This window comes from Oncorhynchus nerka, linkage group LG15 (assembly GCF_034236695.1).
Source record: "Oncorhynchus nerka isolate Pitt River linkage group LG15, Oner_Uvic_2.0, whole genome shotgun sequence".
NCBI lineage: Eukaryota > Metazoa > Chordata > Actinopteri > Salmoniformes > Salmonidae > Oncorhynchus > Oncorhynchus nerka.
The window spans coordinates 87795535-88044651 of NC_088410.1; the positions used below are offsets into that span (position 1 = coordinate 87795535).

At 43.8% G+C, this 249117-nt stretch overlaps 6 protein-coding genes across 7 annotated transcripts; 3 read left to right on the forward strand and 3 right to left on the reverse strand.

The window, feature by feature from the left end:
* Window positions 1-66102: 66102 nt before the first annotated feature.
* Window positions 66103-68523, reverse strand: LOC115142361 (potassium voltage-gated channel subfamily D member 3-like). Its single transcript, XM_065000730.1, has 3 exons — window positions 68232-68523; window positions 66225-67372; window positions 66103-66139 (listed from the first exon to the last, which is right to left on the reverse strand). Exons 2-3 carry the CDS (start codon window positions 67325-67327, stop codon window positions 66103-66105), a joined length of 1140 nt encoding a protein of 379 aa, XP_064856802.1. The 5' UTR covers window positions 67328-67372; window positions 68232-68523.
* Window positions 68524-123177: 54654 nt separating this feature from the next.
* On the forward strand, window positions 123178-154945 carry LOC115143476 (CTTNBP2 N-terminal-like protein). The gene is given in 6 exon segments (XM_029683944.2): window positions 123178-123263; window positions 132681-132788; window positions 152807-153040; window positions 153367-153474; window positions 153570-154764; window positions 154767-154945. Coding segments are annotated over 5 exon segments (1719 nt in total). The 5' UTR covers window positions 123178-123263; window positions 132681-132689; the 3' UTR covers window positions 154850-154945.
* Window positions 154946-168300: 13355 nt separating this feature from the next.
* LOC115143477 (protein Wnt-2b-A-like) lies at window positions 168301-182304 on the forward strand. Its single transcript, XM_029683945.2, has 5 exons — window positions 168301-169388; window positions 172166-172386; window positions 176750-177027; window positions 177332-177596; window positions 178435-182304. Exons 1-5 carry the CDS (start codon window positions 169219-169221, stop codon window positions 178647-178649), a joined length of 1149 nt encoding a protein of 382 aa, XP_029539805.2. The 5' UTR covers window positions 168301-169218; the 3' UTR covers window positions 178650-182304.
* A 3693-nt stretch (window positions 182305-185997) lies between these two features.
* On the reverse strand, window positions 185998-220372 carry LOC115143479 (suppressor of tumorigenicity 7 protein-like). The gene is made up of 15 exons (XM_065001999.1): window positions 220204-220372; window positions 219320-219402; window positions 218948-219107; window positions 218790-218844; window positions 218444-218559; window positions 218153-218231; window positions 217920-218008; window positions 217695-217795; window positions 217130-217244; window positions 216544-216616; window positions 216199-216301; window positions 210155-210305; window positions 209934-210026; window positions 209670-209809; window positions 185998-188291 (listed from the first exon to the last, which is right to left on the reverse strand). Exons 1-15 carry the CDS (start codon window positions 220370-220372, stop codon window positions 188196-188198), a joined length of 1623 nt encoding a protein of 540 aa, XP_064858071.1. The 3' UTR covers window positions 185998-188195.
* A 51-nt stretch (window positions 220373-220423) lies between these two features.
* LOC115143480 (F-actin-capping protein subunit alpha-1) lies at window positions 220424-226622 on the forward strand. Its single transcript, XM_029683947.2, has 10 exons — window positions 220424-220530; window positions 222335-222398; window positions 222519-222570; window positions 222665-222728; window positions 224093-224299; window positions 224392-224471; window positions 224681-224759; window positions 224997-225068; window positions 225390-225452; window positions 225569-226622. The coding sequence occupies exons 1-10, from the start codon at window positions 220492-220494 to the stop codon at window positions 225707-225709; spliced, it is 861 nt and encodes a 286-aa protein (XP_029539807.1). The 5' UTR covers window positions 220424-220491; the 3' UTR covers window positions 225710-226622.
* A 3916-nt stretch (window positions 226623-230538) lies between these two features.
* On the reverse strand, window positions 230539-234824 carry LOC135560255 (uncharacterized). 2 transcript variants are annotated; one of them, XM_065002000.1, is made up of 11 exons: window positions 233893-234824; window positions 233501-233571; window positions 233237-233413; window positions 233085-233146; window positions 232916-233002; window positions 232787-232828; window positions 232546-232718; window positions 232430-232466; window positions 231779-232331; window positions 231386-231497; window positions 230539-231291 (listed from the first exon to the last, which is right to left on the reverse strand). In XM_065002000.1, the coding sequence occupies exons 1-8, from the start codon at window positions 234048-234050 to the stop codon at window positions 232430-232432; spliced, it is 807 nt and encodes a 268-aa protein (XP_064858072.1). In that variant the 5' UTR covers window positions 234051-234824; the 3' UTR covers window positions 230539-231291; window positions 231386-231497; window positions 231779-232331. The 2 variants fall into 2 exon arrangements, with proteins under 2 accessions (XP_064858072.1, XP_064858073.1); XM_065002001.1 differs by having other exon boundaries at window positions 231779-232466; window positions 233501-234824.
* Between the last annotated feature and the right edge of the window lie 14293 nt (window positions 234825-249117).

Sequence of the window (249117 nt, forward strand, 5' to 3'; positions counted from 1 at the left end):
TGTCATGTAGGCTAAATTAGCTGCATTAGCTTTGTAAGTGCTCCTGAGTGGCGCAGAGGTCTAAGGCACTGCATCTCAGTGCTAGAGGCATCACTAGAGACCCTGGTTTGATCCCGGGCTGTATCACAACCATCTGTGATCGGGAGTCCCATAGAGCAGCGCGCAATTGGCCCAGTGTCGTCTGGGTTAGGGGAGGGTTTGGCTGGGGTAGGCTGTCATTGTAAAATAAGAATTTGTTCTTAACTGACTTGCCTAGTTAAATTAACAGTAAACTAAGGGGGAAAACATACAATTAAATATAGCTAGCTCTCCCTAGAGGGTGCTGTTGAGGCTACTGTAGACCATTGCAAATTGGTGTGTTTTAAATAATCAGTTATTTGGTGACGTGAACATATTTAGTATAGTTTTATTGTATTTCATTATTTTTACTTTTATGAAATTCACTAAGTAGGATGGCCCTCCCCTTCCTCCTCTGAGGAGCCTCCACTGGACTAGAGGAACCACAAGCTTACTGCTTGGCAAAACATGCGAACAGTGAAGAGTAACCGTGTTCAGCAGTGCAAGTCTGCCAGAGCAGAAGCCGGCATGAGGGGCGACTGGCATGAGGGGCGACTGGCATGAGCACTAAAGGCATGGGCCGAATCATCTGGCTTCTAACGAAATGGGCACAAAACAGCTCTGTCCCTAGACGGTCTGCCAGGACTTCATGCTCGTGAGATAGATGGATCAAAACACATTCCTCTCTCTACAAAGAGCCTGGCTGGGGCTGCACACCATAATACGTGTGAATAGATTTCACTTTAATTAAAGGGGAGGAGAGGAGAAGTTAGATTTGATATGGGAGTTTATAACACATAACTAGTATAGGGGACGAAAAGGCAATGTGTGTGAGAGTACACCCATCTTCCCCATCTCCCATCATTCTATAGCCATGTTCCAATTCAATACCTTAACATCTACTCCCTCCATGAGAAGAGACTCCAGATTCATGTTTTCCCCTGGGTTTTTTAAATTAGTGGGAGACAGTGAGAAAGGTTTGAAAAACTTTTAATTAGTGAGTTGGGCATTAATAACCCATGTTAGGCTCATCTTTGCCCAAAAAGAGTGAACTCAGGTCATTATCGGTAATTTGATATCATTTCTGACAGCTCTGGATACTTCAGTAAGAGCCTTGGTGAGAACAAGAGCAGCGAGACTGGATGTAAATCCTTCAGTAAGAGCCTTGGTGAGAACAAGAGCAGCGAGACTGGATGTAAATCCTTCAGTAAGAGCCTTGGTGAGAACAAGAGCAGCGAGACTGGATGTAAATCCTTCAGTAAGAGCCTTGGTGAGAACAAGAGCAGCGAGACTGGATGTAAATCCTATCGGTGTAAAAAAAAAAGATTAAGAAAGACTTTTCACTTTCCAAGTCACTTATCATTTATCGTTCTCCCTGCAAACAAAACAGAAGCTAGTGTAATTTAACATATGTGGCAAAAGCTGTATTGTGCATCAGATAACGATCTTATCACCATACAGGTTGGTTTAAAGTGGTTACTGACACAGCTCCAGGGACAACATGCCATAAGAGTCAATTGCAGAGAACCACTTATACCTGCTATTAACTATGGTTGCCTTGGTGATGACACAAAACATAACCTTTATTTTCCAAGTCTTGTCAAATGCATTATATGGTTTTCCATTTCTAATAAGTGAATTGCACTATGACAACACTTCTGTGCTTACCTGGCTAGTACTTGCCATGTGAAATGTAGTCTGAATTCTACATTATACTCAGCAGGAATGCATATTGCCCTATCCTAGCAGCACCAATTCTCTACAGTCAATTATTATTGCTAAGACATTTCCATTGAAGAGAGAGACACAGCTCCAGGCTCATTGTTTTCCTCTGTTGGCTCCAAGCTACTCACTAATCCCTGCTAGTTCCTGCTAGTTCTTTAGAAACATCACTGTGGGAATGTCTTTCTTTGAACAGTGTGTGTGGATTCAATAACAACCAAAAACACTACAAACCATGTTAGATTACTATACTTCTGTGGTGAAATAATGGATTCACTTTGGTTTCAATTAATATGTCAGTATAATGGAATGTATTCATAAAGGGACTTCAATCAAATCCTTTACAAAGTGGTTGTTAAGGTAGCTAACATACCTTAATCTACATATATGCCCAGTGTATCCTCACTGAGAAGGAGACTACCTAGTTAGATGCACAACATGTCTTCTGCATTGAACCCAACCTCTCTGAATCACAGAGGTGCAGGGGGCTGCCTTAATCAACGGCATCAGCGCCCATGAAGCAGTTGTTAGTGGTTAACTTGCTCAAGGGTAGGACAGCATGTTTTTCCACTTTGCTGGCTTGGGGAGTTGAACCAGAAACCTTTGGGTTACTGGTCCAACGTGCTGAACCGCTAGGCTACCTGCCGCTCCTAACTATGTATTGAGAATGAGGAAGTTTGTCTAAAATGTTAGCTCTTTTGACATTAAAACATTTAAAAACTCAGATAAAAACCAGTATACACATTCCACGATGTAAGATGACAGTGAATCTGGTATGAATCAGTAGTGTTCAGCTGTAGATGATTAGACAGTGAATCTGGTATGAATCAGTAGTGTCCAGCTGTAGATGATTAGACAGTGAATCTGGTATGAATCAGTAGTGTTCGGCTGTAGATGATTAGACAGTGAATCTGGTATGAATCAGTAGTGTTCGGCTGTAGATGATTAGACAGTGAATCTGGTATGAATCAGTAGTGTTCGGCTGTAGATGATTAGACAGTGAATCTGGTATGAATCAGTAGTGTTCGGCTGTAGATGATTAGACAGTGAATCTGGTATGAATCAGTAGTGTTCGGCTGTAGATGATTAGACAGTGAATCTGGTATGAATCAGTAGTGTTCGGCTGTAGATGATTAGACAGTGAATCTGGTATGAATCAGTAGTGTTCGGCTGTAGATGATTAGACAGTGAATCTGGTATGAATCAGTAGTGTTCGGCTGTAGATGATTAGACAGTGAATCTGGTATGAATCAGTAGTGTTCGGCTGTAGATGATTAGACAGTGAATCTGGTATGAATCAGTAGTGTTCGGCTGTAGATGATTAGACAGTGAATCTGGTATGAATCAGTAGTGTTCGGCTGTAGATGATTAGACAGTGAATCTGGTATGAATCAGTAGTGTTCGGCTGTAGATGATTAGACAGTGAATCTGGTATGAATCAGTAGTGTTCGGCTGTAGATGATTAGACAGTGAATCTGGTATGAATCAGTAGTGTTCAGCTGTAGATGATTAGACAGTGAATCTGGTATGAATCAGTAGTGTCCAGCTGTAGATGATTAGACAGTGAATCTGGTATGAATCAGTAGTGTTCAGCTGTAGATGATTAGACAGTGAATCTGGTATGAATCAGTAGTGTTCAGCTGTAGATGATTAGACAGTGAATCAGGTATGAAACAGTAGTGTTCAGCTGTAGATGATTAGACAGTGAATCTGGTATGAATCAGTAGTGTTCAGCTGTAGATGATTAGACAGTGAATCTGGTATGAATCAGTAGTGTTCAGCTGTAGATGATTAGACAGTGAATCTGGTATGAATCAGTAGTGTCCGGCTGTAGATGATTAGACAGTGAAATCCATGAGGAGTGAAAAATACATTGCTGAGTGACAGTGGCATTTCAAAGTGTCAAAGCCTGAATTAGCTGCATTAAGGTTTCACATAATTATATTAAAACCAGGGATTTTGTCGCTGATGCCCCTACAGACACATGTAGCTGTAATTCCCAGTCATTACCATCTGGTTGGGCTTGTCTTTACATGTTTTAGGGCTCAAAACAAACATCCTTTGCTTTGCCATTTCCCTCAGCAAACAGCTGCACAGCAGAGATAGGTTTTGGGGCATTAAGATTCACAAGCTGCTCAATATTCACTGAATAAATTATAGCTGACATTTTACAGGTGTCAATTCGGTAGATACGGCTCTGTTCTACAGCAAAATAAAGCAAGTGTTTTTTATGTAATTTGTATTTTGTTGCTCACCCATTCCAATCTTTCTCTTTCAGAATGTATGCTCCAGTTTTAATTACTGAATGGATCCCATTGCTACCATCGGACTGGCCATAAAAATAGCAGGATTTTCTTGCTAGGATTTTTTTTTCACAGAGCATGAATGTAGAGGCAGGCAAAAGGTGATATTGACAAAAAGCCTTGGCCAGTGGAAAACACAGACAGACTCTTGCCTCTTAGAGGAAAGCATTTTGCTGTTTCGACCCCACTCCCCAGCAGAGCCTCAGATACACTTAACTAATTGTGACAGTGACATATGTGGCATCTGACATATTAAAATCACAATGTAGTCTGTGTTTTATAATATTTCCACACTATAGTTTGGAATAATTCTGTGACATTATGATAATGTAATTTTAGTGTAAGAGCTGTTTGGAAAGAAAGCTTGAAATGTCTGCCTGTTTTGGTGGGATTGAGTTTTGGACTGCCTGTTGACATCACCAGGCAGTAAATTAGTTAATAGACCATTAAGAAAGAGAGTTCCAAAGCTCTCTGCCAATAACTACTAGATTTCCATTTTCCCCTCGCCACAGACCACACCCTGATTGTCCTAGCATAATTATTGCTTGAGAAATCGCTCTTCGCTAAGAAGCTAATTGTATTTGTTTTTTAAACGATTTTAATCTAATACAATCACAATACGGTAGCCTACTTAATTGTTACAAAGAAATGATTTGATATTGGGGTAAAAATGGCTGTGTTGGATCTTTAAGTGCTATCAACATGACCTAACATTGGAGGGAGGCAGGAGCTGCTTCTTCCCTTGACAGATGAGCCCTATTATTTGTCATCATGGCTGTTACATCATGGCCATCCATCAACTGTTGAACACTGTAAATGCCTTGCGAGAGACAGACAGCCGGAGGGAGAGGTAGCATGCTGGCAGCGGCCTGACACTGATTCCCCGGATGATGTCATAGAGGTAGAGGTCGCGCCGCATGACACATCTCTCTGTGTGTGTGTGTGTGTGTGTCAGTGCCTCAGGCTGAGGGGAACATGGAGGGGGCTGCCTGTAGGGACGGGGGACCTATGGGGTGAAGAATGGAAACCAGGAAAAAGAGAGACATGAAGATGGGAGGATAACAGAGTGGAGAGATGGAGGGAGAGATGGAGGGGCCTTGTCTCTCATTCCCAACGGGGGAACCTGCTTGGACGGTTAGCATTTTTTTAGATGTACTGTCATGTTTTCAATGCATCGCTCTTAGGGAAAGTAATTTCCATTTGTTTATCTAGGACAGGGATGGGCAACTTTGATTGGGGTGGGGGCCACAAAATATCTGAACTCATCATGATGGGCCGCAGTTGCGAAGTCACCATTTGTGCAATTCTACACATTTTGACATGGGGTGTAGAGAAAATGTTGATGCTTAAAACATGTTTGCTTCAATTCTACACATTTTGCCTGGGTCGGAGTGAAGATTAAGCAATTTTAGAACTCATTCCGTCCAAATCTAAACATTTTGCCATAGGGTGGAGAGAAATGTTTGCATTTTTTATATGATATCTGAGTGAGTCTGACTAACAAAATCAATGGGGGGCCCCTGGTCGGTAATTTGACTATGCTTATTACAAGTTTAGATAGCTGGCAACTAGATTAATTTACCAATCTAAAAACATTTATCTGACATGGGCTAATTGAGTGACTATCAGTGACTGACATAACAAGAGAAAAACTGCTGAAGCACAACAAATGTAGAAATTGCATCTTGCCCAGTTGCCCATCTCTGATCTAGGAACTAGAAACCCTGAACATGAACGCAGAACGCAGGCCAAAACAAGGTACTGTTCCTATGACAGGCTATCTTGTCCAGCTATCCTGTTTCTCTGTGAATTGCTGCTAGGGGTATTTTTTATCTCCAACAGCAACATTGACTGACTGTTCAGTATCTGACTCCATCTCTATTCACTCGGCGCTATAAAGGTAATGGCTGTCCCTCTGTAGACAGAAAAAAGGAGACTCCAGCACACTGGCAGTCTTGAATGCTCCATAACATTTAACACTGCTGTTGTGTTCTGGTCGAATGGGACCGATTTGGAAGTTCTCTCTGAAAAATGTAGTTAATTTAATCTGATTGTCATAAGGTTCCATGACTCTGTCCACACAGGACATCTGAACACACAAAATACATGTAGATGATTTTCATTACATTTTGGGTGTTTTATTTAACTTTTGTTCCCGGTCAAAAATGACCAGTCATTAGAAATTAAGGGTTCAGACTACAATTAGTTTATAAAATTGAGTTCAGGCACATGCGCAGTCATCAGATGGACACACTTCCACTCCCAGACCCCCACATGCACACACACACCTCGTTCCCCTTTTAGGCTTCCATGGCAACCCCAACGGTAACCTTTCCCCCACGGAAACCACACCTGTTAGCATTCTCACAAACAATCGCAACATTGTTTCAATAATATATAGAACTTTTCTCGCAGCTCTGGTATATAAAGCTTTTTTGAGGACTTGCTCACAATTCATTCTGTGGCAGCACAATAACCAAACAATATACTGTATGTGAGGCTCTTGATCATATCTTTGATCATGACACTGGTGAGGAGTAGAGAGGCCAGGAACCTAACAGTGAAGATGCATTAGAGGAGGAAGTGTCAGAAGTTGAAGACAACACAGAATATGATCCGGACCAAGAGGCAACCGATGTGGAACAATCCAGTGATGAAGAAAAGGGCCCTGCTGAGGTTGTTGTTACATTCCGGTCAAATAATGGGAATTTGTCCTGGTCTTCATCCCCAACATCATCCTCCGGAGAGGTTGGCTGTTAGCTGAAAATGTTATCAGGATGACCCCAGGGCCAACTGTTAAGGTTTTCTTCCGATGAAGGAAAGAGAGAGGAGGACCAACCTGCAGCGTGGTTATTTCGATACATCTTTAATAAAGATGTATAACGAACGATACTAAACGTAACGTGAAAAACCAAAACAGCCCTATCTTGTGCAAACAAACACAGAGACAGGAACAATCACCCACAAAACACTCAAAGAATATGGCTGCCTAAATATGGTTCCCAATCAGAGACAACGATAAACACCTGTCTCTGATTGAGAACCACTCCAAGCAACCATAGACAATCCCACTAACCACAATCCCATAACCTACAAAAAAAACCTAGACAAAACACACCACATAAATAACCCATGTCACACCCTGGCCTGACCAAAATAATAAAGAAAACACAAAATACTAAGACCAGGGCGTGACACCAACGAGATATGCCAAATCCTGGGTTGATGACTTAAAAGCCTGCCACTATTTAAAAATGTGAAATGGTTTCAAAACAAATGTCCTTGTTAAATTTTTACACAAAGTAGTCTGTGATAAATAGCACAGTATGTTTCATCTGAGTATTTGTTATAGTCAAAATAATCCATACATGATGCGTTTTTTACTCAAAAACGAGTTGTATGAGATCAGGTCAATGAGGCTTACAGGCCATCAATAGAAAATAGAAGTTCAAAACTTAAAATAGAAGTAATGTTCACAAGAACTGAAGTTGATAAAAAGATCTAACACAACATTAGGTGGTAATATATGTATTATTATTATTTTATAATCAGCTATAATGGGGCGATCATTTTGGACTGGGAATACAGAATTAATTAACATGAAACGAACACAACAGGAGCGTTAACCAATCGTTCAATCAAAAGACCTTGGTCACTCCCTGTGTGGAGTGGACACCAGAATCTGACAAATCCATTGGTCTGGCTCTGTCAGCTCTAGCCAGGGAGAAACTTCCTGAGATGGCTCTTTGGCTCATCAGAAAATAAATCTTCTTTGTGGTGGCAGAGATAATCCCGGATTGTTTGTAAAGGGGATTGTGACAAAGAACACGCTTTTAGTGCGCATCCCTGAGAGGAATCCTAACGTAAAGACAAAGTGAGACTCAAGAGCTGATCCGATGGCATTTAGCAGGAGATGGTTCTGAATTGAAGTGTGCCTTCAGCTCAGCTTTGTGATAGCTCCAGTTCCGAGCCTTAAAACATATTTCCCATACGATTTGCTGTGATAGGCAGAGCACCTTCTCATAACTGAACATTATATTCCAAGACAGTCTAGGAAGATTTGTATTTTACTGTATTCCAGAGTGTGTTCCAGAGTATACAACGTCACAAGTAAAGAACTGTTCAGAACACACAAATAAAAGTACATCCTCTCTCTCTCTCTCTCTCTCTCTCTAATCCCCTTCATCCCTCCTTTCCCTCTCTTCCTCCTTTCATCCCACTCAGTTGGAAGGGTCAAAGGTGGAACAGAAAATGGTCCATGCTATTCACAGCTCTCCGCCCACTGAGCCCCAGTAGGGGAGTCTGAAGTCCGCCTGACCCCTATCCCACCCTAGCTTTGAGGCCTCACCCCGGCCCCTTTCATGCCTGACCTGACCTTTTCCACACACATACAGGTCGAGAGACAGGCTCTCTCCATTTCTGTACTTTCACTGAAGCATTTCCTTTCTACAGAGGAGAGAGGGCTTGGTAAAATTAGCTTCTAGAACTGTATTTCTGGATTATAATTAAAGTGTCCGACACACGGAAATCTCTGTGATCCCGATGTTCTGTGTTCCAGTGGCAAGAGAGCCATGGACAGATCATGCTTCTGAAATGTTCAACTTCTGTTTTTAATGCAGATACATTTAGAAGATTGTATTCCTGGTCACGGAATAATGCAGAGAACAAAATAGTGATAAATTCTAAAGCCCCTTAAGATGGCGCCGAAGAGGATGGCTGACGTTTTACATGCCCATAACCAATAGTGCAATTTCGTTCTTTTTTTTTTCTCCATTGTTGTAACTTATTTTTTTACTTATTTTGTACATAATGTTGCTGCTACCGTCTCTTATGACTGAAAATAACTTCTGGACATCAGAACTGGGATTACACACCACGAACATTTGCGTGAAGAAAAGGTGGAGGAAAAGAGGATGCCGATCGGGCTGCCTTTTGAGAATCAGTGGGCGAGCGAGTAAACTCCCACTGCCATTGATTCTACTTGCGAACATGCAATCATTGGAAAATAAAATTGACGACCTACGATTATGATTCTCCTGTAAAATGGGACATTAAGAAGCGTAAAATGTTATGTTTCATAGAGTCGTGGCTGAACGACGACATGGATAATACAGAGCTGGAGGGATTTTCCGCACCGGCAGAACAGAGAAGCTAAGTCTCGTAAGACAAGGGATGGTTGTGTGTGTCTTTTTGTTAATAACAGCTGGTGCGCGATGTCTAATATTAAAGAAGTCTCAAGGTATTGTTCGCATGAGGTAGAGTACCTTTTGATAAGCTGTAGAACACACTATCTACCAAGAGAGTTCTCATCTATATTATTCGTAGCTGTCAAATTTACCACCACAGACCGATGCTGGCACTTAGACCACACTCAAAAGGAACACCTATGTGAGAATGCTGTTCATTGACTACAGCTCAGCGTTCAATACCATAGTGCCCACAAAGCTCATCACTAAGCTAAGGACCCTGGGACTACACACCTCCCTCTGCAACTGGATACTGGACTTCCTGACGGGCTGCCCCCAGGTGGTAAGGGTAGGCAACAACACATCTGCCACGCTGATCCTCAACATTGGGCCCCTCAGGGGTGTGTACTTAGCCCCCTCCTGTAATCCCTGTTCACCCACGACTGCATGGCCAAACACGACTCCAACACCATCATTAAGTTTGCTGATGACACAACAGTGTTCACCTGATCACTGACCATGATGAGACAGCCTATAGGGAGGAGGTCAGAGAACTGGCAGTTTGGTGCCAGGACAACAACCTCTCCCTCAATGTGAGCAAGACAAAGGAGCTGATCGTGGACTAAAGGGCCGAACAGGCACCGTTAACATCAACAGGCTGTAGTGGAGCAGTTTGAGAGTTTCAAGTTCCTTGGTGTCCACATCACCAACGAACTATCATGGTCCAAGCACACCAAGACAGTCATGAAGAAAACACAACAACACCTATTCCCCCTAGGGAGACTGAAAAGGTTTGGCAATGGTCCTCAGATCCTCAAAAAGTTCTACAGCTGCACCATCGAGAGCATCCTGACCAGTTGCATCACCGCCTGGTATGGCAACTGCTCAGTTTCTGACTGTAAGGTGCTACAGAGGGTAGTGTGTACGGCCCAGTACATCACTGGGACCAAGCTTCCTGCCATCCAGTGTCAGAGGAAAGCCCATGAAATTGTCAGAGACTCCAGTCACCCAAGTCATAGACTGTTCTCTCTGCTACCGCACGGCAAGCGGTACCGGAGCACCAAGTCTAGGACCAAAAGGCTCCTTAACAGTTTCTACCCCCAAGCCATAAGACTGGTGAACAATTAATCAAATGGCCACCGGACTATTACATTGACCCCCCCCATTTGTTTTGTACATTGCTCCTACTCACTGTTTATTATCTATGCATAGTCACTTCACCCCTACCTACATGTACAAATGTCCTTTAACCTGTACCCCCGCACACTGACTCTGTACCGGTACCCCCTGATTTGATTTTGATTTGAGCATAATAATATAATCTATAGATAGAAATATAATCTATGTTTCTGAGGGCTTTAATGCTGAGCGATTAATGCTTTTTTCTGTTCGGTTTCGGTTCGATTAAATAATTTAAAAAATAATCACAGTTTTCGATTTCGGTTTAGATTATTTGGGTTGTATGCTGTAACAACACAGAATAAAACAATTACTAAAAGTCCCATGATGGTAGTGACTGCCCATTACTGCTTATCACTTATTAACCATCATTTATTCACATTACTTAAATAAAATATTTCTTTGTTGCGTATATTACATTTATTTTATTTGATGATTTTATTATTCTAAGTTATCATCTCTACAGAGCTGCTGCCTATGCAAGTCTGATAAAATCACTATTTTAGTAGTTATTCAAAGTTAATAAGACCTACACTATATATAAAAAAGTATGTGGATACCCCTTTGAATTAGTGGATTTGGCTATTTCAACCACACCCGTAGCTGACAGGTGTATAAAATTGAGCACACAGCCATGCAATCTCCATAGACAAACATTGGCTGTGGAATGGCCTTACTGAAGAACTCAATTACTTTAAAATGTGGCACCGTCATTTTTATTTATTTTATTTCACCTTTATTTATTTAACCAGGTAAGCTAGTTGAGAACAAGTTCTCATTTGCAACTGCGACCTGGCCAAGATAAAGCATAGCAGTTACACATGGAATGAACAAAACATACAGTCAATAATACAGTAGAAAAAAAAGAAAAAAAGTCTATATACAGTGAGTGCAAATAAGGTCAAATAAGGGAGTTAAGGCAATAAATAGGCCCAGGTGGCAAAGTAATTACAATATGGCAATTAAACACTGGAATGGTAGATGTGCAAAAGATGGATGTGCAAGTAGAGATACTGTGGTGCAAAATAAATAAATACAGTATGGGAATGAGGTAGATAGATGGGCTGTATACAGATGGGCTATGAACAGGTGCAGTGATTTTGTGAGCTGCTCTGACAGCTGGTTCTTAAAGCTAGTGAGGGAGATGGGAATCTCCAGCTTCAGTGATTTTTGCAGTTCGTTCCAGTCAGTGGCAGCAGAGAACTGGAAGGAAAGGCGACCAAAGGAGGAGTTGGCTTTGGGGGTGACCAGTGAGATATACCTGCTGGAGCGTGTGCTACGAGTGGGTGCTGCTATGCTGACCAGCGAGCTGAGATAGGGTGGGGCTTTACCTAGCAGAAACTTGTAGATAACCTGTAGACAGTGGGTTTGGCGACGAGTATGAAGCGAGGGCCAGACAACGAGAGCGTACAGGTCGCAGTGGTGGTAGTATATGGGGCTTTGGTGACAAAACGGATGGCACTGTGATAGTCTACATCCAGTTTGCTGAGTAGAGTGTTGGAGGCTATTTTATAGATGACATCGCCGAAGTCAAGGATCGGTAGGATGGTCAGTTTTACGAGGGTATGTTTGGCAGCATAAGTGAAGGAAGCTTTGTTGCGAAATAGGAAGCCAATTCTAGATTTAATTTTTGATTGGAGATGTTTAATGTGAGTCTGGAAGGAGAGTTTACAGTCTAGCCAGACACCTAGGTATTTGTAGTTATCCACATATTCTAAGTCAGAGCCGTCCAGAGTAGTGATGCTGAATGGGTGGACAGGTGCGGGCAATGATCGGTTGAATAGCATGCATTTAGTTTTATTTGCGTTTAAGAGCAGTTGGAGGCCACGGAAGGAGAGTTGTATGGCATTGAAGCTCGTCTGGAGGTTAGTTAACACAGTGTCCAAAGAAGGGCCAGAAGTATACAGAATGGTGTAGCCTGCGTAGAGGTGGATTAGAGAATCACCAGCAGCAAGAGAGACATCATTGATGTATACAGAGAAGAGAGTCGGCCCAATAATTGAACCCTGTGGCACCCCCATAGAGACTGCCAGAGGTCCGGACAACAGGCCCTCCGATTTGACTCACTGAGCTCTATTAGAGAAGTAGTTGGTGAACCAGGCGAGGCAATCATTTGAGAAACCAAGGCTGTTGAGTCTGCCAATTAGAATGTGGTGATTGACAGAGTCGAAAGCCTTTTCCAGGTCGATGAATACATCTGCACAGTAATGTCTCTTATCGATGGCGGTTATGATATCGTTTAGGACCTTGAGTGTGGCTGAGTGGCACCCATGACCAGCTCGGAAACCAGATTGCATAGCCGAGAAGGGTACAATGTGATTCAAAATGGTCAGCAATCTGTTTGTTAACTTGGCTTTCGAAGACCTTAGAGATGCTGGGTAGGATTGATATAGGTCTGTAGCAGTCTGGGTCAAGAGTGTCTCCCCCTTTGAAGAGGGGGATGACCGCGGCAGCTTTCCAATCTTTGGGAATCTCAGACGATACAAAATAGAGGTTGAACAGGCTAGTAATAGGGGTTGCAACAATTTTGGCAGATAATTTTAGAAAGAGAGGGTCCAGATTGTCTAGCCCGACTGATTTGTAGGGTCCAGATTTTGCAGCTCTTTCAGAACATCAGCTATCTGGATATGGGTGAAGGAGAAATGGTGGGGGCTTGGGCGGGTTGCTGTGGAGGGTGCCGGGCAGTTGACCGGGGTAGGGGTAGCCAGGTGGAAAGCATGGCCAGCCGTAGAGAAATGCTTAATTAGATAATTCTCAAATAGATAAGATACCAAACAAGTCAGTTCAGCAAATGTATGCCCTGCTAGAGCTGCCCCGGTCAACTGTAAGTGCTGTTAGTGTGAAGTGGAAACGTCTAGGAGCAACAACGGCTGGTAGGCCATACAAGCTCACAGAACGGGACTGCCGAGACCTGAAGCGCGTAAAAATCATATGTCCTCGGGTGCAACACTCACTACAGTGTCCCTAACTGCCTCTGGAAGCAACGTCAGCACAAGAACTGTTAGTCAGGAGCTTCATGAAATGGGTTTCCATGGCCGAGCAGCAGCACACAAGCCTAAGATCACCATGCGCAATGCCAAGAGTTGGCTGGAGTGGTGTAAAGCTCGCCACGATTGGACTCTGGAGCAGCGGAAATACACTCTCTGGAGTGATGAATCACTCTTCACCAAGCCAGGAGAACGCTACCTGCCCCAATGCATAGTTCCAATTGTAAAGTTTGGTGGAGGAGGAATAATGGTCTGGGGCTGTTTTTCATGGTTTGGGCTAGGCTCATTATTTCCAGTGAAGGGAAATCTTAAGAATACAATGAAATTCTAGACAATTTTTTGCTTCCAACCTCACACAAAGCAAGGTCCATACATAAATGGTTTGTCGAGATTGGTATGGAAGAACTTGACTGACCTGCACATGGCTCTGACCTTAACCCCATCGAACAACTTTGGGATGAATTGGAATTCCGACTGCGAGCCAGGCCTAATCGCCCAACATCAGTGCCCAACCACACTAATGCTCTTGTGGCTGAATGGAAGCAGGTTCCCGTATCTGTTCCAACATCTAGTGGAAAGCCTTCCCAGAAGAGTGGAGACTGTTATAGCAGCAAAGTTCTAACATCTAGTAGAAAGCCTTCCCAGAAGAGTGGAGACTGTTATAGCAGCAAAATTCTAACATCTAGTAGAAAGCCTTCCCAGAAGAGTGGAGACTGTTATAGCAGCAAAGTTCTAACATCTAGTAGAAAGCCTTCCCAGAAGAGTGGAGACTGTTATAGCAGCAAAGTTCTAACATCTAGTAGAAAGCCTTCCCAGAAGAGTGGAGAAAGCAGCAAAGTTCCATCAGAAGAGAAGAGTGGAGACTGTTATGGCAGCAAAGTTCTAACATCTAGTAGAAAGCCTTCCCAGAAGAGTGGAGACTGTTATGGCAGCAAAGTTCTAACATCTAGTAGAAAGCCTTCCCAGAAGAGTGGAGACTGTTATAGCAGCAAAGTTCTAACATCTAGTAGAAAGCCTTCCCAGAAGAGTGGAGACTGTTATAGCAGCAAAGTTCTAACATCTAGTAGAAAGCCTTCCCAGAAGAGTGGAGACTGTTATGGCAGCAAAGTTCTAACATCTAGTAGAAAGCCTTCCCAGAAGAGTGGAGACTGTTATAGCAGCAAAGTTCTAACATCTAGTAGAAAGCCTTCCCAGAAGAGTGGAGACTGTTATAGCAGCAAAGTTCTAACATCCAGTAGAAAGCCTTTCCCAGAAGAGTGGAGACTGTTATGGCAGCAAAGTTCTAACATCTAGTAGAAAGCCTTCCCAGAAGAGTGGAGACTGTTATAGCAGCAAAGTTCTAACATCTAGTAGAAAGCCTTCCCAGAAGAGTGGAGACTGTTATAACAGCAAAGTTCTAACATCTAGTAGAAAGCCTTCCCAGAAGAGTGGAGACTGTTATAGCAGCAAAGGGGGGACCAACTCCATATTAATGTTCATGATTATGGAATGAGATGTTCCACGAGGGGTGGCCACATACCCGTGGTCATGTAGTGTACTTTTATGACAGCTGAATTCCATCTATCAATCACTTAGATCATGTATTTTCAGGTAGAGATACTGTACCTCGCGAAGTAACCGTTGCTCTCTATAGAGCCCGCCAGCTTGTATAGTCCTAAAACCTTGAAATGAGTTACCTCTGTTTCGTTCAGCCATTCCTATGGGGAAAATGAATGAGGAAGGAGTAGGGTTTTGGGATAAACACTGAAATTAAGGTTTGAGGTTAACACAGGCTTAGATCATATACTTTTTGGTTTATGAGATATCAGTCAGTTAACATGACCTTTATGAATTATGAAGCCTTTGTGCTTCATGCTTCAAAATTCACAAAGAGTGGTGTTAGCTGATGAAGATTATCTCATAGAACAAAATGTATAAGATCTCCTAAGCCTGTGTTTACCACAGACCTTCTTTTCGGCGTTTATCCAAAAACTCCATTAATTTCCCCATTGGCTTTGACCAACGAGCCACGGTGGAGTTAGTGCCTAGAGAAAAAGATGGCATTACTATTTCTCTCTATATCCCCTCACCATCGTGAGAAACACATACCGGACAAGTAGATCCACAATGGATTATGGTCATTGTAGTTAATTACCATGTTTTATGCGGTAAACTATGTAGAATATTGGTCTGTTGGAAACTATAACTCCATACTATCGTCACAAAGTTCAGGCTGGAGCTGATTTATCTCTAGAGAAACTGTGCAATGTAAAGAAACTGTGCATTGAGTTTACAGAAAAAAAAACGAACAAAATAGAGTTCAAATAATTTAGCTGACCTCCATTAATAACTTGTTTAAAAAAAGAAAATAACCGACATTTTGGTTAATTGCTCAGCACTAGATGGCTTTGACCGACAACACATAATCATTCAATGGGATTTAGCTTTTGTGTGCCTGTCACAAATCAACATTTTTGTTAAATGTGCAAGGTCGTTTTGGCGTCAACAAGAGGCCAACAAATAAAGAGAACTGGAACTGCAAATACTGTTTCGTTATGCTCTTTCGAAAGGTGTGCAGACACTGAAATCAAATCAGCCAGTCAATCTGTTCACTCTTCATTGCATTCGGTGCAATTTACCTGGAGAGTGGCGATGTAATCTGTGAGTCACCTCTGTTTTCCCGTCTAGGCTCTGGCTGCCTGCAGTGTCCAGCTGTTGCTGTCTCTGCACTGCCATTTATTTACTGCAACCAGACAAGGAGAGAGGAGAGCCACAATAGATTCCACAATTACATCAGGTCAGTTTGAGAGGCTTACACTTCGTCTACAGATACATGAAAGACATATTAGATCAACTAGTCAGGACCAAGGCTCAACAACAGGTTTTTAACAAGCAGTCTCAAAATTAATTAGTTGTGTAGGATTAATAAAACATATTTAAAAATGTATTTCATCCCTGCCTCAGAAACAAGGTGCCTGAGGTGTTCTGAGTTTGGAACGTATTCACTTCTTCATTTAAACATCTTGTCTGTGTTTCTTTTTGTCCTCTTTCACAAAATAGATTTCTATCCGAATGAAAAATACCTGAAGGTCTGTCTCTCTGCAGAGTGCCATGTGTCGTTGATTAAATAACAGCTTCCATACCGAAATATGAGGGAACAAGAAGCAATAGACATAATCATTAACAAAGCTGAAGCTGATTCCTGGGCCTTTAAGTGGCTACAGAGAGAATTGCACTAAGAAGGCCATGCAATTAGGGAGTGAGAAAGAATAACATAAAATATCTAATCGAATCCCTTGCACTTAACATCAGCATTCAGACCAATTTCTAGACAAAGATTTATTTGTAAAAAAAAAGGCCTGTAATTTTAGCCACCAGTAAGTGTAAATCAGTCTGGAGGTGTTACAAACATCACCATAACATTCAAGATGTCTTAGCTTAAGTCAATTCAATGGTCTGCCCATTAGTCCTAGCTAAGCTCCAAGTGAAACATATTGCTACAGTATATATTTAGCTAAGCTCCAAGTGAAACATATTGCTACAGTATATATTTAGCTAAGCTCCAAGTGAAACATATTGCTACAGTATATATTTACCTAAGCTCCAAGTGAAACATATTGTTACAGTATATATTTAGCTAAGCTCCAAGTGAAACATATTGCTACAGTATATATTTAGCTAAGCTCCAAGTGAAACATATTGCTACAGTATATATTTAGCTAAGCTCCAAGTAAAACATATTGCTACAGTATATATTTAGCTAAGCTCCAAGTGAAACATATTGCTACAGTATATATTTAGCTAAGCTCCAAGTGAAACATATTGCTACAGTATATATTTAGCTAAGCTCCAAGTGAAACATATTGCTACAGTATATATTTAGCTAAGCTCCAAGTGAAACATATTGCTACAGTATATATTTAGCTAAGCTCCAAGTGAAACATATTGCTACAGTATATATTTAGCTAAGCTCCAAGTGAAACATATTGCTACAGTATATATTTAGCTAAGCTCCAAGTGAAACATATTTCTACAGTATATATTTAGCTAAGCTCCAAGTGAACCATATTGCTACAGTATATATTTAGCTAAGCTTCAAGTGAAACATATTGCTACAGTATATATTTAGCTAAGCCCCAAGTGAAACATATTGCTACAGTATATATTTAGCTAAGCTCCAAGTGAAACATATTGCTACAGTATATATTTAGCTAAGCTCCAAGTGAAACATATTGCTACAGTATATATTTAGCTAAGCTCCAAGTGAAACATATTGCTACAGTATATATTTAGCTAAGCTCCAAGTGAAACATATTGCTACAGTATATATTTAGCTAAGCTCCAAGTGAAACATATTGCTACAGTATATATTTAGCTAAGCTCCAAGTGAAACATATTGCTACAGTATATATTTAGCTAAGCTCCAAGTGAAACATATTGCTACAGTATATATTTAGCTAAGCTCCAAGTGAAACATATTGCTACAGTATATATTTAGCTAAGCTCCAAGTGAAACATATTGCTACAGTATATATTTAGCTAAGCTCCAAGTGAAACATATTGCTACAGTATATATTTAGCTAAGCTCCAAGTGAAACATATTGCTACAGTATATATTTAGCTAAGCTCCAAGTGAAACATATTGCTACAGTATATATTTAGCTAAGCTCCAAGTGAAACATATTGCTACAGTATTTCTTTAGTGAACAGACAGCTAGTGAGTGTAGGCATGCATGAGAGACAATATGAAGTGTATGTTTGAGAGAGAGAGGGAGAGGCAGAGAGAGAGAGAGACAGAGAGAGAGTGAGAAAGAGAGCGAGAGAAGGAGGGAGAGGCAGGGAGTGAGAAGAGTGAAAGAGAGCGAGAGAGAGAGCGCGAGAGAGGCAGAGAGAGAGAGAGAGAGGCAGAGAGAGAGGCAGAGAGAGACAATTAAAATGTCCCATTTCCTTATCAGATTGAATTCTTTACAACAAGCAACGCACAATTAATACCACATTGATTTGGTTGCCTAGGCTACCTCACTTTTTCCTTTTAACACTACCCAGGCCTGTCAGGCACTGTCAGCTAATCTCCTTCTGCTGAACAACTTATCATCAAACATAGTTAATACATGATGGTGGAAAATTATACACAGCCATCATTTATTTTCAAATCAAAATCAAATCAAATTCGCATGCGTCAAATACAAGAGGTGTAGACTTTACTGTGAAATGCTTGCTAACAAGCCCTTCCCAACAATGCAGAGTAAAACAAATATTTTGTATTCAACTTGGTTTATAGGCAGCTGAGTTCAATTCCATTTCATGTGTGAATTTCTCTGACCTTTCTGATGAAAATGATTAACAACAGACACAAGACTGTTAGTGCTAATGCAATGTGACAAACCCAATGATAGGTGGGGTCAGCTTGAGTAATGTCATTTAATGGCCATTGCATGGCTTGACCTTAAATTGCTTTAGTAACTGATAGATTTCTCTATGTCCTCACAATTACAGTGCTGCTGCCTGGGAAAAGCTGCAGTGATCTGAAGCCAGAACACGGAGTCCATGGCATTTTTCAACTACCGGGATGGAACAACTCAAATAACCCTGGCTAAAATGGTTAGTGTGGCTAGCTTGTTGCTACAGTCCAAGCTCTACATACCAATCAGACTTCATACAGTACAATAGACTGGCTCTTGGTAAGTGGAAATACACTGCATACGGTACCATAGACTGGCTCTTGGTACGTGACAATACATTATGTAGCAGAGAGAGGAGAGAGCTGGAGATGCGTGGAGAGATGGAGATGGCTGTGAACTGAGCAACACCAGTGAGCTTTCCTATTCCTCTGGGGACCAGCCAGTCTCCAAGGGATGTCCATTAGAGATATAGGAGGCCAGTGAAGATGGCCTCCGTTTTTGGTCATTGATACTCAGATAAAGCATCTTCAGTTTTTTTTGGTGAAAATCCAATTCTTCCCTCTTTTACATAGACTACAGTTCAAAGGTTTGGGGTCACTTAGAAAGGTCCTTGTTTTTGAAAGAAAAGCACATTTTTTGTCCATTAAAATAACATAAAATGTATCAGAAATACAGTGTAGACATTGTTAATGTTGTAAATGACTATCGTAGCTGGAAAGAGCTGATTTTTAATGGAATTTCTACATAGGCGTACAGAGGCCCATTATCAGCAACCATCGCTCCTGTGTTCCAATGGCATGTTGTGTTAGCTAATCCAAGTTCATCATTTTAAAACGGCTAACTGATCATTAGAAAACCCTTTTGCAATTACATTAGCATAGGTAAAAACTGTTGTGCTGATTATTTAAGAAGCAATAAAACTGGCATTCTTTAGACTAGTTGAGTATCTGGAGCATCAGCATTTGTGGGTTCGATTACAGGTTCAAAATGGCCAGAAACAAAGTACTTTCTTCTGAAACTCGTCAGTCTATTCTTGTTCAGAGAAATGAAGGCTATTCCTTATGAGAAATTGCCTAGAAACTGAAGATCTCGTACAACACTGTGTACTATTCCCTTCACAGAACAGCGCAAACTGGCGCTAACCAGAATATAAAGAGCAGTGGGAGGCCCCGGTGCACAACTGAGCAAGAGGGCAAGTACATTAGAGTGTCTAGTTTGAGAAACAGATGCCTCTCAAGTCCTCAACTGGCAGCTTAACTAAATAGTACCCGTCAAAACACCAGTCTCAACGTCAACAGTGAAGAGGCGACTCCGGGATACTGGCCTTCTAGGCAGAGGTCCTCTGTCCAGTGTCTGTGTTCTTATGCCCATCTTAATCTTTTATTTTTAATGGATTAGAACCAATCCTCAGTCAGAGTAGTTTTCAATGAGACCAGAGACGCCGGGGACAAAACCTCACCTGGCTACTGTATGAAAATTCACCTTAGATTAAGATCCAGTCTATCAAGATCAAAACATATGACCTAGTGATATTAGTCAAGCTAAGCCCCAAGCCAACAATTTACAGTATTAGACATAGGTAACACCTATCCTAAATAGTATCTCTAGAATAACGTGTCCCATGACCATGACATACAGTCCAATCTGAATACAGCCAAGGCCACCTCAAAGTATATATATTATTCCAATGGTCATTAGCTAAAAATACACCACATTATTCAGTACGTGTTCAATATGGTCCATCCAGCAAGAGCGAGCAGCTGCTGCAGACCAAGTGGTCATCTGGCTGTGTGGCTGCAGGCCCAGGTGGAGCCAGGGATGAGTTAACCCCTGGTGAACAGAGACTGACTCCACTGCATTAGCTGAGGAAGTGTGTTGGGCTGGGCTGGATAGGGCTGGGCTGGATAGGGTAGGGCTGGATAGGGTAGGGCTGGTTAGCGTAGGGCTGGGTAGGGTAGGGCTGGATAGGGTAGGGCTGGATAGGGTAGGGCTGGCTAGGGCTTGGCTGGGTAGGTTTGGGCCGGGTAGGGCTTGGCTGGGTAGGGTTGGGCTGGGTAGGGCTTGGCTGGGTAGGGTTGGGCTGGGTAGGGTTGGGCTGGGCTGGGTAGGGTAGGGCTGGATAGGGTAGGGCTTGGTAGGGTGGTGCTGGGTAGGACTTGGCTGGGTAGCGTTGGGCTGGGTAGGGTAGGGATTGGGATGGGTAAGGCTGGGTAGGGTATGGCTGGGTATTAATGGGTAGGCCCAGGCTCGGTAGGGATGGGTAATACTGGGCTGGGTATGGCTGGGCTGGGTATTGCTGGGTATTACTGGGTAGGCCCAGGCTCGGTAGAGATGGGTAGTACTGGGCTGGGTATGGCTGGGCTGGGTAGGGTAGGGATGGGTAATCCTGGGTAGACCTGGGCTGGGTATGGCTGGGTATTACTGGGTAGACCTGGGCTGGGTATGGATGGACTGGGTATGGCCGGGCTTGGTAGGAATGGGTAGCGTAGGGCTTGCCGTGATGTGTGTTTTGTCCTATATTTATATTTTTGTATTTTTTATTTTGAATCCCAGCAACTGCAGAAGTCCTTTTGCCTTATTTGTTCTTAACTGACATGCCTAGTTAAATAAAGGTTAAATAAAATAAAAATAAATAAAAAAGGTATTAATGGGTAGGCCCAGGCTCAGTAGGGATGGGTAATACTGGGCTGGGTATGGCTGGGCTGGGTATTGCTGGGTATTACTGGGTAGGCCCAGGCTCGGTAGGGATGGCTAGTACTGGGCTGGGTTTGGCTGGGCTGGGTAGGGTAGGGCTTGGTAGGGCTGGGCTGTGTAGGGATGGGCTGGGTAGGGTTGGGCTGTGTAGGGATGGGCTGTGTAGGGATGGGCTGTGTAGGGATGGGCTGTGTAGGGATGGGCTGTGTAGGGATGGGCTGGGTAGGGTTGGGCTGTGTAGGGATGGGCTGTGTAGGGATGGGCTGTGTAGGGATGGGCTGTGTAGGGATGGGCTGTGTAGGGATGGGCTGGGTAGGATTGGGCTGTGTAGGGATGGGCTGGGTAGGGTTGGGCTGTGTAGGGATGGGCTGGGTAGGGATGGGCTGGGTAGGGATGGGCTGGATAGGGATGGGCTGGGTAGGGATGGGCTGTGTAGGGATGGGCTGGGTAGGGATGGGCTGTGTAGGGATGGGCTGGGTAGGGTTGGGCTGTGTAGGGATGGGCTGGGTAGGGATGGGCTGGGTAGGGATGGGCTGTGTAGGGATGGGCTGGGTAGGGTTGGGCTGTGTAGGGATGGGCTGGGTAGGGATGGGCTGGGTAGGGATGGGCTGGGTAGGGATGGGCTGGGTAGGGATGGGCTGTGTAGGGATGGGCTGGGTAGGGTTGGGCTGTGTAGGGATGGGCTGGGTAGGGATGGGCTGGGTAGGGATGGGCTGTGTAGGGATGGGCTGGGTAGGGTTGGGCTGTGTAGGGATGGGCTGGGTAGGGATGGGCTGTGTAGGGATGGGCTGGGTAGGGATGGGCTGGGTAGGGATGGGCTGGGTAGGGATGGGCTGTGTAGGGATGGGCTGGGTAGGGTTGGGCTGTGTAGGGATGGGCTGGATAGGGTTGGGCTGTGTAGGGATGGGCTGGGTAGGGTTGGGCTGTGTAGGGATGGGCTGGGTAGGGATGGGCTGTGTAGGGATGGGCTGGGTAGGGTTGGGCTGTGTAGGGATGGGCTGGGTAGGGATGGGCTGGGTAGGGATGGGCTGTGTAGGGATGGGCTGGGTAGGGTTGGGCTGTGTAGGGATGGGCTGGGTAGGGATGGGCTGGGTAGGGATGGGCTGGATAGGGATGGGCTGGGTAGGGATGGGCTGTGTAGGGATGGGCTGGGTAGGGATGGGCTGTGTAGGGATGGGCTGGGTAGGGTTGGGCTGTGTAGGGATGGGCTGGGTAGGGATGGGCTGGGTAGGGATGGGCTGTGTAGGGATGGGCTGGGTAGGGTTGGGCTGTGTAGGGATGGGCTGTGTAGGGATGGGCTGGGTAGGGATGGGCTGTGTAGGGATGGGCTGGGTAGGGATGGGCTGGGTAGGGATGGGCTGTGTAGGGATGGGCTGGGTAGGGTTGGGCTGTGTAGGGATGGGCTGGGTAGGGATGGGCTGGATAGGGTTGGGCTGGGTAGGGATGGGCTGTGTGTAGGGATGGGCTGGGTAGTGATGGGCTGTGTAGGGATGGGCTGGGTAGGGATGGGCTGGGTAGGGATGGGCTGGGTAGGGTTGGGCTGGGTAGGGATGGGCTGTGTAGGGATGGGCTGGGTAGGGATGGGCTGGGTAGGGTTGGGCTGGGTAGGGTTGGGCTGGGTAGGGATGGGCTGGGTAGGGTTGGGCTGGGTAGGGTTGGGCTGGGTAGGGATGGGCTGGGTAGGGATGGGCTGGGTAGGGTTGGGCTGGGTAGGGATGGGCTGGGTAGGGTTGGGCTGGGTAGGGTTGGGCTGGGTAGGGATGGGCTGTGTAGGGATGGGCTGGGTAGGGTTGGGCTGGGTAGGGATGGGCTGTGTAGGGATGGGCTGGGTAGGGATGGGCTGTGTAGGGATGGGCTGGGTAGGGATGGGCTGTGTAGGGATGGGCTGGGTAGGGCAGGGCTGGGTAGGGTTGGGCTGTGTAGGGATGGGCTGGGTAGGGTTGGGCTGTGTAGGGATGGGCTGGGTAGGGATGGGCTGGGTAGGGATGGGCTGGGTAGGGATGGGCTGTGTAGGGATGGGCTGGGTAGGGATGGGCTGGGTAGGGATGGGCTGTGTAGGGATGGGCTGGGTAGGGATGGGCTGGGTAGGGTTGGGCTGGGTAGGGTTGGGCTGGGTAGGGATGGGCTGGGTAGGGTTGGGCTGGGTAGGGATGGGCTGGGTAGGGTTGGGCTGGGTAGGGTTGGGCTGGGTAGGGATGGGCTGGGTAGGGATGGGCTGGGTAGGGTTGGGCTGGGTAGGGATGGGCTGGGTAGGGTTGGGCTGGGTAGGGTTGGGCTGGGTAGGGATGGGCTGTGTAGGGATGGGCTGGGTAGGGTTGGGCTGGGTAGGGATGGGCTGTGTAGGGATGGGCTGGGTAGGGATGGGCTGTGTAGGGATGGGCTGGGTAGGGATGGGCTGTGTAGGGATGGGCTGGGTAGGGTAGGGCTGGGTAGGGTTGGGCTGTGTAGGGATGGGCTGGGTAGGGTTGGGCTGTGTAGGGATGGGCTGGGTAGGGATGGGCTGGGTAGGGATGGGCTGGATAGGGATGGGCTGGGTAGGGATGGGCTGTGTAGGGATGGGCTGGGTAGGGATGGGCTGTGTAGGGATGGGCTGGGTAGGGTTGGGCTGTGTAGGGATGGGCTGGGTAGGGATGGGCTGGGTAGGGATGGGCTGTGTAGGGATGGGCTGGGTAGGGTTGGGCTGTGTAGGGATGGGCTGGGTAGGGATGGGCTGTGTAGGGATGGGCTGGGTAGGGATGGGCTGGGTAGGGATGGGCTGTGTAGGGATGGGCTGGGTAGGGTTGGGCTGTGTAGGGATGGGCTGTGTAGGGATGGGCTGGGTAGGGATGGGCTGTGTAGGGATGGGCTGGGTAGGGATGGGCTGTGTAGGGATGGGCTGGGTAGGGTTGGGCTGTGTAGGGATGGGCTGGGTAGGGATGGGCTGGATAGGGTTGGGCTGGGTAGGGATGGGCTGTGTGTAGGGATGGGCTGGGTAGTGATGGGCTGGGTAGGGATGGGCTGGGTAGGGATGGGCTGGGCAGGGATGGGCTGGGTAGGGTTGGGCTGGGTAGGGATGGGCTGTGTAGGGATGGGCTGGGTAGGGATGGGCTGGGTAGGGTTGGGCTGGGTAGGGTTGGGCTGGGTAGGGATGGGCTGGGTAGGGTTGGGCTGGGTAGGGTTGGGCTGGGTAGGGATGGGCTGGGTAGGGATGGGCTGGGTAGGGTTGGGCTGGGTAGGGTTGGGCTGGGTAGGGATGGGCTGGGTAGGGATGGGCTGGGTAGGATTGGGCTGGGTAGGGTTGGGCTGGGTAGGGATGGGCTGTGTAGGGTTGGGCTGGGTAGGGATGGGCTGTGTAGGGATGGGATGGGTAGGGATGGGCTGTGTAGGGATGGGCTGGGTAGGGTTGGGCTGTGTAGGGATGGGCTGGGTAGGGTTGGGCTGTGTAGGGATGGGCTGGGTAGGGATGGGCTGGGTAGGGATGGGCTGGATAGGGATGGGCTGGGTAGGGATGGGCTGTGTAGGGATGGGCTGGGTAGGGATGGGCTGTGTAGGGATGGGCTGGGTAGGGTTGGGCTGTGTAGGGATGGGCTGGGTAGGGATGGGCTGGGTAGGGATGGGCTGTGTAGGGATGGGCTGGGTAGGGTTGGGCTGTGTAGGGATGGGCTGGGTAGGGATGGATGGGCTGTGTAGGGATGGGCTGGGTAGGGATGGGCTGGGTAGGGTTGGGCTGGGTAGGGATGGGCTGTGTAGGGATGGGCTGGGTAGGGTTGGGCTGTGTGGGTAGGGATGGGCTGGGTAGGGATGGGCTGGATAGGGTTGGGCTGGGTAGGGATGGGCTGTGTGTAGGGATGGGCTGGGTAGTGATGGGCTGTGTAGGGATGGGCTGGGTAGGGGATGGGCTGGGTAGGGATGGGCTGGGTAGGGTTGGGCTGGGTAGGGATGGGCTGTGTAGGGATGGGCTGGGTAGGGATGGGCTGGGTAGGGTTGGGCTGGGTAGGGTTGGGCTGGGTAGGGATGGGCTGGGTAGGGATGGGCTGGGTAGGGTTGGGCTGGGTAGGGTTGGGCTGGGTAGGGATGGGCTGGGTAGGGATGGGCTGGGTAGGGTTGGGCTGGGTAGGGTTGGGCTGGGTAGGGATGGGCTGGGTAGGGATGGGCTGGGTAGGGTTGGGCTGGGTAGGGATGGGCTGTGTAGGGATGGGCTGGGTAGGGTTGGGCTGGGTAGGGATGGGCTGTGTAGGGATGGGCTGGGTAGGGATGGGCTGTGTAGGGATGGGCTGGGTAGGGATGGGCTGGGTAGGGTTGGGTATTACTGGGTATTACTGGGTAGACCTGGGCTGGGTATGGCTTGGTATTACTGGGTAGACCTGGGCTGGGTATGGATGGACCTGGTATGGCCGGGCTTGGTAGGAATGGGTAGCGTAGGGCTTGTCGTGATGTGTGTTTTGTCCTATATTTATATTTTTGTATTTTTTATTTTGAATCCCAGCAACTGCAGAAGTCCTTTTGCCTTATTTGTTCTTAACTGACTTGCCTAGTTAAATAAAGGTTAAATAAAATTAAAATAAATAAAAAAGGGCTTGGTAGGGTTGGGCTGGGTAGGGATGGGCTGTGTAGGGTAGGGATGGGCTGGTTAGGGATGGGCTGTGTAGGGAAGGGCTGGTTAGGGATGGGCTGGGTAGGGTTGGCTGTGGGATGGGTAGGGATGGGCTGTGTAGGGATGGGCTGTGTAGGGTAGGGATGGGCTGGTTAGGGATGGGCTGTGTAGGGTAGGGATGGGCTGGTTAGGGATGGGCTGTGTAGGGTAGGAATGGGCTGGTTAGGGATGGGCTGTGTAGGGAAGGGCTGGGTAGGGTTGGGCTGGTTAGGGATGGGCTGGGTAGGGTTGGGCTGTGTAGGGATGGACTGGGTAGGGTTGGGCTGGGTAGGGATGGGCTGGGTAGGGTTGGGCTGGGTAGGGATGGACTGGTTAGGGATGGGCTGGTTAGGGATGGGCTGGGTAGGGATGGGCTGGGTAGGGATGGGCTGTGTAGGGTAGGGCTGGGTAGGGATGGGCTGTGTAGGGTAGGGCTGGGTAGGGATGGGCTGTGTAGGGTAGGGCTGGGTAGGGATGGGCTGTGTAGGGTAGGGCTGGGTAGGGATGGGCTGGGTAGGGATAGGCTGTGTAGGGTAGGGATGTGTAGGGTAGGGCTGGGTAGGGATGGGCTGTGTAGGGTAGGGCTGTGTAGGGTAGGGCTGTGTAGGGTAGGGCTGGGTAGGGTTGGGCTGGGTAGGGATGGGCTGTGTAGGGATGGGCTGGGTAGGGATAGGCTGTGTAGGGTAGTGCTGTGTAGGGTAGGGCTGGGTAGGGTTGGGCTGGGTAGGGATGGGATGGGCTGGGTAGGGATGGGCTGTGTAGGGATGGGCTGGGTAGGGATGGGCTGGGTAGGGATGGGCTGGGTAGGGATGGGCTGGGTAGGGATGGGCTGTGTAGGGATGGGCTGGTTAGGGATGGGCTGGTTAGGGATGGGCTGGTTAGGGATGGGCTGGTTAGGGATGGGCTGGTTAGGGATGGGCTGGTTAGGGATGGGCTGGTTAGGGATGGGCTGGGTAGGGATGGGCTGGGTAGGGTAGGGCTGGGTAGGGATGGGCTGTGTAGGGTAGGGCTGGGTAGGGATGGGCTGGGTAGGGATGGGCTGTGTAGGGTAGGGCTGGGTAGGGATGGGCTGGGTAGGGATGGGCTGTGTAGGGATGGGCTGGTTAGGGATGGGCTGGTTAGGGATGGGCTGGGTAGGGCTGTGTAGGGTAGGGCTGGGTAGGGATGGGCTGTGTAGGGTAGGGCTGGGTAGGGATGGGCTGTGTAGGGTAGGGCTGGGTAGGGATGGGCTGTGTAGAGAAGGGCTGGGTAGGGTTGGGCTGGTTAGGGATGGGCTGTGTAGGGATGGGCTGGGTAGGGTTGGGCTGGTTAGGGATGGGCTGGGTAGGGTTGGGCTGTGTAGGGTAGGGATGGGCTGGTTAGGGATGGGCTGTGTAGGGAAGGGCTGGGTAGGGTTGGGCTGGTTAGGGATGGGCTGTGTAGGGATGGGCTGGGTAGGGATGGGCTGGTTAGGGATGGGCTGTGTAGGGAAGGGCTGGGTAGGGTTGGGCTGGTTAGGGATGGGCTGGGTAGGGTTGGGCTGTGTAGGGTAGGGATGGGCTGTGTAGGGATGGGCTGTGTAGGGTAGGGATGGGCTGGTTAGGGATGGGCTGTGTAGGGTAGGGATGGGCTGGGTAGGGCTGTGTAGGGTAGGGCTGGGTAGGGATGGGCTGTGTAGGGTAGGGCTGGGTAGGGATGGGCTGTGTAGGGTAGGGCTGGGTAGGGATGGGCTGTGTAGAGAAGGGCTGGGTAGGGTTGGGCTGGTTAGGGATGGGCTGTGTAGGGATGGGCTGGGTAGGGTTGGGCTGGTTAGGGATGGGCTGGGTAGGGTTGGGCTGTGTAGGGTAGGGATGGGCTGGTTAGGGATGGGCTGTGTAGGGAAGGGCTGGGTAGGGTTGGGCTGGTTAGGGATGGGCTGTGTGTGGTTAGGGATGGGATGGGCTGGGTAGGGTTGGGCTGGTTAGGGATGGGCTGGGTAGGGTTGGGCTGTGTAGGGTAGGGATGGGCTGTGTAGGGAAGGGCTGGGTAGGGTTGGGCTGGTTAGGGATGGGCTGTGTAGGGATGGGCTGGGTAGGGATGGGCTGGTTAGGGATGGGCTGTGTAGGGAAGGGCTGGGTAGGGTTGGGCTGGTTAGGGATGGGCTGGGTAGGGTTGGGCTGTGTAGGGTAGGGTTGGGCTGTGTAGGGATGGGCTGTGTAGGGTAGGGATGGGCTGGTTAGGGATGGGCTGTGTAGGGTAGGGATGGACTGGTTAGGGATGGGCTGTGTAGGGAAGGGCTGGGTAGGGTTGGGCTGTTTAGGGATGGACTGGGTAGGGTTGGGCTGGGTAGGGATGGGCTGGGTAGGGTTGGGCTGGGTAGGGATGGGCTGGTTAGGGATGGGCTGGTTAGGGATGGGCTGGGTAGGGATGGGCTGGGTAGGGATGGGCTGGGTAGGGATGGGCTGGGTAGGGTTGGGCTGGGTAGGGATAGGATGTGTAGGGTAGGGCTGTGTAGGGTAGGGCTGGGTAGGGATGGGCTGTGTAGGGTAGGGCTGTGTAGGGTAAGGCTGTGTAGGGTAGGGCTGGGTAGGGTTGGGCTGGGTAGGGATGGGCTGTGTAGGGATGGGCTGGGTAGGGATAGGCTGTGTAGGGTAGGGCTGTGTAGGGGCAGGGCTGGGTAGGGTTGGGCTGGGTAGGGATGGGCTGGGTAGGGATGGGCTGTGTAGGGATGGGCTGGGTAGGGATGGGCTGTGTAGGGATGGGCTGGGTAGGGATGGGCTGTGTAGGGATGGGCTGGTTAGGGATGGGCTGGTTAGGGATGGGCTGGTTAGGGATGGGCTGGTTAGGGATGGGCTGGGTAGGGATGGGCTGGGTAGGGATGGGCTGGGTAGGGCTGGGTAGGGATGGGCTGTGTAGGGTAGGGCTGGGTAGGGATGGGCTGGGTAGGGATGGGCTGTGTAGGGATGGACTGGTTAGGGATGGGCTGGTTAGGGATGGGCTGTGTAGGGAAGGGCTGGGTAGGGTTGGGCTGGTTAGGGATGGGCTGGGTAGGGTTGGGCTGTGTAGGGTAGGGATGGGCTGTGTAGGGATGGGCTGTGTAGGGTAGGGATGGGCTGGTTAGGGATGGGCTGTGTAGGGTAGGGATGGGCTGGTTAGGGATGGGCTGTGTAGGGTAGGAATGGGCTGGTTAGGGATGGGCTGTGTAGGGAAGGGCTGGGTAGGGTTGGGCTGGTTAGGGATGGGCTGGGTAGGGTTGGGCTGTGTAGGGATGGACTGGGTAGGGTTGGGCTGGGTAGGGATGGGCTGGGTAGGGTTGGGCTGGGTAGGGATGGACTGGTTAGGGATGGGCTGGTTAGGGATGGGCTGGGTAGGGATGGGCTGGGTAGGGATGGGCTGTGTAGGGTAGGGCTGGGTAGGGATGGGCTGTGTAGGGTAGGGCTGGGTAGGGATGGGCTGTGTAGGGTAGGGCTGGGTAGGGATGGGCTGTGTAGGGTAGGGCTGGGTAGGGATGGGCTGGGTAGGGATAGGCTGTGTAGGGTAGGGATGTGTAGGGTAGGGCTGGGTATGGATGGGCTGTGTAGGGTAGGGCTGTGTAGGGTAGGGCTGTGTAGGGTAGGGCTGGGTAGGGTTGGGCTGGGTAGGGATGGGCTGTGTAGGGATGGGCTGGGTAGGGATAGGCTGTGTAGGGTAGTGCTGTGTAGGGTAGGGCTGGGTAGGGTTGGGCTGGGTAGGGATGGGATGGGCTGGGTAGGGATGGGCTGGGGGATGGGCTGGGTAGGGATGGGCTGGGTAGGGATGGGCTGGGTAGGGATGGGCTGGGTAGGGATGGGCTGTGTAGGGATGGGCTGGTTAGGGATGGGCTGGTTAGGGATGGGCTGGTTAGGGATGGGCTGGTTAGGGATGGGCTGGTTAGGGATGGGCTGGTTAGGGATGGGCTGGTTAGGGATGGGCTGGGTAGGGATGGGCTGGGTAGGGTAGGGCTGGGTAGGGATGGGCTGTGTAGGGTAGGGCTGGGTAGGGATGGGCTGGGTAGGGATGGGCTGTGTAGGGTAGGGCTGGGTAGGGATGGGCTGGGTAGGGATGGGCTGTGTAGGGATGGGCTGGTTAGGGATGGGCTGGTTAGGGATGGGCTGGGTAGGGCTGTGTAGGGTAGGGCTGGGTAGGGATGGGCTGTGTAGGGTAGGGCTGGGTAGGGATGGGCTGTGTAGGGTAGGGCTGGGTAGGGATGGGCTGTGTAGAGAAGGGCTGGGTAGGGTTGGGCTGGTTAGGGATGGGCTGTGTAGGGATGGGCTGGGTAGGGTTGGGCTGGTTAGGGATGGGCTGGGTAGGGTTGGGCTGTGTAGGGTAGGGATGGGCTGGTTAGGGATGGGCTGTGTAGGGAAGGGCTGGGTAGGGTTGGGCTGGTTAGGGATGGGCTGTGTAGGGATGGGCTGGGTAGGGATGGGCTGGTTAGGGATGGGCTGTGTAGGGAAGGGCTGGGTAGGGTTGGGCTGGTTAGGGATGGGCTGGGTAGGGTTGGGCTGTGTAGGGTAGGGATGGGCTGTGTAGGGATGGGCTGTGTAGGGTAGGGATGGGCTGGTTAGGGATGGGCTGTGTAGGGTAGGGATGGGCTGGTTAGGGATGGGCTGTGTAGGGTAGGGTTGGGCTGGTTAGGGATGGGCTGTGTAGGGAAGGGCTGGGTAGGGTTGGGCTGGTTAGGGATGGACTGGGTAGGGTTGGGCTGGGTAGGGATGGGCTGGGTAGGGTTGGGCTGGGTAGGGATGGGCTGGTTAGGGATGGGCTGGTTAGGGATGGGCTGGGTAGGGATGGGCTGGGTAGGGATGGGCTGGGCTGGGTAGGGTTGGGCTGTGTAGGGATGGACTGGGTAGGGTTGGGCTGGGTAGGGATGGGCTGGGTAGGGTTGGGCTGGGTAGGGATGGGCTGGTTAGGGATGGGCTGGTTAGGGATGGGCTGGGTAGGGATGGGCTGGGTAGGGATGGGCTGTGTAGGGTAGGGCTGGGTAGGGATGGGCTGTGTAGGGTAGGGCTGGGTAGGGAGGGGCTGTGTAGGGTAGGGCTGGGTAGGGATGGGCTGGGTAGGGATGGGCTGTGTAGGGTAGGGCTGGGTAGGGATGGGCTGGGTAGGGATAGGCTGTGTAGGGTAGGGCTGTGTAGGGTAGGGCTGGGTAGGGATGGGCTGTGTAGGGTAGGGCTGTGTAGGGTAGGGCTGGGTAGGGTAGGGCTGGGTAGGGTTGGGCTGGGTAGGGATGGGCTGTGTAGGGATGGGCTGGGTAGGGATAGGCTGTGTAGGGTAGGGCTGTGTAGGGTAGGGCTGGGTAGGGTTGGGCTGGGTAGGGATGGGCTGGGTAGGGATGGGCTGTGTAGGGATGGGCTGGGTAGGGATGGGCTGTGTAGGGATGGGCTGGGTAGGGATGGGCTGTGTAGGGATGGGCTGGTTAGGGATGGGCTGGTTAGGGATGGGCTGGTTAGGGATGGGCTGGTTAGGGATGGGCTGGGTAGGGATGGGCTGGGTAGGGATGGGCTGGGTAGGGTAGGGCTGGGTAGGGTAGGGCTGGGTAGGGTTGGGCTGGGTAGGGATGGGCTGGTTAGGGATGGGCTGGTTAGGGATGGGCTGGGTAGGGATGGGCTGGGTAGGGATGGGCTTGGTTGTGTGCTTAGGAGGCTATGAGGCAGATGTGCCACTCCATCCATGTCCTATGTAGGTTAGATGAGCTGTAACTGCTGCTAGATTTTTCTGGAAAGGGTATTCCTGTACTCTGTAACATTACCTCATCAATCAACCAATCAAAATGTATTTCTGTATTCTGCAACGTTTCCTCATCAATCAACCAATCAAAATATATTTCTGTATTCTGTAACGTTTCCTCACTAATCAAAATGTATTTCTGTATTCTGTAACGTTACCTCACTTATCAACCAATCAAAGTGTATTTTTGTATTTCTGTATTCTGTAACATTATCCCACCAATCATGCAATCAAAATGTATTCTAAGACATCTCTTGCTTTGTTGATTGAATAACAAACACTCCAATTTCAAAGAGATTAATTAAAAAAGATGTATAGTCTGTAAATCAGGTTATCCATATCGTGCATATTGTACGTGTTATAATTGAGATGAGTGAATTAAGACACCAAACAGCCTTCTATGAGTCATACACAGAAGACTAAGGGCTGGATTCAATCCAAAGATCCTGCGAACGCGGGATTTAAATCGAGCCAGTAACGTTGAACTTCACGTGTTACTTCTGCAATACTGATTGAATCCAGACCTACAGTAACTGTGCTCCTTTCAGGATTCAGCCACTATCTGCCTTTTTAGCAGTCAACAAAGTGACAGGAAGCCCAAAACAGAGGTCTATCAGGAGCTACATTCATGAATTCAAATTTCCACCACTCTAATCTCAGCTCCTTGATCAACACATTGTAATCTTTTTCATCTGCATGTATTATCTACTACTTGCTCTCAGCGTCCTTCAGACTCTAATTGAAATGTGCTTTTCATAAGAAGTTCAGCTTCTCCTCAGATACATTATCTATCAACAAATCATCCTGATAGCAGAGTACCATGCCTGGGTTCAAATAGTATTTGTTTTCTTTCATATACTTTAGCTGTGCTTGATTGAGCTTGCCTGGCGCAATGGAAGTAATGGAATAGTCCCAATAGTACAAACCCCGCTTATCTGGCATTCCAGGCAGACTCAATCAATCAAATGCTCACAGTACTTGAACCGAGGTCTACGGTCTATAGCCATACACATATAAAGACCCACTTATCACATTGCTGATTTGTAAGAAATGTAAATAGCAACCATTTATCAGTTCAGTTCCTTTGTCTGTATACAGCATGAAAACAGAACCCATCCACCCCCACATCAACACAACTGCTTTCGGAGTACAGTATTTTAGCACATTCAATTTCATTTTTCAAGCCATTTTGAGTGTTACGGCTCCCACCCCATGCAGGAAAAAGCTAGTTCTACGTTTAACTGATGCGCTTACAAGCCCTAAAAATAGAGTTCAGTTTAATCTTGCACTGTTTTGGGACGTACTTGAAGCGATGAAAAATAAATAAATTGTGTTGTTTAAGAATAAACCGATAGAATCTACCTTTACAACCCTGATTAGGGCCTGTACTTTATATTGCTGCAGGGCAGACAGGCGGTGTAGTTGAGTAATAAATCATCAATGCAAATGACTGACAATAGATCATCAATTGTCATTGAACCTACAAGCACCATTCAAACAAGAGGAGCCCCAGGATTCCTTGTTGTCCTGATACTAAGTAGAAATGTGTTTGGAACAGCGACATGCAGAATCTATTTCCCTCTCTGTGTTTTCCTGGCTGCTGTATGGCATAAGTTTAAAGTTTTATTAGTTGTATGTACAGGATACACATGGTATACACCATACAACAAAATGCTTACTTGCAGTTTCCTTCTCGTCATTGCAACAAGAATACAAATGTAATAAAAGATAAGAATATGGACATAAAGTAAATGGCTCAGTAGAATAGAATAAACATTTTAGCATCTTAGCAAGTATATTACAGGAAGGCACAATTTATAGTCCAATATTTACACATGTATCAGGGAAAGGGGGATGGGGGGGGGGTAGTGTTTAATTTGTGCAGGTAATAAAGTAATGAGGGTATGCGTGGATGTCAAGACATGGGGAAAGATGACAGCCTCTACGGGGCTTCATGTCTATTCCACTGTAGGAGTAATATAGGAGTTTACTTACAGTAGGTACTGCTCCAACGCAAACAGATACAGTTCTCGAACATAACACATCTGCCTAACATGCTGACCAAACCGGACGTGCACGTGCGCCTGCGTGCAGGTTGAGTTATCAAAACAAACTCTGAACCATTTATATTAATTTGGGGACTGGTCGAAAAGCATTAAACATGTATGGCAATTTTGCTAGCTAGCTTGCTGTTGCTAGCTAATTTGTCCTGGGTTATAAACATTGGGTTGTTATTTTACCTGAAATGCACAAGGTCCTCTACTCCGCCAATTAATCCACACATAAAACGGTCAACCAAATTCCTTTCTCGTCATCTCTCCTCTTTGGAGTTTATATGACGGTTGGCAACCAACTTACAACCAACAAACATCTCCAATCGAAAATCAAATCAAGAGTCGGCTTTCTATTCTGCAACAAAGCCTCCTTCACTCACGCCGCCAAACTTACCCTAGTAAAACTGACTATCCTACTGATCCTCGACTTCGGCGATGTCATCTACAAAATTGCTTCCAACACTCTACTCAGCAAACTGGATGCAGTTTATCACAGTGCCATCCGTTTTGTCACTAAAGCACCTTATATCACCCACCACTGCGACTTGTATGCTCTAGTCGGCTGGCCCTCGCACCATATTTGTCGCCAGACCCACTGGCTCCAGGTCATCTACAAGTCCATGCTAGGTAAAGCTCCGCCTTATCTCAGTTCACTGGTCACGATGGCAACACCCATCCGTAGCACGATCATCCCTAAAGCCAACACCTCATTTGGCCGCCTTTCGTTCCAGTTCTCTGCTGCCTGTGACTGGAACGAAAAAAATCGGTGAAGTTGGAGACTTTTATCTCCCTCACCAACTTCAAACATCTGCTATCTGAGCAGCTAACCGATCGCTGCTGCTGTACATATTCTATTGGTAAATAGCCCACCCATTTTCACCTACCTCATCCCCATACTGTTTTTATTTATTTACTTTTCTGCTCTTTTGCACACCAATATCTCTACCTGTACATGACCATCTGATCATTTATCACTCCAGTGTTAATCTGCAAAATTGTAATTATTCGCCTACCTCCTCATGCCTTTTGCACACAATGTATATAGGCTCCCCTTTTTTTCTACTGTGTTATTGACTTGTTAATTGTTTACTCCATGTGTAACTCTGTGTTGTTGTCTGTTCACACTGCTTTGCTTTATCTTGGCCAGGTCGCAGTTGCAAATGAGAACTTGTTCTCAACTAGCCTACCTGGTTAAATAGGGTGAAGGTGAAGGTGAAAGGTGAAATAAATAAAAAACTTTACTGTGCATTACTACAACCGACTGGAGTGTGGAAGTCCGTTCATCTAACAATCACCCACGTGGGTATATGCTCCTAAACACCAATGAGGAGATGGCACGTGGGTATATGCTTTTAAAAACCAATGAGGAGATGGGAGAGGCCGGACTTGAAGCGTGTTGAGCGTCACAAATAAAATAAAATAGAAATAAAAATGTCTATTTTAGCCCCTGGCCAAGCAGACGCTCCCTGAGGAGCACGAGCAGTGCGGGTGCAATTATTGAATAACATGTAGGTGTACGCGACGCGACGCAAGAGGTGTGGTCAGCATGTACAACAACCAATGCATTGTACATATTGCCAATAACTAGTAGCAGAGTTTTCCCTGGTTAGAGATGAAACACACTAGAATGATGGACGGACGGGTGCCTCTGACCAGCATATCGCCCAATCATTTCCTGATGATTCTGTATGTTGAATAGGCACAAACAGCCACCGTTCGCCAGTACCCAGCAGGTGTTCGCTATAAAAACACCATGGCAACCGCAAGCGATAGGATGGCCACTTGCTGCTTTAAGCTGTTCGACGGTGCAATGTGTCCGTCCCTTAAAGTCACATGGTCAGGGAAGCGGCTGTCCCTAATCATGACCGTTCAAATAGACTGGTGCTCAGCAATAAAAGTCACCAGACCAGTCAATATGATAGTCTAGCCGTTCCTAAAGGTCACATGGCTAATTAGCTCTGTTCTCGTTTATGACCATGGAATGGATGCATTGTTGGACCTCCGCTGGTGTCTGCTCCCTCATTGTTAACCATGCTGCACTGCCCTGTAGGCTTCTGGAAGGAGAACATGCTGGCATATTCCACTGGCTCTGCTGCTGCAGGACAACATTGAAAAAAGGAATGAAGTCAAATTGAATACAGTTTTATTTGGGAAAAAAATATATCCAACAATATATTGTATGTACAAATATGTACAATGTGTTACCATAGGATAGCACTTAAAAGTATTCATTAAAGATACACTCAGGGATGTTAAGTATAACAAATTTATAACATATCACACAAATTGCCATTTTTGGGGGATATCATACGAATTGCACAATTCGTAACATATCCCACGAAATGGATGACATAGTACACAAAAAAGCAGGAGCCCTTTTGGCTTGTGAGAACCAGTTTGAAAACTACTGGCTGAAACTAATACCACCGTTTGAGGTGCATCTTTAAAACACTTGTTTTCAAAGTGGTCCTGGAGACGTCTGCAACATCCAACATCCTCAATCCATGACTTCAGTCACTGTTGAGAGCATGTCAGATTTGAGGATATTGCACACAGTGGTATCATGTACTCTCATACTATTGGCACTCACCAAGGTGGCCTGTCTTTACTCGAGCATCTACTTACCGATAGAGCTGTTGGCTAGACAAGGATCAACGGGTAAATGGAGAACAAAGTGGAGTCGGCAAAGCCGCTGAAAGCCTGGTTCATCAATGGTTGAGTAAATCAGCACTGTTTGAGCGACCATGTTAAATGATGACTCACCCTGGGCTGGCTGTATGTCTTCTCTGTGTAGCATGCATTAAATAGGTGTGTTTGGAGACAGTGGAAACAGATGGCTGCTAAAGCTCACAATATGGATACATACTGTAGGTGGGGTCTCGGGTTTCAGGTAGAATTAATGGCATCATCTCACTGTGTAAAGAGACCACTTACTTTAGATCCACAGTCATTTATTAACGACATGCTCCGGAACTTTGGTGACTACAAATTATTTTTTAAACATCCCGCTTTGGGTCAATGTGCAGTTTACACATGCATAGTATATGAGCAGAATTACTGTGTTACCCCAATTAGCCACGAAATCTCTAGATTGAAACCAACTATTTTTCTGGAAGCTGTGCTGCGCCATTCTCCCCCATGTGGGGGAGCCTCCTAGAAATTTGAGTTCAACCAATGAGCTTCAGCCCCTCACCATTTGAGTGACAGTTAGCAAGATGCAACCACAGCTGAGTGAGAGAGAGAGCAATGACGTGATGCACATATCTGCACATACTGTATGTAACGTAGTTTGCAATTTCCAGGGATCACTTTTGGCTTGTGGGCACTACTTTCAGAACTACTAGGTAAAAAGCATATACAATAGTACCTGCAAATCCTTTCAACAAGCACATATGAAATTCCTAAATGACATGGAAACGACAAAGACATTGAAAAGATATGGAAAAAAGACATGGCAAAGTGTGGAGTGAAGAGCATCCTGACAGGTTGCATTACCGCCTGGTATGGCAACTACTCGGCCTCCGACCGCAAGGCACTACAGAGGGCAGTGCATACGGCCCAGTACATCACCGGGGCAAAGCTTCCTGTCATCCAGGACCTCTATACCAGGCGGTGTAAGAGGAAGGCCCTAAGAATTGTCAAAGACTCCAGCCACCCTAGTCATAGACTGTTCTCTCTGCTACCACACGGCAAGCGGTACCGGAGCACCAAGTCTAGGTCCAAGAGGCTCCTAATAGCTTCTACCCCAAAGCCATAGGACTCCTGAACAGCTAATTAAATGGCTACCCAGACTATTTGCATTGCTCCCCCATCTTCTGGAACGCGGCTGCTACTCTCTGTTATTATCTATGCATAGTCACTTTAATAACTCTACCTACATGTACATATTACCTCAATTACCTCGACACCGGTGCCCTCGCACATTGACTCTGTACTGGTACCCCCTGTATACAGCCCTGCTATTGTTATTTACTGCTGATCTTTAATCATTTGTTATTCTGATCTCTTACCTTTTCTTTTAGGTATTTTCTAAAAACTGCATTGTTGGTTTTAAGGACTAGTAAGTAAGCATTTCACTGTAAGGTCTATGGGGGCAGCCTACTACTGTTGTATTCGGCACATGTGACAAATCAAATTTGATTTGAAGTCAAATGACATAAACAACAGTTTGAGGAAAAGGAGCATGTGCATCTGCTGTAGACAGAGACAGGAGAAAAAGGCCACGGCGATTTAGGACTGTGCCTGATGTCTCCATGACGACCCCTCAGTCCTGGCCACCGAACGACTCCGTCAGTGTGACTTATTGCTAACGAGATACCTGGGACGCTGCAGTCTAAACACACAGAGCCACAGACGACAGTCAGAGGCTCTTTTAGGATCAACATGAGTTATAGGAACAGTAAACAGTTTATGTTAGGGAGTTATCTATCTGCAAGCAAAAAAAACTTTTCCCTATTTGTTATACTGCAGTGAAACTAGGTCTCCTCAGTGATACTGTAACCTGTGCTATTAGGGGACAGACAGGGAAAGTAGGTGCTGCAGAGAGTTTTTAATGATAGGGATCTTTCTATATTTCTCCATTAAATGGACACCCCTAGTGAGATTATGATCCTGTTGAAAATGCTGGTTTATCTCATTTAATTATTTCAGTCCGACTGATTCATCATTATGGGATAAACTATATATAGAGCGGTTTGAAGCTCTCAAGTAACCTCATAAAAAGGATGTCAAGGATGTTCCAGGATGAGGAGACAATGCCGTTGAGGAAGAAAGAGATATTTCCAGATATGAGACGAGGAGAAAACGTCCACATGCCACCGGCTCAACAGGTAGCTAGCTGCTCATCTATCAAGAGCTGCAGAGACAAGAAAAATACAACTATTTCCCAACAAATAAATCATACCAAAGTGTTACTGATAATGTTCACTCCTTTGAAAATAGGACCTGACCATAAACAATAACCAGTAACAATGTCTGAAAAGCCAAAGAGAACTGCATGTTGTGTGGGGACTGTGTTAGTTTATTCATCCTTCCAAGAGTGATAAACATGTTTAGGTTTTTTCTATCCATTGTCATTTTCAATTAAATTACTAATTCTCTGTCATCATGCTCATGTACTAGTGACGGTGTAGCCTACACTATAAAACAGACAGTCTGTACTAGTGAGGGTGTAGCCTACAATATAAAACAGACAGTCTGTACTAGTGAGGGTGTAGCTTACAATATGAAACAGACAGTCTGTACTAGTGAGGGTGTAGCCTACAATATGAAACAGACAGTCTGTACTAGTGACGGTGTAGCCTACAATATAAAACAGACAGTCTGTACTAGTGAGGGTGTAGCCTACAATATGAAACAGACAGTCTGTACTAGTGACGGTGTAGCCTCCAATATAAAACAGACAGTCTGTACTAGTGACGGTGTAGCCTACAATATAAAACAGACAGTCTGTACTAGTGACGGTGTAGCCTCCAATATAAAACAGACAGTCTGTACTAGTGAGGGTGTAGCCTACAATATAAAACAGACAGTCTGTACTAGTGACGGTGTAGCCTCCAATATAAAACAGACAGTCTGTACTAGTGACGGTGTAGCCTACAATATAAAACAGACAGTCTGTACTAGTGACGGTGTAGCCTACAATATGAAACAGACCGTCTGTACTAGTGAGGATGTAGCCTACAATATGAAACAGACCGTCTGTACTAGTGAGGGTGTAGTCTACAATATGAAACAGGCCGTCTGTACTAGTGAGGGTGTAGCCTACAATAGGAAACAGACAGTCTGTACTAGTGACGGTGTAGTCTACAATATAAAACAGACAGTCTGTACTAGTGACGGTGTAGCCTACAATATGAAACAGGCATTCTGTACTAGTGAGGGTGTAGCCTACAATAGGAAACAGACAGTCTGTACTAATGAGGGTGTAGCCGACAATATGAAACAGACAGTCTGTGATGCCCTCAATCACCTAATGTCTTCACAGCTTGATGGATCCCAAACCCTTCCATTTAGGTCGTTCATTTCAATTATGCTTTATCCCACTTTATCCCACAAACGTCTAATTTTGATTTACATTTGGTTGAGTTGTCAACTAACTTGAATTCAACATGAAATGAACCAAAAATATCACCATGTCATTAGATTTAGGTTAAAAAAAGAAACAATTTACTTTTTGCAAATCTGATCAGTTTTCCACATTGCGTCAATGTCATCACATTGAAATGTTGGTTGAAATGACGTGGAAACAACGCTGATTCAAACAGTTTTTGTACAGTGTTATGAATGTAACCAAGTGGAAAATATTGTCTCTACAAAAAAGGCATGAGTGGATTTTATAGTCTAGTCAACCTTTTATCCTTCTTTAAGGGGAACCGTTCATCCCAAGTGAAGTTACTATGGGAACGGCTGTTGCTAGGATGAGACGGATGGGAAGGATGAGAGAGCAATCCAATTTGGAAATATGTATAACAGTCGGCAGACCTAGACCATGCCAACAAGGTCTGCCAACAAGCACAACCTAATTGATTTGAATCCAAGGACTTTTAATATCCAATTAAGTCTCACTGGATAGATAGAGGATAGCTAACTAAAAGGCTCCAGCATCTAGTTCAAACACATGCCCTTGGAGTGTCTGGCCATCATTTAGGCTACCCTTCCTCTCTCTTATTGAGGTCAAAATAAACCATGAATTATTTTATATACACTATATATAGAAAAGTATGTGGACACCATCAAATTAGTGGATTCGGCTATTTCAGCCACACCCGTTGCAGACAGGTGTATACAATTGAACACACAGCCATGCAATCTCCATAGACAAACATCGGCAGTAGAATAGCCTTAATGAAGACCTCAGTGACTTTCAACATAGCACCGTCATAGGATGCCACCTTTCCAACTAGTCAGTTCGTAAAATGTCTGCCCTGTAAGAGCTGCCCCGATCAACTATAAGTGCTGTTATTGTGAAGTGGAAATGTCTAGGAGCAACAATGGCTCAGCCGCGAAGTGGTAGGCCACACAAACTCACAGAACGGGACTGCCGAGTGCTGAAGTGTGTAGCGCGTAAAAATCGCCCTCAGTTGCAACACTCAATACCGAGTTCCAAACTGCCTCTGGGAGCAACATCAACACAATAACTGTTCGTCAGTATCTTCATAAAATGTGTTTCCACGGCTGAGCAGCCGCACAAAAAAGCCAGACTACGGTTTGCACATGGGGACACATATTGTACTTTTTGGAGAAATATACTCTGGTCTGATGAAACAAAAATATAACTGTTTGGCCATAATGACCATCGCAATGTTTGCAGGAAAAATTGGGAGGCTTGCAAGCCGAAGAACGCCATCCCAACCGTGCAGCACAGGTGTGGCAGCATCATGTTATGGGGGTGCTTTGCTTCAGGAGGGACTGGTGCACTTCACAAAATAGATGTCATCATGAGGTGGACAATTATGTGGATATATTGAGGCAACATGTCAAGACATCAGTCAGGAAGTTAAAGCTTGGACGCAAATGGGTCTTCCCAATGGACAATGACCCCAAGCATACTTCCAAAGTTGTGGCAAAATGGCTTAAGGACAACAAAGTCAAGGTATTGGAGTGGCCATCACAAAGCCCTGACCTCAATCCTATCAAAAATGTGTGTGCAAAACTGAAAAAAGCGTGGGCGAGAAAGGAGGCCTACAAACCTGACTCAGTTACACTAGCTCAGTCACTAGGAATGGTCCAAAATTCACCCAATTTATCGTGGGAAGCTTGTGGAAGGCTACCCAAAATGTTTGACCCAAGTTAAGCAATTTAAAAGCAATGTTACCAAATACTGATTGAGTGTAAGTAAACTTCTGACCCACTGGAAATGTGACGAAAGAATTAAAAGCTGAAATAAATAAGACTCTGGCAGGAGATTCTGGCGGCGCCGGAGTGATGGACGCCGCTGGACTGACGGGCGGCTCTGGCGCCCCTGGACTGACGGGCGGCTCTGGCGCCTCTGGACTGACGGGCGGCTCAGCTCTGGCAGCTCCGGACTGACGGGCGGCTCTGGCTGCTCCGGACTGACGGGCGGCTCTGGCAGCTCCTGACTGACGGGCGGCTCTGGCTGCTCCGGACAGACGGGCGGCTCTGGCAGCTCCGGACAGACGGGAGAACCTGGAGGGAGGAGACGGAGAGAAAGCCTGGTGCGTGGGGCTGCCACAGGACCCACCATGCTGGGGAGACCTCTGGTGCGCAGCTTTGGCACCACTCCTCCAGGCTGGATGACCACTTTAGCCCGGACACCCAAGAGTGCAGGCACAGGTTCAACCGAGCTGTTGGGGAGCACTGGTGCATACCACTCACACCTCTCCCTTACGCTCAATGCCCACATTCGCCCGGCACGGGCGGAGCGCAGGCATAGGGCGAACTGCCCCCTCTCAGCGCCCCGGAGACACAGCACGCAGAGCCGGCGCAGGATACCCTGGGCCGATACGGCGTACCGGAGACCAGACACGCTGAGCTGGCACAATACGCCCTGGCTGGATGCTCACTCTCGCATGGCACTTGCGGGGGGCTGGTCTATAGCGCTCCGGGCTATGAGCACATACTGGTGACACCGTGCGCTTGACCGCATAACACGGTGCCTGACCAGTACTGCGCTTCTTCCGGTAAGCACAGGGAGTTGGCTCAGGTCTATCGCCTGACTCCGCCAATCTCCCCTTGTGCCTCCCCCCAAACATTTTTGGGGCTGCCTCTCGTGCCTGTTGTGCTGCCTTACCTCATATCGCCGCCGCTCAGCTTTCGCTGCCTCCAGCTCTTCCTTGGGGCGGCGATATTCCCCATATTCCCCATCTCCTCCCAAGTCCAGGAGTCCAGAACCCTCTGCTCCTGGTTACCACGCTGCTTGGTCCGTTTGTGGTGGGTAGTTCTGTAACGGTTTTCCTCCTCTTCTGAGGAGGAGTAGGAAGGATCGGACCAATATGCAGCGTGGTAAGTGTTCGTCATTTTATTAAATTGAACTGAACACTACAATACAAAGTAAACAAAAAGAACAACCGAAACAGTTCCGTCTGGTAACTAATACAAAGACAGAAAACAACTACCCACAAACACAGGTGGGAACAGGCTACCTAAGTATGGTTCTCAATCAGAGACAACGATAGACAGCTGCCTCTGATTGGGAACCATACCAGGCCAAACACAGATATACAAACATAGAACAAAACGTAGAATGCACACGCCAACTCACACCCTGACCAAACCAAAATAGAGACATAAAAAAGGAACTAAGGTCAGGACGTGACATTCTCTCTAATATTATTCTGACATTCACATTCTAAAAATAAAGTGGTGATCCTAACTGACCTAAAACAGGGAAATATTACTGGGATTAAATGTTAGGAATTGTGAAAAACTGAGTTTACATGTATTTGGCTAAGGTGTGTGTATGTATGTAAAATTCAGACTTCAACTGTATATTTATATATGCTTACTCTACCATGCACTTTAGATGCTGCTGCCCTATGTACTGTACATAGTCATGGAACACTGGTCACTTTAATAATGGAACACTGGACACTTTAAATAATGTTCGCATACTGTTTTAACCACTTTATGTGTACAGTCGTTGCCAAAAGTTTTGAGAATGACACAAATATTAATTTCCACAAAGTTTGCCGCTTCAGTGTCTTTAGACATTTTAGTCAGATGTTACTATGGAATACTGAAGTATAATTACAAGCATTTCATAAGTGTTAAAGGCTTTTATTGACAATTACATGAAGTTGATACAAAGAGTCCATATTTGCAGTGTTGACCCTTCTTTTTCAAGACCTCTGCAATCCGCCCTGTCATGCTGTCAATTATCTTCTGGGCCACATCCTGACTGATGGCAGCCCATTCTTGCATAATCAATGCTTGGAGTTTGTCAGAATTTGTGGGGTTTTGTTTGTCCACCTGCCTCTTGAGTATTGACCACAAGTTCTCAATGGGATTAAGGTCTGGGGCGTTTCCTGGCCATGGACCCAAAATATCGATGTTTTGTTCCCCGAGCCACTTAGTTATCACTTTTGCCTTATGACAAGGTGCTCCATCATGCTGGAAAAGGCATTGTTCGTCACCAAACTCTTCCTGGATGGTTGGGAGAAGTTCCTCTCGGTGGATGTGTTGGTACCATTCTTTATTCATGGCTGTGTTCTTAGGCAAAATTGTGAGTGAGCCCACTCCCTTGGCTGAGAAGCAACCCCACACATGAATGGTCTCAGGATGCCTTACTGTTGAAATTACACAGGACTGATGGTAGCTCTTACCTTGTCTTCTCCGGACAAGCTTTTTTCTGGATGCCCCAAACAATCGGAAAGGAGATTCAGCAGAGAAAATGACTTTACCCAGTCCTCAGCAGTCCAATCCCTGTACATTTTGCAGAATATCAGTTTGTCCCTGATGTTTTTCCTGGAGAGAAGTGGCTTCTTTGCTGCCCTTCCTGACACCAGGCCATCCTCCAAAAGTCTTCGCCTCACTGTGCATGCAGATGCACTCACACCTGCCTGCTGCCATTCCTGAGCAAGCTCTGTACTGGTGGTGCCCCAATCAACTTTAGGAGACAGTCCTGGCGCCTTCTTCACAACAATTGAACCGCTCTCCTTGAAGTTCTTGATGATCCGATAAATGGTTGATTTAGGTCATCTTACTGGCAGCAATATCCTTGCCTGTGAAGCCATTTTTGTGCAAAGCAATGATGATGGCACGTGTTTCCTTGCAGGTAACCATGGCCGACAGAGGAAGAACAATGATTCCAAGCACCACACTCCTTTTGAAGCTTCCAGTCTGTTATTCGAACTCAATCAGCATGACAGAGTGATCTCCAGCCTTGTCCTCGTCAACACTCACACCTGTGTTAACGAGAGAATCACTGACATGATGTCAGCTGGTCCTTTTGTGGCAGGGCTGAAATGCAGTGGAACATTTGGGGGGCGATTCAGTTCATTTGCATGGCAAAGAGGGACTTTGCAATTAATTGCAATTCATCTGATCACTCATCATAACATTCTGGAGTATATGCAAATTGCCATTATACAAACTGAGGCAGCAGACTTTGTGAAAATTAATATTTGTGTCATTCATTTGGCCACGACTGTATATACTGTATTCTAGTCAAGGCCTATCCTATTTAACTATTGCTGTACATATATTAGTCTTCATATATTATTCTTATACTACATATTCTATCCATAAACTGTCCATATTGTCTATACATTCTGTCACATAAAAAATTAAGTTTGGGTTGATCAGTTATCTTGCACTTTGATTTCCAATCCGAAAATGTAGACTGAGTTTCTGTTGCGTATGTACTGTATTATTGCCAATATGCTAATTATGCTAATTATTATGACCGCCAATGACTCAACTAAAGAACAAATCTGCCTGTTCTGCTAATCCCAGCTGTCATTATACATGTACCAGTGGAAGTCGGTGCTGTTTAAGATGAGGGAGGACGATTTTGTTTCTTCTCATGAGCATGGTCTTGTTTATATTACAGCATTTTGGATGACTGTCATTCATATTCCATACACCCAGTTCAATGTAACATTGATAGGTTTAGGCTACTACATGTTACTCAAATTTTCTCTCTACCCATCATGAGGTTGCTAAAAACCTAGCCGATTAATGAACGTTTACAGCATAGGTGCACACAGGTAGAGAGAACATAATTACTGTGTACGTCTATGGAAAGGGGGTGAGAACCATGAGACTCCTAGGTTTTGTATTGAAGTCAATGTACCCAGAGGAGGACAGAAGCTAGCTGTCCTCCAGCTTCACCGTGGTGCTACCCTACAGAGTGCTGTGGAGGCTACTGTAAACCTTTATTGCAAAACAGTGTGTTTTAATCAATTGTTTGGTGAAATGTTAATATATTTACTATAGATTTATATAAAAATGATAACCTTTTCAATGTTTAAAAATATATATTTTTATGAAATTCACTGAGGAGGATGGTCCTCCCCTCCTCTTCTGAGGATCCTCCACTGACATGTACAGTCAGTTAATCATCTGTCTTTTGATACGAACGTGCCGCCCCCAGGTGGTGAAGGTAGGAAACAACATCTCCACCCCGCTGATCCTCAACACTGGGGCCCCACAAGGGTGCATTCTCAGCCCGCTCCTGTACTCCCTGTTCACCTATGACTGCATGGCCATGCACGCTTCCAACTCAATCATCAAGTTTGCAGACGACAATACAGTGGTAGGCCTGATTACCAACAATGATGAGACAACCTACAGGGAGGAGGTGAGGGTCCTGGGAGTGTGGTGTCAGGAAAATAACCTCTCTCTCAACGTCAACAAAACAAAGGAGATGACCGTGGACTTCAGGAAACAGCAGAGGGAGCACCCCCCCCCATCCACATTGACTGGACAGTAGTGGAGAAGATTGAAAGTTTTAAGTTCCTCGGCATACACATCGAGGACAAACTGAAATGGTTCACCCACACAGACAGTGTGGTGAAGAAGGCACAACAGTGCCAAATTTGGCATGTCACCTAAAACATGATGCACAATCGAGAGCATGCTGTCGGGCTGTATCACCGCCTGGTACGGCAACAGCACCACCTTCAACCGCAAGGCTCTCCAGAGGGTAGTGCACAACACACCCCCGGGGAAAACTATCTGCCGTCCAGCACACCTACAGCACCCGATGTCACAGGAAGGCCAAAAAGACAACAAGGACAACAAGAAGAAGCTAGGGCTGCAGAACTCAGGGTTGAAGAACTGTTCAACCCAACTAACATCCAGAAGGTGAGGTCAGTACAGGTGCATCAAAGCTGGGATCGAGAGACTGAAAAACAGCTTCTATCTCAAGGCCATCAGACTGTTAAATAGCCATCACTAACATAGAGAGGCTGCTGCCAACATACAGACCCAAAATCTCTGGCCACTTAAATAAATGGACTTAATAAAGTTATCACTAGTCACTTTAAATAACACCACTTTAATAATGTTTACATATCCTACATTACTCATCTCATATGTATTTTCTGTATTCTATACCATCTACTGCAACTTGTCTATGCAACATGACCATCGCTCATCCATATATTTATACTGTATGTACATATTATTATTCATCCCTTTACATTTGTGTGTATAAGGTAGATGTTGTGAATTTGTATCTAACATCTACTTGTTATATATTACTGCACTGTCGGAACTAGAAACACAAGCATTTTGCTACCCTCACATTAACATCTGCTAACCATGTGTATGTGACCAATACTTTTATTTTATTTTTTATTTGCAGTTGGTGGAGTGCTGAGCTAATCTTTGCTGTGTCTATCAGTCATTCTGTTTCAACTATGTCTCCTGCTGTGGCAGGATGGAGGCTAGGTCACAACAGCCCTGCTTGATGCAGAGATGCACTGCTGGAGAGACACAGACAGTATGGGAGTTGCCCCCCCTCCCCCTCTCACTCTCTCTCTCCAGCTGCAACGCATCACCAATTTGATAGAAGTGACAACAAGGGTCCATAGCTTTTCCTTGTTAGGGCTTTTTTGTCTGGTCATGTGGTCCGGTCATGCGGTTCGTAAAAACTGACCCTAGATTATTTCACATTTATTTCGACACCACTTTGGAAGGATTTACATTTCTGAGTCATTGAAATGCCAGTGTCAGTATGACCATGCAATACTTGGACAGTGGTTACGAATAAAGTGTGGAAACCACAGACCAGTTTCCATGGCCCTGAGAAACGTCAACAGACATATCAAGTCAAACTGTAAACTGTTAAGTTGGGGATGGTTGCCAAGACTCTGCATACGGTCTCTTCCCTCCTGATGGATCCGCTCCAAGAGGCTGTTCAATTCCTATTATGGTCTAGAAGAGAAACCATGACTCAATACTGGAACACACAAATGGGTTTCATCCTTAAAACCTGTTGTGGGGGCAGTATTTTCATTTTTGGGGAAAAAACGTTCCCGTAGTGAACGGGATATTTTGTCAGGACAAGATGCTAGAATATGCATATAATTGACAGCTTAGGATAGAAAACACTCTAAAGTTTCCAAAACTGTAAAATATTGTCTGTGAGTATAACAGAACTGATGTTGCAGGCGAAAGCCTGAGAAAAATCCAATCCGGAAGTGCCTCATGTTTTGAAAGCGCTGCGTTCCAATGAGTCGCTATTGAGCAGTGAATGGGCTATCAACCAGATTACTCTTTCTCCGTATTCCCCAAGGTGTCTACAGCATTGTGACGTAGTTTTACGCATTTATGTTGAAGAATACCCACAAGCGGCTACATTGCGCAAGTGGTCACCTGATGCTGCCAGAGAGATTCTCGCGTAAAATACAGAGGTAGCCATTACTCCAATCGGTCCTACTGAAAAACGAATTGTCCCAATGGATATATTATCGAATAGATATTTGAAAAACACCTTGAGGATTGATTATAAACAACGTTTGCGATGTTTCTGTCGATATTATGGAGCTAATTTGGAATATTTTTCACCGTTTTTGTGACTGCAATTTCCGGGCGATTTCTCAGCCAAACGTGAAGAACAAACAGAGCTATTTCGCCTACAAAAATAATATTTGCTATCTAACTGGGAGTCTCGTGAGTGAAAACATCCGAAGCTCATCAAAGGTAATTATTTAATTTGATTGCTTTTCTGATTTCAGTGACCAAGTTACCTGCTGCTAGCTGGACAAAATGCTATGCTAGGCTATCGATAAACTTACACAAATGCTTGTCTAGTGTTGGCTGTAAAGCATATTTAGAAAATCTGAGATGACAGGGTAATTAACAAAAGGCTAAGATGTGTCTCAATATATTTTATCTGTGATTTTCATGAATAGGAATATTTTCTAGGAATATTTTGCGTTATGCTAATTAGTGTCAGGCGATGATTACGCTCCCGCATGCGGGATGGGGAGTCACTAGAGGATTTATTAAATCGGCCACCTACTAGATTCTCTGTTAGTTATGAGTACATGAAAAGTGTTTCCTGGGGTGGTTGTCCACATGTCAACACTTTTGACACTGAAGGTAACTGCTCAGCTGATGGGAGCACAGAGTTGAGAGAGGCATATTTGTCTCCAGTACTGCTGGAAATGGGCATCTGAGGTTTCAGACAATCTCATGGACATTCCACATGCTGAATGGATCCCATACCAAGGTCATGTCACTTATTGTGTTGGGTGGAAAAAGTCTGTTCTAAAATAGAATTGCAAGTCTTTATAAGAAACAGGCAAATGGCTTTTTTTGATTTGTGCCATTGCATCAAAAACTAAACACACAGACACATGGTAATGTGATGGGCATTAGTGTGAAATAATTGTTTTGTGTCAGCCATCTCCATTCAAACTTTGATTGAATTTACCCACCTGCGTAAGTAGACCGTGATTAAGCAAGATAATTGCCGCAAATGTCAGGTTGCCGTCTGTGCCCCAGGTTTTCATCCATCACCCTCGCCAGATGAGCGACCGTCATTCCATCTAGAATAACAGCCAACTAGTTAAGACTGAAATCATCAATGCTTCAGGCCGTGTAAGATGACAGTGACACCTGTGTTGTCCTCAACAGCAATGGATATTTATATTAACATATTATCGTGTCCGACAGCAGCAAATGCCACTAAGATGTGATTTTATACGAAGAACATGTAGTCTAAGAAATGTCTTGCTTCAGGATCCCTATGAAGAAGTAGGAAAACTGATCTGTAATTTGAAAATGTGAAAGATTTCATAAAGAAAATGGGACAAAGCTTTCTAACGCAATACCATCTTTTTCTCCCAATTTCAATTATGATCTTGTCTCATAGCTGCAACTCCTCCAAAACATGACCCACCAAACCGCGTTCCTTAACACCTGCCCGCTTAATACAGAAGTCAGCTGCACCAATGTGTCAGAGGAAACACTGTTCAACTGACTACCGAAGTCAGCCTGCAGGCACCCGGCCCGCCACAAGAAGTCATTAGAGCCCCATGAGCCAAGTAAAGCCCCCCAGGCCAAACCCTCCCCTTACCCAGCCGTTGCTGGGCCAATTGTGCACTGCTCTATGGGACTCCTGGTCACAGCCATTTGTGACACAACACGGGATCGAACCCGGGTCTGTGTTGACGCCTCAAGCGTCACTCGGGAGCGCCGCGCTTATATTTTTGCTCTCCAGAGGGTGGTGCGGTCTGCCCAACGCATCACCGGGGGCAAACTACCTGCCCTCCAGGACACCTACAGCACCCAATGTCACAGGAAGGAAAAAAAGATAATCAAGGACAACAACCACCCGAGTCACTGCAGGTTCACCCCACCATCATCCAGAAGTTGAGGTCAGTACAGGTGCTTCAAAGATGGTACCGAGAGAATGAAAAACAGCTTCTATCTCAATGCCATCAGACTGTTAAATAGCCATCACTAGCACATTAGAGGCTGCTGCCATATATACTGTACATAGACTTGATTTGTCACTAATAATGTTTACATATTTTGCATTACTCATCTCATATGTATATACTGTATTATATTCTATTCTACCGTATCTTAGTCTATGCCGCTCTGACATAGCTCGTCCAAATATTTATATATTCTTAATTCCATTCCTTTACTTTAGATTAGTGTGTATTGTGCCATTAAACCCCTACAACTCATCCAGAACGCCGCAGCCCGTCTGGTGTTCAACCTTCCCAAGTTCTCTCACGTCACCCCGCTCCTCCGCTCTCTCCACTGGCTTCCAGTTGAAGCTCGCATCCGCTACAAGACCATGGTGCTTGCCTACGGAGCTGTGAGGGGAACGGCACCTCAGTACCTCCAGGCTCTGATCAGGCCCTACACCCAAACAAGGGCACTGCGTTCATCCACCTCTGGCCTGCTCGCCTCCCTACCACTGAGGAAGTACAGTTCCCGCTCAGCCCAGTCAAAACTGTTCGCTGCTCTGGCCCCCCAATGGTGGAACAAACTCCCTCACGACGCCAGGACAGCGGAGTCAATCACCACCTTCCGGAGACACCTGAAACCCCACCTCTTTAAGGAATACCTAGGATAGGATAAAGTAATCCTTCTCACCCCCCTTAAAATACTTAGATGCACTATTGTAAAGTGGCTGTTCCACTGGATGTCATAAGGTGAAAGCACCAATTTGTAAGTCGCTCTGGATAAGAGCGTCTGCTAAATGACTTAAATGTAAATGTATTGTGTGTATTGTTGTGAAAGTGTTACTTGTTAGATATTACTGCATTGTTGGAGCTAGAAACACAAACATTTCGCTAGACCTGCAATAACATCTGCTAAACACATGTACAGGGTACGTCACAAATACAAATTGATTTGAACAGAATTCCCCAAATAAAATCACTTAGTCTTTTATTTTCCAAAAAAATACATTGCTCAGAAATCTTTGGGTGGGGGGGTAAAATCACCCGTGGACCAGATTCGGCCCGTGGGCCACCAGTTGGGGACCCCTGTCTTACGATATGGAAAAATGTCAACAGGGATGAAAAATCAAATAAGTGATGGGAGCTAAACGTCTCTTCTCCTAATATGTTGTGTGGAAATTCAGCACAAAGTTCCCCACCCATGGCTATCCTGCCAGACACCATCTTCAGAGACACAAGGGTAACAGTGTCATACTGGAAATATTAACAAAGTTGGCATATACAGTACACTAACAGCACTATTGATTCACTTCAAGGTAAAGTGGCGAATACTGAGGTGGCAGATTGAGTGCTCATGTGGCCTGGAAGGGAGAAACCGGCCTATGTGATGTAAACACTGATCTTCATTTGTATATCGCTTCCTGTCAGTGCATGTGTGAAGGAATTCTAGCATCAGACTTCTATCACCATCTACAATACATTTTCCTACAAGCTCTCATCCAATAAGTTTGTGAACAACTTGAATTGCAATAGCCATGGATAGGGCTTTGGAGGTCATGACATTCTGTCAGCCGGTGATTGTCAAGGAAATAACTGTTGGTCTCCCGGTAATTGACCGTTAATTAACATAAACACATTTAGCATCTCCTGGCTTCCACAGATGGCCTACAAGCTGCTGATGGAGACCTTTGGAACATTTCCATTTAAAAAAGTCTAATAAATCCATGTAATATAGTCTACACCTTCATAATAAAGTCATTATTATTTCAGACAGGTCTAAAGAAGCATGATAGGAAGAAAATGAAGTGTATTTCAGAAGAACAGAATAACATACTCTGAGTTGTCCTTATGTTAGGTCCTGATCTGGCTGTGGGCTACACTAGTTAATTTAGCAGACAATATTTGTTTATAGCCTCGCAATTGTTATTTTACTGCTGCTCTTTAATTATTTGTTACTTTTATTTATTTATTTATTTTTTAGGTATTTTTTCTTAAAACTGCATTGTTGGTTAAGGTCTTGCAAGTAAACATTTCACTGTAAGGTTGTATTTGGCGCATGTGACAAATACAATTTGATTTGATTTGACTTCTGACTTCCACTCTCCGGCTGTATTTATGATGTTAATGGAAAGCCATAAGCTCACTATAAATAAACATGCCAGCATATAATAACGTCAGGTAGGAATATGCACCAGAGGCAGAGGTAAACAAAAACAAGGCTGAGCAGAGAAGCAGTAAGTAAACTGCACACACTACAATCCCCTTCAGTGGAATGGAACAACCATTTCCATGTAACATACCCTTGGGAGAGATGAGAACTGTATTAAAAAGCTTGTAAATTAGATTTATGAATAAACATTTAATGCATTACAATGATGCAGTTAAATCCACAGGGGAATATGAAAATAGCTCTAGCATATAGCAGTGCATATTTGTTCACTTCATGATGCTGGCTGTTGCCAGATTCATTTTTCTTCATCGAGTGTGCTGTGTTCAATACGAATTTGATCTATCTGAGAGTGAAATCATTCATAAAAAAATGATCACAAAACGTGTACAAATATGTGTGTTGTGCATGCGATTCTCAAATGATCATTTGGCCCTGAGACACGGAAAGAGACCCAACAGTTACCAGGACAATCAGTCCACTTCACATTGATATTGTAGATCTCACTAACATTATACACACAGTATCACTAACATATACAGACATACTATAAACAACAAAACATTTCGTTTATTTTAGTTTACCTGACAACAAAGCTTTTATGAAACCTGAAGGTTCCTTCAGACTGACCCCTGTCTGACAGAGTATGCTGTCCCCTAGTTGACCGATGGGCCAACACCTGCCAGGTGTTAGGAAAGATAAGGCAAAAATAAAAATGAGTCTGCCTATTTTGGGGAAAGCGTGCTATTATGCTATAATGTTAACATCTTGAGAGGATCAGGGTTGGAGTCAATTCAATTTCAACTCGAAGAATTTCGTCATGAATTGAACAGTCCACACAGAAAAATGATGACTGATTTTGAATTGATAAATTGAATTCATTGAATTCCAATTAATATTTTTGAACTGACTGAAGAGAAATATAATTGTCCACTGCCTGGCTGTTTCCAGTCCAGTCAACGCCCTCCTTCCTCCCAGACTCTGGCATGACCTATACCTGTCTCACCAAGCCATTATTTTTATTTTGTATTATCTATTTTTTACATAAGACTTATTTTTCTTAAAACTGCATTGTTGATTAAGGGCTTGTAAGCATTCCACTCTAAGTTCTACACATGTTGTATTTGGTGCATGTGACAAATACATTTTGATAACATTTTTGATTTGAAGTGTCTACAGTGAGAGCTCAGCTGATCTTACATTCATTCCCACTGAACGTCTGCACATCTATCTGTCCCTGGCCCAACACCGCACGCAACCCAAAGTAAGCAATCTGAATCAATCAATCAAATGTATTTATGAAGCCTTTTTTTATCTCAGCCAATGTCACAAAGTGCTATAGAGAAACCCAGCCTAAAACCCCAAACATCAAGCAATGCAGATGTAGAAGCACGGTGGCTAAGAAAAACTCCCTAGAATACATGAACCCTGTCTCATCTCTCACAGACTCATGGCTCAGGACCAGACATTGTAAACCGATGGAGCCTGCTGGTGCTTTTACCATGTACATGTGAAGTACAGGTAACTGCCAAAATAAAGGAAACACTTGATTACATGAGGGCAAAGATTATGGATATACTGACAAGATACATGTCTCTCAGCCCTAACAATGGGTGTCATTATCCACAAAGTGGCACGGTGGGCTGTCTAGCTCCCCCATATCCTTTCTTTGGATTGGTGGATACAGCTCATTATAGTAATCCTTTTTTGAATATTCAATGCGGATTGTTGACGGCAACCGCCTGTATTGAATGGAGAAAGATGCTATGCTACTAGCTTCAAACCATGAATATGCATAGGCACCTCGAGACAACTCCAAAATAAAGCGTTTTTTCTCAAGGTTTCCGGGATGTTACGTGTCATACTTATATCAGTACACTCGTAACAACTTAAGCGGAACGTCTATTCGATCAAATAAACCTCACAAAGCAAATACCAAATTTGACACTCTCTCATTGACCTCCATACAAAGACTCCTTGCTTGGTGGGCGAAACAACAAAAAATTGCCACCTGCTGGACAGAGACAGATTTTCTGCCACGTTGGGCCTCTTCCTCTTCCTCTCTGATGAGGGATACAAAATATATTGAAAGCAGGTGCATCCACACAGGTGTGGTTCCTGAGTTAATTAAGCAATCAACATCCCATGATGCTTAGGGTCATGTATAAAAATGCCTAGTTGCCCATTATTTTGGCTTCCACGGCTAGAAGAGTTAGTATAATTACTTTTAAATGAGTTTAGGTGCTAAATGAATCTCTGACAGAGCTAAATTAAATTCCACGGCTATCATTAGAAAGGTCCCAATTAGAGAGGGCTGTGTTGGGAAATTGGTTCCAAGTTTCTTAGCCAGATAAAGGGCATCATTTTTATTTCCTACTAGGCTTGCTCATTCTGATCAGCGAGGCTGTAGGGCCGCAAAACGCACCATTAATTCCATTTTGAAGTTAGGTTGCAATTGAAGATAACTTAGCTTTGATGATGAGGGTGAAACGTCTTCCTAGTGCTTATAAAACATGTAACTGTGCATTTCACTTATGTTTCATCTAGCTGCCGATTCACTGAATTATTCACCAATAATGTACAGTACACCATGCCGTTCATGAAGACATGAAAGAAATAAAGCCATTGACAGATTGCATTTGAGCAATCCACACCTCCAGTCTTCTATTTCCACTCACTCATTACTTTTGATGAATCTTCATTCCTTCCCTAGTTTTCTCCTGGTGAAATAATAATCCAACACCCAACAATATCATAAATTATTGTACATTATATAAGTGTATGACTTAATAAATGTGCGGGGACAGCAGTCAATCAAACACATTCAACATTCCACAATGGTGGTAGTAGATGGCTTGTTCTGTGACATGCTGGTAAAGTTCTCAGAAAGACTGACAGTGAAGAGTGGGAGACTGATCGAGTCTTAGAGAAAGGGAGCCATATTGGCTTTCATCATAACTAACCATGAGGTTATTGGTTTTCTTTCCCCACCCCTGGCTAATGTCTGTCACGTTCACTCAGCTCAGTGGCACAGTGCCATGGGGATCAATGGTTAAAAAAACAAGTCAAGTAACCTAATTTGCATTTTACATTTTTTCATGAGCGACATAGAACACAGTCGGGGAGCCTGACAGATGCAGCAAGTCACTCGTCTCTGGTGGAAGAAGCCACTCTTTAAATACGTCCTCCAGTTATTTTGTAACTTTTCCTGCGATCACACGTATAAAGACAGTACATTTTATTAAAGGGTAATTTTTTGTATCGTTTTACTAAATCTATTTTTTGGGATAAATAAATCGGGTGATAAATGTTACCCATTTCAAGTAGCTCGACGCTTGTCGCACATCGATACTTGACAGGAGAGCCATTTGAACGTTTAACAAAATATATATAACAATTCTTTTTTTGGCGCAGTTGGTTTAGCCACGGAAAAAGCAAGGAACCTTCCCACTAGCCATGATTGGCTGAGATAATGGATGGGCTGGAAAGGCTGAAAGGTGAGTTCGGATTGGCCTGCCATGTATCACGCTTCTGTATATGTATGTGTACAGTAGATAATTCTTGCTATCGCAGATTTTTTGAAAGATATAACGTTAACCATGGAGATATGCAAAAGTGTTGCTACTGCTCTCAACAACATTGCTGCCAAGAATTTGGCAGGCACTATCAACAAAGATCAGTGGGAAAAAGTTGTGATGGACTACTTTCTGCACATGGTCAGTGTGAACCGGAGTGACTTGACACAACAACGGGCCAAACCAGCTGTAGCTAGCTACAAACCAAACAGAAAAGACACTCTGCCGTGAAGCGTTCATACATGTATACGGGAAGAGTCTAGCTACATTTTCAGATATTATACATTTCAAATTTTGTTACAAAGTTGTTTTCATTGCAAGTTACCATTAGCTAGCTAGTGAATGTTAGCTGGCTGGTGCGCTAGCTGATGTTACGTGTATGATCGGTGTAGTAATATTATTTGTATCTTAGAAAGCCAATTGCATTGCTAGTTATAGCCTAATATTAGCTAGCTAGCTAACATTGAACCTAGTTGGTTGGCTTTAGTTACCTGCAGATTCATACTCCAGCATTTCATGCATAGTGGATAGCTAGGGTGATTATGGCCATCTATTGTATTTCATGAACATGTGTACATGTTTAAACAATAGTGACCCATCCACTTAGATAGATGTGGCTGCAGGTTGGTTATAACATTTCTTTCACATAATAATTTTTTCTGGACACTTTCAAAGTCAGATTCGAATATACTGTTGGCCAAGGATGGTGTAGACAAGAAGAGCTCTCCAGTAGGTGTACCAAAACATTCAAGGGCCATTTTCTAAAAATTGGGGTTACAAGTTGATCAACTTTCAAATCAGAATTACTTTCCCATTGTTCCTCAACGGCAGTGTATGATCTAGCATTTTGTAGCTCTGAGTTGCTACTTTTATCCAATGTAAAAAATAAAAATAAAATGATTTCAAATGTTGCTACATAAGATCGAATCGAGGCGGTGGGTCACAAATGAGGTGAAAAGGAGACTGGAGTGAAAGATACACTGGGTGTTACTGAGACTTGTTTTGGAAAACACAGAGGTAAGAAAGTGTGTGTGTGTGTGTGTGTGTGTGTGTGTGTGTGTGTGTGTGTGTGTGTGTGTGTGTGTGTGTGTGTGTGTGTGTGGTCTCTTTTAGACTCCTCCTTGGTTAGGGGCCTCACAATAACAATTCAGGGCCTCTGCGATGTTCACACAGCACATGCTGTAAGTGGTACACTCTCTCTCGCTTTCAATCCCTTTACCTCTCTCTCTCACTTTCTCTCTCTACCTTTACCTCTCTCTCATCCTCTCTCTCTCTGGCATCCAGCACCATCCAGTCCAATCTTTAAATGTCTTATAATGACGGTCCTAACACAGGAGAGAGGGCTAAATGTCTCTCTGAAGCAGCTTATATATAGCCAGTGATTAAGGCAGACGGGAACATGACCTACATGCATAACAACACTTCTGCTGCTCTGCCACAGAATACTTTGGTTCAGGACTTTACAACTGGGAGAATCAGACTAATTATAACACCGGAGTCATACTACAGTTCACATCACACCTCGTTATTAATATAGAACCATTTTTGGGTTCATATTTTGGGGAGTCAATGACACCACCCAGTGAAGCTCTTGTGCCTGGCCTGCCTGCGCCTTGTAGTTGCTCAGGTAAAACGACTGCTCCCTACTACACGAGTGGGTCCATCCGCATATTGCATTTTTAAACAGATATCACACTGTTGATGGGCCTAAAATAGCCACCTTCCCCCCTAGGAACCACTTGGGGATGGAAGAGAGGGGAGATAGAAAGGGCTTCCTCCATCCCCATCAATCTTTTGGGTCCAGTCCCACTGCTGCTGCTGGCTGCCAAATGCTCTGTACCTATTTATCCAGCAGGTGAAGTAGCTTCGAGCGACTCCTGCTGTGATTCAAGGGAGATCCTTTTATCAGCCCACCTGAGTTTGATTGAAATAGCCCTGTTCCTCTGTAGCCAAGGTGTGATGATCAGTCACCTGAGTTTGGATGAATAGCCCTGTTCCTCTGTAGCCAAGGTGTGATTATCAGTCACCTGAGTTTAATTGAACAGTCCTGTTCCTCTGTAGCCAAGGTGTGATTATCAGTCACCTGAGTTTAATTGAACAGTCCTGTTCCTCTGTAGCCAAGGTGTGATTATCAGTCACCTGAGTTTAATTGAACAGTCCTGTTCCTCTCTGTAGCCAAGGTGTGATTATCAGTCACCTGAGTTTAATTGAACAGTCCTGTTCCTCTGTAGCCAAGGTGTGATTATCAGTCACCTGAGTTTAATTGAACAGTCCTGTTCCTCTGTAGCCAAGGTGTGATTATCAGTCACCTGAGTTTAATTGAACAGTCCTGTTCCTCTGTAGCCAAGGTGTGATTATCAGTCACCTGAGTTTAATTGAACAGTCCTGTTCCTCTGTAGCCAAGGTGTGATTATCAGTCACCTGAGTTTAATTGAACAGTCCTGTTCCTCTGTAGCCAAGGTGTGATTGTCAGTCACCTGAGTTTAATTGAACAGTCCTGTTCCTCTGTGGCCAAGGTGTGATTATCAGTCACCTGAGTTTAATTGAACAGTCCTGTTCCTCTGTAGCCAAGGTGTGATTATCAGTCACCTGAGATTAATTGAACAGTCCTGTTCCTCTGTAGCCAAGGTGTGATTATCAGTCACCTGAGTTTAATTGAACAGTCCTGTTCCTCTGTAGCCAAGGTGTGATTATCAGTCACCTGAGTTTAATTGAACAGTCCTGTTCCTCTGTAGCCAAGGTGTGATTATCAGTCACCTGAGTTTAATTGAACAGTCCTGTTCCTCTGTAGCCAAGGTGTGATTGTCAGTCACCTGAGTTTAATTGAACAGTCCTGTTCCTCTGTGGCCAAGGCGTGATTATCAGTCACCTGAGTTTAATTGAACAGTCCTGTTCCTCTGTAGCCAAGGTGTGATTATCAGTCACCTGAGATTAATTGAACAGTCCTGTTCCTCTGTAGCCAAGGTGTGATTATCAGTCACCTGAGTTTAATTGAACAGTCCTGTTCCTCTGTAGCCAAGGTGTGATTGTCAGTCACCTGAGTTTAATTGAACAGTCCTGTTCCTCTGTGGCCAAGGTGTGATTATCAGTCACCTGAGTTTAATTGAACAGTCCTGTTCCTCTGTAGCCAAGGTGTGATTATCAGTCACCTGAGATTAATTGAACAGTCCTGTTCCTCTGTAGCCAAGGTGTGATTATCAGTCACCTGAGTTTAATTGAACAGTCCTGTTCCTCTGTAGCCAAGGTGTGATTATCAGTCACCTGAGTTTAATTGAACAGTCCTGTTCCTCTGTAGCCAAGGTGTGATTATCAGTCACCTGAGTTTAATTGAACAGTCCTGTTCCTCTGTAGCCAAGGTGTGATTATCAGTCACCTGAGTTTAATTGAACAGTCCTGTTCCTCTGTAGCCAAGGTGTGATTATCAGTCACCTGAGTTTAATTGAACAGTCCTGTTCCTCTGTAGCCAAGGTGTGATTATCAGTCACCTGAGTTTAATTGAACAGTCCTGTTCCTCTGTATTATCAGCCAAGGTCCTGTGATTATCAGTCACCTGAGTTTAACAGTTGTTCCTCTGTAACAGTCCTGTTCCTCTGTAGCCAAGGTGTGATTATCAGTCACCTGAGTTTAATTGAACAGTCCTGTTCCTCTGTAGCCAAGGTGTGATTATCAGTCACCTGAGTTTAATTGAACAGTCCTATTCCTCTGTAGCCAAGGTGTGATTATCAGTCACCTGAGATGAACTGAACAGTCCTGTTCCTCTGTAGCCAAGGTGTGATTATCAGTCACCTGAGTTTAATTGAACAGTCCTGTTCCTCTGTAGCCAAGGTGTGATTATCAGTCACCTGAGTTTAATTGAACAGTCCTGTTCCTCTGTAGCCAAGGTGTGATTATCAGTCACCTGAGTTTAATTGAACAGTCCTGTTCCTCTGTAGCCAAGGTGTGATTATCAGTCACCTGAGATTAATTGAACAGTCCTGTTCCTCTGTAGCCAAGGTGTGATTATCAGTCACCTGTCAACAGTCCTGAAGGTGTGATTATCAGTCACCTGAGATGAACTGAACAGTCCTGTTCCTCTGTAGCCAAGGTGTGATTATCAGTCACCTGAACAGTCCTGTTCCTCTGTAGCCAAGGTGTGATTATCAGTCACCTGAGTTTAATTGAAATTGAACAGTCCTGTTCCTCTGTAGCCAAGGTGTGATTATCAGTCACCTGAGTTTAATTGAACAGTCCTGTTCCTCTGTAGCCAAGGTGTGATTATCAGTCACCTGAGTTTAATTGAACAGTCCTGTTCCTCTGTAGCCAAGGTGTGATTATCAGTCACCTGAGTTTAATTGAACAGTCCTGTTCCTCTGTGATTATCAGTCACCTGAGTTTAATTGAACAGTCCTGTTCCTCTGATTTATCAGTCACCTGAGTTTAATTGAACAGTCCTGTTCCTCTGTAGCAGCCAAGGTGTGATTATCAGTCACCTGAGTTTAATTGAACAGTCCTGTTCCTCTGTAGCCAAGGTGTGATTATCAGTCACCTGAGTTTAATTGAACAGTCCTGTTCCTCTGTAGCCAAGGTGTGATTATCAGTCACCTGAGTTTAATTGAACAGTCCTGTTCCTCTGTAGCCAAGGTGTGATTATCAGTCACCTGAGTTTAATTGAACAGTCCTGTTCCTCTGTAGCCAAGGTGTTATCAGACCTGAGTATCAGTCACCTCTGAGCCAAGGTTGATTATTGAGCCACAACAGTCCTGTTCCTCTGTAGCCAAGGTGTGATTATCAGTCACCTGAGTTTAATTGAACAGTCCTGTTCCTCTGTAGCCAAGGTGTGATTATCAGTCACCTGAGTTTAATTGAACAGTCCTGTTCCTCTGTAGCCAAGGTGTGATTATCAGTCACCTGAGTTTAATTGAACAGTCCTGTTCCTCTGTAGCCAAGGTGTGATTATCAGTCACCTGAGTTTAATTGAACAGTCCTGTTCCTCTGTAGCCAAGGTGTGATTATCAGTCACCTGAGTTTAATTGAACAGTCCTATTCCTCTGTAGCCAAGGTGTGATTATCAGTCACCTGAGATGAACTGAGCAGTCCTGTTCCTCTGTAGCCAAGGTGTGATTATCAGTCACCTGAGATGAACTGAGCAGTCCTGTTCCTCTGTAGCCAAGGTGTGATTATCAGTCACCTGAGTTTAATTGAACAGTCCTGTTCCTCTGTAGCCAAGGTGTGATTGTCAGTCACCTGAGTTTAATTGAACAGTCCTGTTCCTCTGTGGCCAAGGTGTGATTATCAGTCACCTGAGTTTAATTGAACAGTCCTGTTCCTCTGTGGCCAAGGTGTGATTATCAGTCACCTGAGTTTAATTGAAAAGTCTTGTTCTTCTGTGGCCAAGGTGTGATTCCCCCATCTCCAGCCCCCTGTACACCCAATTACCCAGGCTGCACTGTCTGCTCTCTGACAGGAATGGAGGAGGGGGGCAGTCGGCCAAAGAGAGGAGACAGGTTCAAAAGTGGTTGTAAAAAAAAGGGTTGCATAGATGTAGGTGGCTGACCACAGAACTGACAGGTTTATTGCTGAATGTGGAGGGTCTGGGATGGAGGGGGGGTGCTGCCCTTGGAGGGGGTTAAGAGTGAGGAAGGTTAAAGATGTATTCTAACTTCTTCACAGTCTAGGAAACTAAACAGAGTAAAATGGAGGGCCAGACTGAGAGAAGGGATTGAACAGTCTTGTAACAAATGAATCACCTTGGATTATAAGCAGTCTGGTTTGTAAATATGGTATTCACACAGTGAAGTAAATCCCCCACTACATCTTCCAATAATGGTGTCAGAGAGGTTATTTGTGACTTGTGTTTCTGAAGAGATGTTACAGCTACTATATTCTATGACAAAACACAATGCATTAACCAGTCTGGGACCTTTCCTACTCAGTGATGTATGGTTCTGATCACACCCTGTAGAACAGAGTCTCTCTCTCTCTCTCTCTCTCACGCGTACACACATGTACACACCCAAATTGCTTCTTTAATAGACAATCTGGGTCCATTGACATGGAAAGCTATTCATTAATAGCATCACACAGGTAAAGGTATTTCTGGAATTGATAATGGAGTTGGGATGCGGAGGAATATTTACCACACATATACTGCATAATCACAGCTGATGGTATGCCGATGAGGGTTAGTACTCCATTATACAGATTGTTAGGCCCTAATTTGAGCTTGCAAAGAGAATAACAGCATGCATTCTCTGTATATGTCTTAATATTGTAAGGTCCCATCCAACAAAACACCTACTAAAACATGAGGAAAATAAATCAAAAAGATAACACTATCTCTACATCCACAAAAGCCTTAATCTGAACACCTAAATGGGAAGATTTGCTGGTCAAGTGCAGCAAAGAAAGACCTAGAAAAGCTGCAGCTGGCTCAAAACAGAGCAGCACGCTTTGTCCTTAACCGCACATACAGAACTAACATCAACAACATGCCATGTCTTTCCTGGTTGAGGGTTGGCAAGAGATTAACTGCCTCTCTTCTAGTTTTTATGAGAAATATTACTGTGGCGAAAATTCCAGATTGTCTACATAATCAAATCAAATTCAGCTCAGACACCCATACACACCACACAAGACATCCAAAACGAGTTCACGGCAACGCAGAGTTTTATACAGAGCATTGATCGCATGGAACTCCCATCTCCAACTACTCAAATAAACAGCAAAATTACCTTTAAAAAAACTCATGGAATGGCGAACACACACACACAGACACACAGACACACACAGACACACACACAGAGACACACACACACACACAGACACAGACACACACACACACACACAGACACACACACAGAGACACACTCGAACACACATTATTTTTGTTGTTGTATTGTTTGTATATGGATGTATTGTAAATGTGTGTGACTATCCTTGTCTATCAGTGTATCAGTGTTTTGTTACTTGACATGTCTTGTTTTGTCCCCAGGAAGAGTAGCGGCTACTTCTGCAAAATAAATGGCACTATTTTCTGGAGAGACTTCCTAGCTGCTTGGCGAAATAAGCGTCAAGGTCACTTTACTAGCTGACCAGTGAAGAATCAGAACAGCACCGGTCTACCACTAAGACATTAGAGGTCATTGTCAATGACTAACACAATGTGGAGATGGAGAGAGCCCAATGACTAACACAATGTGGAGATGGAGAGAGACCAATGACTAACACAATGTGGAGATGGAGAGAGCCCAATGACTAACACAATGTGGAGATGGAGAGATACCAATGACTAACACAATGTGAAGATGGAGAGAGACCAATGACTAACACAATGTGGAGATGGAGAGAGACCAATGACTAACACAATGTGGAGATGGAGAGAGCCCAATGACTAACACAATGTGGAGATGGAGAGAGACCAATGAGATGGAGAGAGACTAACACAATGTGGAGATGGAGAGAGACCAATGACTAACACAATGTGGAGATGGAGAGAGCCCAATGACTAACACAATGTGGAGATGGAGAGAGCCCAATGACTAACACAATGTGGAGATGGAGAGAGACCAATGACTAACACAATGTGGAGATGGAGAGAGACCAATGACTAACACAATGTGGAGATGGAGAGATGGAGAGAGACCAATGACTAACACAATGTGGAGATGGAGAGAGACCAATGACTAACACAATGTGGAGATGGAGAGAGACCAATGACTAACACAATGTGGAGATGGAGAGAGACCAATGAAACACAATGTGGAGATGGAGAGAGACCAATGACTAACACAATGTGGAGATGGAGAGAGACCAATGACTAACACAATGTGGAGATGGAGAGAGACCAATGACTAACACAATGTGGAGATGGAGAGAGACCAATGACTAACACAATGTGGAGATGGAGAGAGACCAATGACTAACACAATGTGGAGATGGAGAGAGACCAATGACTAACACAATGTGGAGATGGAGAGAGACCAATGACTAACACAATGTGGAGATGGAGAGAGACCAATGACTAACACAATGTGGAGATGGAGAGAGACCAATGACTAACACAATGTGGAGATGGAGAGAGACCAAAGACTAACACAATGTGGAGATGGAGAGAGACCAATGACTAACACAATGTGGAGATGGAGAGAGACCAATGACTAACACAATGTGGAGATGGAGAGAGACCAATGACTAACACAATGTGGAGATGGAGAGAGACCAATGACTAACACAATGTGGAGATGGAGAGAGACCAATGACTAACACAATGTGGAGATGGAGAGAGACCAATGACTAACACAATGTGGAGATGGAGAGAGACCAATGACTAACACAATGTGGAGATGGAGAGAGACCAATGACTAACACAATGTGGAGATGGAGAGAGACCAATGACTAACACAATGTGGAGATGGAGAGAGACCAATGGCTAACACAATGTGGAGATGGAGAGAGACCAATGACTAATACAATGTGGAGATGGAGAGAGACCAATGACTAACACAATGTGGAGATGGAGAGAGACCAATGACTAACACAATGTGGAGATGGAGAGAGACCAATGACTAACACAATGTGGAGATGGAGAGAGCCCAATGACTAACACAATGTGGAGATGGAGAGAGACCAATGACTAACACAATGTGGAGATGGAGAGAGCCCAATGACTAACACAATGTGGAGATGGAGAGACCAATGACTAACACAATGTGGAGATGGAGAGAGACCAATGACTAACACAATGTGGAGATGGAGAGAGCCCAATGACTAACACAATGTGGAGATGGAGAGATACCAATGACTAACACAATGTGGAGATGGAACCAATGACTAACACAATGTGGAGATGGAGAGAGACCAATGACTAACACAATGTGGAGATGGAGAGAGACCAATGACTAACACAATGTGGAGATGGAGAGAGACCAATGACTAACACAATGTGGAGATGGAGAGAGACCAATGACTAACACAATGTGGAGATGGAGAGAGACCAATGACTAACACAATGTGGAGATGGAGAGAGACTAACACAATGTGGAGATGGAGAGACCAATGACTAACACAATGTGGAGATGGAGAGAGACCAATGACAACAGAATGTGGAGATGGAGAGAGCCCAAAGACTAACACAATGTGGAGATGGAGAGAGACCAATGACTAACACAATGTGGAGATGGAGAGAGACCAATGACTAACACAATGTGGAGATGGAGAGAGACCAAAGACTAACACAATGTGGAGATGGAGAGAGACCAATGACTAACACAATGTGGAGATGGAGAGAGACCAATGACTAACACAATGTGGAGATGGAGAGAGCCCAATGACTAACACAATGTGGAGATGGAGAGAGACCAATGACTAACACAATGTGGAGATGGAGAGAGACAAATGACTATTATTACAATATTGTTTTCTGGGACTATGTGTTCCAGAGTAAACCATGATTTCTGGCAGATTAAGGAAATTATAGAAATGACAATAGACACAATACACCCACTAGATGAAGACAACATGGGAACACACATCTCCCACTACTGTCACATAACATTCAGGTAAACACACACACACACACACACACACACACACACACACACACACACACACACACACACACACACACACACACACACACACACACACACACACACACACACACACACACACACACACACACACACTGTTAGGCCTGGTACAGTAGGTGAATGTAGTGGTGGTACCCATCCATCACTCACACTGGCAGCAGCCTCATACCACATTCACCCACTAGTCTATTGAAGATGTTTCATGCTTCAACTTCAAATTTAGCACAGTGCTGTTGGCTTTTATCCATATTCCATAACAGCAGAACACATACAGTATCCAGGACACCCATTTCAAATATGCATCAAAACAATAGCCTGAGGTATTATATTTTTTGTACAACACAGGCAAGCATTTTAGCATCAGGTCAAGTCTAGTAATCAACCGTTTAAGGTGCGTTAATTATAGTTGTATAACTAATTATAGCACTTTTGGAACATAGTTGTTGTTTGGATTGAACTTTGGAGGATTTACTTTTTAGGATGCCAAGTAAGGTTTATGGAGAGCTCCTGATTTGAAGATATTATTTGGGCACCATCTTGAATTATCTTGGGGGCATTATTCCAACGGAGAAGACACAAATTTTATGGACCACACGAGTGGAGGGAGAGAGAACTAAAACTGTGGAGAGAAAGAGAGGGAGAGATAAGCGAGAGATAGGGATGAGAAAAGGTAAGAAAGAGAGATAGACAGAAGGAGGACATACCCCAACGTGGTCATTGTGACAATGGTGTACCAGAAGGAGGCTGGGATGCTGGTGAACTTGGTCGACGACGACCCCTTCTCTGCATAAAACATGACGGTGGCGAAGATGATGATGGCCATAGTGAGGGAGAAGAGGAGGAAGCCCAGCTCCGAGGCGCAGCTCTTCAGCGTGTACCCCAGGATCCTGAGGCCCTGCGAGTGGCGGGAGAACTTGAAGATGCGGAACACACGGAACACACGGAGTGTGACGAAGGCTCCGCTCACATCCTCGTTGTCTGTCATCACCAGGCCAATGTAGTAGGGAAAGATGGCCACCACGTCGATGATGCTCATCACACTGCGCATGAATTGGTAACGGCTGGGCGCGGCAAACAGTCTCATGAGGTACTCTATGGTGAAGATGAGGACGCAGGCCGTGTCCATGCAGAAGAAGGCTACGGTGTAGCGCTCGCCACATGGCATGTCCTTCTGGGAAGGCGTGGCACCGCACGGAACCGTCTCTATCACGTTGGTGAGGACTGAGATGGCGATGAAGAAGCCGGTGACATAGTAGAACACCAGGGCCATGGTGGAGGTGTGAGGGTTCTCAAAGGCCCTCCACATGGTCTCTCTGTATGTCATGTTGGGCAGCTTGCAGTCCTTGTTGTCATCCTGGTCGTCCTGGAGACGTTCAGCATTCTCCCGCTTCCGATCCTTGTACTCTTCATAGCAGCAGTCACCGATGATCTCCGGGATGATGCCGAAGAAGGTTAGCTCTTCGTCGTAGGCCGAGATGCACTCATAGCGTGGATAGTGCAACTTGCCCGTCCGATAGAAGTTGAGAATGCTACGGAAGGAGTCTGGGTCCCGGTCGAAAAAATACTCTTTGGTCTCCTCATCGTAAAAAAACTGTTTCTCTGAGCTTCCCAGCAGGGTGTCTGGGTAGCGGTCCAGTGTGGTCCTCCAGGTCTGGAAGCGTCGTCCACTCACATTCAGGATGATCAGCTCATCATGTCTCTTTGTGTGGTCTCTAGGAGCGATAGGCATGGGGCAGTTGGCCACAGGCATCCAGCCAATAGCTGCTGCCCGGGCGAAGGGAAGCCATGCAGCCACTCCTGCCGCCATGGCAACTCACTCTGGTTTCCCGCTTGCCTTAAAATGACCTGTCATCTTGAGCAGAGAAACAGACAACACAAAATCAGTAACTCATGAATAAAGCATTTCCATTATAAGTTGGTTGCATGTTAGGTGGTTTGCACTATGAACTACTATAGCAACTCATAGTATTAAAGTGTTTCCATCATAAACCAAAGAGCCTAATGCCTTTCTAAAGAACTCAAACAAATATTTGATGATAGGTTACATCGCTGATGCTAGTCTTCTGTGTTCTCATGACTGTTGGAGTCACAACCCTGACTCTGTTATTCATCCCAACAGTAGTCCCACCACTTGGTGTGGTGTTATAACAGGAAATGTATCCACTCTGAAATTCATAGATGGAGATGGATGCAAGGACTATAATGACAATCCCTCTGCCAGAACACCAACACCACAAGAGCTCTAAGCAGGCGGTCAAATTCCCTGTCATTTCCAGAGCTCAGTGTACAGAAGGTTTAAGAAAGAGAGGATAATGTGAAGCCTCTTTGGGAAGCTCTGTTAAACATCTATGAAAAATAGAATTGGTCTCTCCAGAATAGAGAGAGACCTGTTGAGTCAAAAGTGCCATATCGCTAGGTCTGTATCAGATGTAAGGATAATGATGTAAAATTATAGAAAATCAAGTTTACCTTTGCCTATTTATAGCTCTTCTTTTTTTTTAAAGAAAAAATCTCGAAAGGAGTGTATGCTCTAACGTTAGTCGAATACAATTCAGTATTTTGATGCTTTAACATTCTGATTACGATGATCAACTCCACATGTTAGGCTACTTGTAGAAGTAAGAGAATAAAAACAGACCAGCACATTAGAAAAAAATATAGACAACTCATCACTCATCAGGTGCATCTTCTAAGCTTTCTTTATCACTTACCTCCAAACAAGGAAAGATCCAAACAATTTCAATGCGCGATCCTCCAGCAAAATAACTCCTCTGGGGAAAAGCTACAGAAATTGAAAGACGCATTGACAAAGGACCTCTGTGCGAATGAGCGAAAAAAGCATAGAGGAACATGAGATGGGGATATCGATGCGTTGAACGATCGTAAACGTGTTAATGAAATTCACTAAAACCTTCAAGTCTGTTCTTTAACCACACCTACATATTGATGCACCTGCGGTTTGGACAGACAGCACAGATTCATTTCGCAGCCTTCAGGATGATATTCACACCTGCCTCATGACTGTGACGATGACTAGAAAAGTGGGTGATGGACATGAGTCAGACTCCGTAATCTCTCTCTCGCTCTCTCTCTCTCTCTCTCTCTCTCTTACTCTATATGGTGCGCATAGGCTCCTCTCTCACACAATTTTACGGTGCTAAATCAGTCCACTCGACCGACTAAATGGACGGATGTGTCAACAACACTTTCTTTCTTATTTACTTTTCATAGTTAATTTGAGAAAATATCAACCTTTTTATTCTGCACACTTTTAATGAGGAAGTTGGTGTTACTGGAAAATGTCCTCAATTCAATTACGCGCAGCACAGTGAGAGAAGTTGCCTTCTAGACAAATTGTATGACATGACAGGATGCTATAACTAGAACACTTGATAGCAGCCAGCATCTCTATGATCAGGAAATACTTGTAGCGTCTGTGCTTTATATCATTTTATTTATTACATGGTTATATATCTCAATTGATTGTCGTCTCATCTTTTTTAAGATCCCTTATCAAATCGCATATTCACTCAATAAAGAAAATATTTAATAGCCTCTATAATTGACACTTATTACCATGCAATTTCGAAGTAAATACAGTACCTTGTTAATTATTTTACATTGTGAATATGTAAATGATTTATCATATCACTATATGATAAAATGAAAAAAAGGTCATTAAGTTGTATTTGAGATAATTAAAAATGTCGACCTCGACTTTCCTTATTACTAGCATACCCATCGTTATTACCCAAGAGAGGCAGTAAGCATTGATTGGACTGAAGAAAGTATGTGTGCTATCATTGAGCCAACTCTATGTATCATCAAATTCCCTTGTTGTACTGTGCGGTGCAGACATAATATTCAGTAAGAGTGCTCAGCCTACACAACTCACAGAGTATTTACTTTGTCTCAAGTTCGTTGTTGATTAATAGTAGCCTTCACAAAGTTGGACAAAACCTTTGGATCAATTTTCTTTCCCCGAGTACCAATTTTTATCCATACCCAAAAAGGCCCTCCAGAAGTACATTCTTTCACTAATTAGTAATTATCATTAGGATTGTGATGTATTCTGGAGGCCTTGAATTAGTGAAATAACCCTCAGATTTAAAACATACTATCAAGGCCGGCTCCATCCATAAGTGATATAAGCGGTCGTTTAGGGCCCTAGAATGGAACTCAGTTGGGGTCTCAACTTACTGTTGGTGCAAGTTTTAAATTTGTTTGTGCATCAACAATTTTTCTCTTGTTATGTCAGTCACTAACAGTCACTCAATTAGCCATGTCAGCTAACAATATTTAGATTTGTAAGTCAGCTGGCAAGACTATCTAAACTTAGTAATCACATCCGAAATACCTGACCTTCAGGGGGCCCCCAAAGCTTTTGTTACATTTACATTACATTTAAGTCATTTAGCAGACGCTCTTATCCAGAGCGACTTACAAATTGGTGCTTTCACCTTATGACATCCAGTGGAACAGCCACTTTACAATAGTGCATCTAGGTCTTTTAAGGGGGAGGGGGAGAAGGATTACTTTGTTAGTCACTCTCAGTCAGATATCGTTACGTAACATGGCATAAGTCATGTAAAAATGTATAGAATTGTAGGAAATTTGCTTTAAAACTAAAACAATTTTCTCCACCCCATGGCAAAGTGGGTAGAATGGCATGAAGTGTTAAAAAGATAAATGTTCTCTCCACCCCATGGCAAAGTGGGTAGAATGGCATGAAGTGTTAAAAAGATAAATGTTCTCTCCACCCCATGGCAAAATTACTATAATTGCATGAAGTGTTAAAAAGATAAATGTTCTCTCCACCCCATGGCAAAATTACTATAATTGCATGAAGTGTTAAAAAGATAAATGTTCTCTCCACCCCATGGCAAAATTACTATAATTGCATGAAGTGTTAAAAAGATAAATGTTCTCTCCACCCCATGGCAAAATTACTATAATTGCATGAAGTGTTAAAAAGATAAATGTTCTCTCCACCCCATGGCAAAATTACTATAATTGCATGAAGTGTTAAAAAGATAAATGTTCTCTCCACCCCATGGCAAAATTACTATAATTGCATGAAGTGTTAAAAAGATAAATGTTCTCTCCACCCCATGGCAAAATTACTATAATTGCATGAAGTGTTAAAAGATAAATGTTCTCTCCACCCCATGGCAAAATTAGTATAATTGCATGAAGTGTTAAAAAGATAAATGTTCTCTCCACCCCATGGCAAAATTACTATAATTGCATGAAGTGTTAAAAAGATAAATGTTCTCTCCACCCCATGGCAAAATTACTATAATTGCATGAAGTGTTAAAAGATAAATGTTCTCTCCACCCCATGGCAAAATTACTATAATTGCATGAAGTGTTAAAAAGATAAATGTTTTCTCCACCCCATGGCAAAATTACTATAATTGCATGAAGTGTTAAAAAGATAAATGTTCTCTCCACCCCATGGCAAAATTAGTATAATTGCATGAAGTGTTAAAAAGATAAATGTTCTCTGCACCCCATGGCAAAATTAGTATAATTGCATGAAGTGTTAAAAAGATAAATGTTCTCTCCACCCCATGGCAAAATTACTATAATTGCATGAAGTGTTAAAAAGATAAATGTTCTCTCCACCCCATGGCAAAATTACTATAATTGCATGAAGTGTTAAAAAGATAAATGTTCTCTCCACCCCATGGCAAAATTACTATAATTGCATGAAGTGTTAAAAAGATAAATGTTCTCTCCACCCCATGGCAAAATTACTATAATTGCATGAAGTGTTAAAAAGATAAATGTTCTCTCCACCCCATGGCAAAATTACTATAATTGCATGAAGTGTTAAAAAGATAAATGTTCTCTCCACCCCATGGCAAAATTACTATAATTGCATGAAGTGTTAAAAGATAAATGTTCTCTCCACCCCATGGCAAAATTACTATAATTGCATGAAGTGTTAAAAGATAAATGTTCTCTCCACCCCATGGCAAAATTACTATAATTGCATGAAGTGTTAAAAAGATAAATGTTCTCTCCACCCCATGGCAAAATTACTATAATTGCATGAAGTGTTAAAAAGATAAATGTTCTCTCCACCCCATGGCAAAATTACTATAATTGCATGAAGTGTTAAAAAGATAAATGTTCTCTCTCTCTCACCTTTTTTTAAAAATGTACTTCTGCCGTCAAAAGCGGGCCCCAAATCTCGCTTAGGGCCCCCAAAATGCTAGGGCCGGCACTGCATACTGTAATGAAAAGCCCTACAAGGGTTCATAGAAGTGCTTTCAGAACCCTCTGTGCCATGTGAGGTGATGGTGCTGATGCAAACATCTTATTTCAATGTCTGTTCAGCAGCTTAATGACTAATGGCGAATTTTCACTGAAGATTTACCCCAGCCTTTTTGCCCAAAATGAATTTTTGGGCAAACAGGCACACTCTGCTCCATCATTCATTGATTCAGATTGCTCATTAATTACAAAACCAACTGATATGGCCAAATACTTTAATGATTTTGTTCTTTGGCAAGATTAGCAAACTTAGCCATGACAACAACAAACGCTGACACTACACATCCAAGTATATCTGACTAAATTCTGAAAGACAAGCATTGTAATTTTGAATTCCGTAAAGTGAGCGTGGAAGAGGTGAAAAAAATATTGTATATCAACAATGACAAGCCACCCAGGTCTGACAACTTGGATGGACAATTACTGAGGATAATAGTGGACGATATTGCTACTCCTATTTGCCACATCTTCAATTTAAGCCTAGCAAAAGTCATTCTCCTAAGAATAGTAAAGCCCCCTTTACTGTCTCAAATAGCCAACCAATCAGCCTGTTACCAACCCTTAGTAAACTTTTGGAAAGAATTGTGTTTGACCAGATACAGTGCTATTTTAAAGTAAACAAATCGACAACAGACTTTCAGCACGCTTATAGGGAAGGACATTCAACAAGAAATCGATCATAAAAAGTTTGTGGGGGCTGTTTTGTTAGACTTCAGTGCAGCTTTTGGCATTATCGTTCATAGTTTGCTGCTGGAAAAATGTATGCGTTATGGCTTTACACCCCCTGCTATATTGTGGATAAATAGTTACCTGTCTAACAGAACACAGTGGATGTTCTTTAATGGAAGCCATTCCAACATAATCCAGGTATAATCAGGAATACCCCAGGGCAGCTGTCTAGGCCCCTTACTTTTTCTTTACTAACGGCATGGCATGCCACGACTGAAATGATTGCAACACTTAACAAAGAGCTGCAGTTAGTTTCAGAATGGGTGGCAAGGAATAAGTTAGTCCTAAATATTTCAAAAACTGACAGCATTGTATTTCAAATCAAACTTGCGCTGAATACAAAAAGTGTAGACCTTAACATGAAATGCTTACTTACAACCCATTAACTCTTCTTTTATTTTTTAAATTTTACTAGGCAATTCTTATTTTCAATGACAGCCTAGGAACAGTGGGTTAACTGCCTGTTCAGGGGCAGAACGACAGATTTGTCAGCTCTGGGATTTGAACTTGCAACCTTTTGGTTACTAGTCCAACACTCTAACCACTAGGCTACCCTGCCGCCCCAATCTTGAAATGCACTGTTGGTTAAGAAAATATTTAGCAAATTAACTAAAGTAAAAAATATAAAATAATAAAAAGTGACACAATAACATGACAATAATGAGGCTATAAACAGGGGGTACTGGTATCGAGTCAGTGTGCGAGGGTACAGGTTAGTTAAGTATTTTGTACATGTAGGCAGGGGTGAAGTGACTATGCATAGATAATAAACATGTAAATAGTCCGGTGGCCATTTGATTAATTGTTCAGCAGTCTTATGGCTTGGGGGTAGAAGCTGTTGAGGAGCCTTTTGGTCTTAGACTTTGGCGCTCCGGAACCGCTTGCCGTGCGGTAGCAGAGAAAACAGTCTATGAATTGGGTGACTGGAGTCTCTGACAATTTTATGGGTTTTCCTCTGACACCGCCTATTATATAGGTCCTGGATGGCAGAAAGCTTGGCCCCAGTGATATACTGGGCCGTACGCATTACCCCCTGTAGTGCCTTATGGTCAGATGCCGAGCAGCTGCCATACCAGGCGGTGATGCAACCGGTCAGGATGCTCTCGATGGTGCAGCTGTAGAACTTTGAGGATCTGGGGACCATTGTCAAATCTTTTCAGTCTCCGGAGGGGGAAAAGGTTCTGTCGTTTCCTCTTCACGACTGTCTTGGTGTGTTTGGACCATGATAGTTCGTTGGTGATGTGGACACCAATGAACTTGAAACTCTCGACCCGCTCCACTACAGCCCCATTGATGTTAATGGGGGCCTGTTCGGCCTGGCTTTTGCTGTAGTCCACGATCAGCCCCTTTGTCTTGCTCACATTGAGGGAGAGGTTGTTGTCCTTGCACCACACGGCCAGGTCTCTAAACCTCCTTCCTATAGGCTGTCTTTGTCAGTGATCAGGCCTACCTTTGTTGTTTCATCTGCAAACTTAATGATGGTGTTGGAGTTGTGCTTGGCCGTGCAGTCATGAGTGAACAGGGAGTACAGGAGGGGACTGAGCATGCACCCCTGAGGGGCCCCTGTGTTGAGGATCAGCGTGGTGGATGTGTTGTTACTTGTTCTGTGATAATGGTGTTGATGTGAGAACACATCATTGGGCACAGGGACTATGGTGGTCTGCTTGAAACATGTTGGTATATAGGTATTATAGACAGGGAGAGTTTGAAAATGTAAATGAAGACACTTGACAGCTAGTCAGCGCATGCTCGGAGTACACGTCCTGGTAATGTTGTGAATGTTGACCTGTTTAAAGGTCTTACTCACATCAGCTGCGGAGAGCATGATCACACAGTCGTCCGGAACAGCTGATGCTCTCATGCATGTTTCAGTGTTACTTGACTCGAAGCGAGCAAGTAATTTAGCTTAGTCAGGTAGGATCGTGTCACTGGGCATCTCTCGGCTGTGCTTGCCTTTGTAGTCTGTAATAGCTTACAAGCCCTGCCACATCGACGAGTGCTGGAGCCGGTGTAGTACGATTCAATCTTAGTCCTGTATTGACGCTTTGCCTGTTTGATGGTTCGTCGGAGGGCATAGCAGGATTTCTTATAAACTTCCGGGTTAGAGTCCCGCTCCTTGTAAGCAGCAGCTCTACCCTTTATCTCAGTGCGGATGTTTCCTGTAATCCATGGCTTCTGGTTGGGGTATGTACGTACAGTCACTGTGGACACCACGTCATCGATGCACTTATTGATGAAGCCAGTGACTGATGTGGTGTACTCCTCAATGTCATCGGAAGAATCCCAGAACATATTCCAGTCTGCGCAGGCAAAACAATGCTTCCTGCTTTAATTTTAGCTTGTAAGCAGGAATCACGAGGATAGAATCATGATCAGATTTGCCAAATGGAGGGCGAGGGAGAGCTTTGTACGTGTCTCTGTGTGTGGAGTAAAGGTGATCTAGAATTTTATTCCTTCTGGTTGCACAATTAACAAGCTGGTAAAAATGAGGTAAAACGGATTTAAGTTTACCTGCATTAAAGTCCCCGGCCACTAGGAGGGCCACCTCTGGATGAGCATTTTCCTGTTTGCTTATGGCGAAATACAGCTCATTGAGTGCGGTCTTAGTGCCAGCATCGGTCTGTGGTGGTATGTAGACAGATACGACGAATACAGAAGAAAACTCTCTAGGTAGATAGTGTGGTCTACAGCTTATCATGAGATACTCTACCTTAGGTGAGCAAAACCTTGAAACTTCCTTAGATATCGTGCACCAGCTGTTGTTTACAAATATACATAGACCACCACCCCTTGTCTAACCGGAGCCTGCTGTTCAAGTAGGATATACATGCTTTTAGTTCATCCAATTTATTATCCAGCGATTGTACGTTGGCCAAAAGTACCGATGGCGAAGGCAGATTAGCCACTCATCGCTTGATCCTCACAAGGCACCCTGATCTCCTTCCGCAAAATCTCTGTCTCTTTCTCCTGCGAATGACGGGGATGAGGGCCTGTTCGGGTGTCTGAAGTAAATCCCTCTCGTCCGACACATTATAAAAAAATATATATTTGTCCAGTTCAAGGTGAGTAATCGCTGTTTTGTCCAGAAGCTATTTTCGGTCATAAGAGACGGTAGCAGCAACATTATGTACAAAATAAGTTACAAACAATGCAAAAAAACTCACAAAATAGCACAGTTGGTTTAGAGCCAATAAAATGGCAGCCATCCTCTCCGGCGCCATTATGAAGAGCAAACACTCGTATCCAGAGTGACTTACAGTTAGTGCAGTCATCTTAAGATAGTATCAAGGCACAAGGCGAGACCTAAATGCAGGCACAGGAGGCAGATGGTTGGAGTCTTACAACGTTTATTAATCAAAAGGGGTAGACAAGAGAATGGTCGTGGACAGACAAAAAGGTCAAAACCAGATCAGAGTCCAGGAGGTACAAAGTGGCAGACAGGCTAGTGGTCAAGGCAGGTAGAATGGTCAGGCAGGTGGGTACAAAGTCCAGAAACAGGCAAGGGTCAAACCCAGGAGGACTAGAAAAAGGAGAACGCAAAAAGCAGGAGAATGGGAAAAACGCTGGTTGACTTGGAAACATACAAGATGAACTGGCACAGAGAGACAGGAAACACAGGTATAAATACACTGGGGAAAATAAGTGACACCTGGAGGGGGTGGAGACAATAACAGGAACAGGTGAAATAGATCAGGTGTGACAGATACCTACAGTAGGTTGGACAACCATATATCACAGTCATAGAAAGTATATTTTTCCTCATTAAAGTCAGTAGAGCCCGAGTGGGGGGGGGTCAAGTGCAAGTGCTGGTTATTGTTCTTATTTTTGTATTCATTTTTTTTTTTGGGGGGGGGTTAGGTGAGGAGGAGGATTATTTAAGATACTATTTGAAAAGGTAGGGTTTCGGAAGATGGGCAGGGACTCTGCTGTCCTAGCTGGTTCCACCATTGGGATGACAGGACAGGGAAGAGCTTGGACTGGGGTGGGAGGGCCAAGATACCTGAGATGGCAGAACAGAGTGCTCGGGTTGGGGTGTAGGCTTCGAGCATAGCCTAAAGGTAGGGAGGGGCAGTTCCTCTTGCTGTCCTATAGGTAAGTACCATGGCCCTTTTAGTGGATATGAGCTTTGACCAGAAGCCAGTGGAGTGTGCGGAGGAGCAGGGTGACATGAGAGAACTTGGGGAGGTTGAAAACCAGGTAGGGTTTGATGGTACAAGCTGGGAGCCCAGCCAACAGTGAGTTGCAGTAGTCCAGACAGGAGAGGACAAGTGCCTGGATTAGGACCTGCACCGCTTCCTGTGTGAGGTAGGGTCGTACTCTACGGATGATGTAGAGCATGAACCTGCAGGAGAGGGTCACTGCTTTGATGTTTGCAGAGAACGACAGGGTGCTGTCCAGGGTCACGCCAAGGTTCTTTGCACTCTGGGAGGGTAACACTGGAGTTGTCAACCGTGATGTAGAGGTCTTTGATCAGCCAGGCCTTCCCCGGGAGGATAAGCAGTTCTGTCTTGTTTAGGTTGTGCTTGAGGTGGTGGGCCACATCCAAGTTGAGATATCTGCCAGGCACGCAGAGAGCGTGTCGCCACCTTGGTGTCAGAATGAGTGACTTGGTGTATGGAGAGAAGAGGAGAGGGCCTAGAACCGAGCCCTAAGGGACACCAGTAGTGAGAGTACGTAGTGCAGACACAGATTTTGCTTAATTAAAGCATTACATAAATTACATACATTTCAATACATCATTTTGTATTCCTCCCATGCCTTTACTTGAACTGAAGTCTGTCTTGTTCTCAAAACTCTGCCTAGTTTCTTCAATATTCTATAAAATGAGATCATTGTTGTGCTCCTTTTATACCCACATATTTTTCACACATTTTTTGATTCTTGAGATTCCCTGTCTGACTACAGCAGATCAGATTACACTGCATGATTCAAAGGAGGAAGAGGGCCTTGGTTTAACTTGCTTCACATTTGGAATCAGTCAATTGTTACTGTGCCATGCCATTATATTCTCTAATACCAACTTTGGTGAGTGAGAGAATAGCAGGCAGTGTAAAAATGGATTTGTATTCATGGCAGGTTTATCACCCTGATCCTGTGCCAGTCATGTTATTGGCTCAATAGCCCCTACTGTGTGTTAATGAATTGGAAATTAAGTTTGTTGAGTGGAAAAATATGGATGTCTAGCCCTGAGATAAAAATATATAAATACAGTTATTTTCAGAAAAACAGTCAGACACCATACTACATTGTCTTTAGGCTAGCGTACAAGACCCACTAAAGCATTTTAAACAATGAAATATTGAACCATGTGTGGTCACGTGTGGCTCAATTGGTAGAGTATGGCACTTGCTACGGCAGGGTTGTGGGTTTGGTTGTGGGTTCGACGGCAGGGTTGTGGGTTTTGGTTGTGGGTTCGACGGCAGGGTTGTGGGTTCGATTTCCGTGGGGAAAACTCACGACTGTAAGCTGCTCTGGATAAAAATGACATAGATGGCTAGAGACCTCACTTTAACATGACATTTTTGTCACATTTTTCCTCTTAATTTTCTTAATAAAGACCCTGTCAATTATAAGACCAGATGAAATGCAAGCTTACCTACTGTATCAAATCCTCATGTAATCATTAGCAATTATTTCCTTGTTAACCCAGCCAGTTGGCACTGTAAAGCAAATCCCAGAGTAGAAAAGCACCCAATAGCCTGGCCCCAGACCTGTTTGTGCTTTAGCCAACTCTCATAACTCCTCACATCCATCCATTTAGACTTGTAAATGAATCATTTCTACCTATTGATTATTGAATAATATCTTATAAATGCCTCATGAGCTTAGTTTAACTGTCGAACTCAAAATATACTCTTGTTTAACTCCAATGTTTGTAAACAAAGTAAATGTAAACAAACACTGTATAGCTATAAAACATGGTGCAGTCATGTTTTATAGCTCATGCACAGTCATCCTATTTCCCAAGTTAAAAATAGCCTTTGAATGACCAAAACGTCACCCATAACGCTATTAAAATGCTCCGAATTTAAGACATTTGACCTTTTCTCTCATCTCTAACGATCAGAAAGCCTGAACGAACAGGCTGAATGGGCGGGGAGCTTATATTCATGAGCTTGCCTTGACTGACATCTCTTTGAAAAACACTGCCAGGTAACAAGGTAAACAATGGACCACCTGTCATTCTGAGCCTAAATAGTATGCCTCAAACCATTTTCCCCGCTAAATGTTCTCATGGTCAACAGAGCTGATCATGGACTGTTGGATATCAGACAAACAGCAGCAATACACAACTGCATTTCTATTGTTTTGTAACTAATTACAGAATACAGTTAAACTTGTTAGGGAAGTGCTCCCGCTGTGGGGATCAAATCAGCGGAAATTTCAAGTGCGCCACGTATAGTTTTTTATAAAACTCAAACTTTCATTAATACACACATACAAGGTACTGAATTAAAGCTACACTCGTGAATCTATCCACCAAGTCAGATTTGTAAAATGCTTTTCGGCGAAAGCATGAGAAGCTATTATCTGATACCATGCACCCTCAAAATACTGCAACGTCACCTAACGACAGATTTTGCGTTAGCCGTCGCAAACCAAAACGCTGAAATAAAATATAAAACATTCATTACCTTTGACGAGCTTCTTTCTTGGCACTCCTAGATGTCCCATAAACATAATTTAGGGTCTTTTTTCGATTAAATCGGTCCATATATAGCCTAGATATCGATCTAAGAATACTGTGTGATAAACGGAAAAAAAATAGCGTTTCATAACGTAACGTCATTTTTCTGTGCCCGAAATGTAGATGTAGATCCGTAGGTCCGACTTCATAGGCTTCACACCAAGTCCCCCTTCTTTGCCTTGGGAAAGCTGTTTTTTGTATTGCACTATTCTGTTTCGGTGGGTTGCCTGGGAAGCTGTAAAGACAGTACATTTTCTAAAATGTCTATCATTACAGCTTGATGATAGTGGAAAGACAAAAGGAGATGGAAGGTGAAATAATACAACCCACACAATGGAATAGCAAAATATGATTTTCAGGGGTAACGTATCATGACAGACTAATCAAACTCTGATACGAACATCATGGTCTACGCTTGCAAAATCTACTGACGATGATGGTACAGCATCTGTCTTCAGGATTAGCTTCCTGGCAATACTCATTGAATGTTCTTCCCAATTGATAAAGCAACTTCACTTGAAATGTGCACTGCACATGTCTGACATGATCTCAATTTGCAGCCTGTCCACCTGAGCCACTATTGTCAGATGTCTTAATTCTTCGGAAAATAGTGTAAGGTTAATTGTACACTAAGGCATCCAGTCACAACACAGTGTGCTTTTGCCGGCATGCTAATAAGTAGCTTGCTAGCAAACAGTCACACCACAGATGAAAGGTTACCAGTATATTTGGTCGTACGTTCTGCTTAAGCTAGCGACTAGTAGCTAGTTTACGGTTTGTAAACAAAGCCAAAGCAAGGAGTAGGCGCACATGTGATGACGGTTTTAAAGCGGGACGGATTTAAATGAGTTAAGATGATAAGATGCTACCGTTGATGTATTTTCAGCTTTGGTAATGCCTGCCTCCTGAATCGAAGAGTTTGAACTAGAGGGAGGGGACCAGTAACTTTACGATTAAACTTTATCAATGTACTAGCTACAGTCATTTTTCATACTTGGGTAACAATACTTTGAACTGATTTTATCCGAATAGGACCTCATTTGATGAAAAACTTGATTTTCACTGTTCGGGATCTTTAAACTATAATTTTGATATCATGAATATTCAGCCTTTGCAGCCAAAGCTATGTCTATGAATTTGAGAGTGATAACATTTCTCCAGCCACATCCCTCAGCTTTTTACCAAAACAGTGGTGGGGACTTCACTTTGTTATTGTTTAAACTGCTGATTGGCCCTTTAAGTACCTCTAGTACTTTTCTGGAAGAGATCTTGACTTCCCAGATCAAAGTCTGTATCTGAAAAACAGAAAGAGGGTGGTTTAAAAGTGATGATTGCACTAAAGATTCATTTCCATTGCCAGATTCCTTTGACTCAGCATTGTCAGTTCAATGCAAAATCAATAGAATGATTTGCTGCGGTTATTACTGTAGCTGTCAATCTTCAGTGATTTGAAGTTTCACACACAAGCCACAATTTACAGTCAGTAGCGGTTCTAGACCATTTCACCTGGGGGGGGCCAAGCTGGGGCCAGTTGTACTGTTAGAGGGGCCAGTTACATTAGACATTATTGTAGCCATCGTTTTCTTCACTGCATTGCAGGCATTAGCAGGCAAAAGACCATGTTCATGATCGTCATCGTTGCTACTGTCTAATAACGGATGTAAAAAAAGAACGATAGCAAAAATTTGTTCTGTCAAAATTATTTCATACTCCACATTTAGGGGGGCCACAAGGGGGTCCAAAATTGTTGTCACAGGGGCACTGGACCCCCCCCCCCCCCTCCCAGAACCGCCACAGTGACAACATTGTGGCTATATAGCTGCAATATTTAGTCATTCAAACACACTTGGTTGAACTAAATTAAAGCCACATATACTGGGACCATACTGTAAAGCGATATTGTTCATGAATCAAAACCTGCTCACCTGTTCTGGGACATTTGCTCCTGAGTGGATGAAAGCATGTTGGTTGACACACATCCAATTAATTGTTGGCCTTTGAACCTGGTCCTCTCACTGGAGTCAGACAGGCAGAAGATGAAGACATTATTAAAGTTTTAGGCTTTGTGTTGCATTTGTGGAGATAGTATGAATCTTTTGTAGGCCTATTCAAACTTTACAACCTTCCCACTGTAGCCATTCTCAAGGTCTTGCAGAGAGATGTTTGCCATTCATCGCCATAAAAACATTCTCACTGCTAAAGGAAAGTTACAGACAGTAATACAGGAGACTTATTCAGGAGGTTTTGAGAGATGTAGTTTCATGATTTGATTAGCATTCCTTGGGAGAATAATGGACTGCAAACATTGCTTTGATTTCTTAAGTGTTGTTTTTGTCCGCTATGTTTTCTTATGAGCGCTGTATCCAACTATAATCATCAGTGCTGTTTGAAAAGGAGATACAGGGGGATACCGGGGAAAAGTTGGTTAATTGTTTGTATCGGTTTAAGCTCAATATGATGAAATCCATTAGAAGAGAAGCACTTCTGTCTAAAATGTTTTTTTTCTGAGAGGATAAAATACTTCCAGAGCAGAGAAACCATGGCAAATATTGCCACTTTATTCCGAACCACTGCTGTGCATTGGTAAACAAAATAACGTAGGTCACATGATGCAGTTGAAGCAGTTACAGTAGGCTTGGATGTCCACTGGGTAATGATCATAGCTATTACCATTTCAAAGTGAAGGACTCTTGTCTGGAATAGTCAGTTGGCACGGTCTCGTTTGGACACACCTACTCATTCAAGGGTTTTTCTTTATTTGAACTATTATCTACATTGAAGAATAATAGTGAAGACATCAAAACCATGAAATAACATATATGGAATCATGTAGTAATGAAAAAAGTGTTAAACAAACCAAAATATATTACATATTTGAGATTCTTCAAAGTAGCCACCGTTTGCCTTGATGACAGCTTTGCACACCCTTGGCATTCTCTCATCCAGCTTCATGAGGAATGCTTTTCCAACAAGCACCCCCACACCATCACACATCCTTCTCCATGCTTCATGGTGGGAACCACACATGCGGAGATCATCCGTTCACCTACTCAACGTCTCACAAAGACATGGCGGTTTGAACCAAAAATCTCAAATTTGGACTCATCAGACCAAAGGACAGATTTTCACTGGTCTAATGTCCATTGCTCGTGTTTTTTGGCCCAAGCAAGTCTCTACTTCTTATTGGTGTCCTTTACTATTGGTTTCTTTAAAGCAATTTGACCATGAAGGCCTGATTCACACAGTCTCCTCTGAACAGTTGATGTTGAGATGTGTCTGTTACTTGGACTCTGTGAAGCATTTATTTGGGCTGCAATTTCTGAGGTTGGTAACTCTAATGAACTTATCCTCTGCAGCAGAGGTAACTCTGGGTCTTTCTTTCCTGTGGCGGTCCTCATGAGAGCCTGTTTCATCATAGCGCTTGATGGTTTTTGCGACTGCACTTGAAGAAACTTTTGAAAGTTCTTGAAATGTTCCGTATTGATTGACCATGTCTTAAAGTAATGATGGACTGTTGTTTCTCTTTACTTATTTGAGCTGTTCTTGCCATAATACGTATTGGTCTTTTCCCAAATATGGTTATCTGTATACCACCCCTACCTTGTCACAACACAACTGATTGGCTCAAACGCATCAAGGACGAAATAAATTCCACAAATTAACTTTTATCAAGGAATACCTGTTAATTGAAATGTATTCCAGGTGACTAACTCATGAAGCTGGTTGAGAGAATGCCAAGCGTGTGCAAAGCTGTCAAGGCAAAGGGTGGCTACTTTTAAGAATTTCAAATATAACATTAATTTTGATTTGTATAACACTTTTTTTGGTTACTACATGATTCCATATGTGTTATTTCATAGTGTTGATGTCTTCACTATTATTCTACAATGTAGAAAATAGAAAAATTTCTTAAAATTAAGAAAAACCCTTAAATCAGTAGGTGTGTCCAAACTTTTGACTGGTACTGTATAAGGACTGCCAATCAAGGACCGAGGGCATGGCTGTGTCAGATGAAAGGGGGCAACATTTTTCTCTCCTCACTGCAGCAACATGTGTGGACCTCGCAAATAAAATATATTTTTCAAGCACACCCAGTCATTCTGTTCAATAAGGAAAGGCTTTTGGGGGGGAAGAACTGAATAACATAATAAAGTGTGAAAGTCAATCAGCAATTCAACCTTGGAAATGTCTGTGATGGTGACACATCGACAGTAGATGGATATACTGTGTGTAGTCTGATAAATCTCAGGGATTTCAATCCAATAAGAAGAGGATTTACAGAGGTTGGCACCTTGCTCTGCTTATCAGATTTCTTATTATCAAGTGAAGCATCTTTTCTTTCTCCCTCATAATTATGTGAAGATACTTAATTTCTAGGATAATTGTAATGCGATGCTACGGGCGGCAGAGAAAGCAGACGCAGGAGAGCGGAAACTGATTTACAACGGTTGTGTTTAATAACCATAAACAGAATAGTAATAATAAATGGGTCAAACAAAACCCGGTAAATACCAGCAGAACGTGCACAAGCACTACACAAACAATTACGGACAAGGATATGGGGGCAGAGGGTTAAATACACAACATGTAATTGATGGAATTGGAACCAGGTGTGATGGAAGACAAGACAAAACCAATGGAAAATGAAAAGTGGATTGGCGATGGCTAGAAGGTTGGAGACTTCGACCGCTGAACGCCGCCTGTACAAGGAGAGGGACCAACTTCGGTGGAAGTCGTGACAATAAACACTTTTATTTAAGTATTCACTGTCAAATAAATACATCATCTAGGTCTCATTTGCACAGTAATTGAAATTGCAAAAAGAAAAATCCATCAAGATGGTATATTAATATAGGGTGTTTACATAAAGCTGGTTAAATAATCAAAACCCTTACTTTCCTTAGATAATCTACATACTAGTTAACTTGATCTCATACTATTCTACCTACTTATCAATACCATATCTGATAACATTACATTTGTTTGTGAAGTCTAATTAGACTCATCTATATCTTAGCCCCAGCAAATAGATGAGCATTATCTTGACTGGTTGCCAGCATCCATGTGTCTTGGTGCCATAGATAAAATCTGGAGGACTTTGCTGTGCAAATGAGTTTGAGGTCTGACGTCCATATCCATCTGGTGTGAATGGCACTAAACATCCCTTATCTTCCTCCTCTGTAGTTAGAACATGAGAACCATGTCGACATAGAATCCACCCTCACAGCCCTCATTCATAGCTAAGACCATGAGTTTTACCGGTGTCAGTGGCTAACATGATTTCACCAACACAGCTTCATGACGAACCAGGACTAACACAGCTTCATGACGAACCAGGACTAACACAGCTTCATGACAACCCAGGACTAACACAGCTTCATGACAACCCAGGACTAACACAGCTTCATGACAACCCAGGACTAACACAGCTTCATGACAACCCAGGACTAACACAGCTTCATGACGAACCAGGACTAACACAGCTTCATGACAACCCAGGACTAACACAGCTTCATGACAACCCAGGACTAACACAGCTTCATGACAACCCAGGACTAACACAGCTTCATGACAAACCAGGACTAGCACAGCTTCATGACAACCCAGGACTAACAAAGCTTCATGACGAACCAGGACTAACAGAGCTTCATGACAATTGAGGACTACCATCTACAGTGGGGTCTGAAATTGACACCCTTGATAAAGATGAGCAAAAATAAATCATTCAAATACTGAGTTGTAGTGGATGCACATTTTGTATACAACAACTATATACAGTGCATTTGCAAAGTATTCAGACCCTTTCTCTTTTTCCAAATTTGATTAAATAAAAAAATCCTCATCTACACACAATACCCCATAATTGTAATGAATACTCAGGGAGAAAAAGGTGTAGATTCACACGCAGAAGGCAGGAATCGGTTACAGGCGGGCAATCATCATACACAGGTAGGCAAACAGGCAGGTGAATCAAAACTAGGACTGAAGGTTATAACTGGTTCTCACCAACGAGCTAGGAAAAGGCTTAGTAGAGTCAAAACGAACAATACCTCACAAAGTCACAAACAGAAGGAACTGAACTAAATAAGGAGCTGATGAGACCAGGTGAGTAACTAACACAGGTGAAATCAATTAACCAAAATGAAAGACAGGGCTACGTTCAAGAACACAAAGAAACAGAACATAAGGTCGACTAAAAAAATAAATACAGAACCTTACAACAATGACAAAGAGAAAACATTTTTTTTTGTGCAAAAAACAACAACAACATATTTACATAAGTGTTCAGACCATTTGCAATGAGACTTGAAATTAAGCTCATGTGCATCCTATTTCCAATGATCATCCTTGAAATGTTTCTACAACTTGATTCTAGTCCACCTGTGGTAAATTCAATTGATTGGACATGACTGGGAAAGGCACACACCTGTCTATATAAGGTCCCAAAGTTTACAATGCATGTAAGAGCAAAAACCAAGCAATGAGATCAAAGGAATTGTCCATAGAGCTCCGAGGGAGGATTGTGTCGAAGCACAGAACCGCCAAGACTCTTCCTAGAGCTGGCTTCCCGGCCAAATTGAGCAATCGGGGGAGTAGGGCCTTGGTAGGGCCTTGTCAGCGAGATGGTCACTCTGACAGAGCTCCAGCTCCTCTGTGAAGATGGGAGAATCTTCCCGAAGGACAACCATCCCTGCAGCACTCCACCAATCAGGCCTTTATAGTAGAGGGGCCAGATGGAAGCCACTCCTCAGTGAAAGGCTCATGGCAGCCCACTTGGAGTTTGCCAAAAGTCACCTAAAGAACTCTCAGACTATGAGAAATAAGATTCTCTGGTCTGATGAAACCAAGATTGAACTCTTTGCTCTGAATGCCTAGCGTAACATTGGGAAGATAACCTGGAGCCGTGCATACGGTGAAGCATGGTGGTGGCAGAATCATGCTGTTGGGATGTTTTTCAGTGGCAGGGACTAGGAAATTAGTCAGCATCTTTGGAAAGATGAATGGAGCAAAGTACAGAGAGATCCTTGATGGAAACCTGCTCCAGAGCGCTCAGGTCCTCAGACTGGGGCGAAGGTTCACCTTCCAACAGGACAACAACCCTAAGCACACAGCCAAGCCAACACAGGAGTGGCTTTGGGACAAGTCTCTGAATGTCCTTGAATGGCCCAGCCAGAGCCCGGACTTGAACCTGATCGAACACCTCTGGAGAGACCTGAAAATAGCTGTGCAGTGACGCTCCCCATCCAACCCGACAGAGCTTGAGAGGATCTGCAGAGAAGAATGTCAGAAACTCTCCAAATATAAGTGTGCCAAGCCTGTAGCTTCATACCCAAAAATACTTTAGTCTGCCATTGCTGCCAAATGTGCTTCAACAAAGTGCTGATTAAAGGGTCTGAATACTTACATAAATGTCATATTTCCATTTTTTATTTTTAATACATTTGCTAAAATTTCTAGAAACCGAGTCTCGAGTGGCTCAGTGGTCTAAGGCACTGCATCGCAGTGTTTGAGGAGTCACTACAGATCTGGGTTCGATCGATCCCCGGTTGTGTCACAACCAGCCGTGACCGGGAATCCCATAGGGCAGCACACAATTGGCCCAGTGTCCTCCGGGTTAGGGGAGGGTTTGGATGGGGGGGCTTTACTTGGCTCATCACGCTCTAGCGACTCCTTGTGGCATGCCGCCGGGTGCCTGCAGGCTGACTTCGGGCATCAGTTGAACAGTGTTTCCTCTGACACATTGATGCAGCTGGCTTCCGGATTAAGAGGGCGGGCGTTAAGGAGCGAGGTTTGGCGGGTCATGGTTTCAGACTTGACCTTCGCCTCTCCCGAGCCCGTTGGGGAGTTGCAGCGATGAGACAAGATCATAATTGAATTTGGGAGAAAGAGGGGGCAAAATACAAAATATAAATTAATAATCTGAAAACCTGTTTTTGCTTTATCATTATGGGGTATTGTGTGTAGATTGATGTGGAGAAAAAACAATTTAATCAATTTTAGTATGAGTCTGTAAGGTAACAAAATGTGGAAAAAATCTATGGGTCTGAATACTTTCTGAATGCACTGTACAATTGCTCAGAAAAATAGATTTTGTTTAACAAGTAATGTATTTTTTCTCAAAAAGGTAGGGGTCAAAATGATCGACACCCCTGTTTTCAATACCTTTCAATATCTCAACTTGCGACGACAATGGCACTGAGCCTTTTTCTAAAATGTTTGATGAGTTGAACAGCAGAAATGAACTCCATAACTACTGTAAAATATGGTGGTGTATCTTTCATGTTATGAGGCTATTTTGCTTCCACTGGTCCTGGGGCCCTTGTTAAGGTCAATGGCATCATGAACTTTACCCAGTACCAGGATATTTCAGCCAAAAACATTGTTGCCTCTGCCAGGAGGCTAAGTAGATACATATAAGTAGATATTCCAGCAAGACAATAACCTTAAGCACACATCAAAATCCACAAAGAGATGGTTAATTGGCCACAAAATCTACATTTTGCAATGGCCATCTCAGTCTCCAGACTTGAAACCCATTGAAGACCTGTGGTTTGAATTGAAGAGGCCAGTCCATAAGCACAGACAAAGGATATCAAGGATCTGGAAGGATTCTGTTTGGAGGAATGGTGTAAGATCCCTCCCAATATTTTCAACTCATAAAACATTTTGGAAAAAGGCACAATGATGTTATCCTCGCAAGGTGAGTTATTGAAAGGTATTGAAAACAGGGTTGTTAATAATCTTGACCTTTTGACCTCTAATACAATTTCCCAATTGTTTTTAGCATAAAATATAGCTAAGTATTTGAATATTTTTTTTATACAGTAATTGCTGCTAGTCATCATCAATGGTGTCAATCATTTCAGACCCCACTATAAATGATGATCCAGAATCAATAGAACAACATTTCCCCAAATCACATGTTTATTTAAATGTTCATTTTAAAACTGCTGTGTAATTTATGCTTGACTGTGACAGCTGAAGTTATTTTCATGGGTTTTGATGTGGCTATTGGCTGGTTTGTTTTAATTTAGAGCATTTGAAATACAGATGTGATTGGTGTCCATACCCCCCTGTCTTGTGTCTCAAACACTCCTTGAGGTCTGTCCATAACTGGAGTGTTGCGGATAATGATGAGGAGCAGGATAATGACTAGGTCGCGAGAGGAGACAGAGTTGGGTTGTCTGCTCGCCACACTCACATTTGCTCCATGTGTGTGTGCATGCTTACGTGTGTTCGTGTGGAAACTGATAAAACACATTTGGACTCTGATAGTCTATGAGGGAAAAGGTGCACATCAATGTAACTAGAAACATAGCAGATCCATTTTCATCAACACTATTAGATAAAAGTTTTTCTCCTTTGAGCCTTTGGGTGAATTTGTCAGGGAAGACTTCTATAATTGAGAATATCCATTATCACATGCAATTCATTACCCTGACATGAATCAGCTTGATTCTGTAGACTTCCCCTGTGTGCTCATTTTAGTTTTAATTAAAATATTTTCTGAGATAATATAGCTAATTTTGGGGTGACAAGACGATACTAGGGAGGGAGAAACCGTACCTCTTCTTGTCATGTGGTATGAATCATACCACACAATCTCTGCACTAACTACTGTAAGTCACTCTGGATAACAGCGTCTGCTAAATGACAAAATTGTAATTGTATACAGATGAAATTCACACCATAATGGAACTGTATTTACTACTGTATTTATTAAACAATCAATGACCAAATCACGAGAAGTTACTGTTTAATAATAGCAAATAAAAGCTAACCAGCGGGAGTCTATCTTGGATACTTCCACATGTCTTTGAATCACTGCTGCTGCCTCTTTCTGGTCATTCATTAGTGTACACCTGGGATGTCTGTCTGCAAGCTACTCTGAATAACCCTCACAGCATGAGGTGCCAAAAGCAATAATCATTTAACTGTGCTGTGAGGCAGGCAGGTAGCTATTCAAGCTGCAGTGTTTACACAGCTATGAGCAATAACAAGGAAGTCATGTTTATAATATTTGTTATTGTTCCTCTGTAGCTTAATTGGTAAAGCATGGAGCTTGCAATGCCAGGTTAGTGGGTTTGAATCCCAGGACAATCCATAAATAAAAAGTGTATGCACTACTGTAAGTCGCTTTGGATAAAGGTGTCTGCTAAAAGGCCAATACTGTAAATGTTATGATGAATTCACTATAAATCTGTCATAAGCAACACATGCATTTCAATACAAAGAATCTTTAGCTCCCATCTTCCACTTTCCATGATGACTGTTTGTTTTTCTTCCTGGAGATTCTCGGCTGTCTTATCTCCTCAGGGAGCCTCAACCTTTCTTCTTTCTCTGTATGCTTTGTTGATGCCTCTCTGACGATCTCACTCCATCCCACTCCTCCTCTTGCTCTTGTTCTCACTTTGTTGGAGGACTTTGTGAACTGTGTCCTCCTCATTCCCTTCCTCGCCTTCCAGGGCCTCCCTTCCCCCTGCACTCTGCTCACCATACAGTACTCTAACCTCTATTTATCTTGCTGTCCGGCCGCTCTCCTTTGATGCGAGCCGCATCTCCACAAGAATATGAAGTTGCCTTCGCTTTCCGCTGCACTAACAACACAGTTACATGCATAGGTCATGTTGGTGTGGTTACCTTCAGAGGCTGAGAGAGAGTGTGTGAGAGTGGTACTTGTGTGAATTACTGAATTACTCCATTTACAGCCAGGAAGTATTGAGAGAGGAATAAACACAATGAAAATGGTCTAAATCCTCCTTCATAGATTTCCCATTTGTCTCAAGCTTGGTGACACATTACCGACAAAACCAATAGCAGAATTACCAGATCTTTTCTATTTCTAGAAGTAATGCTCACATGCTTTTTTTGAGAAAGCAGTTCGTTTAGTGGGGTTTTACATTTTCATTCATCAGACCAGCATTACCACAACATGCTCAGTAGGGTTGTACATGTTTCATTCATCAGACCAGCATTACACTACCATGCTCAGTAGAGTTTTACATGTTTCATTCATCAGACCAGCATTACACTACCATGCTCAGTAGGGTTTTACATGTTTCATTCATCAGACCAGCATTACCACAACATGCTCAGTAGGGTTTTACATGTTTCATTCATCAGACCAGCATTTCCACCACATGCTAAGTAGGGTTTTACATGTTTCATTCATCAGACCAGCATTACACTACCATGCTCAGTAGGGTTTTACATGTTTCATTCATCAGACCAGCATTACACTACCATGCCCAGTAGGGTTTTACATGTTTCATTCATCAGACCAGCATTACACCACATGCTCAGTAGGGTTTTACATGTTTCATTCATCAGACCAGCATTACCACAACATGCTCAGTAGGGTTTTACATGTTTCATTCATCAGACCAGCATTACACTACCATGCTCAGTAGGGTTTTACATGTTTCATTCATCAGACCAGCATTACCACAACATGCTCAGTAGGGTTTTACATGTTTCATTCATCAGACCAGCATTTCCACCACATGCTAAGTAGGGTTTTACATGTTTCATTCATCAGACCAGCATTTCCACCACATGCTAAGTAGGGTTTTACATGTTTCATTCATCAGACCAGCATTACACTACCATGCTCAGTAGGGTTTTACATGTTTCATTCATCAGACCAGCATTTCCACCACATGCTAAGTAGGGTTTTACATGTTTCATTCATCAGACCAGCATTACACTACCATGCTCAGTAGGGTTTTACATGTTTCATTCATCAGACCAGCATTACACTACCATGCTCAGTAGGGTTTTACATGTTTCATTCATCAGACCAGCATTACACCACATGCTCAGTAGGGTTTTACATGTTTCATTCATCAGACCAGCATTACCACAACATGCTCAGTAGGGTTTTACATGTTTCATTCATCAGACCAGCATTACACTACCATGCTCAGTAGGGTTTTACATGTTTCATTCATCAGACCAGCATTACCACAACATGCTCAGTAGGGTTTTACATGTTTCATTCATCAGACCAGCATTACTACACTACCATGCTCAGAAGGGTTTTACATGTTTCATTCATCAGACCAGCATTACACTACCATGCACAGTAGGGTTTTACATGTTTCATTCATCAGACCAGCATTACCACAACATGCTCAGTAGGGTTTTACATGTTTCATTCATCAGACCAGCATTACCACAACATGCTCAGTAGGGTTTTACATGTTTCATTCATCAGACCAGCATTACGTGACACTTGGCATTCAGGCCAAATAGTTCAATCTTGGTTTCATCAGACCAGAGAATCTTGTTTCTCATGGTCAGAGAGTCTTTGGGTGCCTTTTGGTAAATTCCAAGCGGGCTGACATGAGCCTTTTACTGAGGAGTGGCTTCCATCTGGTTGTCCTTCTGGAAGGTTCTCCCACCTCCACAGAGGAACTTTGGAGCGCTGTCAGAGTTACTATCGGGTTCTTGGTCACCTCCCTGACCAATGCCCTTCTCCCCCGATTGCTCAGTTTGGCGGGGCGGCCAGCTACAGGAAGAGTCTTGGTGGTTCCAAACTTCTTCCATTTAAGAATGATGGAGGTCACTGTGTTCTTCGGGATCCTTCATGCTGCAGATATTTGTTGGTACCCGTCCCCAGATCTGTGCCTCGACACAATCCGGTCTTGGAGCTCTATGGACAATTCCTTCGACCTCATGGTTTTTGCTTTGACATGCACTGTCAACTGTGGGACCTTACATAGACAGGTGTGTGCTTTTGCAAATAATGTCCAATCAATTGAAATTATTACAAATTGGAGAAATAGCTCAAGGATGAACAATGGAAACAGGATGCACCTGAGCTCAATTTTGAGTCTCATAGCAAAGGGTCTGAAAACATATGTAGATAAGATATTTCTGTTTTTATTTTTAATACATTTTCATTTTGCCATTATGGGGTATTGTGTTTAGATTGATGAGGAACATTTTTTATTAAATCAATTTTAGAATAAGGCTGTAATGTAACAAAATGTGGAACAAGTCAAGCAGTCTGAATACTTTCTGAAGGCACTTTAGATGTGTATGTATATAATTCACGCTAGCGTCCCACCTCGTCAACAGCCAGTGAAACTGCAGGGCGCCATGTTCAAAACAACAGAAATCCCATAATTAAAATTCCTCAAACATACAAATATTTTACACCATTTTAAAGATACACTTGTTGTAAATCCAGCCACACTGTCCGATTTCAAAAAGGCTTTACGACGAAAGCACACCAAGCGATTATGTTAGGTCAGAGCCAAGTCACAGAAAAACACAGCAATTTTTCCAGCCAAAGCAGAAATAGAGATACAATTAATCACTAACCTTTGATGATCTTCATCAGATGACACTCATAGGACTTCATGTTACACAATACATGTATGTTTTGTTCAGTAAAGTTCATATTTATATCCAAAAATCTGAGTTTACATTGGCGTGTTATGTTCAGTAGTTCCAAAACATCCGGTGATTTTGCAGAGAGCCACATCAATTTACAGAAATACTCATAATAAACATTGCTAAAAGATACAGCTGTTATCCATGGAATTTTAGATCCACTTCTCCTTAATGCAACCACTGTGTCAGATTTCAAAAAAACTTTACGTAAAAAGCAACCCATGCAATAATCTGAGTACAGCACTCAGACAACAAATCAAGCCAAACAGATATCCGCCATGTTGGAGTCAACAGAAGTCAGAAATAGCATTATAAATATTCACTTACCTTTGATGATCTTCATCGGAATGCACTCCCAGGAATCCCAGTTCCACAATAAATGTTTGTTTTGTTCGATAATGTCCATAATTTATGTTCAAATACCTCCTTTTTGTTTGCGCATTTAGCCCAGTATTCCAAATTCATGACGCGCGATCACTAGGAACAGACGAAAAGTCAAAACGTTCCGTTACAGTCCGTAGAAACATGTCAAACGATGTATAGAATCAATCTTTAGGATGTTTTTAACATAAATCTTCAATAATGTTCCAACCGGAGAATTCCTTTGTCTTCAGAATTGCAATGGAACGCAAGCTAACTCTCACGTGAACGAGCGTGGCCAGCTCGTGGCTCTCGTGTTTTCTATCCAAATCTACTAATTATATGCATATTCTAGATTTTATGGCTGAGTAGCAGGCAGTTTAATTTGGGCATGCTTTTCATCCAAAAGCGATCCCGTAGAGGTTAAGTGATAGCCTGGTCCCATATCTGTTTGTGCAGAGGTATTATAGTTGTTCATAATGTTTCTTAAGTGTTAGCCTGGTCCCAGATCTGTTTGTGCAGAGGTATTATAGTTGTTCATAATGTTTCATAAGTGTTAGCCTGGTCCCAGATCTGTTTGTGCAGAGGTATTATAGTTGTTCATAATGTTTCTTAAGTGTTAGCCTGGTCCCAGATCTGTTTGTGCAGAGGTATTATAGTTGTTCATAATGTTTCTTAAGTGATAGCCTGGTCCCAGATCTGTTTGTGCAGAGGTATTATAGATGTTCATAAAGTTTAAGTGATAGCCTGGTCCCAGATCTGTTTGTGCAGAGGTATTATAGATGTTCATAATGTTTCTTAAGTGATAGCCTGGTCCCAGATCTGTTTGTGCAGAGGTATTATAGTTGTTCATAATGTTTCTTAATTAAGTGTTAGCCTGGTCCCAGATCTATTTGTGAAAAGGTATTATTAGTTGTTCATAATGTTTTGAACACTCACTGTATTACGTGTTCCCATCTCTCAATATGTGGTATTTCATGGAATAATAATGGACTTGGTAACCGTATAATTTGACTCAATATCTTTACACCTGATTCTCCTGGGCTATTATTATACTAGCTCATTTATAAACCTCTGTCAGTTCCATTGCCTTGTTCTGGATTTTAGGAATTTAATTTCCAATCTAATTAGAATGAAACATGACCGAGTGCGTTCATATTCTTGGATGAAGGATACAAACTTCATCAAGCCCTTTTCCTCTCTGGTGAGGTAATATTTGACATGCATTAAACGCTGTTTAATAATTCTGCACTCTTCTCAAACAATAGCATGGTATTCTTTCACTGTAATAGCTACTGTAAATTGGCCAGTGTAGTTAGATTAACAAGAATTTAAGCTTTCTGACAATATCATATATGTCTACGTCCTGGGAATTGTTTTTGTTACTTACAATCTCATGATAATAACATTAGCCTACGTTAGCTCTGTCCCGGGGGGGGTTCTAATCTCTATGGGATTTTGCCATTGTGGATGGTTGTAGTTATAAATCTATTTACAAGAAAAATAGCAATCACCACAGAAGCTACAATCCGAGCCAGCAGTGAAACATAGAAATGACCAACAGGCAATCCACTGGAGCAACTGGATGTTTGGCTCAATCTGTCTGGATGGGGAAAATGAGAAAGCCAGGTGTCAACAGAACATTTCACAAGAAGTCACATCCTGCTTCTCAGACCACACTGCCCTGGACATTGCTGCTCTTGATTGGTTAGTAAGTTAAAGGCAGTTTACAGATCCACTCGATGTCGAGCCTTGACAGAGCTTTGAGATTGAATGTTTGGGACCTAGGCATACAGTTCTTCAATGACTTTGTTTTGCTTCTCTGGAATTAAATACTATGGAAATAATATAATTTCTTGCCTCCCTCAATTCAATATCAACAAACGTCTTGTTAAAGTATCTCCTTCTTACTCCCGCCATATGAATTGATCTGTCTGAACGGGCTGTTTATGGTGCTAAGAATGGTGGTTTTCTGACAGGAATAATTCTGCAAATCCCCTCACAGAAAGCCTTGATGTGTGGAATGGGAGAGATGCTTTGAAAGGCCTCACCATTTGAGGCACTCGATCGATATTGCAGCCTTTTCAACTCAGAATATAGTGTGCAGGCTTTGACAAACACACCGGCTGAGGAATATCCTGTCATGTCGTGTCCTGTGGGATATCTCTACTCGGTCAAAAAAGCAAAAAAGATTAGTTATGGCCTGAGATAAAGATTATCAGGGGAAAAGCCTCTACACCACTGAACTGATATACTGTAGAACACTTAGGCACAGCACAATCTTGAAACCGTTGGAACACAGTGTATTATAGCACTTGCTTACGATTACAAGTAACTAAGTGATAGCCTGCTGTACGATATTCATAGCAGTGTGAACAGACAACACAGAGTTACACATGGAGTAAGCAATTAACAAGTCAATAACACAGTAGAAAAAAATGGGCAGTCTATATACAATGTGTGCAAAAGGCATGAGGAGGTAGGCGAATAATACAATTTTGCAGATTAACACTGGGGTGATAAATGATCAGATGGTCATGTACAGGTAGAGATATTGGTGTGCAAAAGAGCAGAAAAATAAATAAATAAAATAAAAAAAAAAACAGTATAAAAACAGTATGGGGATGAGGTAGGTGAAAATGGGTGGGCTATTTACCAATAGACTATGTACAGCTGCAGCGATCGGTTAGCTGCTCGGATAGCTGATGTTTGAAGTTGGTGAGGAGATAAAAGTCTCAACTTCAGCGATTTTGCAGTTCATTCCAGTCACAGGCAGCAGAGTACTGGAGCAGGGGCGGCCAAATGAGGTGTTGGCTTTAGGGATGATCAGTGAGATACACCTGCTGGAGCGTGTGCTACGGATGGGTGTTGCCATCGTGACCAGTGAACTGAGATAAGGCGGAGCTTTACCTAGCATGGACTTGTAGATGACCTGGAGCCAGTGGGTCTGGCGACGAATATGTAGCGAGGGCCAGCCGACTAGAGCATACAAGTCGCAGTGGTGGGTGGTATAAGGTGCTTTGGTGACAAAACGGATGGCACTATGATAGACTGCATCCAGTTTGCTGAGTAGAGTGTTGGAAGCCATTTTGTAGATGACATCGCCGAAATCGAGGATCGGTAGGATAGTCAGTTTTACTAGGGTAAGCTTGGCGGCGTGAGTGAAGGAGGCTTTGTTGCGGAATAGAAAGCCGACTCTTGATTTGATTTTCGATTGGAGATGTTTGATGTGAGTCTGGAAGGAGAGTTTGCAGTCTAGCCAGACACCTAGGTACTTATAGATGTCCACATATTCAAGGTCGGAACCATCCAGGGTGGTGATGCTAGTCGGGCATGCGGGTGCAGGCAGCGATCGGTTGAAAAGCATGCATTTGGTTTTACTCGCGTTTAAGAGCAGTTGGAGGCCACGGAAGGAGTGCTGTATGGCATTGAAGCTCGTTTGGAGGTTAGATAGCACAGTGTCAATGACGGGCCGAAAGTATATAGAATGGTGTCGTCTGCGTAGAGGTGGATCAGGGAATCGCCCGCAGCAAGAGCAACATCATTGATATATACAGAGAAAAGAGTCGGCCCGAGAATTGAACCCTGTGGCACCCCCATAGAGACTGCCAGAGGACCGGACAGCATGCCCTCCGATTTGACACACTGAACTCTGTCTGCAAAGTAATTGGTGAACCAGGCAAGGCAGTCATCCGAGAAACCGAGGCTATTGAGTCTGCCGATAAGAATATGGTGATTGACAGAGTCGAAAGCCTTGGCGAGGTCGATGAAGACGGCTGCACAGTACTGTCTTTTATCGATGGCGGTTATGATATCGTTTAGTACCTTGAGCGTGGCTGAGGTGCACCCGTGACCGGCTCGGAAACCAGATTGCACAGCGGAGAAGGTACGGTGGGATTCGAGATGGTCAGTGACCTGTTTGTTGACTTGGCTTTCGAAGACCTTAGATAGGCAGGGCAGGATGGATATAGGTCTATAGCAGTTTGGGTCCAGGGTGTCTCCCCCTTTGAAGAGGGGGATGACTGCGGCAGCTTTCAATCCTTGGGGATCTCAGACGATATGAAAGAGAGGTTGAACAGGCTGGTAATAGGGGTTGCGACAATGGCGGCAGATAGTTTCAGAAATAGAGGGTCCAGATTGTCAAGCCCAGCTGATTTGTACGGGTCTAGGTTTTGCAGCTCTTTCAGAACATCTGCTATCTGGATTTGGGTAAAGGAGAACCTGGAGAGGCTTGGGCGAGGAGCTGCGGGGCGGAGCTGTTGGCCGAGGTTGGAGTAGCCAGGCGGAAGGCATGGCCAGCCGTTGAAGTGCTTATTGAAGCTTTCGATAATCGTGGATTTATCGGTGGAGACCGTGTTACCTAGCCTCAGTGCAGTGGGCAGCTGGGAGGAGGTACTCTTGTTCTCCATGGACTTCACAGTGTCCCAGAACTTTTTGGAGTTGGAGCTACAGGATGCAAACTTCTGCCTGAAGAAGCTGGCCTTAGCTTTCCTGACTGACTGCGTGTATTGGTTCCTGACTTCCCTGAACAGTTGCATATCACGGGGCTATTCGATGCTATTGCAGTCCGCCACAGGATGTTTTGTGCTGGTCGAGGCAGTCAGGTCTGGAGTGAACCAAGGGCTGTATCTGTTCTTGGTTCTGCATTTTTTGAACGGAGCATGCTTATCTAAAATGGTGAGGAAGTTACTTTTAAAGAATGACCAGGCATCCTCAACTGACGGGATGAGGTCAATGTCCTTCCAGGATACCCGGGCCAGGTCGATTAGAAAGGCCTGCTCACAGAAGTGTTTTAGGGAGCGTTTGACAGTGATGAGGGTGGTCGTTTGACTGCGGCTCCGTGGCGGATACAGGCAATGAGGCAATGATCGCTGAGATCCTGGTTGAAGACAGCGGAGGTGTATTTGGAGGGCCAGTTGGTCAGGATGACGTCTATGAGGGTGCCCTTGTTTACAGAGTTAGGGTTGTACCTGGTGGGTTCCTTGATGATTTGAGTGAGATTGAGGGCATCTAGCTTACATTGTAGGACTGCCGGGGGTGTTAAGCTATCCCAGTTTAGGTCACCTAACAGAACAAACTCTGAAGCTAGATGGGGGCGATCAATTCACAAATGGTGTCCAGGGCACAGCTGGGAGCTGAGGGTGGCCGGTAGCAGGCGGCAACAGTGAGAGACTTATTTCTGGAGAGGGTAATTTTCAAAATTAGTAGTTCGAACTGTTTGGGTATGGACCTGGAAAGTATGACATTACTTTGCAGGCTATCTCTGCAGTAGACTGCAACTCCGCCCCCTTTGGTAGTTCTATCTTGACGGAAGATGTTATAGTTGGGTATGGAAATCTCTGAATTTTTGGTGGCCTTCCTGAGCCAGGATTCAGACACGGCAAGGACATCAGGGTTAGCAGAGTGTGCTAAAGCAGTGAGTAAAACAAACTTAGGGAGGAGGCTTCTGATGTTGACATGCATAAAACCAAGGCTTTTTCGATCACAGAAGTCAACAAATGAGGGTACCTGGGGACATGCAGGGCCTGGGTTTACCTCCACATCACCCGCGGAACAGAGAAGGAGTAGTATGAGGGTGTGGCTAAAGGCCGAACTACCCAGTTTACAATGAGGCATAAAACAAATGCATAATTTACTTCTGATTGCACAAGCCTGCAGTATAGAATCATTTATTTACCGTCCTCACTGATCTTACCTGGTAGAGGTAGGCATCATGGAGACAAGTAGCTAGCTCTTCACCAAGACAAAATGGAAAGTTTAAGGGTTAAATTGGGAAATTGGAGATGGGGAGCCCTATCTGGTGGGTTAAGGCCAAGGGTTGAGCAAAAAGGTTAGGTTTATGGCTCGGGTAATGGTTACCGCTGTAAGTCTTGGTGAAGAGCTAGCCACTTGTCTCCATGATGCCTACCTCTCTCTTTCTAAAATTATCTGCCGAAATTTCTGCAACCCCTATTACTAGCCTGTTCAACCTCTTTCGTATCGTCTGAGATTCCCATAGATTGAAAGCTGCCGCGGTCATCCCCCTTTTCAAAGCGGGAGACACTCTAGACCCAAACTGCTACAGACCTATATCTATCCTACCCTGCCTTTATAAGGTCTTCAAAAGCCAAGTTAACAAACAGATTACCGACCATTTCGAATCCCACCGTACCTTCTCCACTATGCAATCTGGTTTCAGAGCTGCTCATGGGTGCACCTCATCCACGCTCAAGGTCCTAAACAATATCATAACCGCCATCGATAAGAGACATTACTGTGCAGCTGTATTCATAGACCTGGCCAAGGCTTTCGACATTCCACATTCTCATTGGCAGACTTAACAGCCTTGGTTTCTCAAATTATTGCCTCGCCTGGTTCACCAACTACTTCTCTGACAGAGTTCAGTGTGTCAAATCGGAGGGCCTGTTGTCCGGACCTCTGGCAGTCTCTATTGGGGTGCCACAGGATTCAATTCTCAGGCCAACTCTCTTCTCTGTATACATCAATGATGTCGCTCTTGCTGCTGGTGATTCTCTGATCCACCTCTATGCAGACGACACCATTCTGTATACCTCTGGCTATTCTTTGGACACTGTGTTAACTAACCTCCAGACGAGCTTCATTGCCATACAACTCGGCTTCCTTGGCCTCCAACTGCTCTTAAATGCAAGTAAAACTAAATGCATGCTCATCAACCCGATCGCTGCCCGCACCTGTCCGCCCGTCCAGCATCACTACTCTGGACGGTTCTGACTTTGAATATGTGGACAACTACAAATACCTAGGTGTCTGGTTAGACTGTGAACTCTCCTTTCAGACTCACATTAAGCATCTCCAATCCAAAGTTAAATCTAGAATTGGCTTCCTATTTCACAACAAAGCATCCTTCACACATGCTGCCAAACATACCCTCGTAAAACTGACCATCCTACCGATCCTCGACTTCGGTGATGTCTTTTACAAAATAACCGCCAACGCTCTACTCATCAAATTGGATGCAGTCTTTCACAATGCCATCCGTTTTGTCACCAAAGCCCCATATACTACACACCACTGCGACCTGTACGCTTTCGTTGGCTGGCCCCAGCTTCATACTTGTCGCCAAACCCACTGTTTCCAGGTCATCTACAAGTCTCTGCTAGGTAAAGCCCCGCCTTATCTCAGCTCACTGGTCACCATAGCAGTACCCACCCGTAGCATGCGTTCCAGCAGGTATATCTCACTGGTCACCCCAAAGCCAATTCTTACTGCTGCCAATGACTGGAACGAACTGTAAAAATCACTGAAGCTGGAGACTCATATCTCCCTCACTAGCTTTAAGCACCAGCTGTCAGAGCAGCTCACAGATCACTGCACCTGTACATAGCCCATCTGTAAATAGCCCATCCAACTACCTCATCCCCATACTGTGTTTATTTATTTATCTTGCTCCTTTGCACCCCAGTATCTCTACTTGCACATTCATCTTCTGCACATCTACCATTCAAGTGTTTAATTGCTATATTGTAATTACTGCGCCACCATGGCCTGTTTATTGCCTTACCTCTCTCATCCTACCTCATTTGCACATGCTGTATATAGACTTTTTCTACTGTATTATTGAATGTATGTTTGTTTATTCCATGTGTAACTCTGTTGTTGTTTGTGTCGAACTGATTTGCTTTATCTTGGCCAGGTTGCAGTTACAAATGAGAACTTGTTCTCAACAAGCCTAACTGGTTAAATAAAGGTGAAATATATATATATATATTTTAAATTAAAAAGTAGAATGCATGACCATTTTAGGTTAAGGGGGTTATATGGTTAGGGATGTTTAATATGGTTAGGGTTCGTACATTTATCCTATTCGTAAGGTGCTGTAGCTCCACTCCGTTTGGCTCTCGCTTTGATCCGAGGTGCAAGAGCACAGTTCCGGGTAGCTCCGGCTCAATTTAAGCACAGGAAATGTCAATGAAACGCTTAGGCATAGATATAAGTATATGCAACACCTAAGCATGGGTTTATTTTTTATTTGTGCCGTTATTTCCGAAAATTTCACAATTAGATAGGCATATTTATAGTTCAGAAAGGAAACACCACTTAGAAATATGTTTAACCATTTATTCAAGAATTAATCATGTAAGTCTTGGTGATATAGGCTCAGCTCATTCAGGGTAGCTCACTGCCCAAGCAAATTGTCAATATCGATATATAAAATTACCTACAAGCAGTGAGTGCGGTAAGCTATAAAATAAAAAAATAAAATGTTATTTGTCACATGCGCCAAATACAAGTGTAGACCTTACCGTGAAATGCTTACTTACAAGCCCTTAACCAACAATACAGTTCAATAAATATTTACTAAATCAAATCAAATAAAAAGTATCACAATAAAATAACAATACTGAGGCTATATACAGGGAATACCAATCCCCACAGCAGGAAAACAGAACCTAACAGGTGGAGACTGGAGTGGTGGTGGGAGCGAGAGAAGCAAACACATACTAGCACTAGCAGCATGCGGCAGCAGGATGTGTGAGCAGAACCTAACAGGTGGAGACTGAAGTGGTGGTGGGAGCGAGAGAAGCAAACACATACTAGCACTAGCAGCATGCGGCAGCAGGATGTGTGAGCAGAACCTAACAGGTGGAGACTGGAGTGGTGGTGGGAGCGAGAGAAGCAAACACATACTAGCACTAGCAGCATGCGGCAGCAGGATGTGTGAGCAGAACCGGTCAGCTTAAATAGACCACCAAGTAAGGTAGTGGGATTGTTACTACCAATCTAATTGGTTCCCTTTCTGAACAGGCTTCGCTTTATTTAACAAGATGAGAATTTATGGTAACAGTAGTGGGAATTATAGCATGCCATGTCTTTTGTGGTCACATTTGTTATGTGGATATAGTTTTTACTATTCATCTACTGTTCTACAAATCTCAATCTTGTGTGAAATGATAAAACTGGTGGAAAAATTGGTCACAGGTGAGAGGATTGATGATGACCAGTGAATAAGGACAGAATAATGGTGTCTAGACAGACAATGGTCAAAACCCTCAGCAGCCAGCCAACCAGCCAGTCAGCAGCTAGCCAGCCATCCAGCCATCCATCCATCCATCCATCCATACATCCATCCATCCAGCCAGCCAGTCAGTCAGCCAGTCAGCAGCTAGCCAGCAGCCATGCCAGTCATGGACCTCAACATGTAACACATAACAAAGGAGACATTCAGGTTCTTGTGCAACTGTGTTTAATGGGATTATAGTAAAGGTTATGGAGGCAATTACAGAGCACTGATTTAATAAGAGAGAGAGAGAGAGAGCCCGACGGTCAGCCTGATGCTGTACCCTTTACATAATGTGCGGCCACCTGGTAAAGACCAGGCTTCACACAGCCACAGACATACGTCACTTTAAATGGAAAATCCACTCAAAAAGAATTTTTTTCATTAGTCCACTGTTGACACAGTCCCAAAGGGTTTTGCATGTCAGCAGTCGAGTTTTCAAGATATTGGACTTTCAAGAAGTGAAGTGTCACCGACCACATCATCACGATGATGCAAAAGGCAAAATAAAACAAGATGCCTCAGGTAACACAGTATCCTATAGCCTGGCCAGCAACCCAACATCAAGCTTCCTTCTGCTAAAGGAGCACTCAGGTAACACAGTATCCTATAGCCTGGCCAGCAACCCAACATCAAGCTTCCTTCTGATAAAGGAGCACTCAGGTAACACAGTATTATATAGCCTGGCCAGCAACCCAACATCAAGCTTCCTTCGCTGTTGGCTGGGCTCCCTGCCTGTGCCATTAAACCCCTACAACTCATCCAGAACGCCGCAGCCCGTCTGGTGTTCAACCTTCCCAAGTTCTCTCACGTCACCCCGCTCCTCCGCTCCCTCCACTGGCTTCCAGTTGAAGCTCGCATCCGCTACAAGACCATGGTGCTTGCCTACGGAGCTGTGAGGGGAACGGCACCTCAGTACCTCCAGGCTCTGATCAGGCCCTACACCCAAACAAGGGCACTGCGTTCATCCACCTCTGGCCTGCTCGCCACCCTACCACTGAGGAAGTACAGTTCCCGCTCAGCCCAGTCAAAACTGTTCGCTGCTCTGGCCCCCCAATGGTGGAACAAACTCCCTCACGACGCCAGGACAGCGGAGTCAATCACCACCTTCCGGAGACACCTGAAACCCCACCTCTTTAAGGAATACCTAGGATAGGATAAAGTAATCCTTCTCACCCCCCCCACTTAAAAGATTTAGATGCACTATTGTAAAGTGGCTGTTCCACTGGATGTCATAAGGTGAACGCACCAATTTGTAAGTCGCTCTGGATAAGAGCGTCTGCTAAATGACTTATATGTAAATGTAAAGGAGCACTCAGGTAACACAGTATCCTATAGCCTGGCCAGCAACCCAACATCAAGCATCCTTCTGCTAAAGGAGCACTCAGGTAACACAGTATCCTATAGCCTGGCCAGCAACCCAACATCAAGCTTCCTTCTGGTAAAGGAGCACTCAGGTAACACAGTATCCTATAGCCTGGCCAGCAACCCAACATCAAGCATCCTTCTAGTAAAGGAGCACTCAGGTAACACAGTATCCTATAGCCTGGCCAGCAACCCAACATCAAGCATCCTTCTGCTAAAGGAGCACTCAGGTAACACAGTATCCTATAGCCTGGCCAGCAACCCAACATCAAGCTTCCTTCTGGTAAAGGAGCACTCAGGTAACACAGTATCCTATAGCCTGGCCAGCAACCCAATACCAAGCATCCTTCTGCTAAAGGAGCACTCAGGTAACACAGTATCCTATAGCCTGGCCAGCAACCCAACATCAAGCATCCTTCCGCTAAAGGAGCACTCAGGTAACACAGTATCCTATAGCCTGGCCAGCAACCCAACATCAAGCATCCTTCTGGTAAAGGAGCACTCAGGTAACACAGTATCCTATAGCCTGGCCAGCAACCCAACATCAAGCATCCTTCTGGTAAAGGAGCACTCAGGTAACACAGTATCCTATAGCCTCGCCAGCAACCCAACATCAAGCATCCTTCTGCCAAAGGAGCACTCAGGTAACACAGTATCCTATAGCCTGGCCAGCAACCCAACATCAAGCATCCTTCTGCTAAAGGAGCACTCAGGTAACACAGTATCCTATAGCCTGGCCAGCAACCCAACATCAAGCATCCTTCCGCTAAAGGAGCACTCAGGTAACACAGTATCCTATAGCCTGGCCAGCAACCCAACATCAAGCTTCCTTCTGATAAAGGAGCACTCAGGTAACACAGTATCCTATAGCCTGGCCAGCAACCCAACATCAAGCATCCTTCTGCTAAAGGAGCACTCAGGTAACACAGTATCCTATAGCCTGGCCAGCAACCCAACATCAAGCATCCTTCCGCTAGAGGAGCACTCAAGTAACACAGTATCCTATAGCCTGGCCAGCAACCCAACATCAAGCATCCTTCCGCTAAAGGAGCACTCAAGTAACACAGTATCCTATAGCCTGGCCAGCAACCCAACATCAAGCATCCTTCCGCTAAAGGAGCACTCAAGTAACACAGTATCCTATAGCCTGGCCAGCAACCCAACATCAAGCATCCTTCCGCTAAAGGAGCACTCAAGTAACACAGTATCCTATAGCCTGGCCAGCAACCCAACATCAAGCATCCTTCTGCTAAAGGAGCACTCAAGTAACACAGTATCCTATAGCCTGGCCAGCAACCCAACATCAAGCTTCCTTCTGCTAAAGGAGCACTCAGGTAACACAGTATCCTATAGCCTGGCCAGCAACCCAACATCAAGCATCCTTCCGCTAAAGGAGCACTCAAGTAACACAGTATCCTATAGCCTGGCCAGCAACCCAACATCAAGCATCCTTCCGCTAAAGGAGCACTCAAGTAACACAGTATCCTATAGCCTGGCCAGCAACCCAACATCAAGCATCCTTCTGCTAAAGGAGCACTCAGGTAACACAGTATCCTATAGCCTGGCCAGCAACCCAACATCAAGCATCCTTCTGGTAAAGGAGCACTCAGGTAACACAGTATCCTATAGCCTGGCCAGCAACCCAACATCAAGCATCCTTCCGCTAAAGGAGCACTCAGGTAACACAGTATCCTATAGCCTGGCCAGCAACCCAACATCAAGCATCCTTCCGCTAAAGGAGCACTCAGGTAACACAGTATCCTATAGCCTGGCCAGCAACCCAACATCAAGCATCCTTCCGCTAAAGGAGCACTCAGGTAACACAGTATCCTATAGCCTGGCCAGCAACCCAACATCAAGCATCCTTCTGCTAAAGGAGCACTCAGGTAACACAGTATCCTATAGCCTGGCCAGCAACCCAACATCAAGCATCCTTCTGCTAAAGGAGCACTCAAGTAACACAGTATCCTATAGCCTGGCCAGCAACCCAACATCAAGCATCCTTCCGCTAAAGGAGCACTCAAGTAACACAGTATCCTATAGCCTGGCCAGCAACCCAACATCAAGCTTCCTTCTGCTAAAGGAGCACTCAGGTAACACAGTATCCTATAGCCTGGCCAGCAACCCAACATCAAGCATCCTTCTGGTAAAGGAGCACTCAGGTAACACAGTATCCTATAGCCTGGCCAGCAACCCAACATCAAGCATCCTTCCGCTAAAGGAGCACTCAGGTAACACAGTATCCTATAGCCTGGCCAGCAACCCAACATCAAGCATCCTTCCGCTAAAGGAGCACTCAGGTAACACAGTATCCTATAGCCTGGCCAGCAACCCAACATCAAGCATCCTTCTGGTAAAGGAGCAGTTTGTAGATGCAAATCAAATGTGTTTGAAAACAGACACACTTTATAAAGTATGTAATCTCTAAGAGGTTTGAGACAGACATGTCAGCTAGAGTGAAATTAGTTAGAAAAATGCTAGCTAGTTTTAAAATGGGGTTTTAAAATGCTAAAATGATATGCCTCAGGTAAAAACAAAACAAAGAAACGAACGTAGGCTACAGCTGAAACAATTACATGATGATACTTGGACAACTCTTACAGTGACATGCTTTTAGTAAGACACCCCAAATGGCCATTCATTTTATACCGTAAAGTTATCTGATCCTACCATGAACTTGAGGGATGACCTATGGTAATATCAATAGTAACATGTGAGCCCTCAGCCCTAGTGTCTTGGATCTTTACCGCTGTGACAGCTGCACTTTCTTTTTTTCTACTTCAGGATTACTGCAGTTGACATTTGGCAAATCTGGTCAAGGGAGATAAGATGGGAATCTCTGTATGCCAGTCTTCAAAGTTGAAATTGCCAGGGGTACTTATGAGTGACTTACAGAAGTGAGAGTAGAGGCAAGGCCAGTGATGTTGAAGAAATGCATTTCATGAATCTTATTAGCAGCCCATGTGAGTTACAAATAGAGGTACTTGAAAATATATTGCCCTATGCATTGGCAAATGTTTACTTGAACTGTCTGAGTACCAACATTTATTTTGAGATGAGGAGCCGCTAGCTTCCAGATGTTTTAACAGGAAATTAGATTCTAAAAGCCAGAAGCATGCTGATTTGAAGAGCAAAGACCATCTGCAGACAAGCCTGGAGTGAAATATTGTAATTACAGTAGATAACTCTACTATCTAATCTCTATTTACATATCTATCTGGATCCACATTCTTTACTTTGTTAAACAGTCTAAAGGTTTACAAATGTCTGAATATATGGACTGATGGAGAAAGGGGAATTCTGTTTGTCTATATGTGACAAGTCGATTATTATTTTGTACTTTTCGATACAGAATTGTAATGAAGTGACAGATTAATAGGAACATACATTTTGACATACATTGATCTATACTGTCCTACGCATACTATTATTCTACCATGGGTAAGAGGGACTAGGCAGTGTGTGTGTACGTTGTATGCACGTGCATGTGTGAGTGTGCATGTGTGTGCATTAGAACGAGTGAGACAGTCCCTTTCTGTCTTAATTACCATTGTTGCTGGAGTAATATATGAATGCCATGCAGAGCCTCAATTACAAAAGAGATGCAGTCATCATTAGGTTCAGCAAACTGTCATGTTTGAAGGGACTCATTAATTTTGGATACTTGTTGACTTACACATTAAAGCAGCAGCAGCAGCTTACATCCTGTAGGCTATATAAAAGGAATCAAGGGAAGGTCATTGGTTTTCAATGAGCCAAACATCCTTTGTAGAGAAAAGAGATCTCCTTTTTGAACGTGCTCCCTGGCAGCCAAACTGTTTCCACAGCCTCTGCCTTGTGCATCAACCTTGTAGATGACATACATGGGGAGTGTTTAATGGCAAACTAATTTGGATGTTCAGGGAACCTGCAGGAGCAACATTTTCTGTCTGAATAGCGAAAGAAACATCATCGTTTAACCCAAACAGCCACTCATTTCATTCTCTAGGAAGAGAGTTTAAACTGCTGCTTCAACATGTCCTCAGATTACTACCACCATCATGACAAAAAAAAACAGTTCTAGGGTCACAAATGATTCAATAATAAAATGTAAAACCTATTCTACTGAATGAATAGCACTAAATGTTAAAGGTATAAAATTGGCTTCTCAGACAAAATAGTCTGTTTCACCGACACACAGAATCGAAATGTGCTTTTACTCAGCGGGAAGCATGGGTCCCCTCAGACCCATGAAAAAAATGTTGTTTATGTCTTTTGTAATAGGATTTTGCTATATTGTATGTGCTGCTATTCCCACATTAATATATAATATACTCTCTCTAAGTTTCTATGTATGATGGTTATATATTGTTTCAACTAATAGATACAGTATTTCAATGCAACGAGTCTGGCATGTCAAACCTTCAGCCTTTGTTTTTATTACACTAACTCACTGTACATATCAACCCCTTTGGTGTCCAGCACAGTTTCTTATCAGGCAATGTTGAGGTGTCTGAATAAAATGGAATGTAACATTTTTCTCCCGTGATATCTATCATTACATTTGACACTACATACGTGGAAAAGTGGAGCAGCCACCAGAAATGAGCCATTTGAAAGGACTCTATGTGATTAAATTACCATTCATAATCTGGTACTTAGCAGAGCCATTTGCCTGGCTGTCTCGCCATGTTGGTCTGTGTGGACAGGGCTTCCCAGCTAACAACAAATGTTCTCACGACTATTGAGAATGTTCCCTTTAGAGTCGCGTTAGGTCATTAACTAAAGTCTTCATAGAAATGTTTCTGTGATGTACAAGGAATCTTTCCAAAAGACCGTTCTCTTAATGCAAAATAGAGCTTACCCCTAACGTGGTTACCATGTTCTCAGAACTTAAGATATTCATGTTCTAGACACGTTTCTTGAGCACGTTGCAAGAACATTCATGTGTCCAGTTTTCTGTGGGTAAGGAGAATATTCCATCAACGTCCCACCAAACATACACAGAACATGATTGCGATGTTCACAGAACATAAGATAGGAAAGTTCTAGACACGTCTCATGGGAACATGGCAAAAACATTCATGTGTCCAGTTTTCTGTGAGTTTGGAGAATATTCCACCAAAACATGCTGAAAAGGTTCTCAGAAGGTTTTTTGCTGACATGGATTGTTCCACTAACTAACGAAAAACTGGACACTCAAACATTAGGGGACCATTGCGGGTAACATTACAAAAAAGGTTCTCTCTCCCTAGAATTGTTAGCTGGGTTTCTCTCATTGTTTACCCAGACAGTGTTACTGAGATGGTACTTTGAGCACAGGAGGTTGGTTGCACCTTAATTGGGGAGGACGGGCTGATGTTAATGACTGGAGTGGAATGAGTGGAATGGCATCAAATACATGTAAAAGGTAAAAAAGGTCAGGTAAAAAAGGTCAGGTAAGGTAAAAAAGGTCAGGTAAAAAAGGTAAGGTAAGGTAAAAAAAGGTAAGGTAAAAAAGGTCAGGTAAGGTAAAAAAAAAGGTAAGGTAAAAAAGGTAAGGTAAGGTAAAAAAGGTCAGGTAAAAAAGGTAAGGTAAAAAAGGTAAGGTAAAAAAGGTAAGGTAAAAAAAAGACAGTAAAAATCTGTATTTTTTTCCCTGAACAAGGCAACACACTGTTCCTAAGCCATCATTGTAAATAAGAATTTGTTCTTAACTGACTTGCCTAGTTAAATACAAATGTATTTGATGTCATGTGCTCCGTTACAGATGTTATTATCAGCCTCCACTGATTTTGAGTACTGCTGGGGAAGACCTGAACCTCAGGGTTTCCATTTCATCTAAACCGCATTGCAGTATTTACACAGTAGCTCTTTTCCCCATGGTCAAATTCAATCGCAGACTGTTTGGGGGTAGTCTTAAAACCGACTTCTACGAGATTCTGCTCACAGGTGAATGCTTCCTGTTTTCAAAATAACAAGTGTGCTTGCATGGGCAGTATTTCGCAAACATTGCTATGGTGGATTTAGTTGAATGTCGCCTCAATTTCAGGATTCTCTGTGTACATTTGTATGTCCATCACCAGCTTGTAATGGTGTCATTTTATTTTACAGCAGCATGGTGTTGCTGCAGTGTTACACACTGTCACTAGACTAAAGTCATTATCTCAGCTATGATAAACATAGCACCCAAAAGGTCTTCATCTTACCAACACTGCCTATTGTGCATCATCCTCTACTTGACTGTTTGCCCTAAACCTAGACATGACCCATGATCCACAAATTCTGAGCATATCACACCAGCTGTGCTGCTGTAGTCTACTCCATTCCTGTAGGCTGTCCAAAAATCCCTGACTTCATTTTGAGGTTTTGAGGAGTTTGAGGTGAAATCACACACTCCACCATGGCACAGCTGTGCAGAGACAAAAAAGTATTATCCAACTAATATAAATCTCCCTTCCCTCTGTTCACTGGTTTCACCCCGGCATGTTTGTTCCCTGCCAGACATTATTACAGGTAGCAGCAGACAACATCCAATTGATAGGGCAGGTTTATTTGAGTAGGCCAGGAAAAACACCTTTTTCAAATGGTTGAACAGAGCCATATGCCAGCCCAAATGTCAACCCAGGTGTCTACAAATATAATTACAGCACTCAAGGGCTCCATTTGACATAGCTTTCTTAAAATATCATGATTTAATGTTTGTTTGTTTTTGTTGGAAGTGTCAGCTATGCCTAATGTGGATTTAGAACTGGACAGTAGTTTCAGCTCCAACTCTACTTGTTCAACATTCTTGTTCACACTACTCTGTAACAGTAGTGAGGACACTTTCGTAAGTGTTTTGTTGCTCATGTCATTTTGTAATAGATAACAAAAAATATTTTGGCATTACCCTTATACAGTATAATACAGTGTAAGTCGGATGTTTACATACACCTTAGCAAAATACATTTAAACTCAATTTTTCACAATTCCTGACATTTAATCCTCGTAAAAATTCCCTGTGTTAGGTCAGTTAGGACCACCACTTTATTTTAAGAATGTGAAATGTCAGAATAATAGTAGAGAGAATGATTTATTTCAGCTTTAATTTCTTTCATCACATTCCCAGTGGGTCAGAAGTTTACAACCACTCAATCAGTATTTGGTAGCATTGCCTTTAAATTGTTTAACTTGGGTCAAACATTTTGGGTAGCCTTCCACAAGCTTCCCACAATAAGTTGGGTGAATTTTGGCCCATTCCTCCTGACAGAGCTGGTGTAACTGAGTCAGGTTTGTAGGCCTCCTTGCTCGCACACGCTTTTTCAGTTCTGCCCACAAATGTTCTATAGATTTGAGGTCAGGGCTTTGTGATGGCCACTCCATTACCTTTGTTGTCCTTAAGCCATTTTACCACAACTTTTGAAGTATGCTTGAGGTCATTGTCCCCATTAGGAAGACCCATTTGCGAACCAGCTTTAAGTTCCTGACTGATGTCTTGAGATGTTGCTTCAATATATCCACATAATTATCCTGCCTCATGATGCCATCTATTTTGTGAAGTGTACCAGTCCCTCCTGCAGCAAAGCACCCCCACAACATGATGCTGCCACCCCCATGCTTCATGGTTGGGATAGTGTTCTTGGGCTTGCAAGCCTCCCCTTTTTTCTCCAAACATAACAATGGTCATTATGGCCAAACAGGTCTATTTTTGTTTCATCAGACCAGAGGACATTTCTCCAAAAAGTACGATATTTGTCCCCATGTGCAGTTGCAAACCGTAGTCTGGCTTTTTTATGGCGGTTTTGGAGCAGTGGCTTCTTCCTTGCTGAGCGGCCTTTCAGGTTATGTCTATATAGGACTCGTTTTACTGTGGATATAGAGACTTTTATACCTGTTTCCTCCAGCATCTTCACAGGGTCCTTTGCTGTTGTTTTGGGATTGATTTGCACTTTTCTCACAAAAGTACATTAATCGCTAGGAGACAGAATGTGTCTCCTTCCTGAGTGGTATGACGGCTGCGTGGTCCCATGGTGTTTATACTTGCGTACTGTTGTTTGTACAGATGAAAGTTGTACCTTCAGGCCTTTGGAAATTGCTCCCAAGGATGAACCAGACTTGTGGGGGACTACAATTTATTTTCTGAGGTCTTGGATGATTTCTTTTGATTTTCCCATGATGTCAAGCAAAGATGCTTGAGTTTGAAGGTAGGCCTTGAAATACATCCACAGGTACACCTCCAATTGACTCAAATGATGTCAATTAGCCTATCAGAAGCTTCGAAAGCCATGACATAATTTTCTGGAATTTTCCAAGCTGTTTAAAGGCACAGTCAACTTAGTGTATGTAAACTTCTGACCCACTGGAATTGTGATAAATTGTGATAAAATCTGTCTGTAAACAATTGTTGGAAAAATGACTTGTGTCAAGCACAAAGTAGATGTCCTAAGCGACTTGCCACAACTATAGTTTGTTAACAAGAAATATATGGAGTGGTTGAAAAACGAGTTTGAATGACTCCAACCTAAGTGTATGTATGTAAACTTCCGACTTCAACTGTAACTACTACAGTGTTTTAAGAATTTGTTGACTTGCCTAGTTAAATAAAGGTTAAATTATTACTATTATTATTATTTTACAGTATATTTAAATGATAGGTGGAAAAAATAGATTGGCAGTACTTGTTCCTTGTTGCAGTGACACACTGACACCTGTGATAAATAAGCCCTAAAGACGTATACAAAAAAAACACTGTCACTCTCAAAGGTCAAGCGGCGAGGCAATTTGCACATCACGTGACTGTACAGCTGAAACAAATCAATAACCCAGAATCACTTTCTTCAAGCAGTCTGGTATGGTAAAAGACCCTGCTGGTGCGTGGTTGGAGGTGTAGCTGTCTAAGTGTGACTCAGGAGGGGTTGCTGAAGGGTTACATCGTCCTACGCCGTTATGTCCTCTTTACGGGGAGTCAGACAGACAGAGTGAAAGATACCCTACATATCTGGGAGCCAAGCAACAGATGCCGATAACAGCCGCAGATTAGGTCTTAGATTGGCGACGGATTCCGCCAAGACGCTGATGCAATATTTACAGCCTTTCACCTCCGCTCCTCTGATCAGCACTGCCTGCACTGTGTGTGTGTGAGTGAATGTGTGTGAGTGAGTGAATGTGTGTGGGTGAATGTGTGTGAGTGAATGTGTGTGAGTGAATGTGTGTGAGTGAATGTGTGTGTGTGAGTGAATGTGTGTGAGTGAATGTGTGTGAGTGAATGTGTGTGTGTGAGTGAATGTGTGTGAGTGAATGTGTGTGTGTGAGTGAATGTGTGTGAGTGAATGTGTGTGAGTGAATGTGTGTGAGTGAATGTGTGTGTGTGAGTGTCGTTGGGTTTTGACTGGAGCACCAGGTGTGAAATGGATATGAAAAATTAATTTAAGCGTTAGGAAGAATCCACTATTTTAATGAGTAGGGTAACGCAGAGGTAGAACAGAGAGGAGGGAGATCATTCCTGTGTGGAATGCAGAGGTGAAAGAGAGGAGGGAGATCATTCCTGTGTGGAATGCAGAGGTGAAAGAGAGGAGGGAGATAATTCCTGTGTGGAATGCAGAGGTGAAAGAGGGAGGAGGGAGATCATTCCTGTGTGGAATGCAGAGGTGAAAGAGAGAGGAGGGAGATCATTCCTGTGTGGAATGCAGAGGTGAAAGAGAGGAGGGAGATAATTCCTGTGTGGAATGCAGAGGTGAAAGAGAGAGGAGGGAGATCATTCCTGTGTGGAATGCAGAGGTGAAAGAGAGGAGGGAGATAATTCCTGTGTGGAATGCAGAGGTGAAAGAGGGAGGAGGGAGATCATTCCTGTGTGGAATGCAGAGGTGAAAGAGAGGAGGGAGATAATTCCTGTGTGGAATGCAGAGGTGAAAGAGAGAGGAGGGAGATAATTCCTGTGTGGAATGCAGAGGTGAAAGAGAGAGGAGGGAGATCATTCCTGTGTGGAATGCAGAGGTGAAAGAGAGGAGGGACATAATTCCTGTGTGGAATGCAGAGGTGAAAGAGGGAGGAGGGAGATCATTCCTGTGTGGAATGCAGAGGTGAAAGAGAGAGGAGGGAGATCATTCCTGTGTGGAATGCAGAGGTGAAAGAGAGAGGAGGGAGATCATTCCTGTGTGGAATGCAGAGGTGAAAGAGAGAGGAGGGAGATCATTCCTGTGTGGAATGCAGAGGTGAAAGAGAGAGGAGGGAGATCATTCCTGTGTGGAATGCAGAGGTGAAAGAGAGAGGAGGGAGATCATTCCTGTGTGGAATGCTGTTTCTCATCCAGAGTCACTTGACCTTCTGGAGTGTGATATTAAAATGTATTTATAGAATTATCAAGGGGCTATGTGTATTTTAGCCTTATTCTGATTCAAGGTTGTATCATACTGATGATAGTGTAAGGACCAGCCATTCCATTAAGGCCATTTCCATGTGAAAGGACCTATGGGCACCAACATGCAAAGTTTGTAGGAACATATCAAATTTGGTGTCAAATGAAAGCTAAGGTCTCCACACAGTCTACACAGTGGATCTGCAACGGATCCGATGGAGCTCAATTTGCATAGCACTATATGTAGTTCTATGTCCTTTTGTGGTGCAATTTTTTTTTTTTTACGTGGCGCTGTTAGACTAATGGTTAGAGTGTTGGGCCAGTAACCGAAAGGTTGCTAGGTTGAATCCCTGAGCTGACAAGGTAAAAATCTGTCATTCTGCCCCTGAACAAGGCAGTTAACCCACAATTCCTATGCCGTCATTGTAAATAAAAATGTGTTCTTAACTGACTTGCCCAGTTAAATAAAGGTCAAATTAAAAATTAAATAAACCAGAGCTCCGTTTGCGTATACTGTGAAATCACTGTGGAGAGCCCTTAAAGAGTCTAGATTTTGGGGAAATGAAGGCATAGGTATGTTTTTCAACCATGAGAAATAAGTAAAGGCTTTGATTTCTGTACTAGAAAAAGTCTTAAAAGGAATTAGAAATACATCAAAACACAATCATGTTGAAGGCCCCTGCCAACTAATATCAACACTTAGATTTAGTTTTGCAGAAATTATTTGCGTTTTCATGTCATTCTATTACCAAAAACCCAGATATCTTTAAGATATTTTCAAATTTCTCTCCAACATAAGGATTATGAAGATTCACAGAAGTTACAAGTAAAGGTAGACCTACCAATTAGTTATAGCATTTTTACTGATAACAGTTTTGTTTATGAATTACTAATTTAATCGGTACCAAATCTGTAACAGAATGATTGCAATTGAATTGACCACAATGGGTAATTATAATAGTCACAAACCACTGTTGCAGTAAAGCACAGCACAGTACAATGCAGTAGAGTGTAGTGCATTAGAGCACAGTAGAGCACAGTACAGAACAGTAGAGCACAGTAGAGTACAGTAGAGCACATCACATTACAGTAGAGCACATCACATTACAGTAGAGCACAGCACAGTACAGTAGAGCACAGCACAGTTCAGTAGAGCACAGTGCAGCAGAGCACAGTAGAATACATTAAAGAAAAGTACTGTAGAGTAGAGTAGTGTAGTAGAGTTCTATACTGTACTGTACTCTACTGTTCTGTATTGTACTGTTCCGTACTGCTCTGTGCTGTACTGTACCGTACTATGCTGTACTGTACTGCTCTGTACAGTACTGTAGTGTGCTGTATTGTACTGTGCTGTACTGTACTGCTCTGTGCTGTACTGTACTGTACTGTGCTATACTGTACTGTGCTGTACTGTACTGTTCTGTACTGCTCTGTGCTCTACTGTACTGTGCTGTACTGTGCTGTGCTCTACTGTACTGTACTGCTCTGTGCTCTACTGTACTGTACTGTGCTGTACTGTGCTGTGCTGTACTGTACTGTGCTGTACTGTGCTGTGCTGTACTGTGCTGTACTGTACTGTACTGCTCTGTGCTGTACTGTGCTGTTCTGTACTGTACTGCTCTGTGCTCTACTGTACTGTACTGTACTGTACTGTGCTGTACTGTACTGTTCTGTACTGCTCTGTGCTCTACTGTACTGTGCTGTACTGTACTGTGCTGTACTGTGCTCTACTGTACTGTACTGTACTGTGCTCTACTGTACTGTACTGTGCTGTACTGTACTGTACTGTACTGCTCTGTGCTCTACTGTACTGTACTGCTCTGTGCTCTACTGTACTGTACTGTACTGTACTGTTCTGTACTGCTCTATGCTGTGCTGTGCTGTACTGTGCTCTACTGTTCTGTACTGTACTGTACTGTGTTCTGCTGTTCTGTACTGTACTCTACTGTAAAATAGATCTTTGTATCAGCATGACTCCCTGTCAAAATAAAAGCTAAATAAACTACTCTACTTTACTGTACCCTGCATTACTATGCTGTACTGTCCAAACATAGACGTCTATAATTGGTACATATTTGGTTTGGACCAAACACATTTGGTGCTGTTTGGGGGCGGAGCTCATTAGTATAACATCCAGTGTGTAGAATAATACCCAAACATGCAAAGGAGGATATTACATATTCTTACCTGTGTGTACAATTCAAGATACATCACCATGAAGAGAATGACAGAATTACATCCATAATGATGCATTTCTGTATAGTACAAATCAAGGACCCGTGATGTCATTCTGTTACCGAGTGTTGATCCATTTCACTTACTGTAGTTCAATAACCAAAAGAGATTTTTTCAAACTGAAGGTGTCATATCATAGCTGAGTATTTGGGAAACGTGGTCACATAAAAAAACTGGTGGAGATTTGTACTGTAATTCTTTTACCAAACTTCGCACCTGCACTGTTCCTTAAGTAAATGTGTTTTAATAAAATAGGAGGCAATTGTTAAAAGAAGACATATGCACATACAGTTGAAGTCGGAAGTTTACATACACTTCGGTTGGAGTCATTAAACTCGTTCTTCAACCACTCCCCAAATTTCTTGTTAACAAACTATAGTTTGGCAAGTCAGTTAGGACATCTACTTTGGTCATGACAAGTAATTTTTCCAACAATTGTTTACAGACAGATTATTTAACTTATAATTCACTGTTTCAGAAGTTTACACTAAATTGACTGTGCCTTTAAGGACAACAAAGTCAAGGTATTGGAGTGGCCATCAAAAAGCCCTGACCTCAATCCTATAGAAGATTTGTGGGCAGAACTGAAAAAGTGTGTGCTAGCAAGGAGGCCTACAAACCTGACTCAGTTACACCAGCTCTGTCAGGAGGAATGGGCCGAAATTCACCCAACTTATTGTGGAAGCTTGTGGAAAGCTACACGAAACGTTTGGCCCAAGTTAAACAATTCAAAGGCAATGCTACCAAATACTAATTGAGTGTATGTAAACCCACTGGGAATGTGATGAAAGAAATTAAAGCTGAAATAAATCATTCTCTCTACTATTATTCCACATTATTTCACATTCTTCATATAAAGTGTTCATCTAACTGACCTAAAACGAGGAATTTTTACGAGGATTAAATGTCAGTAATTGTGAAAAACTTATTTTAAATGGATTTGGCTAAGGTGTATGTAAATGTCCGACTTCAACTGTCGGTGTATTGTTTGTTCAACTTTGCAATAAACGGTTTTTGCTTGGGATACATTTTAAAGTGAAAAAGTGAGTCTCAGCATCACGCTGTTACCGTGGAATTGCCATGAACTAATTTGTTTAGTCTAGTCGATTGTACATCCATTACGTTTTGTCCATGCATACCAAATACATTTGTTCATCCAAGCTTGTGGGTCCAAGACAAAGTGTGACCTCAAATATCATTGGAGCCCAATCTTATTTTCAGCTAAATCTGACAACTGGAATCCACAGTCAATGTTCTACGTAAAGTTAGCTTCTGTATTTGACTGAAGGCCAGCCAGCACACCTTGAGGAGGATGTTTACGAGCATGAAAACACCTCTCTCAGCAATAACGTCAGTGTAAATAAGTAGAGGGGAAGAAAAGTTTAAGAGTTTCAAATGAAAGAAGAAGAAAAAAAGAGAACAGCTATGCGATGCTGACACCACACAATTCTAACAGAGCTTTTTAGTCTGAATATCTTGCCTTGTGCCTAACCTTCAAGTTACATTCCACTTTGTTTATTCAGTATTGTGGCAGGTAATGTAAAACTTTTTGGGAGGATTTCATTGGAATGAGGTTATCATTGGCTATCTACACTACATGAACAAAAGTATGTGGACTCCTGCTCATCGAACATCTCATTCCAAAATCATGGACATTAATATGGAGTTGGCCTTTGGTGCTATAACAGCCTCCACTCTTCTGGTAAGGCTTTCCACTAGATGAGGGGACTTGCTTAGTTCTTCCACACCGATCTCGACAAACCTTGCTTTGTACACGGGGGCATTGTCATGCTGAAAGGGCCTTCCCCAAACTGTTGCCACAAAGTTGGGAGGACAGTATCATCTAGAATGTCATTGTATGCTGTAGCGTTAAGATTTCCCTTCACTAGAAATAAGGGGCCTGTCCCAAACCATTAAAAACAGCCCCAGACTATTATTCGTCCTCCACCAAACTTTACAGTTGGTCTTATGCATTGGGGCTGGTAGCGTTCTCCTGGCATCTGCAAAACCCGGATTCGTCCGTTGGACTGCCAGATGGCAGACCCTGATTCATCACTCCAGAGAACACATTTGCACTGCTCCAGAGTCCAATGGTGGAGAGCTTTACACTACAGCTGACGCTTGGCATTGCACGTGATGATCTTAGGCTGAGTGGCTGCTCGGCCATAGAAACCCATTACATGAATCTCCCTTCGAACAGTTATTTTTATGATGTTGCTTCCAGAGGCAGTTTGGAACTTGGTAGTGAGTGTTGCAGCCGAGGACAGATGATTTTTTACGCGCTACGTGTTTCACCGCTTGGCGGTCCCGTTCTGTAAGCTTGTGTGGCCTACCACTTCGTGGCTGAGCCGTTTTTACTCCTAGACTTTTCCACAATAACAACACTTACAATTGTCTGGGGCAGCTCTAGCAGGGCAGAAATTTGACAAACTGACTTGTTGGAAAGGTGGCATCTTATGACGGTAAGGCCATTCTATTGCCAATGTTTGTCTATGGTGATTGCATGGCTGTGTGCTCGATGTTATACACCTGTCAGCAACGGGTGTGACTGACATAGCCAAATTCACTCATTTGAAGGGGTGCTTTTGTATTTATAGTGTAATTTGAGTCACACTTTATTTGGATAGTCTGGATAGTCCAGCTGTAGATGCTCTACAGATGGTCATGCTATTAACAGTTATATGTTGATAAGCAAAAGCTTACTAAGGTTAGGACTTGTCAAACAGTATTGTTTCTGTCCCTCTCCTCTCCCCAATCTGGGCTTGAACCATTGACCCTCTGCACACATAAACAACAGACTCCCTTGAAGCATCGTTACCTATCTCTCCACAAAGCCGCGACCCTTGTAGAGCAAGGGGAAACAACTACTTCAATGTCTCAAAGAGAGTGATGTCACCGATTGAAATGCTACTAGCGCGCACTGCTAACTAGCGAGCCATTTCACACTGGTTACACTAGGGTAAGGGTTAAGGTTAACTTTAGGGTTAGGATAAGGGTTAAGGTTAGGGTTAGTCGATAGATAGTTGAAAGGTTACTGATAGTCTGTAAAGCATCTACAGATGGACTATCCAAATAAAGTGTAACCTTATTTTTTTTCATAACAGAGGAAACAGAATGACAGAACATATTTTTCAACTACGGTATATAAAATATTATTTTATACACTGTAGTTGAAAAATATGTTCAGTCATTCAGCATTATGTCCTTACAATGATCTTCTACCACGTAATACAAACCATTCTGTGGATGCTTCACCTAATTGTTAATTTTTATAAAACTCTAGAGACAATCAAAACAATCAGATCACAGTTTGATCACACAGCACTTCTTCCCCAGGGCTTTACTGTCAAAATGCAAGTAACAAATCCTATTCAAGGTGAGTCTGTGAAAATAACATTGAATCTTAAAGAACGCAATCTACTCTGAGCCTTGTAATTTCTTGTCGTTACAAAAACTGTAACAATAAAAAGTGCAGTGGCAGAAATTAGTCCTGAGTTTAGAGTGAGGACACAGTTTGTCCTCCACGGCAGTCAGGATGCAGAGCTCCTTAATTGAAGAGCCTGAAATAGAGCCTCCCGATTAGGGCTGGAGAGGCCTTAGCCCACTCTGCTCCCCTCAGCAGTCTATTACACTCTGACTCCATCATCCCACAGAACACTCCAGATAAAAACCAACCATTAAAAAGCTGTACAACATGACTAACTGGGAGATGAACCCACGATAGCCCTCTGAGCTAAAGCTGATGATTGAGGCACCTGTCTGGGAAAAGACGCAAGGAAAAGCTATTCATTATCATGCAGGTGTTGTTGACTGAACCACCTCTTCTACACAAAGACGTGTATAACCACACAAAGACTGGAATGACTGAGTTCATTCATTGCTCTCTTACACTACTTCTATGATGACTTACAGTTGAAGTCAGAAGTTTACATACACCTTAGCCAAATACATTTAAACTCTGTTTTTCATCATTCCTGACATTTAATCATCCCAGTAAAAATTCCCTGTCTTAGGTTAGGCTCACCACTTTATTTTGAGAATGTGAAATGTCAGAATAATATTAGAGAGAATGATTTATTTATTTCATCACATTCCCAGTGGGTCAGAAGGTTACATACAGTCAATTAGTATTTGGTAGCGTTGCCTTTAAATAGCTTAACTTGGGTCAAACGTTTCAGGTAGCCTTCCACAAACATCCCACAATAAGTTGGATGAATTTTGTCCCATTCCATCTGGCAGAGCCAGGTTTTTTTAAAGTGTACCTTAATTTAACTAGGCAAGTCAGATAACAACAAATTCTTATTTTCCTCATGATGCCATCTATTTTGTGAAGTGCACCAGTCCCTCCTGCAGCAAAGCACCCCCATAACATGATGCTTCCACCCCCGTGCTTCACGGTTGGGATGGTGCTCTTTGGCTTGCAAGCCTCCCCCTTTTTCCTCCAAACATAACGATGGTCATTGTGGCCACACAGTTCTATTTTTGTTTCATCAGACCAGAGGACATTTCTCCAAAAAGTACGATCTTTGTCCCCATGTGTAGTTGTAAACCGTAGTCTGGCTTTTTTTATGGCGGTTTTGGAGCAATGGCTTCTTCCTTGCTGAGCGGCCTTTCAGGTTATGTCAATATAGGACCTGTTTTACTATGGATATAGATACTTTTGTACTTGTTTCCTCCAGCATCTTCACAAGGTCCTTTGCTGTTGTTCTGGGATTGATTTGCACTTTTTGCACCAAAGTACGTTCATCTCTAGGAGACAGAACGCGTCTCCTTCCTGAGCGGTATGAAGGCTGCTTGGTCCCATGGTGTTTATACTTGCGTACTGTTGTTTGTACAGATGAACGTGGTACCTTCAGGCATTTGGAAATTATTCCCAAGGATTAACCAGACTTGTGGAGGTCTACAATTTATTTTCTGAGGTCTTGGCTGATTTCTTTTGATTTTCCCATGATGTCAAGCAAAGAGGCACTGGGTTTGAAGGTAGGCCTTGAAATAAATCCACAGGTACACCCCCAATTGACTCAAATGATGTCAATTGGCCTAATCAGAAGCTTCTAAAGCCATGACATAATTTCCTGGAATTTCCAAGCTGTTTAAAGGCACAGTCAACTTAGTGTATGTAAACTTCTGACCCACTGGAATTGTGATACAATGAATTATAAATGAAATAATCTGTCTGTAAACAATTGTTGGAAAAATTACTTGTGTCATGCACAAAGTAGATGTCCTAACCGACATGCCAAAACTATAGTTTGTTAACAAGAAATTTGTGGAGTGGTTGAAAAACGAGTTTTAATGACTTCAACCGAAGTGTATGTAAACTTTCGACTTCACCTGTATATATACATATAACTATGTTATATACTTTAAAAGGGTGAGCATTGCTTTGACTTTAGTGTCCTGTGGTTATCCCCCCCAAAAAATGTAGTACTGTAACTTGTGTTTACTGGTGATAGGTGGAAAAGCCTACAGGGTTCTATGGAAGAGCCCCCATTTGCATGAAGGCCATTCGTTGGCTTGGCTTGAATAACACAACACTGCTCTCTACTGGCAAATATAGTGTATTGCAATAGGCAACAGAGGTTCTTGAGATAAACGAGGTTGGAAAAAAGTTTAGTTCATACAATTCACTGGGTGTATGCTTTTGTGTGAATAAGAACCATCATAGCATAGACCTGCAATAATATGTTCCCTATTGTTAAAGAGTACATCACTGTATTGTTTTCCTAATGTTAAGAAGCATTCCCAGTCACTAATCAAACTTTCTGATGAGAGGATATTGAAATAACATTGTTAATTTAACCTTTAATTAACCAGGCAAGTCAGTTAAGAACAAACTCTTATTTACAATGACGGCCTTACAAACCCTAACGACATTGGGCCAATTATGCACCGTCCTTTGGGACTCCCAATCACGGCCAGTTGTGTTACAGCCTGGAATCTAACCAGGGTCTGTAGTTACCCCTCTAGCACAGTGCCTTAGACCCAGAGAAGACATAGGTAGTAGCCAAAGGCTGATGAGTAAGACATCACACATGGTTTGATGTATGAGACAATCCTGTCTGAAGTCACAGAGAAGAATCTCTCGTCACGGGCAAGTCAACACCTGCATTTGGAGTGACTGCTCTGTTGACTGTTTTTTGTTCTCTCTCAGCCAGGTGAGATGATGACGTACTGGGACAAAAATCACAAAACCAAACAGGATCTGAAGTCTGAACCACAGCTAGGGATTTTAGGTTCAGTGATGACAATCACCTTAAATCTTAAAAACACCAGAATCGTGTTGTCTCTACCCACCAGGTGGCGTGTTGTAACAACAGGTAGGATTATCTGAGAGGATCAGGAGGCAACTGCAATCCCTACTAATCCTGCTAAGAATCCCAGGGATTTTAATGTTATGTTTGTATGGGAAACAAATGAATGTGTGGGGGTATAGCCAATGATCATTGGGTATAGCCCAAATGATCAACTGGTTTATAAAGTCAGAAATAAACTAATGTGAGCCACCTTAAATAAAAATAACAATAGCAATAAAATAAAAAAACAAATGAATGTGTGGGGGTAATAATGATCAATAAAATGATCAACTGGTTTATAAAGTCAGAAATAAACTAATGTGAGCCACCTTAAATAAAAATAACAATAGCAATAAAATAACAATAATTGACCCTTTATCAGATCACTTTATAAAGCTCATGATTAAACTGATAATTTAATTTTGTCATATAGGATTATTGAAGTATTCAAAGTGCATATTTTAGGACAGTTAAGAATAAAGTGTTATGTTATTATGGAAACATTATGACAGCCTATTTGAACTGAGTCTAAATTGAGGTAGCCTATAATAGGATACTGTATAAACGTGAATGTTCCCTGGTCTCGGCGCAGTCCTTGCTATTTGATAAAAATCACAACATACCTTACATATTTCAATATTTTTGTGTGCTGACAATGCGAACTCAAAACGTATACGTGACAACTAAACACTCTTGAGAATAAAACCAAAATAGTACTTTCAAGTGAAGCACCACAGGTTGTAAGATACAAGGTAAATTAACGCAACGGGAAATATACAGGAAATTAACAAATCAAGACTTTTGAAAGAGGCAAAGATTTGCCGAAAAAAGTCTACACAAAGAAATTCGTCCAAATTCCAAAACCCATGCGACAGCTTCCTTTCCCTGACTCTGCGTCTGAGGTAGACAAGACTAATCTTATAGGTCAACAATCTGAATTCGGCCTTGCCTATAGGCTGACGGATATGTCACATATGAGTTCTTCCGCTATCGACAGCTGAAGACGCAAGACAATCTTTGACAATTGTTAAAGTTCATGTTGGCGTTTACAAAGGCATTGAAGAGACATAGAAGGTATGTTGAATGACGAAGATAAACTTTTATATTATTATAATTGGCCAGACACTCGAATCTGCACAGCTACGTTGTAATAACTCCTATAATTGTTTGTCCTTATATGACTATGGCTTATCTTCAGTAGCCTATACAATTAAACTAGAATGAATGAACATTGATGCTCTAAAACTAAACGTAGAGTGGTTTTATAGCGTCTTCAATGTTTTTACACTTTCAGATTTGTCTGAATGACTTGGGCAAGTTCTAAAATATCCTGAATGATAGCCTATAATCAAAGATTGGCTAATATAAATATCCCATCATATTTGATTCATGCTTCATTCTGGTTTCTCTGTTTTATATTTGGCAGACATACTAGTCTGTCCTTAATGTACTGATATGAACCAGGCTATATGACGTGAACCAGGCTATATGACGTGAACCAGGCTATATGACGTGTACCAGGCTATATGACGTGAACCAGGCTATATGACGTGAACCAGGCTATATGACATGTACCAGGCTATATGATGTGAACCAGGCAATATGACATGTACCAGGCTATATGACGTGTACCAGGCTATATGACGTGTACCAGGCTATATGATGTGAATATATGATGTGTACCAGGCTATATGACGTGAACCAGGCTATATGACATGTACCAGGCTATATGACATGTACCAGGCTATATGACATGTACCAGGCTATATGACGTGTACCAGGCTATATGACGTGAACCAGGCTATATGACATGTACCAGGCTATATGACGTGAACCAGGCTATATGACATGTACCAGGCTATATGACGTGTACCAGGCTATATGACGTGTACCAGGCTATATGATGTGTACCAGGCTATATGACGTGAACCAGGCTATATGACATGTACCAGGCTATATGACATGTACCAGGCTATATGACGTGAACCAGGTGTAACAGTATGACTTTAGACCATCCTCTCGCCCATACCCGGGCGCGAACCAGGGACCCTCTGCACACATCAACAACAGTCACCCACGGAGCATCGTTACCCATCGCTCCACAAAAGCCACGGCCCTTGCAGAGCAAGGGGAACCACTACTTCAAGGTCTCAAAGCGAGTGACGTCACCGATTGAAACGCTATTAGCGCGCACCACCGCTAACTAGCTAGCCATTTCACATTGGTTACACAGGCTATATGACGGGAACCCAGGCTATATGACGGGAACCAGTCTATATGATGGGATCCAGGCTACTGTATATGATGTGACTGAACAAGTATCTTCTACAGTCTTGTCTATTTATTGTCTGGTGATGTTTATATAACATATGTAACATCACACACTAGCATTTTACATTGTAACATTGTGTCAACAAATAGACAAGAGCACACACCTAGACAAGACTACACGCCTATCTTATCCAATAGTTTTGATGTATCACAGATGGGTAGCTAGTATTTCATTAAGCTGTCATTGTAAGGTCTGAAATTAGATCCGACTTTATGGGAATAAACCAGTAGGAAATCAATTAATTATAATGACTTTGTAAAAGGTGTTTTTTATTTGTAATAACACTGACATGATAGTGAAAATCTAATTATTGCACAGCACACCCCACACAGACAGCATGCTGCAGACTTAAAAAATGAATGTTAGTTATCTCTTTGTAATCTGATCGAGTCTCTTGATACGTTTCTTTATACAAGGAGTTGTCTGTTGTCTGTTGTGACCCGCAGTGACTGACTGAGTCATTCAGACAGTGTGCAGCAGGCCAAAGGGATTTCACTAATTAGCCCCTGGCATCTGCTACTTGTGTGCTATGAGAGAGAAAGAGAGAAAGAGAGAGGGGGGGGTGGACAGACAGACAGTGAGCCTCCGAGGTTCAGTCAGAAGTTTGTTACATGGGCGGATGGATGGACAGACAGACAGTGAGCCTCCGAGGTTCAGTCAAAAGTTTGTTACATGGGCGGATGGATGGACAGACAGACAGTGAGCCTCAAGGGTTCAGGCAGAAATTTGTTACATGGGCGGATGGATGGACAGACAGACAGTGAGCCTCCGAGGTTCAGTCAGAAATTTGTTACATGGGCGGATGGATGGATGGATGGACAGACAGACAGTGAGCCTCCGAGGTTCAGGCAGAAGTGTGTTACATGGGCGGATGGATGGACAGACAGACAGTGAGCCTCCGAGGTTCAGGCAGAAGTTTGTTACATGGGCGGATGGATGGACAGACAGACAGTGAGCCTCCGAGGTTCAGTCAGAAGTTTGTTACATGGGCGGATGGATGGACAGACAGACAGTGAGCCTCCGAGGTTCAGGCAGAAGTGTGTTACATGGGCGGATGGATGGACAGACAGACAGTGAGCCTCCGAGGTTCAGGCAGAAGTTTGTTACATGGGCGGATGGATGGACAGACAGACAGACAGACAGACAGACAGTGAGCCTCCGAGGTTCAGGCAGAAGTTTGTTACATGGGCGGATGGATGGACAGACAGACAGTGAGCCTCCGAGGTTCAGGCAGAAGTGTGTTACATGGGCAGATGGATAGACAGACAGACAGTGAGCCTCCGAGGTTCAGGCAGAAGTTTGTTACATGGGCGGATGGATGGACAGACAGACAGTGAGCCTCCGAGGTTCAGGCAGAAGTGTGTTACATGGGCGGATGGATGGACAGACAGACAGACCTCCGAGGTTCAGGCAGAAGTGTGTTACAGGGCAGATGGATAGACAGACAGACAGTGAGCCTCCGAGAGGCAGAAGTTTGTTACATGGGCGGATGGATGGACAGACAGACAGTGAGCCTCCGAGGTTCAGTCAGAAGTGTGTTACATGGGCGGATGGACAGACAGACAGACAGACAGACAGACAGTGAGCCTCCGAGGTTCAGTCAGAAATTTGTTACATGGGCGGATGGATGGATGGATGGACAGACAGACAGTGAGCCTCCGAGGTTCAGGCAGAAGTGTGTTACATGGGCGGATGGATGGACAGACAGACAGTGAGCCTCCGAGGTTCAGGCAGAAGTTTGTTACATGGGCGGATGGATGGACAGACAGACAGTGAGCCTCCGAGGTTCAGTCAGAAGTGTGTTACATGGGCGGATGGACAGACAGACAGACAGACAGACAGACAGACAGACAGACAGACAGACAGACAGACAGACAGACAGACAGACAGACAGACAGACAGACAGACAGTGAGCCTCCGAGGTTCAGTCAGAAGTGTGTTACATGGGCAGATGGATGGACAGACAGTGAGCCTCCGAGGTTCAGGCAGAAGTGTGTTACATGGGCAGATGGATGGAGACAGACAGACAGTGAGCCTCCGAGGTTCAGGCAGAAGTGTGTTACATGGGGAACATGGCTGACTAGGCTTAAAACAAACAGGGATAAAAAGGGATTATAGACGCAGGCATTTCTTTAGGAAGTGTGGGAATATTTGGGTTTCCCATGCGTTCAATAACATGCCCATGCTATATATTTAACACATTACTAGTGAGCGTACTTTCAGTCATATGTTTTCAAGAACGAAGGATTAGAAAAAATTATTGTAAAATTATTTACTAAAGTGTGAAAATCACATGTAGGCTATATCTGGCCTAACGTGTTTCAAAAACAATAAGAACACATTTTCAGACAGGTTACAAGTGGCTGTGAAATTAGCGAGGCTGTAAAAGCAAGACTGAAGGAGGTGGGGATTTCAATTGGCTTGCTAGCCATGTGGTCAGAACACAAACCAAGCCATGAGTGTCTGGAGAATACCCATCTACAGATCATAGATATTTTACAGTACAGTGTGTGCTTGGATCTGGGATGAAACTGCCAGAATGAACCATAATGTATTAGAGTAATAACTTTGTGTGATTAGATTCAGATCAAGCCATGCTATTTCTGCTGATGCATCCTTTGCTACTGTCACAGAGCTCAGAAAAGGGAATTGATTCATACCCCGTAAAGTCTAGAGTCAGACTATGTCCATTCAGATATTTCAAGTGTCTAGTTATTGGGATGCTGGGAGAGCTTCATAGCCCCCATGATGCAGTACAGTAGCAACTCACAATCAAAGCCCCCTGGGCTCCCATCTCATTATGCAGCGCTCTGAGCTCCGGCTGGCCCCTCCTGATGACTTCACCATGTGGAAAATTCTACTGAGCGACCACAGAACTCGTATAGGAGCAGGCCTGCTGAATGCTTAGTGGTCGGAGCTGGGGGACTAATAAAGTTGAGAGACTGAGGCAGGCAGATTATACGGAGGGTATTAGGTCTTCTGCTTTTGCCGTGGATAAATCAGATATGGGAATGCTGATTGGGGGAGGTGACACTATTGTTTAGGAGTTGATTAGATGTATTTCCTGGTCAGGAACAACTGGCCCTATCAACATCGGTTCATCAGCATATAAAATAAATGATTTTCAAGGATCATACTATATAACTACTGCTGTAGATCCCTTCTCTATTCATATACTGTCCATACTGTCTTTACACACCATTATATTAGGGCTGTCCCTGACTAAAACAAATCTTGGTCGACTGAGAGTCGTTTGACTTTCGACCAATCGATTGGTCAAAATTTTAAAACATGTATTTTCCATATATAGACACACCCTATGTTTGAATAAAATCATCTAGGCTACTGAGCTTGTCTGATGCTTTAAGCACTGCGATTAAAAATGAAGACACACAAAGTACTAAAGAAGGAACCAGAGATCAATATTGACTAACCAGAAGAAAAAAACCTGTTCCCGACCCTCTTCCTCCCGCTGCCCTCTGCTGCTGGGCTTCGCAGATTCGGCCGTTAAAGACGCTGCATGGTCATTCTGCCGTCTGCATTGGCCGTGCAGCATTTAGGGTGATGCGGCCTCTGCAGAAGTCAGGACATTCATACTTCTTGCACTTCACCGAGCAGCGCAGAACTGTTGTGAAGGAAGTTGTCAAAGGAAGTGAGTTTGTGTTTATACAGGACATCCCGCCCTCACCTACCATCAACCAATCATGTCAATCCAGAGCTATAAGTGCCCTCCTCATTGTTAAACATTTTCAGAGGCGCTCAGCGATGTGATACAGAGCTCAATTTGGCCTCTGCATGCCTCCGGACTCTTTGCAATTGCATCACACCATCAATACGACGCTTTCGAACATATTTTCGGATCAAGCATAAATGGGCTCTTACGCTCCTGAAGTTGGCTCTTGCTCCAGTAATAGGCTATACCAGCGGTCAGAAACCTTTTCCATTTGGAGTGCCAATTTACCGTACCATTTCTGCTGATCTGCGTGCCAGTCATGATTTTCATAAGCACTTTTTCATGGAACAGTTTCATTTCATTTTAATAAAGTTTTCATATCTCAAAATCAATATCATGTGGTTAATCAACATTCAATCTAATTTAAAATGTTACAAATCTAAAAGTAACTTCTATTACCATTTCCAATATGTAAAAAATAGTCTACAGTGGCAAGAAAAAGTATGTGAACCCTTTGGAATTACCTGGATTTCTGCATAAATTGATCATAAAATTGGATCTGATCTTAATATTCACAACAGTAGACAAACACAGTCTACTAAAACTAATGAGACACAAACAATTCTATGTTTTCATGTCTTGATTGAACACACCGTGTAAACATTAACAGTGTAGGGTGGAAAATGTATGTGAACCCTTGGATTTAATTACTGGTTTGGCAGCAATAACCTCAACCAAACATTTTCTGTAGTTGCTGATCAAACCAGCACAACGGTCAGGAGGAATTTTGGACCATTTTCATCTTTGCAAAACTGTTTCAGTTCAGCAATTTTCTTAGGATGTCTGGTGTGAACCGCTCTTGAGGTCATGCCACAGCATCTCAATCGGGTTGAGGTCAGGACTCTGACTGGGCCACTCCAGAAGGCATATTTTTTTTTCGGTTGAAGCCATTCTGTTGTTGATTTACTTCTGTGTTTTGGATCGTTGTCCTGTTGCATCACCCAACTTCTATTGAGCTTCAATTGGTGGACAGATAGCTTTATATTCTCCTTCAACATGTCTTGATAATCTTGGGAATTCATTTTTCCGTCGATGATAGCAAGCTGTCCAGGCCCTGAGGCAGCAAAGCAGCAATGCTCCCTCCACCATACTTTAAAGTTGGGTGAGGTTTTGATTTTGGTGTGCTGTGCTGTGCCTTTTTTTCTCCACACATAGTGTTGTGTGTTCCTTCCAAACAAGTCAACTTTAGTTTAATATGTCCATAGAATATTTTGCCAGGAGTGCTGTGGAACATCCACATGCTCTTTTTCGAACTTCAGATGTGCAGCAATGTTTTTCTTGGACAGCAGTGGCTTCTTCTGTGGTGTTCTCCCATGAACACCATTCTTGTTTAGTGTAGACTCGTCAACAGAGATGTTAGCACGTTCCAGAGATTTCTGTAAATCTTTAGCTGACACTCTAGGATTCTTCTTAACCTCATTGAGCATTCTGCGCTGTGCTCTGGCAGTCATCTTTGCAGGACGGCCACTCATAGTGAGAGTAGCAACAGTGCTTTCTCCATTTATGGACAATTCATCTTACTGTGGACTGATGAACATTAAGGCTTTTAGAGATACTTTTGTAAATACAATAATTTGTGTGTTTTTAGTTTAAGCACACTGTGTTTGTCTATTGTTGTGACTTAGATGAAGATCATATCAATTTTTATGACATATTTATGCAGAAATCGAGGTAATTCCAAAGGGTTCACATACTTTTTCTTGCCACTGTACATAAAGCCAACAAATAAAAAACATTGCAGCCCGCAGGTGGAAAATATCCTGATAAAAATATATATCATTTAAATCACATTGGCTACACATGGCTTGTCTGCAAGGAACTTTAAACATTGTATCAACTTGGTCTGGCCAGAAGCTCTGCTAGCCAACTTGCAACATTGTATAAAATATTCGGGGTCCTCAGAGTTTCCCGACAAGTAATCAAGTAGGCCTATTTTATGACGATTCCACCGGATCAGAGCCGGACATTTTTTCCCCTTTCATGCTGAGTGGTTCTCAAAAGGGAGAGAGCTGGAAAGATTTTTTAAATAGTCTACATTGAGGAACTATTGTCATTCTCTATAGATGTAAAAATAACTTTGTTTACTTGCGCTCTGCAAACAACGTGTCCACTCCTACAATGTCAACAGTAAGATATAATAATAATATTAATAATAATAATATATTGAATGCATTATCAGAAATTACCATAACCAAACAAACATTGTAGATGAGAAATATAGTAATTAATGGTAAATGTACTACTGATGATACTGGTGTAATGGACAGGTGTGAATCATTTTTTTATATATATACATTTGCCACTGCTCGACTAAAAAAATCTTGGTCGACCAACAGCCTATCAATCAAAAAATCGACCAGTCTACTAAATGGGGTCAGCCCTACATTATATACACTGAACAAAAATATAAACGCAACATGCAACAATTTCAAATAGTTCAAAAATAGTTCAGAACTTTGACATCAGCAATTCACGCTGTCTGCCGTCTGCCATCTGCCCGGGTACAGTTGAAACCAGGATTCCAAGAGTGTGCAAAGCTGTCATCAAGGCAAAGGGTGACTACTTTGAAGAATCTCAAATAGAACATATATTTTGATTTGTTTATAACTTTTTAATTACTACATGATTCCATGTGTGTTATTTCATTTCATTGATGTCCATACTATTATTCTTCTATGTAGAAAATAGCAAAAATATACACACACACACACACACACACTTTGTCAGGGCGTTCCACAGGGGTGCTGGCCCATATTGACTCCAATGCTTCCCACAGTTGTGTCAAGTTTTCCGGATGTCCTTTGAGTGGTGGACCATTTTTAATACACACATTTTTGAACGTGAAACACCCAGCAGCATTGCAGTTCTTGGCACAGACCGGTGCGCCTGGCACCTACTGCGATACCCCGTTCTAAGGCACTTGAATCTTTTGCCTTGCCCAGTTTCCCTCTGAATGACATACATACACAATCCATGCCTCAATTACCTCAAGGCTTAAAAAATCATTTTTAAACCTGTCTCCTCCCCTTCATCTACACTGATTAAAGAGGATTTAACAAGTGACATCAATAAGGGATCATAGCTTTCACCTGGATTCACCTGGTCAGTCTATGCATGGAAAGAGCAGGTGTTCCTAATGATTTATATTTATATTCTGGAGTAATTTCTTTCTTTTTGCTTTTTGGATTTTGTGTGTATTGTTTTGTGTTGCTATGTATTACTGCATTTAGAAACACAAGCATTTAGCTGCACCTGCGATAACATCTGCAAATTTGAGTGCGCGACCAATACACTTATTATTTAGTGTTATTTTGTCAAGTCTGACGGTCTCTTTCCAACTTACTAATAATATCCTAATGAGCTCACCATGAGTTTCTGTGAACTCTTTGAAGGATCCCATTGCTTAGTGTGATACTGAATGAACTACGCTGATTCCAAAGCCTGGCCTGCATGTGTTGGCTGGCCAGAGTGTGGTTGTATGTTTGAGGTGTGGATACCACAGTGTTGTCAACAGACCCAGGGCAGCTGCACCAAGTAAAAAATGCATGGAGCCTACAAAGAGACCACAACACATCTCAAAAATTCTCTCCCCTGACTTTTAACCACTAATTCTAAAGGGGTCAAAACAAAAGTTGGAGGGAGAGAGGATCCCAAAGCACAACTTGTTGAGTCTCGATATGAACGAATATGGGAATGAATGTGGGCAGTTACTTAATATCTTTTCGACAATTATGTGGAAAAATCTGTATATATACGGATTGGGACTGAGAGTTTCCGTCTCTGTCTGCTCACCATATGTTGGTGTATTGGTATTTTATTAGGATCCCCATTATCTGTTGCAAAAGCAGCAGCTACTCTTCCTGGGGTCCACACAAAACATGAAACATAATACAGAATGACATAATACAGAACATCAATAGACAAGAACAGCTCAAGGACAGAACTACATACATTTGAGTGTGTGTGAGGCATTTGTCTCCACATGTATGACGTTCACAAGCTCCTCACAAAGACAAGTGAACCATGAGAGTGAATGGCAAATGCAGTGCTTTTCTCTCAGTTTATCAAAGCTTTCAGCTTTTATTAACAAAGGTACTGGGCCTGGTAAATGTATCCAGTGTTTAAATAGTGGACCTCTTAGATTGAAATGTTGCCTGATATCAAAGTCTTTGTCAGATTTGTGCTAATTTCTGCACCTTTAAAAGTTTATTCAAAATCTATAGTTATCCACAATGACCCAAAGGATTCAAGGGTTCTTTAACTTAAGTACAGTATTGGCCATCTTATCCAAATATCTTGTTCATACACAAAGCAACAAAAAAAACATTTTCATCTCATGCACATAACTTCCGTGTTGTTATATTTTAATTTATTGACAGTGTATGTCATGGTACTGACCCAGCTCCTCTCCCCGGCATGCCCATAGGAGTCCCAGATGAACATGGAGAGCCTGAGCAAGCCAGAGCTGCTAATGCTGTTCAGTGTCCTGGAAGGAGAGCTGGAAGCCCGTGACCTGGTCATTGAGGCCCTCAGGGTAAGAGCTATCCTTCTCCCCAGTCTTTTCCCTTGTTTCATTTCCAGGCAGGGCCCCAATGCCCCTCAATGATGCTACCCATTGAGTATAATGTGAGGTCCACGCATAGAGATATAACTATGATTTATACTTATGTCCGAGGAGTTTCCATGAAGCGCATGAAACAAATGAGAACATTGGTTCGAGTTGCGCATTCTGTTTACTGACAAGAGGACTACCTGAGAGATAGCAGGTTGGGCAGGTAACAAGTATCCTACTACACCGGCTCTGATGCTCGTTGGATGTGGCAGGGCTTGAAAACTATCACAGACTACAAAGGGAAACCCAGCCACAAGCTGCCCAGTAACGCGAGCCTACCAGACAAGCTAAATGCCTTTTATGCTCGCTTCAAAGCAAGCAACACTGAAGCATGCATGAGAGCACCAGCCGTTCCGGACGACTGCGTGATCACGCTCTTTGGTAGCCGATGTGAGCAAGACCTTTAAACAGGTCAACATTCACAAAGCTGCGGGGCCAGACGGATTACCAGGACGTGTACTCAAAGCATGCGTGGATCAACTGGCAAGTGTCTTCACTGACATTTTCAACCTCTCCCTGACTGAGTCTGTAATACCTACATGTTTCAAGCAGACCACCATAGTCCCTGTGCCCAAGAAAGCGAAGGTAACCTGCCTAAATGATTACCGCCCCGTAGCACTCACATCGGTAACCATGAAGTTCTTTGGAAGGCTGGTCATGGCTCACATCAACACCATTATCCCGGAAACCCTAGACCCACTCCAATTCGCATACCGCCCCAACAGATCCATAGTTGATGCAATCTCAGTTGCACTCCACACTGCCTTTTCCCACCTGAACAAAAGGAACACCTACTGTATGTAAGAATGCTGTTCATTGACTACAGCTCAGCATTCAACACCATAGTGCCCACTAAGCTAAGGACCATGAGACTAAACACCTCCCTCTGCAACTGGATCCTGGACTTCCTGACGGGCCGCCCCCAGGTGGTAAGGGTAGGCAACAACACATCTGCCATGCTGATTCTCTACACTGGGGCCTCTCAGGGGTGCATGCTTTGTCCCCTCCTGTACTCCCTGTTCACCCACGACTGCGTAGCCAAACATGACTCCAACACCATCATTAAGTTTGCTGACGACACAACAGTGGTAGGCCTGATCACCGACAATGATAAGACAGTGTGGTGCCAGGACTACGACCTCTCCCTCAATGTGAGCAAGACAAAGGAGCTGATCGTGGACTACAAGAAAAGGCGGGCTGAACAGGCCCCCATTAACATCGATGGGGCTGTAGTGGAGCGGGTCGAGAGTTTCAAGTTCATTGGTGTCCACATCACCAACGAACTGTCATGGTCCAAACATGCAAAGACAGTCGTGAAGAGGGCACATCAATACCTTTTCCCCCTCAGGAGACTGAAAAGGTCCCCAGATCCTCAAAAATTTCTACAGCTGCACCATCGAGAGCATCCTGACCGGTTGCATCACCACCTGGTATGGCAACTGCTCGGCATCTGACTGTAAGGCGCTACAGAGGGTATTGCGTACGCCCCAGTACATCACTGGGACCAAGCTTCCTGCCATACAGGACCTATATACTAGGCTGTGTCAGAGGAAACCCCCAAAAAATGGTCATAGACTTCAGTCACCAAAGTCATAGACTGTTCTCTCTGCTACCACACGGAAAGCGGTACCGGAGTACCAAGTCTAGGGCCAAAAGGCTCTTTAACAGTTTCTACCCCCAAGCCATAAGACTGCTGAACAATTAATCAAATGGCCACTCGGACTATTTACATTGACCCCCCCCATTTGTTTTTTACACTGCTGCTACTCGCTGTTTATTATCTATGCATAGTCACTTTACCCCTACCTACCTACTACAAAATAACTTGACTAACCTGTATCCCTGCACATTGACTCCCCTTGTATACAGCCTCATTATTTTTATTGTGTTACTTTTTTATTTTACTAGTTTTACTTTAGTTTATTGTGTAAATATTGTCTTAACTCTTTCTTGAACTGAGTTGTTGTTTAAGGGCTTGTCAGTAAGCATTTCACGATAAGGTCTACACCTGTTGTATTCGGAGCATGTGACAACTAAAATGTGATTTGATCTTAACAAGTAGCTAGAGTGGAGCTATACCTGGGAGATAGCAGGTTGGGTAGGTAACATGTAGATCGAGTGGAGCTATACCTGAGAGATAGCAGGTTGGGTAGGTAACATGTAGATCGAGTGGAGCTATACCTGAGAGATAGCAGGTTGGGTAGGTAACATGTAGATCGAGTGGAGCTATACCTGGGAGATAGCAGGTTGGTTAGGTAACATGGTAACATGTAGATCGAGTGGAGCTATACCTGGGAGATAGCAGGTTGGGTAGGTAACATGTAGATCGAGTGGAGCTATACCTGGGAGATAGCAGGTTGGGTAGGTAACATGTAGATCGAGTGGAGCTATACCTGGGAGATAGCAGGTTGGGTAGGTAACATGTAGATCGAGTGGAGCTATACCTGGGAGATAGCAGGTTGGGTAGGTAACATGTAGATCGAGTGGAGCTATACCTGGGAGATAGCAGGTTGGGTAGGTAACATGTAGATCGAGTGGAGCTATACCTGGGAGATAGCAGGTTGGGTAGGTAACATGTAGATCGAGTGGAGCTATACCTGGGAGATAGCAGGTTGGGTAGGTAACATGTAGATCGAGTGGAGCTATACCTGGGAGATAGCAGGTTGGGTAGGTAACATGTAGATCGAGTGGAGCGGGAGATGCAGGTTGGGTAGGTAACATGTAGATCGAGTGGAGCTATACCTGGGAGATAGCAGGTTGGGTAGGTAACATGTAGATCGAGTGGAGCTATACCTGGGAGATAGCAGGTTGGGTAGGTAACATGTAGATCGAGTGGAGCTATACCTGGGAGATAGCAGGTTGGGTAGGTAACATGTAGATCGAGTGGAGCTATACCTGGGAGATAGCAGGTTGGGTAGGTAACATGTAGATCGAGTGGAGCTATACCTGGGAGATAGCAGGTTGGGTAGGTAACATGTAGATCGAGTGGAGCTATACCTGGGAGATAGCAGGTTGGGTAGGTAACATGTAGATCGAGTGGAGCTATACCTGGGAGATAGCAGGTTGGGTAGGTAACATGTAGATCGAGTGGAGCTATACCTGGGAGATAGCAGGTTGGGTAGGTAACATGTAGATCGAGTGGAGCTATACCTGGGAGATAGCAGGTTGGGTAGGTAACATGTAGATCGGAGTGGGGAGATAGCAGGTTGGGTAGGTAACATGTAGATCTGGTGGAGATACCTGGGAGATAGCAGGTTGGGTAGGTAACATGTAGATCGAGTGGAGCTATACCTGGGAGATAGCAGGTTGGGTAGGTAACATGTAGATCGAGTGGAGCTATACCTGGGAGATAGCAGGTTGGGTAGGTAACATGTAGATCGAGTGGAGCTATACCTGGGAGATAGCAGGTTGGGTAGGTAACATGTAGATCGAGTGGAGCTATACCTGGGAGATAGCAGGTTGGGTAGGTAACATGTAGATCGAGTGGAGCTATACCTGGGAGATAGCAGGTTGGGTAGGTAACATGTAGATCGAGTGGAGCTATACCTGGGAGATAGCAGGTTGGGTAGGTAACATGTAGATCGAGTGGAGCTATACCTGGGAGATAGCAGGTTGGGTAGGTAACATGTAGATCGAGTGGAGCTATACCTGGGAGATAGCAGGTTGGGTAGGTAACATGTAGATCGAGTGGAGCTATACCTGGGAGATAGCAGGTTGGGTAGGTAACATGTAGATCGAGTGGAGCTATACCTGGGAGATAGCAGGTTGGGTAGGTAACATGTAGATCGAGTGGAGCTATACCTGGGAGATAGCAGGTTGGGTAGGTAACATGTAGATCGAGTGGAGCTATACCTGGGAGATAGCAGGTTGGGTAGGTAACATGTAGATCGAGTGGAGCTATACCTGGGAGATAGCAGGTTGGGTAGGTAACATGTAGATCGAGTGGAGCTATACCTGGGAGATAGCAGGTTGGGTAGGTAACATGTAGATCGAGTGGAGCTATACCTGGGAGATAGCAGGTTGGGTAGGTAACATGTAGATCGAGTGGAGCTATACCTGGGAGATAGCAGGTTGGGTAGGTAACATGTAGATCGAGTGGAGCTATACCTGGGAGATAGCAGGTTGGGTAGGTAACATGTAGATCGAGTGGAGCTATACCTGGGAGATAGCAGGTTGGGTAGGTAACATGTAGATCGAGTGGAGCTATACCTGGGAGATAGCAGGTTGGGTAGGTAACATGTAGATCGAGTGGAGCTATACCTGGGAGATAGCAGGTTGGGTAGGTAACATGTAGATCGAGTGGAGCTATACCTGGGAGATAGCAGGTTGGGTAGGTAACATGAAGATCGAGTGGAGCTATACCTGGGAGATAGCAGGTTGGGTAGGTAACATGTAGATCGAGTGGAGCTATACCTGGGAGATAGCATGTTGGGTAGGTAACATGTAGATCGAGTGGAGGGAGATAGCATGTTGGGTAGGTAACATGTAGATCGAGTGGAGCTATACCTGGGAGATAGCATGTTGGGTAGGTAACATGTAGATCGAGTGGAGCTATACCTGGGAGATAGCATGTTGGGTAGGTAACATGTATATTGAGTGGAGCTGTCAAGCCTGCTCCCCCTTCCTGGCGCTACCCGTCATCATACACACCTGTTACAATCAATATGCGCAGCAGCGCTCATTGGACTCACCTGGACTCCATCACTTTGTTGATTGCCCCTGCATATATGTCTGCTCCTCTGTGTTGTTCCCTGTAGTAGCTTTATTTGTTGTGTCGTGTTTATGTCCAGACGCTGTTCCTGTATTAAATGGTTCACTCCCTGTACCTGCTTCTAATCTCATGTGTTGGGCCTTACAGAATGATAATACCATTACAAGAAGCATCAGGGAGTTTTTTAGGGTTTGTTTTGTTGGTGACGTCGGACCTGGGGGTCGCCACCAATGGAACCAGGGGTGCCTAAGCTGGCTCATTGGGCTGTAATGCCCTAGCTGGCACGAGAGATTTCCTTGCCCCAATTGGCACAGCAGTTTCTCATTACCTGACCTCGCATGATTTAACCTGACTTTAATTGATGAGAGATCCTTTAGCCAACCAGGGAAGGAGCTCTACTTTAGTAGCCAGGATGTACTGCCACAACGCTAGCACTTAAGCCAATTTATGTCCATGTGCCTGGGATGAAAGGCTGTCTGGCTGTGGAAAGATTATCCTTTATCTCTCTGCAGTCTGAGGATTGTCTCTGGCTATTAATCCACATATTCTACTCATTCACATACTGTACAAAATGTGGCATATAGACAACAACATAACTCAAATCTGCCTAGACTTCTAAGCTCATTTTAACGGCGGGTGAGTGAAATGAGTGAGGAGTCAAATGCAGAGAGCGAAATGAACGGGAAAACACTTTAATGTCCTTCAAATCGTAACAGGTCCAAAACACTGGCGCTAAACCAACCCAAAACCTAGATACAAACACTGGACAGCGAAAACCCAAAACAAAACACGATACATCACCAAACGTAACAACCAACAAGCCTGCACAAACACCAGCGGGCTAAACGAACTTAAATAACACCCATCCCAAAACCCCAACAAGGAACAGGTGAAAACAATTAGACAAAAACAAACGAAAAGGAAAAAGGGATGGGTGGCAGCTAATAGACCGGCGACGACGACCGCCGAGCACCACCCGAGCAGGAAGGGGAGCCACCTTCGGTGGTATTCGTGACACTCATCCTAATATGTTGTATTGAGTACTGAGTACATTACAAAGTAACCTGAGTAATACAATAAACTATACCATATCCAGGTGAACAGAAATGTCAGAAATCAAGGACCCCGTAGAGCATTCTTGTGTTGTGTCTAGACCTCATTCCACACATCTACTGGGCACTGGCCATCTATGGCAAGGCAATTTAGTGCACCCTGCTAGGTGGTTGGAAGATGACTACTGCAGTATGATGGGTGGTTGGAAGATTACTATTACACCCTGATGGGTGGATGGAAGATGACTACTGCAGTATGATGGGTGGGTGGAAGATGACTATTACACCCTGATGGGTGGATGGAAGATGACTATTACACCCTGATGGGTGGAAGATGACTACTGAAGATGACTACTGCACCCTGATGGGTGGGTGGAAGATGATGGGTGGGGTGGAAGATGACTACTGCAGTATGATGGGTGGGTGGAAGATGACTATTACACCCTGATGGGTGGGTGGAAGATGACTACTGCAGTGTGATGGGTGGGTGGAAAGATGACTACTGCAGTGTGATGGGTGGATGTGGAAGATGACTACTGCAGTGTGATGGGTGGGTGGAAGATGACTATTACACCCTGATGGGTGGATGGAAGATGACTACTGCAGTGTGATGGGTGGAAGATGACTATTACACCCTGATGGGTGGGTGGAAGATGACTACTGCAGTGTGATGGGTGGGTGGAAGATGACTACTGCAGTGTGATGGGTGGGTGGAAGATGACTATCACACCCTGATGGGTGGATGGAAGATGACTACTGCAGTGTGATGGGTGGGTGGAAGATGACTATTACACCCTGATCGGTGGATGGAAGATGACTATTACACCCTGATGGGTGGGTGGAAGATGACTACTGCAGTGTGATGGGTGGGTGGAAGATGACTACTGCAGTGTGATGGGTGGGTGGAAGATGACTATTACACCCTGATGGGTGGGTGGAAGATGACTACTGCAGTGTGATGGGTGGAAGATGACTACTGCAGTGTGATGGGTGGGTGGAAGATGACTACTGCAGTGATGGGTGGGTGGAAGATGGCAGTGTGATGGGTGGGTGGAAGATGACTACTGCAGTATGATGGGTGGTTGGAAGATGACTATTACACCCTGATGGGTGGGTGGAAGATGACTACTGCAGTGTGATGGGTGGGTGGAAGATGACTACTGCAGTGTGATGGGTGGGTGGAAGATGACTACTGCAGTATGATGGGTGGTTGGAAGATGACTACTGCAGTGTGATGGGCAGTGATGGGTGGGGAAGATGATGGGTGGAAAGATGACTACTGCAGTATGATGGGTGGGGAAGATGACTACTGCAGTGTGATGGGTGGGTGGAAGATGACTACTGGAAAGATGACTATTACACCCTGATGGGTGGGTGGAAGATGACTACTGCAGTGTGATGGGTGGGTGGAAGATGACTACTGCTGTGATGGGTGGGTGGAAGATGACTGATGATGGGTGGGTGGAAGATGACTACTGCAGTGTGATGGGTGGGTGGAAGATGACTACTGCAGTGTGATGGGTGGGTGGAAGATCACTACTGCAGTGTGATGGGTGGGTGGAAGATTACTGCAGTGTGATGGGTAAGATGACTACCCTGATGGGTGACTACTGCAGTGTGATGGAAGATGACTACTGCAGTGTGATGGGTGGGTGGAAGATGACTACTGCAGTGTGATGGGTGGGTGGAAGATGACTACTGCATGTGTGATGGGTGGGTGGAAGATGACTACTGCATGGGTGGGTGGAAGATGACTATTACACCCTGATGGGTGGGTGGAAGATGACTACTGCAGTGTGATGGGTGGGTGGAAGATGACTACTGCAGTGTGATGGGTGGGTGGAAGATGACTACTGCAGTGTGATGGGTGGGTGGAAGATGACTGGGTGGAAGATGACTACTGCAGTATGATGGGTGGTTGGAAGATGACTACCCTGATGGGTGGATGGAAGATGACTACTGCAGTATGATGGGTGGTTGGAAGATGACTATTACACCCTGATGGGTGGGTGGAAGATGACTACTGCAGTATTGGGTGGGTGGAAGATGACTACTGCCCTGATGGGTGGATGGAAGATGACTACTGCAGTGTGATGGGTGGTTGGAAGATGACTACTGCAGTGTGATGGGTGGGTTGGAAGATGACTACTGAGTGTAATGGGTGGGGTGGGTGGAAGATGACTACTGCAGTGTGATGGGTGGTTGGAAGATGACTATTACACCCTGATGGGTGGTTGGAAGATGACTATTACACCCTGATGGGTGGTTGGAAGATGACTATTACACCCTGATGGGTGGGTGGAAGATGACTACTGCAGTGTGATGGGTGGGTGGAAGATGACTACTGCAGTGTGATGGGTGGTTGGAAGATGACTACTGCAGTGTGATGGGTGGGTGGAAGATGACTACTGCAGTATGATGGGTGGTTGGAAGATGACTATTACACCCTGATGGGTGGGTGGAAGATGACTACTGCAGTGTGATGGGTGGGTGGAAGATGACTACTGCAGTGGGTGGGTGATGGGTGGGGGTGGAAGATGACTACTGCAGTGTGATGGGTGGTTGGAAGATGACTACTGCAGTGATGGGTGGATGACTGACTATTACACCCTGATGGGTGGGTGGAAGATGACTACTGCAGTGTGATGGGTGGGTGGAAGATGACTACTGCAGTGTGATGGGTGGAAGATGGAAGATGACTACTGCAGTGTGATGGGTGGGTGGAAGATGACTACTGCAGTGTGATGGGTGGGTGGAAGATGACTACTGCAGTGTGATGGGTGGATGGGATGGAAGATGACTATTACACCCTGATGGGTGGATGGAAGATGACTACACCTGCAGTGTGATGGCAGTGGGTGGAAGATGACTACTGCAGTGTGATGGGTGGATTGGAAGATGACTACTGCAGTGTGATGGGTGGATTAAAGATGACTACTGCAGTGTGATGGGTGGGTGGAAGATGACTACTGCAGTGTGATGGGTGGATGGAAGATGACTACTGATGGGTGGATGATGGGTGGATTAAAGATGACTACTGAAGTGTGATGGGTGGATGGAAGATGACTACTGCAGTGTGATGGGTGGGTGGAAGATGACTACTGCAGTGTGATGGGTGGATGGAAGATGACTACTGCAGTGTGATGGGTGGGTGGAAGATGACTACTGAAGTGTGATGGGTGGTGTGATGGGTGGAAGATGACTACTGCAGTATGATGGGTGGTTGGAAGATGACTACTGCAGTGTGATGGGTGGGTGGTTGGAAGATGACTACTGCAGTGTGATGGGTGGATGGTGGGTGGAAGATGACTGCTGCAGTATGATGGGTGGGTGGAAGATGACTATTACACCCTGATGGGTGGGTGGAAGATGACTACTGCAGTGTGATGGGTGGGTGGAAGATGACTACTGCAGTGTGATGGGTGGGTGGAAGATGACTACTGCAGTGTGATGGGTGGGTGGAAGATCACTACTGCAGTGTGATGGGTGGGTGGAAGATTACTATTACACCCTGATGGGTGGATGGAAGATGACTACTGCAGTGTGATGGGTGGGTGGAAGATGACTACTGCAGTGTGATGGGTGGGTGGAAGATGACTACTGCAGTATGATGGGTGGGTGGAAGATGACTATTACACCCTGATGGGTGGGTGGAAGATGACTACTGCAGTGTGATGGGTGGGTGGAAGATGACTACTGCAGTGTGATGGGTGGGTGGAAGATGACTACTGCAGTGTGATGGGTGGTTGGAAGATGACTACTGCAGTGTAATGGGTGGGTGGAAGATGACTACTGCAGTGTGATGGGTGGGTGGAAGATGACTATTGCAGTATGATGGGTGGGTGGAAGATGACTACTGCAGTGGGTGAAGATGGGTGGATGGAAGATGACTACTGCAGATGATGATGGATGTGGTTGGAAGATGACTATTACACCCTGATGGGTGGATGGAAGATGGTTGGAAAGATGACTATTGTGATGGGTGGGTGGAAGATGACTACTGATGGGTGGTTGGAAGATGACTATTACACCCTGATGGGTGGATGGAAGATGACTATTGCAGTGTGATGAAGATGACTACTGCAGTGGATGGGTGGGTGGAAGATGACTACTGCAGTGTGATGGGTGGGTGGAAGATGACTACTGCAGTGTGATGGGTGGGTGGAAGATGACTACTGCAGTGTGATGGGTGGGTGGAAGATGACTATTACACCCTGATGGGTGGGTGGAAGATGACTACTGCAGTGTGATGGGTGGGTGGAAGATGACTACTGCAGTATGATGGGTGGGTGGAAGATGACTATTACACCCTGATGGGTGGATGGAAGATGACTACTGCAGTGTGATGGGTGGGTGGAAGATGACTACTACACCCTGATGGGTGGAAAGATGACTACTGCAGTGTGGAAGATGGGTGATGGGTGGAAGATGACTACTGCAGTGTGATGGGTGGGTGGAAGATGACTACTGCAGTGTGATGGGTGGGTGGAAGATGACTACTGCAGTGTGATGGGTGGGTGGAAGATGACTATTACACCCTGATGGGTGGATGGAAGATGACTACTGCAGTGTGATGGGTGGGTGGAAGATGACTACTGCAGTGTGATGGGTAGATTAAAGATGACTACTGCAGTGTGATGGGTGGATTAAAGATGACTACTGCAGTGTGATGGGTGGGTGGAAGATGACTACTGCAGTGTGATGGGTGGATGGAAGATGACTACTGAAGTGTGATGGGTGGATTAAAGATGACTACTGAAGTGTGATGGGTGGATGGAAGATGACTACTGCAGTGTGATGGGTGGGTGGAAGATGACTACTGCAGTGTGATGGGTGGTTGGAAGATGACTATTACACCCTGATGGGTGGAGATGACTACTGCAGTGTGATGGGTGGATGGAAGATGACTACTGCAGTGTGATGGGTGGGTGGAAGATGACTACTGCAGTGTGATGGGTGGGTGGAAGATGACTACTGCAGTGTGATGGGTGGGTGGAAGATGACTACTGCAGTATGATGGGTGGTTGGAAGATGACTACTGCAGTGTGATGGGTGGGTGGAAGATGACTGCTGCAGTATGATGGGTGGGTGGAAGATGACTATTACACCCTGATGGGTGGGTGGAAGATGACTACTGCAGTGTGATGGGTGGGTGGAAGATGACTACTGCAGTGTGATGGGTGGGTGGAAGATGACTACTGCAGTGTGATGGGTGGGTGGAAGATCACTACTGCAGTGTGATGGGTGGGTGGAAGATTACTATTACACCCTGATGGGTGGATGGAAGATGACTACTGCAGTGTGATGGGTGGGTGGAAGATGACTACTGCAGTGTGATGGGTGGGTGGAAGATGACTACTGCAGTATGATGGGTGGGTGGAAGATGACTATTACACCCTGATGGGTGGGTGGAAGATGACTACTGCAGTGTGATGGGTGGGTGGAAGATGACTACTGCAGTGTGATGGGTGGGTGGAAGATGACTACTGCAGTGTGATGGGTGGGTGGAAGATGACTATTACACCCTGATGGGTGGATGGAAGATGACTACTGCAGTATGATGGGTGGTTGGAAGATGACTATTACACCCTGATGGGTGGATGGAAGATGACTATTACACCCTGATGGGTGGATGGAAGATGACTACTGCAGTGTGATGGGTGGTTGGAAGATGACTACTGCAGTGTGATGGGTGGTTGGAAGATGACTACTGCAGTGTAATGGGTGGTTGGAAGATGACTACTGCAGTGTGATGGGTGGATGGAAGATGACTACTGCAGTATGATGGGTGGTTGGAAGATGACTATTACACCCTGATGGGTGGTTGGAAGATGACTATTACACCCTGATGGGTGGATGGAAGATGACTATTACACCCTGATGGGTGGGTGGAAGATGACTACTGCAGTGTGATGGGTGGGTGGAAGATGACTACTGCAGTATGATGGGTGGTTGGAAGATGACTATTACACCCTGATGGGTGGGTGGAAGATGACTACTGCAGTGTGATGGGTGGGTGGAAGATGACTACTGCAGTATGATGGGTGGGTGGAAGATGACTATTACACCCTGATGGGTGGATGGAAGATGACTACTGCAGTGTGATGGGTGGGTGGAAGATGACTACTGCAGTGTGATGGGTGGGTGGAAGATGACTACTGCAGTGTGATGGGTGGGTGGAAGATGACTACTGCAGTGTGATGGGTGGATGGATGACTACTGCAGTGTGATGGGTGGATGGAAGATGACTACTGATGTGTGATGGGTGGATTAAAGATGACTACTGCAGTGTGATGGGTGGGTGGAAGATGACTACTGCAGTGTGATGGGTGGGTGGAAGATGACTACTGAAGTGTGATGGGTGGGTGGAAGATGACTACTGCAGTGTGATGGGTGGGTGGAAGATGACTACTGCAGTGTGATGGGTGGATGGAAGATGACTACTGAAGTGTGATGGGTGGGTGGAAGATGACTACTGAAGTGTGATGGGTGGGTGGAAGATGACTACTGCAGTGTGATGGGTGGGTGGAAGATGACTACTGCAGTGTGATGGGTGGATGAAAGATGACTGGGTGGGTGGAAGGACCAGTGTGAGTGTGATGGGTGGATGGAAGATGACTACTGATGGGTGGATGGAAGATGACTACTGCAGTGTGATGGGTGGGTGGAAGATGACTACTGAAGTGTGATGGGTGGGTGGAAGATGACAACAGCAGTGTGATTGGTGGAGATGACTAAAGATGACTACTGCAGTGTGATGGGTGGAAGATGACTAAATGATGACTACTGCAGTGTGATGGGTGGAAGATGGAAGATGACTACTGCAGTGTGATGGGTGGAAGATTAAACCCTGATGGGTGGACTACTGCAGTGTGATGGGTGGGTGGAAGATGACTACTGCAGTGGGTGGGTGGAAGATGATGGGTGGATGGGTGGAAAGATGACTACTGCAGTGTGATGGGTGGATTAAAGATGACTACTGAAGTGTGATGGGTGGATGGAAGATGACTACTGATGGGTGGATGGAAGTGTGATGGGTGGGTGGAAGATGACTACTGCAGTGTGATGGGTGGGTGGAAGATGACTACTGAGTGTGATGGGTGGGTGGAAGATGACTACTGCAGTGTGATGGGTGGATGGAAGATGACTACTGAAGTGTGATGGGTGGGTGGAAGATGACTACTGAAGTGTGATGGGTGGGTGGAAGATGATTACTGCAGTGTGATGGGTGGGTGGAAGATGACTACTGCAGTGTGATGGGTGGATTAAAGATGACTACTGCAGTGTGATGGGTGGATGGAAGATGACTACTGAAGTGTGATGGGTGGGTGGAAGATGACTACTGAAGTGTGATGGGTGGGTGGAAGATGACAACAGCAGTGTGATTGGTGGATTAAAGATGACTACTGCAGTGTGATGGGTGGATTAAAGATGACTACTGAAGTGTGATGGGTGGATGGAAGATGACTACTGCAGTGTGATGGGTGGATTAAAGATGACTACTGAAGTGTGATGGGTGGATGGAAGATGACTACTGCAGTGTGATGGGTGGATGGAAGATGACTACTGCAGTGTGATGGGTGGGTGGAAGATGACTACTGCAGTGTGATGGGTGGGTGGAAGATGACTACTGCAGTGTGATGGATGGGTGGAAGATAACTACTGCAGTGTGATGGGTGGGTGGAAGATGACTACTGCAGTGTGATGGGTGGATTGAAGATGACTACTGCAGTGTGATGGGTGGATGGAAGATGACTACTGAAGTGTGATGGATGGATGAAAGATGACTACTGCAGTGTGATGGATGGATGAAAGATGACTATGTGAGCAGGGAGTATTGGAGTGAACAAATAAAGAAAGGCCTTAACTGGAGTGGTGAGAATGTGTGGCTTCACTAACACTAAATCACTGTGGTCTCTTAACCCAATGAGTCCCACCGTAACGCCGGCGTATTTTTGACTGCTAACCCTTTTAAAATATTGAGCTACAGACTTCTGGGTTGTTGGAATCGTCAATTTCTTCTGTATCCGTAGATACCAACCATTAGTTTGTGTGATTGACGCGGGCTGAGCTATAGCGGTGTTTATGAGACAAAGGAGAATCCCAAAGGGGCCCGCGGCCGAGTTTAAATGGTTTGAGCTACAAACGGAATGGTTTGAGCTACAAACTATTAAAAGCTGAGACTGTCACGAACACTCACGTTTTGCTCTATGACGCTCACAATGTACACAAGAGTCCTTAGAAGGTAATGGCTTCTTCTACATAGAAGGTCGTAGGAAATCCCAGGACATAGTGGCTATAATACTGTAATAAGCTCACAAAGTTGCTGTCACAAACTCCAAACTCCACACAGTTGGCACTGACTAGTTGGATATTAAATTCACAGTAAGCAAACCATTTCTGGACTTCAGCATTCATATACATTTTTGCTTTGGAAGGTTTTTGCTTTGGAAGGTTTCTGCTTTGGAAGGTTTTTGCTTTGAAATGTTTCTGCTTTGGAAGGTTTTTGCTTTGGAAGGTTTTTGCTTTGGAATGTTTCTGCTTTGGAATGTTTCTGCTTTGGAATGTTTCTGCTTTGGAAGGTTTCTGCTTTGGAATGTTTCTGCTTTGGAATGTTTCTGCTTTGGAAGGTTTTTGTTTTGGAAGGTTTCTGCTTTGGAAGGTTTCTGCTTTTGGCGGACCTTCTTTTTTTATTGACATTTGTCAATAAAACTCATGAATGTGAATGAATATTTATGTCAAAATTGTTTTGTGTTCTTCTTGTTGCCCTGGTTGTCCTGAAAATAACATGGTAAAATACTTCATTGTGAGGCTAAATATAAGGGTTGGACATGCAGATAAATGAAAGTCAGATAAATGAAAATACTATTTTTGCTTAGATCTCAGGACTGATAGGGGTAACTCAATCCTTGGGTGCCTCAGCAGTAGTCTCTTGTGGCCTGCAAACACAATATTTAGTTCTGAGATAACCTCAGTATTGTACACTGGAATATGAAATCCTTTCTTGCCCTCACTTGAAAGTAAAATGAACAACATTACAATGGATCCCATAGTTACTCAAAGTGAGAGGCTTAGACTAGAGGGCTCGACCACTGAGCAGCTTTTCATCTTTTGGTTTTCAACAGATTTAAGTGTGTCAAATAACTGTGTCAAAGAATTGTGTGTCATTTAGCATATGAACTCTCACCAACATTTCGAGCAAGAGATCATGTGAACAAGTCTCATTGCTCAGGGCACTCAGTCTCATACTACAGTCAGGAGAAGTATTCAGTACGTGGTTCTCCAGAGCAGCCACAAGCTGCCATTGATGTGGAAACCTACTGTACGGTGGTGTGTCACTGTCAGCCACAGGGTGCTTTCCTATTTCCATTTAGTCTTAAGGGTGAAGGTTTGTTAAGTTTGTTTTGTTCCCGTCTTGTTCCTCATTTCTTATAATAGCATGATTTGCTGGGAAATGAAGTTGGGGTAATGTGATTATATAACAGATATTTCTGTGTTCTGTTTATACAATATTTGATGATGGCTAAAGCTTTGCTCACTGTTAACCTGTAGACATCCATGACTCATCTTGCCTGCTTCTCCTTATGCTGTGGCACGCATCATAATGATGTATCCTAGCGATGCCCATATTTGACACACAGCGGGGAAAAAATACTTTCCCTGGTTACTGTAAGAAGCACAAAATATGACTGCCTACTTCCGGGCATGTTAGCAGCGCCACATTAGTGCAAGAATGACTGAATAAGCATTGGTTGACCTGGCTGTTAAACATAAGCTACTTCAGGAATGTGTTTCATGTCAGTCCTCCTCCTCAATTGCACCACTGGAACACCAAACCTCCTCCCTGTGCTTCGTGTGTGTGTGTGTGTGTGTGTGTGTGTGTGTGTGTGTGTGTGCGTGTGTGTGCGTGTGTGTGCGTACTCCTTGTTTACTCTATGAGAGGTGACAGGTGTCAGAGCAGTCCCTGTTGTGAGCTGGAGCAGACAAGGCCTGAATGGATGACAACAACGGTCAGAAGACTCATTCAATCCGTAGTGCTGAAGATCCGCTTTGTAGCGCGATTGACAATTAAAATCAATGTTCAATGTTCCCGCGGTCACAGAGGCTGCATTCACGGTAAACGCTGCATATGTCGGATCAATCAGAAATTACCTTTACATTTTAACGTGGATCTTAAGTGATACTTTGGCGATACGGATTGAATCCAGCCCTTAGTTAGCTACAGCTCATACAGCTCTGGAACCAGGCTTGGTGCTTGGTGTGGGGACCAGGCTTGGCTTGGTGTGTGGACCAGGCTTGGCTTGGTGTGGGGACCAGGCTTGGCTTGGTGGGGGACCAGGCTTGGTGCTTGGTGGGGGGACCAGGCTTGGCTTGGTGTGTGGACCAGGCTTGGCTTGGTGTGGGGACCAGGCTTGGCTTGGTGTGGGGACCAGGCTTGGCGCTTGGTGCGGGGACCAGGCTTGGCGCTTGATGCGGGGACCAGGCTTGGCGCTTGATGTGGGGACCAGGCTTGGCTTGGTGCTTGGTGTGTGGACCAGGCTTGGCTTGGCGCTTGGTGCGGGGAACCAGGCTTGGTGCTTGGTGCGGGGAACCAGGCTTGGTGCTTGGTGCGGGGAACCAGGCTTGGCGATTGGTGCGGGGAACCAGGCTTGGCGCTTGGTGCGGGGAACCAGGCTTGGTGCGGGGAACCAGGCTTGGCGCTTGGTGCGGGGAACCAGGCTTGGCGCTTGGTGCGGAGAACCAGGCTTGGTGAGGGGACCAGGCTTGGCGCTTGGTGCGGGGACCAGGCTTGGTGTGTGGACCAGGCTTGGCTTGGTGCGGGGACCAGGCTTGGCTTGGTGCTTGGTGCGGGGACCAGGCTTGGTGCTTGGTGCGGTGACCAGGCTTGGTGCTTGGTGCGGGGACCAGGCTTGGTGCCTGGTGCGGGGACCAGGCTTGGTGCTTGGTGCTTGCTATGTGGACCAGGCTTGGCTTGGTGCTTGGTGCGGGGACCAGGCTTGGCTTGGTGCGGGGACCAGGCTTGGCTTGGTGCGGGGACCAGGCTTGGTGCGGGGACCAGCCTTGGCGCTTGGTGTGTGGACCAGGCTTGGCACTTGGGGCGGTGACAAGGCTTGGCTTGGTGCAGGGACCAGGCTTGGCTTGGTGCGGGGACCAGGCTTGGTGCTTGGTGTGTGGACCAGGCTTGATGCTTGGTGTGTGGACCAGGCTTGGCTTGGTGTGTGGACCAGGCTTGGCTTGGTGTGGGGACCAGGCTTGGTGCTTGGTGTGGGGACCAGGCTTGGCTTGGTGCTTGGTGTGGGGACCAGGCTTGGCTTGGTGCTTGGTGTGGGGACCAGGCTTGGCTTGGTGCTTGGTGTGTGGACCAGGCTTGGGTTGGTGTGGGGACCAGGCTTGGCGCTTGGTGCGGGGACCAGGCTTGGCGCTTGATGTGGGGACCAGGCTTGGCTTGGTTCTTGGTGTGTGGACCAGGCTTGGCTTGGTGTGGGCACCAGGCTTGGTGTGGGGACCAGGCTTGGCATGGTGCTTGGTGTGTGGACCAGGCTTGGCTTTGTGCTTGGTGTGTGGACCAGGCTTGGCTTGGTGTGGGGACCATGCTTGGCGCTTGGTGCGGGGACCAGGCTTGGCTTGGTGCTTGGTGTTTTGACCAGGCTTAGCACTTGGCATGGGGAGCTTCACTGGATTGTTGTATTGTAATGTGGGAGAGTGAGGATTGTTCACCTTCTCTCCTGGGTCACACATGTCAGATACAGGACCAGGGTATTGGATCATTGATCAGATACAGGACCAGGGTATTGGGTCATTGGTCAGATACAGGACCAGGGTATTGAGTCCTTGGTCAGATACAGGACCAGGGTATTGGGTCATTGGTCAGATACAGGACCAGGGTATTGGGTCATTGGTCATCATAACTTGCTGTCAGGCACTAGACTGTGCCCACTGTGTGTTTCAGAGTCATGTCTTCTGTCTCACAGGACTCCTGTGCTTTCCTGCCTCTCCAGATGTTCTATCCTTTTTGATCTGCCCTCTCATATCCCAATGGACCAGATGGAATAACAGCATGGATAAAACTTCACAGCCTCTGTATACCAATCAGTGGAGGCTGAGGGAAAGGGGCAAAGGAGGACTGGCTCATTGTAATGGCTGGAATGGAATAAATGGAACAGAATCAAACATGTGGTTTCCATATGTTTGATACCGTACCAATTCTACCATTCCAGATATTAAAATGAGCTATTGCTCCTCCTGCCACCCTCCTCTAATCCCAGAGATATTAGAAATGACATTGGCTTTTGTTTGGTTCCAGCCTAGTAGATACACGCCTGACTCTACTAGCTAATAATCTTGAAGAGTTTGACTAGTTAAGTTGTGTAAAACATTTAAAAAATAAAAAGCCTGCCCAGCAGAAACAAATCTGACCCTCAGCAGATAAGAATGGCCATCCCTGGTATCAGCCATTGATGCTTTGTTACTAGACCAGTGCCTTGTTTCCCTACAACCACTGTATTGACTGTTCCTAGGTTCACTGCAGCTCAGAAGCAGTCGCTGAAGTCGGCTAGACTCCCATTGTTCCCCATGCACTGGTAGAGTAAAACAGAGGTCTAGTCAATCCTGGCCCCAGCAGCAGCCACAGCTGTCCCAAACCTTGTAAATGCTCTGGCTGAAGACAGACACCATCTGTTGCTTCTTCCTCTCTCTCTACTGCCCTTTCCTCTTTTGCCTGCTCCCTCTCTCCCTCTCTCCCCCTCCCTCCCCCTCTCTCACTCTCCTCCTACTTCCTCCCCCTCGTTCTACTGCCCTATCCTCTATTGCCTGCTCTCTCTCTCGCTCTCTCTCTCCTCCTACTCCCTCTCTCCTCCTCTCTCTCCTCCTTCTCTCCTCCTACTCCCTCTCTCTCTCTCCTCCTCCTTCTCTCTCTCCTCCTACTCCCTCCCCCTCTCTCTCCTCCTACTCCTCTCTCTCTCCTCCTACTCCCTCTCCACTCTCTCTCTCCTCCTACTCCCTCTCCTCCTCTCTCTCTCCTCCTACTCCCTCTCCCTCTCTCCCCTCCCTCCCCCTCTCTCACTCTCCTCCTACTTCCTCCCCCTCTCTCTACTGCCCTATCCTCTATTGCCTGCTCTCTCTCCTCCTTCTCTCTCTCTCTCCTCATCTCTCTCTCTCCTCCTACTCCCTTCCCCCTCTCTCACCTCCTACTCCCTCCCCCTCTCTCTCTCCTCCTATTCCCTCTCTCCTCCTACTCCCTCCCCCTCTCTCTCTCCTCCTACTCCCCCTCTCTCTCTCCTGCTCTCTCTCCCTCCCTCCCCTCTCCCCATCTTCCTGGTAGGGATAGGAATCCCCACCCCCATAGAAAATATGGTTGATGTTTCTCTTGGCATGTAATGTTTGCAGCTCTGGCTGACTTCCTGTTTAGCGGGCAGTGGAGTGGAAGGAAGATTCCTGCAGCAGGCCTGAAGGGAGAAAAATAGCAGAATGTAGAAACTGAAAAAGAAACAGATTATGTATTTTAAAGTTACTGGGAAGCCAGGTTAAACTTGTGTATAGTACATGTTTATAGTGCTAGAGAGCGAGTGTATGATGATGAGATTGGTTGATTTTCTTACATAGTTACAAAACTGTAAAATATCTCCGGTAAAGAGTGTGTTTATTTAGGTAGAATCTTAAATGAGCGTTACAGTAAGAGCTGACTGAACAATAACAACCATCATCCTACACCATATAGCCCATGTTGACAAACACACAGACTACACCATATAGCGTGAAAACCCTGTGAAGACTTACAGAAAACGTTTGACCTCTGTCATTGCCAACAAAGGGTATATAACAAAGTATTGAGATAAACTTTTGTTATTGACCAAATACTTATTATCCACCATAATTTGCAAATAAATCCATTAAAAATCCTACAATGTGATTTTCTGGATTTTTCTTTCTGATTTTGTCTGTCATAGTTGAAGTGTACCTATGATGACAATTACAGGCCTCTCTCATCTTTTTAAGTGGGAGAACTTGCACAATTGGTGGCTGACTAAATACTTTTTTGCCCCACTGTAGCCCATGTTGACAAACATACAGTCTACACCATATACCCCATGTTGACAAACATACAGTCTACACCATATAGCCCATGTTGACAAACATACAGTACACCAGTGTCTCTCAACCCTCCTCTGCTTCCTCAGGCCCAGCACAGAGACACCTACGTGGAAGAGCGCTATGGGAAGTACAACCTGAGCGACCCGTTCCTGGCTCTGCAGAGGGACAGCAATGCCTTGGGAGGGCAGAGCTCTGGGTTCCACCAGGCTGCAGCATGCTTCAGCCCCCTCGCTGTACTCAAGCTGGTGGTCACCCACTGCAGGAAGATGCAGGAGAAGATGCTGGCCCAACTAGCTGCAGCTGAGAGCAGGCAGAGGAAGGTAGGTCTGGGGCTGGCGCTTGGGCAGTGGCTGGAGATGGGGTTGGGATCTGGGGCTGCAGCTGGGACTGGGGTTGGGACTGGAGCTGGGACTGGAGCTGGGGCTGCAGCTGGGACTGGGGTTGGGACTGGGGATGAGACTGAGGTTTAGATGCCAACCCCTCCACTCTTGATTAGATTAAAGATAAACTAGCTGGCTACCAAAGCATAACTAATCAGGGGGGCGTATTTTCCACCTTGTCTCAGGGAAGTATTTAGTGAGCAGAATATCCTAACCTGAGAACGGATCATTTCTGTGTCTCTGTCTCCCCCCTGGGGTTGTGTCAGGCCATTGACGATCTGGAGGAAGAGAGGAGAAGGCATGCAGAGGACACAGCCGAGGGCGATGATGTCACTTGCATCCTGGAAAAGGAGAGGGAACGCCTCTTGCAACAGGTAGAGTTAACATCAATATCTGAGTGATGATAACTGCTATGGGCTATTTAGTTTTTATCCGTTGTAACCTATTCTACTCTATTCTGTGCCTTTAGCTGGAGTTTGAGCGAGGCCAGTTGTGTCGTCTGGAGAAGGAACAGAAGAAGGTCCTGGAGCAGCTGGAGGAGGAGCGGGTGCAGCACAAGCAGCTCTCCTCTGCCCTGGCCAAGGAGTGCAAGTGGGCCAGCCAGCGAGCCCTGGAGGAGGGCCACCGCCTGGCTGAGGCAGGCCGTAGGCTGGAGAAGGAGCAGGGGGAAGTCCTTGCCCTGAGAGCTGAGCTGCAGGAGGAGAGGAGGAGGGCCCTGCAGATGGAGGCCAGGGTGGAGGAGCAGCTGGCTGAGTTCGATACGGAGAGGGAGCAGCTCCGCTCCCGGCTCAAGAAAGAGGATGCCCAGTACTGCCAGCTGCTGGAGCAGGTGGAGGCCCTGAAGAGAGAGCTGCAGGGAGAGAGGGGAGCTGAGGAGGAGAGGAGAGAATATCCTGTGGACACCAGTGGAGGGTCACCACCACCCCCCCCACACACCAGCCAGGCAGAAGGGGGCGAGACTGAGGAACCTAAAGTCAACGGGCACCATGACTGCGCCACGGAGGAGCAGGTGCCAGCCCTTCCAGACAGATTGGGCCAGGACAACTGGAGTGAGAACAGCAGCTCTGTTCTTGGGTCCCCTGCCCTCCTGACCAAAATGATATCCCTCTGCAGCACGGGGACCTCCTCTGTCACCTCCTCCCCATGCTCCTCTCCTCAGCTGGCCACCAGCCCCAGCTACCAGTCCTCCTACCAGGTAGGCATCAACCATCGCTTCCATGCTGCTCGCCACAAGTTTCAGGGCCACACTGACCCAGAGCAGCAACAGCAGCAGCAGGGTGGAGGAGGGGGTGGTAGCCTGCCTCACTCCCCCAGAGACCTGTCCCCAACCCCTAGCCCATCCCCTGAGCCCGTCTCTGTCCCTGTCCACAGCCCGGCCAAGCAGCTGGCCCGAAGCACCGTCACCCAGGTCCTGTCCCGCTTCACAGTCCAGCAGGGGGCCAAACCTCCGCCACCCAACAGTTCTCCCTTTGGCACTGACTACCGTAACCTGGCCCCCTCCTCTCCAGTAATCCCCAGGGCCTCTGGTGCTGCTCTGCCTCTGGGGGTCCGCTCACCTACCATTCCCCGAGCAGAGAGGGGCAACCCGCCCCCCATCCCCCCTAAGAAGCCTGCCCTGGCCCAGTCTCCAGCGTCGCCCATCCCTGGTACCAGAGCCAACCACTTCCTGAGCTGTCTGGAAGCTGTGGTCTCACCAGGTGCCAGGAGAATGTTAAAGAGCTGGATATGGTGGTGTCCTCCACCAGCTAGTCTGCTACTGGGTGCTACTAGCGCTGTGTTCTCTTATACTGCTCACATGTTTGTATGCAGAGAGATGCTCCAAAGCACTGTCAAGTTAACTGTATTTATTGGAATGTTTTGGTCTGTTTCATTCTTCTATAGCACTATACCCCTAGTTGGAAAAACATTAGGAACACCTTCCTAATATTGAGTTGCACCCTCTTTTAGCCCTTAGAACAGTCTCAATTTGTTGGGACATGGACTCTACAAGGTGCAGAAAGCGTTCCACAGGGATGCTGGCCATGTTGGCTCCAATGCTTCCCACAGTTGTGTCAAGTTGACTGGATGTCCTTTGGACCATTGTTGATACACACGGGAAACATTTGAGTGTGAAAAACCCAGCAGCGTTGCAGTTCTTGTACCCCGTTCAAAGGCACTTAAACCTTTTTTCTTGCCCATTCACCCTGTTCATGTCTCAATTGTCTCAAGGCTAAAACATCCTGCTTTAACCTGTCTCCTCCCCTTCATGTACACTAATTTAAGTGAATTTAACAAGTGACATCAATAAGGGATCATAGCTTTAACATGGATTCACCTGGTCAGTCTGTCATGGAATGAGCAGGTGTTCCTATTGTTTTGTACACTCACTGTAGATATATTTGTACGTATCCATTTTTTGCTTTCTGAATCGTAATAAATAACAATAATAAGAAATAATAATAATAATAATAGCATAAGTTTATTCAGTAAAATGGTGAAAAACAGGCAAAAATGCATGCCAGTTACGGCGTACAGTCATGGGCCAATCAAATCTCTCTCTGCACTACTTATCATCAGGGTTGGGCTCAATTCAGAATGATGGAACTGACTCCCATTCAACTCATGAGTTAAAATTTAAATTTAATTGGCCACACCCCACAAGATGTAGAATTTGAGGGAGTGACAGGAAGTGGAATTTAATTCAGTACAATTCAAAGAAATTCCACTCAGTCATAGAACATGAGAGTTTCATTGAATCTGGCAGGTCACATTTCCAGATACCAAATAATATTTAACTTTTCTCTGGAAACAGTGTTCATATACTTTCTTCACCTCTATGCTTAGAATAGCCAATTATATTTCCACCAAGCATTTCATTTGTTTGGCTTCTTTTTGAAGGCCTCAGGGTCAACTTGATGGATAAACTAATGCATTCTGGGAAACTTAGTATTTTCTCAATATTTAACTACATTTAAGTGATTAATGAAGTACAGTTTGTCCTGAAAATCAATTGTTTCAATAATATTTTACATTCATGTATATAATGACATTTTTGATGTACAAGATGTACATTAGATTTGTATAGACTACACCCAATATAGAATAGGCATTTGAATTGCATTGAATTTCCCTGAATTCAATTCTATTTAATTTCATTAAAATTAAAATTGAAATTCTGTATCCTGTTTACTACTTCAGTTCTAATTCAATTCAAAATCAGTAATTGTATTGGAATTTATGAGACATTCTCAATTACACTCTGAATTGAGTCCAACACTGCTTATAATACAGCTTCTGAAATTGAGTTAGGAAATATGCATATCTCTAAATCAGGATTTGGATTTAGCCTGCTTTGATGTTCTGGAAACACTGAATAAAATAAGAGAGTTTATCCTGAACTTCAGAGTTTAATAATGAAACTGGGTGGCTTAACACATTATATTTCCTAACGTGGCACATGATTTTAACATTCTGTATCTTCAAGTCTTGATCAGTTGACAATATGTATAATGTATACAGTATTATTATTAATATAATGTATTATATGTATAGTAATTACTATAACAAATGAATATTTTCTCTCATACCAATGGTTAATTCGTTTTTTATATGGTACATCAGCATTAAATGTTACCTTAGTGTATCACTTGGCTGCCAGGACTGGTAATCAGCACTGCTGCATGGTTTAGTAAGACAATCAAGTATTATATTAGAGTTATAGTATTACATAGAATTGACTGTACTATAACTTGTGTTATTTACCCCATAGCTATTCTGGCAATGATGAGGGGGTAGTTGTGGGGGGAAATATCAACGTATTATACATCATAAAAATGTCATATATTGTAGTATCGTCACTTAATGATTTCTGCTTGCATTTGCTGTTAATTGAATTGAATATGATCTTAAAGGTCCAATGCAGACATTTTTATCTCAACATCAATGAATTACTGGGTGATATTTAAGTACCTTACTGTGATTGTTTTCAATTAAAATGTTCAAAGAGGAACAAAAAATTGCTTCTTCGCAAAAAGCAATTTGTCAAGCAATAATTTTACTAGGACTGTCTGGGAGTGGTCAGAGTGAGCGGCCTAATTGGACTAGCCTAGTGGGAGGGACATGTAACCTGAAAACTAGCTATTGGCAGAGAGGGCAAACTCTCTTTGTTGTTGGTCTATTAATTATACTGCCTGGTGATGTCGTCAGGCAGTCCAAAACCACACCCATGCAAAACAAGCTGAAATTTCAGACAGTCTTTTAAAACAGCTCTTACACTAAAAGGGCATTATCATCAATTTCACAATTGCACAGTATTATTCCAACCTCAGTGTGGAAATATACACTGTAAATACAAAAGTATGTGGACTCCCCTTCAAATGAGTGGATTTGGCTATTTCAGCCACACCCGTTGCTGACAGGAGTAAAGATGGCCTGTCCTCAGTTGCAACACTCACTACCGAGTTCCAAACTGCCTCTGGAAGCAACGTCAGCACAATAACTGTTTGTCGGGAGCTTGAAATGGGTTTCCATGGCTGAGCAGCCGCAAACAAGCCTAAGATCACCATGCACAATGCAAAGCGTCGGCTGAAGTAGTGTAAAGCTCACCGCCATTGGACTCTGGAGCAGTGGAAATATATTCTCTGGAGTGATGGATCATGCTTCACCATCTGGCAGTCAGACAGATGAATCTGGGTTTGGCGAATGCCAGGAGGACAATACCTGCCCCAATGCATAGTGCCAACTGTAAAGGTTGGTGGAAGAAGAATAATGGTCTGGGGCTGTTTTTCATGGTTCGAGCGAGGCCCCTTAGTTCCAATGAGGGAAAATCTTAACGCTACAGCATACAATAACATTCTAGATAACTCTGTGCTTCCAACTTTGTGGCAACAGTTTGGAGAAGGCCCTTTCCTGTTTCAGCATGACAGTGTCCCTGTGCACAAAGCGAGGTCCACACAGAAATTGTTTGTCGAGATCGGTGTGGAAGAACTTGACTGGTCTGCACAGAGCCCTGACCTCAACCCCATCGAACACCTTTGGGATGAATTGGAAAGCCGACTGCGAGCCAGGCCTAATCGCCCAACATCAGTGCCGACCTCACTAATGCTCTTGTGACTGAATCGAAGCAAGTCCCCTCATTTAGTGGAAAGACTTCCCAGAAGAGTGGAGGAGGCTGTTATGGCAGGAAAGGGGGAACCAACTCCATATTAATGCCCATGATTGTGGAATGAGATGTTCGACAAGCAGGTACTTTTTGGCCATGTAGTGTATGTATACACAGCGCAATTCACAGCACAATTCTATTTTACAGTACTCAGATTATTATGTATTGTACTGCATTGCATAATCTTTTAAACTTCCATGCATATGATTGAATGTTAATGTTTTTTTATACCATGCTAATCATAGGATTTGTTACAGTATTATCCATGATGGATATAAAATGAGTCCGCTCACTTCCCGCCCTCACTGTATCTATTTATATATATATTGATCAATAACCCTGGTCTGGTAGTTTCCAACACACATTAAAAGATCTGACCATGCTTTCCTGTTTTTACTGGTTGTCCATCGCTTTCTTCTGGTCTATGAGAGAATCTCAATTGCATTTCCTTTATTCCTTGCGTCCTCTCTCCTCGTGTCATTCACAAAACCCATTGGATGAGAAAGTCATAGGGGCGGGAACTCTAACCTTCTGATCCAATGGATTTTGAGAAGGAGGTGAGGAATCATGGAAATGCATGCAATTGAAATTGTTCCTCTTTTGAATCCCACTAATTGTGGCCCTATCCACCAGGTGTCACTGTTTCATTACGTAGCAGGCAAAGGTACTCACTCTCGCTGTCTCTGGTATAAAGCCCCCAGCCAGCAGATAACATTGGAAAATCACTGTGTACACACACCTCTACTACACACACAATGAATGGCGCTTGCTCTAATCACAGCCAACAGAAAAGGATTGGACTTAACAGCTCTGGTTAAAGTTAAATAAAGGTTAAATGAAAATAAAATATGTAAAGTTGTAATTACCACACCACTTACAACTTTCCCATGAATAAGGCACTGATGCTTCAACCCAAAACATGCTTGTTGTATTCTTCTGGTATGTGTTCGTCTTTTGTGTGTTGATTCAATCAAGAGTAGCACAAAGGCAGCCACCAGCTGTTGTGAAATTGCAAATAAAATAAAGAACAGGAAGGCCTCTACACTGTTTATGCTCCCAATTCAAGCAGTGAATCTTTTCTGTTCTTCACATGTATTCTTTATTAGCCCAGCACCTACGTTTTTTAAGGATTTGAGTATGACCACAAACTTTTCAATAGAAACGGTGTCATTTTTTTCAACTTGTTTCATACAATCTGTGGTTCGAAATGTTACAGTGAAGTAGATGTATACAATTTCTGTCTCATCCAAAGTCAGTCCATTAGTAACCCAGCACTCCGTTATTCATATTCAACATGTCTCCTATATGGTCCAACATGTTCCTTACTATGGCCCGGTATCTGAAGACAAAGTTAAGTCATTTCAGAGTGAGTGACCTTATGGAGTGTGGAGCAGATCAGCATGCGCTGACCAACCGACCGGGGTAGCAGACCCGTTTCTCAGCAGACAGGCGGTTCCTCCTCTCCTGCCTGCATGGGAACAGAGTGGGTCACCTCCCCTGCTCCACTCACCTCATTAACATTCCTGTGTGGGACAGCAGGGACGCATTGCGAGGCCAACACAGACATGTCTGGCCTCCAGCAAAGCTCTCTCAGTAAACACAGTCCCTGGATGATGAGCTGTGAGTGGCCACATCTGAGCTGCTGTGACAGGCTAGGGCTCAGGCAGGTCCTATCTGCCGGCCCGGGCTGAGGGCAGCTGAAGGCCAGAGCGGAGGCAGACTAAGCTCCCATGTCTGATGCCAGCCCATCACTTGACCTAGAGACATTTTACTGTCCTCTAAGACTAGAAAGTGGATCTTTAAGTAGAAATAGTACTAGAATAGCACTATGTCTGTTACCACCACAACCAGGAGGTTCTACAACAGACTGCTGTAAATCGTTGTGGTACAGCATAAGAGAGCCAAGGGACGTACTGTAGCAAGGTACAGTAATAAGTCATGGTGTAGTTAGTAGGATGTGATATGACATCATCCTCAACTACCGGTAGGTGTGTCGGACAAGGTGTGAACATAATTCATGCCAGAGGTCAAGGTGAACACATTAGCCATTGTGATTTACAGAGAGAATTTACAACCCCTTCACAGACCTCCAACCACAAAATATCCTGAGTGACTGTTCGCACTGTCCCGACCCTGTAAGAGGAGATCTATTAACAGGCCGAAGGAAGTGACACGCGGGTAGTGACTGGCTATGTTGCCATGTCGTCATCCAGGCCAGGACAGACATCTGATGGGACAGGCAGAGTCTCTCCCCTGCCACTGTCCTCCTGTCCAAAATTAGCCTGGACCATGAGCCTGGCCCAGAATAGGAGGAATGGTCGCATTGTGGCATGGTGCTGAGCGCTCAGAGTCCACAGCTGTAGCGTTCTAGACAGGGGGCCCACTGGCCCATCACCTGCTTCCTGTAAAGCAATTTGTTATAGAGTTGTCACTGTAAAATCTACAGCCCGTCCGTGAGGTAAAGAAAGACAGGGTCACACGTAATGAGGACACCGCAGCCTCGGTCTGGCTGTGATGTAACCAAAGGAAGGACAAACACTTCAAGCTTAGCCAATAGCTGTGGGTAGAAACATCTTTTTTTATGTACAGTGAAGCATGTATGCTCCGTGTTTTAGAATAAAAAGATATGGGAGGCCAAAAACAACCAGGATGTGTCATGTCATATAATTAAGCAGACAATCATTTAATTAGGCTTCTGAATCCCCCTAATCCCCTCGCTCCCAAGAGAGACACATACTGCGCCTCCGCTGTCTATGTGTTGGTCATTTTAGACCACTCCCAGCATCACCTCCACTCAAATCAAATGTATTTATATAGCCCTTCTTACATCAGCTGATATCTCAAAGTGCTGTACAGAAACCCAGCCTAAAACCCCAAACAACAAGCAATGCAGGAGTAAATGTCAGTTTGCTGTTCATAGCCGATCATTAAAAGTATCCCTACCACTCCTGCTGTCTCTAGAGAGTTGAAAACAGCAGGTCTGGGACAGGTAGCACATCCGGTGAACAGGTCAGGGTTCCATAGCCGCAGGCAGAACAGTTGAAACTGGAGCAGCTGCACGGCCAGGTGGACTGGGGACAGCAAGGAGTCATCATGCCAGGTAGTCCTGAGGCATGGTCCTAGGGCTCAGGTCCTCCGAGAGAGAGAAAGAAAGAGAGAAAGAGAGAATTAGAGAGAGCATAAATTCACACAGGACACCGGATAAGACAGGAGAAGTACTCCAGATATAACAGACTGACCCTAGCCCCCCGACACATAAACTACTGCAGCATAAATACAGGAGGGGTCAGGAGACACTGTGGCCCCATCCGATGATACCCCTGGACAGGGCCAAACAGGCAGGATATAACCCCACCCACTTTGCCAAAGCACAGCCCCCACACCACCAGAGGGATATCTTCAACCACCATCCTGAGACAAGGCCGAGTATAGCCCACAAAGATCTCCGCCATGGCACAACCCAAGGGGGGGCGCCAACCCAGACAGGAAGATCACGTCAGTGACTCAACCCACTCAAGTGTCGCACCCCTCCTAGGGACGGCATGGAAGAGCACCAGTAAGCCAGTGACTCAGCCCCTGTAATAGGGGAGAATCCCCGTGGAGAGAGGGGACACGACCAGGCAGAGACAGCAAGGGTGGTTCGTTGCTCCAGAGCCTTTCCGTTCACCTTCATACCCCTGGGCCAGACTACACTCAATCATATGACCCACTGAAGAGATGAGTCTTCAGTAAAGACTTAAAGGTTGAGACCGAGTCTGCGTATCTCACATGGGTAAGCAGACCGTTTCATAAAAATGGAGGTCTATAGGAGAAAGCCCTGCCTCCAGCTGTTTGCTTAGAAATTCTAGGGACAATTAGGAGACCTGTGTCTTGTGACCGTAGCGTACGTGTAGGTATGTACAGTAGGACCAAATCGGAAAGATAGGTAGGAGCAAGCCCATGTAATGCTTTGTAGTTTAGCAGTAAAACTTTGAAATCAGCCCTTGCCTTAACAGGAAGCCAGTGTAGGGCGGCTAGCACTGGAGTAATATGATCAAATTTTTGGGTTCTAGTCAGGATTCTAGCAGACTGCTTTTGGCACTAACTGAAGTTTATTTAGTGTTTTATCCGGGTTGCCGGAAAGTAGAGCATTGCAGTAGTCTAACCTAGAAGTAACAAAAGCATGGATTAATTTTTCTGCATAATTTTTGGACAGAAAGTTTCTGATTTTTGCAATGTTACGTAGATGGAAAAAGCTGTCCTTGAAACAGTCTTGATATGTTCGTCAAAAGAGAGATCAGGGTCCAGAGTAACGCAGAGGTCCTTCACAGTTTTATTAATTGTCAGATTGTCAAGATTAATTGTCAGATTCAACAGAAGATCTCTTTGTTTCTTGGGACCGAGAACAAGCATCTCTGTTTTGTCCGAGTTTAAACGTAGAAAGTTTGCAGCCATCAACTTCCTTATGTCTAAAACACAGACTTCTAGCGAGGGCAATTTTGGGGCTTCACCATGTTTCATTGAAATGTACAGCTGTGTGTCATCCGTATAGCAGTGAAAGTTAACATTATGTTTTTGAATGACATCCCCAAGAGGTAAAAAATATAGTGAAAACAATAGTGATCCTAAAACAGAACCTTGAGGAACACCGAAATTTACAGTTGATTTGTCAGAGGACAAACCATTCACAGAGACAAACTGATATCTTTCCGACAGATAATATCTAAACCAGTTCATGTATTGGTCATTTTAGGTCACTCCCAGCACTACGAGCACCACCTCCACTGTCCATGTGTTGGTAATTTTAGGCCACTCCCAGCACTACTCCACTGTCCATGTGTTGGTCATTTTAGGCCACTCCCAGCACCACCTCCACTGTCCATGTGTTGGTCATTTTAGGCCACTCCCAGCACCACCTCCACTGTCCATGTGTTGGTCATTTTAGGCCACTTCCAGCACCACATCCACTGTCCATGTGTTGGTCATTTTAGGCCACTCCCAGCACTCTCAGCACCAGCTCCACTGTCCATGTGTTGGTCATTTTAGGCCACACCCAGCACTACCTCCACTGTCCATGTTTTGGTCATTTTAGGCCACTCCCAGCACTCCCATCACCACCTCCACTGTTCATGCTCTTCTTCTATATACAGACCCAGTACATACATTTCTTATTCTATATGCAGACCCAGTACATACATTTCTTATTCTATATGCAGACCCAGCACATACATTTCTTATTCTATATGCAGACCCAGTACATACATTTCTTATTCTATATGCAGACCCAGTACATACATTTCTTATTCTATATACACATACAGGACATACCTTTCTTATTCTATATGCAGACCCAGTACATAAATGTCTTATTCTATATACACACCCAGGACATACCTTTCTTATTCTATATGCAGACCCAGCACATACATTTCTTATTGTATATGCAGACCCAGTACATACATTTCTTCTTCTATATGCAGACCCAGCACATACATTTCTTATTGTATATGCAGACCCAGTATATACATTTCTTCCTCTATATACAGACCCAGTGTAACGATTCTCGTCCTCCTCTTCTGAGGAGGAGTAGTAAGAAGGATCGGAGGACCAAGGTGCAGCGTGGTATGTGTCCATATTTATTAAAATGAACACGGAAATAACAAAAATAACAAAGAGAAACAACCAAAAACAGTTCTGGCTGGTGCAGACACACAACAGACACAGGTGAAAAAAGGCTACCTAAGTATGATTCTCAATCAGAGACAACTAACGACACCTGCCTCTGATTGAGAACCATACCAGGCCAAACGCAAAACACAACATAGAAAAACGAACATAGACAACCCACCCAACTCACGCCCTGACCATACCAAAACAAAGACATAATAAAAGAACTAAGGTCAGAAAGTGACACCCAGTAAATACATGTATTATTCTATATGCAGACCCAGGACATACATGTATTATTCTATATGCTGACCCAGGACATACATGTACTATTCTATATGCTGACCCAGGACATACATGTACTATTCTATATGCTGACCCAGGACATACATGTACTATTCTATATGCTGACCCAGGACATACATGTATTATTCTATATGCAGACCCAGGACATACATGTATTATTCTATATGCTGACCCAGGACATACATGTATTATTCTATATGCTGACCCAGGACATACATGTATTATTCTATATGCAGACCCAGTACATACATGTATTATTCTATATGCAGACCCAGTACATACATGTATTATTCTATATGCAGACCCAGGACATACATGTATTATTCTATATGCAGACCCAGGACATACATGTATTATTCTATATGCTGACCCAGGACATACATGTACTATTCTATATGCAGACCCAGTAAACACATGTATTATTCTATATGCTGACCCAGGACATACATGTATTATTCTATATGCAGACCCAGTACATACACGTACTATTCTATATGCTGACCCAGTACATACATGTATTATTCTATATGCAGACCCAGTACATACATGTATTATTCTATATGCTGACCCAGGACATACATGTATTATTCTATATGCTGACCCAGGACATACATGTATTATTCTATATGCAGACCCAGCACATACATTTCTTATTGTATATGCAGACCCAGTATATACATTTCTTCCTCTATATACAGACCCAGTGTAACGATTCTCGTCCTCCTCTTCTGAGGAGGAGTAGTAAGAAGGATCGGAGGACCAAGGTGCAGCGTGGTATGTGTCCATATTTATTAAAATGAACACGGAAATAACAAAAATAACAAAGAGAAACAACCAAAAACAGTTATGGCTGGTGCAGACACACAACAGACACAGGTGAAAAAAGGCTACCTAAGTATGATTCTCAATCAGAGACAACTAACGACACCTGCCTCTGATTGAGAACCATACCAGGCCAAACGCAAAACACAACATAGAAAAACGAACATAGACAACCCACCCAACTCACGCCCTGACCATACCAAAACAAAGACATAATAAAAGAACTAAGGTCAGAACGTGACACCCAGTAAATACATGTATTATTCTATATGCAGACCCAGGACATACATGTATTATTCTATATGCAGACCCAGTACATACACATATTATTCTATATGCAGACCCAGTACATACACGTATTATTCTATATGCTGACCCAGTACATACATGTACTATTCTATATGCTGACCCAGGACATACATGTACTATTCTATATGCTGACCCAGGACATACATGTACTATTCTATATGCTGACCCAGGACATACATGTATTATTCTATATGCAGACCCAGGACATACATGTATTATTCTATATGCAGACCCAGGACATACATGTATTATTCTATATGCTGACCCAGGACATACATGTATTATTCTATATGCAGACCCAGTACATACATGTATTATTCTATATGCTGACCTAGGACATACATGTATTATTCTATATGCTGACCCAGTACATACATGTATTATTCTATATGCTGACCCAGTACATACATGTATTATTCTATATGCTGACCCAGGACATACATGTATTATTCTATATGCAGACCCAGTACATACATGTACTATTCTATATGCTGACCCAGTACATACATGTATTATTCTATATGCAGACCCAGTACATACATGTATTATTCTATATGCAGACCCAGTACATACATGTATTATTCTATATGCAGACCCAGTACATACATGTATTATTCTATATGCAGACCCAGTACATACATGTATTATTCTATATGCTGACCCAGGACATACATGTATTATTCTATATGCTGACCCAGGACATACATGTACTATTCTATATGCTGACCCAGGACATACATGTATTATTCTATATGTTGACCCAGGACATACATGTACTATTCTATATGCAGACCCAGGACATACATGTACTATTCTATATGCTGACCCAGGACATACATGTATTATTCTATATGCTGACCCAGGACATACATGTATTATTCTATATGCTGACCCAGGACATACATGTATTATTCTATATGCAGACCCAGGACATACATGTACTATTCTATATGCTGACCCAGGACATACATATATTATTCTATATGCTGACCCAGTACATACATGTATTATTCTATATGCTGACCTAGGACATACATGTATTATTCTATATGCTGACCCAGGACATACATGTATTATTCTATATGCAGACCCAGGACATACATGTATTATTCTATATGCTGACCTAGGACATACATGTATTATTCTATATGCTGACCCAGGACATACATTTTCCTGGCCTTAAGGTTCAAGTTCTCTTGTTTTTTCCCTCTCAACCTTTCTGATCTCCTGCTCTTCAAATAAATACACCTCTACATGTTTTGTTTAGACCACGGTCTCTTCTCAAGAGTTATCAAGAGGACCATGCTACAAAGGAAAACACTTACTTTATCCTCACAATTGATATGCCAAATCCATAAGGTATTTTCTCTAAAGGTTGAAGGTTATATAGGTGAGGTTACTGTATGGGTTAGGGTTAGGGTTAGGGGCATAGCGTTTAAAATAATATATTTGAGAGACAGTGTACTCCGTCCTTTGTAGTAGACTATGGTCTGATAGTGAAGGGAAAACTTAGTCAGTTGCACAACTGAATGTGTCTTCCGCAGTTAACCCATTCCCTTTGAATGTTCGGTGGGCTGCCTTAATCGACGTCATCAACGCCTGGGGAGCAGTTGGTGTTGGCGGTTAACTGTCTTGCTCAAGGGCAGAAAGAACGGCAGATTTTTCCACCTTGCTGGCTCAAGGATTCAATAGCGCTGGTTACTGGCCCAGCGCTCTTAACCACTAGGTTACCTGCAACCCCATGGTGACAACCATTCACTCTCAAAGGCATCCAGCTGGGATCCAATGGCAGGCCAGGCCATGTACTGAAACAGTCAACCAGGCCAGGCCAGGCTAAGCATGTGCTGAAACAGCCACCCCACCCCCCCTTCCCCGGACAGATTATGAGGCCTTTCAGTCTATCTCTATGGAGAAACAAAGTTCCTAGTTAATGATGTGTCAAAGCATGAAAGCTTGACCTCTCATAGTTGAAGGTGCCCCAAGCAAAACTTTCTCCAGCGCTTGCTGTGCTGACACAATGAAACTCCAGACACATACCTGTTTTACTCCCACATCATAGCTTACAATGCTATGTGCCAAATGTAAAACATCTAGATGAGATAAATTGATGTCATCTCAAGAAAATCAAGAGATGAGAGTAGTTACCGATGAGATTTATGGTTAATATTCACCTCATTGGAAAGCTCACCATTTTGGCCTTGTTTAAGCTCCGTGCACTAACTGCCTTACAATACACTGTCAATAGCGGTCTGTTTATTCAGTCATTTCTGTTTAATTGGTAATTTCAGATGCATTTGCAATGTCATCTCCTAAAATAAACTACAGATTGTGTGGTCCCAGCCATCGCACCATGTGGTCCTCATAGTAATGGTTTTATGGGCTTAACACAACACCATAATGCATATGTAAGCAGTGAAATATATTACAGTTTTGGGTTGTTTCTTAGATTGCTATGTATTGTATAACACATATAGAAATGTATTTGATCTATTTGGCTGTGTTTCATGTGGAAAATAGTGGCAAAGGAAATGAAAGGCAATGCGATGAAAAGGACACCAACACCAAACAACATGAAACTAGAATGTCACCCCTTTCACCCATCCATAAATTACTAAACTCATTTATATAGTTTTAATTTGGTTGGAGCCAAAACATAGGCATTTCATTATTGGTTATAAAACTTGCAAAGAAAAGGGAGCTCTTCTTTTATGCATGGTCTGGCCACATAAACACATAGTTCAATTCCTTAATTCAATTATTTCCATATGACTTAGTTAACTTAATGAAAAGTCATTGAGATGAAAAAGTAATTGGATAATCTTCTTCATAGGGAGGCTTTGTCATCAGCCAATGAGGGGTCACATCCCTTTAGATATGTGTATATTAGGTAGTTGTTGGGGAATTGTTAGATTACTGTTATAGAGTTGTGTGTATTAGGTAGTTGTTGGGGAATTGTTAGATTACTGTTATAGAGTTGTGTGTAGTAGGATGTTGTTGGGGAATTGTTAGATTACTGTTATAGATTTGTGTGTATTAGGTAGTTGTCGGGAATTGTTTAGATTACTTGTTAGATATTATTGCACTGTTGGAACTAGAAGCACAAGCATTTCGCTACACTCGCATAAACATCTGCGAACCATGTGTATGTGACCAATAAAATTCGATTTGATTTGTCAAATTATTTCCAATATGGGGATCACCAATATTTAGACGGCTATGTAAGGTAGATAACTTTTACTTGTCGACATCTAAATATAACGTCCCTGACCCTACCGTGCACATACCAGTGTTCGTAATTGTCTAACAAAAGGGGGGCATGGACAGCTGACGTGCTGGTGCAGTATTTTGTCCTGCGGCGCATCTTCAGTCCCGACTGAGAAGAAGACCGCGGCGTAGCTATCTGTCTCATCCTCGGACAGATGACTGACTGACTTTACCTGCCAGGGACAAGCAGTGGTTTCAGTGCCATCTTTCTTCACAGTCTGTGATACCTGTGTTTGGGTTTGCAACTTCTTCAGCTTCACCTGTTATTCACGTCGAATGTCAAACAAATAGCCTAGGCTACAAAAACAATACGCAACAACGAAGGAAAGTGTTGTCGTTGGCAACCCGAACATCTGGCTGGACATTTGACAGTTTCTCCGAAGATTTGTCTTAATTCGATTTACTTTTACCAGACTGACTTTTGATGAGCACTGCCTCGTCTCGAATAAATCAGAGACAAACAATGGCATTGATGAACTGACAAGATATCAAATTAGCCTTTTGAAACAAGATGGATAGAATTGTTCAACTTGTTCAACTTCTATAGATAGGCAGGTTTTCCCCCAATTATGAACAGCAAACCATCGCCCAGGACTTGTATTCTTCATTTTATATTGTATGCCTTCTGTTCATGAAAATAGAAATGTTTTGTTTCTTCAAACCCCGAGGATATTCCAGGACCAGGACTGGGTCTAGAAATGGGACAATATCCCGACACTCCTCCAACTCAACCTCAAGGCTATACTTTACCTTTATTCTGCTGCTTCTCATCTTCACGCCTAGAGTGGATTCTTCCTGGTGGTGAGTGCTTTCTTTCATGTGCGCTTGATCCTGCTGAAATAATCATATCGTTTCTATCCAAGGTTACATCTTTAATTTATGTCTAGGAGAGCTCTGTCATTGATATCCAAGATTAGATCTGAGTTTCCAGTGGTTTTGGATGACCAGTTGTCTTCTTAATGAGCTAATTCTAGAATATTCCAAGACCTTGCAAAAGCTAGCCCTATTTATGTTGGCTATTTGGGAGTCGAAAATATAAGTGGGAAGAAGTCATATTGCCTAATGCATATATGATGGATAAATATGAATGTAAGAAATAAAGACATCATTATAAACTCATTAAATATGCGAAACGGTCTTGAATAAAGTCAAGATCAAATGTAAAGCATGTTTGGATTTCAATGAAGGTTTTAGGGAAATGGTTTAGGCATACAATCAACAATTCTATAATAATAATTAATTTTGTAAGAGTATATTCTGAGGAGGCTACATTTGCTTTTCACTGAAACCTGAGTTCATGTCTATGTTTATCCCAAGCCTGAGATTGCCAATTATGTCTTGAGAAATGTGAATGATCCTCGGGATGCAGGAGATGGGAACAATAAGAAACACTAAATGATAGGCTATATCACTATTATGTGGCAAACACATTCAATATTCAAATAGTTTAACTCAATACACCCTTTGAAGTCTATACCTCCATCACACCTTAGAATTAGACTTATACCCTGCTGGAACCTGTAAAGAGATCGCAGCCAACTCCAATTCAAACAGCCACAGGGGGGGATGTGTGTGGATTGGAGTTTTAAAACATCAAAACAAACAACTGCACACTGTGTTCATGAAGATACATGGACTGAGGGACTTTCCACTATCAATCTTGCATATTGGAAATGGCAGATGCAGGCAGTGGTGCATGAAAAAGTGTTCCTTGATGATTTCTCTTCAGGGTAAGAACCCAGGGTGTATAAAGGAAGTGCCTACCTCCAACACTCCAATCTTACTGCGCAAAACATGATAAATCAGCTTTCAGCTAGGGGCAAAATCTTCATTTTCTATTCTGTTTTTATATTTGAACTAGTTAAAGTAGATTAAATAAGTGGGCTCAACTCAAAACATAATTTTATGTAAACAACACTGAGGAATTGTATGACTGAATAAAAATAAGGCAGTGTGTGTAATTAAAACAGTGAAGTGAGGCAGAGCGGGGAGACATGGTAGCTCTCTCCAGACTAAGGGTCTAAATATGATTTATGTAGTCCAGTTTTTTTTCTCATCATGATCTTGATCATTCAGATAAGCAGCAACGTGTTCTCTGGTGTTCTGGACTGATTGTCCTCCCTCCAAACTATGTATGAGGCGTAGAAACAGTCAGGGTCTTTTGGCTCAGCTCTCTACTCTCTCTATGGAGAGAATAAACACCGTGTCTCTGCTCTGCTTTCCTGCTCAGGTTCTGGCAGCAGGGAATGAAGGCAGATTGTTGGGGGGAAGGGACAGGGACAGCCATAACTGGAATGGAAACCCTTTTCTGTTGCTGTCTCAGTGGCACGAGACACAATGTAGCTGTGATTAAGCCTGGCAGTAATGATGTTCGGTCATCGTAGGGAGCGGGAAAATTAGAGGAGCATGCCAGCTTATAGGAGACTGGTGACTTATAGGAGACTGGGGACTTATAGGAGACTGGGGACTTATAGGAGACTAGTTACTTGTAGGAGACTGATGACTTATAGGAGACTAGTGACTTGTAGGAGACTGGTGACTTATAGGAGACTGGTGACTTATAGGAGACTAGTTAATTGTAGGAGACTGATGACTTATAGGAGACTAGTGACTTGTAGGAGACTGGTGACTTATAGGAGACTGGTGACTTATAGGAGACTGGTGACTTATACCAGACCGGTGACTTATAGGAGACTAGTGACTTATAGGAGACTGGTAACTTATTGGAGACTGGTGACTTATAGGAGACTGGTGACTTATAGGAGACTGGTAACTTATAGGAGACTGGTGACTTATAGGAGACTGGGGACTTATAGGAGACTAGTTACTTGTAGGAGACTGATGACTTATAGGAGACTAGTGACTTGTAGGAGACTGGTGACTTATAGGAGACTGGGGACTTATAGGAGACTGGTGACTTATAGGAGACTGGTGACTTATACCAGACTGGTGACTTATACCAGACTGGTGACTTATAGGAGACTGGTGACTTATACCAGACTGGTGACTTATAGGAGACTGGGGACTTATAGGAGACTGGTGACTTATACCAGACTGGTGACCTACAGGAGACTGGTGACTTATAGGAGACTGGTGACTTATAGGAGACTGGTGACTTATAGGAGACTGGGGACTCTTATAGGAGACCATGTCACACTGTATGGTTGCTTCACTGCACTCTGTGTTCCTATTCCAGTCTCAGTGGTCAGGGGTCACTCTTAGTTAACTGTGTGGACTCTTCCCTGTCTGTGAAAGTGCTTCTGAAGATCTCACACTTCATAACACTTTTATGGCATGTTTCACAGCGTGGGATTACAATGAAGCGGGACAGAATGGTTAAATGCACACTTTGTAAGAATTCCTGCTGTTCAATAGTCAATTAAACTGACGATGAATACCCATTGATTCTTGAAAAATATAGCTTGTCACGCATCTGACTGGACCTGACTTCACAATATACAGTATCTTGTCCTTCTGAAAGAAAACTAGAAAGAAACACATTTGTTTTTGCATAATAATCGTCCCTGGAAGTTTCCCTGGCCTCCCACTGACAGTGCACCTGTCTATCTGATCTGCAGGTACATTGGAGCCCTGGGTGCACGGGTGATCTGTGACAACATTCCAGGCCTGGTGAACAAGCAGCGCCAGCTGTGCCAGCGCCACCCGGACCTCATGCAGTCTATTGGGGAGGGTGCCAAGGAGTGGATCCGCGAGTGCCAGCACCAGTTCCGCCATCATCGCTGGAACTGCAGCACGCTGGACCGAGACCACACTGTCTTTGGCAGGGTCATGCTGCACAGTAAGTCTGCGTGTGTGTGTGTTTCCATGTGTGTGTGTGTGTGTGTGTGTGTGTGTGTGTGTGTGTGTGTGTGTGTGTGTGTGTGTGTGTGTGTGTGTGTGTGTGTGTGTGTGTGTGTGTGTGTGTGTGTGTGTGTGTGTTAAGAGGTTTAGTATTCAACCACTTGAATCTTGGATGTAACATTCACTACATGAATTTGATACAGTACATAAAAGTGATGGATTGTTGTAGACTATTACAGAACTATAACGGGACTGCTCAGTTTCCTTTTAGACTTACAGACATCCCAGCCTTAAAGGGAAATGTCCAACAATGTTCAACTTCATGTTCATCATCTCCAGCACCTCCAGCATCAGTATACGTGAAAATGGCACGTTTCTATGTTTTGTAGTAAAAAAGATAGAGGAATATGTGTTTTTCCAAGACATCATCGGTGTGCATCGTGTAATTCTTACCAATTATGAGGAGTCGTTGCCTACTAAGTGTCTACTAATTTGTCTACTAATTGTCCTGTTATTGTCTACTAATTGTCCTGTTATTGTCTACTAATTGTCCTGTTATTGTCTACTAATTGTCATGTTATTGTCTACTAATTGTCCTGTTATTCTACTAATTGTCCTGTTATTGTCTACTAATTGTCCTGTTATTGTCTACTAATTGTCCTGTTATTGTCTACTAATTGTCCTGTTATTGTCTACTAATTGTCCTGTTATTGTCTACTAATTGTCCTGTTATTGTCTACTAATTGTCCTGTTATTGTCTACTAATTGTCCTGTTATTGTCTACTAATTGTCCTGTTATTGTCTATTAATTGTCCTGTTATTGTCTACTAATTGTCCTGTTATTGTCTACTAATTGTCCTGTTATTGTCTACTAATTGTCCTGTTATTGTCTACTAATTGGCATGTTATTGTCTACTAATTGGCATGTTATTGTCTACTAATTGTCCTGTTATTGTCTACTAATTGTCCTGTTATTGTCTACTAATTGTCCTGTTATTGTCTACTAATTGTTCTGTTATTGTCTACTAATTGTCCTGTTATTGTCTACTAATTGTCCTGTCATTGTCTACTAATTGTCCTGTTATTGTCTACTAATTGTCCTGTTATTGTCTACTAATTGTCCTGTTATTGTCTACTAATTGGTTGATGTCATTGCAAACACAGATCTTCCTCTATCTTTTTTTTTTTTACAAAACATAAAAACATGATATTTTTACATATGCTGATGGTGTGAAATTTCCCTTTAATGGTATATGCATGTTATATACATATCTCAGTTCAACACTTCATACAACAGTTTATCATCTCTATGTACAAATGCGGTCAAATATATTGGCACCGCTTGCAATTGTGTGCAATGTAGCAGAATGTTCTGTTTTCTCTTTTCAATGGAATGGCTGTTTTTACCCTGTAAGCACCTGCAACTTACCACAGGTGAGATAAATTACATAGTAAATGAGAAAACTTGCCTCCAACCCAATGAATTTGAATTTTTAATAATTTCACAATTTTTTACTATGAAGTGAAAAATCTCAAATTCAGTTTAGGTCATTTTTCTTGGTTCTGTGTAAATCAAACAAATACAAAAAATGTGAACATGAAAGGTTTTTTCAATTTCAACTTCTTTTAGAATAAATAGATAATCGTACAAGGGTTCTGTCTGCAATAAAGCCCTTTTATGGCGACAACTCATTATGATTGGCTGGGCCTGGCTCCCCAGAGGGTGGACCTGTCTCCCCAGAGGGTGGACCTGTCTCCCCAATGGGTGGAGCTGGCTCCCAGGTGAGTGGGCCTATGTCCCCCAGGCCAACCCATGGCTGCTCCTGTGCCCAGTCATGTGAAATCCATAGATTAGGGCCTAATTTATTTATTTCAATTAACTGACTGAATACCTGATGAAACTAAGGAGTATTTAATACATCAGCTGTCCAGGTGGCTGGTCTCAGACGATCCCGCAGGTGAAGAAGTCAGATGTGGAGGTCCTGGGCAGGCGTGGTTACACTTGATCTGTGGTTATGAGGCCGGTTGGATATACTGCCAAATTCTCTAAAAAGATGGAGGCGGCTTATGGTAGAGAAATGAACATTCAATTCTCTGGCATCAGCTCTGTTGGACATTCCTGCAGTCAGCATGCCAATTGCACACTCCCTCAAATCTTGAGACATCTGTGGCATTATGTTGTGTGACAAAACTGCACATTTTAGAGTGGCCTTTTATTGTCCCCTATACACTGTGTAATGATCGTGCTGTTTAATCAGCTTTTCGATATGCCACACCTGTCAGGTGGATGGATTATCTTGGCAAAGGAGTAATGCTCACTAACAGGGATGTAAACACATTTATGCACAACATTTAAGAGAAATACGCTTTTTGTGTGTATTGAACATTTCTGGAATCTTTTATTTTAGCTCATGAAAAATGGGATTATGTTGTGTTTATATTTTTGTTCAGTAATAGTTTCACCTTGTCCAGGAATGAGGAGAGTTGCAGAAAGTGGGTATTCTCTGAAGACAGGTAGCAGATAGAGAGATCCACATGGTGATGTCTAAACAGTAATAGGAGATGTAAATATTTGGGTAGATGTTTCTGGCAGGCAGACAAAGCCGTGCTCCCTGACATATCGCCTGTGTTCTGGTTCATTGCGTGAGGAGGAATGAAAACTAGAGGTGGGTGGGAAAAGCAGACCAAATAACCCTGTATCTGCTCTCCTCTCAGATGAAAAGATAGGCCTGCTGTACATGGACGGATTGTACAGGAACATTGTACAGAGACAAACATGCCCAAGTTCCAAGGAACGTAGACACTGTTTAAATTTAGATTGCATGGGATATAGTGCACACAAACAGATTTTAATCAAATATAGGCATGTTTGTTTCTGTGCAATGTCATCTGCACTATGCAAGTCGAAAGCTTTCAGTTGGGCATATGTTAGTGTTCAAAGCATGAAGTTGGCTCTAGACTGATGTAACTACACTGTAACGACATGATTACTACAACAAAACAAACTCTGCTAGTATAGTGTAACCGCTTGTTTGAGACTGACTTTGTTTTGCCTGTTTAAGACTGACTTTGTTTTGCCTGTTTGAGATTGACTTTGTTTTGCCTGTTTAAGACTGACTTTGTTTTGCCTGTTTGAGACTGACTTTGTTTTGCCTGTTTGAGACTGACTTTGTTTTGCCTGTTTGAGACTGACTTTGTTTTGCCTGTTTGAGACACACTTTGTTTTGCCTGTTTGAGATTGACTTTGTTTTGCCTGTTTGAGACACACTTTGTTTTGCCTGTTAATTAAAGACTGACTTTGTTTTGCCTGTTTGAGACTGACTTTGTTCATCCTGTTTGAGACTGACTTTGTTTTGCCTGTTTGAGACTGACTTTGTTTTGCCTGTTTAAGACTGACTTTGTTTTGCCTGTTTGAGACAGACTTTGTTTTGGCTGTTTGAGACAGACTTTTGTTTTGCCTGTTTGAGACAGACTTTTGTTTTGCCTGTTTGAGACAGACTTTGTTTTGCCTGTTTAAGACTGACTTTGTTTTGCCTGTTTGAGACAGACTTTGTTTTGGCTGTTTGAGACAGACTTTTGTTTTGCCTGTTTGAGACAGACTTTTGTTTTGCCTGTTTGAGACAGACTTTGTTTTGCCTGTTTGAGATTGACTTTGTTTTGCCTGTTTGAGACAGACTTTTGTTTTGCCTGTTTGAGACAGACTTTGTTTTGCCTGTTTGAGACAGACTTTGTTTTGCCTGTTTGAGACTGACTTTGTTTTGACCAACAAAAAAAACAAAGATAAAAACAGCTCCAGCCACACTTTCACCAATTCAGAACATCTATTTCTATTGTGAATTGGCCATAACCAGATTCGGCCAGCTCTGTTCCATGTGGACTGTCTACGGTTTTCCTACTCTTCAACTTGGTGACTGATTATAGAACTGAGAAATGAGGTGTGTGTACTCTCAATCCATTCAATCAATTCCATAATAAATTACATTCATGAATCAGGGAGTGTAGACAATTCCAACTACTGAATCCTGCAAGATACTGTTCTTAATTATACAATTACCTTTTTATGCCAAAGCTGAGATGCTGAAAACATTTTTTTTGCCCACGCAACAGAGGTCTTTAATGGTCCACTAATACAGGACTAGTAAAGGCCCAGTGCACTACTTTTGTGAAAAAATATATTTTTCAATTCTTTTAAACTTTTTAAATAAAGTTATTATTATTTGTTTTAAAAAATTGGGGTGCTGCCGCACCCCTACTTCCCATAGCTATGGGAACACATCTGCCCCTCCCTTCCCTGACCTTAACAGAGGCTATCTAACGATGACATCTTCTAACACAAAATCTCCTCCATCATATCACCCCAGGTAGCCGGGAGGCAGCATTTGTGTACGCCATCTCCTCGGCAGGTGTGGTCTATGCAATTACCAGGGCCTGCAGCCAGGGGGACCTCAAGATCTGCAGCTGCGACGCCCAAAAGCGGGGCCAGGCTAGTGACGACAGGGGCGAATTTGACTGGGGCGGCTGCAGCGACAACATCAACTATGGCATCAAGTTCACCAAGACCTTTGTTGATGCCAGAGAAAAGATGGTGAAGGACGCTCGGGCACTGATGAATCTACACAACAACCGCTGTGGACGAATGGTGAGCAATGGCGTAGGGGTTAAGGGGCATTATACTTTTTGAAATGTGCACTGTGATGCATCTGGACTTGATACACACAGCTAACTGGCTGACAGGCAGTCCCTTTCAACTAACAGAGCATGCTATAACTACTGTGTAACAACATGGTTACTACAATGGAACAGACATTGCTGGTAAAATTCAAGCCACTGTTGAACAGACATTCTGTAAATGCTCTAGACCTGAATAGTGAGTGTACTGGGTTGGTCACAAGTGAGCCTGTGTCTTAACCACCAATGACATTATCCAACCATTTCGATTTCAGGCCGTGAAGCGCTTTATGAAACTGGAGTGCAAGTGTCATGGCGTCAGCGGCTCCTGTGCCCTTAGAACCTGCTGGCTGGCCATGTCGGACTTCCGGAGGACCGGGGACTACCTCCGGAAGAAGTACAACACGGCCATCGAGGTAACCATGAACCAGGATGGCACCGGGTTCATGGTGGCTGACAAGGACTTCAAGGGAACCACCAAGAATGAGCTGGTGTATGTAGAAAAGTCCCCTGACTACTGCCTCATGGACAGAGCAGCAGGTGGGTCAACTCAACCAGTTCAAGGTGTTAGGTAGGGCCAGGAGTTTTTCTTCAACACATGACCTGACAGAGAAAAACACAGATGTTTTAGCTAAGAGGAAATCTCTTTATGCAAAAAATTTGAGTATATGATTCAGAATAATATCACAGTTAGTCATACATAGTTTGATGGATGTTATTCAAATACTTATCACCAAACGAATATTTTCAGAAACCTAGCTGCTCTGAGTCAAGACTGTTACCCAGAAGGTAGATAATACAGCGGCCTACTCCTCAAATACGTCTATGAGAATACCAGACTCATCTGCCGAAGGCCTGCATACCTGCATAGCTTAGAGTTCAATTATTTGACCTTTAACTTCTCTCTAATTCCAACTGTGTTTTCTCTGCCTTGGTAATCTCTGTTTCTCATGCCCCTCATGTCCTATCACTTCAGCAGAGAGTTCAAAGAGCTCTAGAACAGCTAACAGGCTCTGGTTATGATACCTTGGATGTATTGTGTGTTACTGGTATCTTCCTAATCTCTGTTAGACCTATGGTTATAGGTTGACACCTAGTGAACTAATGTTAATTAAGAAGAGAAGCTACACTACGCCCCTAGACTACTTCAAGGTGCAGCAGGGCTGATTTTAAAGGGCTTATAGCTCTCGTATCCGCTAATCTCTATTGTATAGGAATTCACACCCTAAGGATATACCAGGGTAATTTTTCAAATCCTTCTGTGGTCCCTATTAAGCTCCACTCCCAAATGCTCAAGGGGAATACCTATACTCACACCCCTTCACTCACGGGCCGGCTTGTCTTTAACCATGGCGTCTGTCTTGTGCCCTCTCCAAAGGCTCCCTGGGAACAGCAGGGAGAGTCTGCAACAAGTCTTCTAGAGGCACAGACAGCTGCGAGGTCATGTGTTGCGGACGGGGCTACGACACAATGCGCGCCAAGCGAGTCACCAAGTGCGAGTGCAAGTTCAAGTGGTGTTGCGCCGTGGAGTGTAAGGACTGTGAGAACACTGTGGACGTTCACACCTGTAAGCCCCACAGGCGACCCGATTGACTGGACCAAACCAGACGCTGAGGCCCATTCTTTAAAAGGACGTAGTAGTGGTCAACTGCATTGTGGGATATGTATTTCCTACTCCTGACTCCTTACGCACTCCTTTCGGACCTCCATTACATCTGACAACCCCTTCTAAAGTGACATCCTAAAGAACCTTTCCCATGGCGCCGTATCCCAACTTGGTTTGGATGGTGCAGTGCTGTATGGGACTGTTCGGTGGGAAGGCTTTCTAAGAGAATGGTTGGGCTGGGAGAGGGGATAGTTCCTATTTATGTTTTTGTTTGTTTGTGTTGATTGTGTGCTGCTTCCAAGGTGCCGAGGACACTATTTTTCTACAGACATTCATTCACACAGTATCTGTTGTGGAAATGCAGAACAGGACATTGTACTGTGGGCACACCAGAGATTGAGTTAGGATTGTTGGCTGGTGTATGTGTTGTTGTTTTTTTGCTTTGTTTAAGACTATGTTCTCTCTAAATCTGTGATCACTTTGTTCAGTGTTTCATTGGCCTTACAATAGAAAGAGATGAAGAACTGAAATTGTACTCTGCTTGATATAATGGAAAGACTGACATGTATTCAGTTGTTAGGAGTAAAAAATTATATTTAAAAATGGAGGACTTACCCTACTGGTAAAGTGTATTGGGATGGATGTACAGCAGAAAGTCTAACGATCAACGTTTACCGCGGGCCAGAGAGCTGCTCTATAGACACTAATGTAAAGTAGCAGTCAAAACATTTAGACACACCTCCTCATTCAATGGTTTTTCTTTATTTTTACTATTTTCTACATTGTAGAATAATAGTGAAGACATCTTAACTATGAAATAACACATATGGAATCATGTAGTAACCAAAAAGGTTTTAAACAAATCTAAATATATTTTATATTTGAGTTGCCACCCTTTGCCTTGATGACAGCTTTGCACACTCTTGCCTGTCTCTCAACCAGCTTCACCTGGAATGCTTTTCCAACAGTCTTGAAGGAGTTCCCACATATGCTGAGCACTTGTTGTCTGCTTTTCCTTCACTCTGCGGTTCAACTCATCCCAAACCATCTCAATTGGGTTGAGGTCTGGTGATTGTGGAGGCCAGGTCATCTGATGCAGCAGCTCCATCACTCTCCACCTAATGGTCAAATATCCCTTACACAGCCTGGAGGTGTGTTGGGTCACTGTCCTGTTGAAAAACAAATGATAGTCCCGCTAAACGCAAATCAGATGGGATGGCGTATCACTGCAGAATGATGTGGTAGCCATGCTGGTAAAGTGTGCCTTGAATTCTAAATAAATCACTGTATAAATCTTCTGTATACCACCTCTACCTTGTCACAACACAACTGATTGGCTCAAACGCATTAAGAAGGAAAGAAATTCCACAAATGAACATTTAACAAGGCACACCTGTTAATTGAAATGCATTCCAGGTGACTACCTCATTAAGCTAGTTGAGAGAATGCCAGGAGTGTGCAAAGCTGTCATAAAGGCAAAGGGTGGTTACTTTGAAGAATCTAAAATATATTTAGATTTGTTTAACACTTTGTTGGTTACTACATGATGCTATATATGTTATTTCATAGTGGTGATGTCTTCACTATTATTCTACAATGTAGAAAATAGCAAAAATAAAGAAAAACCCTGGTATGAGTAGGTGTCCAAAATTCTGACTGTTACTGTAGCTAAATACGAAGCAAAGAAATTCATTTAAATAAATGTTTCTGTTATAAGAGTTAAGTGAAACAAACGTTGTCGACTGAGATGGATAGTATGTCTCCTCTCTCTTCAGTGTGACAGGTACTCTTACAGTATGTGCTATCAATCTATTACTGTACGTGTTCCTAAATGTATACGGTGTGATGGATGGGAGCTGTCATCTCTTATTATTTATCACTGGTTTCCACTTACTGAAGCTGCTAGCTTCTACTGTATATTCAGAAAGTATTCAGACCCCTTGACTTTGTTCACATTTTCTTACATTACAGCCTTATTCTTAACATTTTTCTCATCAATCTACACAATACCCCATAATGACAAAGTGAAAACAGGTTTTTACAAATGTTTGAAAATGTATCACAAATAAAAAACAGAAATACCTTTTTTACATAAGTATTCAGACCCTTTGCTATGAGACTTGAAATTGAGCTCAGATGCATTGATCATTCTTGAGATGTTTCTACAACTTGATTGGAATCCACCTGTGGTAAATGAAATTGATTGGACATGATTGGGAAAGGCTCGCACCTGTCTATATATCTGACATGCACAGTTGACAGTGCATATCAGAGAAAAAACCAAGCTCTGAGGTTGAACGAATTGTCCGTAGAACTCCGAGACAGGATTTTGTCGCGGCACAGATCTGGGGAATACCAAAAAATGTCTGCAGTATTGAAGGTCCCCAAGAACATAGTGGCCTCCATCATTCTTAAATGGTAGAAGTTTGGAACCACCAAGCCTCTTTCTAGGGCTGGCCGCCTGGCCAAACTGAGCAATCAAGGGAGTGGGCCATGGTCAGGGAGGTGACCATGAACCCAATGGTCACTCTGACAGAGGTCCAGAGTTCCTCTGTGGAGATGGGAGAACCTTCCAGAAGGACAACCATCTCTGCAGCACTCCACCAATCAGACCTTTATGGTAGAGTGGACAGACGGAAGCCACTCCTCAGAAAAAGACACATGACTGCCCGCTTGAAGTTTGCCAAAAGGCACCTAAAGGACTCTCAGACAATGAGAAACAAGAATCTCTGGACTGATGAAACCAAGATTGAACTCTTTGGCCTGAATGCCAAGTGTCACATCTGTATAAAACCTGACACCATCCCTATGGTGATGCATGGTGGTGGCAGTATCATGCTTTGAGGATGTTTTTCAGCTGCAGGGACTGGGAGACTAATCAGGATCAAGGGAAAGGTGAATGGAGAAAAGTACAGAGATATCCTTGATGAAAACCTGCTGCAGGGTGCTCAGCACCTCAGACTGGGGCGAAGGTTCACCTTCCAACAGGACAACAACCCTAAGCACACAGCCAAGACAAGTTTCTGAATGTCCTTGAGTGGCCCAGCCAGAGCACAGACTTGAACCCGATCAAACATCTCCGGAGACATTTGAAAATAGCTGTGCAACCTGTCAAAGCTTGAGAGGATCTGCAGAGAAGAATGGGAGAAACTCCCCAAATACAGATGTGCCAAGTTTTAAGGTCGTACTCAAGAACACTCAAGGTTGTAATTGCTGCCAAAGGTGCTTCAACAAAGTACTGAGTAAAGGTGTCTAAATACTTATGTAAATGTGATATTTCAGGTTTTTATTTGTAATACATTTGCAAAAAATTCTAACATCTTGTTTTTACTTTGTCATTATGGGGTATTGTGTGTAGAATTGTATCAATTTTAGAATAAGGCAGTAATTGACCAAAAGCAGTAAAATACATGTGATGATCAGAACTACTTTTTAAGCTGAATGAGGTGTCAGTTTATGTTAAAAAGATCAACATTTTCAAATGTAAATGGTAACTGATATGATTTTAATGCAATGTTCTCGAACGGTTGGGAGTGGTGGGTAAGTTGTATTGTCATGTTAGTTGAAGGGTTATTGTCACCTTGGGTAAGACCCAAAAATACCACACTTGTTCTATATTAAACCTTGTTGATCCTTCTGTCATTCACATCAGATTTCTTCCATCCTCATACTGCTGCCCATGTCACTGAGATACAGGAGCTGATATTCACTGAATGTAGGCTACTCCACACTGTTCTTGAGTAATTCATTCAATTAAGATAGATTTAAAAAAGTCCTCCTAATGTCAGCGCCAGACTCAGCACTCGCCAAATCCGTGGTGAAGGCCCTCCAATTACAACAGAGTACTCCTCACCAATGCCAGAAGTTGGAATTATTTCTCTATTTCATAGACTGTATAAACCAGGGGATATTATGCAGACTGTTTTCTTTACACAGAGCATTATTGTAAAATGATTAGTCATATTAATCACTTTCGAAAAAAGCTTTTATTGGTCTCTAAATCTTTTTAAAGGGCAGTGCAGCTGTGTCCTTGTGGAAATGTCCTGCCAAATCTCATGTAGTGAACATGGAACAGGAAACACCTGCCTTTCTCACATCAGTCTTTTAAAATAACCAGCTTGTCACTGCCTGCATTCTCCTCCCATCATAGTGATATCTAATGGGCATCTATGTAGTGACAGGACGATCATTCTAAAATTGTCCCAGCGGAAAGAAAGCTGAGGGTGGAAGACCTCAATGCACTCAGTGACACAATAAAAATAAACAAGTATCGTAATGTATTAACTTCTTAAATCATACAACAGTTAGTTTACATGCAAAAGCATCTTTATCAGTATCAATTATTGTAATTTCTATTTATTTACTACAAAAAGTTACTGGGGGCCTCTGCGGTTCACTATGCACTCCTTGCCAAATCTGTCATAAATTCAACAAGATATAGCATATTGATATAGCATATTGTGGTAAACCCATAGTCAATACACATCCCACACCTGGTCCCACTGCGTTGCGATCTAGGGGGCTGCTTTAGAGTTGGGTGGTGGGTCAGTGTTTGGTTGAGCCATGTGTTTGCTACTTACCTGTCTGTCCGAGCCGACCGCAGTCCACAACAGTGCAGCATAGCAGCAGGCTTAGGGTCAGTGCCAGGGATAGGTCCCTGGGGCAGATTTATAGGGGAGTTAATTGTAATATATATACGTGACCTTCAGGGACATGTATAGCAAAGTTCCCAGGCGAGGTTCATGGTCTATTAACACGTTCGCTGTCCGGGTGAGATTACCGGGCTGGCGGCAGAGGATTAACACATGAAAACCCTTATCTAGTGAGTCAACTGTCAAGAATGCGTCTCTCGCCAAGTTTTTGTGTAACTGTCTGTTTCTGTAGAGAGGATGAACAGAAGATGGATACGAAGATAGCGTCTGCTCAGTTATAGGCCAACCCTTTTTCCACGAATGTGCTGACCCAGGCCAAATCTTGCTCGACCTAGAACTAAAGTCTTGTGTAATTAGTTAGATGCTCGATTATGTTCTGGGCCGAGAAGAGATCGGAACCGGAACGAGGAGCTCCACCCTCTCTCTTTGCAAGTTACGGGCAAGTCTATAGGCCAAATTGCCCCTCCCCTTCCGAAATTCAAAAGATATTAACACCTGTGAAATAGTGTATGATCCAAAGAACCAGAACTAATGCTGCTGGTTATCTCACGACTAATTCTGCTGGTTATTTCACGACTAATGCTGCTGGTTATTTCACGACTAATGCTGCTGGTTATCTCACGACTAATGCTGCTGGTTATCTCACGACTAATGCTGCTGGTTATCTCACGACTAATGCTGCTGGTTATCTCATGACTAATGCTGTTGGTTATCTCATGACTAATGCTGTTGGTTATCTCATGACTAATTCTGCTGGTTATCTCACGACTAATGCTGCTGGTTATTTCACGACTAATGCTGCTGGTTATCTCACGACTAATGCTGTTGGTTATCTCATGACTAATGCTGTTGGTTATCTCATGACTAATTCTGCTGGTTATCTCACGACTAATGCTGCTGGTTATTTCACGACTAATGCTGCTGGTTATTTCATGACTAATGCTGCTGGTTATCTCATGACTAATGCTGTTGGTTATCTCATGACTAATGCTGCTGGTTATCTCATGACTAATGCTGCTGGTTATTTCACGACTAATGCTGCTGGTTATTTCACGACTAATGCTGTTGGTTATCTCATGACTAATGCTGTTGGTTATCTCATGACTAATGCTGCTGGTTATCTCACGACTAATGCTGCTGGTTATCTCACGCATGCCGTTGTATCATGATAGATCTGTGTTACCATTTATGTTTACGTAGTCTGTCTACGAGAGATTAACTTGAACCGCACTGTGCTGGCTCAGATTTCTTCTGTCTCTTCCAGTACGGTTCCAGCAACTCTAGCAACTCTTTGTTTGACTCAGTAGTGTGACAAGGGTTTTATTCTCCCTGCCATTTGGTGGATTATTAGCCTGGCCCCAGATCTGTATTAAACCAACACCTCTCACTATTGTTGTATAGCCTACATATGCAACAGACAAGAATTTGCTAAAGCACATACAGATCTGGGACCAGGCTAGTGGTTTATCTTACATGCCTCAGTCTGTCTACCCCGAGGTAGTCAGCTTATCCTCTCCTCTCCAGCTTCTGACCTCTGATTAACAGAGTTGACTATCCGGGCCGGCCAGCTCCTGTATTGTTTGGTTTGTAGATGAGGTGATACCAGGTATATACAATAAATTATGAGATTCATCAAAGGGACTTGGGTCCCACATCAGTCCATCCAGTCTCCATGTGCAGGAGCACACCAAACGTCCATCTCTATCCCGCCATATAGCCTCCGCAAGTCCCAAACTAGTTTGGAGTTTTGAGAGTATAGAGAATAGTAGCTTTGAGAGTATATAGAACAGTAGCTTTAACAGTATAGCTACTGCCATCTGGGGATATGGAGTGTGAAGTGGGATTTTGTAGTAATGCTTACCCAATCCTTTCAGATATACACAAATACCTAGAGGCGATAAGGGTTGTTTGAAACCCCCCACTTTGGTGTTGCAAGCACTAACCCTAACCCAAGCACCATGCTCCAAGCCAATGAGTCATGGTAACCACTCTCTATAAGTCTCTGTGTATCTCTACTGACAAAGACAAAGTGGCTGTTTGTGTATCTTTATAGGGGACTGATGAGAGTGTTTTGTCCCTGCTGTTGTTGTCACGGCCCCAGAGTCTGAGGAACATTCACCAGCAATTTGTTGGTTCAAACACAAACATCATCATTAGTAACTGTCACAAACCCCTGGACCTGATACAACTTCAATAAGTGGCCAACTTCCTCTAAGCGCCAAACTGCAAGTATAAATGTAAATATAACAGTTGAACAACCCCTAGTCTAGTGTTAGGAGATGGGCTCTCTCTCGCGGTGGGGGAAAGGGAACATTGATGTGGGTCATAACGTCAACGCTGCTTTTCATCCAAACACCAAATATAGCGAAATGGTAAGGACGTATAATGTAGGTACTCTCAGCTTGTCTTACATGTATGTTCACTGTCTAGGGCAGGGCTGCCCAACCCTCTTCCTGGAGATCTACCATCCTGTGGGTTTTCAGTCCAACCTAATTTAACACACCTGATTCTACTTATTAGCTGCTCAACAAGACCTTAACTAGCTGAATCAGATATGCTAAATTAGGGTTGGACTGAACACCTACAGGACAGTAGATCTCCAGGAAGAGGGTTGGGCATCCCTGGTCTAGGGTAAACCATAGGGCCTAGGCCACATCCCCAAAACATACAAATCAGTCTTGAATCTGTTTTTTAGATTTATTTGTTCACAAAGTACAACAAAAATTCAAACACAAACGCATTAGATTTACATTCAAGAACCAATTTATTGTGAGCTATCTAACTCATATAGTAGTAAGTTCAAATAGGACTTCTGTCTTCAGCATTTCATCTTGTTATTCTGGACTATCCCAAATATAATCCAACAGTATGGAATTAAAATAGTGTACAGTAATTACACCCAGATAGTGCACAGTATAGCCAGGTAGGAGTGTCGAAGGCTCTTGACACATAAATTGAATGAAAGTAGCAAACCAATTATAAGTGCTGTTCAAGCACAGTGCACAAATATCACATTATGCAAACAGGGCGGGATTACCGAACGGGCACGTGACAAAATGTGTAGAATTGCATTATAAAACTGCACATGTTGAAATGCAGAAAGTTAGCTGTATTCTCCTCCCAAAATATATATTTTTTGGGGCCCCGAGGCCCAAAATGCATTAGTCCGGCCCTGGATACATAAAATAGTTGAAGGAATTAGCAAATGAATGAGCAGGTTCTGAAACCACTGTGTGCCGAAACATTGGTTCATCAATACAATACATATCTGGGAGTATTGTGAGAAATAGCTTTTAATTTCATCAAGCCGCTTAAATCCAATCTGTCTGTTGAGCCAGTGAGGTACAAAAGGCCCTTTGTGCTATTCATGATCAAATATCGAGTCCTACCACAATATATACTGTAGGCTATTGACTAGTCTTAGATCACGGTTCAGAGTATTTTCTGTTGAGGCTACGGTGAAACCACAGTGATTCAAACAAAGCGGCCTGTTGTGATTGGCTGATTACACCTGAGCAATACGAGTTGACTACAACTCATAGAGGACCTGGAAACGCAGCATTCAGTTATGTGATTGGCTGTGAGTGATGCCATGACTACCCATGCCGTAACCGGTCATAATCCCACTTACATGTTTATGCTACGTTTGAAGGGGCGCAGGTTGCCAGTGATATAGCGCGGAAGTGGCATGCTGTGGCAACAACTGGCAAAACACTGCAGGCATTGTATACACTACAGACAGAGTGAAACAGTAAATCAAGGATCTGTTTTTAGAAGGTCTCACCAACTTAAACTCTGCCCCATAGGATGACTATGTACCATAAAGGCTATGCTTTGTTTCAACCCATCTGAACTGGCATGACACACATACCTTATTACAGAGCCATGTATTTAGATTTTTAAAAATGATATTGTTCTAATTCTAGACATTGTTATAAACATATTTCCCATGTAATGTAAATGGCCGCTAACATGGCTGCCATGTATTGTTGTCTCATGTAAATGCATCATAAAGCAGAAACCACAATGTCCCAACTCTCTAAATACATGGCTCTACCTTATTCTAGTGAACATGAATGTGTCTGTTCAGACATGCGATCGTGGAAAACAGGCCTTCTAGTATGCTTTTCTATAGATATCCATCTGTCTCTTGCTGCACCAGCTAACACACAATACATTGGGCATGATATTATGAATAGCAACACTAGAACCAGGGTGGCAAAATTTCGGGAACTTTCAATAAATTCCATGTTTTTCCCAAAATCCCAGTTGGAGGATTCCCAGAATCAGTAGGGGAATCAGGAGGGGAATAAGGAGGGGAATCAGTACGGGAATCAGTAGAGGAATCAGGAGGAAATCTGGAATTCTACAACCAGGATCTCAGGAAAATCAGGGAATTTATCAAAAGTTCCTGGAAATTTGCAACCCTAACTAGAACAGAGGGATACTACTTCCATGAACTGTAGTGTTAGCCTTCACAATAATGAAACATGACCTAATAATACATTTATTGTTTCAGCACTTAATTCTGAAGTGTATGAGAGATTGACGTAATTTAGAGGTGGGACTTGGAAGTAAAATGTAGGTTGAAATACTTTCTATTTACCGTTCTGTGTAACTCAACATAACTTCAAGTTCATATAATAATAATAAACGAATAACTGCGTGAATATCTGGTAAATGTTTACTTTAAAAACCTGGCTTCTTAGCAGTTGCATCTCTGAGTTGCGTCTGGATGTTGATACAAGACTTGGCCAACATAATCAGTACCAAAACAACAAGTGTGTGTGCACGCTGAAGACAGGAGAGCAAACATTTCTGTCTGTAGTTTTGGAGTGTTGGTGTCTGAGGGGTGTGTATGTGTACGTGTGTGAGATGGGGTCAGATTCGAGTCAGCTGATGCCAGAAACTGGATGGCATGAAGCTCTCCATCTTGTCTGCGAAGAAACCCAGGGGTGTGAAGAGGGTGCTGAAGAACTGAGGAACAAAACAAAGTCATTTCAATACACCACATTCAATAAGCCTACAACCCATCCAGAGATGGGGATATATACGGTTCTATATGCAAAAAATATGATTCTGAGATAATTGGCTGATTCCGAACCCCCATTGGTTTGAATGGTGTCAGCAATTTTTATGTTGTATTCTTTTGAATTTAACAACATGAATTGGGGGTATTTAGAGCACTATATAGTTGGGCTCCCGAATGGCGCAGCAGTCTAAGGCACTGCATCTCAGTGCAAGAGGCATCACTACAGTCCCTGGTTTGAATCCAGGCTGCATCACATCCAGCCGTGATTGGGAGTCCCATAGGGCGGTGCACAATTGGCCCAGCGTCGTCCGGATTTGGCCGGGGTAGGCCGTCATTGTGAGGGTTAGGACGTCATTGTGAGGGTTAGGACGTCATTGTGAGGGTTAGGCCGTCATTGTGAGGGTTAGGCCGTCATTGTGAGGGGTAGGCCGTCATTGTGAGGGTTAGGCCGTCATTGTGAGGGGTAGGCCGTCATTGTGAGGGTTAGGCCGTCATTGTGAGGGGTAGGCCGTCATTGTGAGGGTTAGGCCGTCATTGTGAGGGGTAGGCCGTCATTGTGAGGGTTAGGCCATCATTGTAAATAACAATTTGTTCTTAACTGACTTGCCTAGTTAAATAAAGGTTACACATAGGGAGGATAAATTAAAGTGGGAATACCAGCAGAAGCATTGCGACTTGTATTGAGGACAGGGGGCACGTTAGAATGTACCCTTCATCTAAGGCTGAATACCAGCAGAAGCATGGCGACTTGTATTGAGGACAGGGGGCACGTTAGAATGTACCCTTCATCTAAGGCTGAATACCAGCAGAAGCATGGCGACTTGTATTGAGGACAGGGGGCACGTTAGAATGTACCCTTCATCTAAGGCTGAATACCAGTAGAAGCATCTAAGGCGAGAAGCATGGTGACTTGTATTGAGGACAGGGGGCACGTTAGAATGTACCCTTCATCTAAGGCTGAATACCAGCAGAAGCATGGTGAATTGAGGACAGGGGGCACGTTAGAATGCATGGCTGACTTGCATGGTGAGGTCAGGGACAGGGGGCACGTTAGAATGTACCCTTCATCTAAGGCTGAATACCAGCAGAAGCATGGTGACTTGTATTGAGGACAGGGGGCACGTTAGAATGTACCCTTCATCTCATCTAGCAGGCATGAATACCAGCAGAAGCATGGTGACTTGTATTGAGAGGACAGGGGCACGTTAGAATGTACCCTTCATCTAAGGCTGAATAGAATGTGACCCTTCCCTTCATCTAAGGCTGAATACCAGCAGAAGCATGGTGACTTGTATTGAGGACAGGGGGCACGTTAGAATGTACCCTTCATCTAAGGCTGAATACCAGCAGAAGCATGGTGACTTGTATTGAGGACAGGGGGCACGTTAGAATGTACCCTTCATCTAAGGCTGAATACCAGCAGAAGCATGGTGACTTGTATTGAGGACAGGGGGCACGTTAGAATGTACCCTTCATCTAAGGCTGAATACCAGCAGAAGCATGGTGACTTGTATTGAGGACAGGGGGCACGTTAGAATGTACCCTTCATATAAGGCTGAATACCAGAGCTTGCATCACTACTACTACTAGGGAACCCAGGTGTAATTCTATAAAATGCTCTCCCAAAACAAGTAAGCAAGTAGAGATAGGAGAACCATAACCCTTACTGAGGCCTCTCCCTCTCCAGCATAACCAATAGAAATCGTCCACAATCACACATCTGAAATATGTTCAACCACCATAAACAACACTTTGTGTTTATGAAGCAATACATTTGCGAGGTGAACAGATGGTTTTGACAGGATGTGGGAAGCAGCATTGTTCCAGTATGTGGAACTATGGCCAAGCATGCCATGTAATGGGTCTCTCTTCCCCAGTTCTAACCCTCTCTTAATAGATACACAAACTAGGGCTGGGTGGTATCCAGATGTTCATACCATTCTTGTACCATACTGGGGTATACGTATAGGTGCCTGAGCAATGGAGCAGCTGGACCCACACTTTCAAAATAGGGTTGCAAACGTATGTTTTTGCACCCTCACTTTTTTACCAAAAAATGATCATGATGTATTGGGTAATGTCATTTCCAATGATTAGTCATATTTTAAAGTAGTCTGTATTAAAATAGATATGTCCATTTTATATATGACACTGTATAATATTTAACAGATTGCATTTTGGGCTCCCAAGTAGCGCAGCGGTCCACTTGGCCCAGCGTTGTCCAGGTTTGGCCGGGGTAGGCAGTCATTGTAAATAAGAATTTATTCTTGACTGATTTGCCTAGTTAAATAATGGTTAAATCAGTAAAAAAAGATATAATATTACAATTTGATCCCACTCCCCGTTGCCTCAAGATGAACGGTATTGACCAATAGAAAGTCTTCACTCCTGCGTGCTCTGTGATGTTCCGTAAAGTTACAAAGCACTAGTTGCACCGCTGGTGTTCAATATGACCTGCTAAATATTTATTTACATCTATTTTGTTGCGCTGTCGTTTCATTTGTATTGTTGTTTCATGTCAGAGTGTTTGGTCCAATGGGGTTGTTACATTTCATTTTCACTGTATCATTTCCTGGGTGAGCCCCATATGCCAGCGCACTGTGGCCGCTTCAGAGTTACAATGTAGCCAAGCTTAGTCTGTATGCACCTACGCCCAAATGAAAAAGCACAGGATATTTGTATCACGATAAAACAGCTCTGCTTGGTTTGGTAACTAATTTCGACCAAATAAGCAATTTCAACCCTCTTCTCATCAAATATGTACGGTGCTGTTCAATTTAAAAATGTTCATGGAGACGGAGCTTCAAACGATGGCACCAAGCAAAGTCCATGTCGGAGTTGAAGCGGAACACTACTGTGCTTGCTGAGACTACACTTTTGTTATTCCTCATACTTTTCATGCTCATTCTGTTTATATTCTCCTCACAGTGGTTGTTGTTCAAAAATACCACTATTAAACAGAATGACAATTAAAACAATTATTGATAGTAGTTGCAGGCTACAGATTTGTTCAAACGTAAAACCGTTTAATTTTCACTCATCTTAAAAAAGGCAAGATTCTCAAGGTAGGCTACAGTAGAAAGATTTTTGTTCTCATAATTCAGATTCAGTGTTTAATAGTCACATGTACAGGACTGCAGGTGTGATTGCAGGGTACAGTAAACATCTTAGTCATACATGTTGGAGCTCGGACACTAAGTAAAAATAAAACAATGAAAATGGTAATACATAGAACAACAGAAATAGCACTATATACATCATAACTGTAGCAATGATGAATGAAATCAGTAATGAATCAAAAATGTATGGTTCTAAAAACCAAAACGCAATTACATTACTTTGTTTCTAATTAGGCCTACACAATAACAAAATATGCAGGCTGTAAATGAGTAGCTTGTGAAAAAATATTTTTGTATTTTAATGGCCTCTATCTCAAACTGCTCAAATATGACCCAAATATGACCCATATTACAGGAGCTATATTTTATTATTTCTATAGCAGATTCGGTGACTCAATTTATTTATTTATAATGAACTTCCCAGTCCAAATTGGTTGTTGATCATTGATAGACAACCATTTGCAGGTCTTGCCATAGATTTTCAAGCAGATTTAAGTCAAAACTGTAACTCGGCCACTCAGGAACATAAGCAACTCCAGCGTAGATTTGGCTTTGTGTTTTAGGTTATTGTCCTACTGAAAGGTGAATTAATCTCCCAGAGTCTGGTGGAAAGCATACTGACCCAGGTTTTCCTCTAGTATTTTGTGCTTAGCTCCATTCTGTTTCTTTTTTATCGTGAAAAACTCCCCAGTTCTTAACGATTACAAGCATACCCATAACGTGATGCAGCCACCACTATGCTTGAAAATATGGAGTGGGACTTGTATTGGATTTGCCCCAAACATAACACTTAAATTCAAGACAAAAAGTGAATTGCTTTGCCAATTTATTTTGCTGTATTACTTTAGTGCCTTGTTGCAAACAGGATGCATGTTCTGGGATATTTGCATTCCTTCTTTTCAATCAATTATGTCAATTATGTTAGTATTGTGGAGTAGCTACAATGTTGATCCATCCTCAGTTCTCATATAACAGCCATTAAACTCTGTAACTGTTTTAAAGTCACCATCATCGCAAAATCCCTGAGCAGTTTCCTTCCTCTCCAGCAACGGAGTTAGGAAGGAAGCCTGTATCCTTGTTGTGACTGGGTGTATTGATACACCATCCAAAGTGTAATTGATAACTTAATGCTCAAAGGGCTATTCAAGGTCTGCTCTTTTTTTAAATCTACCAATTGGTGCCCTTCTTTGTGAGTCATTGGAAAACCTCCCTGGTCTTTGTGGTTGAATCTGTGTTTGAAATTCACTGATCGACTGAAGTAGCAAAAAGCATGTTAAACACTATTATTGCACACAGTGAGTCCATGCAACTTGTGACTTGTTAAGCCCATACTCCTGAATTGTTTTTTGTAGTTGCCATAAGAAAAGGGTTGAATACTTATTGACTAAAAGACATTTCAGCATTTAATTTATACATTTGTCAAACATAAAACAAACAAACAAAAAATAATTCCACTTTGCATTAAGGTGTATTGTCAGAAAATATCTCAATATAATTCATTTTAAACTCAGGCTGTAAAACAACTGTGAAAAAAAGTCAAGTGGTGAGAATTGTAATTTTTTTTGCAAATGTATAAAACTTCAAATTAAGAAATACCTTATTTACATAAAAGTATTCAGACCCTTTGCTAAGAGATTTGATAGAGCTCAGGTGCATCCTGTTTCCATTGATCATCCTTGAGATGTTTCTACAACTTGATTGAAGTCCAGCTGTGGTAAATTCAATTGATTGGACATGATTTGGAAAGGCACGCACCTGTCTATATAAAAAACAAAACAAGCCATGAGGTCGAAGGAATTTTACATAGAGCTCCAAGACAGGATTGTGTTGAAGCACAGATCTGGGGAAGGGTACCAAAACATTTATGCAGCATTGAAGGTCCCCAAGAACACAGTGTCCTCCACTATTAAACTGAAGAATTTTGGAACCACCAAGACTCTTCCTAGAGCGGCCAAACTGAGCAATCGGGGGAGAAGGGCCTTGGTCAGGGAGGAGACCAACCCGATGGCCACTCTGACAGAGCTCCAGAGTTCCTCTGTGGAGATGGGAGAACTGTCAAGAAGGACAACCATCTCTGTAGCACTCCACCAATCAGGCCTTTATGGTACAGTGGCCAGACGGAAGCCACTCCTCATTAAAAGGTACATGACAGCCCACTTGGAAACATGATTCTCTGGTCTGATGAAACCAAGATTGAACTATTTGACCGGAATGCCAAGCGTTACGTCTGGAGGAAACCTGGCACCATCCCTACGGTGAAGCATGGTAGTGGCAGCATCATGCTGTGGGGATGTTTTTCAGCGGCAGGGGGACTAGTCAGGATAGAGGGAAAGATGAACAGAACAAAGTACAGAGAGATCCTTAATGAAAACCTGCTCCAGAGCTCTCAGGACCTGGGGCAAAAGGTTCACCTTCCAACAGGACAATGACACGAAGCACACAGCCAAGACAACGCACGAGTGGCTCCGCCAGAGCCAGGACTTGAACACGATCAAACATCTCTGGAGAGACCTGAAAATAGCTGTGCAGCAACGCTCCTCATCCAACCTGACAGAGCTTGAGAGGATCTGCATAGAAAAATGGGACAAACTCCCCAAATACAGCGATAAATACTTATTTTCCACCATAATTTGCAAATACATTAATTAAAAATCCTACATTGTGATTTTCTGTATTTTTTCTTCTCATTTGTCTGTCATAGTTGAAGTGTACCTATGATGAAAATTACAGGCCTCTCTCATCTTTTTAAGTGGGAGAACTTGCACAATTGGTGGCTGACTAAATACTTTTTTTGCCCCCACTGTACATATACATTTAAAAAAAAATATATATATATTTTCTATTTATTAACCATGTGTGTTCTCTTGTTTTGTACTGTTCTGTAGTTTCGACCCAATGATTCGTGACAAACTGCAAAACCTGTTCGGATTTAAGTATAACTTTTGTATGACTGACGCCTTTAGTGAGAGGTCTAATGCTTTAATATTTAATCATTTCTGCCCTCTGAATTCATATTCATTATATTAATAGGCCCATGATTGATTTATCAAGACCAGACCCCATGCAATGTCATTCAGTGATATTTATTCCCATAGTAATTCGTCATGGATCCATTAATATATTTAATGTCCCTAAACTCGGCAAGAGTCTATTATCCTGCTGATAGTTGAAATAAACATCTGCATTTTGAAAAAGTTTTTTAATCATTATTTTATTTAACGAAAGCATTAAGATGTTGATGAAGAAATAGTGTACAGTATATGCTTTACCCGACATTTTGCAGTTGCATGATGTTTGAAGTTAGAAATGTAAAACTTTAGAGTACTTACTACATTGCAAGTTAGGGGGATTTTATTTCCACACCTAGCCCGAGCTATCCTTTTGTAAAGGTTACTGTCCTGCTAAGAGCCCATCATGGAAACCTTGTTTGCACCCATAAGGTTTAGGCCTGCAGTAGGTTATAATAATCCATGCCTTCTGGGAATGTTTAAAAGACCAGAAGTTATGGGTGGAGTAAGAATTTTGGCTGTCAGAAGTACTAAAATCAACTAATGTCAGCCTTTAAATGCTTTATTATCCAAATGTTTAAAGTGCGTGTGGGCGACGGATTGCATGCATTTGACTGTTTTTAATATTAGGGCTTTCAGGAGGAGCGGAAAATTGCATGTCAATTCATAAACCATATGCCATGTAATCGATACATTGAAAATACCTATATGGCACTGCTGTCAATTTTTTGGTCCTTAAATGAAACTGGTATATATTTTTTATTTATCACAATTTTCTTTAACCAATTTTAGTCTTTAATGCAGGGCCGACAGACAAGTTCCTTACTTTTTTTTTGCAACCAACTTTCTATGGCTTGTTTAAAAAATAACAATAATTTGGAGATGATTTTGTTTCAAGTGAGCAACTGTAATCCGAATAAAGGTAAAAAGGACATTATTGAACATGGGGTGAGACATTCTTACGAATTTGTCAATAAAGCCAGTTTGTTATTTATTTCTGTTTTTAGAGGGAGAGAAACCAAAAGCCCACCGTTGCTATTTTTCGAAAATCGTCAGTCCACATGTCAAGTGAAATAACCCCATTGTATTTACCCAAGTTCTCTCTTAACTCCAGGACCACCGACAGTTTTGTTGTTGTTGACTGATGCAGGACTCTAGTGCCAGGAGACTCTCAGACCGAAAACACCTCCATTAATTGCCACAGTTTAGACTACCGATAGATCAGCGTTCTAACTCCCCCTTGTGATAGTGTGGTGCAATGACAGAATGCCACCATTTACCACTAACAGTCGCGGCATAAGCTCGTAACTTTTAAAGGAAGAAAAACTGTAGGGCAGCAGTCTTTAAGGTGCAGAGCAGAGTACCGAGTGGTAGCCAGCTAGTAACAGTGACTAAGTTCAGGGCAAGGTACTGGGCAGAAGCCAGGTAGTGGTGACTATTTAACAGTCTGATGGCCTGAGATAGACTGAAAAACAGCTCTCTCTGTCCCAGCTTTGATGCACCTGTACGGTCTCCTCCTTCTAGATGGTAGTGGGGTGAACAGGACGTGGCCAAAGTGGCAGAGGTCCTTGATGATCTTCTTGGCCTTCCTGTGACACAAGGAGCTGTATATGACCTGGAGGGAAGGCAATGCGCCCCCGGTGATGCGTTGGGCTGACCGCACCACTCCCTCCAGGAGAACCCTGTGGTTGTGGATGGTGAAATTAACGTACCAGGCGGTGATACAGCCCAACAGGATCCTCTCAAAGGTGCATCTGTAGAAGTGTATGAGGGTCTTAGGGGCCAAGGTTGAAGAGGCGCTGTTAAGCCTTCTTCACCACTGTCTGTGTGGATGGACCATTTTAGGTTGTCAGTGGTGGGCACGCAGAGGAACTTAAAGATTTTCACCCTTTCCACTGCGGCCCCATTATTGTGGATGGGGTTGTGCTCTCTCTGCTGTCTCCTGAAGTCCAAGATCAGGTATTTAGTTTTGTTGACGTTGAGGTTATTTTCCTGGCACCACTCCACCTGGGCCCTCACCTCCTCCCTGTAGGCTGTCTCGTCATTGTTGGTAATCAGGCCTACCACTGTTGTGTCGTCAGCAAACTTGATGATTGAGTTGGAGACGTGCGTGGACACGCAGTCATGGGTGGAAAGGGAGTACAGGAGGGGGCTGAGCATGCACTCGTGTAGGGCCCCTTGTGTTGAGGATCAATGTGGCAGAGGTGTTGTTGCCTACCTTCACCAACTGGGGTTGGCCCATAAGGAAGTCCAGGATCCAGTTGCACAGGGCGGGGTTCAGACCCAGGGCCCTGAGCTGAGTGATGAGCTTGAAGGGCACTATGGTGTTGAAGGCTGAGCATTCTTATTTTTTTGTTGTTGTGTATTTTACCCCCCTTTTTCTCCCCAATTTCATGATATCCAATTACGATCTTGTCTCATCACTACATCTCCCCAACAGGCTCGGCAGAAGCGAAGGTCGAGTCATGCATCCTCCGAAACATGAGCCAACCTAACCGTGCTTCTTAACACTCGCCCGCTTAACCTGGAAGCCAGCCGCAACAATGTGTCGGAGAAAACACCGTTCAACTGACGACTGAAGTCAGCCAGCAAGCACCCGGCCCGCCACAAGGAGTCGCTAGAGCGCGATGAGCCAAATAAAGCCCCCCCCGGCCAAACCCTCCCCTGAACCGGACGCAACTCAATGGGACTCCTGGTCACGGCCGGTTGTGACACAGCCTGGGATTGAACCTTAACTAGCCTCTCAAAGCACTTCATGATGACAGGAGTACGTGCTATAAGGCGATGGTAACTGAACTAAATGACTGTCGCTTATCTTGGGTACAGGAACAATGTTAGACATCTTGAAGCAAGTGGGGACAACAGACTGGGATCGTGAAAGATTGAATAGGTCCGTAAACACTCCAGCCAGTTGGTCTGCACATGCTCTGAGGACGCGGCTTGGGAAGGCAGACTTACGAGTGTTAACATGCATAAATGTCATACTCATGTCGGCCACGGAGAACAAGAACACAGTCCTTGTGAGTGGCGGTGGCCCACGTTGGCGGCGGCCCACGTTGGCAGCTCTGAGTTTTCCTTGAAGCGGGCGAAGGTGGTGTTTAGCTTGTCCCTTTATAATCTGTGATTGTCTGAAGTCCCCGCCTCATATGCCTCGTGTCCAAGCCTTTGAATTGCGACTCCACTTTGTCCCGGTTATTGCACCTTGGATTGCCTTATGGAGGGAATAGCTGGTCTGTTTGTACACTTCCATGTTCCGAGTCACCTTGCAGTGGTTAAATGGGGTGGTTCGCGTTTCCAGTTTAGTGCAAATATTGCCATCTATCCACGTTTTTGGGTTCTAATCGTGACAGTGGAAACAACATCCTCTATGCACTTCTTGATGAACTCAGTCACCGAGTCAATGTGTACATCAATACAATTCTCAAAGGCAGCCCGGAAGATTTCCCAGTTCGCGTGATCAAAACAATCTTGAAGCATAGATTACGATTGCTCAGACCAACGTTGAACAGTCCTTACCACTAGTACTTCCTGTTTAAGTTTCTGGCTATAGGAGGTGTCATGACATTGGCCTCTTTGGGTATAGCAAGCCCATCCCCCTCTCCATGCCTCCTTCAACTAGGCTGCTGTGGTCAGAGGTCGTAAATTCCTGAGAAGACCTCATGGACAAACAGTTATAGAGAGTAGTTTTTCATGGAGAACAAAGGAAATCCTTCCACCTCACAGAACTTGAGGTATGAACAAATTTCATGTTCCGGAGAAAGTATAAAAGATCGGTGAAGAATCCAGCTACGAACTGGTCCGCTTGTCACAACTTGGGAAGCTCATGGGAGACGGTGTGGCCACATTACCATAACGCTGTTTATATAATAGCCCCAGATATAAGGTTTACATCTAATTGCTGTATAAGATGAATGAGTGAGTATGATACTGTTTACACAATTTTACAATGTGAATTTGGACTGTTTAATGAAGGAAAACTCAAAAAGAGGATTGGAGTGAACTAAATCAGAGGACCGCCCCTGAGCCCAGTTAGGGTCAGACATCCTGGGACAGCCCTTTTCTGCCATTCCGAATAAAACCTAACTTTGAGAAATTATCACCAGACCATGTTTCTCTCAATCACGGGAGTAAAGGTTGTAGACCATTGCTGAATCTTTTAACCATACCACGTGGTTAAACTCTTAGACTATTGATACCGACAGAATGAGAACAAGTCTTTGATATTAATTACTCGTCTGCAGCTAGGAATTCGGTATCATTGAACGCGAAGAACGACAACCTCCAAAACATCCATCCTATAACGAATGTCACTTTGAACTATCCCCTCTAACCAAGACAGAGAGAGAGAGGAAGAGAGACGGACAATTCTACGAAAGACAAACTTTTCACCAGCGATCAAGACAACACACTGAGCGTAAATATATATATATATTGATTGCAATTATTCCCGAATGAGTGAGTGTTCATGTGTAAAGGATTAGCATTTCAATTGTTATAGTAATCATTAACTGTAGTGACTTCTTAGTCGACCCCCACTCCCCCTTTTGTCTAACAAGCCGCTATGCCTGTTTAGCCCACTAGGGCACATTCTCCTATCATTTCATGTAACCACATTTACCTTGTTTGTTTGTTTGTTTATGCATTTCTGTGAATTACTTAGTTAGTAATAAATAAATGATTTAAGGCAATTGATGTATGGATGACTCATAGTGAAGACTGGATAACCAACAATTTACGACGTTTGGAACGAGACTAACGTGAGGTAAAGTAAATAATTAATTAATTTGAAGAATCATTGATCAGATAAAATATCTGAAAAGTGATTTTAGGAAATGATAACTTTGTAATCTGAATATTTTTCCTTGGTGCCCCGACTTCCTAGTTAATTAGTTACGTGATTAATTAGTTGATCGCGTAATAACTAATTACAGAGAATCTTTGATAAAAAACTATCAGTCTTCAGTTAATGATAGTAAAGACACGACAGAGGGGAGGAGCAAAATGGAGGTGTGATCTGATTTGCCGAAGGAAGGGGGGGCAATGCCTTATAGCCATCCAGGAAGGGGGAGTAGCAATGGTGCTCGATGAGCGAGAAGCACAGGAGATGTGTTGATAAAACTTAGTTAACCTTTTCCACTTATTTCCTTTATTAAAGTCCCCAGCTACTATAAATGTGGCCTCAGGATATGCAGTTTCCACAAAGTCCAGTCTAGTTCCTTGGGGGGGGGATATGCACGACCATGACGATAACAGAGATAACAGAATAAAATTCTCCCGGGAGGTAATGTGCTCGGCATTTGATGGTGAAATATTCCAGATTGGGAGAACAAAAGGATTTGTGTTCCTGTACGTTACCACAATCACACCATGAGTTATTTCCTCATTGCAATTTTTTATCCTGGCCACATTCTTAACAGTTTGGCCTATCAATCGATCACTGTGGATGGGATTGTCAGGGGAGGAGCAGGATATTTTTGAGAGTCACAGAGTTGGTAGGATTTCACACCTATCAATGAATTATTGGGGGGGGGGGGATTTTCAGGGGAGTAGATTAGTAATCTAGTCATTAAAACCATTTTTCAATATTATTTATTGTGGCAACCCCCCCCCAAAAGAAAGAGTTATGTTCTCTTAAGCAACAGTGTAGAATTCTAGGTTTCATTATCATTATTAAAATGTTATGGGGGAAGTCCCATTGGTATACGGTATTACCGGCAGCGCATACAAGGGCCGCTGTTTATTACAGATTTTTTTTTACTCGCAAAGCAAATTTAAGCAGTAAAGATCTTCATCCAGGAGGGGATTGATTGTCTCTACTGTGACCAAGAATCTGGATTTTGCAAGAGTCACTTAGCTAGCAAGTTAGCAAAGCAAATGCATAGCTGGAGCCCTGAGCTGGAGAGGTAGCACCCCCCCTCCTGCTTTAAGGTGCCCCAAACGGTATTGACAATTGGTATTTCAAAATGTATATCGTATACTGCCCAAGCCTAACATATACACACACTCCTTAATGAAGTAGAGGAAATTGTGCAAAACACACAGTCTCAACCTACAGCGACAACACCACACAATATGATAACATAGGCTAGTCTTTATGCCTAGTACAACAATTGGAATGTATAATGTCTATACTTCATGTTAACATGGTTTTTCACATTCAGGTGGACAACATTATAGACTGCAAAGTACTGACTGCAAATTTTCATCTTGAGTGTGGTCTTCACACATTCCTTGCTGAAGTGTATTTTGGCAAACTATTTGCTTGCGTTTATAAAAACAAGCCTTTTGGTAAACATTTCAATAGTCACAGGTCTACAGACACGTCAACCCAGACTCAAACAGAACAGGGTGTCATGACCAAATGCATAGCTGGAGCCCTGAGTTGGAGAAAATTTATTTTGCACACCTAAGATAATTAAGCAAGGGCATAGCACGCACCCCTCAAGCTTTAGGGTGCCCCAAACGGTATTGAAAATCATACTGTCTGTCGGTATTTCAAAATACCCTGGTATGCAGTACATACACGGTATACCGCGCAAGCCTACACACTCAATCCTTAATGAAGTAGGGGACTGTAATGAGGAAATTGTGCAAAATACAGCGAAGACACCACACAATATGATAACATAGGTTACTCTTCATGCCTAGTACAACAACTGGAATGTATAATGTCTATACTTCACGTAACATATCAACCCAATTGATCATGGTTTTAAGATATCAGCGTAATTGATCATGGTTTTAACATATCAACTTAATTGATCATGGTTTTAAGATATCAACCCAATGGGTCATGGTTTTAAGATATCAGCTTAATTGATCATGGTTTTAAGATATCAGCGTAATTGATCATGGTTTTAAGATATCAGCTTAATTGATCATGGTTTTAAGATATCAGCTTAATTGTCATGGTTTTAAGATATCAGCACAATTGATTATGGTTTTTCACATTCAGGTAAGCGACATTATACAAGACTGCAAAGTTGTGACTACGTTTTCATCTGGAGTGTGGTCTTCATACATTCCTTGTTGAAGTGTATTTTGGCCAACTATTTGCTTGTGTTTATAAAAACACGTCTCTTGGTAAACATTTCAATAATCAGAAATCTACAGACACGTCCACCCAGACCCAAACAGAACAGTGTGCAGTGACGAGCAGTCAGATGTTTCAAAGTGTTTAAAGATACTCCATCAGATAAGATTTACAAGGAAACAACTTTCTCTTTCGTCATAACACTCAATCACCTACAGTGCCCTGCAAAAGTATTCATCCCCCTTGACGTTTTTCCTATTTTGTTGCATTACAACCTGTAATTTAAATGGATTTTTATTTCATGTAATGGACATACACAAAATAGCTGAATTTGGTGAAGTGAAATGTAAAAAAATTACTTGTTTCAAAAACATTCTATGAAATAAAAAACAGAAAAGTGGTGCATGCATATGTTTATCTCCTTTGCTATGAAGCCCCTAAATAAGATCTGGTGCAACCAATTACCTTCAGAAGTCACATCATTAGTTAAATAAAGTCCACCTGTGTGCGATATAAGTGTCACATGATCTGTTACATGATCTCAGTATCAGAGCCTGCAACATCACTAAGTGAGGGGCACCACCAAGCAATCAGCACCATGAAGACAAAGGAGCTCTCCAAACAGGTCAGGAACAAAGTTGTGGAGAAGTACAGATCAGGGTTGGGTTATAAAAAAATATCAAACTTTGAACATCCCACAGAGCACCATTAAATCCATTCTTAAAAAATTGAAAGAATATGGCACCACAACAAACCTGCCAAGAGAGGGCCGCCCACCAAAACTCACAGACCAGGCAAGGAGGGCATTAATCAGTGAGGCAACAAAGAGACCAAAGATAACCCTGAAGGAGCTGCAAAGCTCCACAGTGGAGATTGGAGTATCTGTCCATAGGACCACTTTAAGCCGTACACTCCACAGAGCTGGGCTTTACGGAAGAGTGGCCAGAAAAAATCCATTGCTTAAAGAAAAAAATAAGCAAACACATTTGGTGTTCACCAAAAGGCATGTGGGAGATTCCCCAAACATATGGAAGAAGGTACACTCTGGTCAGATGAGACTAAAATGTAGCTTTTGGCCATCAAGGAAAACGCTATCTGTCTGTTGCAAACCCAACACCTCTCATCACCCTGAGAACACCATTCACACAGTGAAGCATGGTGGTGGCAGCATCATGCTGTGGGGATGATTTTCATCGACAGGGACTGGGAAACTGGTCAGAATTGAAAGAATGATGGATGGTGCTAAATAATAATTCTTGAGGGGAACCTTTTTCGGTCTTCCAGAGATTTGAGACTGAGATGAAGGTTCACCTTCCAGCAGGACAATGACTCCAAGCATACTGCTAAAGCAACACTGGAGTGGTTTGAGGGGAAACATTTAAACGTCTTGGAATGGCCTAGTCAAAGCCCAGACCCCAATCCAATTAAGAATCTGTGGTATGACTTAAAGATTGCTGTACACCAGGGGACCCCATCCAACTTGAAGGAGCTGGAGCAGTTTTGCCTTGAAGAATGGGCAAATATCCCAGTGGCTAGATGTGCCAAGCTTAGAGAGACATACCCCAAGAGACTTGCAGCTGTAATTGCTGCAAAAGATGGCTCTACAAAGTATTAACTTGGGGGGGGGGTAGTTACGCATACTCAAGTTCTCAGTTTTTGTCTTATTTCTTGTTTCACATTTTTTTTTAAAGTGCATCTTCAAAGTGGTAGTCATGTTGTGTAAATCAAATGATACAAATGTTTAATTCCAGGTTGTAAGGCAACAAAATAGGGAAAATGCCAAGGGGGGTGAACACTGTACGTTTGAAAACTAAAAACATCCTCCATAAGATGGAGAGAGTTACAAAGCACACATTGAATTAGGCGAGTCTCTACTGACCAACTGCCACCAATGATAGGTAGCCTATCTTTTGACAGTATGATGGTATTTTATGTTATTTTTTAATAATAAAAGTTCTAAACTTGCTTTATGAGTAGTGCGTGACCCTAGGGTGGTAACACATACATTCTAAGTGATTTCAAATGGGTCTTTCTCCATTCTGATTGTTTAATACTGTTCAATTAAATTTCCTGCATTTCCATACATTTTTGCATTTACTGCACTTATTTGAGGTAATTTTCACACTGCCATGTAGGGCTGCATGATATGGGGGGGAAAACTAGGCCTTATTTTTAACCAACAATTGCAATTTGACTTGCGATTTAGGTCAAAACACTTGGGTGAACTGTAGGAATCATGGAAATAGAATAATCATTCTAATTCTATAGTTAGAATATAATAGTGGGCACTTTGTATACAGTGTTGTTTGACATGACAATGAATGAAAATGCCAGGCAGGAGTTATTGTGACAGGGTAAGAACCAACGTGATGATCAGTGTTTCATCTGGGACACTATAATCTTTGGCTGTATTAGCTAGCTACGTTTGCTCTGACTCAGTACATTTATTAGCTAGCTAGCCAGCTAACTAAGGATTAGAATTAGCGGCTAACACGATTTAGCTTAGCTAAGAAAAGAGAAACTAGATGTTTGCAGATGTAAGAAACGAAGTGTAATTATAGAACGCTTGTGGATGTCATCAAAATTGTTGCATGTGCTTCATTGACGATGCAGGCTGAAAGCAAGTGTCTGGTGGTCAAGCAACAACAAATGCGCTCCTTGAGTGATAGGGGGCGAGGCGAAGTATGTGAGGAAAGCGGCATGGAGAGATGGAAAGATGGGGGGATGACTCAAGTTTTTTTTTATAAATGTTTTTTATTTAACCTTTATTTAACTAGGCAAGTCAGTTGAGTACATTTTTTTTTTACAATGACGGCCTACCCTGTCCAAACCCTCCCCTAACCCAGACGATGCTGGGCCAATTGTGCGCTGCCCTATGGGACTCCTTATCACGGCCGGTTGTGATTCAGCCTGGAATCGAACCAGGGTCTGTAGTGATGCCTCTAGCACTGAGATGCAGTGCCTTAGGGCTCCCGAGTGGCACAGCGGTCTAAGTTGAGGCAGTGTAAACAATAAAAATGGACGTTACACACGGAATATCACATTTAACAAACCAAACATTCAAATAGTTATAGAAGGTAAAGTAAAAACCCAAACTGGTCCATGCATCAATACCGGTATATAGTAAAATACGGTATACCGCCCAGTCCTAGATGAGGACAGCTATGGCTAACATGTAGTGTGACTAGGAGTAGATTACAGCTGTCAGGGAGTGGGAATAGGAGTGAATAAGAGGAAGCCAGGGGGGCAGTTAACCTCAGAGAATGGTGGGGGCCTGGCCGTTCTTCCCTCCAGCCTCTGAGGCTTTCATGTAGTGCCTCTCTCTATCTGGCCCTTACACAAACCAGGCTCTCCACCGGGCTGTAAAAACCAGGCTCTCCGCCGTGATGTAAAAGCCAGGCTCTCCGCTATCTAGAGGTAGCCTTTCCCATAACAAAAGTCTGAGCATGAGACGGTCTCTGAGGGCTTGCTTTTACCCAGGCTAATAGCCCTGCTGTGTAAGGTGAGAGCTAATAAACAGGGCCACTGTAAACAGAGGATTAGCCTAGTGTGAGAGAGGGCCTAGCCAAACAAGCTAAAAACAGAAACGCAGTCTGCCACACGTGTCTTATGAAAACATAAGAAATGGGACTAAATCACATACATTAAAACATGTTGGTCTCATGTTTCATGAGCTGAAGAAAAATATCCCAGAAATGTTCCATACCCACAAAAAACATATTTCTCTCCAATTTTGTGCACAAATTTGTTTACATACCTGTTAGTGAGCATTTATCTTTTGCCAAGACAATCCATCCACCTGACAGGTGTGGTATATCAAGTGCACCTTGTGCTGGGGACAATAAAAGGCCACTAAAATGTGCAGTTTTGCCCCACAACATAATGCCACAGATGTCTCAAGCTGAGGGAGCGCAATTGGCATGTTGACTGGAATGGAATGTCCACCAGAGATGTTGCCAGAGAATTTAATGTTCTTAATTTCTCTACCATAAGCCGCCCTCCAACATCATTTTAGAGAATTTGGCAGTACGTCCAACCGGCCTCACAACCGCAGACCACGTGTAACCACACCAGCCCAGGACCTCCTCAACCACAGACCACGTGTAACCACACCAGCCCAGGACCTCCTCAACCACAGACCACGTGTAACCACACCAGCCCAGGACCTCCTCAACCACAGACCACGTGTAACCACACCAGCCCAGGACCTCCTCAACCACAGACCACGTGTAACCACACCAGCCCAGGACCTCCTCAACCACAGACCACGTGTAACCACACCAGCCCAGGACCTCCTCAACTGCAGACCACGTGTGACCACACCAGCCCAGGACCTCCTCAACCACGTGTAACCACACCAGCCCAGGACCTCCTCAACCACAGACCACGTGTAACCACACCAGCCCAGGACCTCCTCAACCACAGACCACGTGTAACCACACCAGCCCAGGACCTCCTCAACTGCAGACCACGTGTGACCACACCAGCCCAGGACCTCCTCAACCACAGACCACGTGTAACCACACCAGCCCAGGACCTCCTCAACCACAGACCACGTGTGACCACACCAGCCCAGGACCTCCTCAACCACAGACCACGTGTAACCACACCAGCCCAGGACCTCCTCAACCACAGACCACGTGTGACCACACCAGCCCAGGACCTCCTCAACCACAGACCACGTGTAACCACACCAGCCCAGGACCTCCTCAACCACAGACCACGTGTGACCACACCAGCCCAGGACCTCCTCAACCACAGACCACGTGTAACCACACCAGCCCAGGACCTCCTCAACCACAGACCACGTGTAACCACACCAGCCCAGGACCTCCACTCCGACTTCTTCACCTGCGGGATCATCTGAGACCAGTTATCCGGACAGCTGATGAGGAGAATTTCTGCCTGTAATAAAGCCCTTTTGTGGGGCTAAAACTCATTCTGATTGGCATGGCCTGGCTCCCCAGTGGGTGGCTTTGCCGTCCCGGGCCCACCAATGGCTGCGCCCCTGCCCAGTCATGCGAAATCCATAGACTAAGGCCTAATGAATTTATTTAAATTGACTGATTTCTTTATATGAACTAACTCAGTAAAATCATTGAAATTGTTGCATTTATATTTTTGTTCAGTGTATTTCCAGCAACCAACCTAGTCATGAATTTTGTAAAGTTCTGCCTACAGCCTAGTATGAAATGTAGTCGTAATGCTGAGGCGGCATTGGCACGCACCAACTACGCTCTTAATTAAGCTCTTGATGGTTGCTAGGCAGCGCCCGTTACTTCTATCCTCCTGCCAGTTCTAAACTTTGCGAGGCATGTCACCTCACCCGTCTCTTCACATAGTCCACCAGAGGCACTGTTTTCTTAACCAAAACTGGATGGATCCATAAAGAATTACTGGGGGAATAAATATCACTGGTTGACGTAAATATTTGAATAAAGTAGGCGAATGCAAGTGGAAGGAATGAAGAAGGCGAATGCAAGTGGAAGGAATGAAGAAGGCGAATGCAAGTGGAATGAATGAAGAAGGCGAATGCAAGTGGAAGGCAAATTGTTGTGTATTGAATCTCCCAAAGTCATCCACATGTTATAATACATTTGAAACAATAGCCTGCCAGTGTGTTCACTATTTCCTGCTGCTTTTAGACCACTGTGGAGAGTCATCTTGATAATCAATCGATGTCAATCGATGTCAGATTTGTATTTTTACTGAATCTGTTTGGATATAGGTTAGGCTAGAATTAGGCTGTGGAAATGTCGAGTTGGCTCATTCATTAGCACTGATCAGAACATTTTGTCAGCATGTTATGTAGTTTAACAAGTGGATTGTTTTTCACTTCACTCACAGTAGCCTAGGCCTACAGGCGACCAAAAGCCTGTATTTGTCTTAATCAATGGGATTTTTATTCTCATTGATTCTCCATCTGTATATTTGGTTAATTTTCTGGCTGGCAAACAATTGGAGGTGGTAGTTCATCTATTCGTTTACTCATCGATCGCTGATCAGAACCATTTAGCATGCAATAATGTAGTCTTAATCAAGTGTAGGCCTATTATTTTCTATCGGTATCATGATATTCTCAATGTAAGACCCTACCTGCTCCCTAACAAAGTGAATGCGAGGGTAGGAAACAGATGAAACATGGGCTTGTTTCAAAATATCACTTTTTTATATGACAGCGGTTCCAAATGTTGCCGTGACACAAAAGTTGTGTGGGAAAAATATGACTTGTATTTGATTCTGTTATATTTCCTTATATTCTTAACCCATTATAAAATATGTGTTTAGACTGTGATCAGGGTAGCCTAAGTGTGTCTTGTCTGTTTAATGAACAAAATCACTATTGATTTCCTGTGCAGCCATGTAGCCTATAGGCTGCACAGACCAGTAACATCATTTAACAAAAAATGTGCCATTCTATTCTTTTGAAAATATATTTTAGTCTAATAATGTTTCTTAAAACCTGCCTAAACACATTAATAAATGGATTTCTTTGTAATGGTGTATATTGAATGGATTTATTCAAATATATGTCCACCCACATTGGCACACTCCTAAACTTGCCGGCACAAACAAGGTACATATAAAAGGCTTGTCCCGGAAAGAATGTGGTCAAAATGGGACTGTATGAATTTGTCTCTAAAAAACATTGCCAGATTTGTATTATTTTGGCAACATACCGTTAAGTCTGTCTGTCAAGGGTATAGAGTATATGTTGCATTGTGTTATCAGCTGCTTACACACTCTTTCGGCCACCGTATATGGCCATAACGTCAAGGAAAAGGGGCTTGGTGAATTCGTCTATGGGGGCAATTGGACTGCAGTTTTCTTTGCTTTTGATGTTTAACTGGCATTGTGCCCTAAGAAATTGAGCCTGGGCTGGCCTGGGAACAGCCCTTTGAAAATGACTGAGTGGCGGTGTTAGCCTGTTGTCGTAGTGACAGGCACTCTATCATTCTGAAGCTGACCCTCCTGACAGGGTGCGGCTCTGTGGAAAACTGGCATCATCAAAGCAAGCTACATCCTCAGGTCTGATATACTATCCAAGTACAGTGCTGTTGAACAGAGGTGTCGTTTGCCTGTTCTGAACCAACGTTTCCGTCTTTCCCACGAGACTTGGAACTGGCAATGCAAGACGAGCCAGTTAAGACTGTTACTATCCAAGATCTGAACTAGTACCCACGAGTGGCCCTCCTAGCTGTTGGTTCTTGGATGGTCTTCAAGTCCTGCTATCCAATACAGTGAACTGAACTACTAACTACCTGGCTGGGCCAGAGCTTAGATGGATAGATGCTTCGGTGCTGTGACATTCATGGAATTTTGGAGGACAGTTATTTGTCAGTCAAATGACCGCAGGTCACCGTTATAATTGTCGGTTTGTTATTTAATACACACATTCTTCCCCCCACCTCCGCTCTTGACTGTAGGGAGGGGACGTTGCCTAGGAAACCAAAGACTTGATTGCTACAACACCTTGCTTGCTTCAGCAAGGAGCAACACATTTTCAACCGCACAAATTTCCGGCCATTCCGTCGTCAGTCAGATGCTCGTTCCAGTTGATTTTTTTCATACCGGTTATGACGGTTATTTTATTTTCATTATGGTCTTCATCCATAATTGTCGGATACACAATTATACGGTAATTGTGCCATCCCTATTCTGCGCCAAGTCATACAGTACTCTTGAAATCTACAAAAGGATATGGTTAGGCCTCATTTCATTCTCAAACCTTGGAAACAAAACAGACCCATGAAATAAGATATTAAATCATACACGATTTTGGATGGATTGCTTAACTGCGGTGCACAACAAGTTGTTGGAGAGCAGCAGTTGAGGTGTAGGGAGTGAATGTGCAGTGAAACAAACCGGCGCCTCGACCACCAGACCCAGGCATCCCATGAGCCTCGTTGTTGACAGAGACGAGAGGCAGCGACTACACCAGAGGTCAACCGGGTCAGAGTACATAATAACATGCATACAACCAACGGTGTTTTGCTGGATTGCTGATGCTATTGTATTTGGTAATGAGAGGCACTGAAACCATGCATACACATCTCAGTAATTGAATTGTTCCCATTAAAACTCTAACTTCTAATTTAAACAGATCCAGGCCAATATCAAACAATTATTCTAGGATCAGTGGAAGAGAAGTGCAGGACTTACTGCTTTGACAAAGACACCCATGAGCTCAGGGAACTGGTGTGTGAGCATGGCCAGCATGGCAGTGAAGGAGCAAAGGCCCGCTGTGAAGAGGATGAAGAAGGGAAGCTCTTTCTTCGGGTACACTGACACCTCATGGAAGGCTGCAGAAGAGAAGGAGAGTGAGAGAGGTGGGGTGGGGGTAGAGAGGCACATATCATGAGTGGACAGCAGAATTGACCATTGCATTGAGTATACTGTATAGTAGTGACTTGTCCTACTACTTACAGGGCAGCAGTTCCCGATCTGCTGTTTCTGTGCACCCAGGGTAGGGGTAAAACAGGTGACCCTTCTCTAGAGGGTAGGGAATTATCCGAAAAGCTGCAGGAGAGAAATGCAGAAAAAAAACACATCAATGACTTTTAATGCGCGTGCATAATCCTTTAACTAAATCAACCAATTAACCCACTAATTCATCAATCAATCAATGTCCTACACCTAGTACGTACTGCCTTCCCAGGTGCAGTGCAGCAGGTTTAAGGCTCCCTCGGCCCTCTTCCAATGCTGCAGGTGAAAAAAGGCGTAGGCCACCGCCTCGCTGTCCCCCCTCTTCAGGATGTGTTCTGGAGGCAGGATCAGACTCTTCATCTCTAATAAATACTAGACAGAGGGAGACAGGATCAGACTATTCATCTCTAATAAATACTAGACAGAGGGAGACAGGATCAGACTCTTCATCTCTAATAAATACTACAGTCAGAGGGAGACAGGATCAGACTCTTCATCTCTAATAAATACGACAGTCAGAGGGAGACAGGATCAGACTATTCATCTCTAATAAATACTAGACAGAGGGAGACAGGATCAGACTATTCATCTCTAATAAATACTAGACAGAGGCAGACAGGATCAGACTCTTCATCTCTAATAAATACTAGACAGAGGGAGACAGGATCAGACTATTCATCTCTAATAAATACTAGACAGAGGGAGACAGGATCAGACTCTTCATCTCTAATAAATACTAGACAGAGGGAGACAGGATCAGACTATTCATCTCTAATAAATACTACAGTCAGAGGGAGACAGGATCAGACTATTCATCTCTAATAAATACTAGACAGAGGGAGACAGGATCAGACTATTCATCTCTAATAAATACTAGACAGAGGGAGACAGGATCAGACTATTCATCTCTAATAAATACTAGACAGAGGGAGACAGGATCAGACTCTTCATCTCTAATAAATACTAGACAGAGGGAGACAGGATCAGACTATTCATCTCTAATAAATACTAGACAGAGGGAGACAGGATCAGACTCTTCATCTCTAATAAATACTACAGTCAGAGGGAGACAGGATCAGACTCTTCATCTCTAATAAATACGACAGTCAGAGGGAGACAGGATCAGACTATTCATCTCTAATAAATACTAGACAGAGGGAGACAGGATCAGACTCTTCATCTCTAATAAATACTACAGTCAGAGGGAGACAGGATCAGACTATTCATCTCTAATAAATACTAGACAGAGGGAGACAGGACAGACTATTCATCTCTAATAAATACTAGACAGAGGCAGACAGGATCAGACTCTTCATCTCTAATAAATACTAGACAGAGGGAGACAGGATCAGACTCTTCATCTCTAATAAATACTAGACAGAGGGAGACAGGATCAGACTATTCATCTCTAATAAATACTACAGTCAGAGGGAGACAGGATCAGACTATTCATCTCTAATAAATACTAGACAGAGGGAGACAGGATCAGACTATTCATCTCTAATAAATACTAGACAGAGGGAGACAGGATCAGACTATTCATCTCTAATAAATACTAGACAGAGGGAGACAGGATCAGACTCTTCATCTCTAATAAATACTAGACAGAGGGAGACAGGATCAGACTATTCATCTCTAATAAATACTAGACAGAGGGAGACAGGATCAGACTCTTCATCTCTAATAAATACTACAGTCAGAGGGAGACAGGATCAGACTCTTCATCTCTAATAAATACGACAGTCAGAGGGAGACAGGATCAGACTATTCATCTCTAATAAATACTAGACAGAGGGAGACAGGATCAGACTCTTCATCTCTAATAAATACTACAGTCAGAGGGAGACAGGATCAGACTATTCATCTCTAATAAATACTAGACAGAGGGAGACAGGATCAGACTATTCATCTCTAATAAATACTAGACAGAGGCAGACAGGATCAGACTCTTCATCTCTAATAAATACTAGACAGAGGGAGACAGGATCAGACTATTCATCTCTAATAAATACTAGACAGAGGGAGACAGGATCAGACTCTTCATCTCTAATAAATACTACAGTCAGAGGGAGACAGGATCAGACTATTCATCTCTAATAAATACTAGACAGAGGGAGACAGGATCAGACTATTCATCTCTAATAAATACTAGACAGAGGCAGACAGGATCAGACTCTTCATCTCTAATAAATACTAGACAGAGGGAGACAGGATCAGACTATTCATCTCTAATACATACTAGACAGAGGGAGACAGGATCAGACTATTCATCTCTAATAAATACTAGACAGAATCAGACTATTCATCTCTAATAAGTACTAGACAGAGGGAGACAGGATCAGACTATTCATCTCTAATAAATACTACAGTCAGAGGGAGACAGGATCAGACTCTTCATCTCTAATAAATACTACAATCAAAAAGGGAGACAGGATCATGATTTTCATCTCTAATAAATACTACAGTCAGAGGGAGACAGGATCAGACTCTTCATCTCTAACAAATACTAGACAGAGAGGGAGACAGGAAAGTAACACGATTAGATAACATTATAGTCAAAGGCATTTACATCATAGTTATTTAGCAGACACGGTGTGTGTGTGTTTGTGTGTGTGGTGTGTGTGTATGGCGGCGTGGCTGTGGCGTTAATCCCCTCTGAACTGGTCCCCTGGGCTGTGGAGGCCGCAGGGGCCATTGGCGTTGGGCCTGCTGGATTCCCAGGCCGCCTACTTCACAGGACTATGAGTCTCAGTCTGACACTTTGGGAAGGTTACCATAAAGCTAATCCTGTCTAATCCCCCCCATGGTCACAAGCTCAGCCAACCAGCCAGCCCAGTGCAGAGCAACCCAGTGCAGAGCCGCCCAGTGCAGAGCCGCCCTGGGGCGCACCCAGGGGCAGGAGAGGGAGACAAGCCCCAACCCTCTGCTCTTCTCTCAGGGACAGTTAGGTGGTGGTAGCTAGCTGGCTACCGTGTGGATGTGGTGGTGATGGGTATGCTTGGATAAGTGTTCAAACGTGTTCTGCACACACCACTCCTCACTGCTGTGTTTTATTTGACTGCCAAGTCGTGCGACTTTCATGTCCTCTCCAAAGTTGAGACTTTAACGTGGGTCAGCACTTACTGCAAAAAGGTGCTGGTCATTCTTTATACTGTTGCAAGCAGCATCTTTACCCAGGTATCCCAGAGTTTAGTAAGAGGATAGAGGTGATGTTTACCAAAGCATTTGACTGGCAGCTGTCCTGCCTGGCATAAGGGTGGGTAACACCCCCCCAGCCCATCCCCAGTCGCCTCTTTGATGAAGAGATTGCGTTTCATTGACACTCCCCTTTTATCTTGGAACACTGATGAACTGGAGTTTAACTCATAAGCCTCCCTCAGATCTTCGGCATTTAGCACAATGGAACACTTCGACAATAATGACATAATCTAGCCATTGGCTCACAGTGCTGGTGAGGATACAGATGACCTCTGAGGCCATCTACCATGTTAGGTCACCCTCAGGTATCTGTGGACGGTACTGGACAGATCCCGAGTAGGAGAATGATATTGACCATAGACACTGATCTTAGGTCAGTTTTGAATGGTTTCATCCGATGATTAGGGTCTGGTGAAGGGAAGCTGACCCTAGATCTGTGCTAAGGCTTCTTCCTACTAGAGTCAGTCTATAACTACTACTCTCGGTCTCAGGTGTTGCGTCACACCTGCTACTACCTATGTGAAGCCTCCATCCCCCTGAATCCTGAACAGAGCTGAGGAGGCCATCGCCACAACACAGGCTACCAGGCACAAAGAAGCCCACTCCAAAGGCATGAGGAATTGTTACCACAGGAGTGTGATGAATTTAAAACACATTCAGGTGTCCTTAACACATGACCAGCAGGCTGCCCTCAGTCCGGTTGCTCAACCTTTCTACCGTACCTTGGAGTAGGGGGTAGAGAGTGCATGAGAGAGAAGGAAAAAGAAAGGGGGAGAGAGATTGATTGGGACAGACAGGCTAAAGGTGGAGCAAGCATCGCTGTTGAGCACTGAAACAGCTGGGTGTGTGGAGCATTTAGTGCCGTCTGTTCATGTGATGTAGCGTGATGTCCATATATTATCCCTTCAGGCCTGCTGCGATGCTGGCCCTAACACTCCCCACGCCTGAACCAGAATATACAGAAATCTGGCCTTCATTACACTGCCCTTCCCAGGCTGCCTGGTGAGCTGGCTGGCTAGCTGGGGGGCTGGCTGGGGGGCTGGTTGGCTGGCTGGGGGACTAGCTGGCTGGCTAGCTGGGGACTGGCTGGCTGGCTGGGGGACTGGCTGGCTGGCTGGGGGACTGGGGGCTGACTGGCTGGCTGGGGGACTGGCTGGCTAGCTGGCTGGCTAGCTTGCTGGTGGGGGGTTAGCTGGCTGCTGAGGGGTCAAGTTGCCAAGGCCAAGAAAGGAATTGGGGTGGATGGGGGGGGGTCTTAATCGTTGATTGAAGCGGAGAATGTGGGGAAGCTGCTGGGAATGGAAGCCCACCCACAACAGAGCCAGATCAGCTCGCTCCAGTCCAGTGAACCACTGGTATCTGTGTGTGAACACTGGCCTCTGGGCAGAAAACAGCCCACGCCAGGCATGCCTCAGGCTCTACGGCTACAGGTGCACTCACTGACCATTTAGACAGACATAGACAGCGCTCCCCTGCGAACGAGATACAGAAGATCTCAATGGGACTCAACTTGATAAATAAAGAAAGACATGTCTGACACAAATAAATGGAAATATTCACACTAACTGCTAAATTTCAGTCAACAACAGCCAAAAGCTTTCACTATAAGAACATTAGTGGAGTCAATGAGGTGAGTTGACACGGTGAGGCCACAGAACATGCTTCACTCCCTAGAACACTCCGACCGACAACCCTTTACAGGTCGTCACATCAACAGCGCTGCATGTCAGCGGCCATTTTGACAGCACAGCTGAGTTCCTCCTCCTCGGATTGTCTCAAACTCAGAGCTCAGCCGGTCTGTCTGTCTGCCTGTCTATTATGAGACGTGAAGCCCATGTGAAAGACTGAGGGAGAGGCTGTGCTTCAATGGGACAGAGATTGACAGATAGAAGAGATTAGTCTCTCCTACCTCAACGGTCTAGGGTATCACCAGTTGAAAGCAGAGGTACTGTAGATGTGAACTATCTCTGGGATCACTACTTTATAGTCTGACCCTCCCTGTGTGTATGTCAACGCCGTAGCGGGGGGGCAGCAGTGCCCCTGGGGGCGGGTGACACTCAGGATGAGGGACCTGTCATCAAAGCCTGGATCAAAGAGCTGAGTTTCCCTCTCTCTGCCTGTGACTACCACACATTGCAGCTCACACACACACACAAGGAGCACACAGGATGCAACACACACAGACTACATTTTGCTGTAGGGGGTACTGCGACCTGTGTGTGTGTGTGTGCATATGAGTGAGTGTGAGAGAGAGTGTGTTTTAGTATGGGGCATCCAAGCCTAATCCCTGTGGGAAGAGATGTGCAGGAATTGTTTCTGTCCGTCTACTGCAGGGAGATACATCAGAGAGGCAGGGGCCCCTTGTTGTCGCCCAGAGCCCAGACAGACGTATGATCAGGGAGGGTGCACTTCCTGTTCAGTAGGTAGAAAACGTTTTGAAACTGGGGATGTACTACCTGACCTTGTGCAATAATAACACAGATTTGTATTTTCCATTGCAAAAGATTTTGCTATAATGTACCGTACTGAACATGACCAAGATCTCACTATGAACTCTTTATAGTCCACTGATAGATAGCCATGACAAAGGAATAATAATTAGACTAATAGTGTCTCTTTTAGTCAAATCCACAAAGTGTTTGGTACCATGTTCTTCTGTGCAGCAGAGAGAGAGAGTAGAAGTGGCTCACAGGTCGTCCTGACACCAGCAGCTACGTTTACTATGCAGTGCAATATTGACACCCGCTGGCTAACATAGATCATTACAGGTAATACAGTAGAGCAAAGTCAGCTCTGCAGTTATCACTCAAGAGGAGTATGGCGTACAGAGACAACTAAATAGCTATCACCTGTGTAAAATATGAGACTTTGCTCAAATAAAGCGCACTGTATATACAGACAATGTCGTACATCAGTCGTGTTAACCCCACCATTGGTTCAGGTCAGGAGTTAGATAGGATACGCTAAGATGATCCTAGATCTGTACATTTCTCCCCACTAATGGTTAAGGTTAGGATTTGGATTGGGTAAACTGATACTAGATCTGTGACTGAGGGTCTGGACTGACCTTTGGCACATGTGGGTTAAACTCCACGGCTCTGTGTATAGCCTCCACAGCGTTCATCTCTGCAGTGCTCAGGCCCCGACGGGATGCTGCCTCAGGAGAAAACCTGGGAGATAAGAGAAAGAGAAGACACATCCATGGTAAGACACAGGAGTCAGGACAGCTTTAAGTAGGAGATGTCATGCACTTCAGTCACAAATAGGGGGTTTGATGTCCCACAAACAAGTCTTAATGATTAGTCTGACCTATAAAGACAGATGCATCCATGTCAAGTATAGATCATACTGTTTGTTTATATCTTAAAAATGTTACATTAAATCACAGTTCTGTCTTTCCACAGGGACATACTTCTCTGATACAGCCCGTGCTTTCAGCAGTGCAGATGTGTAGCATATAGTGGCTGACTTTGGCAAGCTGATATCTACAACGAGAACACATGACGGTTATTTCACTTTCAACTCAGCGCAGATACTCATGGAAATCATGAGTATCAAAATCAAATTTGTCACATGAGCCGAATACAGCAGGTGTTGACCTTAACGTGAAATACTTACTTACAAGCCCTTAAACAACAATGCAGTTAAGAAATTAGAGTTAAGAAAATATTTACTACATAAATGACAGTAAAAAAACAAAACAACAAAAAACAATAACGAGACTATATTCAGGGGGTACCGGTACCGAGTCAATGTGCGGGGATAGAGGTTAGCGGAGGTCATTAGTACATGTAGGTAGGGGTAAAGTGACAAAGGACTGGTTCAAAGTTGTAGTAGTTAGTTGGCTTGAATCCTGTTTTGCTGATGTGGTCCTGCGTGGCTCAGTTGGTAGCATGATGCTTTCAACGCCATGATCATGGCTTTGATTCCCACTGCCGGCCACAGACTCACTACTGTCGCCTTGGATAAAAGCATCTGCTACCTGGCACATATCTTACCGTCGTATTTGGCGAGGACTGCTTGTACATCAGCGTAGGCCTGCAGCTCCAGTAGTGCCTCCAGGAGGTTTTCATGTATATTCAACATTCCCAACAGTGGGAATTCTTTCATTAACTGGGAGAAGTAAGGAACAGTGAGTGAACGAAGGAATCATAAAAATGGCAGGACTAACCAGTATTAAAGGAGCATAGAAGAGGACTAAAGACACAACTACACATATCAGGGCTACGTTCAGTAGTCAAACGTTCATGAACGTTGCAGATGGAAATTCTTCTAATACAGCCATCATGATTCCTTGTCATTCTACATGTCAGAGGCATGTTTGTTCTACATAGCATATTTATATCCAAAGGTTCCAAAACGTTGCGTCCTGCTGAGTGCGCCCCAGGGCCTCCAGTTCAACAATACTTATGGTTGTTATTCTATTCTCTAAACAGCGACTGGTTCAGACCTGGGACAACATGTGTGTGAACACTCCCTCTAGCCAATCAATGACATCAGCTACTAGGGAGCAAAGAAAAGCAGCCATAATGCAGAATTCAAGGCCCTGATTTGAACACTCACATCTCTCATCATTTTCACTGCCTCCTTGATGCGTCCCAGCTTGCGTGCACACATGGCCAGTCTGCGTTTGATGTACACCAGCAAGTTGATGTCTTTGCCAGCTATGGAAGAGAGGAAAATGAATACATTTTATTATAACAATCGCAACCCTGACTAATGCTTTCAAACTAAGGGTCAGAGGCCTAAGGCTTGTGACGGTGTCCTGTACTCTCTGTTCTCTCTTACCACTTCGCAGGGCTTGTTTAAACAGCCTCTCAGCCTCTGTGATGGTGGTGGCTTCCTCCTCTGCCAGTAGCACATAGGCAGCAGCACACCTAAAAACCACAGGGAAGACATTTGCTATGCAATCTAGTTCATAAGAATATACATACTTGTTTTACTGAATGAGAAACTTAATTTGGGATTTTCCTGAATGAGCATGCAGTCTTTTAAACAGAAACTGTTACGGTGGAACTCACTCGTGGTTCATCTCTATGGCCTGATAAGCTGCTCTTATCCTGGCTTGGGGATTCCTCTCCCTCCAGGCCTTCTGCATCACTGTAACAGGCCAGAACCAGACAACAAATACTCAACTGAATGCATTACAAAGAGATGGATCCAGAAAAATATCAACACAGGAGTAGGAATGAGGCCGATGAGGACCAAAGCAGTCTTTCAAAAGGAATTAAAGTGTTCTATTGCTTCGCAGACATTTACACTTTGGCTAACACTTTTCAATGATATGCTGATGAAAAAGTTTGGATTCTAACCAGTATCTTCAGCCTTGATTTGCTGAGTGTCACCAGTGAAGAAAGTCTGGTGGTCTTGAGCAGACAGGTTCATATCGTAGTACGTCAAAGGCTCCTTTCCAGTCACCCAGGTGTACCTTTAGATGGGTATAGTACAACAGGAAGACAGTGTTAGGCTGAAGTACAACACAGTGTTAGGCTGAAGTACAACATGAACATGGACAGTGTTAGGCTAAAGTACAACACGAAGACAGTGTAAGGCTAAAGTACAACACGAAGACAGTGTAAGGCTAAAGTACAACACGAAGACAGTGTTAGGCTAAAGTACAACATGAAGACAGTGACATTCTGTGGGGTCTCACCCTACCTGCTGTATTCTGCTCCTCTGAATAGATTTAATGGATTCCTCCAAACTTTACATTCTGCAAAAGACAGTGTCATTGTATCATTACTTTGTTTTAACCCACGGCCATTTTAGTTTTCTGTTGCAAAATGGGGAAACATTTTAGTTGGTGAAATGTTTACCTGAGACACTGGGTCTGGGCTCAGCCTCTCCGTTGACTGAGGAGAACAGGCCAGTGGTTGAGCTGCTCTCCACCCCACCTAGGAGGGGTCGCAGATGGCTAACAGACACCTGCTCGATGAATGAGGTTCCATACTTACGGAAGTACCACCACTCAAATATCTGGGGACAGGGGATTGGGACAGTCATACAGAGAGCAATGTACCGGTACACAAATCTTCTACACAAACAATTTATTTGATTATCATATCATTATTGTGCACTAACTGTACAATGAATATATGCTACCTTTGGTGTTGGTATTTGAAATCCACATTTCCAAATGTAGTGTCTATAATCAAACTACAAATAACTCTGTGATCATTACAACTCACCAAGATTAGGCCAGAGATGAGAGAGGATGTTCCAGTGAGTGCAACATAGAATTTAGGGGTCAGTGTATTCAAGAACACAGATGCTGAAACAACAATGAACGCTATGTTAGCTCAAACGCATCGCACACAAAATGAATGACACTTGCCTAACAGAGATTCAGACTGGCAACTCTGAAGGTAGCTAGTAGCTTGCTGATCATGCAGAGCCCACCACACTGACAGATGCTGACTGAGTCGGTGTGTGATGTTGAAGTACCATGATGTTAATGTTATAGCTATAGCTAATGTTATGTAACAAGCTAATAGACACACTGACAAATAAACTTTCGCGGACGGCAGGTAGACTAGTGGTTAGAGCGTTGGATTAGTAACCGAGAGGTTGCTAGATCGAATCCCAGAGCTGACAAGGTAAACACCTGTCGTTTTGCCTCTGAACAAGGCAGTTAACCCACTGTCCATAGGCCGTCATTGGAAATAAGAATTTGTTCTTAACCGACTTGCTTAGTTAAATATAGTTTTTTTTAATGCAATTCTAGTATTAGTATTATGCATTGTTTGAATGATGTTAGCTAACGTTAGCTAGCTGGCTAGTTATGCACAAGCGTAACATTAACAGCTAGTAGCTAAATTAGCTAACGTAGATAGCTAGTAGCCACATTAGCTAGCTAATATGTCTCGCTACCATTCAATAAATAAACCAACCTGGGATATGTTTTTGTGCAATGTGTTGTCATACAGTTAGCCAGCCTCCTGTCAAACTTTCAGTTCCTCCACTGTCTCTCGATTTCTATTTGCTAGCTCGCTAACGTTAGAAGGCTGGCTAACTAGCTACATTACATTCGCTAGCTAGCCCACTCTTAGAAAGCTAGCGTTAGCTAACTCACCTGAGGTAAGAGTGTCCTGCAGTTTCAAGGGGCTTCGCAGAACATAGATCATAGTTAAAACCATAGCAAACCAAACGGCACATATGTATGTCCATGACCAGGACAACCATGATTTTAATTTATCTGTAAATCCAAGAGATTGAGGATTACTGCTGGTCGCGTCCTCCATGTTTTTAACGGATGGCTGTAAACAGAGGAATCATGTGCCAGTGGCACTGTCAAGATCCGCTTCCTCACCGTCCGCTGCAGTCAGTCGCGGATCAGAAGAGGTTTGTCTCATGAGCCAAGATGGCCGATTTCGAAGAACAGCTCACTGAGGAAGAGAAGGTATAGTCTTGAGAAGCTTTGCTCATTGTTTTACGAAGTTTAGTAAATTCGGTTGTTTGTGTCCTTACTCAAATATTTTGGCCGCAAAAAGAATGTTTGCTAAGCTACAACTAGCTCGCTAAACTAACACTACACTCTAGCTACAGTTAGCGAACAAACTGACACGGGAATACATTGTATCACCTAGTTAAATACAGTAGCTAGATACAACTCCATACCCCATGCTAAAACATACCATACACAAGAAGCAGTTTGCTTACTGCTTAGCTAGCGAAAATGTTTGTAAATAGCCATGTTCCTTAGCCAAATATTAGCTAGTACAGTATGTGCCTTAGCATTGTCAAGTCTGACTTTAACTGGGCTTTGCCACATTTGGGCTTTTGCACGGTGCCTAGCTTACATTACAATGGCAATTGTCCCCCTGGGTCAGGTAGTTACTATCTAACAATACATGATCATACAATTGTTCATGGGTTATTTGCAAATGGCTTTAGTCTAAAAACATATGAACTAATATGCTAGAAAAGGCCACTACTTCCTGTATTGATTGCAACAGCCTCCACACCCTGCTAGAAACAATTGTGAATATATTAGGCATACTTTATAATCCCATTTTCTGTCTTGTGATGGCCCCTGGCCTATTGACTGTAACGCATTACAACACAAACTTTCGATTGACCAATTATTTGGTGTAGGAATAATTGAAGTCATGATTTCATGAAAAAGTCCACAAATACATACAACCCTATTTACAAGACTTCTGAAGATCATACACGATAAAAGTGATTGTGGGCATTTTCAACCAATTGAGATTGAATCACCAAAAACTAAACAACCTTAATATGAGAGCTTGGGTTTGACCATTGTTGCTGTCAGCAGCATGCAGATAGATACATGTTTGAGGCTGCCTACTGGTGTCTCGCATTCCTGCCGCTTCAGTGGCAGGCCCACAGCAGGGATGCGGTCAGATACATGTACAGACCAGTAGAATGGGCATAGGTATTTTGTAAATACAATACTTAGCATCGGAAGGAACAGTGTTTGGGAGCATCTAACTATATGGCAACAGCACACACACACCAGAAGTTCCAGAACCTGTTGGTAGTATTGCAATGTACTGTGAAGTGTTGTGTGTAACCCATGCAACCTTTGGGTCTGTTTCTGGACATGAAGACATACATTAGGGCCTAAAATACTGACGTTCTGTGTACTGATTTCAGTGCAACTCTAGACTTTCAGGTTCAGGGGAGCCCTAATGAAGATTGCCTAGTCCCCCTCCCCCCTCCTCCTCCCCCCCCTCCTCCTCCTCACTGTTTTTGGTTCTGATCTGACACCACATGCTTACACATGCATTACAGCTGCTAAGAAAAGCTCTTGCCGTCTAAGGAGTGGCATGGGCAGCGCAGAGGTAGGCTAGTCAGGAAGCCAAGTTAGTCACTGCTCTCTGCTTCACCCTAGTGGCCAGTGTAATAATGACTTGGCTGCATAATTACACTGTCTCTGGGTCTCATATCAGTGGTAGAAATATTCATATACTGCATATGCAATATCTTTTCAAGTTTTATTAGTCGTGTGTACAGGATACACATGGTATCCAATGAAATGCTTACTTGCAGGTCTCTTCTCGACAATGCAACATAAATAAGAAAAGTTAAGAATATGAACATAAAGCAAGTGACTCGGTAGAATAGAGTAAACATTTTATCATATAGTACCAAAAATGTTCCGTTGGCACTCAGGTGTAAAAGCTGTCTAGCCAAAAAGTGGATAGTTGCCTATTTACCTCGTATTTTCTTTCTCTCAGGTGCGCATTGCGGCTAATTTTGTTGTCCATGCTCCACCTGGAGAATTCAATGAAGTCTTCAACGGTGAGTGTGCTTAGAAATCTTATTCTTTGTACTACTTGTTTATTTACCAATACACTTGATTTGTTATATAGTCTGTTAAGGCATTGGCAATCTCTTGATAAGGCAGTCTCTTGGTTTCAGATGTGCGGCTACTGCTCAACAATGACAATCTTCTCAGGGAGGGTGCAGCACAGTGAGTAATATTTTATTGATTTATTTACTGTATTGTTGTGCAAATTTGTGTGTTAAATGCTGTATATATATTTTTTTTCTCCATTGGAAAACAGTGCCTTTGCCCAGTACAACATGGATCAGTTCACCCTTGCCAAACTTGAAGGGTATGATGATCAGGTAAGATGCTCAGTCATTTGAGCTGTGACTCCTTCCCAGCTGTTTTGAGTCTTGTTGGTTTCATACTGTGATATATACAATGAGTGTACAAAACATTAAGGACACCTTCCTAATATTGCGTTGCACCATCCCCTTTTGGCCTCAGAACAGCCTCAATTTGCCGGGGCATGGACTCTACAAGGTGTCAAGCATCCCACAAGGATGCTGGCCCATGTTGACTTCAGTGCTTCCCACAGTTGTGTCAAGTTGTCTGGATGTCCTTTGGGTGGTGGACTATTCTTTATACACACGGGAAACTGTTGCAGGTGAAAAACCCAGCAGCGTTGCAGTTCTTGACACACACCGGTGTGCCTGGCACCTACTACCATACCTACCCTGTTCAACGGCACACATCTTTTGTCTTGCCCATTCTCCAGCTGAATGGTACACATACACAATCCATATCTATTGTCTCAAGGCTTACAAATCCTCCTTTAACCTGTCTCCTCCCCTTCATCTACACTGATTGAAGTGGATTTAACAAGTGACATCAGTAAGGGATCGTAGCTTTCACCTGGATTCACCTGGTCAGTCTCTTACATGAAAAGAGTAGTTGTCCTTAATGTTTTTTGCAGTCAGTGTAGATTGAACACATCATTAAAATACAGTTTTTCTTCTGTATAAAAAGGTGTGGCTTAGGTGGTGGGTGTGGCTTAGGTGGTGGGTGTGGCTTAGGTGGTGGGCGTGGCAGGGGGCATGGCAATGGTTGCCTTTGCAAAATTTTAGAATTTTAATGCCCCCCCATCTTGGTGATAAAGCATTTTTAAGCCTGGAATTTCTCCATGGAGCCAAGAAATCTTTGCAGTTTAAAACACATTTCCAGGGATTCTACATATTCTGCAATGGAACTGAGAGAGAATTTCGCAATTTAAAGTTATTTTCCTGTGCATTTTGCCATGGCTAATGCTGTGTTCCTTTGCTTAGACATAATAGCAAAATCAATACGGTTAAAGTCATTGTTTTTGGATTTCAATTCCACTGACTGTCTAGCTTTTATCTTGGTAGTTTTAGTTCTCAAATATTATATTATAATAAAAAATATAGGTCCATTATCTTTTATATCTGGTTTTAGTCATTTAAATTCACACTATAAGCGTTTATGCTGACGGCGTTTTTCCATCCCGAAAGTGTGTATATATAAAAACTTTTTTCTAATTAATATATATACATTATAAACTTTTTTTTACAGACAGTTTGGACTTAGGTGTCCTGCAAAAATGCTTAGGAGGCCTGCCCAAGAGTTTTTATGGCAGAAAAATCCCTGTAAGATCAATGCAGCAACTGAGGACCTCTATCTGTGTCCCTGTGATCCATTTCCCCTCCAGGTGCTGATCACAGAGCATGGAGACCTGGGCAATGGCCGTTTCTTTGACCCCCGCAACAAGCGGTCATTCAAATTTGACCACCTGAGGAAGGAGGCCAGTGACCCCCAGCCCCACGAGGGAGAGGCAGCTCTCAGACCCTGGAGAGACGCGTGTGACAGCGCTCTGAGGGCCTACGTCAAGGAGCACTACCCCAGCGGCGTCTGCACTGTACGTTCCGTCTTTCACCTGCAGGACACAATAACGTTATCTTTAACATGAGCATGTTAAACAATGACAGGACCTTGTTTTATTTATCACAGGTTTATGGGAAAACTATTGACGGCCAGCAAACCATAATTGCTTGTATTGAAGGTCATCAATTTCAACCAAAGAACTTCTGGTAAGTGTAGTCTCATGGTTACCAATCATTTTTCTATCTAACTTTTCATTTATCAGGGAAGCAGTATACTAAAATGTGCATTTTGAAGCATTATACTATATGTCCATTGTTTGTATTAAACATGTAATTCTGTCTATAATAGTGTCTTAGACATAACGCAAATGCACTATAACTTTGGGAAAGGACTAATATTTGATTTCTCTTCTCAGGAATGGTCGTTGTCGGTCTGAATGGAAGTTCAGCATTTCCCAATCTACAGCTCAAGTCGTTGGGGTCCTCAAAATACAGGTAGGCTAGTAGTGTCCATCTCCAAGGGTTGTCCACCATTTTGTCAGGCTGTCTAAAAGCCTGTTCAAAGACAACTGGTTGGGCACAGGTAGCCTGCAGAATGTTAGCTTGTGAGATCAGGATCGTTCATAGGAGGCTAGGGCACAGGCCCATGCAAGTTAAATTGATGAACTGAAAATGGATATTGTTTTGTCATATGGTATATAGTCTCCCTCACCCGCCATCTTGTGGTTGCAGGTGCATTACTACGAGGATGGAAATGTGCAGCTGGTCAGCCACAAGGAAGTACAGGAATCCCTCACTGTAAATGTGAGTTCCCCTTTCAGTAGGATATTTTGGACCTGAACATAATCATTCAAAGGGAGAAGGGTGTAAAACGTTTTCCTGGTTCTACAGAAATCCTGGTTGTAGAATTCCGGATGTCCTGCTTATTTCGTCCTGATTCTGGAAATCCTCAAATGTATTGAATGTTCCAGGAATTTTGCAACCCTAGTGCTGTTCATTAGTGCAAGAGAAGTAGGATGAAGTAAAATAACAAGTGAAATGTCCTTTATGATAGAGATGGTCTTCAATCTGTCAAGTTTACAGGCAATTCAATTGTCAAAAGCATTCATTGTCTTGTTTTGGCAGAGTGAGACTCAGACTGCAAAGGAGTTTGTGAAAATCATTGAGGATGCAGAAAATGAATACCAGGTATGCAACATGTTTCCTCACAGTAATATTACCATAATTGGAATAAATCAGTTTAATGTATTTTTTCCCTCAATGAGGGGGGCAAGAGTCTAAACATTTGTTTTCGTTGTTTCCAGACGGCCATCAGTGAGAACTACCAGACCATGTCTGACACCACATTCAAAGCCTTGCGCCGGCAGCTTCCTGTCACCCGCACCAAGATTGACTGGAACAAGATCCTCAGCTACAAGATTGGCAAGGAGATGCAGAATGCTTAGAGAACAGTGTGTCGGTCATTGTTACTGTGTTACTGCAAAGACAGAGAGGGTAGGGGAAAAGAGGCATCAAAGGGGGAAAAAATTATACTCTATTCTGTCTTTGTTAAAGAATGCCACGGTTTGATTTGGTGTATGGAGTTGGTATGCTTTCTTCAGGCGCATTAGGAGGGATGGCTTCATTTTAAGAGGACATTTTGGATTGTTTAGCTCTCGCTCATTTGCAAATTTTTCATTTGAACAAAATGCCTTTAGTGACACTGAAAGTTTGGATTACATGGGTCAACCTCGCTCTCACACACCGATGATTCAAAAATCAGTCATATCCTCATACCCCTCATTTGGTTGACCTTGTGTCTGGGGACAACAGGTAGTCATCCGTTTAAGCCCATTTCGTAACCCACTATGGCCGGGATTCAAACAAATGCAGATAAACGACCCGGTGCATTGTGGTTCATCTTTAAAGGCGATTTCTGACTCAGCTGCCATCCGCCGCGTGATGTCTGGGAAATTGCCTTTAAAAGCCTATCGCTGTGCACAGGTCATTGCATTGAATCATGACCTATATTTTAGATTGGCCAAGACCTATATATCTGTAACCCAAGGTCTCCTCCAAGTGAGGTGTATACTCCTAAGTGACTACATTTAGTACACCCCCTTAAAAAGGTTCTAAATATCAGCTCTGTCCCCTGCAAGCTTTCCCGTTGGAAAGAGATGTACTTGCACAAAGGTTTAATCAGGCCTAAACAAGCAGAGCACCATCAGTATCCACTGTCAGTGATTCGGCCAACTTAATATATAATATACCTATATTCCTCCTTACCGCCCACATGCCTTCCTTTAGCTTTTTGCTATATTTTTTTATACAAAATGTAAGAACATGTATAATTCAAAGGAATAAAGAAGTTGCACCAAATACTATGCTGTAACTATTGTCATCATTAACCGTTAACCATAAAGCGTTTTACTTACCAGTATGTAGAAATATGCTGATTGGGAAATAATCTGATTTGGTGCCAAATGTGTATTTGTGTGTAAATGCTGGCTAGCACAGCAAAAAGTAAAAGGGACATTTGAATAAAGAAACAGATTATTGTATATCACTTTAATGGAGCGCACCTTAAAATGCGCCTCTTGACGTTTTATGTCGGTAAATTTCATCTGCATTGTCTGCACATTTTGCGTCAAATGTGTAAAACCGTGTTGGACAAAAACACAATTATTCTCTGCTTTCAGTCCCTTTCACTGAACGCTTCGATATGACCTTACCTTCATTATACCGGCATGATAAATCTTATCTTCACATGCTGTTGTGCTGCTTTAGTGAAAGCATTAACGGCCCATTTTAGATTGTAACATTTTTCATTTGAGGTTTTCAACATGAAATATGACTACATAACAATTCACAGGACAAGAGGTGACGGACAACACAATCAGTTATCTTCGAAAACTAAGCACAGAACTTAAAACTCCATGTTTTAGATCAGACAAAAGTGATTTGCATTATGTGTCACACCCTGATCAGTTTCACCTGTCCTTGTTATTGTTTCCACACCCTCCAGGTGTCGCTTGTTTTCCCCAGTGTATTTATCCCTGTGTTTCCTGTCTCTCTGTACCAGTGTATTTATCCCTGTGTTTCCTGTCTCTCTACCAGTGTATTTATCCCTGTGTTTCCTGTCTCGCTGTGCCAGTTCATCTTGTATGTTTCCAAGTCAACCTGCGGTTTTCACGTTCTCCTGCTTTTGCCTTCTCCTTTTTCTAGACCTCCTGGTTTTGACCCTTGCCTGTTTCTGGACTTTGTACGTGCCTGCCTGACCATTCTGCCTGCCTTGACCACGAGCCTGTCTGCCACTCTGTACCCCCTGGATTGATCTGGTTGACCTTTTTGCCCATCCACAACAATTCTCTTCCCTACCTCTTTGGATGAATAAACATTGTATGACCAACCATCTGCCTTCTGTGTCTGCATTTGGGCCTCGCCTTGTGCCTTGATATTATGAGCATTTTCTACACACAGTTCCACTGCTGTAGTTGATGGGATCATCATTAAATTAATGTGAACATAAAGACTGATGAGCATATTTATTTTACATAAATGTTTGTCATTCAACAGACGCACTTATCTAGAGCGATTTACAATTAGTGCGTTCACCTTAAGATCTCTAGGTGGGACAATCCAGGCACTTGTCATCTCCCGTCTGGATTACTGCAACTCGCTGTTGGCTGGGCTCCCTGCCTGTGCCATTAAACCCCTACAACTCATCCAGAACGCCGCAGCCCGTCTGGTGTTCAACCTTCCCAAGTTTTCTCACGTCACCCCGCTCCTCCGCTCTCTCCACTGGCTTCCAGTTGAAGCTCGCATCCGCTACAAGACCATGGTGCTTGCCTACGGAGCTGTGAGGGGAACGGCACCTCAGTACCTCCAGGCTCTGATCAGGCCCTACACCCAAACAAGGGCACTGCGTTCATCCACCTCTGGCCTGCTCGCCTCCCTACCACTGAGGAAGTACAGTTCCCGCTCAGCCCAGTCAAAACTGTTCGCTGCTCTGGCCCCCCAATGGTGGAACAAACTCCCTCACGACACCAGGACAGCGGAGTCAATCACCACCTTCCGGAGACACCTGAAACCCCACCTCTTTAAGGAATACCTAGGATAGGATAAAGTAATCCTTCTCACCCCCCTTAAAAGATTTAGATGCACTATTGTAAAGTGGCTGTTCCACTGTATGTCATAAGGTGAATGCACCAATTTGTAAGTCGCTCTGGATAAGAGCGTCTGCTAAATGACTTAAATGTAACCACACATCTCAGTCATATTAACTACATTTATCCTCCAAGCTAGTAGGTGGAAAGAGTTAAGTGCAAGTATTAGATCACGGAAGGGAGAGCTTTGACTGGGTTGAGCAGGAGCTGTACGAAGTGTTGAATCTTGCGTCGGTTTAAATATCAACTCATACATCCTGTGCCATGGAATCAGTGTATTTATTTTCTTAGCTATTTTGCAATCTGTATAGCACAGCGGTGCACATCCTGGCCCTCAAATGGAACTGGTATACTGTCCTATTTCTGCCATTTTCCTCTGCCAGTTTTGATTCTTTATATTGGGCAGAAAGACCAATTCCTGACCTACTCCCGCTGCCTCCTCCATTTTTTGGGGGGTTGCTGTAATCAATTGGTTGTAATTGAGTCTGTGTTACGCTTCCCAGCAAGAAAACCAAAAATGTCACTCACTATAATGGTGCCGGAGGGGATGGCTGCCGTTTTATGGGCTCCTAAACAACTGCAATTTTTTTTTTCACATTGTTTGTAACTTTTGTACATAATGTTGCTGCTACCATCTCTTATGACCAAAAAGAGCTTCTGTACATAGATATCTTCTTTAATGAGTCGGATGAGAGGGATTTACTCCAGACACCCAACAAGGTCCTCATCCACGTCATTCACAGGAGAAAGAGACGGAGATATCGAGGACAAAGGTCGGGGTGTATTCTGCCCTTGAGTTGCGTTCCCATGCAAAACTAGACAGATAGCTAACAACTAAGTCTTCAATAAAACTCCCAAGGCGTGACTTTTCTTGAATGAATATATTGAAAACGTTTATGTTGTGAAACTGCAAAATACAGAAAAGAATATACTTTAGTGTTCAATTCACACCGACATACTGTAGCTGTACATTAAACATTTGAAGTTGCATAAATACAAAGCACGCGCTAAGGTACCATGCATCTGGCATGATGCCAAACCATATAGCTAATTGTTAACCATATGGTAATTGCGCCTTTCATTACTCTAATAATGCATAACCATCTATGTAGAATAACAAAGCATATTACACTAGAAACAGTAACAAAACTACAGTATTTATATTTTACAATTCGTTTGCATGACGCATGAGCAAAGTAATACAGCTAACGACATACATTAAAGGCATTGCAATTTGTGAGTAAATGCAACCAACATTGATATGTAAGAAACTCTATCAATAACAAGATTATCATCATTAGCTAAATGCTTGAATCGAACTTACAAACAAATATTTTTCCAAGGCTGAAGCGTGACAAGAAATAACTACATTGAAAGACCTGGGGCCTGTTGCACAAAACTAGGATAAGTGATTAAGCCAGGATATCTTGGTGATCCTGGCTCAATTGATCCGTAATCCGGTTGCACTAAAGATGGATAGGGGGCAGGAGGATATGTTATGGTATAAATTACCATGGAGATTTATTCTGTGGAGCTAGCCTGCTCCAGACCAGGCTAAATTCCAGGATCTATTTAATCTCATCCCTAATGTCAGTCAGCAGTCACCACAAATGGAAACCAATAGTTATTTCACTGCTCACTATACATTGTTATCACATATAACTAGACCCACTGTTATTATTTAAACGTTTGTGATCATTAATTTCAATGATTTTGGATAAAAAATGATTTTTAGATGATGTTGCTATCATTAGATAATTTACAGTTTCCCATAGACTATAAGGCTATATATAAAATGATAGAATATTAGGGCCACAGAGGGGAAAAAAACACAAGTCATAATATTGTAACCAGTTGTTTTAAAGGAGGACAGTTGTTAAAATGACAGATGTGGGGCATTTCGTGAAATTGTACTTCAGTATGGTTTCATAAACAAAGACATGCTGATGTGCCAGAATATTAAGTATCACATTGTCATAAGTATCAAAACTGTAAAAACAATATGTAGTTTTTCTGCAGAAAGAACCAGCCTCATAAATTTATGACTTTATCCTTTTTCTTCAGTGTGGCCCTAGTACTCTGTCATATAAACAAATACACATTCCATATGAATATAAAAACACAATGTGTAACATTATGTTCCTTTATTGAATAAAGGACAAAACAAAGCAGGTAAACCATCAGCTCCTTTCGAAACTGAAGTCACAGTGACTCTACAAGATGGAAAGCACAGAATCCAAGCATATTATACAAAATGATACATACACATTCAAAGGTCTGTATATAACACACCCTGCATGTCTGCACACTAAAATAAATGCAGGACAAATCCATACACATCAACTGAACAGACAAATGAATGGATGCAGTAGCCTCCCTGCAGCCTTGTATTACACACAGTATACCGCACAAACATCATAAGAGGCCAAATTCGTCAAAAAACGAACCCAAAAAAAACCAAATTCCTCTGCCACCGCAGGACATATTTAACCAAAATTGAAAGCACACATACTAACTAAAATAATTCAACACATATTGGTCCCTCAGCAGCCGACCACTGTCGTCATCAGGGAAGATTGCCGGATTGTCCCAGTCCATGGCTGGTGGCACTCTGGGGGCCCTCTCCTTCCTCAGGCAGGCCACATTGTGGAGGACAGCACAAGCCACAGTAATATCACATGCCCTAACAGGGCTGACCCTTAATTTGTGAAGGCAGTGAAAGCGTGCCTTCAGGAGGCCAAAGGTCATTTCAACTCTGGCCCTGGTCCTGGCATGGGCATGGTTGTAGGCCTGCTGTGCTTCCTGGGGGTCTGTGAAAGGTGTCAGGAGAAAAGGCTGGCAGCCATACCCCCTGTCTCCCAGCAACACACCAGAGAATTCACCTGTCAACACAAAATCTCATCATTACTACCTCATAAACACAGTGATATTCTTGACACAGCCATGATGGTTATAAATAGGGGTTGTGTGGCTTACCTTGTGATAGGCACTGATAGATTTCAGAGGCCCGAAAGATTCTGGAGTCATGGACTGAGCCAGGCCATTTTGCCACAACATTGCTGATCACACAGTCAGCATTGCAGACCATCTGAAATCATAAGATGAGGAATATTACACCAATCAATGCACATCACTGGCAATGCAGAGTGTTCGTCAATGGACAATATCAAAAAGTTATGTTCACCTGAACATTAATGCTGTGAAAGGATTTCCTATTCACAAAATCGGCCTCATGGGCACCTGAGGGGGCTTTTATCCTTATGTGTGTGCAGTCCACTGCACCAATGACATTGGGGAAACCTGTCACACAAAGTAATGAGTATCCTACTATGTGTTAACAGTTGTCCTGTAATTTGTAGATCCTCTTACCTGCAATCCTATAGAACTCCTCTTTGATGTCACAGAGTCTTCTGTGGCCAGGGAAGGAGATGAAGACATCTGCTAATGCTTTGATAGCCAGACACACTCCTTATTGTGCGGCAAATTGTGGCCTTGTTCAGCTGTTCTGCATCCCCCACTGAGTACAGGAAGGCTCCACAAGCAAAAAAGCGCAAGGCCACACAAACCATTTGCTCCACACTCAGTGCATGGCTCCGTGCAGTGCGGTGCTTAATCCTGGGACCCAGTAGTCTGCATAGATACCTGATGCCATCTGCAGAAAACCTGTATCTTTCATATAGATGGTCATCAGGGAAGGCCAGTGGGTCCAACCGGTCCCTGAAGACCCTTTCTCGCCTGAAGGCTCTCCTCAGCACAAGTGCTTCTTCATCCACCACATCTCACACGAATGGGCATGCCATTGTCAGAGCAGAAAGGAACACACAATTTTGGGCCTTCATATAGGCTAGTGGCCACACCTGGTGCTGGGGGGGTGGGCAAAAGAGGGCGATGCCTTATAACGATGACTTGGTTGTACTGATTGCTGGGAAAATAAAAAAAACCTTAGAAAGATGCCACCGTCCTGTGTGCTCACAATAAGAGCTCATATGTCATGGCTCACTTGACTTTACGAGAATATACCTAATTTTTTATTTTGAGCTGTGTCATCTTCTTGGAGCTGGGGGAGGAAAGAAAAATAATGATTAATACATTTGTGTTACAGTTAGCATACAGTGTACATTGAAGGCATATCTCACCTCCCTCTCAAGTTTTTTATTTCAAGGTCCAGTTTCCTAATTGTCCTCTTTTTTATTTCGGACTCCAGTGCAAGATTTTCCATCTTTTTCTTCTTGTACTGAATGTCTATGTCTGCCAGTTCTATTTGGCGCCGGAGGTGGTTGCCATACAACTTTCTGATAGCTTGTGAGCTCTGTGAACACAATACAATTAGCGCAGCTGGAATTTGGCAGGATGTGGTGTCCTTTTATTAATACGCACTATGTTGCCAGGCTGGTTTTCCCACTGTATAGCATCTGGGTCCTGTAAAAGAAATTAGATTTTTTGATTTTGATGAGGACTCCTCACCATTGTAGAGTAAATAGTACTTTCACAGTCTTAACATGATACCTCATGCCTTCTGTAATCCAGAGAGATGGTCTCCTCCTCATCATCGTCTCCATCATGTGCTGTTGCTGCTGCACTGGGGCCTTCACCCTATCACATTTAATCGGATTCATATTGAAGCTAGTAGACAAGACATGCCAGGCCTACAGTATGCCTTTGATGGAGTACTCACTGGATCAGCATCGTCTGGTGCTTGTGCTGGTGGCTCTAACAGGAACACAGTGCTGCCAGGCACTGCAAGGCAATAGGTAAACCAAAGTCAGACAGTCCAAATTGATTCAATATGAATGTGGTTGTATCCCATGTAGAGATGGAAGGACATACCTTGAATGAAGCGGGTGGCATCTTGGGAGGAACCTATGCTCGTCTCTTTCCCCCCAGGGATCCCCTCTAAGACGGGCCTGCCTTTATTTAGCTCCAAGGCCATGTCCTCTGCTGGGGTAAGGTCAGCCTTTGGTGACCCACCACCCGTGCCTTGTCTGTGGGTATTCTTTTTCACTGCTAAAACAGTACAGACAATGTGTGAGCAGGCACCTTCTGGGTACAATATATGCTTGTGCTTTGTTAAATATTAGTCAGGGACCATACCATTCTGCAGAATGTTCTTGTATTTGATTTTGACCTGCTGCCATGTCTGTTTTGGCCCGTTCATGTTTAATCTACACACACACACACACACACACACACACACACACACACACACACACACACACACACATTTAATGGAGTCACACTGCAAAAAATTACTTGGTATTTTTGTCTTGTTTTCAGTAAAAATATCAAAAAATTGATCATAGCTTTATACAGTGTGATGGAGTTACTTTACACAATTTCACTCATATCTGCAGTGCATTTCAATTAAAAATTTAACCGTTTCATAATTACAGTACAACTGCATTTTTGGAGATGTGAATTAAATATTTGAATTGTAATTGTGATGTTTCAGCGGAGCGGTGAGTGTGTAATTGTGCACTACTTACGCATTCAGGCGGTCTGCAATACTTTGCCACGCTTTTTCTCTTTGCTTTATCACTGTGGCGGTGTTGCCTTTCTTCTTAATTATATCTTTTACCTCCTCGTATGCCTCCATGAGGATTTGTGCTTCCGACGGGGAAAAGTACGCGGCTCTAGTTGCCATGGTAAATCAGTTAATCTGTGATCTGTGGCGGGGTCTATTTGAGTGAGCCGTGAGTGCGCACCTATCCAGGATTGGTTTCACCTGGTTTAATGAATCCGTGTCTGCTCATCCTGGCTTGGTCTTTGTGCAACCAATTAAGCCTGGACGCACATGTTTTGGCTTCATTGAGCTCAGCTGAGTCATTTATCCCGGATGTCTTAATTCTACTTTTGTGCAACAGGCCCCTGCACCGTAGCGTTGTTTGTAGCTGCTTCTATGCGTGCAAAACAAATTCTGAACTTCCCGTTTGCGTTGTCTTTCTAAGTACCAGAAAGCGCCACTAGGGGGCAAATAACACCATTGAACACAATGAAAATCCAATTTAACCATTGTAATAAAATAATCTGTTACCTTCTAACAGGATGGCAGCACACTCCCCGCCTGGTATAATGAAATTGTGCCACTATTAAATAAAACATATCAAGAAACAAATAATGTCCTTTCTATTTTTATCTTTTGTCTCTAGGATGCTTCATAAAGAAGAACAACAATCTCTGAGATTGTTCTCAGAAACACCTTAGCAGCTCCTTGCTTGACAATTTTTAGTTCTACTTTCCTAACCTTTTTGTCAGTACTGGGAAAGGTTTTTACCACAAGCCCGACTGGCCAATCTTTTCTGTGTGCCTGACTGTCTTTCAATAAGACAACATCTCCCACTTTTACATTTGGCTTTTCTGCTGTCCATTTTCTGCATCTCTGCAGCATTGTCAGGTACTCCTGTCTCCACCTTTTCCAAAAGGTGTCAGCGAGACACTGGACTTGCTTCCATTTCTCATCTTTTTCTGTTGGAAGAGGGACATCCCACTCACTCTGATCAGAAGAGAGTTCTCTGATTAAGGCTTTACCTTGCATTGTTATTGGAGCCACGAACCCAAGGGGGTCATAAAGACTATTCACTGTGGACAGGATGCCTCTCCGAGTAAAAGGCTTCTCATTGTGGGACACCTGGAATGAGAAGCTGTCTGTTTCCAGGTTCCAGGAAAGTCCCAGACTCCGTTGAAAGGGGAGAGGATCCACTCCTAGGTCCAGATCTTTTAAGTCTTTTGCACGGTCCTCCATAGGGAAGGCTTCCATAACTGTTTTGCTATTGGATGCAATCTTGTGTAGTTTCATGTTGGACTCCGCCAACATTGCTTGTGTTTTTCTTAGAATATTGATAGCTTCTTCTGTAGTAGCTACTGATGTCAGACCATCATCGACGTAGAAGTTCCTCACTACATATTGCTTGGGTTCTGACCCGTGTTCCTTCTCACCCTGTAGCGCTGCTCGTCTCATGCAGTAGATGGCTACGGCTGGTGAAGGGCTGTTTCCAAATACATGGACATTCATCCTGTACTCAGTTATGTTTCTATCTGGGTTGTTGTCTTCATACCAGAGAAACCTTAAGTAATCTCTGTGATCCTCACGTACACCAAAACAGTAAAACATTTGTTGCACATCTGCTGTTAGTGCAATGCAATCCTTGCGGAAACGCATTAGGACACCCAAGAGTGTGTTGTTTAAGTCTGGACCACTGAGCAGAACATCGTTAAGTGACACGCCTTGACATTTAGCACTGGAGTCAAATACTACTCGTATTTGTTCAGGCTTTTGTGGATGGTAAACACCAAATATGGGCAGATACCAACGTTCTTTGTCTCCCTCTAGTGGCTGTGAAGGTTCGGCTTGGTCGTTAATCCAGCATCTTTTGCATGATGTCAATAAAATGACGCCTCATGTCAGGCTTTTTGTCTAAAGTCCTGCGAAGTGATGTGAGACGGTTCATGGCCTGCTCCCTGTTATTAGGAAGGCGACGTCTATTGGGGCGAAAGGGTAGTGGAGCCACCCAGTTGTTTCCATCATCCTGGAAAACCTGTTTGTCCATAATGTCCAAGAAGGCTTTGTCCTCCACTGATGGTGCTGGTTTATCATCGTCTTGTGTTTTGTCGAACACGGAACATCCCAGGCTGTCTGTGTTCACAGTTGTGATTGTATCTCGAGTGCACTGTAGAGGGAGAGATGTGTTTCTGAGCTACGCTGTTGTAGTAAGACGACTCTGCCCCTAGCCACTTGGTAATTAGATCTAACTCTTCCCTGGCTGATAAATTCAAGTCTCTGATCGCATTGAGAAAGGATGCTTTCCATGCCCAATAATTTTCAGGGCGATCATCAAACTTCAGGAGTCCGGAACTCACCATCTCACGTCGTAGGAGGTACTTGATGAGGTCTGGTGCCACTTGTGACTCAGGGAAGTTGTGTGTGTGTGTGACTGGAAGTGGGCTTGCTTTCCATTTCCACCATGCTGCTGTTCATTTCTTTTGAACGGAGAGTCTCTGCTCATGTTCTGTTGTTTGCTACTTTCTGGATTATGGCATGTAGCTGGGTCAACACTAAGCTCTTGTTTCTCCACTTCAAATGGAAGTTCAGCAAAGTAGGGCCTAGCATGTTGTTGCACATACTCACATGTACGTTGGACTGGACTTAAGGGCTGTGTCCCGGTGTCTAGTTCTTTGCGAAGCTCTCTGCGTTCTGATCCTACAACTTCTTCAAAGGCTGCAGCTTCAGCCAACGCAGCAGCAGCTGTTCTCTCAACTTGGAGAACATATAAACTTGCCTCGAGGTCAGCTTTTTGCTTCAACAAGCTGGCCTCTATTTCTGCCTTTTGCTTCAACAAGCTGGCCTCTATTTCTGCCTTTTGTTTCATCACAGAAGCTTCCTTCTCAGCATAAGAGACTTGTGCGCGTGCTGCGTCCGCCTTGGCGCGTGCTTTGACGGCAGAAGGGTAGAGGGTAGAGCTGCAGCTTTCAAGTAACGGGACTTTTTTCAAACCTTTATTTAGCTAGGCAAGCCAGTTAAGAACAAATTCTTATTTACAATGACGGCCTGCACCGGCCAAACCCGGATGACACTGGGCCAATTGTGCGCCACCCTAGGGGACTCCCAATCACAGCCAGTTGTGATACAGCCTGTATTCGAACCAGGGTGTCTGTAGTGACTCCTCAAGCACTGAGACGCAGTGCCTTAGACTGCTTATTTTAAACTGAGGTTTCATTTGTTCTCTCGATGTGTCTCTCTTTCTCCATGGCCAGGGGAAGAGAGTCTCCTCCAGGAATTTATGACCTGAGATAACAGAACCTGGGTGTACAAGAGAGAGCGGGGGATGCCATGATCTATACCCAGAAAGGGCCACGTCATGACACAAGTTTAGGTTCAAAAGGCTTCTTAATACCTTCCCACTAATGAAATGGCACCCAGCACAGGTGTAACACATACTGACTAACGAGGTGACGCCAATCGGTGAGCCCTACATGCTAACAAGCTATACGTGCTGAAGTCCAACCTCAAAACCTCAAAGGAAAAACCAAAACCTGTAACAGTCTAACTTTGTCACTCATCATTATTCACCATTCATTCAGCATTATCCGTAATCATGGTAGCATCCACGTTAATGTACAAGTGTTTAGAAACATATCATATTCTTATTTACAAAATTTTACAATACAATATTTACCATTAATTTCTATTGGGCACAAAATAATCTGAAACACAACCTAAACAAACTGTAAACGCATCCAACAAATATGAAGAGTCACAAGCTTGATGTAGTCATTACGTGCTATGAATATGGGACCAAAAATACTGTACTTAACATTTACTACTTTAATACACATACTGTATAAGTGAATCTGTCCCAAAACCTTTGGTCCCCTAAAATGTGGGGGACTATGCAGAAAAAGTGCTGTAGATTCTAAACGGTTGACCCGATATGGATGAAAATACCCTCAAATGAAGGCTGACAGTCTGCACTTTAACCTCATAGTCATGTATTGTATCAAATCTAAAGTGCTGGAGTAGAGAGACAAAACAACCAAAAATCTGTCACTGTTCCAATATGTTTGGAGGCCTGCCTGCCTGCCTGCGGGACTCTTCTCCCCAGGCAGCTCACTGTCTGTCTGTCTGTCTGTCCGTCCACAGAGCTATTCCTGAATCCTCATTAGCAGCAGCATATTTAACAAGACATCTTCCTCTGTCTAAAACATGCAGCTACAGGTCTGTTTCGACACCTTTTCCGATTTTTTTTCGTGAATATTTCAAAATAAAATGCTATATCAAATATGAGTGCCCCTGTTGCAGGATGGTAATCATGGGTTAAGTTGTGATTGTGTGGGGGGTGGAAAAGTCTCCAGTATGGGATGCATTTCGGTGGTGCTTCTGTACAGGGATAATCTATGAAGTGATGGGGAAGAATGAGAGAGAGGTCAACAGTCCGTCCCCCACCTCTAACACGTTGAAGAAGGTCCTCGTGGTCTACCTCACCAAGCTGATGGAGACCAAGGGCAGACTCTCCCTTAAAGACATCAACGGTCCGTACAGGAGAGTTAAAGCACCCATCACTAAATATCTTATGTGAAGGAAGAGTTTTACCTACGTTCATCTGCTGTTTTGAACAGGTTGAGAAAATCCAGAGTGCTCTAAAGTCTGTCAAACAGTTGAATCAATGGAAGGACAGCAAGGAGCTCAAGGTGAGTCCCGTCTTCAAATCTGAGTGTGTACGGGGCCCTTGTTCAGGCGAGGCCTTGAGTGTTGATGATTGTTGTTTCTTAACCATGTTGTTGTTCCAGGTGGGTTCAGTGGAGGAGTTATAGGGATGGGATAGGAAGATCATCATGGTGTCCACCACAGGAGCTTGGTGGCACCTTAATGACTGGAGTGGAATAGTTGGAATGGTATCAAATACAACAAACATGGTTCAGGTGTTTGATGCCATTCCACTGGCCCCGTTCCGGACATTATTATGAGCCGTTCTCCCCTCAGCAGCCGCCACTGGCGTCTACTTCAAGCTAGACCAAGACTTTAACCTCAGCTTCCTCACTAACAAGAACACACTGTACACCTACTGGTTAGTGTTCTGAGACTGTTCACACTGTGTGTGGAGGATAGTGAACAGTCTCAGAACACTAACCAGTGTACACTGGGGTACACTGGCTTCTCTTAAAATCCTGGTGGAGTCTGGCTCAGGTCCAACAGAGAAGAGAGACCTCCAGCAGCAGGTCCATCCAGAGTGGAGGACTGGGCTGTAAACCCTCGACACCAGCAACGCTGTACAGGTACTACTAAGATCATACTGGAGGTACTTCTCAAACTGACATTCAAAATACAGATTTTGCTGCCTTTCTGAACTTTATACCAAAATATAAACTTTATACCAAAAAGTATTGCAATTAAATAGGCAAGAACTGCACTTTCGAACATTTTGGGATGGGTTGAAAGTTGCCTTGATGGGTGACTAAAACCCTTGCTCAGTAGAAAGTGGATGAAATCTTCAGCCTGACCAGTTCACCATTTGGTAATCTGAAATGTCCCACTGACAAGTGACCAATAAAAACAAGCATATAATTCAAAGGGCTCCTCAGAGCATATTTACATTTACATTTAAGTCATTTAGCAGACGCTTTTATATTCACAATACATTTGATATTTTCTGTTGTTTTTGTCGATGTCTTTTTAAACCTCCACTGTATTTTTAGTATGCTGACAATTGAATCACTACATTTTAGATGCAGTAGTATGATGACTACTGGATCAGTGTCACCTGGTCTAACGTGATTACATCATGTTTTAGTCCTTTATCCACAATAGATGCTATCCAGCTCTCAGGAGCTGTAACCATGCGTGTTCAAGTCGCACTACTATGTCCCGAACTGAAGCAGTGGCTGCTAAACTGGAAAACAAGCAATACAGGTGTAAAAGTCTGTGTAAAATGGAAAAACTGAGGCTGTGGAAGGCGGTGTATAATTGTCTCAAAAATAATTTATTAACATTGTTTGTGTTCACTTTAAATCAAACATTCACTGCAACACTTTCCTTTTACAAAGTATTATTACAATGTTCTTTCATATAAACCTGGATAATCAATTGAAATACTTCCAGAAAGAGGAGAGTTAGACACTGAGCAGATAGAAGCTGTTTCCATAGTCGAGCCATAGTGTCCTGTAGAGACCATGGAGATACTGACATGATAAAGCCATTCTTAGTTTAGTAGCAGTGTTATCTTTAGCTTACACAAAACAGCAGAATACATGCTTCTCTTGGTGATATGTGGTTTGCCTTCTGCTTTGTGGGTGCGGGTTGGTTTTAACATTATGTTGTGCTGTTAGTATTATGTTGGACTTTTACAGTCTTACAAATGCCTTCATCTAGCTCAGTGTTTCCCAACTCCAGCATACATTTGTTGCTGTAACCCCAGACGAGCACACCTGATTCAACATGTCAACTAATCATCAAGCCCTCAATGAGTTGAATCATGTGAGGTTGTCTGGGACGACAAAACATTTGTTCTGTTGGGGGTACTAGAGGACTGGAGTTGGGAAGCACTGAGATAGATGTCCCAGAATTCCTTGGAATTTAGGTTGGCGTAAAGGTCTGACATCTTCAACGTTTCTATCCTTGGTGTCATCATGGCAACACCGTTTACACATACACCCATACAAAAATGTAATATGGTAACTAAATCACACATTTTATTAATATGTTCTATGTTGTGTAGACAAACATACTCCTGAAGGAGCAAACTCATATTTCCTCTGAGCTTCACAGTACTGGGCGATACTGGGCGCTAGTAACACAGCCCAGATTCTGTCTGCTTGAACATGAAGTCATTTTCCTACCACAGTAGAATCTCTGTTAACATGGATGCGTGGCCAGCAGAGGGCTCTGTTCAGCCCTGTTACATGACAGCCAATTAGATCAAAACGACTCAAAATGCCAATCAAACCGTCCGATATGCTTCCGTTGGCATTGTGGAACACTGGTTATCGCTAGCATCACACAACAGGTCGCACGCAACACTTAAAATACGTCATGTGACATTTCTAATATGAGACATTTAGAAAGTTGAGCCCCACTTGGTTGGACTGGCCGTGATGGACAGGTTGGACGACAGACAGATGCCCGTCAGGAGAAATAGGGATGCTGTGAAGAATCAGTACAGAGGAAAGCTTATCAGCTACTGTTAGAAGGGTCAACATCATAAGAGTCAACTTCAATTGTCATGTCCATGCAAGTGAAACGTCTAATCCAGACCAAGCAGTACAGAAAACACAGATCATGCACATTGTAGTTGTTGTGTTATGTTGGAGCCAGGGAGGACACAAGTCAAAGGTTTCATAGAAAGAGGTGGTTTAGGAGCTAAAGACAAACACATGAGGATACAGTATATTCCAGCCCCAGAATGTCTCTGGCATGTTAAAGCTCCAGTGGTGTTACGTTATGAAAATCAAGTCAAATGACAAACACTTCCCTAAACCACAGCCCAGGTTGACCAGTGACCTCAATGCCCCTCGATGTATGTTATTGTTCTCAGCAGTGAAATATAAAATGACAGAAGACAAGCAATCTTGTCTGAATGTCACAACATTTCCAACTCCCATACACACGTTACAGTTAACTTAAGGTGCAGAGCACATAATTTTGACTAAATTCTGTGGGAGAATTTCTTGGTAGCCGACAAATGTCTCACATCTTCAAAAATTATATATATTTAGGCTACCAATTTCTATTCAGACCGAACAGAGACAGAACAAACAGAATTTATAAACCAGTTCCTGTAAAATGCAAATGAATTACTTAAAAATCAAACTCCATTTTTTGTTGGAGTTTTGTTTTATATTCAGTCTCTCACAGTTGAAGTGTACCTATGATAAAAATGACAGACCTCTACATGCTTTGTAAGTAGGAAAACCTGCATAATCGGCAGTACATCAAATACCTGTTCTCTCCAATGTATATATAAATAAATACATATATGACAAAACACACATCCCGACGAGACAACACAACATAAAGAGAAACATAATTCAACAACAGCAAGGCAGCAACACATGAAAACACAGCATGGTAGCAATACAACATGGTAGCAGCACAAAACATGGTTCAAACATTATTGGGCAGAGACAACAGCACAAAGGGCAAGAAGGTAGAGACAACAATGCATCACGCAAAGCAGCCACAACTGTCAGTAAGAGTGTCCATGATTGAGTCTTTGAATGAAGAGATCGAGATAAAACTGTCCAGTTTGAGTGTTTGTTGCAGCTCGTTCCAGTCGCTAGCTGCAACGAACTGAAAAGAGGAGCGACCCAGGGATGTGTGTGCTTTCAGGACCTTTAACAGAATGTGACTGGCAGAACATACACAATTGCAAACCTCCCTTATACTCCTGTTGTTAAAATGCTGGTTGTGAGAGAGAGAGAGAGACCTACACCCATGCTTCAACTTCCCTCTCGAAACCATATCCTCTGGAGCCATCAGTTGGTTAAATACACATCACTAGCCAATATCCACTACATTGATGAAGAGATTCACATTTGATTAACAACCTTATATAGCAATCTAATAAGAATAGAGTCCTCAACAGAACTTAAGACTGTACTAGGAAAACATAGCCAAGTTGTTTTCTATTCACATTAGAGCACAATAATACAGGTGGCTCCAAGGGATAAGTATGTGTGTAACCTTACATATACTTAAAAACAATACAAAAATATTTGTATCCAGTGGGACGGCAGGCATGTTTTAATTGACCTAGCATAGCATTGAGACATATCCAGCTAGATATGAAGGGATTTGTATACCTCCACTAATATATATTACATGGCCAAAAGTATGTAAACACTGCTTGTCGAACATCTCATTCCAAATTTGTAGTCATTAATATGGAGTTGGACCCCCCTTTGTTGCTACAACAGCCTCCACTCTTCTGGGAAGGCTTTCCACTAGATGTTGGAACATTGCTGCGGGACTTGCTTCCATTCTGCCACAAAAACATTATTGAGTTCGGGCACTGATGTTGGGAGATTAGGCCTGGCTCGCAGTCGTTGTTCCAATTCATCCCAAAGGTGTTCAATGGGGTTAAGGTCAGGGCTCTGTGCAAGCCAGTTAAGCTATTCCACACCGATCTCAACAAACCATTTCTGTATGGACCTGCTTTGTGCACGGGGGCATTGTGATGCTAAAACACGAAAGGGCCTTCTCCAAACTTTTGCCACAAAGTTGGAAGTACTGAATCGTCTAGAATTTCATTGTATGCTGTAGAATTAAGATTTCCCTTCACTGGAACTAAGGGGCCTAGCCCGAACCATGAAAAACAGCCCCAGACCATTATTCCTCCACCAAACTTCACAGTCAGTTGGCACTATGCATTCGGGCAGGTAGCGTTCTCCTGGCATCCGCCAAACCCAAATTCGTCCGTCAGACTGCCAGATGGTGAAGTGTGATTCATCACTCCAGAAAACGCATTTCCACTGCTCCAGAATCCAATGGCGGACAGCTTTACGTCACTCCGGCAGATGCTTGACATTGCGCATGGTGATCTTAGGCCTGTGTAAAATTGCCCGGCCATAGAAACCCATTTCAAGAAGCTCCTGACGAACAGTTATTGTGCTGATGCTGCTTCCAAAGGCAGTTTGGAACTCGGTAGTGAGTGTTGCAACCACTCGGCCATCCTGTTCTGTGATCTACCACTTCACGGCTGAGCCGTTGTTGCTCCTAGACGTTTCAACTTCACAATAACAGCACTTACCGTGCCTATCAGCACAATGGACAGAGCACCACACACTAAAGCAAGGCAGTTTTGGTGATACTTATACATGTAGGCTACAAGATAGATAGGGTAATTGGACTATTACAAACAGCATACAGCATGTGAATGCAATCTGTTAGCTGTCTTACCAGAATTATGCAAACTAAATGCTGATAGTAGTAGCCTAGTTATTTATTCATGCAAATAATAGCAGTTTGGCTTATAATACTGACGCAAATGCAAACAAATTAATGTGAACAGAACAAAACCGCGATACCAGGTAGGCCTATAAAAATATCATGACACCACTGGCTATACCACCAAGATTTGGATAAAAACCAATCAGCAGATTGTTTCTTACCTTTTCAGAAGTCACAGCCTCCTTTATGCTTTGTGGAACTTCCTGAGTAATCGGTCATTCTATTTTGCCTGAAATTCTCTTGTAAGATCACACTCAACTGCAGGTTGGATTAGTTGAGCTTCCCTCAGCTGTACAGTAGCATGCTTCTTCAAAGTGGAAAATGAGTTCTCACATGTCGCTGTTGTTACGAATCCCTTTTGGCCCGACAGTCTAGGGGGGGATGGTAATGAGATCCGTAACATAACTCATACAAATTCTCATAGTGACAAAGTAAAAGTGAGAACATTTTTTTAATTTTTTTTATTTCACCTTTATTTAACCAGGTAGGCAAGTTGAGAACAAGTTCTCATTTACAATTGCGACCTGGCCAAGATAAAGCAAAGCAGTTCGACAGATACAACGACACAGAGTTACACATGGAGTAAAACAAACATACAGTCAATAATACAGTATAAACAAGTCTATATACAATGTGAGCAAATGAGGTGAGAAGGGAGGTAAAGGCAAAAAAGGCGATGGTGGCAAAGTAAATACAATATAGCAAGTAAAACACTGGAATGGTAGTTTTGCAATGGAAGAATGTGCAAAGTAGAAATAAAAATAATGGGGTGCAAAGGAGCAAAATAAATAAATTAATTAAATACAGTTGGGAAAGAGGTAGTTGTTTGGGCTAAATTATAGGTGGGCTATGTACAGGTGCAGTAATCTGTGAGCTGCTCTGACAGTTGGTGCTTAAAGCTAGTGAGGGAGATAAGCGTTTCCAGTTTCAGAGATTTTTGTAGTTCGTTCCAGTCATTGGCAGCAGAGAACTGGAAGGAGAGGCGGCCAAAGAAAGAATTGGTTTTGGGGGTGACTAGAGAGATATACCTGCTGGAGCGTGTGCTACAGGTGGGAGATGCTATGGTGACCAGCGAGCTGAGATAAGGGGGGACTTTACCTAGCAGGGTCTTGTAGATGACATGGAGCCAGTGGGTTTGGCGACGAGTATGAAGCGAGGGCCAGCCAACGAGAGCGTACAGGTCACAATGGTGGGTAGTATATGGGGCTTTGGTGACAAAACGGATTGCACTGTGATAGACTGCATCCAATTGGTTGAGTAGGGTATTGGAGGCTATTTTGTAAATGACATCGCCAAAGTCGAGGATTGGTAGGATGGTCAGTTTTACAAGGGTATGTTTGGCAGCATGAGTGAAGGATGCTTTGTTGCGAAATAGGAAGCCAATTCTAGATTTAACTTTGGATTGGAGATGTTTGATATGGGTCTGGAAGGAGAGTTTACAGTCTAACCAGACACCTAAGTATTTGTAGTTGTCCACGTATTCTAAGTCAGAGCCGTCCAGAGTAGTGATGTTGGACAGGCGGGTAGGTGCAGGTAGCGATCGGTTGAAGAGCATGCATTTAGTTTTACTTGTATTGAAGAGCAATTGGAGGCCACGGAAGGAGAGTTGTATGGCATTGAAGCTTGCCTGGAGGGTTGTTAACACCGTGTCCAAAGAAGGGCCAGAAGTATACAGAATGGTGTCGTCTGCGTAGAGGTGGATCAGAGACTCACCAGCAGCAAGAGCGACCTCATTGATGTATACAGAGAAGAGAGTCGGTCCAAGAATTGAACCCTGTGGCACCCCATAGAGACTGCCAGAGGTCCGGACAGCAGACCCTCCGATTTGACACACTGAACTCTATCAGAGAAGTAGTTGGTGAACCAGGCGAGGCAATCATTTGAGAAACCAAGGCTGTCGAGTCTACCGATGAGGATGTGGTGATTGACAGAGTCGAAAGCCTTGGCCAGATCAATGAATACGGCTGCACAGTAATGTTTCTTATCGATGGCGGTTAAGATATCGTTTAGGACCTTGAGCGTGGCTGAGGTGCACCCATGACCAGCTCTGAAACCAGATTGCATAGCAGAGAAGGTATGGTGAGATTCGAAATGGTCGGTAATCTGTTTGTTGACTTGGCTTTCAAAGACCTTAGAAAGGCATGGTAGGATAGATATAGGTCTGTAGTAGTTTGGGTCAAGAGTGTCCCCCCCTTTGAAGAGGGGGATGACCGCAGCTGCTTTCCAATCTTTGGGAATCTCAGACGACACGAAAGAGAAGTTGAACAGGCTAGGAATAGGGGTGTCAACAATTTCGGCAGACAATTTTAGAAAGAAAGGGTCCAGATTGTCTAGCCCGGCTGATTTGTAGGGGTCCAGATTTTGCAGCTCTTTCAGAACATCAGCTGAACGGATTTGGGAGAAGGAGAAATGGGGAAGGCTTGGGCGAGTTGCTGTTGGGGGTGCAGTGCTGTTGACCGGGGTAGGAGTAGCCAGGTGGAAAGCATGGCCAGCCGTAGAAAAATGCTTATTGAAATTCTCAATTACGGTGGATTTATCAGTGGTGACAGTGTTTCCTATCTTCAGTGCAGTGGGCAGCTGGGAGGAGGTGTTCTTATTCTCCATGGACTTTACAGTGTCCCAGAACTTTTTTGAGTTAGTGTTGCAGGAAGCAAATTTCTGCTTGAAAAAGCTAACCTTGGCTTTTCTAACTGCCTGTGTATAACGGTTTCTAGCTTCCCTGAACAGCTGCATATCACGGGGGCTGTTCGATGCTAATGCAGAACGCCATAGGATGTTTTTGTGTTGGTTAAGGGCAGTCAGGTCTGGGGAGAACCAAGGGCTAGATCTGTTCCTGGTTCTAAATTTCTTGAATGGGGCATGTTTATTTAAGATGGTTAGGAAGGCATTTAAAAAAAATATCCAGGCATCCTCTACTGATGGGATGAGATCAATATCCTTCCATGATACCCCAGCCAGGTCGATTAGAAAGGCCTGCTCGCTGAAGTGTTTCAGGGAGCGTTTTACAGTGATGAGTGGAGGTCGTTTGACCGCTGACCCATTACGGATGCAGGCAATGAGGCAGTGATCGCTGAGATCTTGGTTGAAGACAGCAGAGGTGTATTTAGAGGGGAAGTTAGTTAGGATGATATCTATGAGGGTGCCCGTGTTTAAGGCTTTGGGGAGGTACCTGGTAGGTTCATTGATAATTTGTGTGAGATTGAGGGCATCAAGTTTAGATTGTAGGATGGCTGGGGTGTTAAGCATGTTCCAGTTTATGTCGCCTAGCAGCACGAGCTCTGAAGATAGATGGGGGGCAATCAGTTCACATATGGTGTCCAGAGCACAGCTGGGGGCAGAGGGTGGTCTATAGCAGGCGGCAACGGTGAGAGACTTGTTTTTAGAGAGGTGGATTTTTAAAAGTAGAAGTTCAAATTGTTTGGGTACAGACCTGGATAGTAGGACAGAACTCTGCAGGCTATCTTTGCAGTAGATTGCAACACCGCCCCCTTTGGCAGTTTTATCTTGTCTGAAAATGTTGTAGTTTGGAATTAAAATTTCAGAATTTTTGGTGGTCTTCCTAAGCCAGGATTCAGACACAGCTAGAACATCCGGGTTGGCAGAGTGTGCTAAAGCAGTGAATAAAACAAAATTAGGGAGGGGGCTTCTAATGTTAACATGCATGAAACCAAGGCTATTACGGTTACAGAAGTCATCAAAAGAGAGCGCCTGGGGAATAGGAGTGGAGCTAGGCACTGCAGGGCCTGGATTCACCTCTACATCGCCAGAGGAACATAGGAGGAGTAGAATAAGGGTGCGGCTAAAAGCAATAAGAATTGGTCGTCTAGAACGTCTGGAACAGAGAGTAAAAGGAGGTTTCTGGGGGCGATAAAATAGCATCAAGGTATAATGTACAGACAAAGGTATGGTAGGATGTGAATACAGTGGAGGTAAACCTAGGTATTGAGTGATGATGAGAGAGATATTGTCTCTAGAAACATCATTGAAACCAGGAGATGTCATCGCATGTGTGGGTGGTGGAACTAATAGGTTGGATAAGGTATAGTGAGCAGGACTAGAGGCTCTACAGTGAAATATGCCAATAAACACCAACCAGTACAGCAATGGACAAGACATATTGACATTAAGGAGAGGCATGCTTAGTCGAGTGATCAAAAGGGTCCAGTGAGTGGAGAGGTTGGTTGGGGGTCACGGCGATTTAGATAGCTAGCCAGGCCATCAGTAGCAAGCTAGCATAGGATGGAGGTCTGTTATTAGCCACCTCTTGCGTTCCGTTAGTAGATTAGTGGGGTTCCGTGTGGTAGAGGGGATTAATCCAAATCACACAACAACAAAAATAAAAACAATAGATATAGTTAGAGGCCCAAGAAGACAACATAATAATAATAATAAAAATAAATAAATTGTCAGATTGTCTATTCAGATAGCAGCCGGTAAGACAGCTAACGGTTAGCAGGCCGCAGATGGGCGTTCAGGTAACGTCGCGACGGAGGAGCCAGCCGGAAAACTCCTTCGGGTAGATAACGTCGGCAGTCCAGTTGTGAAGGCCCGGTGGGGCTCCGCGTAGGCAGTAAAACGGGTCCGGATAGGTGACTGCAGCCCAGGAGTGATTGATGGAACTCAGGAGTGATTGACGGAGCTGGCTAGCTCCGGAATAATTGATGTTTGCTCCGGAATCGACGAAAGCCGATAGTCACACGGATAGCAGCTAGCTAGCTGTGAGATCCAGGTATGAATGTCCAGAGAGCAGTTGAAATCCAGGGACATGGAGAGAAAAATTGGTCCGGTATGTTCCGTTCCGAGCCACGCTGCGCCGTACAAAACTGGCAATAGATTTTCGAGCTAAAGGATAGCTGATGACCACAAACCGTGGTTAGCTGAATACTAACGATTTGCCAGTAAAGAAGCTAACTAGCTTCTGAACTAGCTTCTGATTAGCTTCTGGATTAGCTTCTGGGCTAGCTCCTGGCTAGTTTCTGGCTAGCTTCTTGGAGTTTCTGGCTAGCTTCTTGGAGGATTACAGATTTGAGGTAAATAATACTTTTTTATAAATATAAATTGGTGAGGCGGGTTGCAGGAGAGTGTTTTGAAGATGAGTTGATGGAAAATAAAAATAAAATGTATGTGAAAAAAGTTGTAAATATATATATACGGGACACGACAAGACGAGGGCAAAAGACGTCTGAACTGCTATGCCATCTTGGGAGAGAAATAACTACGACAACTGAAATCTACCGTCAAACTCAGGGTTTATTAATAAACACACGGTAAT

Bases quoted from the DNA above. Each gene is read 5' to 3' on its own strand.
- LOC115142361 (XM_065000730.1), bottom strand. From the start codon at position 67,327: ATGGCGGCAGGAGTGGCTGCATGGCTTCCCTTCGCCCGGGCAGCAGCT. The intron at 66,140-66,224 runs GTATGTCCTCCT...TTCTCTCCACAG, and splicing joins GTCACAATGACCACGTTGGG to TTTTAGTTCTCTCTCCCTCC.
- LOC115143477 (XM_029683945.2), top strand. From the start codon at position 169,219: ATGAAAATAGAAATGTTTTGTTTCTTCAAACCCCGAGGATATTCCAGG. The intron at 169,389-172,165 runs GTGAGTGCTTTC...TCTGATCTGCAG, and splicing joins AGAGTGGATTCTTCCTGGTG to GTACATTGGAGCCCTGGGTG. The intron at 172,387-176,749 runs GTAAGTCTGCGT...ATATCACCCCAG, and splicing joins TGGCAGGGTCATGCTGCACA to GTAGCCGGGAGGCAGCATTT.
- LOC115143479 (XM_065001999.1), bottom strand. From the start codon at position 220,372: ATGGAGGACGCGACCAGCAGTAATCCTCAATCTCTTGGATTTACAGAT. The intron at 218,232-218,443 runs GTTAGAATCCAA...GGCCTGTTACAG, and splicing joins AATCAAGGCTGAAGATACTG to TGATGCAGAAGGCCTGGAGG. The intron at 210,027-210,154 runs GTACGTACTAGG...TCTCTCCTGCAG, and splicing joins GCACTGCACCTGGGAAGGCA to CTTTTCGGATAATTCCCTAC.
- LOC115143480 (XM_029683947.2), top strand. From the start codon at position 220,492: ATGGCCGATTTCGAAGAACAGCTCACTGAGGAAGAGAAG. The intron at 225,069-225,389 runs GTGAGTTCCCCT...TTGTTTTGGCAG, and splicing joins AGGAATCCCTCACTGTAAAT to AGTGAGACTCAGACTGCAAA. The intron at 225,453-225,568 runs GTATGCAACATG...CGTTGTTTCCAG, and splicing joins ATGCAGAAAATGAATACCAG to ACGGCCATCAGTGAGAACTA.
- LOC135560255 (XM_065002000.1), bottom strand. From the start codon at position 234,050: ATGGCAACTAGAGCCGCGTACTTTTCCCCGTCGGAAGCACAAATCCTC. The intron at 233,003-233,084 runs GTGAGTACTCCA...TAAATGTGATAG, and splicing joins CACCAGACGATGCTGATCCA to GGTGAAGGCCCCAGTGCAGC. The intron at 232,829-232,915 runs GTATCATGTTAA...TTTCTTTTACAG, and splicing joins TGGATTACAGAAGGCATGAG to GACCCAGATGCTATACAGTG.